Genomic DNA, 288,358 nt, shown 5'->3' with positions numbered 1-288,358 from the left:
TAGTGATCACTTCACTCTGTTCCTCTGCTCTCTTATTGTGAAAGCATTTACACATTGAGATCTTGATGTCAGCAAAGACTAATTGCATAATCAATTTGTCTATAAATGCTTGAATTTGAGTGTCCAAGTGGCTGGTAAAAAAATATATATATATATATATATATATATATATATATATATATATATATATATATATATATATATATATATATATATATATATATATATATATATATATATATATACTAATATAAATTTCTTTAAAATATGTCATAAACTGACATTGACACAAACCTTGTAGGTGCTGGATTCAAAATAATCAAGTATAAAAAAAAATGTTCTGCACACCAGGAAACCCCTGTTGAAGGGTTTGTTTATTACAGAGACATTTCAGGCTGTCATGCTCTGCCCCGGTCTTGTCAAATTGCAAACATGAGGAAGAACGCATCAGCTCAAACTACTCACTAAAGAAACCATTCCACAGGAGCGCATTTGTGTATTGACCATTTTTTGTTTTAGTTGTTTGTTGTTTATTGTTTTTTTTTTTTTTTTACTTCTGCAAAGAAGGTTATGTTTTTAGGAGAGTTTGTCTGTATGTCTGTGAACAACATAACTCAAAAAGTAACAAACGGATCTTGATGAATTTTTCAGGAAATGTTCAAAATGGGATAAGGAAGAGGTGATTAAATTTTGGAGGTGATCCAGGTCACCGTCTGGATCCAGGATTTTTTTTTAAAGGATTTTTTTATCATTGTGAGATAGGGCCGTTTTTACTGTGTATATAACTCCATGATAAATAGTCAGATTGCTTTGCATAACAATACAAGACAAGGTCACCATAATTTCTGACAGATGTAAAAGTATGATCCAGATCCTGGAAATATTCTGGATACTAAGATCTGGAATATGAAACATGTACTGGGTCATCATCATTTCAACACTGTCAGGTAATAAATTATTGTACAAACCTGCAACTAACATTAAATTGTAGCAGACAGTCTGCTGAAAGGGAGTATAACATTAAAGTAGGACTAAAGTGGTGGTGATGATCACAATATGCTTGGCAGAGGTCTGTGCTCTCGTAGTGCTTTTTTAGTTTGAATATGCTTTTTCTATTTTTGCTTGACACTAAAAACCTAAATTTTCAAAGAAAAAATTTAAACATTAGTTTTAGATCATAACTTTTGTTGAAAAAATGAACTGTGCACTCTGAATTGTGCACTCTCTTGGTAGTGGGTTTTTAAGTGTCTCACCAGGTTTAATGTCATTACCACAAAGATTTCAGGTAACCCAATATTTTTAAAGCTCCACTGATTTTTTTTTTTTTTTTTTGAAAACTGATTTTGAGACAGACTTTCACTGAACACTTCCAATGCACGTTTCTCACATTTCCTTCTTTGTTTTTGCTTGAACTTGTTTTGATTCTCTGCTTTGTTTAGGTTGTGTTGAAGACTAATAGCAATACCTCTACTATAATGATTCTTAAAACTGTGAATGCTAAAATACAAATCTGCTGTTCAATTTTTAAACAGCTGCATCAGCTCTTAAAGAAAAAAAAACTTTGGAAACATTGAGAACATATCTGCATGGCTGGATGTAAGTGGAGCTCTGCAAAAGCTCTAATTTTAGCAGGTGTATTTATATAACTTTGCCAAATGTCATTACATTTAATGAAGGCCATGACCACCTGAAAAAATAAGATATAAATTAAATTTTAAGATATCAAAAGCCAAAAATAAGGTCTTGGTTGTTTGCTGTGAGGATAAATATCTGGCTTTTTTGGAAGAGTTTCCTGCAAATATCACAGACTGTTAACTCAGGATTCTGATTTTAGTGAATTGAACCTTTAATTAATCCTGCAAAGAAAGTAGTTATCATACACTAAATTATTTACTTGTGTAAACTGAGCCATGCAGCTTGTTTGGTATGCTGATGGAGGGTCTTGGGGTGGTCAGCTGACCTCCCTCAGACCACCTGTGCTCCCCCTCTCTTCCCCTCTGCGCTCACCCCTCTGTGCCTCTCTCAATCAGCCCGTCTATCCCCACCATCAACACGGCGTGGGCGGGTTTGTTTGTTTGTGCCAGAGTGTGTGTGTGTGTGTGTGTGTGTGTGTGTGTGTGTGTGTGTGTGTGTGTGTGTCTTTCATGGACTATCAGAATCATCAGCAATCTCCTGCATCGTTCTTCCCCTGATTGAGCTGAAGTCGGGGCCCTGTCTGGGATAGCTGTTTGTTCGGAGTGCCCACAAGTGTGTGTGTGTTTGTGTGTGTGTGTGTGTGTGTGTGTGTGTGTGTGTGTGTGTGTGTGTGTGTGTGTGTGTTTGTGTGTGTTTGTGTGTGTGTGTGTTTGGTTATGTTTCCAGAACTCTCTGTTCCTCAGGATCACAGATTAGCTCGTACTGTATTGTTGCTCTGTGTTTGTGTTCGGCCAGGCGCCACAACTACAGGAAGACCCACTGTAAGCAAGGAAAGGTGTGTGTTTGCGTGTGTGTTTGTGTGTGTGTGAGATTGTGTGTGTCTGCTCTACTTTGTGGGTGTATGTGTGTGAGTAGGGTGTGGGCAGACATTTTGGCCTTTTCTGATCCTACAGGACCTTTATAGTGGAAAGTAAAGTCTTTTATTCTGAATAAAACAAGCTGAAAATACACAAACATGAAGGTTATATAACTAACTTCAACACTTTGCACAGAGCGCAGTGAGCACAAAGAAAGCTGCCTGTCCTAATAAATCACTTGGTATTAGGCTGAGACCTCAGAATTACTTTCATAGAGGATTTAGAAGCTGATCAGATTTTTTGATCAACATTAAGCCCCAGATAAACAGATGAATGAATGATTGCAGGAAAGGAGGACAATGCATGTGTCTTGTTGAAAGCATGTTGAAGAATGATGTTTGACTGACTGGTATGAAAAGGAGAAACACTTCTAACACAGCAGATTAAGGCCTTTGTTTTGTTCTGTTCCTTTATTTTGGCCTTCTCTTTAATTGATGGGTATCTGCCCAGATTGTTGGCAGCATGTTGCAGGAAACATGGATGAAACGCCCCTGTCTCCTCCCACTGTAGCAAAAAATAAATAAATGAATGAGGCCAAAATATCATCACAACAGGTGGTGGTGGGACAGACTCAACCTGCACTCCTTCTGCTAACCACAGTTTTAACCAACTGATCAAACTTCAGAGACCCCTCAGATCAGTGCAGTACACAACAGAACAGTTTCTTCTTTTGGTCGGGAGCACACAGTCACTTTGTTGAGAGGACGGGACAGTGGACAGAACTGGAAAAAAGGAAAAACGGTTTTGGATTGACATGCGGCAAAGGACTATTGGTAGGCATTGAACCTGCACCTGCAAATAGGTACCCAGCAGAGCTCTCCCTGATCAAACAATCAACCCAAAACCTCATAGCAATGTCGTACTTTACAAAGGCCCCTGTGGTTAAATTCATGCTTCTGGGGAAAACGTTCACGTAGTTGTTTCATTGGGTTATTTCTGCTACTTCAGATTGTGCTAAGTAAGGCTTACCATCCATGGCATGTCTCTCTAAAACATTAGTGATATGGATCTCCAAATACTTGTTCTGACAAGAGCAGGTCAAGGTTTGTTCAGATGTTCAGGCTTCAGTCAATGTCAATGAAATCTGTAAATCTGTCCGTCAGCAACAGTGATGGAAACAACGAGGAGCTGATTAGAACATTTCTAGTTACTCAGCAGGAGAGCAAATGATCCATGGAGAGCTGGTATGAATGTACAACACACACACACACACACACACACACACACACACACACACACACACACACACACACACACACACACACACACACACAGCCTGACACCTGCTCTGGTTTCAGGATCTGTTTCCTATAAGCACCTCTGGGCTTGTTATCACAACAATCACATGGACAGTAGGAGTTCATGTCAGGGCCTGTTTTTCTCTGCATGTATGCATCTGTGTGTGTGTGTGTGTGTGTGTGTGTGTGTGTGTGTGTGTGTGTGTGTGTGTGTGTGTGTGTGTGTGTGTGTGTGTGTGTGTGTGTGTGTGTGTGTGTGTGTTGTCTTAAAAAACTGGCAGTTTAGTCTAACAGAAAGCCTCGCGTAAAAGCACATAAAATCAAAAATAGCATTATAATATTTTTTGTAAGCAGTAATAAAATGTAAGACACATAATTAAGAATACAAACTGCATAATTAATCCTTTAGTTTTCAACTTTTCAATGTGTTGCTATCAAAAGTATTCAAACATATAGTTTAGATAAAGACAAGTTGAATTGATCTCATTCTCTCCTTCCTTTTTTTTTTAACCTTTTTCTTTTTAAGGACAGATGGATATATATCTTTTGGCCGTGGACAGAAGTAGAAATTTTAACCTGGCATGATGATCTTTTTTTAACCCTTTCCTTAATGTTAAAGGACCAAAGAATGGATCCTAATTTAAAAAATACTAAATTGGAGTTGGTAGCCTAGCAGTAGTCTAGGTTAGGCATCCCATGAAGCAAGCCCTTGAGCCTGGGTTTGAGTCCGACCTGTGGTACCTTCCCCTGTCACTTCCCACTCACCCTGTTTCCCACTCTATTCACTGTCCTCTTCAAAAATAAAAATAAAGGCATAAGAAGCCCCCAGAAAAACTTGAAGAAAACTAGGTTGGTCACAATTTCTTGTACCCAACTTGTGAGCAACAGAAATCAGTCCTTTCTCTCTAGAGAATGTGGTCTCAGACGTGCATCTTTCCTGGAGCTCATTTTCTTACATTAGCACAGGAGAACTGATGCCGTCTAAAACACTTCACCTTCTCTTCTTTGCCTGCAGATTTGAACAGACAAGGCTTTATGAGAGACAGACAGAGAGCGCTGCAGGGTAAAACTTTATTAACACTCTCATTATTAAAAGCAAAGACAAACACATTAAATCTCAGGCCGCCTGCTCTGCCGTTGTTTACATATTGTTTTTGTTTAGTTGTTGTGTTGAGATTTAAAGTGGACCTGAAATCAGAGTACAATCTGATCATGTGTTGGAGTGTATGCATGTGAGCGTACTGGCACATGTTGTAGTTTTTAACCCTGAGGCTCATGTTTGGAGGCATTAATAGACCCAATGAATGAGAAAGAAGTGATTGAAAAAGCTGGAGGGCAAGTGGGGAAAGAGAAAAATGAAGGAGTGATAAGGACGGGGAGGGCAGTTTCTGTCACACTGAAACAGATAAAGTAAAGACTGTCAGTGTGGAGAGCGCTCGGGGTGGAAAATATCTTCTGGGGGGACAGGGACTTAAAGTTGATTGATGGTTCAGAAACTCTTATTAGTCTTTAGTTAAAGCTGTAAAGCTGTAGCTCTAACCTTCAAACTGTGACAGGTTTATTCAGGGAAACTGTGTGTCAAATTATTAGCTTTACCAATTAGAAAATGGGATTTGTAAAATCCATCTTTAATAAGCTAGTGGCAATGAGATTGCACTGCCAGAAATGGACTTCTTAACCTTGTTTTTGACTTAAAAACCAGCCTGTTGTTACAGTTTGAAAGTGCCATTTAAACAAGATAAAAAGTGTGAAGTCTTTCATATTTAAAACAGACGAGTTAAAACAGATTGAAATGTAGCATCTTTGGAAAATTTTCTTTAGATAATCTCAACTTATCTTACTGCATTTTTTAAAACCAGGAACAAAGATAAAAATGACTTATTAGACAGTTTGCGTGAACATTTTGAATTGAAAGTCAGTCAATTCAGTAGAGTGTTATTCTTTCAGTTCAGTTCTGAGAAAAATGCCATCACGGACAAAGTTTTGAATGATTACCAATGACAGCGAATGCCTGCTGTGTTTCTTAGAGGTTATTCAAACAAGAGGAGTTTGACTTTTTGTCCCCTGAGAGTAATTTGCCTCCAGCTGAAGTGCTGCTAACAGCTGCGTTCACTTTGTAAAATACATTTCTAATGAAGAACGTCACTAGAACAGTAAGTTATTATGACACATAAATTTTACCTCATCAGACTGTGTGTGTGTTTGTGTGTCCTCATGCCACGTGTGTGTGAACTTGCCTTGTGACTCGCTGAGGTTTAGAGTGACAGCGTTATTTCTATCACAGAACTGTCAGAATGTCAGGTATGTGCTCTACCTGTCTCTGTCTCAGGACATTAATTTCTTTATCTTTCTCCCCATCAGTGGTGGAAAAAGTATGCTAGTGCTTCACTGATGTCAAAGACTCTACAATGATAAATTAATTGTGACCATGAAAAGTGAAAGTTGTGTAACATCCATTTTCATTAAGAGAAACGAGAGGGAAGTGGAAAAATTGATAAATATTTCCACCAGTAAAGGGAGAATTGAGTACAGTGTACACTTCTGGCCTGTCATACATGCTCAGATGTTTTCAGTCATTTCTTATCTTTAGATTTATTTGCTTGGGGATTGTTTTCACAGGCTTGTCATATTAACGCAGACATTTTGGAAATGTGTAAGAAGCTCTGGGATTTTGCTGGAGCAGTTTCATTTAAACGAGACTTGAAGGGGCAATTAACGTGCAGTTTTTCCACCCTTTAAGATCAGTGTTGTGGAAATGACTGAACCTGTCCGTCAACTGCTCAAATTATTCAGTTCTGAAAATAGGATGAGAGTTCAACCAGATGGTCATGAGACTTGGTCTCATACACCAAGGTCTGCCAATGGTTTTGCCTCTGACAGGCCTTCAGAGGGCTGGCCAATCAGAGGGAAGGGGGTCCGTAGAGCGAGGAGCCTGAAAGGGGCAGGAGCAAAAACAAAACATTTTAAACAGAGGCTGAAAAAAGGGTTTCCTAAACAACAGGGTGGAAAAAATAATACTTTTTCAGATTTAAATCATGTGAAACTGCGACAGGGGCACCAGAGGAACAATGTAAAGCCCAAGAAAAAGGCACAATCTCCCCTTTTTAAGGCCTAAGTCTTGATTTAATAAGTGTGTTAACAAATCTATTTGTCTAATAAGCGCTAGTATTTGGCCAGTATTTTGTAGCCTTATGCGCTGTATATACTGCGGTGCACAACCAAGTGTAACGTTTATTTTCAACAGAAAATGAAAATGTAATATGAGCAGGTTAGCCAGAAAACCTGCTAGAAACTAATCTTTACCTTGAACATGACAAGCTGCTTTAAAAAAGAAAACAGAAAAAGGCAACAAGTCTGATTTTCATTAAATTTTATTTTGTGAGCTATTCATGTATTTTTCATGTAGAATAAAGGGTAACTAAAGTCATTAGATAAACATTGGTGGAAGAAAAATCTGTTTTTCTAAACCTGGTAGAACAGAAATACAGCGATGCTAACTGTCTCTCATAAAGAGCAGGTATAAAGTTTATTAGTGTTCAAATCCCAGCAGCACCTTGGAAAAGACAACAGTGGAAACAGGTTATGAGCAGAAACTCCTCAGACACTTGCTGCAGGTGAACCTCACAGATCCTTTTAGGGCTTCACATGTAATATTTGCGTGAGTGCAGGAGGATGAAAATAGCTCCAGCCCGCATCGGCCTGGCTCAAGTTTCTATTCTCTCAGGTCTAAAAGCAGCATCAAGATGTGTCAGTGAATCAGAGCAGAACAAAGAATCCTATCTCTGCTTTTACATCAGTTTCAGATTGGAGGTGTGACTCAGACAATGACTTCACTTCCCTGCTTCAGCTTTCATGTTTTTAATGTTTTCATCAAGGTTTCAAATAACCAGTGGTCGATGAATAGTTTTCGTTTCAGGTCACATTATTCATTATTTTTAAATTATTTCAGACAGTAAGTGAAAGCAGTTGTGCATGGTTCTGTGTCATTGTGGTTTGATGAGTCAGAACCAGTGCCTGAAAACCAAACCAAACACACACACAAACATTTCAGCAACATAGCTGTATATTTAGTTACAATAATACAAATATTTTTGTGTGTAGTTAATGACAAAATTAACAGATAATTATGCAGTAAATGCTAATAGTAAAACCAGCAGAAAATCTGTTCACCTACGCTTAAATTAGATGCTGTAAAGAATGTAAAACTACAAGAAAAACTGGCAACGGGGATAATCTTCTATTAAAACTCACTATCAAAAGTTTGGTCAAAAAACTTTAACGTAATAATATGTGTCGGTGAAAAGAGGTTTTGAAAGTGTCTTTGCAAGTGAGGGCAAAGTAAATAGAAAACCATTAGGAGTGGAAGTAAAAAACTGAAAATCATTATATCTGGATTTTTTGTTTGATAATATCAAAATTGGAATCCTTTGTCAAAAAATAATTTATTTTCTTCAAATTCATATTCTTCATTTCACTGTTTGTCTACAAACTGGATCAGAAAAAAAAAAGACCACTTTTCTCCAGCAGAGGGTGAAATGTTTCTCTCTGACTAACCTGATGTGCATTTTATGGGAAAATATGTCTCCTGGCTATCACCATCATTTAAGTTTTTCACATGGTCTTGTGAAAAATAATGTTAAATCATGAATATAAATGTGATAGAACAAGACTTTGGAGCTTGCTTTGCTCACAAGTGTCAGTAGAAGAATATTGTGCATCTGCTTTAAACAAAGTGGTGAACCTACCACACTGCTGATATGTCATAACAAGCAGTCAGGTGTAATGAACCCCTGGAGCACAGCTTTACCCTCGCTAAAACTGACAGCCAACTGGCTTTTGTCGGTGTTCTCAGTGGCGTTGCTAGCACCGCTGTTTTAACCGTTTTAACTTCTCCATCAGTTGATTTTGTTGCTCAAGAGTAGGTTATAATCCAGGAGGAACAGATTAGAGGGTCATCAACCAATTTACAGCCAACGTCATCAAAAAATGTGCGCCCGCATTTCGCATTCAGCGCCATTCATTCAGACAAGTTATTGTTCTTTAAACACCAAAGCTGTAAGCAGCTGTCGTCAGTTGTCATAAACAAAATTATTCAATGGAGTCAACTTCTATCGAGTTTTGACAGTTAGAGCAACATGTGTTTCGGAGCAAAAACTGACTGTGCTAACTGTTGACACTCGTTCGAACGTGTCTCTGATCATCAGCTGACAAGACACCAGTTGACAAGGTCACACTTTACTCTGAAACACCAGAGACGTCTTTGTCTGTGTTGTTAAATGTACCTCAGTCGCCATGTTTGACTGCAAATAAGCAATATTAATTGCCAATATTCTAAATCCAGTTTTTCTTTGTGTATTTAATGCAAAAGTTGGTTTTAGGCTGATGTTATGACCCAACATGGACTCACTTTGGAGGGTAAATGAACCTGCAGAAATGGATTTTGTGTTCTAAGTGAAACCATTGTAAAATCTTTGTTTTGGGAGGGTTTCTGGTTTATAGATAATAGTATATCTTTATATTACCAGTCTGGTAAATGTCAATGGATAATGCAGTCATAAGTATTGAGGGACCTGTGTGTGCTGGATTTCCCCTCAAATTTGTCTGTGTACTAAATGTCTGTCCACTTTCTAATGTTTTCCATTCACTCACTGATTTCTCATGAACCTGTGAGTCATTCACCATCCATCAAATTGGTGTTATTTGTGTAAAAAACAAGTTTTGCGGTGGTTAACACCCACACGTGGCTTGGCAAACAATTGTACTTTGCATCACTTCTGTCGCCAAGATGCTTGTGCATCACTTTATAAGTCACACTTTGTTGTGTTGTGACAGCATCTATAAGAGTGACAGTTGCTGATAAAAGGCCAGTTTGTAAAAGTGTGCATCATCCTTAAAAGTCACCTGATTAAATTGTAATTGTTTGTGAAACTAAAGAAAATGATTGTAAATTGCATGAAAAGGTGTTTTCAAACAAACCTGTAAGAAAGATCTTTACTGACTTGTTGATTTTCACTGAAGTGCACGACCGGTTTGTTTTGACAAGTTATTTGGGGAAAACACGACTTTACACAGAAGCTTATTGTAACAAAAGATTTCATCTAGTTTGGACAGGTGTCAGCTATTTCAAACAGCAGGTAGACAAAATGAAAAGAATAAAGAGGTGTTGTAGTCAGATGAATATAGCCCCAGCTGTCCCTCTAGCTGAATCCTTGTGTTTAGTGTGATGCCAGTCACATCCAAATTTATTTTATTTATTTATATTTATTTTTAAATGTTGTTTCTTGGGGGCTTTTTATGCTTCAAATCAAATAGGAGAGGACAGTGGATAGAGCAGGAAACAGGCTGCAGGCTGGATTTGAGCCCATAACACCCGCTCAAGCGTGACCCTAAGTGGGTGCCACCTAGACAGCTAGGTCATCTGCACCCCAAAATCCAGATCTTGAGGCACACACTCATTTTAATTGTTGAGAAATTGTATATAAAATATTTTTCATACAAACTGAAAAAAACAGTGATTAATAATGTTGGTGAAGATTTATTAAATTTTTGTTTTGAAAATAATTACTTAGAGACAAATAAATTAATTGATTATTTAATTAAACTCTCAAGTGGACACTTGAAATACAGCTCATGGTTATATACTGATGTAAGTAGGTATTGGCTCATACAGTAAATCAATTGAGCCAATCTATGGGTCAGATTGTAGACCACATGCTGTGGTCTACAGGGTTAGCAGTGATTGAAATACAATTTACTTGTTGTTTCTAGCAAACGAAAGGTCTCATTGGCTGTAAAGTCTCAAGAGTTCAACAAAGTCTTTATAACTTCTTAAATCTGCTGTAACTTTTCGTGTCTCTCATTACTCATGTGTTGTTAATGGGATCACCTTCAGAGCTTTTTGAAATTCTTGAGTCACCTAACCCAATTTTTTTTAGACCAGTTTACTTTGATACTGTTTCCTAAAAACAAACCTTTTTGTAACATTTAAACGTTATTCAATCCGCCCTGATACTTGTGCAGGAGTATGAATTTCTTTGATAAAAAATGCTACCCTGATTAAAAAAGTGTTTCCGTCCTCTATTCAGGGCTGTAGTGACCTAAATACTCAACAAACAAAGGTGGTGGATTTCTGACTGTAGAGCAGATCAAAGGATTGTGTCTGAGACGACAATGAGACACTTTTGTTGCGTCAGTGTGTTGTTTTCAATAAAGTCGAAAAGAATGGAGTAAATTTAGTTTTGCACTAGCAGTTAGAAATGTTTGAAGTTTTTTTTTTTTGATGTTTGATGAGTGCTCTTGTTGTGATGAGCAGGATCTGTAACTGGGACGGTATTTGGCGTAGCTGGGATAGTTGCTCTAGTTTCCTTGCACTGCGAGTGTATGAACCCAGTAACCCCTGCAGCCACACTGTGGTGTCTTTTCAAATATGTGTCTGTGCTGCACTCTGCCCAACAAAGGTGGCTGTGGGAAGTTTATGTAGGGAGTATTTTTCTGTGAGACGCAACAAATCGTCACAATAAGAGACAGTGTAGGAGTGGGGAAGCTGAACAAAGGCCAGTGTAAACAGGTTTGGTAGTTTGTGGGCTGATTGTCAAGAAATACACAAGTCTTAAGAGTGGATTTCAAAGTTAAGGGACAAACTGGGTTTAACCTTAGAGTTTAGTGCCACTAACAAAAACTTATAAGTCTAAAATGACTGGATGAAGTTATTATTGATTTTTCATTGACAAGATGCTTGAGTCTTTTGTTGTTGTTTTTATTTTTTTTTTGTTTTGTTTTGTTTCAGCGATTACATTTGACTTTTTGTTTCACATATTTTTATTAAACAGGTTCACATTATACAGTGTAGTTGAAATGTAGTCAACATTTTTTTTTCCCCAGAAACATTTACAAGTAGTGCAACCATATAGCTTTATCTTATAAACAACCTGCAACCAACAAACAGACCTCTAAGAAAAAAAAACAGAAACAATTGGACCCCCCTCCTACAGTGAATATAATTTTCTCTGACTTGACAAAAAATAGGCTATCGTGCAGCCAGCTTGGAAGGAGGGAGCTTGTGAAGATTTCCATTCCTTAAGTATTTTCCTGCAGGCAATTAGAAAGCCAAAGGCGATAACACTGTCCTGGGAGATTGAGGTGACAAGACTGTCAGGAGACCTACCAAAAATAGCAACATGGGGGTATGGATTAATGGTGAAACCTAAAATGTCAGAGGTGGATTTGAAAAAAGGTTTCCAGAAACTGGCTAATTCAGAACAGGACCAGACCATGTGTGTCAGGTTGCAAAGAGCCTGGGAACATCTGCTGAAAGTTTCATCGTTTCATTATCAGAAAATATTCTGGAAAGTGAATGTTTGCTGTAGTGAAGTCTATGAAGTATTTTGAATTGAATGAGAGACTCATTAGTTGAAAACAGGAGATTGTAAAGGAAAGAAACCTGACCTTTATGCAATGCTTTTGCCTTGAGGACTAGATCAACGCCACTCTGAAGGGAATGTCAGTGAGTGTGTCCTATTAAAATCAAGGAGTAGAAAATATCGAAAAAAGTCTGAGCTATTTCGATTAAATGCAGAGCGTAAATGGTCGAAACTGGCACAGACATTGTTAATGTACAAACCACCCAGACAGCGAAGGCCAGTCTTCTCTAAAGATCTAAGTCATGAGTTAATCCTCACTGGTATGAAAAGGTGATTTTTACAGATTGGCATTGCTTTAGGAAGGAAAAACCACCCCAGGTATCGTCTAATTTGTGACGGTATTTTAAGTGTTTTTCTTACTACAGTATTGGACGTGAAGTTGGAGGGAAAAAGGGGAAGGGGGCCACTAACAAAAGATGGAAGGGAAGAAGAGCGGGAGCACTGGGGTGAAATAAACCAAAGTATAATTTTTGGGACATTGGAAGCTCAAAAGTTGCTAGTCCAAGCCCCCCACTGACATGCTACTCTAGAGTAAGGTTTTACTTGCACACTTATTACCCCAAATAAAAGAAGAAATAATGTGGTAAGTAGATTTAAAAAAGGACTTGGAAAGAAGTATAGGGTTATATTGAAAAAAAATACAAATATATGGATAGCACATTCATTTTCACAGTCTGTATCAGAAGTTTTAGGTACTTTATTCCTGTGTTGGATATTTTAAATGGTATCGATGATGGTGGCATATTTGTGGCTGGTTGCTTGATGGAAGACATTCACCTTTTGAAATGTTCAGTTTCAGATGCTGAAGTCTTTGATCAGAGTAGTACCTTGAAAATATGAGAATTTTACGTTCTTTAATATAGGCAGGCTGTGAAAATAAAAGAATTTGTACCAATAGAGAAAAAAATTTGGGCACACAATTATTTATGTTGATATTTGGAAAAAATGGGAATATCCAGCAGAAATTGGCTGAAAAGGCCTCAAGCACTGTTGATTTTTCTTTATAAGGGTCTAAGACTCCAAAGGACTTACACTTTTCTTTATGGATTTGTCGTTGACATATTGTCTCAAAGCTGGCAAGCCTCCAAAACCCAGTGGCAGGCAAAGCGTTCTTAAACAATTTTTCCAAGCCTCTTGAGCAGACAGTTTCACACTGAAGCAGCTTTAGTAAAACCATAAAAATGACAGTGATGGACTGAAACAATAATCCTGCATTGTCTCTTGGGACAGTGTATGCTGAGTCAGAGATTGGGAATGGAGGTATGGAAATTTTCCAGCCAAACTTCAGTATTTCAGTGCTGTCCAGAGCTTGGAGTGTGTACATTTCCTGCCCTTTGACCTGAGGTGTGTGCGTGAGGACTTCAGAGGGCTCGATGCCCCGATGAAGCGCCGTGACTCCATTGTCTCGTATCCTGAAATAGTCAAGTGGGACCTGTAGCAACAATGGCTCCAGACTATCAAAGAGTGGCACTGCGCACACTGCGCACACACACAGACCCACAAATATTCACATCAACACACACACACAGGCATAGAGGAGCTAGCTGCAGTTAGCACTTCCAGCTGACTTGACGTGGTGGATGCAGTTTGTGTCTGTCTGCTTTGGGCTGCAGCTCATCAGTAATAATGAGGGCTCAGGTTTGGGTGGCTGTCGGTCGGGTTAATGAGTTTCAGAGAAATGGCCCAGCTGATGGAGTGCAGATTGATGACATAGGATAATGGTGCTTCTGTGCTTTGCCTTTCCTGTTTAATGTGTTTAATCTATACTCTAATGTTTGATAACTTTTTTTTAGTTTGTCTTTACATTTGTGCAGCTTTTAGTCAGAGGGTAATCTGGGACTCTGAAATTTGAATCTTTGACCCAGTTGATGATTTTTACCTTTTGAAAACTAATGCTTTATTTTGTTAGTAAATAAATTTAAGTTGACATTAATTTTTATAGTAGTCAATATCAAAATTTTGGATTTTAAGAAAATGATTTTAAGATGAAGGGCTGAAAATGTAAATCTCACAGTGAATGTCAGTGAATGTGATATCAGATGTTCTCATGCTTTAGAAATTGAACAATGTGATGGTTTTGCATCGGTCCAATTTTGTTTACCTCCTGTTGCTTGATTGTTCTGCATGTGCTGCATTCCGCAGCAACAGTGAGCTTGTGAGTTGTCTCAGTCGTTGTTGCTTAACGTTTGCTGTGTCCATCGTGTCATTCTCAGCAAAGACAGCGAGGTTTTAAGATGTCTTACTCCAAAGCAATTACTCTTGTGAAAACAAGGTCACAAATAACTCATTGACTTTCTAATGCATTGGTGTTGAAACTCTTCATTGATTGTCGATGACTACAATCAATGGAGAGACAAAGACAAATCAGCGCACCTTTAGTTATAAAGTGTTTTTTGTTTGAATTCCGTGCAAAGTAAAGGTTAAGAATCTAAAAAAAAAAATCGACAAGTTTCCATGATGTATTTTGCCCCAAAAAAAGAAATCTGTAAAAAAGAAAATTTCTCCTGAATACACATATGTCCAGAGTCTCCTTATTGACAAAAAATGACCAAATAATCAAAGTTATCCACTTTTTTCATCCAATTAAGGAAGGTCAAATAATAATATATAACAAAACTAAAATGGTGAAATTAGGTCACTGAGAAAGTCTGTCAGTAAAAAGTAAAGAAACAAAAGTTTGTCTTTTTCAAGATTATTCATATTAACTCAGACACCCTAACTTATTTAAATTGGTGTTATCTTGCTTTAGTTTTTCAATTAATCTATATATTAGTAAGAAAGCAATGACTCTGTACATGTTTCTAAGGGCTAATGAAGAATTTTCCTGGATTAAGCATTCTGTCTCTTTTTTGTTTTTCAATTATATGGGGAAGTATCTAAAAATCGAATCAAACTTGATAGGTTTAATGAGTACGTCATCAAAATGTTTGCAAAAGTTAAAGCACGAAAAGGACTGTTTTTGCTTTGTGTGGTGTGAGTTCTCTCGCCTGACACTCAACCTGCCACGGCAGCTTGATACATAAAGAAATAATCACCATTAGTTTCAGTCTATTTCATCAGCAAAGACTTCTCATCAGAGCTTTAAGGGGACTGGGAAACACCTCTGTGTATGAAATCATACTAGAGCAACTCACACGTCACCTGTCACTTTAAACATTCACATCCACATACCTTTCAGAGACAGCAGCTTTAAGTGACAGAACAATAACATATACTGTATACTGTGCTGTATAGATTTCAGCACCTTCTAATCCTCCAGCACATAACACATAAGATAGACTTAGACAGGATGCTATGTGAAAAGTAGTCCAGCAGTTTAAAGCTCTTACACTGGGTCTGATTCATTTTCTGCACTGTAATTGATTTTATCTAGAAAACACACCACAGTTCCTGGACAGCGTAACTTTCTACACACTGTGTCATGTTACACAGACTTGTGCCTTTTGTTCAGCCATAGAAGATGAGCCACAGCATATGTACCCAAAGTTTGAAGAGAGGTGCTTTTTCAGGCTATAAGTTGTTGTTCTGGTACTCCCCTAGCTTAACATGATTTAAATCTAAAAAGTAAATCCTTATTTTTCCCACACTGGTGTTTCAGGTGTTGTTTCAACCTCTATCTGCAACGCTTTGTTTTAGCTGCTGTCTCTTTAAGGCTCCCTGCTCTACAGACCCCCTTCTCTCTGACTGGCCAGTCCTCTAAAAATTTTGGTTGCCATATTTTTTCCACATATGACTGTATTCCTAAAGTTTGTGTATCAAAATCTTTCTGTGTTATTGCTCACAAAGATGCTTATTTTGATTACCTAAGTCAGGTTTGGGATCACAGGAAGGCACTAGAGCCTAACCGATTAATCGGGCCAATTATGCCTGTCACCGATTAATCAACATCGGCCAAAATGTAGCTGATTATAAAAAATTTTGCTCCGTGGAGATTCTGTCACTCCTGTTCCTGTGTGTCTGTGTGTTGGGCTGCACGCTGCCCGAGTGCCCGCCCCCTCCGTCCACCATCATGTAATGTAAGACTTTAATATGGCATTTTAACAACGAGTACAGCTTGTTTTTATTTATCATTTGTTTACACTACAGTTCTTATGTTGACAGTTTAATAATTAAAGTTCCTTGTTTTAATTCAATAGTGTTCTGTCTCTGTCTTGAATCATATGGGTATTACAATGATTTGTGATTATACACAGTATATATCCTGTGTATATCAATGAAATTATTATATATATCAGCCGATATATCGGATATCGGCTGATAAATCGGATATCAGCCGATATATTGGATATCCGCTTTTTTTTTGCCCCCAGTATCAGTATCGGCATCGGCCCCAAAAATCCCATATCGGGCTCTAGAAGGCAGCACATGATCTGGCTTCATTTCACTGACTGCATATGGACACTGTGCTCCTGTGCTCCATCCAGTGTGACAGGTGAGGCTAAAGCCTGCCTCTATGAGTACTGATATTATGCAGCCTTTGGTTCTGCTCACAAAACACAATTTTCACTTATGCCAAAGATCCCACTTAACAAACAGAGTCTACGGGAGAGCAGATTCTTGTTGGTTCAAAGCTGACACAGGCATTCTTTGTGGTGCTGAATTGTATTTATTGTATGCTTTTACATTTATTTATTAATATCAATTTGTGTTTTAAGTTCCAGCCACTGAGCCTGATGATCCACTGTGTGGCTGCGCAGTTCACAGTCAGTTTTGTTACCCCTCACTTTGAGTTTTTTTAATGGTTTTATTACATCGTTGTCTGTTTAGATTTTTTACTTTTCATTCCTTGTGTGTAGTACAAACCTGATCTCCTGAGATAAAAACATGGTGTCACCACACAAGTGGAGGGTATCCAGAGTTCAGCAGAGCCTCAGCTCATCTGTTGTGGTTTTTTGAAGTTATCATGGTCACAGAGCCTGCAGACAGATCAGACGCCTCAAAGCTCTTTGTTGGTGCAGATGTGTTTAAGCTTAATCTGATTTCGTGCTGTGCTCATGTTAAAACACAACATGCTCACTCTCAAGCTGTGGAGAACAGCCATCATTTAAATGTGGTAGGAAGACTCTTTAATCCTTCTCGTGGGACTTGAGTAGTTTTTATTAGACCTGCAGTGACGTTTGAGACTAACTGGCACTCTGTTAACATTTCCTAATTTTTATGTTGTGATGACAGAAGAATAGCCTCTCTGTTACACGTGAGGTCCTTGAGCATAAATGTGGCAACAGCAGAAATGATAAAAATGTCTCTGTTGTGAGGCTGGTAATGATTTTATTTCACTGGGTGTAAACCACATTTCCTCTGACTCTAATGAGTTTCTATACTTTTCCCTGTTTAGAAAGATGTGTTGCACACATTTCCTGGCCTCTTACATTTAGTATTGTACTGTGGTTAAGATTTGGATGACGCCCTTTTTTTGTTGCGTGTGTCATTTCATTGAACTGAAAAACAAGAAAGTGCAATGTCACAGAGGTGTGATGACTTTTTTGTTTGTATTGCAGCTTGATAAGCTTTTCTCAGTTGTGATTAAAACTGACACAGAAATATTAAACTACTGGAGGTTTCATTTTAGCGTACAAGATTTCTGGTTTCAGAGCTACACACTTTGTAAGGGACAATGTATAGTGACTGGGTTGTGTTTGAGGAGTGGAATCCTAAATGTGTCATTTCTCATTTATAAAGATTTCTCTGTCATGGCTGATGGATTCTGTTGGTGAATCCCAAAGCCAGAAGTGCTCTCTGCGCTGCCATTTTGAGCGGCATCCCAAAGTTATCAGAAGACTGATCGGAGGAGCGATGAGCGAGAAGACAACAAGCAGCAACCTACAGTCTGAAAATATATGGTGCAACCCAGAAGTGCTAAAATCTGCAGTTTGTCATATAAAAATGCAGCCTGGTAAAAAAAAAAAAAGGTTTCTCATCTGAATAGTTAATTTCTGTAACAGCACACGCTGTACAGGGGGGGGGGGCTGTCTAACTCTGCAGTTAAAAAGATATTAAGGGTCCCATATTCTGCTCCTTTTCTGCAGTTTAATATGGATCATTGATGTCTTCATGAAACGGTAGTAACATGTTTTGGTCTAAAAAGCCAATAAATCAAGTGGGCGCGGCCTTCATATGTATATGAGCCACCGCTGATATCGCCCCGCTCTCCCGCATTTGCCAAGAGCTCCTAGTGTACAATGTTTAGAAAACAGTGAAGCTTGTTTACCATAACATTACAGGCTAAAACAACAGGCTAACCACAGCTAAAGTTACCATCCTGAAGCTAGCACAGAGACAGGGGGGACACTGAGGAAAAGCTCTTACCTCTGCTCCACAGCACACAGCATTTAAAATACTCACATTTCCAGGGTCCCAGGTTTGTTGCCGTATGATTTGTAATGCGCCTGGATTCAGGACCAGTCTATTCGCTAGCCATGTGTTGTAATGTCCAAAGTTGGAAAAGCAGTCGGCTGTGAAGTGACTAGCACACACATGCACACTTTTACTGAGTGTAGCTGGCACATTTCCTTGATAAATGAACTCAAGCCACTTAGTCTAGTCTTCTTCCGAGATGGGAAGCTTGTGCATGGAACTATGTGGCTGTTTACAGCCAAAATCAGAGCAGTGATAGCCCTTCAACTCCAGCATTCTTCTCGGCTGCTGCGGGGAGAGGAGTGGGCAGGGAGGGTGTGCGGGGGTGTCTGCTCTGCACCAGTCAGGTCAGACTTGCTCCTGATGGGTCAAAAAAGGGAATCGCTGACGTCAGCAAATCCCCCAAATCCAAACAGCTCTTTTTAGGTCAGGATTTTACGTTCACAAGCACTACTTAGTACAGGTTTTGTTATTAAATATCACAATTTGTCGGCTGGGAGGAAAGACAAAGACCCACAAATCTTACTAAAAGACTTCATAAAGTGATTTTTGCATAATATGGGATCACAAATTTGCCCAATCAGAGGCACAGTTCAGCTGATTGACATGCAAAAACCCTACAGCTCTGTGGAGGCTCAAAACCTCTGGGATATCAAGCACTGATTGGACCCTGCAGTGTCTTCTTTGAAACGCCACATCACCGGAGTTTAATGATAGCCATAAGACAGAGCCAAAACAGTCACAGGATCGTTCTGAAACAGGTCATAAGGTTGAAATAAAAAGTGTTCAATGTGAGTTTAAAGCACTCAATACTGAACAAAACTGTCATAAAGTCATTTGGACAGAAAGTCAATATCAAGTTTTTATAACTGTTTGGATCAGATTTGTCATCCAATGAAAACATTCATATACAACATTGATAGAAAAAACAATAATTGTGATCAGTTATTTCTCTCATTCATGTTCCTGTTGATTCTCTTTTTCTATATGAAGAGAATTTAAGTCTGAAAGAAAAATCTGTTTGGAAAAACACACACACACAAACACACACACACACACACACAAACACACACACACACACACAAACATACAGACACACACTTGTTACATTTTCTTTTCAGTTTATTAAGTTTCATTCATGTGCATGGAGTTTGTAAAGAGTGTTCCTGACACATTATAAACTAGTTTATTTTAATAGGGTTCAGAGTTCACAATCAGATACACACGAGATAAAGGCTTAATAATTAATAATTAATCTAATAATGACGCATTTTACCGGTAGAGTGATCCATGTGCTTCTAAACAGGACACAAAGAGCTGTTAGTTGTGAGAGTGTTCGTTCAGCAGGAGTCAAACGAAGACAAAGCACTGTTAATATTCATATTTTATCAGAGTTGTTATGGCACACATGTGCGGACACACAAGCAGCTGTTAGAGCTGACTGACAGATGATCCAATGGATCAGCGGTAATGCTCCGAAGAAAAGGACATCTCATTTCTCTCAAAGCAGAATTTGTTTCCTCTCTCCTCTCTTTGTTTCCTTGCATCTCTCCCATGTATGTCTGCTGGAAGAGACTGAGACGCAAGTGAATGACACAAGGAGGAAGTGAGGATGAAACTTGTGGAGCTTTGGGATTCACTCTGAGTCCTCTCCCTCCTCCTCTCAACAGTTGTTGGGTTTTCCGTCATTTAAAAGCTAACAGAAGATGAGCTGCACTTTTGATAAAGTCTGTTATTGCAAATTAAGTCACTGTGGAGGACTGAGCAATCATAACCAAGATCTTGACACAGCCATGTAAGAAAAAGTTGACGGATCAGCTGTCAGGTGTTGTGAATATGTTGTACTGCTACATATTGAACTATTCCAACCAATTGTTGTCTGTCCTGGATGGCTGCAGTAGTTTTAGGATGTATTACATTGTAGGGCCAGCATGCATGAATTCAAGCTTTAAGTAGTTTCTTGTAGTTCTTAATAGATCACTGCCCCTGGTCCAGAGCACAAACTGTGCTACATAAAAGTATAGTTTCTGTGATGTCCCCCATTTGTCTCTGATACAGCTTTCAAGTCTATGGTGGATATATTGTTTTACTCTTTTTGAGGTAATATTGAGCACCACTGTACACACTTTAACAGAGAGTTATGCAGCTGCTGAATGACTTACAGTGTGAAGTTGTAGTTTCTATATATGTTCCTATGTGTGAAAGATAGCACTCAGACAAAACTAAACTCCATGTGTGATGTCCTAACATGGTTCGCTGTGCATGCAGCGTCTGAACTTCTGGGTGTCTGTCAGGACTTTTGAGTCTGATTTAAGTCATTTTAGAGGAAAAGGGTCAGTGAATGTAAAATATATATATATACTTAGAAACTGGCTCAGCAGACTGGCTGGCAGAATCCAGGCATTATGCAGGTGTCGTGTAGAGTTTTGAGACAGCTCTTTGTTTTGTCACTTTCCAGTTGTACAGCTTAATTTCAATAAGTGTTTTATCATGTAGCATGTTTTTTGTCCAAAGCTGTCTTCTTTTAGCAACAAGAAAATTATTTTGAGGAAATGAGCATAATCACTTGGCCTGGCAGGGTTTTTTTTAGAGACAATTTGTCTATTATTCATGCCGTCTAACCTGACAAGGAGCGTCATGGTGGCTCAGCTCCAAACACGTAGTTAAATCAAATAACGGCCTTACTCAATCTGAATCAAATAGAACACACTGAACAAACACAAAGGGCTGGACACAGCTGAGCCGCAGTTTATTGGAGATAGGATAAGAGCTTTAAATAACACCAGCTGTATTTTTATAATGTCTGCTCTCAAAAATTAAATAAATTTCTGTGAGGCTAGAAAAGACAGGGGAATTGATTTTCTAAACAAATAATTAGAGTTTAAAAAAGACAAGCAGCTGAATTTAAATGTTAATGTAAAACACCACACATTTGTTTTGACCTGTCATCCCCCACTCGCTGCCTGTTTTCTGCTCCATCCACTCTCTCTGAATAACCTGACAGTTATTAATAAAAAAAAAGCTGGATGAATAATTGTAATCTTGATGACATGTGCAACTTGTGTTGTGATGGAGAAAAAAAAAGGTTCAACTGGAGTTAGAATAATTGTTGCTCGGTCTTACGATACATGTTTGTGTTTGCAACTGAGTGATTGTCAAAGGCTCAATAAGGATGATAAGATGTTTGTTTACTGTATGTAATGTGGTATTAGAGCCCAAAATGTAATGTCTTCAGTATAAACTCAAGTGAACTTCAGTGTAACTAAGTGTGAAACTGTGTACAGTAACATATGATGCTTCTGTCATTGCAATAGGGGGATTTTTGTGCTGTAGTGAATCCTCTGTCAGAACACAGAATAGAAATATTCATTCAGGATTTATTCATGATGCCATGAATCTGAAGGGTCAAAAGAAATCCATCCATGGCCAAAAAAGATTTGATCTAAGATATCAAGACTCAGTAAATCAAACTGGCGGTTCGTGGGATCGTAAAACTGAAGTCTTAACTGTCCCTCTCTCTGTGTCTGTGTGCAGGAGCAGCTCAGAGCGGCGTAAGGAGAAGTCTCGAGATGCAGCTCGCTGCAGACGCAGCAAAGAGACTGAAGTTTTCTACGACCTGGCTCACCAGCTGCCTTTACCCCACAGCGTCAGCGCTCACCTGGACAAGGCCTCCATCATGAGGCTGGCTATCAGCTTCCTGCGCACACGCACGCTGCTCACTACAGGTGAGAGTACACAACACGCTGCTTCTGTCTTCACAGATTTTTTTGTGTCTTTGTCTTTGTGTTGCTACGTGTGACTAATTATCCCGTAAAGGAGGAAAGTATTTGTCACTCCTTTTTTTTTTTGTTACATTTCTTTCCCTTCCGTTTGTGGTGTTTAAAATTAGACGCCGAGGAAGCTCCACAAAAGAGCAGACCTATTGTTCTGACATTCCTCCACTTCGTCTGAGTCTCAAAGTGAGATCAGAGAACGAAGAAATCAAACAACCTGTAGAGCATCACAGTAGTCAACAGGGTGTTTAGACATAAACAGTTTATTCTGGTTTAGCAGAGGTCCAAAACTGTTTGTGAAGTAGGCTAAGTTTACTCAGAACAGATGGTGAAGTGGGACTTTTACACCCAGACATAAATTATCCTCCGTGAATCGAACAAAAATAAATCTGGTTCCTTATTTTATCAGCATCTAGATACACTCATTTTTGATGCAATAATTGATTTAAAGCATGAAATGTTGACGACTTTACTGAGCTGAGCATACGTTCATGTTTTATTTGAAGTGTCATCTCTAATATAACTTGGATTGAACCTGAATTTCTTCTCAGATGCTTTCCTCCTGGTTTTATTTATATCCTTGAAACCTGATCCAACAGTGATCCATCATTAAAAATCAGGCCCTAGCTTTGAAGAACAGCTCACTGCTCAGCCGGCCATTGTAATGACAAGCTGGTGGTGAAACAGGAAAACATTCTGATTAATACACGAGCTTAACCCTATTTGTTTATCTTTACAGCACCACTTGACGTTTTATTCTGCCATCATTCACTCCTTATATAACTCCTGTTGTATTTTTATAAACTACTTTGCATTGTTTGCCGGGAAGCTGTAATGCATACAAGGAGTAATACTTCCTTAAACAACAGTGACAGCTACTTCCTACATCTAATTCATCAATCACAAACAGAAATAACCACCCTGATTTATTGTTATAGCACTATTTATTCAGAAAGTATAGTTCAAAATGATCTTCAGTTTAAAGTCAGCATCGTAAAATAGTCCAATGGGTGTGTTATATCACTGTAAAAAAGTCCATGAAGGGTAAGGAAATCATGTTATTAAGGTGAAGAGGTGTAGGAAAGTTGATATTTGTACAGGGAGAGATAGAGGTGAACAGGAGGACAGAAGAAGGCTTGTGTGTCAGGGAAGGAGAGCCTATGAAAAGGAGGAGGAGTTGAAGTAGTAAGCGTAGGAAAGCAGAGGAGAGAGGAGAGGAGAGGAGAAAGGAGGACAGGGAGATCCGTGCGATGCAGCAGCAGATTGAGTGTTATCAAACTCGTCTGATTGCTCCGTGATAGAAGCACAGATTGGAGAGGAAGCGACGAGCTCTGCCCATCGTTCAGCTGCTGCTGGCATCATCCTCACTAGCCATAACAGCCGACTGCCTTGGCGCCAAACATGCTGGCCTGTGCACACACACACACACACACACACACACACACACACACACACACACACACACACACACACACACACACACACACACACACTGAGCGTATAAGCACCAAAAAGTAAGAAAGTACATACGCAAGCTGCTGCACAACTCAGTTATGTAATGAAAGACCTGAGGAACAGAGATGTACAGATTAGGAGGTAATTTTTTACATAACCTAGAATTCAAAACAGTCGTGTCCTAAATGAAAGTGAGCTTCTTGGGGAGGTTATCCAAATGAATTCCTCAACACATCGTAAACCTTATTGTATAGTCTCCCTCTGAAACTGTAAGAAGTATCCATGCTGAAACCACCTGGCAGCTCTATTTTTTTCAAACATCTTTTCTGCAAATACTAAAGATTTGTTTTATTTTCCTCTGGCTGAGTTAAAGTGACTGATAGGTCAAAACCTCATGGCGAAGGGGATTTATTTTCAAGAGCAAAAGCGACACAGGGGTCACATGAACCCAAGGGTCATATAAAATCAGAATTTGGAAAATCTTCACCATATATCACATGATTGTTTGAAACTATAGCAAAAGGTGTTAGTTTTTATTAATATCTTAGACTGGACTTGAGACTTTGGAAATCAGCTGACACAGCTGTGACAGTCTGATAGGGAAAAGTGGAGTGAGATCTGGTCCAGCAATCCAGACACCAGTAGCAGAGTGGGCTTGTGCATGTCTCAGTTGCTGATGGGTTAAAAGTAACTTGAGCTATCAAGGTCTTTAGTCTCTCCACAAGACCAGAGTTGTTTGCATTTACTGTGTGAAGAGTTACAACTGGAGTTCATCAATCCTCAGATACTGCTTCCTGAGATGCAAAAAAACACTACACTAGTCCATGCATCTCTGTAGCAAACTATCCAGCACAGCCTTATTGTTCCCAATGTGAGAGCAGACACATCTACACTATTTGGGATATTATGTGTGCCATATTTTTGGTTTGTTGCAAAGACAAAATAGTTAAATTTTCATAAAGCCAACATATTTGCCCACATATCCTATGTTGATGAAGGTATTAAAATCTTGAAAATTAAATTGTCCTTAAGGTAAAGTAGAAGAGAAACGTAACAATTTGTAATTAATTGTTAGTTAATGCTGTTAAATTGTATGATTTGTCATAATCCAAAAAGTTATAGTGGGACATCTCCAGTTTTAACCTTATTGTGGGATTATCAAGACATATTTTGTGATATACAGTTTTTTAAAAGCTCATATAATTTATTTTTAGTATCTCCATATTTTTATGAAATGAAATGTTTTATTGTCTTTTATTTTATCTTTTGCCATGAAAACAGAAACATCAAAAATGAAAGGTTTTTGAGATCAGAGAGTAGATGACGTAGACAGGGCTTCCTCAGACCCCTTTGTCACGTTGCACACCCTTCAGCCTGTTTTCAAACAGTGACATGAGCAGACACCAAAGAAAGTGTAATTTCAAAGGGAAAATCTGAAGTCAGAGAGTTTTACTTTAATTGAAGCTATGATAGTCTCAAATGAACTCTCTGTCCTGTGGCTTCATTCTGTCCAGTGCACCAAAAACAAATGTTGAAAAAAAAAAGGAGAGGAAATGATTATCAGAGCAGCAGCTGTCCCTATCAGACGCTCTTTCTGCACCCCATTATTTTCAAACAGGGTCAGTTATGCAACCAAAGAACAACAGAGAGGGAGGAAAAGTGCGTCTTGGTCCAAATGACTGGTAATCACAGCAAAGTATGTAGGCCAAAGGTGCTGCTGGACTTTGGACCAGGCCCCGAGAGTCTCCTTCAGCTCTTCAGGACCCATGAGAAAGTTCCAGTCTCCCCTGGGGGTTAAGGCTATGTGGATCCAGCTCCAAACTCAAGCCCCAGGCCTCGACTGGAGCCTTGAGAACTGAACTCTCTTATCTCAGGGAAGCACACTGGAGGAATTGCAAACACCCCCACCCGGACCGGCTACTGGGCTTTGTTCAGAATGAAGCTAGCATACGCACACACACACACACACACACACACACACACACACACACACACACACACACACACACACACACACACACACACACACACACACACACACACACACACACAGCCACTCAGATCGAGGCAGACTCGTTGGTAGCTGATTTTTTTTTTTTTTTTTTGGGTGGGGGGAATTAATTAGCAGTTCAGCAAGACATGGTGGACACACTGGAGTCTCTGTGTATAAATGTTTGGATGCAGCCTTGAACATGTTTGCACATAATTGCGTAATGTGTAAGTCATGCTCTGAAAGCGAGCAGCTATTAAGGCTGCTTGTGTAGTTTTGGGTATAATTTGTCAGTAGGGGGGGCCAGGGTCGGGAGTGGCCTGAGAGGCAGGAAGAGGCTACACTGGTTTGTTTTGGCCTAGAGCCAAAGCCTCAAGAAGGAAAAACAAGCCTGATGTTTGCAGACTACCAGAAACACTTCATAATGTGAAACCTCTCATTTTATCAATTGCAGTAACAGCAAATTAGATTGTGCACTGAATTCAAAGCTGCAAACTGTGAGCTCGGACTGTCTGAAAGATGGAGGCAGCCTAGTGATGTCACTGATTGGTTTTCTGTTTTGGTTTTGCGTCCCAGCGCTGGCAGTCACCATACTGTAAATGTTAACTTGAGGGAACGGCCTTGCTGCTTTGTAAACAACTCATGTGCCCAGGTGTCAGTCAAATCAGCCACACCCCAGTCACGCCTCATTTCTCACAACTTTTTTTAAAACAAATAAGTTATGAAACACTTCACCTGCCATAGTTTTGGTAAATATAAATGAGGTTAAGAAAGCAGAACTATTTTTGAAGCAGGTTGTAAACATGCTTGTGTTGCTCTGTGGTCTTCTAGCTTCCATAATAGAGCTTGGTACATCTGCACTGTTTTCATGGTCGCTGCTTAAACGTGAATGTGACACACATTGTTTTTCAGGCTGCAGCAGTGGTGACAGCGACGGGGATGCACAGATGGACAGCCTGTACCTGAAGTCACTGGAGGGCTTTGTCACCGTGGTGACGTCAGACGGGGACATGATATACCTGTCTGAGAACATCAACAAATTCATGGGGCTCACACAGGTAAACAGCTTTTAAAGTGTGTTGTGTACTAGGACTTGGACAAAGAGACGTGAAGACAGGCAACACATCCTGTCATTAACAGGAATCAAAAACTAAGTAAATGAGCAAAATAGAAATGAATTATTAAAGCAGATTCTGCTTCTATTTTTTGGTACAGTCTTCAAAAAATGTACATATTCACACCATACAAGCTGGCTTTATAAAAAAAAAACAGTAAATAAAATCAAATTTAAAAATCAACTACTGTATGATCAAATCAGTTCATTTACTGCTCCAAGTGTACAATGTTTAGAAAACAGCCACAAGCTCATTTACCATAACATTACAGGCTAAAACAACAGGCTAACTGCAGCTAAAGTTAGCATCCTGAAGCTAACACAGAGACAGGGGGGACACTGAGGAAAAGCTCTTACATCTGCTCCACAGCACACAGCATTTAAAATACTCACATTTCCAGGATCCGAGGTTTGTTGGCAGATTGTTGGTAATGCGCCTGGATTCAGGACCAGTCTATTCGCTAGCCCTCTGTTGTACTGTCCAAAGTTGGAAAAGCAGTCGGCCGTGAAGTGACTTGCTCACACATGCACAGTTTTACTGAGTGTAGCTGGCACATTTCCTTGATAAATGAACTCTAGCCACTTAGTCTTGTCTTCTTCTGAGATGGGAAGCTTGTGCATGGAACTATGTGGCTGTTTACAGCCAAAAACAGAGCAGTGATGGCTCTTCAACTTTGGCATTCTCCTCCCCACTGCTAGAGAGATTTCTCTTTAGCAGTGGGGAGGGGGTTCGGGGGTATCTGCTCCGGTGGACCAATCAGGTCAGTCTTGCTCCTAATTGGTAAAAAAAGGGAATCGCCGACGCCGGCAAATCCCCAAAATCCAAACAGGTCGTTTTAGGTCAGGATTTTACATTCACAAGCACTACTAAGTACAGGTTACGTCATTAAATATCACATTTTGTGGACTGGGAGGAAAGCCAAAGACCCACAAATTTCACTAAAAGACTTAATAATGTGATTTTTGCATAATATGGGACATTTAAAACTGATAATGTTCAAGTATGTCTAGGCCAGGCATCAAGGTCCAACTTTAACTGTATTCAGCGCTCTTTTTTCATCTGGCGCCAACTTACAAAATCAAATGACAGAGGTATAGTGGTGCAAAAGTTATTTTAGTCAACTTTCTGCCCAGACTTTTACCTTCTATGTGTCGAAACAGTATGAGTTTTTGGAGTGGACACAACAACCCAGTTCTTATTTTTCATTAATCCAATCAAGCCACTGATGTTTCTGCTGCAGAGTATAAAGATTAAAACATTTCAAACCTTGTTTTTTATAAATGTGTTTTTTGTTTTGTTTTGTTTTGTTTTTAAGGTGGACCTTACAGGCCACAGCATCTTTGACTTCACTCATCCATGTGACCACGAGGAGATCAGAGAAAATCTCAGCCTAAAGACAGCCGGTAAGTGAAAATCGTAGACTGTTATCCTGTATTACCCGCTGTTACTAATCCTGATCAGTGCTAAACAACTCCTGTATGTCACCTTCTGGATGTGTTCCCAGAGCAGTGGTCATGGGGTCAATTCAATGTAACCGGTCTGGACCATAAAAGCATAAACAGTCTCAGTAATCCACATGGCAATCTGCCCATTAGACTATGAAATACATTTTGTCAGAGTTACTCTGCAACACAGAAACACTCACAGTAGTCAATAAAGACCCACGACTTCCTCTGGGAAGCATGAATTAACCACAGAAATAAAGTTACAATCTATTTAAGGATTTACAGATCAAGGCAAGTCTTGTCCTCCTCTGGTTTTACTCCCTCGAGCCTCGTTCGGACCTCGTTTGGTTGCCACTGAACATGTAATACCCAACTGTAGCTGCAGTTTTGGAGATGTGCTGACTTAGTCCAGCGGCCGTCTCATTATCTCGTGCAAAATTGCTCGTAGACGTGAGTGTTTGTGAGGTGGATGGAAGAAATGTTTTGGATGACAGATCATTTGCCTGAGCTTTGTGTGAGTAGTTGTCTCAAAGCAAACAATAAAGCACTCACTTATGCAATGTGCTTCAAAAACACCCAAAGTAAATATTACTCACCAAGCTCAAGTTGTGCAAACACTGGCACAGGAATACACATAAAGTGCATTTAAGTCCAAAACATGGCCTGTGGTGGGAAACTACAGTGCTTAACAAATGTATCAGACCACCTATCATAAAATGGAATAGAGCATCCAGCTTCATGAAACATCTTTTTCTCAGTGAGTTTTCTACATTTCACCATTTGGAAAAGGGGTGACAAATTCATATTTCAACTGGAATTGTCTGAGAAGTCAAAAAATAATAAAGAAGTAACATACAACACACTTAATTGTTTATTTTCAGAAATACAAGTAAAAATATTGATGTTCTTTAAAAAAAAAATTGATTTTTTGTAAAATAGTACATTTGATATCTCATGGATGACAACAAAAATTATATTAAATTAGTAAAGTTATCATTTTGATTTATGAGTCTACACATCCTGGTGGATTAAATATTACAAAATAATTTTTAAAAAAGTATTTTCATATTTAGTGGTAGCAAACACCATGCACTGGTGGTCTTATAGATTTGTTAAGCACTGTTTATTTCACTGTTGCTGTCATTCACTAATGTTGACATTAAAAATGTGAAAGTGGACACTGTTTCATAGCAGCTGTGAAGCTTGTTATGATTACTCTATAGAAAGTGTTTCCCTAATGAATCATGAATGAAAATGTTCTTAGCTCTCACTGAATGGTGAAAGAAAATTTTAAGTCCTCCATCGTTCACCGCTCTTCTGCCTCTGTATGTAACACAGAACTTAATCGTAGGAAAAGAGGCAAAAACAACATGTCAGGTGTTGCATAATACCATCTATCTCATGAACAAGTGTCCAGAACAAATATGGGAACAGAAGGCCAGGGACCATATAGAGGGCAACCTAAAGGGAGATACAGCAGAGAAATGCAGTGAGTGTGTGTGTGTGAGTGTGTGTGCATTGCAAGGGGAAGGCGTTGATAAGCGCTGAGAGCGTGAGGGAAGGAGACGAGTAAAGACTCTGGGAGAGTCAGAGAGGGATGAGCTCGGCATTATCTGTTTTGAAGTGCGTTGGTATGTTCCACTATGTGCAGAAGTGAGACACACAAATTCAACACAAGATTAAATAAGAAGGAAAATTCAAAGTGGCAGGAAACTGCAGGGTTTTTGCCTTTTCTTTGTGAGCTTCTGTCTTGGAAAGACGTTTTGATACAAATGTGTAAGACTGCAAATGGTGAAGTAAGAGTGTAATAAAGTGAAACAATTCACAGTCACTAAACTGGAGGTGGTATCTGTTATCAGCAGCTGAGTTGGAGAAATACTTTGTATTTTACAGTCTCCCTCCTTTAAAGTAAAAATAAATACACAAACACCTTTTCCTGTGTTAGGACCAGAAAGGGAGTGTAACTTTGTGGAGATAAAGACACACTTGTGAATGTGCAGATTCACAAAAGGCACACTTCAGCACTTTGCTCTGTGGCTGCGGCTCTGAGCCTGAACTCTGACCTTGTGATGTAACAGCTTGGCCCAATTTCACATCCTCCCTCACTATCTCTCTTTGTGTGTGTGTGTGTGTGTGTGTGTGTGTGTGTGTGTGTGTGTGTGTGTGTGTGTGTGTGTGTGTGTGTGTGTGTGTGTGTGTGTGTGTGTGTGTGTGTGTGTGTGTGTGTGAGACCTCTGCAAGTTTCAACCTTGACCATTTTCCCAGAAGGTTGAACAGAAGGTTGAGTTCAGCCAGAAATAAAAAGTTTAACTCACAAGAAATAATCTCAGCTCTGACCTTAAACTGAGTCATTTTGTGATTCTGAGCAGAGTAAAAGATTAATCACAGACTGTTTCACATTTTTCCAGTTTAAAAGGACCAATGTGTCAAAGTGAAACTTAAACACGTCTTCATAAAAGTGAGACTTGCCTCATAAAACTGCCAAACCATAAAGGCCATGAGTGAAACTGCCTAGCTGAGCTGTAAAGCTGTCGTCAAGAAATGATTTCCTCTTGACCACACGTTATGAGCTCTTCACAATGGACAAAAAATAAGAAGCTATTTTGAGTTATTTTATTTTAAGCAACATTTTCCAACGAAACTTTAACGGGCCCCATGAGTGCTGTTTGTGATCCAGTCTAAATTTACCATGTGACTTCACAACTTATGCATGCAGGGTTTAAATCAAGTGTAGGATGTTTGGAGCTATTTCATTCACGGAGAGATTGTTTGTGATGGCCCTGCTAATACAAAAAGTTGTTGGTTTGTGAGCTTGTGAGTGTATCATAGTAGTACATTTGATATCTCACGGATGACAACAAAAAATATATCAAAGTAGTAAAGTTATAATTTTGATTAAAGAGTCTACACATCGCAAAACATTTTGACACTCAGAAAAAATGAAACCTTATCAGTGTTTTTGTCTTATTTTCAGTAGAAAATGCCTTTTTAGGCCTAATTTGAGCCAGATTCACCTGACCAGTCAAGACAAGTGTCTTTGCGTGTTCCATTGGCAGATTTTTTTTTTACTTGTTACAAACAATTCTGACCTCATTTTTGTCTTTTAATAACTTAAAACAAGACATTTTTCTGGACTGACCAGTTGAATGGGGCTCATATCAAAAATAACAAGACAATTTTTTACTTAAAATAAGACAAAAACACTTGATGAGATTTCAGTTTTTTGCAGTGCATAAATAGAATGAATTAACTGAGTTCTCCCAGGCAGATTTGCTGTGGGTTTTTTTTTGTTTTGTTTTTACTTTAAAGAAGTTTTCTTCTGCACTGCTTGAGTCACATTGGTTTAATCTGTCAAAACGTGACTGTTTGTGTTTCAGGCAGTGGCTTTGGCAAAAAAGGCAAAGAGCTGAGCACTGAACGAGATTTCTTCATGAGGATGAAATGCACAGTGACCAACAGAGGACGCACCGTCAACCTCAAATCAGCCAGCTGGAAGGTGAGGGAGGAGGAAGGGGTCTACAGGATCTGCAACATCTGCACGTCATGTGTGGAGGAAATGAAAAGAAACACACCCCAAACATTTCTACATCAGACATTATATCTTTTGTTTTTAGGGATTGAATGTGACCATGTGTTAAAAAGTCAGACTGGTTTTCTCTCACAATCATTTTTAGTAACTGAAAAGCATTATTTTACCTCTGCACCAAATACAGCTTCTCCTCTGTCTCTTCTCTTTCTTTGAACTGAGTCACAGTTATGCAGACAAACTCAAATTGAACATAAATCTTACCTCAGAGAGACATAAACTCATTGTTAAAATAGATTTCTACGATGACAACAGCATAGTATCTGTTATTTGAGGAGTCATGTACGGGTCACATCCACATTTGTGGCTAGCAAAATACCGAACCCCCTGACCTAATATTTAATTTCCCCTCCAGGTGCTGCACTGCACCGGACACCTGAAGATGTACAACAGCTGCCCTCCACGAGGGCTGTGTGGCTTCAAGGAGCCTCCGCTCACCTGTGCTGTCTTGATGTGTGAGCCAATCCCACACCCGTCTAACATCGACACACCGCTGGACAGCAAGACCTTCCTGAGCAGACACAGCATGGACATGAAGTTCACCTATTGTGATGAGAGGTAAGTTCAGATGTAGACCTGGGGTTACGTTACAGAAAAGAAAAGTGCAGACAGCTGGAGGTTTTTAAGGGAGTCACTATGAGAGGTCTTTGTAGGTATTAAAGTGGGATAAGTCGGGTAAATAGAAAAAAATATACATTTTTTCAGGGTTTTTTAAAACCTTTTTCAAAAGTATGTCAACAACTTCACCTTCTCATTAGCTCCTTTCTTTAGCATCTTAATCCCAACATCTCAAACGGTACATCATTTTGCAAAATTTACCAGATGAAAAAAAATAGAGGCACAGATTTGTGTTTTTTATGTTATTAATCAGTTAAGCGCAAATTGAAATGCCTTCATACACATACAAAGCCCAACACTGTGTCCTAAAGTACAAATAAGCATGAGTTGCAGTTCTTTTTTAAAAGGAGATGTTAAGACCTTAAGCAACCTGAGGGAAATTCTGGTGTCAGATGGCTCCTAAATTACCGTCCAATAAAGTAAGAGTCACACAGCAAAGCATCAAATTTAAGTGACATAAACTGATCGTGTGTGATGAAGCATTAATTGTAAAGAAACAGTGCCTAACAGTGCCTAGCAGCAACTCCGATATTATAAAAAAAAAATTACAGGTACACTGAGAAGAAGTTTTAAAAGCAACTACATTGACAGAAGTATTAAAATAAATGAAAGAGAAGGAGAATTCACATTTTGAGCCTGAAACAGAAAATCTTCTCAACCAGTGTCTCACAAAACAAAGTTTCATGCACCTGTTGAGTTTTTAAAGAATCAGAGAAAAGTTCAGATAAGTCAACCAGAGCAACATTTTCATGCTGTGGACTGCTGCCAACTAAAACACAACTCAAGTACAGTGTGCCCTACACACACCCGCAAACACACACTCTACTTTTTGAGTGATTACGGTGTTGACTGATTCTGTTTGCCTTGGCAGAGGCGTCATTGAGAAATGTAAGCCAGAGATGAAACATTAATACTCTAATACGATGCTCTCACGACACTGGTGGACTGCGGCAGCTGTTCCAGACCACAGATACCCCTGAAGACGAGCCTAAAAAAGATGTCACTTCAGCTACTGTCTGCTGTCTTATCAGCTGTGTCAGTGGGACAGCACAGAGCGTTTCTGCTGTTACACTCGTGTCGTGTTTGCTGATGGATTTTGGAAGTAGAATGATTTGTCCTTCCCAGGTAAATAAAACTAAAATAAAACAGTCTGCACCCCACTTTTTTGGCTCTTGTGCACAAAGACTATGACGAAAACACACACACAAACACACACTGGTCTGAGTTACACAATCCTTCATATGTGTTTTCCTATCAAATTACTCATGAAAGACGAAGGTCACTGAATGTTCATTTTTGAATGCCTGCGCGTCCGTGCGTCTCCGTGGAACAAACTAGGACAAACTTTCTGTTTCGCTTTTTTGGTGTAATTAAATAGCTGTCCAAATTTTCTCTCCAATTACACAAATGAGTATACGATGGGGCGGGTCGCCCTCCTGGCCCAGCAGAAACTAAGACTCATTAGGGGAAAGGACGAACTGTTTCGTCTGCTCGTGTCTGATAGTGCTGGAAGTTCTGCAGGAAACGTAAAGTACAAAGAGAGAGGGGTGGTGGAGGAGGTACAACGCACAGAGTCAGCATCAGGTTATACAACTTCTACAAATCCGGTCTGTTTGAGATCTGTTGTGATTATCAGGGGTGTTCTGGTCAGGTTTTGTCACAAAGTCCTCACCTGGCAGATGTTAGAGCTGCTCAGTTCACGTAATGAAAACTTTCTTTGAGGTATTTTCTAACAGAATTCAACAAAAGTAGAATGACGGTGAGTAACAACAGATGCAAAAAGTTCATGTTGATTTTCCTAAACAAATTTATGCTAACAATTTTATAGTCCCACAAACGTTCAGGCTGTAGTTCAATCACACCGAACATTTGAACGACAATCACTTCAGGACTGACAAATAAGTTGCACCAAAAAAAATAAGATATATATATATTTTTTAAATCCTAAAATCAGACCCCGTGGGGGTGAATAGAGGTATCAAATGGTCTTGGTCCAGTTTTTTTGGCAACCTTAGGGATAGAGATAACTGAGACACAATAATGAGATAAGCAAACAGCATTTAAAGTTAAAATCATTAAAGAGAATAAAATAAATAAATAAAATCATGAAGTTTAATTCAGTTTAAATGAAAATCAAAATATGACTTTAAAACTTTTTCTAAAAAAAATGTCTTTAGGATTTGATTTTGTTTCACTGTGTGTTGTGTTAAGCAGCTGGACCGGCTCAGCCGGTTGGAGGATAGTTGTAACAGCTGAACTTTTAAAATCAGAGTTTTAACTAACTGAGCACCTTGGACCCAGTACAGTGAGACACTGCAGTTGCCAACATCACTGTTCATGTGACAGTAAAATCATTAACGGCCCAATTATCTTCTCTTTTCACTTCTTTTCTGTCCCAGCTACACCTCCTGATTATGGAGCTCAACGAATTAGTTCAAACTTATTTTGTGGGTCTTTATTGACCTGTAAGACAATCTCATTAATGTAGACATAGCACCACATAATGATTTACAACTATAGTGATACCATTACAAGATTTTAATAAGAAAAATGAGGGAAAAGTGTCCGTACAGAAGATACTGATAAACATTAAAACTCCCGTAGGCAAAGCAGTGGACTTCATCTGATCTGTTTACTTCCTCTTTTTCTTCTTCTCTTTCTTCTTTTGCCCTTTTTTTGTTTTGTTAAGTAATCTTGTCCTGAATCACTTGGTGAAAAACGTGTCTTGAGGACATTAAAACGGACTCTCCTCTGGCTTGAATTCAGTCTCAGTCTGATATCTACAGCAGTTTCATAGTGTTAGTCAGATACAGATGTCTGTTGTAATTCACTGTTTTATAACCACCTTTAAACTCTATAGAGGAATTTTGAAGTAAGACAGTAAGACAGAGTAGTTTTCTAAGGACCAGTAAAAACTTTTCGTATATTTTCTCATGTTCTTTGCTCCTGTTTCTCATTTACTGTGTTCTCAATTTCATCTCTTTTCACCATCTCCCTTTGGACTGCATTTCGTCCACTTTGCTTGAAGATTTGCCTTTCCTTTGGTCTCTCGTCTCGTCTCTCCTCTTTCATCCCCCTCCCTTCCCCACCTCCTCTCTGGGGCTGCATCTGTGAGTGTTATGTAATCTGAGGACAAGAGTCTTTTCTGAACCAGCAGACCTTCATCTCCTCTCCCTCTCTCTTCCTTTTACCCCCCAAACTCCTCCACAAAGATCCACTCAGCATTACATCATTCATAGACTTGTAGTATTCATCCCACTGACTGACAGTTTATCTTCATGACTCACGTCTTGTCTGGGAATGTGTAATTATCACCCTCTAGGATGATGAATTAACCAAAAACAATGTTACAGCCATTCAGTACATCGAAGCACAGTGTTATGACATTACATGTATGATGTAATTAAATGTGTAGTTGTGTGTTGTGTTTTCAGGTATTTCATTTGTACTCATTGTTGTGCTGCCTCGTCTGTTTTTGTCAAGCAATAAATATGAATATGTTTTCGATAAAGAATTTAAAAACTAGAAGCTGACACAAAGTTTAACATTTTATTGTTTTTGGTGACACTTAATTTTGATTGTCTGTTGACACTCAACAAGCTATCAGTAGATATTCAATGTTAATTTCTCAACAGACAAGTAACATACATTCAACTAACTATGAGTAGACTATAAGGTACATCTAAAGGTTTTACAACATTTGAAAAAAACTGTCCCTTGACTCTCTTATTTTTACATACAGGCTATTAACAGACATTCGACTATCTGTAGATTGTCAACTTTTTCTTGCAAGTAGTCACACAAAATTATAGTAACATTTCAGTTAACTTATACTTGTGTTTTCCCCCAAACAACTGTACAATTGTTTTCTGAAAAAGATCCCATGTGGGAAACCAGAGGCAGCTTCACTTCATCTTATCTGTGGTAAAAATTTCAACTGATAGATCAATAAGTCTTGTTAAATAAAAACTGATAAACTGTTTATATGAAACTACATATCTATTAATAATGCACCTTATAGTCCACTTATAATTAGTTGAATGTATTTTACTTGTCTGTTGCCTATTCTTGTCATATATCAACTGACACATGGTTGATATTCAACTACTTACCTGCTGATAGGTTGTTGGATGTCAACAGACAGACTCTCAAAATAAAGTGTTACCCTGTTTTTATGTTAAGTGAAGAAAAAAAAATTATATCTGAACACAGAACTTATTGATTTATAACACCCAAGGTTCAAGGTTGCTGGATTTGTACCAAGAGGTAGATTTGTTTTGCTGTGACTGCTTTTTTTAAAACTATAACCAGCAACTGACACGAGACTATACAGTATGACAACAAGTTAAAAGGGAAAATAAAAACAAACTGGAAAAGAAATGAAAATGACAATAGATTAATAACTAGTGATAAATAAACGAAAAGTGTTTTTTTTCTTCCGCATCAGAGCTATTTTTCTGTGACTTGTTGATCATTCTGTTGGCTGCTAGAGCAAATCTGTCCCAGTGAATCGTTTGATTTGACACTTTTCATTGTTTTGGTTGCTGTTTAAAACCAGCTTGTGTACACATGAAAAGTATTTGTCACTGGTTTAATTTTGCTCTGTATGATAAAATCTCTAACATGAAATATTACACTAATATGTGAACATTTAAACTTTACATCCCACAGTGTGACAGACAGTTGTGCAGCTATGAAGAGAGCAAAGAACACTAAATGCTAAAAAATGATAAATGACCAATCCACACATTCAAACTTACAAATGCTTTTTGTTCTGATGTTGGATATCTCCAGATGAATAACGTTGTTTAATTGTCACTCTGCCAAACCAGAAAGCAATAACAGTTCATTAAGACCCAGTCACTTTAATTTACTCAAAGCTTGACAAATTTGTCTGCATTCTTTGTCCCAGTTTACCCTCTGCGGTCTCCTTATAGCCGCAAACCCTTGTGTTCACGGGTCATTTCCTGTTGTTGGTTTGGATAATGTTCTCACAGCATGGTCTGTGGGGAAGAGAGTCCCCAATAAACTAAATAAATGAGTGAAAAAAACCTCAAACACAAGATCAGATGATTTTCTTCTCTACTCATACTATTACGGGTTAAAAAAATGCTTTAAAGTACCTTAAAACCATTCAACATATCTTTTACGGTAATCGGACCGCTGTAATCCTTTAATTTACCCAATTTATTGAGGTATTTATTGAGAAAGAAAATCTGGAAAGAATTGAAAGAGTAAAAGGAGACCTTTTGAAAGAGGAAACTTAAAGCCAAATACAAAATCCTTATTAATAATATGATCTCGTGATTCAGTGAGAGCTACAGAGAGATTAGCTGGTCTCAGGAATACAGGGAGATCGCAGAGACAGGGAATGTGAACAATTCTTGTTTTTGGACGACTCTGCATCTCTCTGTTTGATTTACAAATCGTGTGTGAAGCCTTTTGAAGTGGAGGAGTTAAGGACAGAGAGCAGGATTTGTCTGTTTTGATTGCCACTCAGAGGGGAATCACAGAAAAGTTATAATGAAAACATCAAATCCTTCGCATTTTTCTAACAACCTGCGTTTAAATGTGCCTCACAGGGTGACAGAGCTGATGGGCTACACCCCTGAGGATCTGCTGGGTCGCTCAGTTTACGACTTCTACCATGCCCTGGACTCAGACAGCGTCACCAAGAGCCACCACAACTGTAAGCATGCACAACAAGAAGCATACACACACTGAGGGACATGATATCAACCTGGTGTCAGGCTGGTGGATATACAGGAAGCTCCTGTGTCTCATCAAAGAGTTCAAAAATAAGACTTGCAAATTATTTGAGATGACAAACTAGGAAGTCTCCAGCATGATGAACCTTTCAGTAAATGATTTTAACTTCACTTAATTCTAACCAACAAAGGAATAAGAGTTACCTAAGCATCTTCTTAAGATTGTTTACATTTTGTCTTCAGTACCCATTTCATTTTAGACTTAGACTCCCCTTGTTGTCATTGCACAAATTATACAGCAGTGCATTGGAATAAAATGTTGTTGCATGGATTCCTGAGTGTTATCAGACAATGAATACAATGAAGACAGTAAAAAAATATAAATATATGATATATGAAATGAAAAATACAAATACTTTTGACATAATAAGTGCTATATTTGAATAATATGGGTATATACAAGGAGAATATCTGCTCTGCTCTGCCACATTTCCATGGTGAGGTATACAGAGAACCAGTGAGACAGAGATAGAAAGTGTATCCATGTGTTTACGGAGCAGGGGTGTAGTATCGAGATGATTTCATTACATCAAGCACGGCCACTGATGGTCAGATGAGGTTTGCACGTTTGCTGCCTCAAACACAGTGGACAGGAGACCAGGTGGCCTCTGATACAATCTAATGACTGAGTGTGTGTGTGTGTTTTTGCACACTGCATTTAACATACTTAAGTAACAGACCTATGGGTAATATTTTCTTGGCAAGAAAACTAAACTTAGCTCAAAAAGTAAAAACATTTTTGTGGTAGCGTATTTCTTTGTTGTGATTAGGTTTATCTTTTTTAATCCTTCCATGAAAGTCTGTTTATTTCTCTTTTAAATGGAGCCACATTTGTAAGGAACATGCTTTAGTGGAATGAGCATCAAAGCAGAGTTTGTGGGTTGAGCCAAGTTTTCTCAATAAATGAACAAAACCATTCAAAGCGTTATATTAAATGATATAAATGAGCTAATAGCTAACTCTGGTACCCATAAATTGGTGTAAATTGTCCCTGTCAAAATGAGCTGTTAGATTACACTGTGTCTCCTTCTCTGAGCTGTGAGGAAGTGTTCAGTAATGTGGTGCAGATTGTTTCATTAACACATGAAAGTTCAAAGCTATGGTAATATCATCTTTTGTTTCATATCAGCAGCTTTTTGGGATAATTTTATGGTGAGAACTGCTTCATTTTATGTTGCTATATCAAAAAGCTAAGTGTATTTCTCAATGTCTAATCTGTGTTCTTAAAACTGTAAATGCCAATTAGATTTACTGTAAAATCTAAATGTCCAAACCTTTATAGTACCCTACATTTCTGATGTCATCAGTTTGCTGACATCAGAAAAATCCTTAGTTTTGGATCTTATATATTCAAATCCTTCTCAAAAAGTTGATTAATGCAGAAGGTTTAACCCAGATTAATACCAAATCAAGCTGATTCAACTCTCAATGAATTTTTCCTCCTGAAAATTAAATTTTGGATTTTTATCCTGTTTAATAGCTGTAATCCAATCAGATTATTTTGGAAGTAACAGGCCCAAGTTTGGTTAGGGTTTACCAATCAAGTGTTGAAAATGATTTCATAATGATAATCTACTTTAGCTTAAATCATTTAGGACAAAACAATGCTGCTTTTCACTTATCACTCTTATTTGAATAATGTTTGCATTTGCATTTGTAAACCAACCAAGAAATAAGACATTATAGAATAGAATAGAATAGAATAGAATAGAATAGAATAGAATAGAATAGAATAGAATAGAATAGAATAGAAAGCACTTTATTAATCCCCATCTGTTTGATTATTCCTGATGTCAACAAGCTCTCACGGCCAATGTGACCAGCATGTCAATTCACACATGCTAACAGTGCTATTTTACATGTAACGTTGCACTGAAGCGTCTTTAAACACTCATACACACACACACACACACACACACACACACACACACACACACACACACACACACACACACACACACACACACACACACACACACACACACACACAGTCACTGGCCTTATGTACACTCTCTGACCACAGTCCTGCTTCTTTCCCACGCCACAGCTGAACTTTGGACTGAAGCCAGAACATCTCCATCTCTGCTCAAAAGTCAAACATCCCAGTTTCATAAGCAATGTTTGGATGAATACAAAGCTTTGCACAGAATAAATACATAGATACTTTATTACTCATTAGATTATTACAATAGCCCTGAAAAATAAATGAACTCTGCATGCAAACATTAAATACTCTATGAGACGTTTATGATTGTTTTTTTAATCTGCAACATTAAACTATTGCCACAATTGAATCTGACAGCTCCTAACACACATACTCCTCCTCCCCCTCTTTTCTCTCCAGTGTGCAGCAAGGGCCAGGCAGTGAGCGGTCAGTATCGAATGCTGGCTAAGAATGGAGGCTACGTCTGGGTGGAAACACAGGGGACTGTTATTTACAACAGCCGCAACTCCCAGCCCCAGTGCATTGTGTGTGTGAACTATGTCCTCAGGTAAGTGAGGTCTCTACATCTGAAAACAAAGGTGTTGAACAATGAACATGAAGCATTACTGTGACACGATCAGAATATAATTTCACCAAAGTTGCTTTCGGTGATTGAGAGTAGTTCTTTTATCATTCAAAATATAAGCTGGAATAAAATGTGTTGTTCAAATGTGTTGTTTTACATATACATAAAGTCATTTGTGAATCACAAATATGTGATCAGGGACCCAATTGACCCAAGAGGAGATGTGAATGAAAGGAATACATCAACTATGTTTTGCAGGAGTTCTGAAATGTTTACATCAAAGTGTAGAGTTTTTTGCCGATCTGCCACAAAAACTCAAAGTACAGCCAATCTCCATCACAAATCCTTATTATTACAATATTATCTCAGCATTTTTAAGATGTTCACTACGGTTACATCACAAGTACATGTGTTTCTTGATCACACTCATACTGCTGCAGTAGCCTGTGTGGGACTTTTTGTTTACAATGTAACTTACAGGAGTGTGCCAAAGCATAATCATCAATGAGGTAACAATGTCACCATTAGTGTTATCCACAAAGCAAACAGACTACACGCTGAAATGTAGCTCTTGAAACATTTTTGTTGAAAACCAAAAATCAAACATATTAAGTCTGTTTTCCACTAATAGTATCCAGAGCATGTGATACTAAGAGACCACTGTTAATTCAGGGAAATGTTTATTAGACCTGTTTTGGATTCCCCCGTAAAACAGCCCCTATAATAAAGTTGTTATATTTACTCAGGGAATATTTTGTGTGGTACCATATGACATCATCATGGATATTGTCCTCTGTGTAAATGCTCATATAGCTCTTGAAATGCCCCTCTATCCACTTCTATGTCGTAACAGAGTTGGCCTTGATTCCACCACACCAAGACACCCTGGTTTGCTCTCTCCAAGTGCTACTTACAAAACCAGCATTCATCATGCATGCCCCAAACACAGGATTAAAAAAACATGCAACAAAAAAGTTTCAGATGATTTATTCCGATATTTTTTCTGCTGCTCTATGGGTGCCCTCTGCAGTGGTGTATCCACATATCAGCCATCTCACTCCTCTCTTCCCCTCTGCCCCTGCAGTGACATCGAGGAGAAGTCCATGATTCTGTCCTTGGAGCAGACTGAGTCCCTGTTCAAGCCACGCCACATGAGCAGCTTCTTCTCCGCTGGAGGACCAGGTGTGACTGCAGAGCCTGGAGATGCTCTCTTCACCAAACTCAAAGAGGAGCCCGAGGACCTCGCTCAGCTGGCTCCAACACCTGGGGACACCATCATATCTCTTGACTTCTGTTAGTAAATACTTGTTTTGCCCTTTTTAAGTGTTTTGTCAGCCAAAACCGTATTTACTGGTTTTCCCCAAAATTCTGCCCGGAAATCTGCTGAAACCCTTGATATTGTTTTTTCACAAGTGAAATTTGTTATCTTGATTTTTTTTTCTGACTGTATTTGTTGTCTCTGGTCTAAAGGTGGCCCTCAGTATGAGGAGCCCAAGCAGCCAACAGGATACATCCCAGCGGCAGCCATGCCCCCACCTGGACCTCCATCCTGGGCCAGTGAAAGCCATCAGCCTGCTCCATCCGTGTCATGCCAAACCCCTGCCCCAGCTCAGAGAGACATGGCTAACATGGCCAGTACTTTCACCGTGCAGCAGAATCCTCCACCAGGCAGCGCTACTCCCAGCCTCAGCAGCTGCTCCACGGTGAGGACGTGAAGACACTCATCACTTAATTTAAATGAGTAATTAGTGGGAGAGTAACTGGCTGTGTTTTGTTTCAGTTTGTTCTTTCTGTGTTCAGTGAAGCCTACGGGGGGTTCAGTGGTCACTGACTGTGTGTGAGAATAACGGGGGTGGATATTTGAAAGGAACAGGCAGTGAATTGTGCCTCTGTTTGTCTCCATCTGTCTTTCGTCTTACGCTATTTGCTTCTTCCCTCTCTACCTCCTTTTTTCCATCCTCGGTTCCTCCCTGCAGCCCAGCAGTCCAGGTGATTACTACAGCTCAGTGGAGAGTGACCTAAAGGTGGAGCTTACTGAGAAGCTATTTGCACTTGACACTGACTGCAGCGGAAGTCCTGGAAGAACTGAGGTGTGTTTCCTTTTCTTCAATGCACAAACATTTAAAGTCTTTGCCCCTTTGGGTTATCGTTGCAATCATTTACCTAAACATTTTGTCCCTGAACTTGGACAGTAGTAAGACAGTAGCACCCATCCTACAATTCTGCTATTACAAGATTTCATTTAATAGTACGAAGAGGGTACATTACTGACGTAGATGATATCTGCATAACTTGCCTGGTTATGCTTTCTGTTAGTTTTGTCTTTTTTATCCATAGAGGTTGCCATCCACTATAGCTCAACTATATTCACTTCAAATTAGCATCACAAAAACAGTTTTTTTTTTCTCTTGGAGGAGCTGTAAGGACTAACCAAGTGATCTTGAGAAAGGTTGATTTACGGCCAATGAAGTTTAGCAGAAAAGAGAGATCCAAGTTTTTTCTGCTGAAAACGGTTTCTTGGATTAATCTTTTTTATCAATGGCCTACACTGGAGCTTAACTGTCGGACAGAAAAAGGACAGAAAAGCAGAAGAGAGCTTAAATTTTGTGTGTGTGTGTGTGTGTGTGTGTGTGTGTGTGTGTGTGTGTGTGTGTGTGTGTGTGTGTGTGTGTGTGTGTGTGTGTGTGTGTGTGTGTGTGTAAATGCATTCACTGATCCACAGATATGTGAATTGTTCCTCAAACGTGTGACTCAATCCACAAATGCGTGCACACAAATCCAAAAATGTGTAAACTGATTTGCAAATGAAAAGTTATAAATGGCTTTAAAGTCTAACTGTTTTTTTCTCTAAGACCTGAAAGTACACACAAGACATCAGTCACAACTGGGGTGTGTCTTCTAATTGACGGCCTGTGTACACGTGATTTTTGCTGCTATCAATTAATTAATAATTATTAGTTAATCCATTACTTCATCACTTTTTCTCTGGTTAAAATTTGTCCTGAACAAAGTAATTAGTGCTGAAAAGAAGACCTACTCTCCATTCATTTGCCTCAAAACAAACGCACGCCTTGGCAAGAGTCAAGTCCCCATGACTCAGCTCATGGGAAACCGACTTTATCCCGGAAAAACACTCGCGTTTCCAGATAGTTCTCACAGCTCCTTTGAGCTAAAAAAGCATCAACAGGATTACAAACACTTTAGAAGAAAGCACAAAAAATTGCTTTTGAACCCAGCAACTTGAGTTGTATTTTTAGTTGAGTGTATCATTATATCCCTGTTAGACAGCCTAAGTTATCATTCATGAAACATGCCTCTCTGAAGCCTTTGTGCACCAAACTCTTTCCTTTTCTTTGTATGACTCTCAGATCTCTTTTGAAGTTTGAGTGATTTTAAAAGTCTACATTTGTGCAACAGCTACTTCATGAAAAACTAAGTAATCACTCACACATGACCTTAAATGTAAGACTTTTTTTAACAACCGTGTGATCTTTTATTTCTCCAGAGGGACTTGAGTGACCTAGATCTTGAGACTTTGGCTCCATACATCCCAATGGATGGTGAGGACTTCCAGCTCAATCCCATTATCCCAGAGCCGGAGCCGCTGGATGCTGGTCCTGCAGGATCCATGGGGAGCAATAGCAACCTGACCAAAACACACCAAGGCAGCCAGCAGAGCTTCAGCAACATTACTAGCCTCTTCCAGCCTCTGACCTCTCCTCCTCGAGCTCAAGACCACTACCAGCACCAGCCTCCTGTGTCATGGATCACAGGGGAGAAGAGAGGCCCTGGACAGGGCGCCATGGACCCCCGCGTAATGTCGTACATGTTGGGCCACATAAAGCATCCTCCATACCAGCCTCCAGCCAGCCCTCCTCTTTCCTCTATGGGAGGTAGGCAGAACTTGCAGTGGCCACCAGACCCTCTGATAACGTACCAACAGCAAACACGAGCCAACAAGCCCTACCTGATGGAGCCTCTGTCAGGAGAAGAGCGACTGTCCTGCCATCAGAACATACCACCCATGATGCAGAAACAGAGGTGACGTTACAAAATGTGTCTGCTCAAGCATTAAACCAATACAGAAATACCTCAAACAAACAGAACGGTTTCCTGACATTTGTTTTAAAGTGAGTGTTCATTCACAGGTCCATGGAAAATTTTGTACAAGTCTATAAAGACATGGGTCCAGCCACAGCGGCCATGGCCAGCAGTATCAAGCGCTCCTTCAACCAGATGGCTGTGGTAAGTTTTAATTAAGCTTTCTTTAAGAGGAATATTTCAGGGTCGGGGGAGCATCACAGGTTTTCAAACCTTTAATTTCATTCATTATTATATATTTGTTTCATTTATTTGATTTTTCATTTATTTATGGAGGTGGTCTATTCTATTGAAAATAAATAGTAATACAAAAACGTTTGGTTGTGCAATGAAAAACTTTTCTCTCAATATTTAACAACTCATGTCACCCAAAAGAAAACACAAAATAGTTATAAACAAGAAGGAAGACACCCTCTCACCCAACCACACAATCACTCTCAAGACCAGATAGTAGAAATGAGTAAAGTAATATAAACTAAAATATATTAATCAATTAATTCCAATAAATTATGAATAGATTATCAAAAATGACAAAGGGATGTATTGGAGAGTACCGGTAGGGAGACAAAAAAAGAAGAAGAAAAGAGTGGGTCGGTGGGTGGGTGGAGGTGAGCTACTCAGAAACAACTGTTTTAGGTTTCTTGAAGACAGGCAGAAGGGGGGCGCCAAACTCTGTTAAATCTGTTCACTGTTTGTTGTGTGGTGAGATACGTTTATCTGGGTTTTAAAATTGCTTCATGTCCCTGAACCAGTGCGACAGAGATGAAGGAGTTGGATCCCTCCACTTGAATAAAATGACCCTGCGAGCCACCATAAAGGAAAAAGCTAAGACTATAGAATAGAATAGAATAGAATAGAATAGAATAGAATAGAATAGAATAGAATAGAATAGAATAGAATAGAATAGAATGAAATAGAATAGAATGAAACTTTATTGTCATTGTAACAAGTAAAACAAAATTGAAGTCACAGCAATCAAGAAAACAAAATTAAGAAAGTGTATAGAAAGTGCAAAAAGGTCCATAAGAAAATAGATGATGACAGCTTGTCCATCATTGTCCAGTTCAGCCAGTCTCCACCTCCACAGGGTCCAGGACTGAGCTTCTTCAGCAGTCTGTTCAGTCTCTGTCTCCTGGATCCTGTCTGCTCACAGCAGGCAAAGCTCCTCCAATGTGGAGTTGGTGTCTGATGGTAGCTCCGTTAGCCATGTCTGTGAATAGCATGATGCTACTCTTCCCTCCGGTATTCCCTCAATGGGTTAGCACAGTTAACTCTTCCATCTTATTGGAGATATATCTTACGTTCCCAATAATGATGGATGGAAGGACAGGTCCATGTCGTCACTTCTTAGCTCACACCTGAGAACCAGCATGTCGTCCTCACCTCCTTCTCCTCACCTTATGGGAAAACATCAGGCCTTACACCAGTTAGCATTGACATGCTACCAGCTGCTAACAGCTGAGGTCACATGTAAACAATGCAGCCATGGTGACATGTAGGATCTCCAGACAAACACAGGAGAAAAAGTAGTAAAAATATCACTGAAGCCACAAAAAGTTTGGTGTCCATGACCAACAAATGATCCATACAAAGTAATGATCCACTCCAAATACAAAGATTATGAAAAAGAGACAAAAAATGTACAAGAAATGGGCAAAGAAGAGAGAGCTGCTCCAAAAGGCAGCCATAGCCAACAGGGCAGCGCCTAGCAACGCCTAGCTTTTTCTTTTGGTAAATTACCATCTTTTCCCATCTTTAAACAGGGTGAAAACAAACCATCAGAAACCATCTGGAAGAAGATGCGGGGTGAGAGTTTTGCCACAATGGATCGCTCACTCAGTGCAGGATCACTAGCAGGTATGAGCTCTCTATTGTTGTTGTTGTGCTGAAACATGTCTCACATAATTATCTATTACACCCAATAACTTTTCCTGTTACTTCTCTGTGTCAGATTCAGGCATAGGGAGGATGATGCCCAGCAGTATGTCTTCATGTCTGCAGCAGCACAGGAAATCCCAGTATCCTGGGATTGGGATAGGTGGTGCAAATGAAAAACAATTCCCTCAAAAGAGCTGCAGCTACTCACAGTGTAGCATGCTGCTCTCTAACAAGACTGAAGGTGAGCGGATGTGCTGTCAGAGCTGGGACTGAACAGTTTTAAAAGAGACATGTTTGTTAACTTTCTAGGGTTTCCATGTTACATCATCTAATTTGTAATTGTTGTACATTTTGTTTGCAGTTAACACAAAACAAAATTATTTTTGTATTATAAAGCTACTTCTTTCTTTACTGTAAGACTTTGGCTTTCTTATGTGTTCAAACTGAATCCTTGACAAGATTTTTCAGTTGCCTCTCTGCTTTGATTTCTCAGGTGTTGCCAGTCGTTTGCTGGGCCCTTCCTTTGAGACCAATTGCCTGCCGGAGTTGACCCGTTACGACTGCGAGGTTAACGTCCCTCTGCAGGGCACCCTGCACCTCCTCCAGGGCTGTGACCTGCTGAGAGCTCTGGACCAGGCCACCTAGAGCCCCCGGACCTGAAACCTCTCTGCAGCCCCAGACTTAAGCCTTTCTTTACATTAATACCTCTGGGCCTTTGAGCGCTGTAAGGCTATGTTACCTATAGGGAATGGTATTCATGACCACATCCTGCCTTATTTAGCTTATATGGCTCAGCCCCACATTCTGTTCCCTGTTTCTTTATAGCTTTGTCCATAGACCACCTTAACAAGCTGATATATCAGGGTTAAGCCACTTACACCCCTCATTTTGTAAGCTTTGGACCCAAGTCAGAAGAAGGTTGAGTGTATAAACATTTCCTTACATTGAGCCACATAGATTACACATTTGTTGAAACATTGTTTATGCAGCATTGAAAGAAAAAAGCAGGGCAAACAACTACGTGAAAGTGTTGTCGCACTTAGTCTGCTCTGTTTCTAAAGCTGACTTTTGGTGTTGGGTGTAGAAAAGGGTATTAGCAGTGAGATTTATCACATAACCTACCTTAAAGGTGAGCTCTGCCTGAATTTCTGCAGCCATACACATGTACAGGCCAGAGCCAGGCCACCCCAAACCCATGTCTTACCCCCGACCTGGTCTCTGTTACAGACCTACACCTTGATGTTTTCTCTATGCAGCTCTATCTAGCCCAACGTATCTTCTCTTTTTCAGCTGAGTCTTTCAGCTCAGAGGAGAAACTATTATACTACCTACATATTAATGAAAGCACTGCAATTTACTTTGTGACCAGCATTTCGATCCTCCCAGTTTTTAGTTCCAGTCAAAGCCTTGGAAAAACAATTTAGTATCACTGATGTTTCAACCTCTCATCTTTTCAATTAAATCTCCCAAAACAGATAAGCTGGCTTAGCATGTACAAGCTCAGTGAAAACACTCACTTCAGCTGGTCAAAATAAAGAACATTTATTTATTTTTATTGCATCATTGAGGGTTTTTTACTCCCTTATAATCACCTTTCAGTTAAATGTATTTTTCAAAGAAACAAGGAGTCAAATGTGAATTATAGCTAATAAGCATGGATAGAGTCATTATGAAACCTGACTCTGCTCATTCGCAGACTTCTTTCTGAAATCCATCCCATCTGAGTCAGTCTGGGTCAGCATCAATGCCATATGCATCACACTGTTTTGTTCAGATATTATAGTAGTTTATTTTTCTGAAATATTTTAGCTTTTTATTAGATCTCCTCAAGTTATTTAATCCAAGCTGACGGGACACTTTACCTTATCAATGCGACTTCTTTCCATATCTTTTATTTTGTTTATATGTTTATGCTCCACCTTCTAGATTCTTATTTTTGTGTCTAACTCAAAGACACACTAATAAATATATACTGCTATACATGTACTCTACTGTAAGTTGAAAATACCTTTTATTTCTTCTTTTTTTTCTATGTTTTCTTCTTAAATCTTTCAGTCAGGTAAATAGCTCATGTGACTACAGGGTCTTTTCTTATTGTGCAATTATTTTATTGAGCTTGAGCTTTTATAGTCAGCAGCAGAGCCAGCTGTATGCATCAGACTCATTTCTTGTACATATGACTTAGATGCACACACTACAAGAGTTTATGTGATAACATGTTGTAGGATACAAACACACTTCTCACAGTACAGTTGTGCAGTGGTGTGCCCAGAACATCTGAGCCAAGGGCAAGGATGGCAGGAGCAGGGTTTGATTTTAAGGTGATCAAATTATTATTTTTTTTTCTCTAACATTTCTATTAAATCTGATTTTCACTTTATGGTTTTGAGCTTCATTGGACTGTTCTGATTTATTTAAAATAGTGAAAGGCTGGGACTTAGTTAGGTTAACCTAGCTTAGCTTATCCTAATGCCTTTTAACAGACATTAGAATGTCTTTAAAATTGTGAAATGGTCATGGTTTGGTTGTGTTTAAGCACCAAAACAACCAGGTCAAATTTAAAATAATAAAAAGAAATAAAAGTAAAAAATTAGACATTCAGGAAAAATGATTTAAAAAGTTTGCAAGCTTCTTCTGCAAAAACAGAGGAGTCAGTGGGAAGAGCTGCCCATTTAAACAGTCCAAGGAGAAAGCATACAGTATTCTGTGCATTTATTTCCCAATATCACGACAATCAATGGTAGATATAGTGATATCTAATGTCGTTCAGAAAAAGACACCTGAATAATGAAATACTTCCTGAATGGTTGCTGCATATGTTAATTGTGACAGATTTAAAGTTAAGAAGCATAAACTTTCAAAGTCTCAATATGGGAATGTTGAATAAGAGGAGATGATTGGGGAGATAGAGGACATTTTGGGGCCTTTTTAGACGTGCAATATATGTGATCAAAAGAGCTCTTAGTATAAGAAAAATTACCCTAAACTGTGTAATTTTGTGTGATTGCATCAGATCAGAACCAAAGAAAAGAGGTGGAATTCAGAAGATCTAGTTGTCCTTGGCGGCCCCCCTCGGTGGGATATTAGGGCAAATGAACCCTGTTAATGACAGAGCTCTCCCCTCACTCTGTTTAGCACACCACTGCACAAACCTGCCAGTAAAACTTGTATCACTTCCTCATTCACTCATTCAATCAGATGTACATAGCAGCAGCAGCAGTAGCAGCATTAGCTTTAGTTTCAGTGCAGCACAGCAGTCTGAGAAGTGACTTTAGTTTGGATTGTATGTATTATTTTGGAGATTAGGGCAAGGCCAGTTTTTATAATAATTAGACATGCAGCGGCTGCCATTATTAACAGTTTTGACAGGAATATTATCAGTCAAATTGATACAAAATGGATTAAGAGTAAGGTTCTGTTTTTTTTTCAATCTAGAAACTGTATGTTCACCCAAATGATGTCAGTAATATAATCAACAGAGTACCTTTAGTGAAAACACATTCTCACTGTTTTCCTTTGTTCTTTCCTCTCCTGGGCTCAAAGTAATTTTCTTACTCTCACTCTGTTTTTTGAGCTTATCGTCTTTGTGTGGTGACCACTTTTCTGTATCAATTATAGTGCTTTGTACACAGACAAGTTACGTATTTAAAAAAAAAAAGGACAAAAAAAAAAACTAAACTAAACTGAAGTTTCCAATAATGTTTTTAGTGTTTATGTGTCCTGGTACTTTGTCTTTATCTCTCTCCCTCATAGATGTGGATGGATCAGATCCCTCGCTGTGCTGTTTCTTTGTCATTGCATTTTTTTAGACTATTCTTCTCTAAAGACTTTAATTCTTGTTATCCTATCCCTAAAATCTCTATAGAGTCTGATTGATGGGCAGTACTGTTTTTATTCTTGCTTTCAGGAGATAAAAGTATAAAGTTAAGAAATAAAAAGTTCAGATTAATGATGAATATCAGTTTTCTAAGGTTCACTTGTCCGATATGTAGCATTTTGTTGAAGAAGGTGGAGTTGTCAAATCATTAATCATAGTTTTCCAGTTGCCTATGTAAAAGCAATGGTGCTTTATGTGTCTTTTAAGAACATTTATTATACTTCTTGGATCCACTAACACTATATTTTGACATTCTGTGCTGCTGACATTGTCTTCAAGGTCCATTTCAGTCCATACAATGTGCCTTATCATGACTTAATGGTTGTTTCTGCTTGACCAAGACGACCCTTCAAATGCACAGCTGGTGCCCTGTATACCTGTAGTTGACTTCCTTCAATTTTGGGGGTTATTATGGAATGAAATCCTTGTTTGACATTGTATCTTATCCAACTCACTTTAAATAAGTAAAATTCACAAGAAATAACACAAAATATGTTTTTTGTTTCCATTTAAAGCCTTCACTGCTCCAACCAGCAGGGGGATGTCTAGAGGGGTAACCAATGGGCCAAGTCTGATTGGCTATCCAGTATCATTGGCAGGGCTTAAACCAAGGTTATGATCACAGATAAACATCATATTTTTTTTCCTTGCAGAAATTAATTATTTTTGGTTGACGCTTTAAGTTAAAATACAATTTTTTTTTTGTTACTTGGATGTTATCAAAAGTGAAAGTTCAAGAATTACTGGAGCCATTAAGGTGAATATATATCTAATTTTTGTGTGTGCACAGTTATGCCTGAGTTGGTACCCAGGTTTGGACACCCCAGTTAAAAAAAGCCTGGACCCAACCCTGACTTCTGAGACACTGAACTTTACATTCATATCATGCTTTTCATTATTGTTTCACAGCTGACTTCGATTTATATTTGGTAATAGTAATGAAATAAGCCAAAACTTGGGGATACACTGTCATAGCTGAGCTGCTTTTCATAATAACCCCAAAGTGTTTGAGTCAACAGCTCCCTCGTAGCCTCCTCTGATACATTCATTTACATCCTGACAGAACAGCAGAGTAGTCAAGGACCCTAGATCAAAGTAGAACCCGTGGTAGATCTCCTGGTGATGAAAGTCAAAGTTTGTTCAAAGGTATTGAAGGAAATGGATTCCCCAGCTCATCAAACGACCTGACAGTCTGTAGATGAAGCTGCTTGTGGGTTTTTTAGGTTTAGCTGAAAAATATTTGACTGGATTGTAAAAGTTCTCCTGGAGGGGTGGCTGTTCAGAGCGGGCTCTATTGTTGCTTGTATGTTGAAAATGTCTGTCTCAACATGCTGCACAGTTTGTTTAAACAACACCTAGGTCGCTTTTCATGATTTGAAGAGAAGATTGCAGTATTAATTTTTAAAATTTGTAATAGTCATTTAATCATCCAAACCTTGAGCTATAAAACAAAACTGGTGGACATCGCTGCTGCAATGTGAGAAAAAAAATATAGAAAGTTATTGATGCCAAAGTTTATTTCTGAGTAAAAACAACCTAATTCTTTCAGCTACATTTTTCCATGACAAACTATCCGCCCTAGCTGTAAAGTTTAAAAGAACAAAAGATGATCCTTATACTAGGAGGGGTGTGAGCAGTGAAATAATGAAGAAGACAGAATTAGAAATGAAGTTGAGTTGAGTAACATACAGAGGGATACATCCTGCTCAGCCTGCCCACTGATGCAAATCTCTCATCTCCTTCACTCAACAGATCTGTCAAATGCTACTGCTCTCACTACCCCTCACTCTTTACTGTATCAGACTAAGAAGCCCAGTTTGTTATTTTCAGATGTTTTAGGATTATAATCAGACAAAAAGCAATGTCATTCAAAGTGTGACGGTTCTCATTTCCCGATCATCAATCACTTCCTATTTGAGGATCATTTAAAGTGTCTAAAAATTAACTTTATGTTTTGCACCCATAAATTTAGAAATGAAAGTTTTCTTTGGATAAAGTTTACAAAAAGCTACCTTGCAGCATGTTAAGGCGTTTTATGACTGGATACAATCAGCTTTGTTATTTTTGACAGAGTAACAAAAAACAATTCTTAAAACAGTCCAGTTCTAAGTTGCGATTTGGAGAGTTGCTAGGCTTTTAGCATTGTTAAATATTTTTGAGTATTTACATGAAAGGCAAAAAAGCACCTCAGATGGACTTTTTAGGAACTGATGAGATTAAACTAAATTGTGTAAATGTATGTGTAAAGCGTGGGCTTTTAGGAAGTTGATTTTAAACTATAAATTATAGCAGAGAGGAAGTCCCGTCCCGTTTTCATATTGCTACATGCTTCACTAGCTTCACAGAAAGAAAAAACAGTTTCAGATTATGTTTTGAAGCTGTAAAAAGTTTCCTTTTTTTTTTTTTTTTACAAATGGTAATTCAAAACAAGGAGTCTGAGTTTGTGTTCAGCACTGCACTGTTTAGGTCACTTTGCTATAAAACAGAAAATATGAGAATTTTACCGCTCAAGTGTTTCAGTATTTGTTTATCTACAAATATCGATCGTGTTTACTGATGTTAGTTCAGGAAGAGAATAATGGCAACTTTTTGAAGCTAGGTAAAAAGGGGCGTGGCTTCTTCTCTGCTTTAACTCTAGAAGGCCCATCACCAGTCCTAGTTCAACACACACAACATACAACACACTGTGCTGCTTGAAGGGTTTCCCCCAAAAGTGATAAATGATATCATCAGTTTATACTCACATTCATACCTCTTCCTCTGTAAGGACAATGTCAGCAGTTAACATGTGTCTTTTGTAACATTAGGGTCTTTTTCTTTTCTTTGTGGGATCCATGATCAGCTGTCTGTTTCTGTTTTTGTCCTTGTCATACCATAAAGATTCTGTTTTTCAAAACGCTTGCTTAAAATCCATATTGTGCTTGTTATTATCATACATTGTTATCATTGTTATAACTATAAGGGGACTTTAACCCAATAAGAAGTTTGTTTTTCTGCACTGATATAATTAATAAAGCATACTGATCTTATTCTCCTTTATCATGTGGCATGTGTGGTTTATTTTAGCTCATTTTAATGATAAAAATTAATTTTATAATAAATTATAAAACCAGCTTTTCCAGACACCCAGGGAAGTTCTGATGTTGTAGTTTTTAGAAAACTCAGTTTTTCTGTTCAGCGTTTGAGATTATGTAAAGATATGTAATTGACCCCAAATGAATCAGAATACTTCACAAAAACTATTTGATTGAAACTCATAAATGTAAATAAATACATGTTGTGATTTCTTCTTCCAAAAGTTCAGTGTCTGGGGAAAAAAGGTTGGTGCTAATACAATGCCCTGTAGGACACCCCTGCCAGCCTCAAGTTTTGCACCATGCCACCACCTTCTGGTGAAAGTCTTGCTCCCACCATTGTATTATGGCTTCAAATATTATCAAAACTTAAAAACTCTGGGAAATGAAGGAATGCAGAAACATCATGTAGTTAAGAAGCAAAACTCAATTTAAGTGGAACAACATTGTAATTACACTTGATAACTTGCCACTTAACATGAGTTTGGCTTGTTGCATTTCTTTGAACACCATTTATACGTCTTAACTTGTAAAACAAACAAACAAAAAAACATTCATCATATTTTTGTCTTTTTATTTGAAACACCTTGTCACTTGTTGATCAGGCTGAAGTCAGCATGAAGTGATGAGGGCTTCTTGTGATTTTTGCTAAAAGTGATGTTCATGATTCTTTTGGCTTTTAGCTGTGGAGACACAAGTTACCAACAGAAAATAAAAATAAAAGTCTTTGAATAAAATCATTTACTAAATTAAAATGTTTAATTGATGCTTGCTAAATTTATATTACATATACATTTCATACAGTTTTCAAGGCTTTTCCATTTGAGACATCAGATTTGATTTTTACCTTTCCATGTGAGCGTTCAAGCTTAATGTTGTCCCATCACCTCTTCTCTTTGGTCACTTGTCTCCTCTTCTCCCCTTTTTCTGATGGATTACAGGAACAAACAGAACAAAAACAAACACGAACATCAGAAACCAGGCAGATCATTTCTGTCACAACTGCAACTGTGATTCAATTTAAAAAAGACAAGATTTTGCCTCCCACTCTTTACTTACAAACCTCTGACCAGCTAAATCACTCTCCCAACCACTACTTTCAAATCTTTTACCACTCCACAAACTCAAAACACACTGTGAGTTCAAAGCATGTTCAAAAAGTAACACCGCATGAATTACAAGTATCAAATTCTGATTGACTCCTCATCAAAGTAAGGGTTGATTTAATGTGAAACACTTACCTGCAGACCTACCTGCTGGTCTCTTCCCCCACCAGCTTTCAAACCACCTTTCTACCTCCTCTTCATGTGGAGCCTTGTGTTTCTGACTAAAGAATGAATGAGAGCAGAGAGGAGCAACTTAATGTTGGGCACAACTTTAACTGAGTACAGCTGAAAAAGATGAAACAACATATTTGGAAAAAAATATGGATTTATAAATTAGATTTAAAAAAAACTTAAGGAGCAGCCTTTGGTGTTAAGTTTCATCAGGGTTAAACAAGGCTTACTAATTTCTGATTAAACAGAAGCCCCAATATTTAGAGTGATGGATAATTAGGAAAAACACTGCAAAGGACTATGGTAGTATTTAGCTTGATGCTAATACATCCTGAGGCCTGATGGGAGTTCTGGAAAAGTACTGGCAGAGGGTGTGTTAGTTTACTGTCAGGTGCCATTGGGTCCTAAGGTCTGTTTATAAGCCTCAATCCAAAAACCTTATGACATTTTTTTTGTGCGTCTTCCTTCCTCTGCAGGAAGGCAGGAACATAAACCTTACTGCTCAAACAAAGGAGCATGTGAGACTGTCAGCCAGCGATATAGGTCAACACATGAGGATTTCTTTGCTTTAATCTGGCTTTTGTTTCTTTAAGGGGAGCAGGAAATCATGGAGCTGAAACGGGAGGGTGTGATTGCAAGCTTGACTTTTACACTGCAAACAATGCATAGGTTGCATCACTCTCCACATTATCCTGACTGATCCACATTTCCTACATACATCTTGACCCATCAATCTACCCAATCTGAAATTATGTGTATACAGTTTGACTAATTTGGTTAGATTTAATTGATAGCTGAATACAGGAACAGGCCTGCAGGCCAGGGAGGCCAGGGAGTCGCTACACCTATCAACCATTGTAGCAAGATCATTGATAAGCAACATGAAAAGTACTGAATGTGTCTTTATAATAGCACCTGTCTATCAGTGGGTGGAAGAGCATTTATTCTTCTTCTTTATTCTTATGTTGGCGATCCAACTTGAGCAAGGCAACTAGCTCAAAGTGATAGTCCATTTTGCAGAGATGGGTTACCTAAGAACAGGTAGCAATATGGTCTGTGACAGTCAAACCAGTCCTTTTGGTAGAAGCTGGGCCATCAACTGTTACAGGCAGGATCACCTCTCCAAACGTCTTTTTGCTCATTCTAGCAAACCAAAGCTATTCCCCATGCCAATATACGCTTTATTTTGACGTGTTTCACTTCTTTACTTTGCCATTGAAATTATTGAACCTAATTCAAAATGACTGAATTTTACTTTGAAGGAGTTGATTTGGCCTCCAAGTTCTCCAGATCTCAACTCAGTTGAGCAACCTTAAGAGGCGCTATGACCATATCCAACCCAGTGCAATCCATAAGTCCATGACCCTATCTCTCAACTGACTGGCCTTAAAGGATCTGTCTTGGTGCCAAATACAATAACAAACCTTAAGAGGTCTGATGGAGTCATTGCTTCATTAGGTCAGGACTGTTTCAACCCTGAACTGAGGAGTACAAGCCACACAATGATGGACAAATGATCATAATGTCATGACTGATCAGTAGCAGCCACAACCTTTTTAATCAGTTGTACAAATATTTTTTCTTCAAGTAGATTTTTGACTTTGTGACTGGGTGCCTCTTATTGAAAAGTTTTACAAGTACAAGGTGTTAATCTAGCCCCCTGCTATAAAATCATCTGAATTTTTGTGTGTTCAGAAAAACAGAATATTCCTGATGACTAAACAGAGGAAAACATATAAACACATAATAAATAAATAAAAAAATAATGAAATTAAAAAAAAAAAACCTTAACAGTCAGATGCATCAAAATCTCTTACACTATAATAATGTAGCATAGACATAAGAGCTCAAGTCATGGTCAGGAGAAAGACAGAGAAGATTATAGTGTTTGGTGTTGATGAGAGCAATGCCTGAGCCTTTTAAGATTTTATTCCTCTATGGCTCCATCTACTGGAGAAATAGTGCATTGTGTTCCTGAGAAAGAGCTAAGTTTAAAAACAACTGCTGTTTGAAGAAATGGCTTTGGAATTTAAGATTTCTCAGTATGTCAGAATTTATGGTCTCATCTGTAGAGCTAATCTGTTTACAGAGCCTCTGCAGCCCTGCAAATATTTTTTTCTTGTTTTCTTTCTTTTCTTTTTTTGCAACTCACATGACGACATCTTTGTGCCCAAAATTATAACAATACGTACACGACAGAGTTCAGGTGCCCTCTGAATTAGGTATAAACATTAAAAAAGTATATTTTTTGTGTGTAAAACAAGTCACAGTGAGTAATGTTGATGGGTTTTACAAGATAAAAGACCGTTTCTATAAAGTGTAAAGTCTACCATCACGTATCTTTGTTTGCAATGAAGCACCTTGTTTTGAAAACTTGAAAGCGACTCATAAGACCTGATGTGTTACTACTGAAAAAAAACAAGAAAGAAGGCTAAGCTAGGGAAAGAAAAAAAGTCCTATGTTTCCGTTCACTCTGGTGTGTCCTTAGGGGACTAAGAATGTCTCAGGATACTGGTCCAGCAAATTGACCTAGGGACAGTTTGTTTATGCTCTAAACCTAATCCCCGGACACAGAAACTCAGACTTGGATTGACCTCCCAGTGTAGCTCAGATCTGTAAAATGTAAACAATCATCGACGTTCTCATGTTTGAATCAGAGGACACAATTAATCATCAATAAATATTTATCTATATAAATTCACAGCAAATGTTTTATCAAGATGCTTTACAAAAAAGCTCTTTGCTTATGTTATTTACAAAGATTCAACACAAGTATAGGAAACAAAGGGTAGGTATAGAAAACTTTGAGCAGAACTGGACTCATATTTGGCTTGAAAGTTGGTGGAAATGCAAAGAGAAGACTTATCAGTGCAGTGCCTTTTAGTTTAGTAAAAGTTTGTGTGCTATTTGTAGGAACTACCTATTCATGATAATAGACTGATGTTGTCTATTACTGACTGGGCAGCTTAAACCCACCGTGTCTATTAGTAGCATCATAATGATGTTAGTTACAGGGATGGTTGAAAGTATCTCGTATAACAGTAAGGGCAAGCAGCTATTCTCAGGGAATAGTAAGGCTGATGTTAATAGAAGTAACAGCTGGAGTCTGGAGTCTACAGCAGCATGCCGTCTGCAACAAAGATCCAGAGGAACCTACAAAACAAGGGGGCTCAGGGACCCCCAGAAATATCTGTTGTTAATAATTTAAAAGAGATATTCAGATTTAAAGCAAGTGTTGATAGAGGAGAGAAGGAACTACAGGAGCTCCATGCGCCTGCTCCCCTGGCAGTCTGTGCCTACAGCAGCAGGACCAAGAGCTGATCCAGACCTGAGTCAGCTCCTAGGCTTAATCTCAAAGGAATGTTTTAAGCCTACTATTAAGAGTTGAGTGAGTGTCTACTTCCCAGGATACGACATGAGAGGGGCCTGCCTCAACTGTCACCTCTGGAGTTTGTGTTTTGACTATTAACAACAGCAAAGATATTATCCCTGTTTCTCAAAGCTGTCTCTGGTCATCAGACAATAGCTGACTGGTCCTGAAACTGTATGGAGCCAAGGACCCAACGTAAATCATCTCGCTCACAAAGTAGTCATGCTACTGTTACAGCCATTATAGCTTTCTGATCTTACACAAGAAGATTAATATGAAATGACCTTGCACTTTAAGCAGTGTCTTTAAAATTGGAGCTGGCGCTGTGTAATAAGGGATGGTCTTTGTGGTAGTATTGATTGCAGGGGAGCTCCATACTGTGATACAGGTTTTCTTCAACCCACAGTCAGCACCTTTGAGACCATGAATGGGATTGCCATGGAGAATGTCCAAAGTCTCTAAGATTAGCAAAGTAAGAATTAACACTTTATACACAGCTTGCTTTCCAAGTGCAGAGTAAGCTTTTCAGCAGACTCGCTCATTATGCAATGCAAGTTTAAAGAATAGCTATCGAAGACTCCTTGCATTTCCCCCTCATCATGTCTGAGGTAAGGTCTTTTTTTGGTTGTATATATTTTACTCACCAGAGAAAAGTCACAACGTTATTGAGCTAAAAACATGCTTTTGTTAACTGCATGATTTGTTTTAATAATCCACCTGCTGCTGCTGTGGTTGTTCAAGTTGTTCTGGCAAAAGAACAAGAAGGCTGAACTGGCCAACTGGGCAACATAAAAACTGGGAGAGGAGTTTCCAGTTAAATCAGAGAAGAGTGATAATCTGCAGAGAGCTGCACTTTTTACCTCTTGGTTGGGCTGTGAAAGAGAGGGATGGGTGTTATTAAGTCAAGTATCTTCGAGTCAATCTATTTTACATTATCCATTTATACCAACCTAAGATCTGTGTAAAACTTGTTTGGTCATGTGTGCCATCCAATTCTGATATACCTCTAGAAATGAAACTTTTAAAAATTCTTTTTTGTCATAAAGTATGGCCCTGTTTTAATTTCTTTTGGTATGCTACCCCCCAGATTTAGTGTCACTTTTACTCCTGGATCATCTGACTTAGTGCTTTAACCTTGTTGAGACATTATTGGTGAATTTATACTCTTATAAGCTGCCATCCCAATGTCCATGCAAAAGAATTCCTCAACCACCCAGCATCGTTAAACTTTGTTTTACATAGCACTGGTCCTACACATGTCAAGGGCCACATTTAAATCTGGTCACATCACCTGGCTATGAGTGTCCAGCCAACACCTACACATGCTTAACAAAGCCAACATTTGCACGTAAAGTAGCCTGGTTTGAATAAGAATTTGACTTTACATGGGGTGAAGTAGCTTCTTACCATAGACTGTAATAAAACATGGAAGTCATCTAGCTCGGTTTGAAGTGAGGTCCCTACAAAAACTGCTCCCCCTGGTGGCTGGCTGCAGTATAGGTTAAAAAAAAAACATCTCCCCAGTCATTCCAGATGGGCTGTGATCAAACATTAAAAACTTAATGCACCATGTAGAAATGTTTCTTTTATCCAATTATTGTGGTGGTTTGAAGATATTACTAGGCTGCCTTGTATTCAAGTCCTCTTTTTTCTGAAAAGTTTGGTATTCATTAGTTATAAGAGGTTAAAAACAAGATTTTATGTTACATTTAATGATGATTGACAGCTGCTGTTGTTGTGTATTTTTTTTCAGGGATTGTAAAATATGTCAGGATGGAGAACCAAGAAGAGATTAGACTCTTAAAAGAAAAATATATACATATTTTTGTCACCCAGCTCCACTCAGATTCTCTCTGAGTCCCTCATAGTGTCTGGCTGGCGCCTCCAACTGGGGTAATTTGGCTTCAAACTGTACAATGGTAAAAGGAGGAGCCACACTGTCCACTCTATGTTCAGTCTATGCTTCTCACTTATTTATCTTTTTATATCAAGGTGATGAGTCCTGCACACTAAAAAGCCAGGCTGACTTGACTGACAGACAGGGACCCTGTAGCTGTTAGTGAGGAGACCACACAATCTTTGGCCCGTGTTTAGCTGACTGACTGAGTTTAAGTTGGCATTGCCGCTAGCTATGGGCTTTAAAACTCTGCTTCAGAAACCAACAGGTAATGTTACTGAGACTACATCCATGTTTAAAAGTCTGTCAATGAAAAGTTATACAAGTAAGGCGTTACGGTCTTAAGCTCTGCAGGAAGTAGAAACGTTGATGCATCTGTACTTAAAGTGAATGGATGTTTGTAGTCAGCAAAGATCATCAATGGAAGAAGGGGGTCAACACAATCCAAGGCAAAGAACCAAGAATTCCTCTATCTTTTTACTCATGATGCCTGAGATGCAAACACTAAGCAGGACACTTTAGAGTTAAATTTATTCCTTTGTTGACCTTTGACCTTTAGAGCTACACTTAACAAGAATAGTTAAACGCAAGGCACTCAGTGTTCCTAGCGTAGCATTTACTCCTGTCATAACTTGGACTTGTTCTTCATCGTGTCTCCATCTGGATGAGTTTGTGACAAGGATCAATGCGGTGAATTAATCTGGAGCCAGACTACTTAAGCAATTCTGTGAAACAGTGACACAATGAACCACTTACATCACATACTGTGCGTACTGAGCAGTGTAATTGTCCAAAGGTCTTTTAGGCATCTTTGTTTTTCCATGGGAGTTCATCCAGAAATGTACTTCTTGGCCAGATCAAGCCTCTCCAGCTCAGAATTGTGTTTTCAGCGATTGTTCTGATCGAGGAAGCACAAACACAAAGAGCTTATGCAATAATTACTCAGTCCTTCTCGGTATTTGTCCCTTTTTGAGGCCAGTTCGGCTTGATCAGAAAGAAAGACCAAAATAAGTCTTTGGATGGGATGGGCTTGAGGGAGGGCGAGTGATTATTCACTACTAATAAACAGAAAAACACTACATAATGAGAGAAAGGACATCCTTTATGGATGTCAAATAAACAAGTTCTTTCTAAAAATGTCACTTCAGGTCGGGACACACAGAGATGGAGACATACGTTTATTATTTCTGTTCCTTCTCCTGGGTTATATAACTGCTGAATAATCATGAGACAGGAATGTTCTAAACTGGAACATACAGATCTTTAAGCTGTGACTTGTATTTGTTGATGCATACAATCAGTGATATACAGACATTTACATAATGTCTATGAACTTTTTATACTGTTTTTTTTTTTAATGCAAAAGGGAACACTGTAAGAAAAGTCAGCAGAAAACAGCTGAAACGTCTTGCTTAAAAAAAATTGCAGGATTTCATTAAGTTCCTTAACCAGATGGAAGGATTAGTTACCAACTGCAAACTGCGCTCCAACAAAACATCAGAGAAGCACAATCATGAGTTGGTTAATGATTCCTCTCGGTAGGTTGTCCATGCTGTGAACAGGTTAGGTTTTGCAAATTGTCTTTTGTCATTTTACTTGGCTTCACCTCTGCTGTCAGATATGCTTAATGTTTCACTTCCTTTTCTCTGTAGCTGATAACTTAAAGAGCACTAACGTGAACCATCCTGTTATTGCATATTCAATATAAATATGATATGTCAGAGCTTTTATTTATAAGTCATCAAGGTAGTGCTGAAATGATTTTTCCATCACAGGAATATAACAAATGTTAAAGCACTCTAAACTACCCCTGAATCTTAATTTTTTTTCTTTTTCTATTCAGTGAAAAAGTGTGGTGGCTTAAGGGTAAACAGATAATATAAAACCATGCTATTACGTTGCCAAGAGCAAACTTCTCCTACAACAACTTTTACTGCTGTGGGTGTTAACATGTCTGGTTGATGATCTATTTCTAAACATTTGGATGTCCAAAGGTGATCTGAATGTTAATGATCAGGTGGTTTTGGTGCCAAATTTAAGCTGCTTACTCAGCGGTGAATGAGGAGCTTCAGAGATCAGTTCTTGCGGTGCAGAGGTGCATTGTTCTGAGAAACCAAAACTTGTCTATTTTTCGATACAGGTGGGTCATTTTAATTGTTTGTTTGTTTTTTTTTTTATTTTGGTAAGTGGTGCGAACTATCAATTCATGTTTGGCTTTCATCTGCTGTTTTGCTTCTGTAGACGCGATAAGAAAATTGAAGATGAAGTTCGAAAACATCCTGGAGGAAATCAACGGTTTTGGGCCTTTCCAGATTGTCCTTCTCATCCTGCTGTGGACTCCTCGAATAGTCCTACCCTGTCACTTCTTACTCAACATCTTCATCGCAGCTGAGCCTCCTCACCACTGTGACATTAGCACTCTGGACTATGAAGGACTCTTTGATAATTTAACAAAGGAGCAGAGACTGGCTGTCAGTATTCCTGCTCGAAGAGATGGGAGCCTTAAATCCTGTGAGATGTTTGCAGAGCCTCAGTTTCAGCTCACAGACAATACCTCCAACAGTGCCTATCTGCCAACAGTACCCTGTCAGAGTGGATGGGTTTATGACAACTCCACCTTCACCTCCACCCTGGCAACAGAGGTACAATCTCTAAAGTTTCATTTGCAAATACCATCATCCATTCATCCTTTAAAATGTGTTTCTCCTTAATTAAGTTTTGTGGTTTTAATTTGGTGAAAAAGTTTTTTCTTACTTGATGCAGTATTGAGTGGTTTTAAAGATCTAGTTATTAGATTTAATACATCAAAGCCATTGTAGACAAAGAAAATTGATAAATAAGAGGACGATCTAACTCTTTTTTTCTGTGATCTGCTTTTCAGTGGGACCTGGTCTGTGAAAGAAAAAGTCTGACAAAAACTACAGGCACTATTTTCTTTTTTGGTGTGATGCTGGGCGCCATTGCTTTTGGATATCTGTGTGATAAGTGAGTGTGCAAAACTTTCTGAAAATCATTTAATATCCAAGGTGGAACAGATGGTAAAGTGAAGTCTTTCTGAAATAAGAGTCAATCTTCATTCTGAGCTTTTTAGCCAGATAGGTAATTTGTACATTAAATGAGTTTGATGTTTATCCAAATAGAAAATATTAAAATCCAGTTGTTGTAATTGAGCTTGCGAGAAGACAAAGAACTATTTTTGAGCCTTTACATTACAATGAAATGTTCAACCATTCACATCTCAGTTATATGCTGATGGCAGAGGCTGCTAGGTGAAGACCTAGAGAACAGAATGGGTCCAAAAATAAAACCCTGGGGAACACCTTCAGCGATCTTAAGAAAATCAGATTTTTGGCCTTTAGCCTTAAACACAAATTATCCCACTTTAATCGTATTTGTTAGACAAGAAACTGCAAGGTACCCGTGATGGTATACTGAAAATACTGTGACTTTTGATTTGAATTTGACATTTTTGTGTTCACTTTCCTGCTCCCTACTTATTATTCAATTACCTGAAACTAAAATGAAAAGAAACATTCACTAAAGCAAAACAAATATTTCAAAGTTGCAATCTACAACTTTAATTTTTGTTTTTTTTCCTCCTATTTCTCATATCCAGATATGGGAGGAAAAGTACTCTTTTGGCCTCGTACCTCATGACAATCATATTTGGCTTCTCCAGCGCATTTGCAAACTCCTACATTCTGTTTGCTGTGCTGAGATTTCTAACTGGCTTTGGCCTGACAGGAATCAGCATCAACTCAGCAGTTCTCAGTAAGCTACATTTATACTTTACATCAAGATCTGTGTTCAAAGACCTTTTCTTTTTCACACCTGAAACCAAAAACACTGGAAGTAACAGCAAGATGAGTCTTTAATTATTTTCTAAACCTTGTGAATGTGATCATGGGTTTATTGAAATTCTTCAGTATTAACTTATTTGTCTCTTCTTCTCATCTTGCAGCCATTGAGTGGGTGGACACAGGTCATAGATCATTGATCGGTGTCATGGGCAGCCTGGCGTGGTCTGTAGGAAACATGCTGCTGGCTGGGTTTGCCTTCCTGGTGACTGACTGGCGCTCACTAATCATGACCGTAACGGCCCCACTGGGGTTTGCAGTTATGACTTGGTGGTAAGTGGAAAAACACTCTCAGTGGCAACTATGTACAACATGGAGCAAGCTTTTTGAGGACCACCTCAACAATATGGCTGCAGTATTACTGGAAATACATTAGATTTTCAGATGTAAGAGTTTATGTTTCAAAATGCAGTATGAGTGGTTTGAATTTCATTTGTTTTGACTGTGTCATTCTTAATATGACTTATATTCTTGTGTTATTTTTATGGACTTGCATGGAGTCAACAAAGTGCCATAAAGGAACTCAAATGTAAAGCATAAGAGATTACATGTAGGAATATATAGAGAGATTATTTTTCCTTAATATTAAATTTTCTTTAAGCCTGTTTTACAAATAAAAAATGTCAAAATCTGTCTTTTGGACTTCCTTTGTCAAAACCAAAGCCTGTCTCTAATTTTTTTTTATGTTGAACCAAACTGCCAGTGTTTTTTTTTCTTTTAAATTTAGTTAGGGGGAAAGACCTAACTAGATCTAGAAATGTAATCATAGTTCTTGCTTGAGCCTTTCTTTTTTTTTTGCAAAACATCATCTTTAGGGATTTTGATTAGTATTCTAAAAACACTACACAGAATATGGACACTATGATTGGTTCAGCCACACTGCTTGAGAACTTTTCCTTATTTTTTTTCTTTTTCTGATGTCCAGGGTAATTGTCATTTACTTTGAATGTAATTTCAGGTGGATTCCTGAGTCTGCTCGTTGGTTACTAGCCAACGGCAAAGTGAAGAGTGCCCAGTTTTACCTTGACAGATGTGCTACATTCAACAAAAGACCCAAGCTGTCATCCAAAATAAAACTGGATGTAAGTTTGAGCCTGATGGTGGTCCAACTGGACCTGATGGGTTGAATGTAGTAGCATACACTGCTGTCTGTTAGTACTGTCATATGCTTGTGCACAATACGTTTATATGATAACTAAGATAACTTTTTATGAACACACTGGAAAAAAATGGGATATGATTTAATAATTATATGAACAACTTCAACCTTTTTTCTGCATCTCACAGGCTCTATCGAACATAGAAACACAGGAGAATCAGGACAAAAGCTACACTTACCTTGACCTATTCAAGACCCCAAAGATGAGACTGCTCTCCCTGAAGACAGGGATTGTGTGGTGGGTATCACAATGAGAAAAACTAATCAAACATTCATAGTTTAAATAACCCTTCTGATTCATTAAGTTATACCAAAGTCATGGTTGTTGAAACAAGGGGCAAAATTCTGTGACAGAGTACATTTTTTTCATTGTACTCTGCAGGTTTGGAGTTGCCTTAACATACTATGGAATCAGCCTCAACATCAGTGGATTTGGTTTAAACATGTACCTCACACACTTCATCTACGCTGCCATAGAAGTCCCTGCCAAGCTGACGATCTATTGTTTTCTTAACATTATTGGGAGGAGGAAATGCCAAGCTGGAACTCTTTTACTGACAGGAATCTGCATTGCCATCAACATCTTTCTGCCGAAAAGTAGGAATGCCTGTTTGTAGTTTTCTTTGTTGTGCTTTTTTCCCTTTCTTTGTTTTTTACCATTTTCTCTTTATGCCCTTAATCAACACAGCCCGAAGATTTTATGGCTTTGATTCAAATTGATTGAAAACTTTTTGTAGCTACGAGAAACAGAATGTGTCAATTTTTTAACAAGGTGTTTCAAGACAATGGAAATGTTCTACCACAATGAAACACCATTTATAGAGTCTGTCTACCCTAGTGGATTGGTTATAAAACTCTAAAACTTTACAGCATAGTGAGATGAATGTTTTAGACTTTAACAATTTTAGCCCCAGCTTACTCCTGATCATTGCATTTGCTGTTCTTTGCAGGTCTGTGGCATGTGCGCTCAATTGTGGCCATTCTTGGTAAAGGCCTTTCAGAAGCTTCCTTCACAACTGTCTTTCTGTACACAACAGAGCTCTACCCCACAGTCATCAGGTCAGTAGCAGGCCAGCTCAGCTGACAGAGGAATGTATCATGTATCGGAATTATACTGAAATGTAGGTTTTTGTTCCGATTTTATTTAAAAAAATGTTAAAATGATGAAACTTATTGAGTTTCAGTTATCAGTTATCAGTTTATGTATTGTCCTCTATTTATTTTAATCCATCAACGTGTATGTAAATATATATTTTTTGTCTTTTTGTGGTCATTAGTGATTATTGGAACAAATTTCAACCTTTAAAGAAGTTTTAGTGAAGTTGAAGTACTTCCATATACTCAAGTAAGATCATAGTGAAGTAACAATACTGTGGTCAAGCTTGTACTGGCCTTCAACATGTCCTACTTGCGACGTGAGGTCATAGGGAGAGGAGAGGGTTACCTCATGTCTCAAGAGGACTGATGATTGACCCTTTTGTCTCCCCAGACAAAATGGCATGGGCTACGTAAGCTTCATCAGTCGTCTGGGAGTATCAATAGCTCCACTCATCCTGCTGCTGGAGGACGTGTGGATCCTTCTTCCTCAGATCATCATCTGCTGTGTTGCCATCATCTCTGGCCTGGTGTCTCTGCTGCTGAAAGAGACGATGAAGGCGAGGCTGCCAGAGACCATCGATGACATTGAGAAGCCAAGGTTGGTCAATAAATAAATGAATTACACAATGGTTAGAAGTGAAATCATTACCACTGCTATGTCGCCACCCTGTGGCAGTATTGAGGATTACATTTAAGACCCCCCACCCAAATAAATAAATTAATAAAAGATCTTAGAAAACAAGCAAAAAACCTTTCAACCCAATGTCACTTTCATGCTCAGACAGATTTTCTGTGATATGTTTACATTTTTTCCTCACATAGGTCATTTTCTGCATCGTTGTATTTTATTGCTTCATATCCACTTAATATATATATTAAATAAACAAAACGTTTTTGTTACATTTCAGAAAAAAAGATGTATGTCCTCACACTGTGGAGGCTTCTGGTGTTATTCTGGAGTCGAAAAGTTCAACAGCAGAAACTGAAGATCAAAACAAGAAGTAAAGCCTGGACTTTGTCTATGTGCCATCTTGGTTGTGAACAGTTTTAACTCACCATTGAAGAAATGTCACTCAAGTGCCTCAAGTATTTCATACGACTACCCTCTATCTTGTTTTAATCTTGTATCATTGTTCTAATTTCTGTGATTTTCTGTCTCTGTTCTTTCTGTGAAGCATGTCTGAATGTATTAAATGTAATATACATACATTAAGATGAATGGAGTTGAGTTATTTTCTGTGAACAATTAACAACAAAGCCTATGGTGTCTAAATATCTCCACTTGTTCGTTTATATGTATGTAATGGACTGACAGCTGCTGTAAATCCCTAACAGACAACCATTTCGTCAGATTTAACAGTTAAAATTTGTTCAGTTTTCATATAAAGTACTGTGAGCTGATTGTTGATGACCTTCAGTCAGATGATAAGAGATAACTGTTGACCAGCTGCCTGAAACCAAGAAGAAGACAGAAGAATAACTCCAATAAATCATTTAATAACATAATTACGCAGTGTAACACACAGACAGTCCCTCACATTGAATGTCAACAAAAACACGGTGAGCAGTGAGCACAGAGGCAGCAGCATCACCAAACATCAGAGAAAAACAGAATGAGGTTTGGTCTGCTGATGTTACACAGAGAACAAGCTGCAGAGATTACAGAGTTTGTATCCTGCTCAAACTGAAATTCCCTATAACCTGCTTTATGCTGATCTTGTTTATCAGCGTTTTCACTCTGTTTGACCTCCAAAAGTCTTTCAGTCCTCATCAATAAACAGTCTGTAACTCCTGCTGCTCCTCCTCATCGTTAGTCAGATCTCTGAAGTACAGTTTGGGAATCTCTTCAGCAGTGTGGTGGCTTGTTTTGGGGGTAGTTGTCCTCCCTGTAGCTTGCTCTGGTTAGATTTACCCTTCATCATCTACAGAGGAAGAGGAGGAGAAAGGGTTAGCATTGTTTCTTAAGTCATTTATGAGAACAGACTTCAGCATTCTTCATTACTTTATCAAGAAAAAACCATGGCCGAAAGTTTTACTGTATCCAGAATCAGAATAAAGTTGGAGGATCAAAGCAGGAAATAAGGTAAGTGTGGTAACTATGATTTTCATTTATTTTCTTTACATGTCGACTTTTGCCCAGCTTTTAGTGAGAAGAGAACTGATGTTTTTAAAAACATAGCTTGTGAGAAAACCTGTGTTGGATTGAAAACACTTGCAAAAACATCAGCAGTATCACTGTTTGCAGCTTCTCTCAACAAAAAATACACTTATGGGCCCATAAATGTTGATGTTCTATCAGAAATTCATAAGACTACAGAAATCACTGGCAATTCTTCAGTATCACAAGGCACAATGTAAAATTATTTGACGTGATCTCAAAAGTGACATGAACTCCTTTGTTTCTGAATCTTTAGAACTGCCACAAGTAGGAAAAAAAGATGCAAGAAATCAATTTAATGCAATACAATGAGTTATAAAAGTTGAACCATGATGGACACTGATTTAAGCCTTAAGTGACATGTTTAAACTTGATGATATTTTTCCTGTTATTTCCCCTGCCGCCATCAGCTGCTCTGTTGATCTGGAATCCAACATCACCATACTTTTCTAAGATCATAGTTGGGTCTAAGTTTTGAATATGTTGATCCTGCTAAGGCATGTTTGTACATGTTTGGTTATATTCTGGGAATACTGCCCCTCAAATCTGGATGAACTCACTGAAAACTCTAAGTTGAGCTAACAACCAGCTACTTGTGTGCAATTTTACTGGTTTGATTAAGTGGATGCATAGTGTAAAGAAACCCTGGGTATGAACTAGAACCCACTATTCGGCAAAGGCTGCTGGTATTAGTGTTTAGAACTTACCTTGGCGTTCTTTACACAGTCGTAGAATTTTTTTGTCTCAGTTGAGCAAAAACTTTCCACAAAGTTATTCTTCCTCCAGCACACCATCAGGGTGGACATCTCAGCAATGCAGGTTGCCTCTAAGGAGACAAACCAACAGATTATACCTTTATTAAACCTTAGATTTATTAATAATTGATAAACAACTTAAAAATATATATGTTTTTAACATTTTTCCAATAAGAAGCATGTCAACCGTACATACGTACAGATGTTCCATAGCTGTGGCCAATTTAACAAAAAAGGGATTTGGTGCCTGTATCAGAAGCGGAAATAAAACACCTGACCATGAATTTCACCCATCTCAAGGTCTCATTCCCTTGCCAGCTGTTTAGCTCAAGCTTCATGACCTGTTAACCATGTTCTAATATACATATCATGCATTGACAGTCCAATAGTACAACTTGAAAGTTGAACATTCCACATTTTATGTGAAATTTCTGTTTATCCATCTATAACCAATGTTGTGATTTTCTCTGAAGAAAATCAGAAAATTAGGCCAGACTCTGGGAAATGTAAAGAGATAGGACAAGCTCTTTTAGCCATAGTTGTAGTCATCATGTCAAAAAGTATACTTGTCCCATGGTGTGTGTTGAAATTTTTTATCCACCTTCCAAAATCTAAAACAATTATATTAAAACCCAACTTGTTGAGTTTAAATCACCAGTGTACATGTGAATAAACACGACAGACTTTGTTTTAGTGTGTCTGCTCACAGGAAATAATGATAAAAAGGCTGGACACTGAATGCAGATCTTGTTTATAACTGTACACCTCTCTCTGCCAGGCTTTCTGATGGCTGTCTACATAAAATCTTTATCAGTTCATTCTCCGCTATGGTGTTAACAAAAACAACTTATGACAATCATCACTTAATTAGTTCACGAGGGAGTAAAACTAAATAATCAAGCTGTTATAGGGCCCCATCTTACACTCAGCCGGTCTCACAGGGAACACAAAACATTCAAATGTACAGGGAAGAGAACAAAAAGACAGAACAAAAAAGTTTGTCAAGAAGTTTGTCATTTAAACATTTGGACTCTGCAAATAGAACCTCTTCTCCTGTGCTAAATTTGAGCGCTGTAAAATAATCACACCACGAGTTTTTATCAAGCTCCTTCAGACTCCCGCAGTCTGTCATTTCACTCTTTCTTGCCTAAAGTTGTCGCACTCTTAGGTTATCTTTACATACCTCCTTTCTTCGGTTTTCGGTTCGCTACGGAGTCTAGCAGAACCAGAGGCCGATTCGGTTTGATGACGGGCCTCCTGTTCTGTTTACTGAGCAGCCTGTTGACCTTCTCCTGGATCGCTGCTCCTCCTGCCTGCACCGCCATGCTGCTCCTCAAAGCGAAAACAACTGACAGCTCTTAATAACGCCTCCTTACACAGGGATTTAAAATTCTCTTCATAAAAACTTTATATCCTCTGAGGCCCCAAAACTAATCCTCTGCTTCGCTCCGGTATGAATCGTGTAAGTTTGTAAAGGAGAAGGACCGCACTGTACCACAGCTACCACCAGGACAGCGCCATATTTTGCCGTAAACCGTGAAGCGATTGTCGTAAAAAATGTCAAAACAGATGAGGCGTTCAGGGGTACACCGAAAGAAAAACGAATAACAGTCGCAGCATTTTACTACGGTTAGGTTATTTATATTTAAGAGTTTGGTTAAGTTGTTGTAGCTGCATTTTCTTTGATGCTATTTTTGCTTGTTCATGTTGTGGCTTGTTTTTGAACAGGTTGACTGGGTGAATATGAAGTGATTTGGGTAAGGGAAAATATTTGCTATTGATGGAAAGCCACCTGTTACCTTTTTGTGTGGATAAAAGAAGAGGGGTGGGCTTGATCGCAGTAACAATCATTTGTGCACATAATCACGAGTTTAATTACCGTAACCATCAATAAAAACTTAAACACGTTTTTAATCTATATTAATTTAAATAGTTTTTAAAACAGTTTTGTAATGTTCTAATTATTATTTTGAAGAGCAAATTTGACATTTGAGAAATTGGGTAGAGCAAAAACTGCCAATTCCAACACATGATTTTTTGTCAAATAAATTATGGAGCCTTGTAACTTTCTGTGTTAAATAAAAGTAAAACATCACCCGAATGACCCAGTGTAAAACTGGTCATTGCTTGAATTTAATATTTGGTAAAAATTGATAAGTATACCTCATGGACTTGAACTGTACACCAAATAATAGATTTTTGATGCTTGTTTTACTCCCTTGTTTTTACCACTTTTAATAGTCCACTGTGCATTTCAAGCATGAAAGTGATTAGTGTGTACCCAAAATGAAACACAGGTATAATTTAGGGCACCATATTTAGAGTTAAAGGATTTTTATTCTCAGTAATCTGCACTTAACTGTTTTTTGCTGTTACTGATGATGGAAGAAGATTGCCTTTTTTTATAAACTTAAAATAAAAATAAAAAAATGCCAAACATTGCAATATTTTCGTTTTCTTTTATTCTTGTGTACTATATCTTTGTTTGTCGGCATGTAAGCAATAAAGGTTTTTTTATCATAATTATCTAAAATAAAAAAAAGGAATATGGATAGAAACGCAGGGGGAGAAAGAAAAAGAGAGCCGGGGAACAAATGAGCAGAAAGACACAGCGCAGGCGCATTACGTACAGGGAGGGGGAGACAGATAAATGGGGGGTAGGAAGGAGGGGAGGAGAGAGATACAGAGAGAGGGGGAGTTAGCATAATGGGATTGAGGGAGTGAGGGAGAAGCCGAGTGAAACAGAGCTGAGCTTCAGCTCATCTTAAGAAGGGAGGTTAGCTCCTCTGCTAGCAGCACAAACACACATACACAAACACACACCTACACACTGACACACACCCATACAGAGCTAACGGAGCTAACACAGAGCCAGCACCAGGGAGACTGCAGACCAGCAGCCATGACAGACACAGGTGAGTAAATACATATGTGACATTACCTCTGTGTGTGTGTGTGTGTGTGTGTGTGTGTGTGTGTGTGTGTGTGTGTGTGTGTGTGTGTGTGTGTGTGTGTGTGTGTGTGTGTGTGTGTTTGTGTGTGTGTGTGTGTGTGTGTGTGTGTGTGTGTGTGTGTGTGTGCTTCACATGGGTAATGACGTATAATACCAGCTGTGATTTCTGGCATCATTGGACAGTATGTATGGTGCCATGCAGATAGATAGGCTAATTGCTAATAACTAATTAATTATGCTTCATGTTTCCTGTAAAAGGAATTAGGGATCAAATGTTTACAGTTTACAAAAGCTACTGATTCAGTGACACACTGATCATACAAGGAAATCCCCATGAATTTTTATAGCAGGCTGATATGTTTTTTTTTTTTTAATTTAAGAACAAATCTTCAGTCCATCAAAGTCACATTTGTTTACCTCTAAATAATTTAATCACATCATTTAATCATTCACATTAAAATAATTAAAATGAACTAAATAACAGACTTTATTTGGTTTGACTCTTTAAAAACATTAGTTTTCTGCTTGTGTAGAGTAAAACCATGGGGAATGAACCCAAGCGTGTTACCTTTGATTCAGAGCTAACGAATAATGAGCGGTTGATGATCATACTGCATGTTGCAAACAAGGTAAAGGAGCACTTGCCAGAGAAGACAGAGGACTTATGTCACCAAGTGGACCAATCATAGGGCAGGATGGGTAGTTACATATCTGAGGAGGTGCATGTCAGGATACGTGTGTAGGCTTCTGCATAACAGAGCTACATAGACCTACAGCGTTTGTCACAGTGTAGATTCAATGCAGAGTTTTATATCAGGATTAAGTCTTTAGCAGCTGAACAATTAGGGTCTGTGTCAACTGTTTACTTTACAAACCACTGCAACTCAGCATTTTCAGTAGGGATGGGTACCTTTCACATTTGAAACAATATGGGCCCCACCCCCAGTAGCTGGCAATCAGTACTTTATGGTACCCATTTTTGGTACTTTTTTTGTGTTTATGTGGTAAAAAAAAATCATCTTTTTAATAATAAAACTTTTTTTTCCTTTCAATTTAACATAGTTATTCTTCAATATATAACCTTGTGTTCATGACCAGAATGTAAAATCCCCTACTATTCCACTCCCTCACAGTCACAAGGATGCATTTATGGAACCTAAACATGGTACGTTTTGATTTCATGTGAATCAGTGCCTGGTAATTTTGACAGTATTCCTATACCTATCTATAAAAGTACCTAATTCGGCACCTATCCCTAATTTTCAGATCCCAGCAGTAAAATTGCATAAAAACTAAAAACCCAAGTCACCAGCTGCTTTTATGTGCTAATAGAGCTCTCAACTGAAAACAGTGTAACATTTGGAACAGCACCTTGCTAGTCATTGTCACAAAATCAAGAGGAGGCAACACCTCCCTTGCCAACTTTATCAACATCAAAAGCCGAGGAGAAACTCATCAGACTCATATTTTCAAAAAACAGTTTCCAGGTCAAAGCTGCTGCTAATACCAGTTTAATTTCCTGTGTTACATTTTCTTTGTATAAATTTAGTATGGTGGTTGTGCTGCAGGACAGCTTTCATAACCCAGTAAGTGTGAGTGCCAGTGACAAGCACTATGGAATTGAGATTGTGGGTGCTGCCAGTGCAAAAAAAACGCCATCAGTAAAAACAGGTCCACTGAAGACAGTTTTGTTCCTTTATTCCTTCCTCTTCAGCCACAGACCCATATACAAATGTGCTCCTCTTTGGCAGTGAAAACCAAGACTGCAACATCAAAAAGATAGAAATGCCCACTTAAAGAAAAAAAAAATGTGCCATTGTTGTAGCTTCCATCCATCCATTTTCTTCAAAGTATGAGAGATGGAGCAGCAGTTTAAGCAAGTCACCAGATGTCCCTATCCCAGCCCCTCCTGGGCGACTCCAGGTGTTCCAAGGCCAGGTGGGATAATCAGGGTCTACCCTGAGGCTGCCTCCCAGATGAGTGCGCCGGAAACACATCTAAAGGAAGGCATCCAGGAAGCAGTCTCATCAAATGCCTTAACCACAAACCACCTTAACTGGCTCCTTTGGATACAAAGGGCTGCCAGTGGCTTTACCCAGAGCTCCCTTTGGATGTCCAAGCTCCTAACTCTACCTCTAAGTCTGAGCCCAGCCAGTCACCTTTCAGAAGAAACTCACTTCAACCGCCTGTCTGTGCAGTCTCTGTCTTTTGGTCACTATTCACAGTTCGTCTCCATAGGTGAGGGTTTGAACATAGATGGACTGGTAAATAGAGAGCTTTGCCTCCTGACTCAACTCCTTCTCTCCTGCATCAGTCCAGCAGAACGCCTCCACCGTTGCTGATACAGCACCAATCAACCTGTCAATCTTACGATCCATTTAACCCTGACTCATGGATAAGACCCTGAAACCTGCCTCACTGGGGGTAAAGACTTCTGCAATCCAACATTTACCCGTTGAGTACTATGGCCTCAGTTTTTGGGAGTGATTGCTTCGAAAATAAATATAAAAATAATAGTTAAACAAGTAAAGTTGCTAAAGTAATTAGCACAGTTGTCAATTGGACACATATAGTGTCACATCACTTATTTACCCACATTTTATGTGTCATGAAATGTTATATATTTTAAATGCCTGTGTCCCTGCGAGGTGACACCTTAAAGTCTTGAAGAGTAAAGGAAGAGAAACTGTTCACTCCCCAGCAGCTAATTTAAAAACTGAAACTATGAAAAACAGATTACACCATCTTATTATTTAGAACATCTGTTTCTTTATCTTCTCATTTAATGATCCATTCATTAGACTTCAGTATGCACGCTTCACAATAACTGCAGCCCTCAATCAACAGCTCACGTCAAAGCAACACTGAATATTGAAAAACCCATGCATGTACTCATGTGAAGACACACTCACACATTAACACACACACATTGACGTAGGAGGTTGTCTGACAGCAGATTTCACTCTGAGCTATTTTCATTCAGCTTACAAGAGATTATCAGTGGTGATCACCATCTGCAGGTCTGTGAGTGTGTGCATTTGTCTGTCTCTATCTCTGTGTGTGTGTGTGTGTGTGTGTGTGTGTGTGTGTGTGTGTGTGTGTGTGTGTGTGTGTGTGTGTGTGTGTGTGTGTGAATGCTAATTAGAGGTGCTGCACATGAGTTGTTCATGCAGCAGTAAAGGTTTGCAAGCTTGACTTCATGGCACAAAGGATTTCACAGTAGACCGTTGGTGTGTAAGTATAGTTTGTGTTTCATACAGGGCTTATTAAGATATCAATAGTGTAGCACTGTTATTAAATGCATTATGCACAGAACACTTCAGTCAATAACAGTCAGCAAACCACTGTACTTCTGCAGACAGGGTCACCAGAAACAAATACTTTACACACTGTTTGAACGATGCTGAAGCTGTGTGTGTGTGTGTATGTATGTGTGTTGCAGACACCCTGAGCACTGCCCTACAGGCTCTCAGTGTAAGCACAGAGCTGATTGAAGAGGAGCTGAAGCCTCACTTGGACACATTGCTGACTGCTCTGCTGGAGAAGAGTAAGACCTGCTCACATCTCTCATCTCACCCTGTAATTTTTCTTCTCTGGCGTTGTGGCAGATGCGTCTGTTACTCTGGTGTGTGTAAACAGGTGTGTTTGTCATTCACAGAACAAGATGCTGCAGTGGAGATTTCCAAAAGTGGTATTCTCCCAACGCTGGCTCAGACATTACAGAGGAAGAGCAGGCTGAGCTGCCAGGTGGCACTGGTGGTAGCGGAGATGGCTCGAGAAGGTGTTTTTTTTTTCTATTTATTATCCATGATATCGAATCATTTCACAAGGAGTTCTGACAGTTTCTCTCCATCTGTTTGTTCTGCATTTTGTTGTGACTGGAGTTTCTAACTGAGAGGCTTGTCAGGTTGAATTATTCTCCTCACAGTGAGACAGGTTCTTGGTTTGAACCAGAACTGAGTTTTCATGTTCATTGGGTGAAATGATTATTATACAGAGCACAGACTGACTGTATACTGTGCAAGAAGTCATGTGACTGTACAGTGGAGACTTTTTGTAAAGGCTTTATGTATTGTCAGTCACTTTACTGTGTACTGACAAGGCGTGGGCCGAAAACAAATTTTGCTGGACGCATTGTTGACAATAAACGATATTATTCAAAATATTATTTTGAGACCAAATAATCCGCTAATGTAAAAATAGTATGCCATAATAATGCAATAAGACATTTCTCCATGAGTCTTCATCAGCCTATTTCAACACTGAAGCTGTGGCGTTTCACTTGATAATCATCTTTTTTCCTCCTGATTTCTACTACATTATTCCACGTTGCCCTCACCAGCCCACAAAACTCACTTGCTGCACTCACACTTCATTAGCCTGATGCTAGCAGCCCTGATTCCCCTGGAGACAAAGATTTTGGATGACTGACAAGAGTGTTCACTCCGTTCACTCTGCTATTAAATGAACGCCTCCAGGTGCTGAGAGCGATCCACTGAGTGAACCCTCTTGACATCCAGCCTGTTTGGAGGCAAGATTAATTGATTATTGACTATCGGCCCAGGCCTAGTACTGACTCTACTCATCTTATATTTTTTTTACTCTAGTCATGACCACATAAGAGTTTCTGAGAGTTTGGATTTGAAGTTTTTATGTGCCCTGGCTGAGCCAAGGTCACCAGCTTGTTTTTTTCTTTGGGTTTCACTTTCATAACTGCAGCAAGACCATAATATCAAGATGAACTAGTTACATGCTCTCAAACTAAACCTTAGGTATGTGAGAGTTGCCCCCTGAATCTCATCTGGAAACTCCCGGCCTTTTCTGATCATATCATCCGTTCAAAAGATGAAAATTCACACAGAGACACACTGACTATTTAAGACAGTAAGCACCTGTGTGATAGTTCTCACTCTGAAAAAAGTAGACTCCTTCTTTTCCTTGCCTCTGTTTAAATGTGCCTCAATATTCTGTGGAAAGCGAAAAAACACATTTAAAATAAGGTCCTTTTTTACAAGGAATTTGCCCTTCTTACAATTTTGTCTGATCTTGTTTTTGAAGTTTTCCAGACCAAGCCTAAGATGTGGATGGAAATTAGATTGATCAAAATAAAATATACAACACGGAAATAAACTGAAGGAGAAAAGAAGTCAGACACAAAAACGGAGCTTGAAGTAAACCCAGTAGTTACAGTAGTAATGCTTCTCTCTACCTGCATTTGTGTTTTAAGCCACTGGTTTTTGTAACTTTTTAGTTTCCCAAGATAAAGTCTAAAGGATACATGAGTGAGAACATCAGATGTTACATTGTTTTTCATGCTTTCAAACCAAAGTTTCTCATTCTTCATTGTAAATTGAGAGTCCACCCTTCTTGTCTTGTGGTGTACCACTAGACTCCATCCTGGGCTCCAGCTCCTTTATTCAGCCTGTAAGACAAATCATTCCCATTTTTACAGCAGCACACCATCCACAGGCAGATGATATGAACTTGCACTACTGTATCTGTGTTGTAGCCGCAGTGAGGGAGCCCTGCATTGAGGCTGGTCTGGTGAAGGTTCTGGTTCCACATCTGAACAGCGACGACCCAGAGATGCTGCTGAACACTGGAAGAGCCATTGGACGGATCTGTTTTGATAACTGTGAGTGTGTCTTTGACTTTGTGCTGGAGTGTGACATACCAGAATTTCACAACTTCATGCAAAATTAAACAGCCAGGTTTAATAAACGTTGCAGTTTTGATCAATTTGTACTTTACTTGGAATCTGAAAATCACTGTGACCAAATGTGACCAAAATTAATCCTTTGATATTTCCCCTCAGGGACACTGTGATAACACCACAGGGTGTCACTTTACATTATTATTTACTTTGCTATTGATATCTTTAAAATGCTGCTTGCTCCAGATCTTTATTTGTGAGGCAGACTGCTGAGCTATTCTTACAACACTCCTCCATAACAGCTATAAATTGAGTTCATTAATTATATACTCAGTTTCTCACTCTGACTGTTTGTCCATATTGAAAGTGGCAGCTGCCCAGGCTCTGAAGCATTTATAAGAGAGTGCTGATTTTAAAGAGTAACTGTACTGTGAGTAATGAGTCCATTTCTTATCCGTGGATTAATTCTGATAAAGCACCTGAAAAAACACACACTCAGTGGTGCATCTAGTAAATATCAAGTATATGATTTCTTGTGCACAGGCATTCCACTGAGATAAAGAGACAAAGTTTGCATTCCGCAACAGACACAACAAACAGTCTCAAAACATCCCAATCAGCAATGCTTCCTTTTCAAAAAGCTTCCTGGGTGGTAATCAGCAACTTTTGGCACAAAAGTCTCAGAAGTGGCCCATGAAATCCTGAAGAGACAGATTTTAAATGGGGCTGCAGGCAGACAGTGAGATACAGAGGGTCTCTCTGAAGGTTTATTATGCAGCTTTCATGCTCAGATTCAAAGGTATCATAATTTATGATCATTTAAATTTAATGAATTGCATGAAGGTGTTTTTCCCCCATCAGTAGCATAATTAATTTTAAGGCAGCGAGACAAGTTGCTGAAAGAGAACAGTGTTGTAGAGTTGAAGTGCCTTTATCTCTCTTTGGGTATTTCTCCCCTCACTGTCTGAACCAGCATACCAACAGGACCAGCTAGTCCAGAGTGGTGTAATCCCAAGGCTGGTGACCATCATCAGGGATTATCCTGAGAATGACCCACTGGTCAATGTGTGCCTGCTGGCTCTCTGCAACCTGGCTGACATAGGTAAGAGTTTACAAATAATCTTATTAATTACAGAAAAAAAACACTCGCTGGCCAATGTCAGAATGAAGAATTTTCATGCTGCAACAATTTGGTCATAAACCATTTTTAAGCAGATGTTTTCAAATGTTTTCCTGGTTACGTTGGTAATATGTTGATGTCTTTGACCATTTGTAGATCTAACAGTGTATATCAATCTTTATTTATCCCTGTCTTCTCTCATAGAGAGATATTTATGGTTTTAAACAGATCCCTCATAACATTATGTTATGCTGATAACCGACCGTCTGTCTGTAGAAATATGACTATTAGTAATAGATTTGTGTGTTCGCAGACTCAGCACGGGAGGCTTTGGCCGATCAGAACGTTGCAGAAGTTTTGACGTTCCAGTTGAAACGAGCCCCTGATGCTGAACGTCGCCATGTCATACTGGAAATACTGGGATCACTGGGAGAGAGCGGTAAGCGCTGCTGAGGAAATGCTTATCTAGTCCTCTCACAGTGGAGACCCCTAATCTCTTTTTCACACACATACATAGACATGCACACACATATCTGTAAAATCAAAGCACGTGATTTGATGACTTAGATGATGGAGATCTTTGCTTTATTAGATTTTGTAGATTAAATGATAATCTGTCTTATCAAATAATAACATTTAATAAGACTTACATTTTTTTTCTTTTTTGAATATTTAAAGAAGCTGGACATGTTGTGTCAGGCAGGGAGGAGAAGGAGTGGAGGTCACGGGCTGTTGGTTGAGTTGTTCAGTGAGTCAGAGTAGCAGGTGTTTTGAGGGAGAGTGTTCCAGAGAGTTGGAGATGCCAAACCCCTGTATCCCAGAGTGCTGTGCCAGGTCTTGGTGATTTGGTACAGGAGTTTGGTATCTGAAGATCTGAGGTGGTGAGAAGAGCAGTGGCATTTGAGAAGGTTAGTTAGGTATCAGAGGGTGAGGTTATTAAGGACTCATTTATAGTGATAAGGCAGGGAATTCTAACACGTCTCCACTCTCACTTGTCCCTGCTAATCCTGTGCTAACCACACTATGCTGCTGTCTTGAAGTGGCACCTTCTCCTTTTAAGTCTACATGTTTGTATTCTATTAAGCGTGTATGTATGTATGTATTGTATGTAACCCATGAGGGGATTTTATATATCCCTGGAAAGTCTAAGCAGGCTGCTTGGCTAACCCAGGGAGCACTATGAAAAGCTTTAACACCAACTTTAACTGTATTTCCATTTGGCAATAAATAGTTCAAATCTATGACAAGAGATTGTGTCCTGACTGGACCATAGTTTTTTAAAGTCAGTAAAGGAAAGACCTTAAAATGATGCTGTATGTCCAATATAGAGATTGTGAAGGCGCGGTTGAGTGTTTCTGCAGCAGAGGAGGAGAGGGTGAGTGAGTCGTGCAATTTTATGGAGGTGGAAGAAGGATGTTTCGACATTTGTATCTGTTGTTGATTCTACAAAAGGCAACAGGTTTCATCAGCTCAGTTCTTTTACCGTTTGTTTTTGATCAAATCCCAAGAAGATAATGAATGAGAAGAGGGCAGATGATTAAACCATGGTGGAGGTAGATGCGTAATCAGCAATGAAATGAATGTCCTTTAACCTGTCATGTTCTTAAAGGCCTTTCTCTTATTGTGAAACAGAGCGAAAAACACGGGAGGACCCATGTTCACTGACATTATCTAATTAAGAAAAGATCAAAAAGTCAAACAGTAACTTACTTAAACGGTCTAAGAACACAAAATGAATTTTTAAAAAAATGCCAGAAAGAAAAAACAAAGACATCATAGGAAGCAAAGACCTCTGAAACACAAGAGATGAAATAATGATCTGAAGACACAAGAATAAATACACATCAGGTGATGAGCAACAGGTGTGGACTCAGGACACAGGTGAAACTAATGAGGGTAAATAAACAAGAGGGAATTACGCAAACCAGGAAGTAAAACTAAACCCAACAGACAGGAAGCAAGACCTGCTAAATAAAACAGGAAACAAGACAGACTTAAACTTTTAAAATACAAACACTCTAGGGATCCAGCACAAGTCATATCTCCTTAATAAACATATAATTACTTAAGGATAACTTATTACTATTACAGAATACAAACAGGGAGGAAACAAGACATGAAATAATCTACAAATTAATAGAGGAAATCAAAAACACATTGCAACACAAAGAGGAAACAACATGTAACAAGCAAGCATGTCAGACTGGAGATTAAAGGAAGTTTATGAAGAGCCCATGAGAAAAGGGCCAATGTCCATGGACAAAGATGCCTGAGTGTCCCAGCCCTAACCCTAATATTACATGAAGAAAATCTTTTTTTTTGTCCTCTCTCTTTTATTGATATGGGTCATTTATTGGAGCTCAGCATTAGTCGTTACATTTGACACCATTCCTTCTCCACTGTTCATATTGCTGTCTCAACAGACACACTGAAGCTACAGTTTGCAGAGTCTGGAGTACCAGAGGCTCTGTCAGAGATGATCCGGGCTCTGCAGGGGGGCTCTGACCCTCACGATCTCTGCAGCATCAAGATTGCTTCCAACCTCATTGTGTCTCTGCTTTTGGGAGGTGAGTGCAGCTGCAAACCCGTGGGTCATCTGTGAGTGTGTGTTCATTTGCGCAGCAGAAACTCCTTTTCAGGCCAGGTAGAATTAACTCATTGGCCGCCAGTCATTTCCAGGGCACCCTGAACCATCTTTCAAAACCCAAAGATTGTTGTTTACTAGGACTATGTATACACTGAAACTTCCAAGGGAGAGCAGACTCTCCTCTTCCAAGTCTCTTTTCCTGTTTTCGATCCAAAAACACAGAGACAGTGTATTTTTTTGGAATGCACTTGTCTCAGGTGCCCCATCCTTTGATCCTCCCCATGAGCTCCACTGTCTCTTCGCACGATCATACTGCTCTTTCTCTCCATACTACCGCAACACATTCTCAGTTCGGGTGTGAGCTGCCTGAACTTTTCTGACTTGCAACATCTCCCTTTGTCTCTGTCATCTCACATCTTCTCCTTTTATGTATCTTCTCTCATATCTTCTCGTATCTTCTTCCACAGAGCACCGCTCTCACCTATAGTAGTTAAAAAGTCCCATACAAATTAACAAGCCCGTCAGACCCCGCCTCCCCCTGCTGAAAAAACATGATTGACGTCTATAGACACAGTTAATGGTTGTAATTGAATTGACGCCTATAGACGTCAATGTCAGCCAATTAGAACTTATAAATTGTTTGTGTGCGTGTCGGTGTGTGTCTTCTTCAGATGAGTCCATGCAGAAGTGCTTCGGTGAGGGGTCAGGTCTGGTGTATCAGGATGTCCTGTCGTGGCTGCAGAGCTCGAACACTCAGCTGCAGCTCTCAGGAGCTCTTGCCATCGCCAACTTTGCCAGAAACGGTAACAATTAAACCAACAACATCAAGTGAAGAGATCTCTGACCTCACTCAACCTCAACGTGACATTTTGCATTTTGGTGAAAACGTTGACATTTATGTCTTCTTTGATTAAACAGTGTTAAACAAGCTGAACTTATTGTTTAAAATGGATCAAAGCTACAGTTTTTAATCACAAAAGGCTTAATTAAACTTTTAAAATGTGCACTAAAAATCAGTGTAACAGAGAAATACAAATATATTCTTATTGTGTTATTTTTGTACCGCACTCAGTTTGTTTGCTGAGAGTTTTTTCAACTAGTTGCCCTTTGAAACAGCTCTGAAAGTAACTATGGAGTGAAAGGAATAAACAGGAGTGGAGTTAATCATCAAGCCTCAGAAGAGTACACCCTGTTCTTTTTTCATTTTAGAAACACTATAAATATAGTGTCAGTATAGTGATGTTTGGACTCTATCAGCTGGCTTCTTTTCAAAGCTGAACACTGCAAAAAAAGGAATATATGCAACTGTTTATGTATGATTTAGTAAAAAATGTCTTATTACACTTAATATGAGCCACAGTCAGTTTTTTACAAGGTCAGTAAATGTCTTATTTCAAGATGTTAAAAGACCAGAACTATGCCTGATTTGCTTGTTAAGACTAAAGACTACATATAAAGTCTAAAAAGCAGTTATAACTACACGCAATGCATAGAAAACTCACTTAGATTTTAGTTTTTACAGTGGGGACATAAATTAAACCCACTTGTACAAAACATGAATCTTTTATTTTCAGATTTCTCTCACATCACCTTAGGTCCAGCGGGTGAACATGGAGGAGCACAAACTGTAGGTGTTTCAGAAAGGTGAATCGTGGAGATACAGTATTGACACATTTACTTTAGTCCTGAAAATGTGACAGTTTTCTCAAGGTGAGTTGGGCGTGTTGAAAAACAAGCATCCAAATTCAACCTGACTCCACCCAGACAAATTCTTGTTGGGTTTTGCATTGTGTTAGTTCCACACGTCAACACAAGCAAGTGGGTGTGGTACTAATGTTTATATAATGCTGTTAGTGTGATCGTGAAATGAAGCAGCTTTTCTGCTCACCAGTAATTCCCTTTCCATTTGTAAAATTCATCATGTTTTGCCCCTAAAACAAACCTCTCTTTGGTCCAGCAGGGGACACTATAGTCTCATGTGCATGTGAATTAAATGAGAGAAAGGAATCGACTTATTCTGATCAGATAAAAAACACAGAATGAAAAATGAGTACTCCTGAAGTACATGTTTTATATTTAAATTTGTTGTTGTTGTTGTTGTTCACAATGTTTCAGAGAAAACATGTTATTTCAACACGGTTGGACTTATTCCTTGACAGCTTGGAAGATGTCTCTCTAAACTTTGAATTTAAATATTTTAGTGTTAAAGTGCACAACCTTCCTCAGTGGAGTGTGTTACTGTGTTTCTGTCAGACAGTAACTGTGTGAAGATGCTGGACCTTGGCGTGGTTCCTCACATCCTGACGCTGTTGGAGAAGCATGTTGACGAGGGCGATGTGTCTGTTCAACATGCCGGTCTGAGTGCTCTCCGAAACCTCGCTATCCCTGGTACAGAGATTTATCAGTCCACCAGAAAAATTATCACATCTGTGAACATGTGAGAAATTGAAACATTTTCATTTGGTTTTCTTTCAGCCACAAACAAAGTGAGGATGTTGGAGGACGGAGTCACCGAGAGGATAAAGACGCTGCTGCGCTCAGATATGCCTCCAGTTCAGTTCAAACTTCTGGGAACATTACGCATGATGGTGGATGGACATGGTGAGATCAGGTGTCTTTAAACATTGTAAATATTCTAACATACAGCTTATTGTATTCAGTGATTAATCCACACCTTAGCTTTGATTGCATTTGTGTTCAAGCAGAGTCAGAAAGTGAAGCGTCCTCTTTAAGACAAGGATGTTAGGGCTCCAAGAGCACATGGTACAACTATCTGTTGAAGTCAATGCACGGCGGTATACCCCAAAAATCACATTTCCATACTAACCACCCTTTTTTAACTCTGGAGAAATGAAGCATCACCTAAGTTCAGTCAAGTTTGTCTCACAGTACATTAGCTGCATCTTTGCACCTCCTTTTCTTTAATTTATTTTTTATGACTTAAATCAGATAAAAGAGGACAGTGGGTAAAGCAGGAAACAGGGTAAGAGTGTGGAATGACAAGCAGGAAACAGGCTGCAGGCTCGATTCAGACTTGGGCCATCCGCTCAAAGCTGAAACTCATGGGATGTGACCAAGACAGCTTCAAAGGGGCCAACTGTGCCCCCTTGCACCTCCTTTTATACCTACATGAGCTGTGCTCTCCCCACCTCAGGCTTTGGCATTCAACATGAGCATGAACAAGGGAAGGGGGTTCCCAGAACACAGCACTTGATATCTACCCAGTTTCTGTTTGTCTGTTTTTGTTGTCTTTTCTAATCCAAATTATCACTGAATTCCTCTTTAATTCTGTTTCTTTCTCCGGGGTGTGTTAGAGGAGGCAGCGTTGGTTCTGGGCAGGGACTCCGTGCTGCTCGCTCGGGTCATGGAGTGGTGTGAAGCCAAAGACCACGCAGGAGTCCGTGGGGAAGCAAGCCGCTTGCTCGCCGCTCTGATCAGACACAGCCGCAGCGCCGTGAGTTCATTAAATCCATACAGAGCAGTAGGCACATATAGAAACGCACCCTCTGCTTGAGTACACTGGCTAACTAAGCCCTAAGCTGCAGTAAGAGATAGAGAGTTACCCTGTTTATTTCCAGCATGACAGCTTTACACAGTTCAACTCTGAAACTGTGATATTATATTACGCAGCATGGCCAGAAACCTTTATGATTTTGAGGACTTCCACTTCTTTAGAGACATGTGAATAACTTAAGTGGAAGGCCAAGGCCTGAGGTGGGGAGAGCACATCTCTCCTCTCTTATATTTAGTTACTTGTGTATTTATTTATTTATTTATTTGGAAGGGACAGTGCATATTAATGAGCATTTTAATGCAGTATCATTAAAAATATGCCAGAGTTTGCTAATTAACAAATAAAAGAGATGAATGTGTGAAAAATCAAAGCAGGGAGAGCAGCAGCAGTACATGTAACATGGACAGACAGAGCCTAGAAGGAGGGGCTGGTGTTAAAAGCAGCTGTTGCTTTATGGGCTAAGCTTGGCTTCACGTCCGGTCTGAACTAACACTGTGCTCATTTTGTAGATGCTGTGCCATCAATGTTCAGGAGGACCAGAGAGGGCAGGGAGGTTATATTTATAGCTAGGGACATTGAATTAGATTGAATTAAATGCATAGGGGCTTCTGTGGTACAATACAGCGTGTGTTACTCTGACTGTTCAGCTTCTTTCTCTGTCTTAAAAATGTGAAGTCACTGCTCCGATAGTTCTTACACTACGGCAGCTGACCATCTATTTGCTTACATAGAATAATATTAGACATTAATTAAAAAAAAGTCAACACATTATGTTAAACTTCAAAATAATTAAACACCAGGCCACCACAGCGGTCTTGTCAAGATCAAGGTTTCTGGACACCAGAAACAGGTGCAACAGACCCAGTTTACTCTCTAATTTCACTTCATGGTTCAGCCCTCTCAGTTGCTCAGAGCTCCTCTCTTGATGTGATGATACACACACATACACACACAAAATGTACTAAATCACACACATACACAGCAATGAACACACATTATTAACACTGACTGGATATCTGCAAGTTCATTTAATCTGTTCTCAATAACACGGCGCACACTCTCACTGAACATCTGATTTCCCCTCTTACAGGAAGTCGTGCGTGCTGTAGCCAAAGCGGATGGAGTTCGACATCTTATCTCCATGGCAACAAGCGAGCATGTGATCATGCAAAACGAGGCCCTCATTGCCATGGCAATAGCATCCGCCATTGACATTGGTAAGAGTTCATGAAACTTAACAAAATCATGAAACGTGTTCAGAAACACAAACTTTATGGAAGATGTTCATTGTGTTATTTTTGATCTTAAAGGAGATGATGTCATTGTGCTGTGCTGTGATAAGGCTCCTGTAATTCCTTTGTTTCTATGTGTGTGTAAATGCTGCAGAGTCAATGAAGGATGCGTTCAGGGACGCTGAGCTGTTTCCTCTCTTGAAGAAGATGCTGGAGGATCCAGTTGGAGCAGTTGAAGTGAAGTTCAGTGCATTAGGTCTCATCTGCAGCCTGGCAAACTGCAGTAAGTTTTTATAGTCTTTAATCTTTAAAGTAAAATACACTTTTCTGGAGGTGTTGTAGAGTAAAACAGGTTTTTTAGAACAAGATGGTGCAATACCATTCAGATTTTTAGGGGAGTCTGGAGAGATGTGCTTTCTCCTCTCAGTCTCTGTGAGTTCACTGAGCTGCAGCATTTTGGAACAGCTGAAGAGTCTTTATTGACTACCTAGAACAGCATTATAATAGAGTTACAGAAATCCAACCTAGAGGAAGTAAGGCATTATGAAGGATATTGCACAGATTGGAAAAAGTTTGTTATTGTTGTTGAGACCTAGCTGGATCCATCATAGCTTAACATTTCAACCTTGAATTCTGTTTACGATCTTTCTTCAAGCCTTTTTTCCTCTGTGCTTACTCACGCTCTTCTCTTCTTTGTTGTTTTTATCTCCAGGTGCAATGAAGGAAGAGCTAAACTCTGTGAACATGAAGGAGAGTCTCAGTAAACTGACAGATCACAGCAGCAGTAAACTTTCCTCTCAGGCCAGCTCCATACTGGCCGTGCTCTGCGATACCAGTTAAACCAGTACAAAGCATCAAAGAATTACAACTCCACTCTGGATTTGTTTATTAATTTATTAAGTGACAAACTTTGATAAACATGATCAAATGCACAGACTAGGATATGTAATGAGTTATCTTCACTAAATATCTCCAGTTTTTGGGCTGTAATCACTAACTGTCGACGAGCAACACTGCATTTCCTCTAAAGCTTTTAGCCTCATCTCATGAGCATCATCAGTGGGCAAAGTCTGCCTGGTTGTCATTAATCTGTATAAGTTAGGAGGCAACGAGCAGATCAGTGTTACAATCAGGATTTCTACAAAGTGAATATATTTCTTTTTTAATCTGTGGTCAAAGAAAAAGTGAATCATATGGGGCAAGACTTTATCAAAGCTTATCAATTGACTTAAAATGTTTTCAATGGTTTTAAAATTTATTGACCTAGAGTCATGAATAAGACCACCGGCTAGGATTGTAGATCAAAGCTGAATGTAAAATACTTTGGGCTTTCTCACTATGGTTTAAATCAGTGGTCCCCAAACTACGGCCCGGGGGCCGGATACGGCCCGCCACCCCATTTTGCCCGGCCCCCTGAACAATACCAGAGGCACATTATGATTGTCTGTTTTTCAGTCCAGCCACGTGATCGAGACTTACTTGCATAGAACGTAACTTTCTATTCCACCCTTCTGCAGTTTGTGCCCTATCTGAAACCCCTCCCTTAAAAAAAATAAATCCTGTTATACAACCATACTGGTAGTGAAATGTATTGTGCTGGTAGGTGATGTATCACTTTGTTTGGTTTCTTAGCCTGCTTGCTTTCTGGTTTTCACAGTGAAGTTAATGACAGAGAGAGCTGGTGTCTACAAGAAAGTTAACATTTCATGTTTTTTTTTTCTCTGTGAAAAACCTGAAACGGGTTATTTAATTATTATTCAATTCATAAATAGTGTTATATATTTCATTAATGCTGTTATTATTTTTTTCTGATTTTTTTTTTTCCTTTCAAGATCCCAGAAAGGATTATTAATATTTGGTTATGTGTGGCTTTCTGGGAAACAGTAAATATTTACGTTTGGACACCTCTGCAATCGTCACACTATTTTTTTACAAACTGACCCCGGCCCCCCATTAGAGAGAGGAAAAGTTGTTTGGCCCTGTCGGGAAAAAGTTTGGGGACCCCTGGTTTAAATCAAAGTTGTAAAATATACTTTAAGACTGAGGCTAAAGCTGGTCCAGGTGACCAAAGACGTCTGAACAACCAGAGCAATGAACTCCATCCAATCATTTTAAACTGTCCTGGTTGTGATTTATCATTGGCACTTTGTTTGGAAGAAGCAACAAGCAATAAATCTGATTTGAATTACTAATACTCAAACTTCTATGGTGCATTACATACAGTATCTCAGAGTTCTGAGTCTTAATAATCAGAGCTGAACTGAATATAGTCTGAAATTGAATGTTATATCTGTTTTATGTCACTGTGGTGAGCATTAACTTATCCTACGACTGTTTTAACCAAATGTTTGGCAGTTCGGCCAAAGGCTGTCTGACTGAAGCACATTCAAAAGCAATTATCTCACCTGTGGTACAGTGTAGTTTAGGAAGTCACATGTTTATGACAGGTGTATGTGTATGTTGAGTGAGTTGTTGCAGTGGTGAAATATTGGAATACGTGATTAACAATAGACTGTTAAAGTTCAATAAATAAGTTTGTCTTGTAGCCAAAGAGGGATTAGTTTTGATTGGGGACCAAATATGGTCCTTGAAATAATATTGGATTTAATGCACCTCTAGCCTGAAATTGTGTCTGCGGTGATAAAATCAAGAGCATGCTAATGGTCATTGAGGAGATGGAGTGTTTAAACAGACGCTCTTAAAAAGCTTTGCAAAGACTCAGATTGATAATCGATCGGTTGAGAGCCTTAAGCTGCAGTTAAATAAAAGTCTTCAATGATATCTGACAAATAACTTCACATCTCATATACAGCAGGATTGACTAAGAGTTTACGAGCAACTGATTCCAGTGTAATCCTAAAATTCAGAAATTGTTTGATAGAACAAGCCCCTGATTTTGTTTGTTCAGAAAAACCCTTGAAGGAACAAAAAAGGGTTCCAGTCTCACGAAAAAGCTTGAACTAAGGACTCGAGAAATGAGGACGCCACAGATTGAGCTGTTGCCATTAACACACCTGTACATACTGTACAGTCCACCAGAACACTACTACAACTCATGTACAAGTATCCTTACATTATCCAGTGTGTATTTACAGGTGGTTAATCAGACACAGGGGTGAAAACTAGCATGTGTGTTCTTCAAAACAAAAAGTGAATGATGTGAAAACAGGTGACCTAATGTTTCATATGATATCTCTATCTAAATATATTCTGTGTACAAAAAAAATGTCACTGAACATTTATATTTGACATTTTGTTGTCTTTGTTTTTTCAGAGAGCAGAATAAAGTTATGCAACCCATTCCCCCAGCTGGTTTCTGATTAATGAATTCTTTTAAATTTTCTCAGCAAAAATCGGGGGGTGACCCAGCAACACTTTCACAGACACAGTCAGGTCACCACTTTTATAAAACAGCAGCAATCCGCCCAGCTCTATGGGAAAAGCTAAAGTTATGGATATTGTTCTGAGGAGCCCATGACCACTAAAGTAAGGAAACATGAGGAATACAGGGAATGATTAAATATTTTTATTAGTAATTTATGATTCACTGTTGCCTTTCCAGTCACATCTTGTGATTTTAACTCCCAAATCTACATTGTTGGTTTGTGCCAGCAGATGGCCATCTATACTATTCTGAAGTGTCCATCATTTCATTACTGACTCTCTTGTGCTTGTGGCTTGTATTTTATTGATTTTGACCCACAAATTGGTAATCGATCCTAGAATGTAAAATGGTTAAAAAACAAATAGTTGCTACTCCATGCATGTTATATATTGTGCTCTCGAATGCAATTAAAAAGACAAATGACATTTTTTAAATAATGACCACAGAGCAATGGAATAAAGTTAGCTTAGCTTCAGCAAAAACTTGCAGCACTAAACTCTTTCCAGCATCTGTCTGCTTGTCTGAAGCTATTCTTTCCTTCCATGCAGGAAATGGCCCTAAATATATATTTCACTATTAACAACAGCAAAAAAGAGATGACACTTTGTATTCCAGACAGTTCATACTTCTACAGAGCAAGCTAAAAGATAGAAGCTGTTGGTGTGTGTACGACACTAAGGGATGATATTTTTCACCCAGTTGTACTGCATGTTTCAAATATTTCAAAGAGGCGCTCAAAAACGAATGTGCAGTTTTTATGCAAGTGTTAATTATGAAGAGCATAAAACACAACAGTCTCTGGAATGTCGTGACAAATAATGACACAAGGATGGATGAAGGGAAAAGGTGAAGAAGTTAGGTAAAGTCAGGTTCTCTCCTTTCATTTTCCTTTAGCGGTTTCCTCAGCCACATCCATCAGATCATCCAGCAAATCTAAGAGACAAAAAATATCATTAAGTCAGTTATAGTTTAAGTTAGAAAGTATGAGATGTAAGAAATGGGTGTATTCTCTTAACATCAGAGACACTTCACAGTTTCTGGATACATTAGAAATAACCTCAAATTTATCATTAATGATATGAGCCACGTTCTTCAAGTCACTAACACATTTCTGTGTGAATGTGGAGTAGACAGACAGACAGACAGACAGACAGACAGACAGACAGATAGACAGATAGATAGATAGATAGATAGATAGATAGATAGATAGATAGATAGATAGATAGATAGATAGATAGATAGATAGATAGATAGATAGATAGATAGATAGATAGATAGATAGATAGACAGACAGACAGACAGACAGACAGACAGATAGACAGATAGATAGATAGATAGATAGATAGATAGATAGATAAATAGATAAATAGATAGATAGATAGATAGATAGATAGATAGATAGATAGATAGATAGATAGATAGATAGATAGATAGATAGATAGATAGATAGATAGATAGATAGATATGGGCTTATTCACACATTCCTAAAGGTGTGAAGTGTGTCTAAGGTCACCATATTTTCAAAACAAATAGCAAGTACTTTCCCAGAAGTCATCAATTTTCTGCTTTACCTAAATCTCAGGCAATTCATAACAATCGAAAGACAGTCAACTCTGCTTCTGTAACTTTGTTACAACCAGAACTTTAAACAAGTAATTACCCACACACTGTCGGAAGTAAAAGTACCTCTTAAGTTCTTAAAGTAGAAAAAGTGCTTTGTTATATGTTCTGTTATGCAACAAGAGGGTGCTATTATTTCTGTGTTGGTGTAAAGTGAGGATAGTTTGTCGAAGTAGAGGTGAAGCAGAAATCTTCTTGTTGAACTACAAAACTAAAAAAGCACTCAGAGAGCACAGACCTCCACCAAGTATATTGTAATTGCCATGCAACCTAGTCCTACTTTAATGTAATACTCCCTTTCTGCAGATTGTCTGCTACAATTTGGTGTTAGTTGCAGGTTTGTACTTTAATTTGTTACCTGACAGTGTTGAAAATTGTGTTGCCCCAGCACATATTTCATATTCTGGTTCTTAGTATCCAGAATATTGCCAGGATCTGGCGCGTACTTTTACATCTGTCAGAAATTATGGTGACCTTCTCTTGTACTGTATTTCAAAGCAATACGACCATTTTATACGAATTATATACACGTATGGTGAAAATGGCCCTATCTCACAATGATAAAGAATACTATAAAAAAAATCCTGGATTCAGACTGTGATCCAGATCACCTCCAAAATTTAATCACTTCTTACTTATCCCATTTTGAACATTTCCTGAAAATTTCATCAAGATCCGTTCGTAACTTTTTGGAGTTGTGTTGTTCAAACAAACTCTCCCAAAAACATAATCTTCTTTGCGGAGGTAACAAGTGTCGTTTTCACAATAGATGAGACTGAGCCCATTAAAGAACCGTTGTATGGTCTCATGGCTGTGGAGGTGGTCAAACTGAAAGTGCTTTGTTTGTTTGCTGTTCTTTTTCTAATTTTCCTACTGACTCCGTAGGTTCCAACTCCTAATACATACCCCCATCATTTACTCCTATCCTTGGTCCTTTCATCCCTCCACTGAATCCTTCTTGACTTCCTGCTGCACTTTGTCCACCATCACCTCCAGCAGCTCCTGCTTGATCACTGAAGAGACCTTCAAATCCTGTTTTTTTGTCTCTTCCCTTATCGTCATCGTCCCTGTCAAAGATTTTCGAGAAGAATCCCCCCTTGTCCTCGTCCTCTTTTTTGTCATCTCCAAAAGAGAAAAGTCCTCCTTTGTCCTTCTCCTTCTCCTTCTCCTTCTTGTCATCATCTCCAAAAAATGAAAAGATTCCACTTTTCTTGTCATCCTTGTCTTCATCTTTGTCACTAACACCCAGTGCCTTCTTCACTGCATCCTCCACCAAGTCCCCTGCAGAACAAACAGCATTTAACACGATGTCATCATGTGCCTGATTGAACACACCAGGAGCACAAGAGGTGTGGGGGTGTTAGAGGGTGAAGTTAAGAAATTTGGTGTACATTTAAAAAAAAAAAATCCACCAAACTCACATGATGAATTTGAATTGGACCTGATTTAAATGTTATTTTGGTTAGAAGTAACATTGATCTGTTATTTACTGCAACATAACCACGGGTGTCTGTCCATCAGCTTTGGCCAAACTTGTCACCTGTGTGTTTGTGTTATCACAGCTTTTGTTAACATGATAAGCATTTCAAGTCATCTGTGAATACGTCATCAAAACCAAAACACGTTCAACAAATACTGAGCAGCTGTGGCAGCAGCTAGCATTAGCAACTACATTACTGTGATTACTGAAATATTATACAGAGAATATGAAACATCATCTAGCCTCTTGCTTTATAATGAGAGATGTGGATCATCTTGTGAGGTTGAACATGAGGCTTAAGACAAGGTTAGCTTGTTGCACAATTAATTCAGTCAAATTAAATCTTAAACTAATAGAACTTAATTTTTACTTTAGTTTTGTAACTTAAAAGTTTATTTCAACCTTAATCTCTGAATAATTTTCCTCATGGCCCTAATCATATGTTCGAGTAGTATCATTGACCCTGCAGGACTGAAGTTGCATCTCTCTGTACTTTTGTAGGCGCTTATGCAGGCTGTGCAAAGGAAAATGTTTCTTGCTTAGATATGTATGAACATCATGGTAGTAAAGTTCTGGCAAAGGCTCTGCTTTATTAAGAGATTGCAGTACTGTAGCAAATACCGTTGTAGGGTCCTGAAAACTTTCAGTTTCTTTTGACGCCTCTGTTTTTTTCTGGTGATGTAAATACACCACACTCTGAAAAGATGGACAATCAACATTAAAGTGAGCCCTGGATGCTGACGGACTGATACAGCACTATATGTGATCTTTGGGCTAGAAAATTTTCCAGATCAGAGCCTGGCCCTTTGTCAGTAATTTTGTTGGTGATTTGGATGCCATGTAATTCAAAGCTTTATCCCAATTAAGGTTTGGAAAGATGAGTACCGTTCTTTGACTCAAAGATCTGTTAGCACTACAGTGGATTCCAGTCCAACATTAGGTTATAGATCAGGGTTTGTTACAGAAGGAGTTTGAGGTTTCGGTTACCATCCAACTCGTTAACATAAACTTACCTCTCTAACTTTTTAAATTGTTTTGCCAGGAAATAGAATTTAAAATAAAATGGTTAATGTTGTAGACCTACATAAGAAATATAATCTTACAGTTAGTTCTGATATATCCATTTAAGCCACATTAAACAGTTTCTGTTTGAACCGTGTAAAACTTGTGTGTCATTAAATAACATTAACTTTGATTGTCAGCTTTACTTTTCATACTTGTCATTTAACTCACACACCCTGTAAATCTTTACACTCAATAAATTCCCAATCTTAGGTTGTCCCCATAAAGAGACTCTATAAAGACACAGGGTTTCAACCTAACAACAGGCTAATATAAACCATGCAAATACAGACCATGAAAACACAAATCAACATGTTTCTCCCATGATCATTTTCAACTCACCCATTTTCTCCCCCAAAAGGCTACCAATTTTATCCATTTCTGTTGATGAAAGAGTTTCCGTTTATTAGTGGTTCTGTTCGTCTGGACTGTGTGGAAAAAGAGCGTTTTCCGTGAGTTTGGTGTAGGTGAGGCTGATTCATTCCTCGTCACTCTTTCAGTCAACGCCTCTCAGGCCTCTCCTCGTTGGCCACAGTGGTATCAGGTGTGTCCTCAGACCTGCCAGACCTGTTCCACCTGCTCTGCTTTCACCTCAATCATGGGCAGAATGAAGTTTAATTCAGACAACAGGGAAATATTCTTTCTGACTTTGGTAGAAACAACTTAACTTTTGAGTCACCGTGATTAAGTGAGCTGAAGCTGAAGCCTTGGGTTTCAACTGCAGGTGTACGGCAGGTAAGTGAGTTACACAATGAGAATAAAGCTCTATGTGTGTGATAAATCTCTCTCCTGCCTTTGTGTGAGGAAAAAACTGTATGACTCAGTGTGATACTATGAACACAGGACCCATTATAAAGGAATGAACAAACATGAGACAAATCTCCTCATATTTCAGAGGTTATTAGACAACACCCCCCCCCCCACACACACACACACACCCACACACACACACACACACACACACACACACACACACACACACCCACACACACACACACACACACACACACACACACAAAAAGGGGGGGGTCAAATCATTTTCACTGGTTAAATGAACTGCAGGGCTCTGCAGTGGACTCTGGAAAATGTTTAGTCATCTGGATTAGTCAACTAACTCTTAGATGTTTGCTCTTGGAGATGGAAAAAGTGGTGTTTTCCTGAGCAGCATCTCTTTAAAAGCCCTTAACACAATCGTAAAAAGGATTTAGCAACATCTAGTGGCGAGGCCGCGTACTGCACCCTTCAGTCAAACACTCCCTTGCACTTCCTCTTTAAAGAATAACCTGTAGTGGCCTCCAACACCCAGAAACTTCTATCAGGTTCTCTCCTACATCTATAAAAGCCCATGTCTGCCATTAAAGAAAGGAAAAGTGAAAAAAACAGCAAAAAAAAAAATGGTAAGTTATTATTATGAAATACTGTGTCATTATGACTTTTTTTCTTTGTCTTTTTTTTCTGATGGAAAAAAGCTTCCACAACCATCCCCTCTCGGCACACTGTCGCTCTTATGTGAAAGGGACCCGAAATGAGTGTCATCCAAACCTTGGAGTGTGAAGTTGGTTGTTCACAACAAATCTGAACCAATGCTGGCGTAGCTTAATGAATGTGTGATTTCAGTTGACATTTGTCATGAAAAATTAAAGCTACAAATCTTAACCCACACAGACATGGAGTGATGTTATCAAGGAACAAATAATACACTCATGAAAAGAAACAACTTCATTATATTCAAGAACTAGCTCAGTCTTATTAATGGTGGATGTGTTGATTTTAAAGTGTTTTGTACTTTCACAGTCTACAGAAAGAAACATATTGTAAAAATTAAACTGAAAACAATAATATGTCTAAAGGGAATCTGCCTGTCTCTGAAATTATGGAGCAATTTCCAGAAGTCTGCCAAATGTCTTTTTACTGATGGGGTAATTGGTGGAGTTTCTCCCAATTTTATCTCTCCACCTTGATGCAGAGTCTGTCACTGAGCTTTGGGAGTGGTTTCAGAGTTAAGGACAGTGATAAATAAGGTTTAAGATCAAAATGTGCTTTAAACTTGTTAAAAAAAACATGTTAGATATTTGTTTAAATGTGTAGTTTGCATTTCAGTTGGTGTCATGGTATTTTATTAGACATTTCTACCAACATGAAGAGGGAAACTCCTGATAAAAGCCATAGAGATAAAAGAGAAATCCCCACTATTATTTTGTCCAAAAATTATATATATATATATATATATATATATATATATATATATATATATATTTTCCATGTGCTTAAAGAGGGATTATCATGATTTCTCTCATTACTGTCACTCTTGTACCCATGTAGTAGTTTCGCATGGTTCACAATCAAAAATATTTATTCATTTATCTATTTATTTATTTATTTATTTATTTATTTGTCATGCTGCTGTTTAAGGAAACCCTTATTCATTACCATTAACTAATTACGGAATCAGAACCGTCAAAATGTCAAATGGTGCAACCACAAAAGCATGACAAGTACTGACAAGTTGCTGATTATTTGACTTTAAAATCAACTAAGTTAGGTTAGAAGTTATTTTATTATTTAAATTCAGCAGCTGCCGACAGCATCCCCCCACCTCCTTAGTTAGCTGCAGGATTTGGCAAAGATGTGTTTACGGTTATAATGAATAATAAAATGAGTCTATATGCTTTGCCATAAGGGAACATGCAAAAATTATTGGTAGTTGTGAAAGATGTAATTCACAATTAAAAACAAGATAATGATTATATTTGATATTTTGAATTTCAAAAATGCAACTTAAGAAAGCTTGTTGGTGCATTAAAGCACTGTTCAGTTGAATTTCAGCTTTAAATTTTCTGTAAGGTTTGTTTTAGTCTTGTGATGTATTTATTCAGCTGTAGCCTGTCGATCCTTCATTTGTGATACAATATCAAAAATAAATTATATTCAAGTGTGGACTCACATAATCCCCAGTACCAGAGTTCGGGGCAACAAAGTCTGAAAAGTCTGGACATGCCCTTGCTTGCCAGCCTGTGCCACCTAGCAGGCCTATGTCATGTTGCTATGTCTGCTGGAGTCTCAGACACTTTCCTCTCCATTGATAAGTCTCTTCATTCATGTTGGGCTGTAAAACATCAAACCTGTTGCCTCCTGGTCTGGCTCCACTCAACATGTCTGTTTGTCGTCGTAGTCAAGCTAAATACGAACTGATTTTGACACAGTTTGTTATATTTTAAAAGTTACTAAGTGTTTTAGGTAGTTTTCAGTCATGACTTCCTGTCCTGCTCGAGTTTCGCTACGCTGAATTTATGCGTCACAGCCCCATGTCTGCAAAAACAGAATGGCTGCGTATTGCCTGCGACATGGCAGACCAGCATAGCACAGACTGCAACAGAACCGACGGATCCAATATAATTTAAAAGATTGACTTCACTGGAAACCTGTCTAATTCATTGCCGTGATGGAACCGAGACCCGGCAGGCACGTGCAGACGTAGGGGCGGCGCGTGCTTAAGCACCTGCCCCTTTGCCCCTAAGTGCCTTTTTGTCAAATTTATGAAATGTATGTTGTTGTTTTTTTTTTGTATTTAATTTTTTTTCATAAGTTTGCGTTAGAAAATCTGGCCGTGTTGCCCTCAAATAATTTAATATTAAATTAAATTAAAATAATTTAGATTTAGCTTGTTTGGTCACATGATCCACGACCTGCCCTGACCTGAGCTAAGCGCCGCCCTGGCTGTAAATGCTGATGCAGATTGCTGACGGTCGGGAGAATGAACTGGTCCGGTGAGTAGGGTTTGCAGCGGTTGCGTTTATTTTCTACACGGTTTATTCTTGCAAGTTGACTGAAGTTAAAGTGAGCTAAAAGCATCCTCTGTCCCAGCAACTGTTACAAGTTCATTCCCCAAACTGAAGCGAAAACTAAACTTCGCTCTGAGGAGAGGTTGTCTGAGCTTCTTTTACTAGCAAATGAAGTGAAGTGAAGTCATTGACATTTTTCAAAGCATGGGCAACAGAAAGTTGCTGTTTTAACTGCAGCATGGTAAAATGTCACTGTGATGTGAGAAAAACAGACACACAGAAAGACAATGACAAACACAGCCAGGAAGACAGACCGGCACAAACACACCTCCTCTATCCCCTTTCTCCAAATATTAATGTTCCCCTTTGTGTTTAAAACAGTTATTAAGTTTGTTATTTTGGTTGAAATCAAAAACAAAGCTGTGAAATTAAAATAAAGAGCTGCCATAACTGCTCCATTTTTGTCCTCCAATTTGGTTAAAATGGAGAGCAAGGTCCCTATCAACAGTTTGACAGGTCAGTCGCAGGGAGCCATTTTCAATGCTGTTTATCTTTGCATCTTGTCGTGATCACATAACACTTGTTAATTCAGCTATTATTTCTCCCATGCTCTTTTTAGTTTCTACACTCAGATAAATACAGCCCACTTTCAACAAACCAGCACCAGCACCCTCCTCACCAACCCCTCAACAGACACTGCTCAGTGTCTTCAGGCCATCAGGTGAAACATACACTACTTTTGCTTTCCACTGACATCTATGATATGGTACGTTTTGATTCTGTAACATTCTTTTTGAATATGGGTCGCTACAATTCAGCCGGTTATATTGTAAGGTGTGTAAGGTATGTATTTTCTGTATGGCATTTTAACTTTGTGCTCCTGTAAAATGTTCCTGTAAAATGTTCCCAAGCAAACTGCCAGCACAGAGTGTAAAATGAACTGTAGTGCCTGCAAATGAGACACTGAGAGGTTTGTAGTTTAAAGTTTATTGAAAAACTTGCACCTTACTGCCGACCAAAATACTGCAACAGCTCAGAGCTTACCTCTGATGAACTCGTCCCATTCATCTCACACACACAAACACACCTGTGCACGTGCGTGCATTGCCTGTTGAACCGCCCATCCCCATGGTGCATTCACTTGAACTCATAACTTCCAAACACACAGCTCATTCCAACAACACGGTCTCATTCTGTAATACATTAATTACCCAAACAGTATGTTCCAATACTTTCATCTTTAGCTGGCACAAACTCAAAATAATGACTGTATGTCTAACTTGAAAACACGCATCTCTCTCCTCCCTTCATTGTTGTTTAGTTTGTCAATGGCTGCTTCTATGTTTTACACAGGAGTTGTCCTCTGGCTGAAAACGTGACTTGTTGCATATGTGATGACTCCCAAGACCAGGAAGAAGGCAAATATCTTTTTACAAAGGAAAATGAAAAAAAAAATACTAATGCATTAGTACTTGGATAAGTAATTTTAATCTGGTTACAATGTTTTAGATTACTCATTACTGAAAAAAAAATGGTCATACTAGAGTAACATGCATCACTGTAAATAAGTTGTCACGGAATATAATCTCAGTATTTCATTTCTAAACTTGGATAACATGAATTATGTTGTACTGAGAAAGTCAGTGTGCTGTGGAAATCAATGTTTTCTCTCTATTTTTGGGTTAGTTGGTTGAAAATGATTTTGAATTTCACCTTTACAGTGCAGAATACTAAAATTAAATTAAAAGTGACTTTTATGCACAATATCCGTTTTTTTTAATGAGGAACACTGGCTACACCAATTGACATTTTTTCAGTTTAACCGGCTGACCACTTCTTTCACCCATTAGTAAGTGCAAGGTGGGAGGGATCAGATTCAGAAATCCCCAGCCTGTTACTGCAAAACCAGAGTAAAGTGTTTTTTCATATTGGGCTGCTGTGGAAACATGAAGTGGAGGTAGTGTAGCACAGAGTAGTTTATAGGAGACCTGCTCCACAGTTAGATAAATATATATGAGTCCATTCCAAAGTAATGGAAAACACCAATCTTAAATTCATGTGATGAAGCATTCCTTAAATACACCCAGAAATACCAGATTTTGACTGGTTCACAGCCCTATCATAAAAAGCTAATATTTATCATCATGTAGATAAATGAACATAGAAAAACTGCACTACAACAGCTCACATAAGCTAGGTTTAAATATCTTATCATTTTGAGCCTGACTTTCCCTGAAAGTAATAAACTGGGTAATTGAGTGTTGGCTTACTTTGCTGTTTCATATAAATGAAGAAGCTAAGCACAACCCCTTGTTGGCCTGCTTTTAATTGCTAGCATGCGACATAGCTCTATCTTTTACAAAGTACAACTTGCGACACATTTGTAACAGGATTAAGAAATAATTAATCTTGTCATCAACTAAATGAAAGCCTCTTTATTCATTGAAGAAAAAGTTAATTGCATAGTAATCAGGTTGATCTTTATTGACTTAGATTTGATTCATGACAACAAAGAGTGACATTTGAGACTGAATATACTCTGACATAGAGGTATATCAATATCTGTATTGACTTGGGTGTGACGGATATTAATGAAAATCACAAAAATTCTCATTTATAACCCAGATAAAGCATCTATCTATCAATTTTGTGCTCATATTTGTGCTTTATACAAAATTTAATTAAAAATGAAAATAAAAACTTGACAGAAAACAGATGCAGCTCATGATTAACATTCATTTATCACAAGCGATGTTCAACTGAAGAAAAGTAAATTTTATTTTTTTGATGTTTAATTGAAGTTAATGCTCAAAAAAAGCCCCAGATTTTATGCTTCCATACCATCCCAATTCAAATAAGAGACATTTCACCAGTTTAAACATTTTAAACACAATGTTTGGAGCTCTTCAGGATATTCTAATATAAAAAAAACATCAACATGTCCATAGCTGAAAAGTACTAATGTTAATCACCAGAGAGAAAAAGACTTATAAACTAAGATAAAATGGTTCCTTAGTCCAAATGTTTCCTGTAGATGGTTCATTGGAGTGAAGATCGAGAATTTTCAGGTCCTTGTTATGCAAGAGGGTCGCACAGGCGCCTACTTGAATATACCACCGAGCACTTTTCCCGCCATGTCTGGAAAAAGTAATAGAAGATGAGTGAGGATTCAAATACAGGAAAAAAAAAACTTCTTTATATTAAATAGAAAATAAAAATAATGACTTATGACTTCTCAAATTTACAGATACTTGTTCACATGTGAAAATCAAATCTCAAACAAGAGCTGTGGCAAATGCACAAGACTGATTTCTTATGGCAGTATAGCATTCTGGTTTTAAGATGTAGAGACCAGGCTTTCAGTCAAATTCAAAGGTTCAGTGAAAGACTCACCTGCAGGTCCATCTCCAGAGTCATTGCCAGATTTAACAAGCGAACCGATGACACCACCAACATCACTGACATCAAACCCTTTGTCTTTGTCTTTGTTGGAACCAACAACTGAACCGATGATATCCCCAACATCACTAACATCAAACCCTTTGTCTTTGTTGGAACCAAGAGCTGAACCGAGGAGACCAGCAACATTCAATCCTCCTGCCCCCTTGTCCTCGCTCTCGTCTTCATCCTTTTTGTTGAACACTCCCTTCACTGCATCCACCGCAGCATCTTTAGCAGCATTTTCTACAAAACACACACTGGATTAACACTGAGAGCAAAAATCTTGAAACAAACAATGTATTATTTGCAAGTACTTGACTGCGGTTAAAAAACACAGCAGCCATAGAAGTTAGAATTAAGAGAGGTGTAAACTCATCACCAAGCTACAGCTTACAGTACATTTAAAAGCCTGTAAACTATACCTAGTGATCACTTGTTAGCAATCAACATTTAACATCATCCAAAAATATAATAACAATCAAATTAAAAAGCCTTACCCACTGCATTTTCCACGAGTTTATCAAATAATCCTGACATGGTTGCAGATGTATTTGGTGTGGCTTGAATGTGTTTCTGAACTTGTGAAGCTTGGTCTTATAGCTTCAGGTGACGGGGTGTTTCCTTGGGCGACGCCTCACTGGTTTCACCCTGCTGAGGAATCAGGTGTAGCTGCAGGGTCAACCTGTTGCACAGGTCAGAGAGTCTTGAGTGTTATGAGGTTTCAATTATGCTGTAAATCAAAACACCATCAGTAATTGTGCAGGTTGGTCAACAGCCAACACCAACACCACAAATTACTTTGACCATGCACAAGCAACTGTGTGTGTGTGTGTGTGTGTGTGTGTGTGTGTGTGTGTGTGTGTGTGTGTGTGTGTGTGTGTGTGTGGTTTCTTGTTCAGTCTCCTCCCTCTTTAAGAATTAAAAAAAGGCAGTGTGAATGGGACACTCCTGTTCTCACTGTGTGCTGACATGAAAGCTCTTAGATAAATATTTTCAGGATGATTCATTCATGTTGTATAATGACACATAACTGAGGGTGCACTCTGCAGGCTATGAAACAATAGTGCTGTGTAACCACAAGTAAATACATAACCTTATTGTATCCAGCAAAAAAGTTTTCTTGAATAAAAATAAGTAGTTCTTAAAATGAGATCTGGGGCCTCACAAAAATGTGGCATATGCAAAAATCGGATTTATCAAGAATAAAATGACCATGGAAATGTGTGATACCTCACACAAACATTATGGCTGGCGTGCGTACGTAACTACAGGTGTTGATCCTTTGGTGATGCTGGGAAACGCTCGACACTGATGCACAATTAACAGACCCATGAGTCGCTGTTACATGAGTGGATGTTAAAGCATGCATAAAATGATGCAAAAAATAGCATTAATACAATTGTTGCCGTAGCAGATTTAGAAGACACAGCAAATGGAGCAAGAAGACAACTGGCTCATCAGACACTTTAGGTTCCTAACAGCAATCCAGACTACAAGCTGGCTCTGTGCTCGATGGGTGGCTTCTTGATGAGTAAATTTATTAGTGTAATTGTTTTAATGCTAATCCCCATGATTCACACTGAGCATTGTTGACCCCAAATTCTGTCCCATCTTCACAGGATTATTACTAGTCAGTGGTTAAAGTTAGGGACTTGCTGTTTTTTGCTCATTAAACTTCAGCTCAAGATATGTTGATATTTTTAAGTTTTTTCTGGGCTTTTATACCTTCAATCAGAGAGAGGACAGTAGATGCATCTTAAAGTGATAAACTGCAGTCTCCTCTCTACTCTGTGGCACCAGAAGTACTCTCTGAGCCACTATATCATAGGCAATGTCAAAGCGTTAATAGTGCTTGGAGAAGATAGAAGAGTGAAGGGAGGAGACCGATCGGAGGACTAATGAGAGATGAGACATAAGAGCTGGCTTTGCAGAAGTTTTTTCACTGACAGGCACGTCCCGATATGGGATATTACTCACTGATTGGACACTGCAGTGACTCAGTCCTCCACATGTACATTCACACCCCAAGTGATTATGGTGGCCGGTGGGTATCAGACTATTTGCAAAAGCTACAACATGAATGCAAAAGCCACAACACAAAGGAAGTACAGCCACAACAGAAGTTAAAAGAGATCACTTATCCAAATGGACACAGAAAAGTTGTAAAAGTAAGTAAATGATTAACTTTTTTCTTTGATAAATATTGCTTCGTAGGGGTGTCACTTTACGATATCCTCCATAGTACTTATATATTTCTTTATTTACGTTAGCATTAGAGCTATATTTATCATAGACTGTATTAAACATGAACATGGTCTCCCTGACGTCACCTGTCTGTTTCTGAAATGGAAAATGAAGCACATCGGCTATCGCGGCCATATTGGTAGTGGCAAGGTATACAGCTATAGGGCGCCTGTTGTTCACGTGACCCTGAGCTGTGCCTCTGATTGGGCGAGCTCGTAATCTTAATATCCTCTAAACTGCCAAGTTAGAAAAAAAAATTACAGCCGTTCAGTGTGTGCGTATGGTAAATTTGCACCTCAGACAGGAGACGTTTTTTGTACCAGGCTGTTAACAGGTTTATTTCTGCTGTAAAACAGCTTTTTTTGGCTTGTTGTGTTTGTGACTGTTTGAGAGTCAGCCTCAAGCAGACACTCGAGAAACAGCAGTTTTTAGCACTTCACCACTGTCTCATATTCTTTGACCGGAGGTTGCTGCTTAATATCTGTCATAGCTTAAGTTATAAAAGAAAAAAATCATTAACTTGCTCTTAAAACTATCTGCATTCATTAGGATAGCTGTCCTCTGAACTCCCGCTGTGTTGTGGTGTTTACATTTGTGTTGTAGTGTTTGCATTTGTGTTGGGGCTCTTCAATTCACATTGTTGCATTTGTATTTGTTATGTTGCTTTTGCAAATCGGCTGGCACCTATCGGCCACCGTATGAGATTAATGGGGGCAATAAACAGGCTGAAAACAGTCTTTCTGAAACAGATCAAAGTGTTTGATGTGAGTTTGAAGCACATAACACTGAACACAACTGTCATAAAATCAGCATTACAGAGGATCAATAACCAGTTCTTATAACTGTTTAGGTCAAATTCATCATTCATTGAGAAGTTAAATGATACAGAATAAATTGATTTGTGGCCAGTTATTTCTCTCATTCTTTTTTGTGTTGATTCTCTTTTGCTTTATAAAGATAATTTATGTCTGAGAGAAAAGTCTGTCAGAATATAAAACTTGTTACATTTTCTTTAGAGTTCCTAAAGTTTTATTCATGAGTGTAGTGTTAGTAAAGAGTGAAATGATTTCTATTTTCCCTGAGATCTACTAAATAATTGATATTCAGCGTTCCTGAGACACAATAAACTAGGCTACATTAATATGTTCAGAGTTCACAACCATATACACTCTAGATAAAGGTTTATTAATGAATACATGATCAAATAATGATGCATTTTTCCAGTGAAGTGATTCATTTGCTTCTAAACAGGACACAGAATAAACAGAGAGCAGGTTTTCTTCATGGTAACATGTTTGTTAAACTGGTTAAAAAAACAGACAAAGCTCTGTTAGTGTTTATGTTTTATTAGAGTTATTACAGCGCACATGTGCAGAAACACAAACAGCTGTTAGAGCGGACCGACAGATGATCCAGAGGTGATCAGCTGATGCCATCATTGCTGAAACACGTCTAATTGCTCTAAAAACAAATCTCCTCCATTCCTCCCTCCTCTCTTCATTTCCTCACATCTCTCCCATTCATCTCTGGTGGGAGGGACTTAGACGCAGGTGGAGGAGGGAAGGATGAAACTTTGGAGCTTTGAGACTCACCCAGTGAATACAGAAGGAAACAGGGCAGGAGTGGAGAGTGACATGCTGGAAAAAGGACGCAGGCTGGATTTGAACCCAGGCCACCTGTGCAAAATTCAAGGATAGCAGTCTAGACCACCAGGCCATCTGCGCTCCAGCTTAGGTTCTTTCTAACAAGCCCCCGACTGTCTCTGTGTGCACAGCACTTATGTTAATAATCCAGTGCATTAAGTGTTAAATGTCTTAATCAGCCTCAACTTTTCCCCTGGTGCACTTCTCCACTCACACACTCTCGTCTTGTGTTTGATACTGATGCTGGAGCACAGCGAGCCAAAGGGCACATTTCTGCATGCCTCCGCTTAAGTGAGTAGCACCTCATATTCCTCTTCCTTGTAATTCTTTTTCATTCTGTTTCACTCAGTCTTTTTTAAATGTCTGATCACGCAGAGAGGGGGATCTCAGGTACAGGGCTCATTTACACATGATTTGTGTATTGAAACGGGGCGTGGACAGAGAGGACAGAGATGTGCTTGGATTCATACACACAATTTCATACATCTGGATATTTCTGTGTGTATGACATTTTCTGGATTTGAGTGTACGCTATGTTGCAGTGGGAAATCCACGCAAGTTTTTGTTCATGAGGCCCCTGATGCATTTCATTTGCTTCCAAACAAATGCATACCTTGGCAAGAGTCGCATCTTTGTAACAGCAAGTCTTCATCATAGACTGTATAAATAATGTAGGGAGTCTCCCAGATGTCACCTGTTACATCTTTACTACAGCGTGCATTAGATTCTGGACCAGAAGGTGGCACTGCAGTCCAATTAAAACAGATCCTCCTCATAGCATCTCTAACATTGTGAATTTTTGCCTGCAACCATAGACTGTGAAAAAAAAAAGGGCGTTATCTTGCTTGGTTCAAAGTAAGGTTTCCACAGAAACTGCTCCCCCTGGTGGCTGGCTGCAGTATAGGTCAAAAAAATCTGTCTTTCCAGACATTCGAGATGGGCTGTGGTCACACTTTAAAAAATTAATACGCTCATAGAAATGTTTCTCACGTCCAATTGTTGTGGCGATTTGAAGATATCATTTGCTGCCTTGTAGTCAAGTCCTCTTATTTCTGAAAAGTTTCATTTTTATTAGTTATAAGAGCTTAAAAGCGAGGTTTTACGTCACATGTAACAATGATTGACAGCTGCCGTTCGTGTATATTTTTTGGGGGGATTATAAAATATGTCGGGAGGTAGAATCAAGAGGTGATTAGACTCGCAAAAGAAAAAAAAAACATTATTTTTATCGCCCGGCTCCACTCTGATTCTCCCAGAATCCCTCACAGTCTCCAAATGGACTCTGGCTGCACAACTGCTACCAATGGCTGTGCCTGTGATGGGGGTATTTTGGCCTCAAAAGCAATGGTAAATGGCGGAGCCACACTGTCTACTCTATATACAGTCTATGCCTACAACATGATAACCTGGAGTTTGTGTCCATTTTTTAAAGTTTTTGTCCATGTCCTTTACTGACTTTAAGGATGTTACTGCTGACCCTGGGGAGAGTCTGTCTCATGTTTATACATTTTAATGTAGTTGAGGATCTGTTGAATGAGGATTCTATTCAGTCAGTGCCTCAGTTAATGTTATTCATAGCTTTTTTACCATTATGGCAAACACTGATGTGGGAAAGTCAAAAACTTAATGGCAGTTTATCCAGCTTGGCCGAAGAGTTAAACTAGTGGTTGAGCTAGTCTATGTTAAGTCCAGTGAAGTTGCTTTGCCCTGCTCCAGCTCTTCTGCTGGTGTTGAATAGAGATAGATTGGATAGAGACAGTGCTTAGAGCTCCTCTTTTAACTCCCTTTAACTACAGCACTGAGCTGTTATAGTCTGTTGCGAACACTGATATACACGCTAAAAGACCACCACACTGGCTGATACCTGGGAATAAATGTCCATCCACTTTCTTTCCACCTTCTCATCATCTCAATAATACATTGGAAAAGGCTGAAAATGCAACTTCTCTCTATGGCATCAAACTGAAAAAAGCCAATTTCCAAAAAAAGAGTAAATAAACGTGGCCCGCTGTTGATATAGGGAAAGGCACAGGAGAGGTGTGACTCTTTTTTTATGTACTTGACTTTGCTTTTATTGTTGTGGCAATATTCCGAAGTCAATTTTGTTTCGATTCATCATTAGCTCAAATTTTTTCTCCATGTGGTGTTTTTACAAATCAGGCCATGCTCTGCTGCAGAAAAGTATTTGTATCAATCCTTGCTTCACCCTGTGCCATAACTCTAAGCCTCAAGTGATCCCAACCCTTTGTTTGGTGCTCTGTGTGATACTGAGAATATAAAAGTCATTATACAAATAGATAAACTATGAGACATGTTTCCTGGTTTAGTTGTCATTAGCTTTTTGTCACCAGAACATAGGAATTCAATCAGCTTCACTTGTTGAATAAACTTCCTATCTCTAGAAAATGTTAATCAATCTTGATGAGGTGCGTACATTTCTAAAATGTTTGTTATTGAATGTGTCAAAGGTGGTGCTGAGCAACGTTTTATTAAAAGCTGTAAAAGCAGGCATGAGAAGGATCTGGCGACACCAAGTGGTGAGAGTGAAAATCGCAACTTCCAGTCATGGGCTGTTTTTTCAAACCACCTGAAACACATGTAGTATGTAGTACATGCTGCCAACTGCTTTTGAATGCAGTTTGACTGCTCTGTTGTTTTGTAGCATGCTGGTTTTCAGTCTCAGAGAGCAGAAGTAAAGCTGATGGAAAAACTGCTTCAGAAGAATCCAAGTATGGTGACAAGAAAGTTAATAAACTCAGTTAGAGCATCCATCGATCAATTCAGTGCTCAAATTTGTGCAAAATATAGCATAAAAAGGACCAAAAATAAAAACTTGACATCAGACAGATGTTCAGAGGGTTTAATAAGCGTATGACTAACATTTTTTTCATCATGAGCAATATTCAACCAAAGAAAAGAATATGTTTAGTGATGTTTAATTACAGTTTCTGTTCAGAGAAAAAAACAGAATTCATTGCTTTTATTGCATCTTGAATCAAATAGCAATTTAAAGATTTCAATTACAGTGTTTGAAGCTTTTTAGTTTATTCTCCTACAATTAAAAAAATAACATATCTATAGCTGAAGAGTCAGACCGTCTGCCTAAACTTTTAAAAGCTTTAATAATCTTGACTGATGTAGATGGAGATTCAGAGGAATGGGGCTGAAGATTTTTCAGGTTGTTGGCATGTCGCAGGGTGTCACAGGTGTCTATTTACTAAAAAGACCTCCCACCAAGTTCTTCGCCATATCTGAGAAAAGTAGCAGAAGACAAGTGATTATTCAAATACAGCAAAGAAAACCTGAACCAAAGCTGCAAATCCACCAACTACTTTCCAGCTGATTCTGATTCATATTCAGAGTCTGAAGAGTATTGGTGGCCGATTGCCCAACAGGAAGTTAAACTGTTGTTATTTGGATGTAAATGAGAGTTTATACATAAAACTTTGCTTACTGAAGAAAGAGCTTAGGCCTTTGCAAGGGTGGATATTTGCTGCTGTTTTTACAGTTTATAAGCAAGTTGTCTTCTGAAGAGGTCAGTAAAAAAATAGTTATTGTTTGTTTTTTTGTTTGTTTGCTTGTTTCTTGTGCTTCAACTAATATTCAAATAATATAAGAAACTAAACCAGTACATTTTTCTCACACCATTGGCAGATTTCATTTACTCTTTGCAAGCAATCCAGTCATAATTCTTCTCTTTTAATATCTATAATATCATTTATTTTTAATATAATTTAAAAGATAATACTAAATAAATAATAATAAAATCAATGAATACATTTGAATTTTTGCTGGTGTACATTTTTTTATGAAAAAGAAGACAAATTTCAGTTGAAGCCATGTTGCTCCTCTTGAAGGACAAGAAGGTCCCCATTGACTAACAGCAGTTCATACTATCAAACCGTCTATCAGTTCAAATTACTTTACAGCAGCCACTCCTCTTTTCTTCCTCATCTTCTGGCTGGTGACCTTTTTGTTTTGCAGCCATTCCACTAAATAGAAAAACATGTGGCCCTTTCTAGTTTGTCTGTTCTGAGTTTTAGGAATATGGTGGTGAAAGAAGACCCGCTCTGTATGAAAATAAAAAAAAATTTAAAAAAAAGCTCATTCTATGTTAACACAATCAAATGATTGTCCTGGATGCTGCTAAAAGCTACATACTGTACTCTTTAAAGCTTTTCAGAAGGAAAAGTGACGCAAACATACTTGCTGAATGTTAGTGTGCAAAACCAGCTTCTGGTTGGCTCGGCCTCATTGCTATAAGGAAAATGAGTCCAAACAGACATTCAAAGGTGTTCATTTACCTGTCTCCAGTGTCGTCACTGGGAAAAAAAACGAATCTATCTTTATCCCTTATGACAATGAGAAGAATGAGTTTTTGGCTCGTAATCCAGCCATGTAATGACCACTCAAATTTACGGGTTAATGTTCACATGTGGAAATCAAAGCTCAAACAAGGACTTAGGCAAATGCACAGGATTCATTTCTAATGACCAGTGTTGGGTGTAATAGGTTACAGAGTAACACGTTACAGTAACATAACTACATTTTTGGGTAAAAAATAGTTCAACGTGATACTACTGAAAATATGGAAATGAAAGCTCCTTTTTCAGTTGGGCACAACATTACTTTTCCCAGGGACAGGTTTGACAGCAACATTGCCTCAGCTGAGCGCATGCGCAATAGTTGCGGGCTCTCACTGAGACCGGTACTTGCAGTAGCATGCCAACAGCAGTCAGTCATCATGGCATTATTGCTTTTCTTGTCAAGTGATCCGTGGCATTTTTCAGAATAAAGAGCACAAAAGAATAGCCTGCTATGTGCTCCATGGTAGAACTTTATGTAGGCCTATACACACTTAGGAAATGAGATGGGGTTCTGCCCAAAGTCAAGCATCATAAAAGTAACGTAAAGTAATGAAAACGTTTCTCTCCATAGGGGGTAACTAAGTAAAGTAAGGGTCTACTTTTCCCACAAGTAACGTATATAGCAAACACTACTTTTTAGAAGTAACTCCCCCAGCACTGCTGGTGACACCAGCATTATGGTTTAAAGGTTTAGTGGCTTTCAGTCAAATTTAAAGGATCAGAAAAAGACTCACCTGCTGCTCCACCACTTTCTGAATCACCGCTTGAAGCGAGAGCATTGAGGGCATTATCAAATCCTTCTCCTCCTCCCTCTTCTTTTTGTTCTTGTTGTTCTTTCTGGCCTTCACCCCCAGTGAATTTTTGTGCAAGTGACTTTGTTGCATCTTTTGCAAGGTCACCTATAAAACAAATGCTGTTTTATTTACAAGTACTTGACTGCAGTCAAAAAACATGGCAGTGTTAAAAATTGAAATCAAGAGAAGTGTAAACTCATCACGAGACTAAGTTTTAGGAACTGCTTTAAAAAAAAGAAAACTCACAGTACAATAAAAAAAGACTTGATACGATAAGAACTTTATCACTTACCAAAAATCAACATTTAACATCACCCAAAAATGTTAGCAACATCAAACTGAGAAGCTGACAATTCAGATTTTGAGAGGTGAAAATATTGCCTTTTTAAAATGGGCTTCCTTGCTCAATGACCTTGAAGTGATAAGCATGATTTCTACACGACACATTCACTTTTGCTTTATGCCCCTGGAAAAGTCTGAGTCGTACTCACCTGCTGCATCGCTAATTTTTTCTACAACATCACCACCCAGGGCACTTCCCACGGCATTAGTCAGAAACGACATGGCTGCAGACGTGTTTGGTTTGGTTTGAATGTGTTTCTGAACTTGTGAAGCCTGGTCTTAAAGCTTCAGGTGGCTGGGAGTTTTCTCGTTGGGTGGCGCCTCAGTGGTTTCGCCCTGCTGAGGAACTAGGCGTAGCTGCAGGGTCAACCTGTTGCACAGGTCAGAGTGTTATGAGGTTTTTTTATCGTTGTAAATCAAAACATCATCGGTAGTAATGCAGGTCAGTCAACACAGCTGACTGCATGCTCTCTTGCTATGTGAGCCAACTTACGTGTGTGTGTGCGTGCGTGTTGTGTATTGGTTTCTCATTTAGTCACCTCCTTAAGGATGAAAAAGAGGCAGACACTCCTGTCCTCACTTTGTGTTCACATGAAGCCTGTTTGACAAATACTTTCTGGATGATTCATTCATGTGCTGTGTAATGACACATGACTTAAGGTGCACTCTGGCAGTTTGCTTTAGCAGAATAAAACACTCAGGAGTGTGGACTTGTGTGTGTTTTTTGTGATAAATCATTATGTCATACCAGCTGTTTGCAATTGCGAGTGATCACGTATTTTTATGGTTGCATACTGCAACAGAACAAGTAGCTGTAATGTTCTAGATCTGCGAAACAAACTGTTGAGAAAACACACATGTAGAATTTATGAAGGATGAAGAAAAGTTGTTGCCTACCATTTTATGAAAACATATTCACATAAAATTAAAGATGCTATAAGGGGGATCTATTTTAATAGCACTTCCTCGCCATCTTGTGGCCCAGAGTCTCTGCACACTGTCATGAATTACTTCTAGCAAGGCGTGTTTGTTTTATAATTAAATAGAGATCGGATTGAAACAAATTTTTCTTTGTTCAAGACAACTTTTTACTGAAAACAACGTGCTAAGATAAGGTATTTATCAGTACAGATACTTGGTGCTACGGTTTGAAACGTGACTTCAAGCAAACAGCTATACTTTGCGACATCGGCAGCCCGGTGCTCTGATGTAGTAGTAGACAGTTTCTAAGTAGTTTAGTAGCCGTTCATATTTAGCGCAGCTGGCAGCCCGGTGCTCTAAGACAGTAGTTCCCAACACCTGGGCCGCGAACCAGTACCGGTCCAGGGGTAATTTGGTACCAGGCCACACATAAAAAATACTCAACTTACATTATTTCAGTTCTATTTATTATCTGATTCTGAATGATGTTTTATTTTGAAAAATGACCAGATTCTTTCTGTCATACCATCTATGGCTCATTCTTGACGCCAAACCCCCCAAGCTAGCAAAATGGACAAAAAAACAAACATCTTTGGAAAGTTTCTTTGGGCAGGGTAAAAGAGCCAGTGAGGACAGAAGAGTAACCAGTCTTTGGAAATATTGTCTAACAAACCGGTCCGTAGCGCAAAGAGATTGGGGACCGTTGCTCCAAGACAAGTCCATGATGTGTAACATTAGTGAATCCTGGTTAGCTATGTCCTGACAGTCATCTACCAAGCAGAGCTAACGTAACCTCACTCTTCATTTCATTGATAGACTCTCAAGTTTGAACAGATCACTGCAGAATAACTGCAGCATGTGGGTTGGAATGGACATTATCACAAACATTAATGTTAGCTTTCCTCTGCTCTTCTGTCCTTTTTCTATCTGACAGTTGGGCTCCAGTGTCTACCTTCACTACAAAATTAGTCCTAGAAATTGTTTTTAGCAGATAAAACACAGATCTCTGTGTTTTATCTCTTCTCTCCACTAAACTTCATCAGCTGGCGTGGTAATGACATAGAGACGTAGACGTGCAGAAAATCAATCAGGTCCTAATCAACTCAAACTGGAAGCTAAGAAGTAGCAATTTAAAAAAAAACAGTAACCTGTAATATTGGTGCTGATAATCTCATTTTAAAGTGTGGATTAGGATCAGGCATATATCTAGAGGGGAGACTATTTCAAGATCACTTTCAAACTCCTCACAGACTCTTTAACCCCCATTCTAAGCAGCAGCAAAAATCCTTGAATGTGGAGACTATCATGTGTACAATAATACTGAGTTCAATGTCCAATCCACAACTTAATGTCTGTTTTGTTGCTGCAGATCATTGTGACCAACCAGAGCTGTGATGTTCATTCATGAACAAAGTTGCTTTTGTGCTAGATGTGTTAGAGACACTGCTGTCATCTTCGGTCAGACCGGCTGGTCTGTTTTATAAGTAAAGCTATTTGTGTGTGTGTGTGTGTGTGTGTGTGTGTGTGTGTGTGTGTGTGTGTGTGTGTGTGTGTGTGTGTGTGTGTGTGTGTGTGTGTGTGTGTGTGTGTCTGTGTCTGTGTGTGTGTGTGTGTGTGTGTGTGTGTGTCTGTGTCTGTGTCTGTGTGTGTGTGAGTGTTTAACCTCATTTTCATTCAGATTGCTTTTAATTTACACATTTTATTGCTTTTTTACCATATTTTTTATGTGTGTGTTTAAGTGTGTGTGGAGTTTGGTGAATGGAAAAGCCTCTAGTGACTTTTCTCTAGTGTCATTTAAAGATGGCAAAGTTGGGACCCACTGAATGCTGCATGAATTGTCCACAAGTGGTAGCATATCCACACTAAATGAAAGATTCTTATTGTTGCTGTGAGTTAAAGTTAATTAGCTTGACCCCCAAATCACTGCTATCTGAATACTGGTTCACCTCACATTTCCTTAAATTAAACAGTGATGAATCTGAACTCATTTCAATTGGCACTAAATCCACACTTTCAAAAGTTGACACCTTCTCTCTCACAATCGACAGCTCCTCTGTCTTCACCTCCCCTCAGGTTAAGAGTCTAGGTGTCATCCTCAACAACACACTCTCTTTTCAGTCTCTCATAAAAAACATCACCTGGTCCACTTACTTCCATCTCTGCCCCTCCGTCACTCCTCACAGCACCTCCATTCTAGTCCATAGCCTCATCACCTCCCATCTAGACTTCTGTAACTCACTTCTCTTCAGCCTTTCACAAAAGTCCCTCCATAAACTCCAACTGGTCCAGAATTCAGCTGCCTGCATCGTCACCAGAACCCCCTCCCACCATCACATCAGTACTTATCCATCACTGTCCGTTGTATTTTGCTGATTTTACAGTTGTATTGTTTTTGTTGATTTTATTGTTGTTGTTTTACCCTGTACAGTGTCCTTGGGTGTTTGAAAGATGCTTATAAATAAAATGTATTATTATTATCATTTGTTGTAAAATACTTGATCCTGATTGGTCTGAACCCTGGGATAATGGTGACTGTATCTCTACAGAAACTGGCCAAAGGAGTAGCTTGTGATTTTATGGCTCTTTGTTTGGGAGATTTCTTCAGTCTCATCGGCAGGTCCTTGACTCTACCCAGATGATGTCATGCACCCTGAGAGCCAAGTTTTAAGTGTGAAAACCCAAAAGGTCATGTTGTTTTAACAGTAAAATATAAAAAACTGAAGAAGATAACAAAAAGTTGATTACAGGTTAAATAGTGGAAATATTTGTGAACATTTAATTTCCAAAATGAAGCTTTTTTGCTTCATTTCTAAATAAATACTTGATGTGAAATGCATAGCCCCATTTCAACATCCAACATTTGAGCCCTATCCCTCTTTGGTTGCTAGGCTCTGGCCTGTTGGCTATGGCTGCCTGCGTAAGGTGAGGAGCAGGAGGTCAGGATGACGTGCTGGTTCTCAGGTGTGAGCTAAGAAGTGACCACATGGACCTGTCCTTCCATCCATCGTTATTGGGAACGTAAGATCTATCTCCAGTAAGATGGACAAGCTAGCCATGCTAACCCAGCAACAGAGGGAATACCAGAGGGCAGAGTAGCATCATGCTATTCACAGACATGGCTAACAGAGCTAACATCAGACACCAACGCCATGATGGAAGAGCTTCACCTGCAGTGAGCAGACAGAATCCAAGAGACAGAGATGGAGCATGACTGAAGAAGCTCAGTCCTGGACCCTGTGGAGGTGGAGGCTGGCTGAAGCTGTCGTCATCTATTTTCTTATGGACCTTTTAACACTTTCTATACACTTTCTTGCTTTTATTTTCTTGATTGCTGCTGTGACTTCAATTTTGTTGTACTTGTTACAATAACAATAAAGTTTTATTCAATTAAATTCTATTCTATTCTATTTCCATTCAAGTCTCTGTCCGTAACCTAGGTGACACTACCAGCTGAACGCATTATGACATCATAATGGTCAGTAAATGAGATGAGGGGACTGGAGTTCTAGAGTTCTTAGAAGTCTATAAATACCAGCAGATCTTACTCTAGTCATTCTCAATCATTTGTTGGTGTGAGTCACAAGCCTGTTCTTGTTTGTTGTTGCAAATTGCAAGTAGTGCTATCAAAATGCCAAAACAGAAAGTAATCAAGGTGAGAGGTAAACGCCAGGAGGACCTCATTGATGTTTCCTGTGTGCAAAGTGTGGAAACACGTGATGCACCTGCAAACACAGAGAGGGAGAACTCAGGCAAAAAGAAAAACAAGAAAGCCGGACTCAAACAAGAGGTGATGAGGAAGGTTTTGATGGCAGAAGAATCCCAGAACACTGGGGATTCAGAGTGGAAGAATGATATTACTCCTGATCCAGATGCAGATTTCATGGAAACAGTCAAAAGACTGTCCAAAAAGAATCTCATGGAAGATTATGTGACGCTGAGAGGGGAGTACTTAGCATTGCAAGCGAAGATGGAGGAAAACCAGCAGCTAGAGGAAAACCAGCAAAAGGGTGATGTCCTCAGCTCTGAAACTGAGAAGAAAATAGAAACTCTGGAGGACAAGGTGCTGGACTACCAGCAACGCATCTCAACTCTGACGGAAGAACGCAACGCCCTTCGTCAGGAGATAAAAAAGAGCAACACCCTGAAGGCAAACGCCGCTGAGAAGGAGAAACGTCTTTTGGAAGAAGTAAAGGATCTCAAGCATCAACTGAGCCGCCAGAAAATTCTCCAACAAGAGGATGAGGAGCTGAAGAACACGCTCAAAACAAGCCAGCAGGAGCTCAGCGCAGAGAAAGAAAAGAACAGGCGTCTTCTGGAGACACAGAAATGTCTTAAAGATTCATACAAAGAGCTCAAAAATAAATACAACACAGAGGTCACCACTGTGAGAGAAGAGGCTGAAACTCTTCAGAGTGAACTCCAGAAAGAAGTCCAGGTTAAAGCTGACCAGGGCATCGAAGACCAGAGGCTCATAGAAAAATTAAAACACCAGCTAGAGACCACCAAACAGGACTGTTTGGAAAAGGAGAAAAACCTTGCAGAAACAACCCAGAGGCTCACGATGTGTCTCAGCTCTGAGAAAGAGCTTCAGAAGAAGCTGGAGGATCTTGAGAAGGAGCTTGGCTCTGAAAAGGAAAAGAACATGCTTCTTAAAAAATCACATGATGATCTCGAAGCTTCCTTCAAAGAGCTCACCGAGAAGTATGAAACAGAGGTGGTCACTGTCAGACATCAGGTTGACTTCCTCCAGGGCCAGCTCCAGGAGGAGGTCCAGTCCAATACTGACCGCGCATCGAGAGACCAGAAGGTTATAGAGGAATTACATGACCAACTGGAGAGCACCAAACAGGACTGTTTGGGAAAGCAGCAACACCTTGAAGAAAAGACCAAGCAGCTTACCATGTGTCTCGACTCGATGAAACAGATCTGTGAAGAGTTGGAGGAGCTGAAGAAAAAACAGAAAATCAACCAACCACTTATGGGTGAGAAGGATGAGATGCTGAGGAGTATGGCTGAGGAGATCCAAACTTTGAAGAACAAAGTCAGGCAACCTGAGAACAAACATTCAGGTGAAACTGCGGCTGTGAAAATTGAACAAGGATCCACAGAAGACCTGACTGAGACCACCAAGACATCGACCCCACCCAGACCCTCAGTCTGGAAGAGGTTCAGGCACGCCATCGGCCTGAGGAGGCCTCAGTGCTTGAGGTGAAGGAGGGAGGCTCCAGCAACTGCTCAGCCCCAACCTTCTGAGCCTTCCACAGGCAACTAGGCCTCACCCTGAACTTTCCCCCTTCACCGCATCATCCTTCCCCCCTTTCTCTCTTACCCCCATCCCCTTACTGTAGGTTTCCTCCGGGAGTTCCGGTTTCTCCCACGATCCCAAATTAAAAAAAAAAAAAAAAAACATCTTTAAAATTTCTCTTTGATTCAAGATCATTAAAAAAAGAAAAATGAATATATGAATATGTTTTACGTACATAACTAATTTACATAATCTCTGAGACCTCCACTTAATCCAGAGGTGTAATGTGTGTTTGTGTGTGTGTGTGTGTGTGTGTGTGTGTGTGTGTGTGTGTGTGTGTGTGTGTGTGTGTGTGTGTGTGTGTGTGTGTGTTGAAAGAGGGTGATAAGGTGTGTCAATAGCTGGTTGTCAAGAACAGATGCAGGTATACAGTCACCTGTGTATCAGTGTATTGTGCAGCAGGGCTCCACCCAGCAGTGAGTGAACTCGTCTCACCTGCAAACACTGACCTGATCTGACACATAAAAAATGAAATCAATGAGTTGAGCTAGAAACACCCAGAAGGTATTGGAGGTTTAACTCTTAAATACCTGTAAAAAATTTGTTCCCTACAGGTTGTATTTTGCTCTGAGGGCCTTCTGAGGACGTTTCAAGTGATCTTGAAATAGTCTCAGATTCAAAGATTTGCCTGTTTATAATCCAGAATTAAAATGAGACTATCTGTGCAAAAATTTGTTTTTCTGAATGCTATTTCTCAGTAAAGGTGGATTATTACCACAGACTCCATTAATAGCACATAAACACATGGACACTTCAGTGGTTGGCAAATTTTTGCAGTGGGAAGCAAAATCTGTGTTTTCAGTTCTTGGGTTTATTTTGTAGTTTTGTTGAAAACATGAGGTGGCCTGTCCGAAAGAAAAGGACAAAAGAGCAGAAGAAGGCTAAAAGGGAGAGTGATATAGCCCGATCTAAAGGCTAACATAGGATAAGCCATCCATCCATCCATCTTCTGCCTCTTATTTGAGGTCGGGTCGAGGGGGCAGCAGCCGTAGCAGGGAAACCCAGACTTCCTAGCTACTTCGTCCAGCTCTTCCCGGGGGATCCCAAGACGTTCCCAGGCCAGCCGAGAGACATAGTCTCCCTAGCGTGTCCTGAGTCTCCTCCCGGTGGGACGTGCCCCAAACACCTCACCAGGGAGGCGTCCAGGAGGCATCCTCATCAGATGCCCGAGCCACCTCATCTGGCTCCTCTCAAAGCGGAGGAGTAGCGGCTCTACTCAGAGCATCTCCCAGATAACCAAGCTTCTCACCCTATCTCTAAGGGAGAGCCTGACCACCATACGGAGGAGGCTCATTTCGGCCGCTTGAACCCACGATCTTGTTCTTTCGGTCACTATCCAAAGCTCATGGTCAAAGGTGAGGGCGGGAACGAAGATCGACCGGTAAACAGAGAGCTTTGCCTTCCAGCTCAGCTCCCTCTTCACCACGACAGACCTGTGCAGAGTCCGCATTACTGCGGATGCTGCACCGTTTCGCCTGTCGATCTCTTGCTCCATCCTTCCCTCACTTGTGAACAAGACCCCGAGATACTTAAACTCCTCCACTTGGGGCAGGATCTCCTCCTCGACCCGGAGAGGGCAGTCCACCCTTTTCCGGCTGAGGACCATGGACTCGGATTTGGAGGTGCTGATTCTCATCCCAGCCGCTTCACACTGGGCTGCGAACCGCTCCAGAGAGAGTTGAAGGTCACGGCTTGATGAAGCAAACGGGACCACATTATCTGCAAAAAGCAGTGATCCAATCCTGAGGTCACCAAACCAGACCCCCTCCACACCCTGGCTGCGCCTTGAAATTCTGTGCATAAAAGTTATGAACAGAATCAGTGACAAAGGGCAGCCCTGGCGGAGTCCAACTCTCACTGGAAACGAGTCCGACTTACTGCCAGCAATGCGGACCGAGCTCTGGCACCGGTCATACAGGGAACGGACGGCTCATAACAAGCAGCCTGACACCCCATACTCCCGGAGAACCCCCCACAGGACTCCCCGAGGGACACGGTCGAATGCCTTCTCCAAGTCCACAAAACACGTGGACAGGTTGGGCAAACTCCCATGCACCCTCAAGAACCCTGCTGAGGGTATAGAACTGGTCCACAGTTCCACATTGCTCCCATTCACTAAAGGATTTTGCAACTTGTGCGCTCCCTGAAGATGAGAATGAGCCAAAACAATATTGTCTAATTCACAAAGCACGTGCAAAGAGTTGATGCCACAAACTGTGTTGCAGAGCACAAGAAAAAATGTACATAAAAATACAACGTTAAACACTTGCCAAGATTTCAGTTTTTGCAGTGTATCCATGGATTTACCTACCACCTTATCTAACAGTTTGTAGCATACCCAAGCATTTCTATTCGATGTGCTTGAATGGGGACAGGCAGAGTCTGTACTGATTTGTCACATGGAGACACCCTTCTATTTACTCAAAGAGCTCAAAGTATTTATCCTGCCCTAAGAGAAACAGGTTTGTCTTTTGTTACAGGTGGGTGTGTTTTGGCACAAACATCATCCAAAAAATCTGAAAATACTTGTCTGTCAGGGAAGTGCTGATTCATCCGTTCAAAATATTCCAAAAACTACAACCTAAAGATGACATCAAAAGATCACTGTTACCCTAAAAGTGTTTCTGCTTTGAAGAGAAAGTTACTCTGGTCAAAGCAACTCAGTAAAGTTTTATGAGCGTTTTTAACTCATCCTGCTTTGTTGTTCATGTCAAACACATCAGACTGTTAATCCTTAATGTGGAAAGTGTGAAGAAAATCTGTTTCAGTAGCCTGCTGTTTATCTCCTTGACAGAAGTCCAACTTATTGAATAAAATTCAACACTAAAAAGATTAACTGTTCTGCTGCTGTTGAATCAGTTTTGAATAAGGCCCTTTTTTTTATACCAGCGTCAAACTCGTCACATAAATGTAATCACTCATAGCATACTTCACCCAGGGTGCGTCTGTTTTGTCCATTTAGTTTTAATTATGGGCGTCAGACAAAACCTGTCCCAGCACATTATTGTTGTTATGTGACCTGAAACCTAAAGTACACAACAGACAGCGTTATATAAGGACAGTGTCTGGTCAGCATATGAAAGCTCCCTCAATGAGACATGTTAAAAAAAAAAACAAAAAAAAAAACATTTTTTTACCAGAGGTAAAAGTACTCATGAAAAGCAATATCAAGTTATTAAGAAAAAGAATAAAGTGTTGTATTGACTATCATTCTACTATTCTATGATTAATCCGTTATCATCTTCTTAAAAAAGACCTGAAATTATCAGACTTGACAAAAAAAGGGCAGAGAAAAAATGTTATATATATATATATATATATATATATATATATATATATGGAACAATAACCCAAAATTTATCTCATTATTGTCACACCACATTGTTAGTAAATATTCATATTTATATTTTAATCTTTTATTCAATTTTTACATTACACTTGTGCATACATTTTTTTAACTTTCTTTTATCTTTATATTTTGTACTTTCTATGTTAAACACTTTTTGAATGGGAGTAGCCGTATCAAAAAGCAATTTCCCCTCGGGGATCCACACAGTATTTCTGATTCCGGTTCGGATGAATTACCTGAAATAACTGATAAATGGACTGAAACATTAAGCTGTGCTTTAATGTAGTGCTCAGATCTTTAGATCATAATCATCATTCACAATTTACACATTACAAGCCAGGTCAGCAGTGCTCACTCAAAACATATGGTGGCAGCACTGAGCCAGGCAACAGGCAGTGAGCACTCACATGAACTTACCAGCACACTAAATTTTTCAGTGTAGTGTTGTCTCAGGTCAAACACTGCAGCTTCCCACTTACTGTAAATGGCACATTTCACAAGTTTTCACAGGTGTTCTTCTGTTATTTATGAATTACAATTATGATCCATGGTTTGATCCATCCTGTCTCTTCCTCTGCAAAGTCAATATGAGGCTGAGAAGTGTCCAATGAGCCTTAGTCATGTTTTTGACCGTTTTGAGTGTGCCAGCTGAGGAGTGCACTTTGTTTGGTTTGTTTATATATACATAAACACCTTGAGTGTGAACACACTTATGTACTCAAAATAGTAAGTATAAGTCCTGATCACGCCCTTTGAGACACAGCATTGGGATTTATATGTGCCAAATAGTTATTTGTGTGAGCGTTTTTGCGTATACCTGCATGATTTATGTGTGCTAGGGAAATTTTGATGTTTTAGTCCATAGTATTGAAAACACTTAATGTGTGGGGACACTGAACCGAATTGATGACATTGTGGTTTCCACACAGAGGAATTCATTTTACCGATCATTTAAATTTATTTTGTTTTTGCCTTCATCCAGAGGATACATCAGTCGTAGGAAACCATCAAAAAGAGGGGGTAGCATTATGCAGGAAAGGGCCACAGGACTTTGAGGGATATAGCTGCTGAACACCTGGTGTATAATTTAGCTACCAGCCTGTGGTGACAGAGGAATGATTGGTGAGGGTCAGTTAAGGTCTCCAACAATCCAAGTTCATAAATAAATGTGAAACAAAGACATGAATTTCAAAGGCTCTTTTATTTCAGTTCTGTGGTTTCTCAAAGGAAGAAATCATTAATTGAGCTCAGTTAGCATCAGCAATACACAGTGTACGTGTGTGTGTGTGTGTGTGTGTGTGTGTGTGTGTGTGTGTGTGTGTGTGTGTGTGTGTGTGTGTGTGTGTGTGTGTGTGTGTGTGTGTGTGTGTGTGTGTGTCAATTGCAGGGTTAATTACAGATTAGTGTGTCTTTTCTAGCTCTAGAACTATGTTTCAGTACAGTCACATGCATTTAAAAGGCTTCAGGTGTTGATCTGTCAGAGGGCGGCGTCAGCCTGGTGATTGATGGGTGGAGCAGAGCCTTCAGGTCACTTTTGGTGTCAAACATTAAGATCTGACCTGTGTGATGTCATCCCGCTCCACCTTAATCAGTAAATGGTGCTTACAACCTGATTTAATCTCTGAGTGTTAAAAACTGACATCTTTTTTCTGTATGATGAGTGAGGAATGATGCAGAGGCAGTGTAACCATAACAACAGGAGAAGGAAGATGTCTATTAGTTTATGAGGTTAGATAAACACATTAGATGAAGAAGCGTCTAGAGTTTTGTAACGCCAGAGGTCAGAGGGTTGGGCTATGGCTATAAATGTATAAGTTTCTCTTCTGTTGTTCCTTGTTGGACAGGCAGAAAGTGGGAGTGACCGCAGGATGGCGAGGACAGAAACCTGAGAACGGGAGAGCAAAAGAGAGCCAAGTACATTTTTAATAATGATGAGCACTGCTTCTTTCTTTTGAGTATCCTACTTTCCTATCTAGAAATATTATTCTGCATTTTACCATCAAAACAAAAACAGATACACAAGCAGCAAGTTGACCACTAATTCTGTCATATTGTGAGCTAAAATTGTCTCCACCAATTCAACGACTTGTTTCTGTTTGATAAAAGCTTAACTTATACCAGATAAGGAGATTAAACTCTGTTCTTTGCTCTTGATGAGGTACTCCTTTATATTATAAATAGAGCCTACATGTCTGCAACCGGCACACATTACATACAGTTTCCAAAAGAATCCAACAAACAAACAAAAAAAAAAACCAACATCAGAAAATAAAGTTAGCCCAAAGCCCAAAAATCACTCTGTAAGTGTGTCACCTATTGAGCAGCCTGCTCTGTCTGTTCTTCTCCAGCTTCTGTCTTTGGGAGTGAGGCCTGCAGGAGGGACAAAGCAGAGGTCAAAGAGGGCATCAAACTCCAACCTCATGTCCTCATGCCAGCCCACTCTTCACTAAGCTGTAGGTGAACAGGAGGATGAGTAAGATTTTCCATCAGTGGTACTTATTATATAACATGAATAACAACTGAAGTTCCTCTTTAGTGCTCCAGCATATGAAGTTTAAATTTGCACACTCACATACTTCCTACATCATCTTAAAAGTTCAATCTACTGCTTGGCCTCCATGTTTGTCTTTGTATATGATAACTGGGTGTTTTGAGAGGATTTGTATCATCTCTCAGCAGAGCTGCTGTAGTAAATCTGTAATGGTACAGTCCAAATACTAAACAAATAGATGCCCGAGCTAATCATCTGCTAAGATGCTGTTTATTGTAAGAACCACTTACAGTAACATGCTCACTGGCTGGATCCTCTTTTTCAAATACCTAGGCTCAATGGTGATAAACTGTATATCACATAACACTACTGTTTACACGTCTTTAAAGCACCAATGGATTAAAGTTGTTTGATTGATTGGTTGCACCTTTGATTATCCTGCTTTGATGTGTCACAATGTTTGAAGGTTCTGTGCAGGAAAAAGTGTGGGTAAAAAAAAATGTTTTTACAGTTCAACCATTAAAAGTATTGAATATTTGCATCGAAAGAGCTGCTTGATCAATCAAATAAAGTGATTAAATCAATAAATAATTGATCCAAACAAAAAAAATCTGTATGTGTTGCATCTCTCTGTTTCCAAGTTGGCAAAATTGACTGTTAAGTTTAAACTGAATTGGACATTTAGCACTGTTTGCTTTATAAACATAGAGTGGTATGACATCAGGACAACTTGTTGAAGTTACAGAGTACAAAAACCTAGAAGAGCTTTGCTGTTGCAGAAATCTGTCAGTTGCAAAAACTGAGATAAAGCCATGATGAGTCAAGTTGAAAGAAACAGCCTTGTTAGTGATTGTTTTTTTGTAAGACAGCGCCCTGGTTCACTTTTTATTTTACAACTATTAACCTTTTCCATGCATGGAACCATCCCTTTCTCCTCTCTGTTTTCTAGTCCCTCCTCAGCTTTCCAATTAAAAAGATAAATGGCAAATTACTCTTTGTTGCAGTATACCAAATGATGTCACTTTCTCTCATTATGGTGCTAGTTGTTAGTAAAGAAAGATGTCATCAGCATAGAGATAAATATGACGTGGATTCAGCATGACAAACAGCATTTTTCCTGCTGGCAACAAACCATGCACCCTCTCCTTTCATGCTTTGTTAGTTTTCAAATTTTTGACTGATTTTGCGTCCTGCGTTGATGATGAGTAGCACAGACACATCAGGACTAATTATCATTAACAGTTTAAAATGTCTGTGATTAACATTGTTTCATTTCATTTCATGTCAGCTCATAGTGCATTTTGAACCAATGTTTATTTTTTGTGAAGTTCCCTAAAAACACATTTTAAAACCAGGTGATAACACGGTTATTTGGTATTGAGCATGACAACTAAAGTTGGAGTGTACACCTGTACACTGGTAAACTGAGTGTTTACATAACAAAAACAAGGCACATTTTGTGCTCCATAATGCAGAATTTAAAAGTGAACTGATTTATGATGATTTTGATTTGTGTTTCCAGAGAAAGATTTGTGTTTGTTTGTGTGAATTGATCTCCTCATGCTTTGTTTCAGTAATGGTGTGCCCAACCCTTATTTTGAAAGTTCTGTCTCTTGGCTTGGATTCTGGTTGCCTCCCCTGATGTAACTGTGTCTCCATACTTTTGTTTATTGATCTACTCTTTTTAGCCTGAATTTTATTTTAATTTTATCATTTTTTAAGGACTGATTAAGGTGACATATGAGTAGCAAGGCAGACAGAAGCAGATACTGAGATTAATGACAGTGTTCTAATGATTTGTTTTATGTGTCCGTGTGTGAGAAGTCATCCTGTATCAACCATAAACAGTAAAAAAAAAAAAAAAAAAGGTCTCCACAAACGCTGCTCCCCCTGGTGGCCGGCTGCAGTATAGGTTAAAAAAACATCTCTCCAGTCATTCCAGATGGGCTGTGGTCAAACTTTAAAAAATTAATAGACCTCCTAGAAATGTTTCTCACGTCCGATTGTTGTGGTGATTTGAAGATGTAATTCGACTGTCTTGTATTCAGGTCATCTTTGTTCTGAAAAGTTTCGTTTTAATGAGTTAAACAAGGTTGAAAATGCAGTTTTAAGCCACGACAATGTTTGCCAGCTGCCATTCTTGCTGCTAGTGGCTGCCCCTGTGACGGGAGAATTTTGGCTTCAAAACCGTACAATGGAAAATGGCGGAGCCACACTGTCCACTGTATATACAGGCTATGGTATCAACAGCTTCTTCAAGTTGAGTGAAGGCAGACCGGGAGATCCGAAAATGGGAGTAATGTAATTGATTTTGAGGTTTAGCAGCTGAAAGTTACCGCTTTTACTCTAAAACTGAGTCCTGAAGTCTTGTTAAACATTTGAACTACAATCAGTGAGGACGAGTCCAGTTTTGGTCGGTAGCTTTCTCTGCCGGATGGTAGAAAAGCAGCAGCGATGTCAGGTTCAGAAAGCTGTGAGTCAAAATGGTTTCTTAAATCAAAAAGTCAAGTCTTGCAACAAGCATCATGCCGTGCATTCATTAGTCATTCTTTAGTCACTCAATGCCCCCAACCAATCAGGCACCTTGTCAGCCACTTGTTCTGCCTCCTCCTGCTCCAAGTCAATCATCAGAGATTAGGATAAGACAGATGAGCACACAAAATGAGGTTATTGACACAAACAGAACAGTAATCTAGTCACTGCTGGTTTTTGGATTAAAAAAATCTTTAAAAGACAAATGTTTTAAGATTTTTTTTCCTCTATTCTGAGACCCTAGATGAGCATTTTGTGATTGATTTTCATGACGCGACACACTCACCTTGGTGACGAGTCCACTCGCCAGTGCTGCATTCTCGACCCCCTCCACGGTGGCCTGGGCAACCTCATTGGCCCCAGTAACAGCGGAGTCGGCAACAATGTTGGCTTGTTCATTTGATTTCTGAGCAACTAGGTAGAAAGACAGAGCAAAAACTGCTTATAACGCCACATACAATACCTGGGCTAGACTCGACTAAACTCAACTCTTTATATGTCGTATCTTTTATACATGAAACATGCATCAACTAAAATAATGAAATATAAAAAGGACTAAAAAAGGGAAACAGTAAATGAATAAAGAAATAAAATACAAGAAAAAAAACCCACAAAATTCAAGTAAAATTATTTTGGTAATTTAAAACTTTGAAATAGGTGAATTTAAGTATTTCTAAATTGCTGTTGGTGATCAAATAAACTAGTTGACCATAATCAGTTTTTCTAAAATTCTATTTAAAAGGATACATGACTGAAATTTTTAGGTCAGAGGGTAGGGTTTTTTAGTGGGGGTTTTTTTTCTCATGAGGTTATAAAAACTGAGGGGCAGATGCTTTGTGGCAGAGAGGTATTTATTAGCCGAGTGGTTTAATGGAAAAGTCTGAGGAAACAGGATTTGATCAATTTGTTGTGTTCAGAAAAATTTGTTTTTTTTTTTTAATTTTTTTTTTTGCGTCACTCACGCCATTTTTTGGCAATCAGAAGTTGATGTCATAGCTTGGGGTGCATTGGCTTCAAATCTCAGGAAGTATGACTGGCTGCCTTGGCAGTATTTTTTCTGATAGATACTTTTTTTTGTTTAAAAAATGTTTGTTTTTTATTACTTTATCTGCTGGAAAATTTAGCTACAATGGATTGAGAAGGTTTGTCTACCTGTGTTAACACCGGTCACCACGCCCTCCATCGTCTTGTTACCTGAAACATAGAAATAAGCAATTAGTGTGAAATGAGAAAAATGAAAAACCCTCTTTTTTTTCAGACCAACCCCTGATCAAGTTTGAATAAACAAAATCCACCACATTTCTGTTTTACCACTCCAGTTAAGCTCCTTCATGTAAATTAATACATGTTTCTTACCCCACAATATGAACAACTCATTTTCTTTCACCGATCATTTGCTATGTCTGTCAGCATCCTGCCTACTGCCCTGGTTTTGATTAGACTGGGGTTACACACACACACACACACAAAAAAATATATTTCTCCCAAAAATAATTTAGGCTTGCGCAGCCCCACTTATTTGTATCCATTTATTTTCTCTTACCAGAACCCAGCACTGCAGTTGGTCTTAGTTTACATCTGCTTCTAAATGATATATGACACCTTCAGATGGTAAAGTACATCAGCGTGAAATAGTTTCTCTGTAAAGTCTGTGGGCCAAGCCACAGGAAATGCTCCTCAACTCTAATCTTTAATTGACTGTGAAAGATGGTATGGTCTGCATAATGCAGCAAGTCTAACTTTCTACTCTGTAATTTCTAAAATCATGTTACTTTTCATAATATTTCAGGCTCTGACTAGATTATTTGGTGTTTAAGGTGTTGCCAGAGAATTTTTGGCACATTATGCAGAGTTCACGAGAGGATCTGAAGAGATGTTGTTTTGTCCAAATTCCAATTGAGAGTAATAGTTCTCCCAGTGGGCGTCCTGCTGTTCGGACATGTGACGGATCAGACTGAACAGAGCCTTTGTTTTGTAGAATACAGTCTGTGATTCACTGTCTGCTGAACACACTACAAAACAACTACAAAACAGACACAGAGCACAGAAACACAGCAGCTGTTTCCAGACAGGCAGCAGACAGCCCATGACTGGAGAGAAGCTGGTGTATCTGCCACACATTACATCAGTTACAGGAACACAGCAGCATAAAAACAGATTTAATGTATATTTGATTAGCCCACAGGGTTAGCCTCTAATGGATTTGTTTCCTTCCTGCTGAGAAGGGATCTGAATTAGTGCAATAACAATCAATAAAAAAAATAATTGTAATTTTTGGCAAATGTCCAATCTCTACATTTATTGATCTATTTTTCCAACAAGTGGAGGCTGAAATCACTCTATAGACTTTGTTTCTAGTAAACTTGAAAAAGAAGTATGGTAGTTAAATTTGGCCAACATAATCTTGACGTTGAAGGCCTCGAATAAAGACTCAGCCCAGGTATGTTCATGTTAACTACACACTGATGACACTGTTGTGACAGAAAATACTGTTTTCCGTCACTCGTCCTGTGGAGTTGATCATTGAACCATCTCTCCAGCATAAGTAGAAAGGCTTACAACAAAACCTAAAAAAAAAACTTGGTGACATGAATCTCTTATAATAGAAAGTTGCTATGAAACCCTGGTTGCAAAGATAATCTGATGCCGTGTAAAATGTATAGCAAATGAGGCAGCTGTGACGATTGTTTTAGATTACGGACACCAACCACAAGTGGAGTGTTTCACCTGCTACGCACCTGTCCATCTGTCTCTCAGACAAGAAGGTGTTTGACTCTACAGCTGCACCTTCATATTAGAATGTCATGGAAAAGTTAATTTATTGCAGTGGTTCTTTAAAAAAGTAAAACTCATATATTTTATAAATTACGCACATAACGAAATATTCTAAGCATTTATTTCATTTAATTGTGATGATAACTGCTTACAACGATGAAAACACAAAAGTCAGTATTGCATAAAACTAGGATACTGTGAAAAAGTGGAATATTGTAAACTAATAGTATAACACCCTAGCCAGCTAATTAACTGGAAACACTTTCAGAGGTTACCTGAACCTTTAAATCATGGAAAGTACTGCTGGCTTGTCAGTTGGGGGGGAATAGTCATTGACCCCTTAAAGGCAGGGTTGGCAGTCCCGGAAACTGGCATGAATTTGAACGTAGCATCTCCTCAGGACTCCGCCTAGCCCCTCCTCCCCCTCCCCTTGGAGCTCCTTCAAAGCAACGCCCCCGCTCACATGCACCATCGCCACTGATTTGCGACTATGATTGTAAATGACTGAAAGAAGGACTCAGCGCATCATTTTATGTTTTGCACTTCACAGAGTCATGTCTCATTTAGAGGAAAGGAAACACCATAACGTTAAAACGTAAAGCTAAAAAACAAATAAACAAACGCGACTTTTGTTAGTACCCGCTTTGCTTGTCAGAGCCCCTGTGGTGAGAGTTTATTAAACTCTGATCCGAACTACAGCCCAGAGCCAAGTACCTCATTGGGTCAGCGGGGACAGGCCTGAGGTCGAGCGAGAGGGGCAGTAGTTAGAGGCAAGGGAACAGAAAAAGAGAAGACCGCCTCCATCTTTCTTTTCTTGCTCTGTTTAGCCAGAGGAGCAGTTACCAGTAATCGGGGTATGGGTTGTTTCTCTGCCATTCTTCTGCTGAGTGCGAACCTGTACACTGCTAAACTCAGGAACACACATTGAGTCAGGGGCAGTGTGCGCCGGTGAAAGTTACGCGCAGGAGGAGGGCAAAACAGGATTTGATTGGTTTAACAGATTGGATCCTAATCGATGTGATTGGCTGATGTTTTCCTGGGTTTTCTCCTGCTGTTGATAGCGGATATTATTCTGTCTCATTTAAGAACACATCATGAATTACTTGCCATCGGGACATATAGATCATTTTAACCAGTATAAAAAAAAGTGTATCGAAATCAAACTACCAATTATACCTTTAACAAGACATTGAAGGTTTTGCTAAAGAAGCCGTCCGTTCACAGAGTGCTCTATCCAACAAATTTTCTAAAGTCCAGGGGACAGAAAAAACCCAACCCAACCCAACAAATCCTAACCTTGTAGTGGAAGAGATGCGCAAGCAACAGGGATAAGACTGAGGCAGGAGACAGTGCATCCAGAGCCACCACGCGCAGATGGATCAAAGATTTTAACTACAACTGTCTTGTTACTCATGTCAAGTCATTCCTGAACCAGAGAATAGGTCAGACGTGCCATAAGGAGCAAAAGAATTGGGCAGGTCCTCAGTGGTCCTGAGTCCATTGCATTAATGAATCAAGGTCCCAGGGTCTGGAGAAAGAGTGACGAGGCACAGCATCCAAGTCCGGAGTAACGTTTCCACTGTCAGTGATGGTTTGGACCATAGACTGTGTATAGAGTGGACAGTGTGGCTCCGCCATTTATCATTGTACGGTTTTGAAGCCAAAATTCCCCTGTCACAGGAGCTACCATTGTAGCAGTTGTGCAGCCAAGTCTGCGCAGTAGAAACTATGAGGAACTCAGAGAGAATCTGAGTGGAGCTGGGTGGCAAAAATAACATTTTTTTTTTTCTTTCAAGGGTCCAATCACTTCTTGACTCTACCTCCCGACATATTTTACCATCCCCCCAAAAAATATGCGAGAGAAAACCAAACTTTTCAGAAAAAAGAGGACTTGGATGCAAGACAACCAAATGATAACTTCAAATCACCACAACAATCGGACGTGAGAAATATTTCTATGAGGAGTATCAATTTTTTAAAGTTTGACCACAGCCCATCTGGAATGACTGGAAAGCCAGATTTTTTAACCGATACTGCAGCCAGCCACCAGGGGGAGCAGTTTTTGTGGTGACCTCTCTTCAAGCCGAACAAGCGGACGTCCATTATTTTTTTTTACAGTCTATGGTTAGGAGTGCCATGTCATTTGCTGCTGTTGGTCCACTGTGTTTCCTGTAATCCAGAGTCAGACGTTTACCAGGACATTTTAGAGGGATTCATCTTTCTTTCTGCTGACAAGATTTGTAGACAGGCTGATTCCATTTTCCAGCTGGACTTGGCTCTGGACCCACACTACCAAAAGTATCACAAGCTGTGTTTGACTGGCCAGAAAACTTTTCATACCTGAACTCTGTAGAGACTCTATGAGGTGTTGTCGAGGGGAGCACAACATTTTCCACAATATTCTTATCCATTTAAATGTATCTGTGTATCGTGGTCAAACATGGGCTGTTACAAAGCCCACATCAACAGAATGAACCTCAAATAAACAAATTTGATATCTTATGATTGGAATAAATAGATTCAAAGGATTGGTTAAAAGTAAAAGTTTGTCTTTGTCTGCCAGACCAAACATTAAAACAACAACAAGGCTTATTTTTGAATGAATGGAGTTTGTGTCATTGGCTCTCAGCGTGCACACTCGTGATCCTCTCCCAAACATGAGATGACTTCCTTTTGTTGCATCAGCATCACATTACAGACGGGACAATGTGATATTATGTTTCTTTTATCCACTCACACATCACCACAAATCCTCCCGACACCTGGTTACACATGAACCTACCCTCTTCATCACCATCCATCAGTAACTCAGAATACAGCTGGGATCAGAGTACAACAACAAGCAACCCAGGGGAGTGTGTCATCACTTCCTGTGGACCTGTGTGTGTTTTATCAGGTCAGAGGAGATTTAACACATACACTGTGAGATGCAACATATAGTGGATGATGTTTATTTCTTCAAGTTATTTACACTGTTTCTCTAATCAGCAGGGGATACAATAAAAAAGCTGCAAGCTGTTTAATGAAAAATACCGTTTGAGAAGTTATAAAGTAATAAAAAAAAAAAAAGGCTGCATGATTCATTTTATCACAACGATGACTTTGTGATGTGTGCATGTGTAATGCTCAGATTAATAAATATTTGATGTGAGGTAAAGCAAACTCACCTCAAATTACAACTCTACAGCTAACCAAGAAAAGACAAGAATCAAGGTTTTCTTCTTCTGTGATGAAACGTGAAATGAGTTTTATGAGCTTCATTTTTTAACTCTGTGTTATTGCTGCTTTGTTTCATGTTGTGTCGTAGAAGCAACCTGTTTAAGTCCCATAAGAATGACCTTCTGTGGTTTTGTGATTATTATAGATGATGTTTTATTTCCTGAGCAGGTCTTCAGTGCTGCTAGATTGTGATCCTGTAAATGTTTGTTTTTTAGTTCAGGTCTGGTTTGTACTGTATCTCTCCTGCACAATGTTACATACTCGAAAAACATTTTTTTTAGATCCATGGATGGAAGTATGTGTCAGTAGAAGCAGAATTTTAGTTACTGTAAAAACTCAGTGAATAAGAGTTATTTGAAATACATCTTTTATCATTTATTAATTTACCAGTTTTAAATGCAGATTGACATTTGAGTTATTGTGACTGTGTTGCTGCATAGAGTATAGTACAGCACAAATCAACACAGGCCAGTCATGCAGTTACACAGCTTTTCTCCCTCACTGGGTTACAGTTATGCATAAGAAAATCAGTTATAAGCTGTATTATTAGGTAGAAAAACAGTGAACAATGAACAGTTTCAGACTGATATTGAGAAATTCCTCACAAGAGCAGTTTAGTGGGTGGCGCAAATCTTGGCAAACTGGTCATTGGTCGTGAATCTGTCTGAATTTCATAACTACAAAGTGTTGGCTGCGCTGAAAGACTGTACCAATAGAAGGAAAGATGGTAGAAGCAGATGATAGAACAGACGGCATGTTGTGGACTGTGTTGTATGAAAATCATCGCCACCTAGAAAGTTTGAAATTTAATTTCTCAACATGAATATCTCTTTAAAAATTTAAAATCTCATCATTTGTATTTACATTCAATTAAACGTGAAAGGAAAAATTTTGAAACTAGATATCAAAACTGAATTTGAAAAACTTAAAACTCAGTGCACTATCCTTTTATTAAAGGACCCATATTATGCAAAAATCACTTTATTAAGTCTTTTAGTGAAATTTGTTGGTTTTTGGCTTTCCTCCAAGTCCACAAAATGTGATATTTAATGACAAAACCTTTACTTAGTTGTGCTTGTGAATGTAAAATCCTGACCTAAAACGAGCTGTTTGGAATTTCTGACGTCAGCAATTCCCCTTTTTTGACCAATCAGGAGCAAGTCTGACCTGATTGGTCCACCAGAGCAGATACCCCCAAACCACCTTCCCGCCCACTCCTCTCCCCGTTGCTGGAGAGATGTTGAAGAGCCATCACTGCTTTGTTTTTGGCTGTAAACAGTCACATAGTTCCATGCACAAGCTTCCCATCTCGAAAGAAGACAAGACTTAGTGGCTAGAGTTCATTTGTCAAGGAAATGTTCCAGCTACACTCAGTAAAACTGTGCATGTGTGTGCTTGTCACTTCACAGCCAACTGCTTTACGAACTTTGGACAGTACAACAGAGGGCTAGTGAATAGACTGGTCCTGAATCCAGGCGCATTACCAACCATCCGCCAACAAACCTTGGACCCTGGAAATGTGAGTATTTTAAATGCTGTGTGCTGTGGAGCAGATGTAAGAGCTTTTCCTCAGTGTCCCCCCCTGTCTCTGTGTTAGCTTCAGGATTCTAAGTTTAGCTGCGGTGAGCCTGTTGTTTTAGCCTGTAATGTTATGGTAAATGAGCTTTGCTGTTTTCTTAACATTAAACACTCAGAGCTCGTGGTGCCGTTCTCAGTGACGTGAAGAGCTGGATGGTATCAGCGGACGGTCATTTACATATGAAGGCCACGCCCACTAAATCAGAGTGTTCTGAACAGAGGGGCTATGAGAGCCTGGGAACAATGCTGCTGTGCTTGATTTATTGGCTTTTTGGACCAAAACATGTTACTATCATTTCATGAAGACATCAATGATCCATATTAAACTGCAGAAAAGGAGCATAATCTGGGACCTTTGAACTTTGTTCCTATGTAACGTTGTTTTCACCTTGAAATCAGATTCGAAATTCACTTCATTGATTTCTTACAAATTCAGTTTTCCAAATCCAGTATCAGCTGTCTTAGACACAAATCCAGTTGATAGGGTAAAGTCATTGTTTGCTGATTCACAACCCCCAATAAGCGACATCCAAAACACAGCTAACCTTAGCATTTAGGCATTTATGTCAGAACTATTTTTTTATACAGATTCTGTAACTTTTTTGTTGATTAACATTTTTGTCAGGTCCAGCAGTTAAACAGTGCTGTTGCAGAGCTTTGCAATGTCTCAGATTCAGTAGATTCTGTTGTCACCTTTCTTTTTTCATCATCTGTTTGTGTTTGTGCTGCATCATGCTTTGGCTCATGTTGAAGTTGGTCTCTGAATGTGTAAATGCCGTAAGCTGACCCATGCTCCAGGTCTGGTTCACTGTTGCTGTTTAGCTGATTCATGCTTCCTTGTCCAGAGATGTACAAGTGCTGCTTTTTGTGTCAGATCCTGTAGTTGTTTTAAACGCTGTGTGTGTTCCAGGTTCTGAACATGATACCAGAGCTGCTCTGGGTTTTATGTCCTCTAAATGTTACTACAGCAAAGATAAGTGTCAGACCATGTCAGTATTTAAAGTTGCTGAAGGTGTCAGGTCGTGTGGATGTTAATAATCACACCATGTAGTGTCCGAGCTCATGTGTGTCTGTATGTCTTGTCTGAATCCATTTAATTAATTGAAACTGAAATATTGGATTATTTTCCTGTCTTGTCAGACACGTCAGTGCTTTTACTGCTGACTGTGATATGGCAATGCCCAGTTTCTTCTCCTCCACCTGCCACTCCCTTCATCCCTTTATCCATCTATCTCCACCCATCATAGCTTCTTGAAATTCAGTCGTCACCCACCTATTCGACCCACACTTTTTAACTTGTAGCTGGTTCAACTTGTTTTATCTTCATCTCAATTTCTTCTTCATCCCTTCTACACACCCTTCATCCATCTGTTCCTTTCTCCTCACTTTCCGTACAAATATATTTCAGTCTTAAAATTTAATGCACAATCTCATGATGAATTGTGCTCTGAATATTTTAAGAGTCAGCTTCTTTTCCTCCGACTGCCACTCCCTCTGCCACACTATTCCTCCCTTCAACTCTCGAGCAAGTTCCCGTGCCAGATCCAGCTTCTTGTCCTTCATCACTCTTTCCTTTCTTTCAATAAAAACTGAGATATCTGATCCTTCAAATACACTCTTTGCTTTTTGTTCTCTGTATTATCTGTTCTCATTCTTCTTTCTTCCTTCATTCCTACAACAAATGGCTTCTTGTCCACCACCTTACACTCTCTCTATCCCTCTGTCCTTCCCTTCCTCTATTCCAGCATCTGTTTAATCTCAATGCATCCTGTCTAAAATATCAACCCACTGACTCCACGAATCAACGTCAAAACTTCTTATTTCTCTTTTTGTTCCTGTACCAGTTTAACTCTCCTGACTTCTTCACACTGTCCCATATGTCCTCCACCTCCCTGTTACTCTCCCTATATCTGTCCCATTTTTCTTTTTACGCGACAATCTAACTTCTCTATGATTTCCTAAATTCAGTGCACACTTTGCAGGTGAATTTCACTTTCCTCCATCCCACCCCTACCCTCTTCTCATCCATCCATCCACACTCTCACCGACAAACATGACCCCCTCCTTGGTCTTGGTGGCAGCCTCCTCCACTCCAGCCTTCGTCTTCTCTGCAGCAGCCACCACTCCTTCCTTTGCCCTGGAGAATCCTTTCATCAGAGAATCCATGTTGCTTCACTTCACTTTTTTTATTCTCTGCTGTCCTGTGTCTCTGTGTTCTTCCTCTTCTGCTCCGTCTGCCCCAGTCGTCTCTCTTCTACTCCTCTGTCCGTGAGCTGTTCCTGCTGCTAATGGATGAGGGCAGAAGGGGTGGAGAGAGCACGTGAGAGGGAAGGAGGGAGGGAGAGGAATGATGGCAAGAAAGAAAGAGAGAGCGTGATATACAGCAGCAACATGGGACTGGTGTTGTGCAAAGGAGAGAGGATAAAGTGGTTGACTGAGGTTTGAGATGGACTGTGAAAAAAAATGGAGAAAGAAGGAAAGAAACAAGTGGATGAGAGGAAAAAGATAAAAGCATTGATTTGTGGCAAAAGAAATAACAGTTGAAGAACAAAGAGATCACTTTGTTCTCTGAGTACTTCCTGAAAGTTGTCACCAGAGGAGGCAAAGTTTGAGCTGCTTCGTGGGATGATAATGTGCTGCTCACTCTAACTTATCCAAGCATGAAACGAATGATTCAGACAAACTGGCATAATTCACACCGATTCTCCCAAAACTGTTAGCTTAAAAACCATCTATGATGAGATGGTATGTTTGATGGATCAGCTAAAAATAAACCACAGCGAAGTAATAAAAATATTCCTTTCTTTGTCCTAAGACCACCCTTTAGGTCTGACTGGAGTGCAGTGTTAGCACAGCAGCAAAGTCTCCATTAAACTGATTGTAGATGGTTTGCTGCATCTCATAAAATCAATGACATGCTCCTAATGGCCCACAAGATACAAAACAAATACATGCCATTTACACTTCTTGTGCACTATAATATTAAGAATAAATGTTGGTGTAGCTCATCCCTGCACCGTTAGCATCAATGCTATCGCCATCACCATTAATTCAGACAAATGGGAGACGTTTGGTCATGAAAACTGAAAATGTTCATTCTGAATTCAGCTGCAAAATAATTCCCTTATGAACTGATAAAATCTAGTGGTTAATTGTGTTAATTTTCACTGGTAAGCTTTTGTGAAAATAAAGCTAGCTTGGCATACATGGTTGTCTTGCAGTCTGTTCGACCATTATCAAGAGATGGTGGAAGATAAAGGGTCTATTAGATTCACTGCAGAACATCTACAGAAACTTAATGCCCCCCCCCCCCCCCCCCCCCCAAATAAATAAATATAAAAATAAATAAATTCAAAAAATAAATAAATACATTAAAAAATAAAGAAATACAAACATAAATAAATAAATAAATTTTAAAAAAGACAAATAAAAATTAATAAGAAAAAATAAATAAATAAAGAAAGAAAGAAAGAAAGAAAGAAAAAAATAATAAATAAATTGTAGCACATTAACTCACAGACCAACTTATTGAGTCTGTTAGGGGCAGTTAGTCAACAGTGTGTTGAAAGTGTTTGAAGAATTGTTTGAAACATGGAAGTAGTCTGAGTTACGTTAATTACTTTTTAAAGAGACGTTATGAAGCTCCACATGGCAGGTGTCACTTTAAAACAATGGCTTCACTAAACTTTTGAAAAGGTGCAGCCTCCAAATCTGCTTTCTTCTCCAAAAACTGGTTTCTGAACCTGTTAACATGTTGAAATTAGCAAATGTGCATTTTGACAACAGGCCAACTACAGTTAATGTCGTGGGCTGCTGCTTGGCTTAGAGTCAAGTGGGCAGAGCTAGCAAGTGCCTAGCATGCTGATATGGTGTTTAAAAAAAAATCAATCAGCCGTATCCCTGATGATCAGTCTCAGTCTCTGAGGCTGGGTGGGTTGAAGCAGGTCAGGGTAAACAGGACTAAGAAGGGTAAAGGAGAGTGGAGTGATCCCTCCTTTCTCTGTCCTGATGGGAACCTGGAAGTGACTCAGCACAACACTCACACACACCCTGTGCTCTCCCAGACAAACCCTGGGCTGCCTCACCCCTCCTCTGATTGGCTAACAGCCTGCGGCAGTATATTTTTAGACCCATTTCATTTGATTCTTTTTTCCAGGATGGATGGGGAGCCGACGAGCAGCAGGCTGCTGGCTGCTGTGGCAGTGAGAGCTGTCCACCCAACATCAGTGATGAAAGCTGGCATCAGCACACACCCATATACCCTGAGTAATGTAAAACTTGATTGATCTCCATAAAGAAAACTCTGATGGCAGCACATTTACCCCACCCACCCACACACACACACACACACACACACACACACACACACACACACACACACACACACTTATTGACAATATACATCAATGATCTATGCAGGGAAATTTAATCGTCAAAGCACGTATCTTTTTTCTTTTTTTACACTTTTACACCAACATGGAGGCTTATTTGAAGAGGTAACAGGGTAAAAAGATATTTTGTCAGATGTATGTAAACTTAGTTCCTCTGTACTGTACTTGGTACTAAAATAAATCTTGCCTGTGAATTATTACCTAAAGTTCATATTTCAAATTATTTGTGAGTCGTCGTCTTCTCAAATTTCACCCTAAATATGTAAACACACAGATGGTTTTGATTGAAAACTGTGATTAAGTTTCAGCATCAAGCCAGTGGACTCACCTTTAATTGAATCCTTTGACTTCAGATGGTACCGAAGATATACTACTGGAAAACATTTTGTCCTCAGTTGATCTAATATTATTTGGAATAAACTCTGAGGAAAGTCTCAGAGCTGCATCTAAGACAAAAGAAACATTGTCTCAATGTACTTTTATGACTGTAGCTTGTTTGCTCTGCACTGAGTCAGATGATAGAATAATGCAATGTTTGCATGTTTACTTTTTGCTGTTTAGTTTTACACTGAACTTGATAAATGTAAGTTAGCCTTTAACAACCTGTTTGCACAGCTAGCTTGCTATATCTTTCAAACTCTGGGAACATCAATGAGGAAAGATGAAACTGGAAGAAGATTTGAGAAATCTCACCAGGAGTGAAGTGGTGCTGTTTGTAAACAGTGGATGGAGCCGACCTCTACATTTGGTACCAACTAAAATCCTGAACTAAAAAGACACTTTGTTGACCTGTCAGAGACTGGATATGTGTTAAAGTCATCTGTTTGAGATGTGTAGAAATAAATCAGAAACATATGAGCCAATGGGAGAATGCATTTTTACTGGATCTGCCCCTGACCCTACAGTACGTTATGTTTTACTATTTACTATTTTAAACCTCACTGTGAATGAGCATCATATAACTTGACGAAAATGTCATTTTCATATATTTGTTTCTTTATGATGTTTGAAGTTTTTTTTATTCATTGCTACAAAATTGTACAAATTAACTTCCTGAAACTTGAGAAGCAGGACTGTTGGAAGCTCTGATCTTGAGCCGGATCCTGTGCAAACCATCGTTTACAGAAACACATGAGATCAAAAGTTCACCAGAAATTAAGTGAAATGTGTGAAAACTGTGGAGAGTACTGTGTGTGTGTGTGTGTGTGTGTGTGTGTGTGTGTGTGTGTGTGTGTGTGTGTGTGTGTGTGTGTGTGTGTGTGTGTGTGTGTGTGTGTGTGTGTGTGTGTGTGTGTGTGTGTGTGTTTATAGAGTGTGTGTGTGTTTGTAGAGTGTCCAGTTTTTGGAGGATCATAGGACAGTACAGCTCGCTCCAAATCATCTCTGTGAGGAATCCAACGTCTACCTGCTAATTGATAGTTCCAGTGTTTTAAAGAGGTGTGTGTCTGTTTGTGTGTGTGTTTGTGTGTGTGTGTGTGTGTGTGTGTGTGTGTGTGTGTGTGTGTGGGTGTGTGTGTGTGTGTCTCTGTGCGTGCGTGTGTGTTTGTGTGTGTGTGTGTGTGTGTGTGTGTGTGTGTGTGTGTGTGTGTGTGTGTGTCTCTGTGCGTGCGTGCGTGTGTGTGTGTGTGTGTCTCTGTGCGTGCGTGCGTGTGTGTGTGTGTGTGTGTGTGTGTGTGTGTGTGTGTGTGTGTGTGTGTGTGTGTGTAACATTTTCTCTCATCACATGCTTCACTGTATTCATGTCGCCTTTTTAACAGCAGTGACATGAGTGTTTCTGCGAACACAGCAACAGCTCCACTCAAACAGACCGTTAGTAGACCTCCACTAATAACATAAATTCATTTACATGAGTCCTCATGTGGTCTCTGACTGGGCTTAGTGAGGCAGAGCTGCAGCACATCAGGTTTTGGGGCTTTCAAGGTGTGTCATATAGGACTGTAAACAAATCCAAAGAGTTAATCACTCAGCTTCAGTGTCAATCTGGTTCATTAAATGTTTATACTGAACTTGTTTAAAAAGATTTTTGCTGTAATGGGTCAGAAAAAGTTCCTTTTAAAAGTTGATATCAGACCTCTCATCAGTTAAACCTGGAACATTTTCACATTTAACAGAACTTTGAGTTGACGACTTTAAAACTTTGTCGGACACAAACGAATACAGTCTGACACGAGAGATATAAGATGACACATTTTTCAAAGCTCAGTAATTTCAAATGCAATTCCCTGTGCAACCACTAGATGTCCTGCTCTGCATCTACTCAGACTGTATACTAAGTAATACTGTGTATTATAAAGAGGTCCAGCTTTCTGTTTAACTGTCTTCAAGATCATTAAACTGAAAAGGAACCACATAGGATACCCTGAAACAGTTCGCTTTGGGATCCTGAGAGATTCCCTGAGACTACCTGACACATCTGAATCCATCCACAGTTTCAAAATCACCATGAATATTTTCAGTTACCATTTTTTTTCCCACCTATTTTGTTTGTCTCCTTTAGTCATGATTAGCACCTTTTCCTGAACGAAAGTAAAGTTTTTCAATAAATCAACAGGCTACACTTCAAACTGGTTAGGATGGTAGCTTTACTTCTGTTCTGTCACTGAGATACTTTTTACTTATTCAAAAAAAAGGAAGATTACAAGTGCATGAAGTGTGGAGGGGTGAGTTAAAATGAATTTATTAAATGTTAAAAACAAGAACAAAACTGAAGAAAACAACTGAAGAGGAGGTCAAAAAACAACAATTTAAAATGTTGGAGCTGTATTGTAACATAATTCATGGTGTAAACGGTGAATATTTTAATGTTCTTAGACTTCATGAAGTGATGAATTCAGACTTCATCAACCTCATTTACTCTGTTTTTTTATGAGGAGTTGGTGGGAGGGGAAAAGGGTTTTTTTTTTCTCTGATGTTGGAGGTTTGAATCATTTTCTGTGTTTTTGTTATAACTCATTTAGCAGTCAGTAGGATGTGGTTTCTAACTTTGTTCTGTTTGTGATGTTGCTCTTCTCTGTTCTCATTTGTTCTTTAGTCAGAGACATGAGGCTCCACATGGAGAGCAAATAGAAAGGTGATTTAAGAGAAGGTGAGAGAAGAGACCAGCTGAGCTGTAGGTAAGAGTTTCTCTTTTAGTAAACCTTTATTTTATTCTTTTAAAAAATTAATTAGAATTTGATATCTTTATTTATTCAATGTTACTTTTCCTAATAAACATTGTGTGGTAGAAACTTTGAAAGAGGCTCCTGAAGGACTCAAGAAAAGGTAGAGGTAAAAGTTACCAGATTAAGTTGTAAGAAAAGAAAAAAATGACACAATGTGAAAAGGTGTGAGTTGGCTTTGATGTTGCTGTGGATCCGGCCAGATTTTGATATTAAACCACATTGGGTTTGAGAAAAACTTCACTTATCTTCAATTCAACACCATGTGAGTGTAAAAGCAGTGAGACCACTTCCCTGCAGAATGAATTTCTAATTTGACTTCTTCACCGAAATTAGTGATGATCTTGTTTGACTCCTCGTGAGATGCGTTGCTTTTTTTTTTTTTTTTTTTCGTTTTATTGTGATTATAATGTGGGGTGGCTAAATTTATTTCATTTGTGACCACATTACCATCACGGTTTATGTGGAGGAGGATTTCACCCTCACCCTCCTTGTCTCCAGATTTAGATTTGAGGTTTGTTGTTTCTTCTGGCTCTGCTGCATTTAGTCCACCAGAGGGCGATAACACAGCAGAGATGAACACTTGTTAGTTCCAATACCTGACTAACTCTGTTAAAAAAAAAAAAAGAAAAGCTTGGTGACATTGTTTTATTATCCCAACTCAGTACTAGAAACTGAAAAGGAAAACTAAATAAGCAAAACCTGGATGCTGTCTTTTTGAAATGTGGTTTGAAATATGTTTAAGACTGTTGTTGATTTTTTCTCAGGCTGGGTGTTTTGTCTAGAAAAGGTGTGTTGTTTAGAAATAACAGAAGTCAGGTTTTCGAATTTAACAATGCAAAGCATTAAACATCATGGGCTGCTTGTACAATAATCATAATCAAAGGTGACGGGCTGGCTGGATTTAATGAGAATAAATTTAAGAAAGTGAATGAGTGTTGTCTGATGGTGAGCCTCCAGCTCTCTGTCAGTCCTCTGATCGGCTGATAATAAGAATCATCAGAAATGTTCAAACCTCAGACACATAAAATGACAGCCTAATAAGAGCCTCTCACTCCAGTATTCCTCCACACTTTCTCTTTCACTGGCACAGATTTTAAAATCCCTCTTTCCTCCCCTTCCTCCTCCACCTCCTCACAGCGCTAAAACAATCCTCGGAAATGACCCGCACCCACCCAGCCACCAATGGACCCCCCTCTCCCCGTGGAAAAGTTCCAGCTCTCTCAGCCTGTTAGGAAATGTCAAACTCCCTCCCTCCAATCCCTTATACTCCTTTATACGTTCTGATAACTTAAATCTGCTTTAACATCATGTATTTAAAAAACACACAAAATCATGTCAAACAACATGACAAACTAGAAGACTAAGAGTGAGATCCAATAAATCAAAAATACACTTACTTCCCCGAAATGTCCCTGACAAAATTCCAAATCCATAAAATGAAAACACTCATAACAATAAATAAAACATGTCCACATACCTGAGTCTTTTGAAATATTTTAACCTGTGTTGTTTTGAAGTGGACTCCAGTGGTTATGAGAAGTTCAGTGACTAACATGTTAGTGTTGTTACACGCCATTTCTCCAATTCATCTGTACTCAGCAACACTGGTCAATACACTGCATATGTCAACAGATCTGTCGATCATAATGTCAAAGCCCTCCCCCCATATATAACTACAATACTAATCCCAAAAAGTTGGAATACTGTGCACATTGTTGAGCAAAAAAGTGTAGAATGGGTTGCAAATCATTTAAACCCTGTATTTACCTTTTTTTAAAATGGAACAACACAAATGTATTACAGTGCGTAAATAGCATGGCTGGGTTAAAACAGGGCACTCCAAAGAGATGAGTCTCTCAGAAAGAAGAGGTTTACCACTCTGTGTGAGACTGACAGAGTACATAATTCATGAATTAATGATTTCAGGATTTCATCATCTACAACAAATAAAAAAAGACAAGGGACAAGGCCTGAAACCTATACTGGGCAGCAAAGATATTCAAGCCCTCAGACAATACTGCATTAGAAACATGCATGAGTCTGTGGTGGAAATCACTGCATGGACTCAAAATCACTGATTAATACCACTTTCTGCAAATTGGCTTTAAATTTCCATGGATTTGATAAGGTACGTTAAAGAGACACATACTGTATATGGAAACAAAGTTGAGAAAAGAAGATTGTGGTAGAGAGCACCCGATAGGGTTTTTCTGTCTTAAGTTACCAAGAACAGCCACGTACCAAGTACCATGGTCACAACTAAATTAACGTTTCATCTCAATGTGAACTTTTGCTGAGCTCAAACACCAAGGTCTGACGGGCCTCCAGAGGGTTGGCCAATCAGAGGGAAGGGGGGAACTTGAAGAGAAAGCAGCTAAAATGAAGTCTTTCAGGCAGAAACTGAAATAAACACCATTGTGAAAAAAAATATGGACACCCTATAGCTTTAAATCATGTTAGGCCACTAGAAGAAACACAGGTACAGTATGAAACCTAAAAAAATACACAATACCCTCTCTTTAACACTTAAATAAGTCCCTGCTGGCAGTGAAGTGGTCATGCTGTAGCCATTTTCTTTATCATCAGTGGTAAAAAAAAAAAAAAAAAAAAAAGACTTTTTACATTAAAACATTTTAGAGCTTTGCTTCAAGCAAAGAACCAGAACAAAAACTCAAGTCTGATGTGAAGAGGGAAACAAACTTTGTGTCCTTTTGCCCCACAGATCTCTCTCACATACACACACACACACACACACACACACACACACACACACACACACACCACACACACACACACACACACACACACACACACACACACACACACACACACACACACACACACACACACACACACACAGAAAGGAAGGAAGTCGTTTCTCCTGCAGGTCAGTGGATTTCCTCCTCTCTTATCACCTCCACAGTAACAGAATGAAGGCAGATGGAGGGACTGGACTCTGAGTTTAGGAGTTTTAAAATCTCAACAGACAGGAGAATCTGGTGGTACCACATACACAAGAAGAAACCTTTAAATAGGCCTCTCAGAGAGTCATTTATGACACACTGTACTTACACATTGACCTCATACCTCCCACAGAGCAACATTAACACCGGCAGCCGTAGCTGCTGCAAAATGACAATCAGAAAGAAATCACAGCAGAAGGGAAAACTACGGCTTTAATCTTTTTCAGTTTTAACACAACATAATTGTTCTTCTCCTGAGAGAAAAGCTGGAGAGGAAGGGGTGATCACGCTAACAGCAGAGGAAACAGGAGGTGTGTCCTCCTCTTCCTCCTCCTCCTGCTCCCTCTTTCTCTCCTCCAGTTGTTTAAAAGCAGCTGGTGGTCGTGAGAGCCTCCACTCAGTGATGTGGCTGAAAGCAAACATGGCAGCTGTGGGAGAGCTGGTGCTGGTCCTGGGATTACTGGTTAGCGCCCACTGCGAGGTGAGGGCACGGGACCCTGAGGTGGAAGAGGAGGAGGAGGAGTTTGGAGGGAGAGCAGCAGCAGGAGGAGGAGGAGCAGCGTTCCCCTCTCACCTAAAGGAGTTACCCCCTGGAGCTACAGAGAAGCCCCCTGGGGGAGACAAAGGGAGCATCCCAGGCAGGATGGGGTGAGTCTGCACTGAAGCACCATCCAGAGACTTTTAGCTCTGTGCTTTCAACTAAATCTCATCTAAGTTTTATTCACTGAGGACAGAGTGTGATGAAGAACACCGACTGTTGAGATCATGTGCAAAGTCAGGATAGTTCAAAAATGTCGTTTGCTGCTTTTTAAAACTGAACTTGATTTATTCAGACAACACAAGACACTACCCTCACTGTCTGTGACATTCTTCCCTGTTTAATATTTTTGGCCAATCCAGGAGTTTACACATTGAGGAGAAGACAAACAGACTTTTCTAATAAGAGTTTTCTCTAATAACCAGATATTTATAATGTAACACCCATCTTCACTCTTGACATGACGTCACTCATATTGTAAAAAGATTATTTGGTGCTCTGTTTATCTCTTTTATCAGTTTCACTAGCTTACAACTACAAACTGTCTTGAGAATGTTTCACGTTGACTTAAGTTGGTCTGAAATACTCAATATAAGTTTCCAGAAGGACACATCCTTTGTTTTTTCTTTCTTTCTTCCAAGAAACTCATCATGGTTTTATTCTAATAACAGAATAACAATAAGGGTCAGTGAGAGATCCAAAATTTGGGAAAAACTCCAGAAACTTTCAATAAATTTGTTTTATCCTTCGATCTTCATCACAGTCTGAATGAAGTCAAACGTGATAGTTCTCTTTAAGTGAGGCTGAAACATTTAGAGCTCCCCCTGGTGGCTGCCTGCAGAGGAAATATATGACAAATGAGTTGAGTTGAAATATGGTTTCTGACATAACAGTTTGTTCTTCTTGTGTTGGTTTGTAAGAAAGTGTTTAGTCTCAGTGAAGTTTATTTTTATGAGCCGTCTGATAGAACCAAACAGGAAGTAAGGATATGACATCATGAAACGCAGCTCCGTTGGCACATGTGAGCCCCTGCACCATTTTTTACTGGATCAGCAGAACAATCTGTTCCTCTTTTGACTGTGCCAGCCTGAAAGATCTTTAAAGTTTCAACTGGAAGCTGAAATGGTGCGATATCAACACTACAGCTCCACCTGCTCATACTCTGGATGAGTGAGTCTCCAGCACCATATGTCCCCACCCGCTGTTGTGAGTTTTTGGGTTCACTTCTGGGCTTCTTTGTAGTTACACAGATTCATGCAGAGATACTCTTTTACATCCCAATGAGACCAGGCTGGATGACTCTTTTGATTATATTATGTGAAGTGCAAAACATTTCCTAGAGTTGAGCAACACCATCAGAAAATCTTTTGGGGGGAAACTATTAACAAACATTTTATTTTCCACATAGTTTGGTGGCTTCGTTTGCAAGCAATACATGAATCCCGCTGAAAGATTTTAATAAGCTTGTCAACTATACAAAATGTTCTTTTAAAAAAAAACAGCACTAAAACTTGAATCCTCACTAAGACAGAGAGTTCAATAAACTCTCTCACACACACAGTCAGGCCTAATGCATATGGAAGTGCCGAGCAGGGACCGTTAAATGTTTTGACTGCCAGCAGGCTTATAGTCGGCTGGTACCACCCAGGCTGACACACACACACACACACACACACACACACACACACACACACACACACACACACACACACACACACACACACACACACACACACACACACACACACACACACACACACACACAGCCCAGACACCATACATTTGTTTTATGCTTTTATGAGTCTCAGAAAGGCAGTAGGCTTTCCTTCTGTGTTTGTCCCTCAGGTAATAGACCAGGCCGGTCCTCACTGGCTCCTCATAGAGCAGAAAACAATCTGTAGTCAAAGTTTATTATTTCATCCCTCCACTTAAAATACCACCTCTGCTGTTGTGAGCGTGGCAGGGTTATTTGATTTACTATACAGTGAGACACAAGCTAGCAGCGAAAAAAGCTGAAACTACTGCAAATAAATATAGAATAACTAAAAGATGGTATAAAAAGACTGACCATAAAAAGGGAAAGCAAAAGACACCGAATTGATGCTATTAATGATAAAAATTTAAAAAATCTTTGAAAAAGAGTACAGGCTGCTGGCAGGGGGGCACTCAACAAATACTCTTAAAACATTCAAAAGACAGAAAACAACAACAGAATGTCCACAAACAATTTGGCTACAAGTTTTCCCTGAGGCAGGTGAAACAAGCAAACTGACAAAGAGGCACAAAATGACCACAAACAGGAACCAGACCTCAGCAACACATGTATCCACACAAGTCGTCTTCACGTGTGCACTCTTTAAAACTTCTGAAGGTGAAAGGACAGACTGCTCCTGGATGACAGAGCAAGAAGTGCTTAAAGCTACTGAAGTTGGACTTTTAGACTGGCCTGAATAAGAGTGGGGGTGTATGTGGAAAATTTTACAGCCATGAGGATACAAGGAATCCACATTTAGGCCTACCCTAGAAAGACAGGTAAACACATAGTGAAGTAGATAAAAAAAAAACACATATTTTTGTTGATTTGTTTTAACAGAGGGTCACCTGAAAGGCATGGGGTGCATTAATGTTTCCTGCTGTGAAAAAACTGCTGCGATTTTGTTTCCATGAGCGTGTCACTCTCAGAGACTGACAGACTAAATAAGAGGATCAGATGTCTCGGGTGACGTTTTGCAGAGCGAGGCCTCTGTCATTTTTTTGACCCACATCTATACATTAAACCACAGGACTCATCCACAGATTTTCAGATAAAAACGATCCCTGCGGGCTCTTAACGAAACAACCCTCCATTACCTTCCAGGATCCCCCTCACCCCACACTTTAAACGCTGCTCTAATGACATCGTTCTCAAACTGAGCTCTTTGTGCTGCGAGTCCACGCTGTGCGGCTGTAATGGAGAGCTGCTCTGTTTTTTTTTTTTTAGACTTAGGGTTATCATTGGAGGCTGATTGTTGGAGCTGGGGAGGGGGTGAGGGGTTTACATACTTGCTTTAGAGGTCAGAGGTCAACAGGTAGTTAAGTGGTGGTGAAGTGGAGGTTGAAAAGTTTGTTGTTCAGCTGCAAGAAAAGAGGATTTGAGGCTTCGTGGGAACTTCGTTCTGATGTTTTTTCAGGAGATGATCCAAAGAATAAGAAGATTACACACTTTTCTTTCTTTGAGGTGTATTATCTGGTTTACAGACAAATATCTTCACAATTAAATATTTCTTTAATTTCAAGTCTTTCAGCCTCTACTTGCTACAGTTCCTCCAATCAAGGGGTCTTACTATCAAAGGAGCTGTTTTGCTTCTCTCACCCGGATTACAGTCGTCAGAGCTACAAAATCTACTTTACCTTCACGATAAAGAAAATACAGTGTATGAAATTCAACACATAGTTAAAATATATTGATATACTGATGATGTCGCTAAATGATGTATTCTGTATTTTCTTCCAAGTTTACCTTTTTTATAGATTTATTATCTTACCAGGAGTGTAAAACTTGAGGTTAGCCACAGGTGCAGGGTAAGTTCTTGGACTGTTGATGTTGTAGGAGCTTAAGTAGAGCAGTGGCAGGCTTTATTGCAAGGCGTGATCCATATTTAGTTCAACAAAATGCTAAATCATGTTTTTATTTAGTGTCAGGTTTGTTGATCAGTAATAACCTCCTTAAGAATAATGAAAATTCATTTTTGTAGCTATAAGGTGCCACTGCAAAGGAGTCAAAGAGCTGCATGAGGCTCCAAAACAGCAAGTTGCAGACCCCTGCTCTAATCTGTTTGCATAAAGAGATAAACATACAGGACATAGCCTGAGATTTTAAGGGTAAACACACATTTTTCCTGTCTTTGTGCCCATGCTGGTCAGTCCCTCCTGATGTCGTTGTGACTCGCTCCCTCCTTGGCTTATGCTCATATTTCACTCAAAGTTAAAGTTGGCCCCGCGACTTGATCTGTCAAATGAACAGTAGAAAATAAAAGTAGGAATAAAAACTAAAGAAGTAGCTGTAGGAGAAAAAGGAGAGGAGCATGAAGAAGAGGAAAGGAGCAGAAAGCCAAACAGGCTCAGATCAAAGAGAGCTGAACCTGCAGATAACGTGACCATGAAGGCATCATTTACTACTCATTCAGCCGTAATCTGGAGGCACGCAGCTGGCAGATGAAAGAATGACTCTCAAAGGCCAAAACACGGTGAATGAGACGTGGATCTGAAGACGGTGTTATCGGCCTTATGATCATGCAGGGGGATTAATGCTGATACTGAGCCAAAGAATCAGACCAGCAGCCAGACGAGGGCTACACGGAATACAGTGAGAGGTCAGAGGGTCTTAACCCCTTACTGCCTGAATTAATTAACAGTTATAAGAATAGCTTGTTTTTATGTGTTTTTGCGTTCTCACAGATGTTAAATTGAGTACCCACAATAGTTATAACTAAGTTATATTTTATATATAGACATGAGAAGTTCATCCCCTGACCAATATATTGTGACATAGTGGATCTGATACAAACTTTGGTCAAGGTCATTTCAGCTGCATCAAGATCTGACAGGGTATTTTGCAGATTTGCAACAACAGGCATCAAAGGGTTAAAGGAGGGCAGAGACAGGGAAGGTTAAAGGGTGCTGAGGGTATCGTAATCACACACTTAGCTATCACACTCTTCTGTGACACTGATCTGGCTGCAGACACCCAATACACAGCCAAGAAGAAAAGGCTTCCCTGAATGAGTGAATCAAGAAAACAAAGGAAGTTCTGGTCCTAATTTGTCCTGCTATGACCACAGGGGACCAAGTCAGGGTTAAATCATCCCCAACGATGAGAAAACATCTTCATGAAGAGTTTCCTGTAACATAACACAGTTTTTGTGATATAAAACTGATCAAAACATCAGATTTATGACTGAAGCTTTATCCCACGTTTGCTTTTGACACTCCTGCATTATTCAGATTTTGGCTCATCCTTTGGTCTGATCCTGAACTCTTGTGCTCTCGTCCTCCTTCATCTCTCCCAGGATGAGTCAAGGTTCCCTTTCTTTCTTTCTGGCTCTTGAGAACCTCTCCCATGTACAAAACAAATTTTATCTGGACAAACACTACAGCTCCAAAGTGACACTTTTACAGACCACAGCTGTGACACTTGAAGAAGTAAGTCTTGTTAAAGACGGGAAGTCCAGCTGGATTCTGGTTCAAGATGAGAATTAGTGTTTGAACAAAGAGTGACTGACAGCACAAAATTAAACCAAATGTCTGGATGTTTGTGTTGGAAGAATCCAATTTCTTCTCTTTCATAAGTTCACGTAAATTCAGCCCGACACATGGTTTTTAATTGTGGGACAGTTTTCAATTATAAAAGTGTAAAACCCAAGCTGTGGATGTCTCTCAGCTCTAAGGGCTACACAACAACGATGAACAGCGGCACGGTAAACTAAGCTGACTTTTTTCAAAAAGGTCTTGCTCCGACATAAAGTCGTCTGAAGGCTGAAAAACCACACACATACACATTAAACATGTAAACGCAAATCTGCATCTTTTTAATCTCTAGAATTGGTTGCAAATGTCTTGTAAAACCAAACTATTGTTGTTAAAAGTCTGAATTTTGCAGATTATGTGGTTCTCTCAGAGTGGGACCTCCAGCAGACACGGATCCTGACTCAGATGACTGAAAACACTGTTCAAGATGGCACTCAGCCCATTTTCATACACAGCGTTATTATGAAAGCTGTCATGGAGGTGAAAATCAAAATACAAACTAATTTTTGCGCTTTTTTTTATAACCATAATAAGGTCTGGATCAAAACACAAAGTCCTGGAACACAACTTGGGAAACTGTCTTTTTTACGCTGTTTTGGAGTCAAGAAGGACCCTAAAAGAGCCAACACTTGTGTATACCATCTTAAAGTTCACTTAAAGAGTGGGTATTATGTTTTCTCATATTTCAACATGGCTGCTCAAAACCCTGTTTTCTTAAAAAAAAAAAAAACACAAGCTTTATGAGACTTGTTGAATTTATGAGGTCATTGCATAAGAAACTGGTTCAGGACATGTTGAGAAATAATTCACCTGTAGGAGTTTTGTGTCTCACATTATTCAGGTTAAATTGTGACCCAGGGAAGCATCTGAGACTAAGCTGCCTCAAGGGAAGGAGAAATATAAGAAGGAATAATAAAATCCTTTCTGACATGATGTATTAACCTGAAGCTGAAGATTAAAGTTTCTTCCCTCTGAGGTTGTTCAAGCACCCTCAGATCTGTCCTCTGCCCTCTCTGGAGGATTTTAGGCTCACTGCTGCATGAAAGTCCTCTGACCTGTAGGAGCCTGCAGGTGTGTTTGTGTTCAGCTGACCCTGTACAGTGTTAATTATACCCTGCACAAACATTTATCAACTGCACGCTCCTCACAGGTCAAAGGTCAAAGGGGGAGAGTGGTTGCATAAAGCAGAGACCAGGGTGACAGGCTGAGTCCTGTGTGGGATGGGACTGAGACAGCAGATCTATTTTTAACACTGGACTCTGATGTGAGACACCAGGAGCCAAGTCCTGTGGGAACAAATTCATTTTCAAGTTATTATTCTAGACAGCACTGTGGCATACCCACACATTTCTGCTTGAAGCTAAACAAACCCCAGCTTACACAATATTAACCCCAGCGGACAAAAGAGAAAAACAGACAGAGAAATTTGGTGAGATGTGTTTGATCAGGCTTTGTTAGCACCACTTTTTAAGTATTTAACACAGACAGGTGATAATCATACTTGAGGTGTAAATTCCTGTGTGTGTGAGGTGAACCGTCTCACAGCAGCTCAGGATGAGGACGTTCTTCCTGTCCACAGCTTTGGTCGTCTGACCTGCTAATGTCAATGCTGGATATGACCTGGAGCTTTTCCAAGTAATAGAGCATACAGTATGAAGCTTTGTCCCCAAAACTGTCTAAAGTTACTCTTTTACACACGTCCCTCATGTTATACAGTCTGCCCTAATGGATCAGAGGGGTTGTGGGTGAAGACAGAAGACAGGACATGATTATAAATGGTGAAACGCTGACAACAATGTGGGGGTCAAAGCAGTATAGATCATTAGTTTGAGTGAAGAAGCAGATGTTCAGACATCTTGGCCTGCTTCATTCATTTTCATTCATTTCCTTCAGGCTCTGATACTTTATTAACCCAGCTCCATGTTGGTTGTACAATTACGCAAACACCATATCACTTCACCCACCCCTGCTGCTGAGTCATCCCAAATATTCCTACTACTCTCTACTATCACCTCACCCTGGCTTTATAGGAGAGTTAACTGTGGAGATGACAGGAAAAATCCTGGATTACATTCACTCTTGCAACCTACCCAACAAAATGTTGAATATGTCCAAGAGTGAGCATCTGTTGAAATACCTTGAAAGAGGTGGTGTTAAGCCTTCTTATATCTTAAATAGGGATATAAAGTAACAATTCTGGATATTCAAAAAAATGCACCAGTTTTTAAACAATTCTACATTCATTTGTTGTAGATATCAAAATCTGTCTGTAAAATCCTCAAACTATCTGACCAGAAGAAAATTGCACAAGATCTGAATGAGATCTTCATGAAATTTGCTGAAATAATGCAATCATTGCATAAGTCTCCATACATACATACAGACATGGGTTCATGACTTGTTGGAGAGGCAGGCCTCAAACACTGAGGTCTGCCCATAGCTCCGCCCATGACAGACCTCCAAAGGGCTGGTCAATTGTTGGGAAGGGGAAGTTTTTCAGACAGAGGCTGAAAAAAGGGTTTTCCATAACACCAGTGCAAGAAAAAATAGCATATTTTTTTAGGTGGAAGTCATAAAAAGCCTCTACAGAGGTCCTAGAGAGACAGTATAAAGCCTGAAAAGCACCCACCTCTTGTAGACTTTACATGATGTAATGTCAGTCTGGAACCAGTGGAGAAATGCAGGTTTGAGACACCCTGCAGGTGGACTGAGTCCTTCTGCTCAGAAATGATGCTTTATGCTCCAAGAACAGGTGAACATCTTCGTTTTTTAATGTCAATATTTACAAGTTTAGTAATATTATAAGGCAATAGATTAATGATAACAAATAACTGCTTCAGGAGAAGGACTATGAAAAATATACCTCAATGGATGAAAGCTAAAGTGAGCTGATTCTGACCTTCTACAAGTTGACATAGGCCACAAACTAACTGCATACTTTTTATGAGGGCGGATATTCAGCCCCTTTCACATGTGATGACTGACTGTGCCCAGATAAAAGTTGTGATATTCTAAAAGCGAGATAAGAAAGATTTATGAGGTGTTTACAGAGCAAACGTTTAACATTGACGTTGTATAAAGAGACACTTCAGACACAAAGGACTGATTGTGAAACATGAAAGTGGAGCTGAACTCTCTCCAAGCTGATGGTGACACAGTCAGCCAGAGGCCATAGACAGGAAGTACAGAGACAAACAGTCCAACATCAACATGCAGCATGCACACACACACACACACACACACACACACACACACACACACACGCACACACACACACAGGGTGAGACACAGGGCATGTCAGACAGAGGGGTCTGAAGGTATTTACTAACCAGGACATCGGCCAACACAGAGTGACTGCATGATATCTGCTGTGACTGATGGAGAAACAAACAGGAGGCACAAAAACAGCACAGAGTACAAGAATAAACAATCAGGAGGGTTATATAGGCATTATCAGTGTCAGAGTATTGACAGCTTTTCAAACAGGCATTTGTCCTGCTGCGGTTATAATTGTATAAATCTTAGCCCTTTTGTTTTCCTTGTAAATGCATTAGTTTCAGTTTTGATATGAGTAAAGTAAATGATGCAAATAACTGGAATGTTTCTATTTGTTGTTACTCCAAACATTCAACAGTTTTGCTATTAGACCCAATAGCGTTTTAACTTTTATACTATTGTAGTTATTTGCCTATTCAGTGTGTGTTTTGATTGTCAACTTGTGGTTTGTCTCGCCTTTTATTACTGTAATTATCCATCACTGTAGTTTGAAGGCTTTTTGTTTGTTACTGTCTGCTACTCACCAAGGTGTATATGTATCTCCAATGTTTCCTCTTTCTGGTGGTGCTTTTTATGTGTATCAGTGGTGATTGCTCCAAGACTGCAAGGGAAGCTCAGCTTCCCCTAAAATGTCTCCAAAAAAGTGGTGATATGTACTGTTGTGTGTACATTTTATTGACAAAATGTTCGCTAGAATTCCTTCATCTTTTGTTCAGAATCAGCTACCTATCACAGGTAACTGGCTCAACCTCCTTCTCATTGATCCCCGCAGCGTCTCAGCTCTTTAACGCAGTTATGCTGAGTGTCTTCTGACTTCAGCTGGGAAGCGTAGAGTGGGTTTTTCCACGGTGGAAACTGGACGGTCATTGGATAAACGCTGGGCTTTGTCCCGCCCATCGGACGCTCAGCGTCTCTGGGGGTCTATGAGGCAGTGGGCTGGCCTGGTAGCTGGGCTTCTGCATGATGATTGGATGATCTGTCTGTGGCCAAATCCCTTTTTGATTGCCAGTGAAATGAGCCAGTCTTGAAGTATAACCCTCCACCGGAGCATCTTCTGAGTTTTACAGTCAGTTGTTCTGGACTGATCTGGAGGCTTTATCGATCCCCAGTGAGTTTACTTTTCTTAAAAATGACGAGTGTTGTGTTTAAAGATTCTCTCTCTTTTCACCAATAAGCAGCTACAGCTACAGCTATGGAGCTTCTCCCCCTGTCACTCACACTTACAGCCTGTTGTAGTCTCACGTAGCAGCTCCAGCTGCTAACAAGCTGACACGGAGGGAAGAATATACATTTAATTAAATAAACAAATTTATGATGTAGGCCGGAAAGAAATGAGCTTCCCCTTCTTGACTGACCATCAGCTGCCACTGGTGTGTATGGTGGTTTAATTTCACTGATGTAGTTTTGTCTTCTTGTTGTGGTTTTCTCGTTTTTTAGTCCTGAAGGTAGAGGAGGTGGATGACTGATGAAGAAACAGTTTGTTTCATCGTAAAACATCTTCATTTTTCTCTTGATGATAGCTCAAACGTGTTGAGGGGGCAGTGTTTTTGTGTCTGTAACACGTTTAGCCCAGGTTAGCAGCTGTTTAGCTTAGCAATGTGAAAAGAATGGATACAATAGAGAATAGCTCGCCTGGTTGTGGTGGAAAGATGATATCTACATTTCCATTTTCTTCTACTTTTACAGCTCACTGATGAATCTGAAAAATCTACCAAATCACACTTTTTTTTTTTTTTTTTTTGCAAGGCTGGGATGTTTCACTAAAGACCGGCATGTCACATAACTTTCCAAATGGTCAAACTTTTTCTTAAAATTCAATGTTGGTGGTCAGGAAGGAGAGGGAACCAGGTTTCACCTTTGACCCTGAACAGGAAGGAGGCATCAGTAAATGACCTGGAAACACACAAACTCAGAAAAAGCTGGATACTGTGTGCGTGTGAGACTAAAGTCTTGCTTAATGATCTCATCCGTTTCCCTGAAGCGCTGTGTGTGTGTGTGTGTGTGTGTGTGTGTGTGTGTGTGTGTGTGTGTGTGTGTGTGTGTGTGTGTGTGTGCTATCGCCCTGCATCAGTATCCTGACTTTGTGTGTGTGTGTGTGTGTGTGTGTGTGTGTGTGTGTGTGTGTGTGTGTGTGTGTGTGTGTGTGTGTGTGTGTGTGTGTGTGTGTGTTTGTGTGTGTGTGTGTCTTCTGCAGAAACTGGTGTTCTTTCGTGCAGGAGCGTGTGGTCACTACAGCAGCTATGAGTGGAACAGAGACGTACGTCGTCAGGTCTCAGAATCGATGTCCGAGTAAGGAGCCAAACTGTCAGGTGGTCATGTAAGTACATCCTGTGCTGAGGTGGACATGCAGACACCACACTGTGAAATTATCTTTAAGGTGAATGTCCTGCACTAAAACATTTCCTGTAACACAAGTTTATAACTATAACAGAGGAAATATATTAAAATGTTTGATATACCCAAACTTTTTACTACCCATTGGACATTCATGTAAAAATCAAGCTATCAGTGAACTGGTAAAAGTTACTCTACATTTAGAACTGATCAGCTAAAAATGTCCTACATTAATGTTTTATTTTGATTTTGAAACCAAAAATGACCCAGGGCCCAGATATTATAAGACAAATACACTAGAAAAAGTAATTCAATTAGACGTTATCTTTAATTAAAAACCCTCAGAGGCATTTTCTTCATAAAAGCTCTAGATCGGAGTCTCTTATAATAACTTATTTATGGCATGGAAAAGGAAATAGGACCATTTTCAAGCAGACTGACTCCCTTGTATTGTTGTTTTTTAAAGCCTGTATTGACTGTGAAGGAGGCAGGAGTCAGACCAGACGATCACAGCACACTTAAAAACACACATCCACCACAAATACTCACGGCCCACAATTTGTTGAATGGCAGGATCAAACATTTCTTTCTGTCAGGAATCAAAAACATACATATATGCAGGACAAGATGAGACAAAGACACTTTTTTCCACTGGGGTTGCCAAAATTCAGAAACAGTCGCTCACATTAGCTCTGGAACCTATAAGTCTTACTTTTTGGGCCAAGGATGGATCAGAAGTTCTGGATATGGGATGAAATCATTCAAAGCCTCTCACCTACTTCAAAGCCCTCTGCTCTGAGTGGATTAACTACTGCTGGGGTCATTCATGGAGCACAGCTTCTTTATTTTTAATAACCAGGATCAGTCTGTGAAATGACGACAGTGGCGATAACCAGTTCCAGTGGATTTAGTGCCAAACAACAGTCAAATCGTTCTTTCATCCAACAACTTTTATAAAGACTCTGATAACTTGATTGCTGGATCACCAATCACCTGACTGGAAGCATTTCTTTTCAGGGGAGATGGAAACATTTAAATAAGCTTAGGCATTTATTTTCTCAGACACATTTATTGATAGGTTTGACAAAAAAAAATAGAAATCATAAAATTGTTAAAAATAAATTCATGAAAAAAAGAATTAAGAAAAATAATGAGGTAAAAAGTAAGGTTTGATGAATAAAGAATACTCCAGTCTACATGTGCAGCTGGAGGGAAGGAGCATGTGTGTTTAGTTAAAACTGATCAAAAGTGACAGATAGTATTAACCAACAACCACATGAAGTGGAACTGAAAGAAAGCTGGACAATTAAAGACATCCTGTTTCTCTATTTAAAAACACAAATTGAAACCATTCAGTCTTAAATATCTTTGTTTGTGCTTAGAGTTATTTAAAGGTTGAGTCTGAAGGATTTTCCCAAGAAATAAAATGTCATGACATATTCCTGTAAACGTTAAAATTTTGGGGGGATTAATGCTGCTCAAACCTCATTCCTGGGCCTCTATACATGTGTGTGTCTGTCTCTGCCTGAGGCTGTGTTTACATCTGTTTTCATCTGAAAATGCTAAAACGCAGTGACAAAAAAAATCTGGAAACGCCGGGGTGCTGAAAACGCTGTAGTAAGCATTCCAGGCCTGTAGTCGGCGCTATAACTGTCTTGTCCAGAAGCCGCTATTGGGAGATCTACACCGAAGTAGAGTTGAGCCGGTCATCTGGTGTTTTGGCGAATACTAAGTGCAAAAGTGGAGCAACAGATGCACATTTTGTTGAAAGACAGTCAGCAGATTCAGCAGATAGGCTACAGCAGATTCAGCAGTACAAGCACAACACGGTAATTCACGACGATCGTAACAACGGTACTGTTGTCTTGTTGTATGCGCTCGCGTGAAGCGGAGTGTGACGTCAGCGTTTTCATTGATTACGCCGTCTGACTGTTCACACGGCAACAGTGTCGGCAGCGTTTCAGGAAAAATGTCAACCCTTAGCCATTTTCAACAGTTTGCGTTTTAGGTTGACTGAAAGGCTGTTTCCGACTAAACGCGAGGCAGAAACATAACAAAACTTTTGCGTTTCTTCCTAAAACCGTTGTTGTATCAGGACTTTCTGGGCAGAGAGTAAGCGTGGTTACGTCAGCCAATCACAACGCGCCCAGTGCGAACGTGGCTTTGTGTGTTGATTAGCCAGTGGGAGAAGCTAGGGGCTAAGATAGTGGACAGCAAGGGGCAAGAAAAACAACCAAAGCGAAACGAAACACCAAACAATTAAAGCTTTTTATTAAACGAGGGTGAAGCTTTCACTCGCTTTAGGGAACTTGGAGAGAAGCACTGGAAAAGGACGGGAGTTGGCTTTCAGCCGACCAGGTATGGGTCAGATACCGTGATTAGCTTGTGCTAACACGCCCAGTCAGGTGCACGGCTCTCGAGTATCTTCTATGTAAAAGCGCAATGCTGCAGGTAGTTACAAGGCCAGAATATGTTCACATGAAAATATTCACATAGTCACGATCGAAGGTTGAGGGTGTGAGCTGCTGCTGCTGGCACTGAGGAGCGAGAGGAGCCCAGTTTGAGTTTGTGTTTACTAACAACTAACGGAAATTCATGCAGACCTCACGTTTAAGCCCTGTGTGTGTTCATGTGTGTAGGTACAAGCTGTCCACTCGGCCAGTCTACAAGCAGGAGCAGAGAGTCGTCACTGCCCTACTGTGGCGATGCTGCCCAGGACATGGAGGACACACCTGTGAGGACAGAGGTGAGTGGACAGAAACACCAGCAATGAATCAGTGAGTCAGTAGTGGGTAGTGGGGTGTAGTAGGCAGGATCTTTAAGACTGTAAAGGAGGTTTGTTGATGCAGTCTCTAAAAATCCCGCCATCAAGTCATCAGAAACTTAAACAGAGCATCCTACGAGAGGATCCAGACTGTTAAATTTATCCATGTGATTGATTCAAGAGTCAGACCATAGACTGGAGAAAACGTAGACGTCATCACTGCGATATCAGCCTTTGTTTGGATGGGGATGTTTTTAAGGTCACTGATGGAGGTTGCCATTGAAGAAATGCTGGCTGGGCCTAAATTTTGGTCAATATCAACTCAAGCAGAGAGGCAGGCTTAAGGCCTCAGTCATCTCTCTAGTACGAAAACATATGTTGGACTTTTTTTTCTCTAACTTTTGTTTCACCGAGTTAGAACTACCAAACTCAGTGATGTCTTTTCTTTAAAAAGAAATCTGTCTCCAAATTATGTGCAAATTATGAAAAAGGCCCAAATCGTTTCCTGACTTTCTGACCCAGGATGTAAACATGTTGATCTCTGACAAATGAATATGTGGACATTTTAACATGGGACCTAGTGATATTTTGGCTGTAGGAGCCAGCTTCAAGTTGTGTCCCTTAAGGAACTGCAGGTTTGTTTTTTTTTGCACCTGCATCTGTACACTGGCTTCAGTGTTGTTGCCAGAGTTTGTTTGTAGACAAACTTAAATTCCCTTCAGTCAATAGTTATTATCACTTGGCGTTTACAGAATTATGTTTTTCAAGTTTATTGAAGCAAAAAAACCTCTGTATTTAAATGCTTTAGGATTAGATTTCCCTTTTGACAGGCTAGACAGGCTGAAAGGAGAAAGAGACAAATGTTTTGGAAATCAGATGTCAATCTGAGAGTCCTCAGTTTGGTTTCTTAGTCCTGAAGGATGGATGTAATGTCATTCTGAATCAAAAAAAAAACAGGCTTGTTGTTTTCAGCTTTGAGTTATTATAATAAGTTTGACTAATCCTCTCCTGTATCTGTGCTTCAAAGAGGCCTCTGTTGATGAATATGAGACACCCTTCTGGCCTAGTTAGGACTCCAGGGGTACCTCTGATAGGTCAGTTTCACTTGTGCATAATAATAAACAGATCGTTTTAGAAGGACTACTTTGGACCCAGTTCAGTTTGGATTTAGTTTCAGAATAGAAACTGACCAAACTTTCCCCCATTCACTGTTTTATTTCCTTTCCTCTGAAGCCTATTTTTGAACATACTTCCAAGAAAACTCAATCCAGATTAAGTGTGTATGTGTGTGTGGGGAGTTTCCTCTTTTCTATTCTCAGCAGTCTGTCTTCTTTTGTCTGTGTTGAAAGTCAAAGTTTATCTGTGTGGGAAAAACTATATTCTTTGACCTTTAACGACAGTCAAAAAGGAAAAACCTTTAACGTACTTTATGAAGTCGTTACAGATGAACATGGATCTGATTTACAAATCAAACAAGCAGCTTTTGTCCCTAATAAACCTCTGCACATGACACAAAAAGACATGCTGTAATCAAAACAGCATTCACAAATCTGCCCAGTACTCCCCTCTTGAGTACTCACGGATACTGGGTGCTGATACCACTAGTACTTTAAAAACATAAAATTTCAATTAATGCAATGACAGACCATTTTTTAACAAAAACTTTTATTTCTAGAAAAAAAGAGGCAGCACAGTCATTGCCATTAAGTCTAAAATTTCAGCACTCTGAGATTAAGATATGTAATAAATTAACAAAAGTGAAAAATAAACATCAACTCTCCGAGCTTCAGATATGTAATGAAAGTGAAAAATAAAACCACCAAGTTTTAGAGTTTTACTGTTTTTGTTTTGTTTTTTTTAAGAAATTTAAGTGCAGGATAAAACATTTTACAGCTGTTAATTCTTCCTTAGTTTTATTCAGAGGTGCACAAAATTAGAATAAAGCTTCAACCTTTGAGCTGTTCAACGGTCTTATTGTCACCTGAAGGTGGAAAAGTCAGTGACAGGCCTCTTTCTTGTGTTGTGAAATACTTTTTACTTTTGCTTTTACTTGAGTAATATTGTTCTAGAGTAGAAATACTCTTACTTGAGTCTAATTGTGGCTACTCTACCTATTTTGTCTGAAAACGGTCTGTCCTGCGTTCATGTGTCCTGTAGGACATTATGCACTGAAAGTGACAGGTTACTGTGTCTTTAACGTGACCAGTAGCGATGAGAGGAAAAGGTTGTAAAATGTAAACAGTGCAACAGTGTAAACCAACATGAACACAGCTGCACGGTGTAGTTTTTGAGTATTGCACAAACATAACACCACCCACCTCTGATAGGAATTCAGTTTGAACAATTTCTAACATTTGAATAAGTGGGATACTTCATCACATTGGATCGAGTATTGCTGCAAAGTTTTGGAGTGAATTTCTCTCAATGTCAGCAAAGCACGTGTTTGAAACCTGCAGCAAGGTGTTTAACCAATCAACCATCCATGATCCTGACCAACTATTTTCCACCCAATGGCCACGGTATCTGAAACAGCTTTCTAAGCAAGTAGTCCTTCATTCACAGCCAGCTGGGGTGTGTGAGCGACTCTGCTTCATCCATATCTTTTATTGTGTTCTTCATGTTGTCTCACAACACATCAGGAACTGCTTCCTTGGGAGTTTTCCACTTGTCGAGCATCTCTTCAAACTTTGAAGCGATCACTTGTCCTGTGTGTGATTTACTAAACTCTTTGGCATGCAGCATGACACTATGAAGGTGGAAATTATTATCAATCGCACATGGTGGTGTCAAACCTCGGCAATGTAGAGACAACTATTTACTCGACGTGAGATTTTCTTGCCTTAGGCACCAGTGGCTGACATCGGCAGCCTTCACCAGTACTGGATACACTGAAATAAAGCCAGTATCGTCCTGATGCTGATACCTGGCACCGGTACTCTCTATCCCTTGTTAAGATCCATCATGGATTTGTTTCCTGTCTGATTGAGCCTGTTCTGTTTGTCTTTTTCAGTTCCTGGTGCACAGCTGAATCCGGAGAAATCTGATCCAATTGAAGTATCCAAGCTGATAAAAACAGAACCACATCATTCAGGTGGGTTGACCACACTGTGCTCAGGTTTGACACAAACCACATACAGATATCAAAATGTATGCTGTTGTGAATTTATCGTATTAGTACACATGTAAGCATCCTGATATCTAAACGAGATGGAGAACATGATAAGCATGACACCTGCAGATATTAACAGTTTTACATTGTGACTGTTAGCACCCCATGCTGATGTCAGCAGTTGGCCAAACAAAGACAGTCTGTGAACAGCATCACAGATCTGTTTCTGCTGATTCCTCACACTTTATGCAAATGTAACACCAAATCACTGAAATCATGCAGATTCTTCCTTCGAGGAACAGTAATCTTCACTGAAAAGCTGATGGCACTTTCTTATTTCTAGTGCTGGAACGCAACATGTCTGAACCTTGTTTTCCCACATCTGGAGCAGAGATCACTGCACACAGGAAGAGTTAAGTCTATTTACAGGTTCAGATGATAAACACAAGCAGGCTGATATAACTTCAGGGTGGGCAGAGGCCAACAAAATAAATGTGACATGGGAAACAACAAACACAACCTGAGGAAAATCAGAGAAAGCAAATTATTTTCACTAACATCCTCAGCTGTGATAAACAGGAAGAAACAAGGTTAACAACACCAGCAGCCCACCCTGTCACCTCCAGAAGAACAAAAGTTATCAGCACTCCAGAGGCTGTGTGTTATCACAGTGAGGATGAAGGTGTAGACAGCAGCGAGATAGAGGGGGGTGAGTGCTAACCCAGAGCAGAGCTGTTGCTTTCGTAGCTTGTTACACACTGTAGTAGACCGGTCCTGACACACAATTCTTCACACATTTTTGTGCTACTTGATTAGTCTTCTGAGCCAGGGTCCAAAGTGAAGCACAGTTTGGAGTTTTGTGTGCAGAACAAGAGTTTTACCATGCTGCAATGCACCACCACCCATACTGCAAAAGCAAGACTTCAGTTTAAAAACAAATTTAAACTATTAAAATTAGGGATGCACGATATTATCGGCACACTATCGGTATCGGCTGATAAAAGCTTAAAAACACATTTATCGGTATCGGCAGATATGAAAATTTCTGCCGATATGCACAGCCGATAAGGTGCTATTCAGTTAGGATTATTATTATTTTCCATCTGAAAAATAAGCTCCTTAAATAAAATGTAGCACTTCATTTATTTGCACTGCAGAGCTCTGTGTCTGTCACCAGGTTGTTACAGTAGCTCTAAAATAATCAAATGCAACTTGGTTATGTTTAAAAATGTATTGTACATTTAAAGTTCATGTGATCTAAAGAAATTATTTTTCTGTATTTCAATACTGAATGTCTTGAGTTTATAAAAATAATACATTTCTTATTTATGGTAAAATCAAATGTATTTTGTCTTGTTTTATGTGTGTTTCTTAAACAAATAAGACCGTCACAATAAGAGTAACATATAAATTCCAGTACAGGATAGACTTAGCTTTCTTTACAGTGAAAAAAACAAACGAACTTGTGATTATCGATATCGGTATCGGCCAAAAGGGGTTTCGATATATCAGCATATAGGATATCGGCAAAAATCCAATATCGTGCATCCCTAATTAAAAAGTATGAATTAGTCCTAAAATCTTTAATCTCTTATACACAGATGAACAAATGGCTGGGGCTGGGTATAGTTGTATAGACCTTTCAGTCTGAAGGTGGTGTTGGGCGGTGGTTTTCTGCTTTAGCTGACAGAAGTGTACCATTGTCAAGTCACCAAATCTTAATTTGACTGTCAGGTCCCCATTGCTCAAGTCTCAGTTGAGTTCAAGACACTGAAAGGATCTAAGCTGGGTCAGAGTCAGCTTCACACGTCCTGAGTCCACGTTACATGAGGAACGTTTAACCCCAAACAGTGGCCCTCATTTATCAATCTTTCATGGGAATTGGTGCAGATTGTAGAAACAAGCTAATGTCGATGTTCACATGTGATTTATGAAATGTGCGTGTCTGGACCAATCACGGCATACGTCTGATCAGGTATTGATAAATGTGGCGGCAGAAAACAACCTGTCTGAAAATGCGCTGCACTCATATGATCTAATAATTCTCCGTCACAGACAGATTTTTCTTGTACACCACTCTCCCCTTCAACATGACACTTGTCGAATACAAGCTAAAACCTGGCCTGGGATTTAAGCGTACCCTACGTCCACGTTCAGATTGATAAATGCCGACCTGTGCATAGATATGAGCATACACCCATTTTTTGAGCTTGAACAGTGAGGATTATAACACCCTGAGATTAGCATTGAAGTGTACAGAACTGTACCAATTAACTGTGGATGTCTCCTCTAAATACATCCCCAAGGCATGATCACCTTCCTGTCAGGTTTTTTAAAATGTGTTTGTATGAGTTCCTTGTCACTAGTTAATGTACCAACCACTGGATGCCAGTGAGCTCACACCTTCAATGAAAAACTTCATCTGCAAATAGTGTGAAAACAAACTTTCTGGTGGCAATTCTAAGTGCTAAAAAAGAATCCAGCTGCATTCAAACTGAGATGGATGGTTACTGAAATGGCAAACTGGCCTGACTTGTCTTGACCTGTGACTCATACATACACACTTTGAAAAAACCTGAAATGTTCCTTTAAGCAAAATTCTTACCGAGCAGACAACTGTTACCATGGTAACAGTAAATTGTACATTGGTTGTAATTATCACAGTTGTCACTTTCCATTACATGTCAGATTCTCTCATCAACACTGACCTTACCATCTATCTAAGTGGCTTTATCATCTCATTTTCTTTACTTGGACACAGGTTTGTCAAAGCTTGAGGTTCTCTCCATCTTCTACTTGATGGTGTCCGCTCTTGCTTCTATTGTCCGTGAAATGTCTGAAAGGAAAACCCAGTATTTACAGCTGCACAGGTTAAGCATCCTGGCAGCAACTTGATGCTCAAATGCTCAAGTTCAAACTGAGTCGTGAGTCGTTAAATCAGGACTGGAGTCAGACTTTGACACTATGGCACTGTCTGGAGTTTAGTGTGACTTTCTACAGTTCATACAGAATTTATGACATGATGGTGTAATCCCCGCCACTCTTGTTTGACACTGAGAAATCAACAATCATCCATCTGTTTTCCTTCTGTTTTCTGGTTCTTTCCCTGTGGGCCTGGGAACACACACACCAATGTGTTTCCATCACTTCATCAGACGTTACATTGACTTTGATTCATTTCCTTTGAATAACACCCTAACCTAAAAGGCTGAATAAGAGACATTTGTTCGACCTTTAAGAAATATAGCCCAGAAATCTGAACTACTAGACTCTCCACTACTACGACTCTAAGACACATCATGCTTGATCTTGGCCAAACTGATGGCTGGAATATAAACTCCTCTTTTCAAACATAAACAGTACTTGACAAAAAAAAGTGTCTTAACACCGTTTTTGGCTGCCTACTGGATACTGATTCTGTTCTATGTTTTGATAATCATGGCCAAAATGGACAGTTTGGTCAAAGCTACATGAGCCTAATTTGTTGAATGGGGTTGAATTGGGACCTTCTGTCAGCAGTGTACCCATCATGCACCACATGGTCGGACCTCCTGCCCCACACAAAGTGAAAAGAAACTGCTGGCTTGTTGGATGTCACCCAGTGATTACTGTTATGGGGACTTCCAAAAGCAAGGGGAGTCCCCATAATGTTAAACAGATTTATGTGTCCACAGCAAAAGTAAAACATGTCCGTGATTATTTACACACACACTCCTGACCTCCGGGCTCTAAAAAAGGACATGTCAGAGTGCTCTGACTCATTCCTGCCTCTTTAACAAAGTAAGGAAGCTGTGCAGCTCAGCTTCGATAAACCTCCAGATCAGGTCAGGAGGAGGTCTAACCCCCACCACCACCACCACCACCCCTCCACCCACCCTCATGGGAAGGAGGTGTGGGCGAGTTGCTCCCACTATCAAGGTCAGGCCCCTTCCCACATCCTCGGCCTGTAAACACAGTGACTCACACGCTGAAGGAGAGGGAGTGCGTCATTGTCCTAATGAAGATTTGTCATCAGCTAACGCAGTTACACACTGTACGAGGAGGTCAGAGGTCACAGCAGAGTGACAGGAGGTGAAACTGATGTAACCGTGACCGGATGAAGTAAAGGAAGTGTTTTGTGTTAGGTTTCTGTTTTGTTTTAACTCAAGCCCTGCACAGCTGGCTGGGGGCTTGATAAGCGCCCTGGGATCACGTGTGGGGGTCTTAGTGAAGGATGTTTGAAATGTTCAGAGGTAGATGGACAGTGTTTGGACTCTTCTCTCCACTCAAGGACGACACAAGTAGATGACCTTCTACTGAAAGTTTACGCTGACTGACTATTTTAGACTGAATCAGCACAAACAGGTTCAGCTCTGTTTATCGGACTACAGGATAATTTACCGGATAAGAAACAACCACATGATGTATCCAAAAACAGCTTGTGAGAAACTGAAGATTCCCTGAGGAGTCTGCCCAACATAGGTACAACATCACTAACAATCTTATTTCAGAAGTTATCATTTTTAAGTTTGTATGAATTTGTGCACCACTTACAGTTATGATAAAACAGATTGTGAAATTTGCCGTACTGTAAACAAAAGGGGACAGTTTTTATCAGACAGATCTGATTTAGACATTTGGTAGAAATATGATTTGGACTGTGACCAAATGACTGTGGCCAATCAGTTTCATTCAGTGCCAGTAAGGGTGGAGTCTTTCAGGCACTGGAAGGAGACCTGGGAGCAGGGGAGAGCTTTTTGGAGAAATCTGATCCCCATATATCTCATGCAGCCCGGGGAGACCTTGGAGAGCCATAAAAAACACTGCAGAAGTGATCTGGACTCAAGTATTAATTCTGCCATCACTTCAACCCATCTTGGATGAATGAAAGAAGATGAACGTGTGTTTGATAAATGAAAGTTTAGGTGGAGGACAAATGTTGGGTGATAAAGATAGATCCATCTACAACAGAACATAATCAAGACAAGCTTCTGCAGGAGTGAGACTCCCCAGACCTCTGTGGCCATTCCCCAAATTGGAGGGCTGCGCGAGACCAAACAACAAAATTGCGGCCAAAGCAGCAGCAGCGTGAAGCCAGCTCCTTTAGCTTTGAAGTCTGACATTTTGGTTGTTTTTATTGCTCCAAAACGTGAGGTGAAATACCACATATGTTCACATGGGCATTATAATCGAAAATTAAAGCTTTTAAATCAATAATAGAGTAGAATATAACTTTATTGTCATTGTAACAAGTACAACGAAATCAAAGCCACAGCAGCAGTCAAGAAAACAAAAGTGAGAAAGTGCAAAAAGGTCCATAAGAAAATAGATGATGACAGCTTGTCCATCATTCTCCAGTTCAGCCAGCCTCCACCTCCACAGGGTCCAGGACTGAGCTTCTTCAGCAGTCTGTTCAGTCTCTGTCTCCTGGATCCTGTCTGCTCACAGCAGGTGAAGCTCTTCCAACATGGCATTGCTGTCTGATGTTAGCTCTGTTAGCCATGTTTTTGAATAGCATGATGCTACTCTGCCCTCTGGTATTCCCTCTGTTGCTGGGTTAGCACAGCTAACTCGTCCATCTTACTGGAGATAGATCTTATGCTCCCATAATGATGGGTGGAAGGACAGGTCGATGTCATAACTTCTTAGCTCACACCTGAGAACCAGCACGTCATCCTCACCTTGTGGGAAGACATCAGGCCTTACACCAGTTAACATTGACATGCTACAGGCTGCTAACAGCTGATTTCACATGTAAACAATGCAGCCATGGTTACATGTAGGATCTCCAGACAAACACAGGAGAAAAAAAGTAGTAAAAATATCACCGAAGCCACAAAAAGTTTGGTGTCCATGACCAACAAATGAGCCATACAAATTATCCACTCCAAATACAAAGATTACGAAAAAGAGACAGAAAAAAAAGGCAGCCATAGCCAACAGAGCGGCGCCTAGCAAAAACAAATCCAATCAATATCAAATTGCATCTAAAGAATCAAACTGAATCTAATCAAATCATGAGTGTATTGTGCTTAGCCATGACCAGCCAAAATACGGTAGATGCTCAAGAAGTCTGTGAAGTGGTTCAAACAATTTTTACATAAGCGATGTTGGCAAGCTCACAGAGTGGTTTGTAAGTCTGCTCAGTCACTAAGAGCTGGACCGGACTTGGCTGAACATGACTAGATTATGTATCAAGTTGCAGCATGTCACATGTTTCAGTCCTACTGTAGTCTTTCACAACTGTGCATTATTTCTTTAAAGCTGCACACATTACAGCGACGTGTTGCCTATAAAGACTTTTTTTTTTTTTTAGACTTTACATTTCCTCGTCTCTGCTTGGTTTGTCTATTGCTGCCACAACGTGCATTTCCTGGGAGATAAATATTAGATAAACTGAAGGTTAATAGAGACAGGAGTGTTATTTTCAGTGTTGTGTTTTGTACGCTGCATGTTTCCTGAAGAATAAGTGTTTTTGGCTCAGGCATTGAGAACACTGAGAATCAAAACAGAGACTGTTTTGGGGGAAAAATCAGACTAAAATAGACCTTTGGCCTTTAGAGCCTTGATCTAACTAACAAAGAAAAACAAAGAGCCATTTAGACACACACACACACCTCTTCATGGTACAGCCTGCTCCCACCACACCTCCGATTGAACCTACTTCCTGCAAGCTGAAGTCAACATATTTAAACCATGAAAACAGCAGAAAGAGACAGGACACAATAACAGGAACACATTAAAATTCAATGTGAACGCCTCGGAGATGAGTCATCAGCTCTTTCACACAGTTAAACATGATTCTTTAGAGGTTAATCAGAGACACCCAGCAGGCTGTCATTTCAGGCATCTTTAACAAACAATATTAAAATATAAACTAAACAACATCAGAGCAGCAGCATGAAAAGGTCGATGAGACTGAACGAAGAGGGCTTTGAAGTGTGTCCCATGAATGGAGCTGAACCATATAAAGAGCTTACTAAATAGTGGGAGCTTTGTCCTCTGAGTAGTATCTGCAACATTCATGCTTGTAGACAATAGTTTAAAGTTAGAACAGGTGCACAACTCTAGAAATAAGACCCCAAATGCTCAAATCAAACAGCACAGAACTATTTTACCAATATCTAGAGTCTTGTGTCAATGCTGATTGTTTGGGCCTACAAAGGGACAGATTCGATGACACTGCAGGACTTCCTCCCCCTCCTCCTCTTCTTGTTGCAGCACCGCTGTGTTTCTGTCCCCTGCTCTGATCCCAGGTCACTGATATAGAGCCCTTTTTTCCTGCTGTGGCTCAGAGTCTAAGTTTAACAATGAAGCAAAACTGAGGAAACTCCCCTCGTACATCAGCCTGTCTGTCTAACTCACTACATGTCTGTCTGATTTCCTGCTTCTCTCTCTCAGTATTTGAAGCGTCGCTTGCTCAACCTGACACACAGAGTTAAGGAATAAAACATAAAATTGGATAATAGATATAGACGGGCAGCAAGTTCGTACGAAGCCAAATTTTCTATTGATGTTTGTATTCTGTGGAACTATTGTTTTAGATGGAGAAACTTTTCAACCAGTACTGAGCCAGGTCAAGAAGCAAAATGGCTTTGAACAGGATTTAATGTTAATGCTGATTCCATTGTAAATGAAAAATCATATTTGTTGAATTGAAGGGAGCCCTTCAGTATCAGTCAGTGTTGCTTTCACAGATGTGTGATTGACTCTGAGTTACACTGTGTTGTTTAGGTGTTCCCTTTAATTATTTGAGCAGTGTATTTATCCTGTTCTGACATTTACTGGGAGCCTGCATTACGACACCAGGGCCATGGTGGGTAACACTAAACAGCGTTTCAGCTCATCTTACAGTTAATACTTCTACAAAGCTAAGCATGCTCCCCCATAACAAATGCACACTTTGGCAAGTCACATACATATCTCAGTGGGTGACGGTGCTCATGGGAAATGCAGTTTTCATCCCAGAAAAGGACTACAGATTTGTTTAAAGGCTCGTCAGAATCATAAAAACATGAACATTACTCACAGAGCCTCCAGAGTTGATGAGTAGAGCAGTAGAGTTTGATTATTTTCTTTAAGGAAATCTTACCACAAATCCTTAAACTAAGTCTGACCACATGAGATTAACTGTGTGAGGAAAAGGCTATGAGATTATCAGCACCATTGTTGTTGACAAAGTGAATGTCCAAATCCCTGCCCCAGACTCTGTTGGTCAGTGAAGCTGAGGTGACATCATGCAAGGTGTTGTTATTCATAGATTTCTTTGCTGTGATGTGTGTTCCAGGTGTTCAGGCAAAGCTCCAGCTGCAGCACGGTGATCCAGACCAAGTGCAAAATGACCACCAGGTCCCCCTTAGCTCTCTGTATGGCACCGGCTATGCAGACAACCAACACAACACCTCACGCCATACCCTGAACCCAGGCCATGCCGACAACCTCCATGATGCTTCACAGCAGGCTGCAAACACACACAACCAATATCTCCACCACAGCCATCATGGGAGCCATCATGGAAGCCATCACCGCCACGGCGTGCAGCAGGGACGCCATGGTGAGTTCAACCACAGAGGGCAGATTTGTGTAGTTGGAGCAGGATGAAGGGCCGAAAAAATGACTGTATGATCTGATTCGACTCATCTTGATTAAAAAAACTTTGCTTTGAGTTTCGTTTCATTTATTTTGGCTGCAATTTTAACTTCAGCCCCATCAGCCTCAAGGAGTTTGTTCCTGGCTTCATTTGCATCAAGAACCCCAAACAGGATTGCTGTTTCCAGCTAATGAAGGCTAACATCTGCAGCTTTAGGATCACTTTTGCTGTAGAGACACAGCCACCATTATCCCAGGGTTCAGACCAATCAGAATCAAGTATTTTACACCATATATTCAAATAGTGAGTGATATGAGGGTCCAGCTATCCATCTCTAACTTAAAGAAACAATAAGAATCTGTTATTTAGTGTGGATTTGCCACCACCTGTGGACAATTGATGCAACATTCACTTAGTCCAGATTTTGCCATCTTTAAATGACACTGGAGGAAAGTCACTAGAGGCTTTTCCATTCACCAAACTTCATACACACTCAAATATACACATACAAAATAATTATGGTGAAAAAAAGTAATAAAATGTGGTAGTCAGATGCAATCTGAGTACAAACAAGAGGTAAAACACACACAACTGATACCTCTGGATTAAGTGGAGGTCTCAGATTATGTAAATTAGTTATTTACGTGAAACATATTCATATATTCATTTATTTTCTTTTTTTTAATGATCTTGAATCAAAGAGAAATTTTAAAGATGTTTTTTTTTTTTTTTTTTTAACTTGGGATAGTAGGAGAAACCGGAACACCCGGAGAAAACCTACAGTAAGGAAAAGGGGGGGAGAGGGAAAGGGGGGAAGGATGATGCGGTGAAGGGGGAAAGTTCAGGGTGAGGCCTAGTTCCCTGTGGAAGGCTCAGAAGGTTGGGGCTGAGCAGTTGCTGGAGCCTCCCTCCTTCACCTCAAGCACTGAGGCCTCCTCAGGCCGATGGCGTGCCTGAACCTCTTCCAGACTGAGGGTCTGGGTGGAGTCGCTGTCTTGGTGGTCTCAGTCAGGTCTTCTGTGGATCCTTGTTCAGTTTTCACAGCTGCAGTCTCACCTGAATGTTTCTTCTCAGGTTGCCTGACTTTGTTCTTCAAAGTTTGGATCTCCTCAGCCATACTCCTCAGCATCTCATCCTTCTCACCCATAAGTGTCTTGATTTTGTCAGTATCTTTCAGCAAGTTATTTGTGAGACAGATGAGCTCTTCCTTCTCCTGTTTGTAGTTGGCCTCCGTCGCACACCTGTCATTCAGCTTTGTGGAGGTTACTGCAAGTTCTTCCCTGAGGAGTTGATTGCTAACTCTTTCCTTCTGAAGTTCAGCATCAAACTCCTCTTGGTTGATTTTCTGTTGTTTCTTCAGCTCCTTCAACTCTTCACAGATCTGTTTCATCGAGTCGAGACACATGGTAAGCTGCTTGGTCTTTTCTTCGAGGTGTTGCTGCTTTCCCAAACAGTCCTGTTTGGTGCTCTTAAGCTCCTCATTCAACTCCTCTATAATCCTCTGGTTTCCTGTCAGCCGGTCAGCTTTGACCTGGACCTCCTCCTGGAGCTGGCCCTGGAAGAAGTCAACCTGATGTCTGACAGTGACCACCTCTGTTTCATACTTCTCGGTGAGCTCTTTGAAGGAAGCTTCGAGATCATCTTGTGATTTTTTAAGAAGCATGTTCTTTTCCTTTTCAGAGCCAAGCTCCTTCTCAAGATCCTCCAGCTTCTTCTGAAGCTCTTTCTCAGAGCTGAGACACATCGTGAGCCTCTGGGTTGTTTCTGCAAGGTTTTTCTCCTTTTCCAAACAGTCCTGTTTGGTGGTCTCTAGCTGGTGTTTTAAGTTTTCTATGAGCCTCTGGTCTTCGATGCCCTGGTCAGCTTTAACCTGGACTTCTTTCTGGAGTTCACTCTGAAGAGTTTCAGCCTCTTCTCTCACAGTGGTGACCTCTGTGTTGTATTTATTTTTGAGCTCTTTGTATGAATCTTTTAAATTTTTCTGTGTCTCCAGAAGACGCCTGTTCTTTTCTTTCTCTGCGCTGAGCTCCTGCTGGCTTGTTTTGAGCGTGTTCTTCAGCTCCTCGTCCTCTTGTTGGAGAAGTTTCTGGCGGCTCAGTTGATGCTTAAGATCCTTTACTTCTTCCAAAAGACGTTTCTCCTTCTCAGCGGCGTTTGCCTTCAGGGTGTTGCTCTTTTTTATCTCCTGACGGAGGGCGTTGCGTTCTTCCGTCAGAGTTGAGATGCGTTGCTGGTAGTCCAGCACCTTGTCCTCCAGAGTTTCTATTTTCTTCTCAGTTTCAGAGCTGAGGACATCACCCTTTTGCTGGTTTTCCTCTAGCTGCTGGTTTTCCTCCATCTTCGCTTGCAATGCTAAGTACTCCCCTCTCAGCGTCACATAATCTTCCATGAGATTCTTTTTGGACAGTCTTTTGACTGTTTCCATGAAATCTGCATCTGGATCAGGAGTAATATCATTCTTCCACTCTGAATCCCCAATGTTCTGGGATTCTTCTGCCATCAAAACCTTCCTCATCACCTCTTGTTTGAGTCCGGCTTTCTTGTTTTTCTTTTTGCCTGAGTTCTCCCTCTCTGTGTTTGCAGGTGCATCACGTGTTTCCACACTTTGCACACAGGAAACATCAATGAGGTCCTCCTGGCGTTTACCTCTCACCTTGATTACTTTCTGTTTTGGCATTTTGATAGCACTACTTGCAATTTGCAACAACAAACAAGAACAGGCTTGCGACTCACACCAACAAATGATTGAGAATGACTAGAGTAAGATCTGCTGGTATTTATAGACCTCTAAGAACTCTAGAACTCCAGTCCCCTCATCTCATTTACTGACCATTATGATGTCATAATGCGTTCAGCTGGTAGTGTCACCTAGGTTACGAACAGAGACCTGAATGGAAATAGAATAGAATAGAATTTAATTGAATAAAATGTTATTGTTATTGTAACAAGTACAACAAAATTGAAGTCATGCTCCACCTCTGTCTCCTGGATCCTGTCTGCTCACTGCAGGTGAAGCTCTTCCAATGTGGCGTTGGTGTCTGGTGTTAGCTCTGTTAGCCATGTCTGTGAATAGCATGATGCTACTCTGCCTTCTGGTATTCCCTCTGTTGCTGGGTTAGCACAGCCAGCTTGTCCATCTTATTGGAGATAGGTCTTACGTTTCCAATAACGATGGATGGAAGGACAGGTCCATGTGGTCACTTCTTAGCTCACACCTGAGAACCAGCACGTCATCCTGACCTCCTGCTCCTCACCTTACCTAGGCAGCCATAGCCAACAGGCCGGAGCCTAGCAACCGAAGAGGGATAGGGCTCAAATGCTGGATGTTAAAATGGGGCTCCGCATTTCACATCAAGTATTTATTCAGAAATGAAGCAAAAAAGCTTCATTTTGGAAATAAAATGTTCACAAATCTTTCCACTATTTAAACTGTAATCAACTTTTTGTTATCTTCTTCAGTTTTTGATATTTTACTGTTAAAGCAACATGAACTTTTGGGTTTTCACACTTAAAACTTGGCTCTCACGGTGCATGACATCATCGGGTAGAGTCAAGGACCTGCTGATGAGACTGAAGAAATCTCCCAAAGAGCCATAAAATCACAAGCTACTCCTTGATCATTCTTAACCCTTTGGCCAGTTGCTGTAGAGATTCAGTCACCATAATCCCAGGGTTCAGACCAATCAGGATCAAGTATTTTACACCAAATAATAATAATTTGAGGGTGGAGTAGTCATGGTAAGGAGTATGCAGTTAGGAACAGGTGGGGTTTGAGTCTGGATTTGAAAAGAGACAGGGAGGTCAGATTTCGGAGGTCTGGTGGGAGAGAGTTCCAGAGTTGGGAAGCAGAGCTAAGGCCCTGCTCCCTGGGGGTCAGACAGATATGGAGGGGCGAGGTTGTGGTTGGCCTTGAAGGTGAACAGGAGCAGTTTGAATTCTATCCCATGCTTGGCTGGGAGCCAGTGAAGCTGCTGTAGGACGGGGCTGATGTGATGGTGGGAGGGGGTTCTGGTGACAATGCAGGCAGCTGAATTCTGGACCAGTTGGAGTTTATGGAGGGACTTTTGTGGAAGGCTGAAGAGAAGTGAGTTACAGAGGTCTAGATGGGAGGAGACAAGACTGTGGACAAGAATGGAGGTGCTGTGAGGAGCGAGGGAGGGGCTGAGCCGGTTGATATTTTGGAGATGGAAGTAAGCGGACCAGGTGATGTTTTTTATGAGAGACCGAAAAGAGAGTGTGTTGTAGAGGATGACACCTAGACTCTTAACCTGAGGGGAGGGGAAGACACAGGAGTTGTCGATTGTGAGAGAGAAGGTGTGAACTTTTGAAAGTGTGGATTTAGTGCCAATTGAAATGAGTTCAGATTCATCACTGTTTAATTTAAGGAAATGTGAGGTGAACCAGTATTCAGATAGCAGTGATTTGGGGGTCAAGCTATCTAACTTTAACTCACATCAACAATAGAAGAATCTTTCATTAGTGTGGATTTGCCACCACCTGTGGACAATTCATGCAGCATTCAGTGAGTCCCAACTTTGCCATCTTTAAATGACAATGGAGAAACGTCACTAGAGGCCTGGGGTTATAGTGTTTGTAATGTGCCCTGAGTTGCTCAGGTAAAAAAACATTAATTTTCTTTAACTGAATGGTTAACTGAGAACTCACTTATTTTTTCTGACAGCATCTGGCAAATATTGTGCACAGTGAAGTGGATGTGGATGTTTGCAGTTACAGTGAATGAAATCCTCCTGATGTTTACATTTACTGCCGCCTGAAGCTATATGTTTCACATCTGTGTGATCACACATGAGTGTTGTTTCCAAATAAGAAAGGAGATCAGTCCGACAGTTAGAATATGAGGCACACTCTGTGCTCTCACTCGAGGTGCTTAACAGTTTGGTGTGTTTGTCAGTCTCCCCCTCACTGCTCATTATGGTGTCATTCTACCTTTTAATTGTGACATTTACAACAAAACGTTCAGAGAAGCAAACAGCCCACAGACGTTGTTTTGTCCGAACAGGAAGTTTTCTCAGCCTGCCTCAGTAAATCACGCTGACAGTCATTAGACAGAAACACTACCAGCTGACCGGGATGTGCTGGATTTCAGCCTCAAAAACTTTTCAAAACAGCAGCACCGCGCTCACTCCTGCAGCTGGAGTCTGAGGTGACCTGGAACTTCCTGTCGCAGTGTGGCCTCACTGTAGTGTGACCTCTGACCCCTCAGCACCGTGCAGCATGTGGGAAATGAGAGTTTGGTTTGGTTTGTCCTAATGAAAACAGGTTGTGATGAAAGAGGCTGAGGTCACTGTGTGTGTGTGTGTGTGTGTGTGTGTGTGTGTGTGTGTGTGTGTGTGTGTGTGTGTGTGTGTGTGTGTGTGTGTGTGTGTGTGTGTGTGTTTGTGTGTGTGTGTGTGTGTGTGTGTGTGTGTGTGTGTGTGTGTGTGTGTGTGTGTGTGTGTGTGTGAGTGTGTGTGTGTGCGTGTGCGAGTGTGTGTGTGTGTGTGTGTGTGTGTGTGTGTGTGTGTGTGTGTGTGTGTGTGTGTGTCTTCTGGACTGTGTCTCTACGGGAGAGTGACAGCAGTGACCTGAGGCACACACACACACAGACTCATATTTGTATTTCTATACCTGTGAGGCCGTCCAAAATTCCTGAGCTCTTAACCCTGAGCTGAACCTAAACCTGATGTCAACCTGAAAACAAAGTCTGAACCTTCAAGCTGCTAAAAGAAAAAGAGGAGACCGGTTATAAATGAAAGTAACATTAATTTATTTCACAGAAAACTCTGAACAATTTGGCAAAGGCTTTGTTCTCATGGAGTGATGCAGCATGTGAGGAGAGCAAGGAGGCTCCTCAAAAAGTTCTGGATCCTTAAAGCCGCAATTGAATAATAACTTTGCCTTAACTAATGCCTTCAAAATTATACCTGCAAGCAAGTTGAGATGTTTTACTCGTAGACTGTAGAATTAATGGACGTAGTCTCCCTGACGTCACCCATCTGTTTCTGAAAACGATTTTTGAAGCAGATCGTCTATCGCAGCCATTTTGGAAGTGGCAGGGGCTTTGAATACAGCCATAGGGCGCCCACCAGTCACGTGACCTAAGCTGTGCCTCTGATTGGGCTAGCTGGTGATGTTAATTTCCTCTGAACTGCTGAGTTAGAAAAAAAATCACCTCTCGTACAGTTTGCCAATAGTGAAATTAGCGACTCAGACAGGAGACGTTTTTTGAACCAGGCTGTAAATAGGTTAATTTCTGCTGTGAAAACAGATTTTTTTGGCTCGGTGTGTCTGTGACTCTACTTCTGGAGCCAGCCTTAAACAGACACTCAGGAAACAGTAGATTCTAGCTCTTCAACATTGTCTCATATTCTCAGACCGCAGGTTGCTGCTTGGTTTTACTGGAAGTTAGACCAAAAACAATGTCACAAACAGGAAATAAAGTTTCAGTCAAAAGTCTTGTGTCATTAACTCCAGGCTAAAGTCTAGATTAGCAAAGATAAAGGTTGAAGAACAGGCTCAAAAATAACAACAAAATGTTAAAAAAAAAAAAAAAAAAAACAATGTGAACTAACATTTTTGACAGTGTTTAAGAGCAGTTTAACTAAGATTATATTAAATACTTTACCATTCTTAAGTATTTAACTTGAGGATCCACAACTTGCAACAGAAGTTAATTCAAAAGTGGATATTATTTTTGGCATCCAATGAGTTACATTTGGCAGTAAGGCCCTGCTCTTGAGCCTTCCTGCTCTTCTACATGCCCATGTGGAATGCCAAAGCCAGAGGCGGGGAGAGCACACACCTCCCTGTTTCATAAGCATTGATGAAAAACCAAGGCAGGGAGAGCATCAGCAGAAGCAGAAAAGAGCAGCACGAGCATCAGTGTGAGGAGGGTTGCAAAGCAGTTAAAATAGAATTTTGCTCTTGCTAAGTGCTATACAGTAATAATATATGATATGAAAGTACTATATAAGTCATTATGCAGTAAGCTTGAGTACAAACAGAAGACTGCTTCAGAAAGCTGAACCCTGATGGATTCTCTCCTGGAAAAGGACTGGGTCTTCATCCACCATGTGTCTACATCTTAATTTCAAGACTCTGTTCCTGTTGAAAGCGATAAATAGGAAATGTCAGCACAGTTGGGTTAGTTTCAACTCAAGAAATAACAACACAGAGGATCAGATGGGTCCACTGAGCCCTGAGGCACCTCAGACCTCTGATCAGTGAAACCCATGTGGAGGAGCAGCAGAGTCCTGTGGTCCCTGTGTCCAGTCAGCCTCTGTTGAACCAAGAGAAACAAACATATAAAGTCTCTGAACCTCTTCTGACTGAAAAACAATGTGCCTTGCTCCCTGTGCATCCAAAGCATCAGAGTTTTCTCAGAGGAACAGTAGCGTAGTGCTCTGAGCTGTTTTGGGGAGTGTATGTTCCCTAAATGGACGATTTTCCAGGCGGAGGCTGTGTCAACTTCATGTTCCAGTTTGGAAACTAATCTTGCACTGTTTCAGAGCGGGGGGATCATCTACTACTCCCCTGGGAGCAGCCATGCAGCAGGGAGTGTGTGTTTTTGACTCCACTTGTGTTAAGATTAGCCTTGTGTTTTCGAAGCAGGGAGGGATTTTGAGTGTCTGTCATAAAAACTTTGATTAATATGAGTTTATTTTAGGCTAGTAGAAATCTGTTTGTCATGCTCAGATGCTACCATGCTAAATGCTAACATTATGTGATGGATCTGCAGCTGTTGATAGACTTGCTCACATGCAGCATCCCCAGTGGGTTATACACCAAACACTGGTAAGTCACACAACCCCACTTCAAAGAGCAGAACTATCCCTTTAATATTAAAACAGAGTGAAGGAAATTACTTTTGGAGCAGACAGGTATTTCTTTGAAAATCATTTCACAGAAATTGATGTTTCCGGTGTTGGTGTATGTGGGTCATTATATTTTAAGTCCAGGCTTTATTTCAAATTGAGCCCTGAATGAATCATAGCAAGTTTCTGAATGGCTTTCTCAGACAACTGGGCAATGAGCCTAACTAGAAAACATCCTCTAAAATGCTCATTCATGACAAACTTAAACTGTTTGTCTCAATGTTTGCAGAAATCTTTTTGGTCTTTTTTTTCTTATGACCAGAAACAGAAGTTGCATCTTCAAAACCGTCACACACCATTGACAAAAGCAGATGTTACATAACAGAGCCCAGGATTTGCTTCTTTGATCTTATCTCTGTTTGTCTTCCCGTGTTCCCATCTGTGTTTAGTAAATGGTTGGAGACGGAATTGCTTCCTGTGGATGTCGGGTACAAATCCTTTGAGAGTGTTATAGGCGGTGCAGACAGTATCTCAGCAGCAAACCAAAATTATCCGTCAGAGGGACTTTTAAAACATTTTTGTAGCTTTTTCTTAAAAATAATGGAATATCCACCATTAGACTCAGTCATATGTTTTTCTCAGGTTAAATGTTTTGGGTCGCGTTATTGAAGTTACTGCCTGCAGCATTTGAATTGTGAGCGTTGTAAGATTTTCAAGCAGCCTTTGCCTCATAAGATAAAACTTCTCTGACGTAAATGATCTTAAATAAATTTTATTTTTAGTCACAGGTGATGTGGATGATGCTCACCTGACCTACCAAGAAGCCCCTGCTGTCCTCCCCGTCCCCCACATGATGGCTTTGGTCATGTCTCAGCTGCAACCAGTGTTTGCGAGCTTCAACCGCTCCCTGGACTACCTGAGCCAGCAGGTTGGGGACCTGGCCCGAGACGTGGCCCAGCTGAAGAGCAGCCAGCTGGAGGCCGAGCTGCAGGCGGAGCTGCAGGCGCAGCCCCCTGAGGTTTCTGAGCTGGTCACGGCAGCAGACGAGCGCCTGGATACTCGATTGGATGAAACACTTCAGCAGATCACAGAGGTCCGCAGGCAGATGGAGAGCCACCGGATGGATATGGAAAATAGGCTGCACTCCCAGCATGCAATGCTGCACTACAACCTCACAGTCTTTAAGACAGACATCGATATGAAGCTGAAACGCCACCAGAAGATGCTGCAGGTCAGTAACGACAGGGGTGACACCTGACTAAGAGATGAACTACTCAGTCTTTAGTCTGTGCTTCCTTTTTTGAGTTACTGTGTACTGCTTTCGTTCAATTTCACCAGAAACAAAACCAACCAGTCAGTTTTCAAAACATTTTTTCTGCCTGGAAAGTCTGATAAAAAGATTTAAAAAAAACACTAGTTCACATTTTGTTGTAGGAAGAAATGAGCACCAAACAGATTTTATTTTCTTTGAACTGACGATGTTCCTCCAATGCTCTTCTCACAAACTCTTTCACTAACCTCAGGTCAGCCTGCAGGCCATGAACAGCACACTGGCTGAGCTGAAGCTAAACCAGGATCAGCTCGAGGGTCATCTCTCTCCTCCCACCATGCCTCCTCTCCGCCCCCTGCAGCCCTCAGACACGGGACTGTGGGAGGCCATAGAGCGCCTGGACAACATGGTGGTCAACAACACAGTGAAGGTGGGTCAGATCAAGATCACAACAGCTAAAGCACCGCCCTGTTCTCAAGCTTCTGCTAAGGGGATAACAAAAAGAAGTTTGGGGCATCACGTTGGAGGAATGATTCCTCTCTCTTCTCATCGTCTGTTTCTGTGCAGGTGGATGGGCTGATGGAGGATCTGGAGGTGACCTCTGGTGATGTGCAGCAGCTGAGGCGGGACTTTAAGGATCTTGGGAAGCAGATCAATCTGACAGCCAGGACCAGTCAGATCCAGTTTATGGAGACCGGTTTGGAGGTGGAGGCGGCACGGGAGGTAGTGCTGAGGCGAGTGAATGAGTTGGCCGGGAACCTGAGTCTGCAGGGCGGGACGCTGCATGAAATGGAAATGGACCTGGACTATCTGTACGCCATTTTCTACAAGCGCAACTCCTCTACAGACTGTGAGTGCAAAGGCCTGACAGCCACCCTGGCTCTCCTGGAGAAGAGAGTGACTAATGTGACTGAGCTGGCCTATGAGAACAGGTTAGCTCTGGATGAGAGCAATGAGGCGGGCGCGGGGCAGTGGGGCGGGTCCAGTGACTGGGAGCCAGCAGTGGGGAGCCTTCAACAAGACCTCCAGCAGGTAAATAAAATCTGCTTTCTTCTTCCTTTTTTAAACAATCTCAGCGTTAGACTTCTGGGGCCTCATCCCAGCAGAGGACATGGACACATTTTACTGTATTTCAGAGACACTTTGTTTGAATGAGCCAGAGTAGGAAGCAAAAACAGCTACAAACATTCATGGTTTTTCCTTTATTCTAATTTTTAATCTGTAGCAGAACGCCAATTCTTTTCAAAAACAAACTGTCTGTCAAATCTATCCCTCACCGGCTTGAAAGGAATAAAACAAGCACTTATCTTTACAGTGGTTGGTTCAAAGCTTCTTTGAAGAACTTTAAATCCACTTTGAGTGTGATTTTTGCAACATCCATGGACAGAACTGTACGTAACTTTTCATATTATCAAATTCTGTATGAAGAGTCAAACCAAAGCTTCCAAGGTCCATGTCAGTCACTCACACAACATCCTGCTGCCTCAAATATCAGACAAACTCCCGTCTCCTGTTTGTTTGACAGAAATAGAACTACTGACAGCAGAAAGACAAGCAGATCCTGATGTGGGTGGTTTGAGTCTGCACATGTCAAAAGTTACATTTATAAGAAATACAACAACATTTTCCTGTAGTGGTTTCTTCTCTGCCCACATCAGGCTCCAGCATTTCTTTTGTCTTGTGTTAGTGAATCTGTTTTAATGTTCTCCTTGGTCTCATTGAGGGTCTCAACAGACTAGCTGAGATGTGTGAATAATTTGTAGGTTCCTGAATAGGGGTGGGAGAATACATCATTGTATTGGTATATATAAAAGTAGTTTTTTTTGTTGTACAGTTTTAAATCGTGATTTTTTTTGTTCAAATTTAAGTCATTTATTTTAGTTCTTGTTTATAAGTCGGGTTGGGAAAAAGTTGAGATGTCAGATCCCCTGAATCAATCTTAAAAACTGACTCACATGTGATGTGCATTTTGGGGGAACATATGTTTCCTGATTTAGTCTGTAGACATCATCATCATCATCAATCTACATTTTTATATGGTTTGGTTTTAAAAAGCAAACTGAAAATCACAAAATCAGAAATATTGAAGACTCACAATGTAAATTGAATTAGCACCCCAAAAATCTTATGGGAGTTGAATCCGGAGAAAAGCATATGGTCCCAGCCCTACTGCTGAATGATCCAACAGGTATAGTATAAAGAAGGACTTCATAAAGGCATGAAGGCACTTTCTATGAGGATATTAAGGCGCCCTCTTCTGGTTGTTGCTGCACATTGATTTTCATTGCCCTACACACAGAGCATTAAGACTATCTTGTCCTTGACCTCATTCTGCAGGTGCAGGAGACACTGACCTCAGAGCAGACCCGGACCAGCACTCTGGAGCAGAGTCTGCGGCAGCTGAGCAGCACAGTGACTGTTGGTCTGGCGAAGGTCTCGGGTCTGGAGAGTGTCGACAGTAAAATGGCTGAGGAGATGAAACACCTGTCCGGCTCCTTTAACTCTCTGCTGAAAGACGCCATCCGGCACAGCGACGTGCTGGAGCTGCTGCTTGGAGAGGAGGTGCTGGAGTTCTTGGAGTGGCCCGTACAGGACCAGGAGGCTCACTCCATCCCTGCTCTGAAGGAGCAGCTGGGCCTCCTGCAGGAGCAGCTGAGAGGACATAACCTGAGCATCACCTCCCTGCTGGGCAACAAGCCAGGTATGAAACACCTGTAGAGAGCTGGAAGTGAAGGTGACTGTGTCAGAACAAAGTTTATTTACACAGGTGCTGCACAGAAGTACAATTCTGACACCATGGATCAACTTTGAACTCCCACTGCATGCATTCACCTGGTTTCTTACAGTTATAGACCCTTAAAGCAAAACTGTCTGCTAATAAATTGTTTTGAGATAAAGTAGCCTTGCAAGTAGTCATAAATATGAGCTCATATACACATTATCAATCAACAGGCCAATCATTGTTTGATTAAAAATAATAAAACCTGATCAACCTGGTGTAACTGACAGTGTATAACTAGTGAACACTTTTTTAAAATGATTAGACTCTTGCTAGTATTCTGAAATCCAAAATGATGTATTTTTCAATGTTTTAAGGAGTTAAGGTCTCCAGAGTTTTTTCATACTGCAAATTAGTCTTAATCTAACCAGCCGGAATCAGGGAGACATCAAAATAAACTTAAAATCAATCAGACTTCTTTCTGATTGTCTCCTTTTTTACTCAGATGTAGCTTATCAAAGTAGATTTTTTTTAAAACTAGAAAAGCACTCAGAGAGTGCAGACCCCCGCCAAGCATATTTTGATAGCCACGTAACACTTTAGTCCTACTTTAATGTTATACTCCCTTTCAGCAGACTGTCTGCTACAATTTGGTGTTAGTTGCAGGTTTGTACGATAATTTGTTACCTGACAGTGTTGAAAATTATAATTACTGAAAAAATTATAATGACCCAGTACATATTTCATATTCTGGATCTTGATATCCATAATTTTGCCAGGATGTGGATCGTGGTGTTACATCTGTCAGAAATGATGGTCTTGTATTGTTCTGCAAAGCAATCTGACCATTTATTGTGGAGTTATATACATATAGTGAAAACTTCCCTATCTCACAATGATAAAGAATCCTTAAAAAAAATCCTGGATCCAGACAGTGATCAGATCACCCCCCAAAATTTAATTACTTCCCCCTTATCCCATTTTGGACATTTCCTGTAATTTTCATCAAGCTCCGTTTGTTACTTTTTAACAGACAAACTCCCAAAAACATAACCTCCTTGGCAGGTATAAATTCTATAGATATGATCTTTTATGTGGGGCTTTCTAAATCTACCAGTTACTGATCTGTTTCAACCTGAACCTGTTCCTTGGAGCTGTTCTTATTCAGAGCTCTGTAGCAGCATCTAGTGGTTGATGTGAGTAATTACACTAATATGGCAGACAAGTATAATGTCCTGCTGGAGATGTACATGGAAATAAATGTTGATATGAGGATAAAAATTGAACTTTTTTTTTTTTTTATCTTTCTCTTTGAGAATTTTTAACATTAAATGGAACCTTTGGACTGCCCCATAACCCCACATGTCTGAAAACACTGATAAATTAATATATTTAGATTGAAAATTACCAAATTCTTCCAAATATTAAACATGCTCACAAGTTGATACTACGATTGAAATGAAAGTGAGATATTTTGTGGGAACAAGACAATTTCTTCATCTTCTAGCCCAGAAATGAGTGCTGCTTAAGTTTTTTTCCTTTTTTGGCCTTTTTAATGTTCAAATCTCAAAGAACTGGTTATAGATTAGCCACTGGCTTCAAAACTGGCCCCAGAATGAACTTGGTGGAAAAGGGATATTATGTGTTTTATCTGTGATATATAAGCCCAATAGTTACCAGCAGCACTGTTAGAATCTTAACATCGACTAAAATATGGACATCTGAATCAAAGCTCATCTGTGTCATTTATCCATCACCAGCCAATCAAAATCAACAAAGGACAGAACTGAAGCTTCAGCTTAACCAACAATAATAATTAAGGTCTGTGTAGAGCAGAAACTAACTCCACTCATTCTTAGAGGGTACAGTTTCAGAGTCTAGAGTTGCTCCTGACCCCAAAAAAAGATTTCTGTCAATTGTTTTTATGTTATATCTTCATAATGAACTTACTTTAGTTAAAAAAAAACATGAAGCATATAAAGCGTCTTAAAACAGACGTGGAATGTCACAGAAGAAAGTGGAGCGGCTGCAAGACTTTTATGACCTCCAAATGGTAAGGGCTTTGGAGCAGCACTCTGACATTAAGGTGGAGAGCTTCCAGCATAAAAGGAGCAGCAACCAGTTGACACAGGCCCTTAAAGTGACATCAGCCAATCAGCTAAAAGCTTCTCTTTATTTCAAGTCTTGGCCTCTGACACTCAGTGTTGTTTGAAAAAAAAAAGTTGAGCAAATCACATGAAGAAAAGTAAGATTCACCAACTTTTCTGACTGATTCTTGACTCCTTGTGCCCCCAGAAAGCAGAGAGGAGGTACCATCTGCTGACCAGCCCCTCTCCTCTTCTCACCACCTCCCTGAAGACTGGTTGCCTGGCAACAGAAGGAGAAGCGTCAGTGGAGTTCCAGCCAGGGAGCGGCAGATCATCATGCACCCTCAGGGGAGGCATCCAGAGCACGGCGTGGACGGCAGCGACTTGTGGAACCTGGAGAAAGCGGTGGAGGAGCTGAGGCAGAAGGTCCTCCTGCTGGAGGAACAGCGCAATGCTACTACAGTGAGAGCTGCACCTCCTAGTGGTGAAGAGGCTGAACTGCAGGTGGAGGTGCTGCGGCTGAAGAGAGGGCTGGAGGAACATCTGAGGGTATTCAAGAGTGTGTTCAGTAATGCTGACGTGCTGCTGGGGTCTGACGCCACGCTGGAGCTGGATAAACTGTGGGAGCAGGTGAAGAATAAAGACAGAAAGAAGGAGAAGAAGAGGGGAGGGGGGAGGGAGGCAGGAAGAGGAGGAAACCATCGCAGCAGGAGGGAGACATCAGGTGAGCAGGATTGGTGGGTTCATGTTTTTCTCTGACAAACCTCTGAAACTTCCCCGGCTTTTTATGAGTCGTGTTTTCAAAGTCGAGTCAGTTTAACACACATTTAAGACTTGAATCGTGTTTCAATTTAACCTTTTACATTAACTCTTCACTCCTACAGAGAACTTATTATCTTAAAAAAAAGACAAGTTGTTGGAAATGACATTTTGCTGTTTTACATCACAGGCATTGACTGTGTTAAAAAAAATCTGCCTCCACCTCCTCCTCAGCTTATCACCATGATGACTGTTGACATATTGTTGTGGTTACTTGATTTATGATTTCTGGCTCTCTTCAGGTGTCGTTCCTGTCCTGGACAGCGAATCAGAAGGCCCTCTGCTGCTCATGGCTGGATCTGCTGTGCGTGTCTCAGATCGTATCATCCACTTTAAAGCGTCTGTTAACCGAGGTCAGTTTTACAGCGACTCTGGCACCTTTACAGCTCCAGTGGACGGTACCTACCTGTTTGTTCTCACACTGAACCTGAGGCCGGGCCCTGCCTACATGGTCCTAAGGAGGGCATCAGGAGGGACCATGGTGTCGCTCTATCAACAGGAGGTGAAGGAGGCGGGGCTGGTGACTGGAGTGAGCCTCGTGCTGCTGAGTGAGGGGGAGGAGGTGTGGCTGCAACTTCATGAAGGGCACTTTACAGAGTCTGTGGACAATGTGCTCTACACGATGCTGCTCCACCAGACCACCTGAGGGCGCCATTTTACAACAAACTCAGAGAAAAACACTGCTCAGCGACTCTGAGTGGGATGAATTATGAAGACAACAGAGGGTCAGAGTTAGTTTGGATGGTGGATTTAACTTATCATTTTGGAGGTTTTATTTAAGCACCTTTCAGAAGTAAGACAATAAAACTCTCAACACTTTAAACCACCCGTTAATCCAAATATTCAAACTCTCAAAACTTCAGACTCAAACATTGACAGTCAGACCTTCAAAGTGTATAACACAAAATAATCTTGGAGTAAATCTATGTTCACTTTGTGTTCATTTCTTTGGTCTCAGCCTCAAACTGTTACCTGAGTTTCTTTGTTTTATAGACCTCCCTGTAGGTGAAGACCTGGAGTCTGGGCTTTGTTAGCTTCGCTTAGCACTGAGCTAGTAGGAAATGGAAACAGTCAGCCTGTCTCTAGACAAAAACATGCTAAGTCCCCAAAAATTTGACATTGAAACGTGTGAATTTGTTAAAACATAAAAGGTAAAGGGTGTTTTGTTTGTTTTTTAGCCTTTCTCTCTTTGTTGTGTTAGATAACATTTCCATTTTGTAGAAGATGTGCATGTGGAGCCAGAATCCTTACATTCAAGATCAGTTTTAGTCAGCTGGCCTGTCCTCAAACACTCTACGCTTTTTAAGGAGAAATTCATTAGATGTGTATTTTGACCTTCTTGTTTGACCTTTTTTCCATCTGTTACAAAGTAGGAGGCAGACTTTATGACCCACACTCCAGTCAGGAAGAGGAAGCTTCAAAGATTGAAGAATATTTTGACAGGACAGCCAGTCTGAAAAATCAGGATGAGACTTGAAATTAAACCTTCAACTTAAGCCTTTTTACATGGAGCCCAGCCTTACCTGTTGAGCCAAACCATCACCCTGTTCAAAAGAAAATACTTTTTTTTTTTCATTTTTTGTTCGTTTTTTTGTTTTGTTTTTTTTGTTTGGTGTTTCTAGTATTTATTTTAAATCTATACACTTGTTTGTACAGTTAGTCACACATGCTCATCATGTGCATTCATGGACTCCCTGACTGTTGACTGAATGAGCACTATACTGTCCAAACAGAGAATTAGCTCCTTTTTTATTTAATATAATGATCAAAGATTCATGCAATGATGTTTTGACTGAGGGTCACTTCCTCTTTTTTTGCATAGGGTCAAGTCCTCGTGGACAATTGGGCTGAATCTCACTGTCCACACCCTCACACTCACTGACTTAGAAGTGCACCCTCGCTAAGTCCTTAAGGGTTAAGGATTAATCTGAACAAATATTTATATCTTTACACATACACTATGTGCAGTTTAATGAATTCATTCAGATTTTGTATATTCATATTTCTTTAAGTTTGGTGGATAAACTGTTTTGGCTTACAGCAGCGTATTAGTAAAATGTCAATTGCTCCAATCTGAGCTTGTTAAATAACAATTCATACAGATGCTCAGGTGAGCTAGATTATGACATGCAGGTTGTGTAAGAAGTGTCAAAGTGCTGTCCCAGTCTGAGTCACAACATTTTGAGCCCTTGCAGACTCATGCACTCAGACACTTCCCAAGTGATCTTTATTAAGTTTATAAGGGCTCAGGGTTTAGGGTTTAGGGGGGGACATTGAGATTCAGTGTTACGTTCAGAGCTGGCATAAGCTAGTTCAACTAAGGCCTTGTACTCACATAGCTGGATATTAATACGAATAACCCCGCTGTGTTTGTCAGATGTGAAACTCATGCCAAACCCATCAGGATGAACCCCTGTTATTCAGCTGTGACGTTTGAGCAAAAACTCTGTTTCCCGGCGTCTACACAAAACCACAAAAACTGAGTTTTTAAAATTTTCACTTTTGCAGAAGTTTTTCAGAAAACATTGTTTTCAGTGACGTAAAACTGTGGTTTTGTGTGGATGGCAGGCCTAAACGTATAAAAATATATGCAGTTTCCCAAATACCTGGCCACGTGTGGACATGGCCTAAGTGTTGAGTGCTCAGGCCTCGTGGTAGAGATTGAAGTCAAACTTATCAGAGAGACAGTCACGTAAACATAGATCCCCTTCTCAGTCTTTAAATGATGCTGCTTCAGAATTACCTTAAGCACAGAAAGTTTTGTGGAGAAATGCATGATGATGTTTCTGCCCACGCTGTTCAGAAAAACACCCTGGATGCTTAAGTGAAGCTAAAGGCCAGCTACTGCATAACTGTGGAACTTTAAAAAATCTGACTCTGCTTGAAAAGCTAAATATTGATCCCTCCGTGCAGATTTTGCCTGTGAAATTTTCTGTTGTATAAGGCTGAAATATAGAGTCCGTTATTTGAGTCAAAGTCTGCTTGAGATCCTCAGTATTATAATGCAAAGTGTGAAATGTGGCAGCTGCTCTGAGGTCAGACTGATCATTTTTTTCTCCTGTGAGCGTTAAAGATGTAACTTTTCTTTACATACACATCTTTATAACTCTGATCATTAGAGTGTTTAAGGGAATTGTCTACTTTACATGAAGAAAGTGCTCAAATGCTAAGTCACCTGTCATCTGTGATGTTAACTAAATGCTGATATGGAAAATACACGCTGAAAATTAATATTTATATAAAGAAGCTGAGATGTTTGTTGGTATAAGCAGAGTGATGAATGTTTATATAAAAGTCTTACCTGAACTGTAACTTAATAAAGTTTTATCTACAGAGTCTCTGTGTGATGTTTCCACACTGCAAACGCAGCAGATATCATTTAACCACAGCACACCCTCAACTCCTGAATATAAAAACATTCAATAATCTTTATATTCAGGAGTTTAAAGTGTTTGTAGCTGTGGGCAGATCTGAACTTTTGTACCAATATATTTCCATTTTCTCTTTTTTTTTTTTACTGTCCATCCTACTTCACCACTTTTCTCAAACTAATAAAACACGTCATGTGAAAAGTTTGAGGATTATATCAGAACAGAAAAGGGAATATTTTAGAGAATCCTCCACCACTGAGTGGGCAGAGGTTGATGACATGTATATCGTCATGTTGCTAGGCGCCACCCTGTTGGCTATGGCTGCCTTTAGCAGCAGCTCTCTTTTTGTCCGCTTCTTGTAATTTTTTCGTCTCTTTTTCGTCATCTTTGTATTTAGAGTGGATCATTACTTTGTATGGCTCATTTGTTGGTCATTGACACCAAACTTTTTGTGGCTTCAGTGATATTTTTACTACTTTTTCTCCTGTGTTTGTCTGGATATCCTACATGTAACCATGGCTGCATTGTTTACTTGTGAAATCAGCTGTTAGCGGCCTGTAGCATGTTAATGCTAACTGGTGCAAGGCCTGATGTCTTCCCACAAGGTGAGGAGAAGGAGGTGAGGACGACGTGCTAGTTCTCAGGTGTGAGCTAAGAAGTGACGACATCAATCTGTCCTTCCATCTATCGCTACTGGGAATGTAAGATCTATCTCCAATAAGATGGACGAGCTAGCTGTGCTAACCCAGCAACAGAGGGAATACAAGAGGGCAGAGTAGCATCATGCTATTCACAGACATGGCTAACGGAGCTAACATCAGACACCAACGCCACATTGAAAGAGCTTCACCTGCTGTGAGCAGACAGGATATAGGGGACAGAGACTGAACAGACTGCTGAAGAAGCTCAGTCCTGGACCCTGTGGAGGTGGAGGCTGGCTGAACTGGACAATGATGGACAAGCTGTCATCATCTATTTTCTCATGGACCTTTTGCACTTTCTATACACTTTCTTACTTTTGTTTTCTTGATTGCTGCTGTGACTTCAATTTCATTGTACTTGTTACAATGACAATAAAGTTCTATTCTTTTCTATTCATATTGATCTAGGAACAGAAATATGCAAAACACGGGGGATTAAAATCATCCAAGACTGAAGGAGAATTATTGTCCCAGGCCAGCAGCAATGTCTACACATAGTGAGTCCATTCATCTCTAATCATCACTGTACATTCAAACACAGTTATCATAGCACAGGGCTCTGTTGCTTCATCATCCATAGATCTGTAGACTGTGGCCGTCATTAGTTACAGTCAAGAAATGACTTGTGTGAAAGATCATTTTCAAGTCTGCAGCTTGCTACCTTGGGAACGGGAAATACATATTTTCTTCAGGTGGACATGAGCCCACTGCTGTGGACACTAAGTTCAGTATTCTCCTTTGACATGCAGGGAGTGAGATTATCTGTGAAAATAAGAGTCTTAATGACACTTGAAAGATTTCCTTTAAACATTTTAATCATCTTATCTCTGTTAGGTCTACTGTGTAGAAAAATAAGCATCAAAAATATACCAAAATCAACAAAATAAAATCCAGCAAAGCAGAGCAAAAAAATTTGAATTACAAGACACGATGGGGAAAACATGTCTCTCCCTGTGACAGACTGTTCATCAATACAATGCATTAATAATATTATGAAATCATGTCTCGAACTGTTATTCTGAAAAGTCAAACAGCAGGAGAGATTGATCTAATATGATTCAGTGATTTATTACTGTTAAAGTAATAAATTTACTTCACACCAGGCAGGGGCATGTTTGTTCAGTCCACCAATAGGTCCAGGTGGGCTGGGTGGGTCCTTGGCAGTAAGACAGATCAATCCATTATCAAACAGTGCACTGCTTCTGCAAGTGATCCTTCATGATCTAAAGACCATCTCAATGTGGTAAGAGTCCAGAAACAAAACAAGAAACGTCTCCCTGAACAACGGGAGCGATGCGAAAAACAAAATGAGCAACAAGCACAGAAAGAAATCTATCATCAACACTTCTGAAGTGCACTAGAGTGGAGTTACATGCAGCTGCGCCGCTGCACTAAAAAGGTCTGCATATATCATCATTACAATAAATGTACACACAGTAGAGTGATTCTCTCAAGGCTAGAATACATCTGAAAACATCATGCTAAATATTAGCTGCAACTCTGTCAAAATAAAAGCTTTAGTTGATAATCTAAAATCCTCTAACAAGTACAAGAAGGCTCCACATCCCAAGTCAGGCAACTAACTAGCTTTAGAAAATTAGATGAGGTCTATAGAGTATATTCAGGTTAGGCAGATAGAATAGTTTGTTAATATATGCACAACTCAGTCAAGCTACAAAAATAAATAGAGTAACAAGTAGAGTAGATTCATACAGAAAGACACTGAAGAAAACTTCTACGTCCTTCATTTACTGTTTAGATCTGTGCTGCTCTGAAGGTTCAGCACAAAGATACAATATATATATATTCTGTAACAGTATTCAATATATATCTTATATCTACAGTGCAGCTGCCGAAACATCAGTTCAACATCACACCTAGAGATCAAAATACAGACACACAGCATGACGTCTGTCAGACTGAAGCTGTCTGTGTCAGATTAACTGGCGCTGAAGAGGAGAGTCCGTCTGCAAGAAGTCATGAGCGAAAGCTGCTCCTCTGCGCTTTTTGGACAGTAAACTGAGCGTGTTTAGTGATCTGAACTGCTGGTCGGACAGAAATATAATGAATTTAAAAACAGTAAACTTTACTGTCAAATGTTAAGAAAAAAATACTGCTTCATTGTTTTTTAAAGATAAATGCTAAAAATGTTTAAACATACAGTTCATCGTGTTAAAATGATGAGCTGGTGTTAAAACACATGCTTCGGTTAACTGTAAGATAGAGAAAACAACATGACCCCAGCTCCAACTGCTAAATTTAGCTTCAATTATGAGTGGGATGGATTTATTTAAATAGTAAATGATAGTTAAAAGGCACTACAGCTGATGTCTCTTTTCCTCCTCTGACTGAAATCCAGTCATTACTGATCATATTCAGAGCAGGAGTGGGCTTTTTTTTACTCTGTCACAGCAGAAGAGTCTCAACACAACACAAACCATCCATCCTACACCGCCTATCCTCCACCTATGGACAATTAAGAGAGACCAATTAACCTGATGAGCATGTTTTTAGCTGGAAGGAGACAAACATTTATAAACTTGATGTGCAGAGCTGCTGTTTTGTTTTAATGAAGGAAACATAAGTTTGGATTTAACTCCTCAGAGTAGTTATTTGGTTTGTCTGAGGCATTTGCATTTCTCTTTCAAACATAAACTGTTTTGCTTGTTTTTTGCAAAAGTATAGATAAATATAAGAGGGCATTTCTTCTGTCCAGCATCCAAACACGCTGACTCTACTGTCCAACACACTGCAAAAACTGAAATCAAGTGTTCATGTCTTATTTTCAGTAAGAATCGTCTTATTGGACTTAATATGAGACACATTCACATAAGACGTCCAAAAAAGTCTCAATTCAAGACTTTAAAAAGACAAAACTTACCTCTGAATTTGTTGTCAAAAGAGAAAATTTCTAGTGTGGAACATGTAGACATTCAGTTTCTTAAATAAACAATCATGGTTTAATAAAGGAAACTGAGCATGTCCATGTTTCTCAACCCTGACAGATTTATTTTTTACTCTTTACAATTGATTCAGCTGTGATTTATAACTTTAAATAAGACATCTGGACTTGTAATCTGGGCTTGTCAAGCTAATATTAGGTCCAAATAGACTTTTTTAATACAAAATTCATTCGTAACCGCTTGATTTGATTTCAGTTTTTCCAGAATATCAGAGAACCTGAACCTCAACGTTTGTCTTTATGAGTCAGAATCCTGACACCTTACAGATTCAGACTCAAACCTTGAGCTTTCTGCATGTTAATAGCTGTAAAAGCAGCTTTATCAGGGCGAAGCTGTCAGTTTGAAAAGACAGAGCTTCTGATCACATGGACGAGCTCAGCCCACCAGCTGTTTGTCACATGATCAGCGCGTAGTGCTTTATCAATTAGAAATCTAACTGTGCTTTGATCCAGCAGACATTCATTGAGGGGTTCTGTGTACAGTTCTGTCTCTGTGATATTTGCTGTGTGGCCCTGCATGCTGTGAGTGTGTGTATGTCGTCAGATCCAGGGTGTGTCGAAGCAGGTGGGCTGTAAAGAGTCATTGCTGCAGTTCATTCAGAGGCGACTGTTTTTAAACTGAAGAAACTGTAAATAAGAATGAAGTGTGGTGTCTTCATGTGAAGCTGCAGACCGAACAGAGAGCGTTATCCCACAAAGAGATCTCCACCAATCGGAAGGAGGCGGGGCTCAGAGCCAGAGGAGGTTCTAATAACTTGTTGGCACGAAAGTTTTAAATCTGAGCTCATCGCATATTGATGAACACGAGACGTCTGGAATGAGACTCCTGAACTGCAGAGTCAGAGAGGGTTGGGAGGGTTGAGATGGTATGTCTCAGGCCTAATCAACTGGCTGGGCGGAACCGAGCCACGTAGGCGCCACATGATGCGCAGTATGGGCGTGATGGCTCAGCGGGAACTTGCTGGCACAGTGAGCAGAGGTGGGAGTCCCTGCGAGGCCGGTTGGTGGGGGGCTGGTGGGAGCTGGTCCTCTGGAGGGGCTGATGGTGGCGAGCGGTGCGAGGGTCCCAGGAGGAGCTCAGCTGGGCAGTCCTATATTCTGCTTCCCGGCGCCAGTCGGTGTCAGGTGGAACATCGAGGCGGAGCGGCTGTTGGGGGGCCTCCCCCATCACCCTGATAGGCTGAGGAGCGTAGGAGGACCCGTTGACTCTACTTGGTAGTGATGGTTGCCGGTAGTGACCGTTAGTGTTGGCAGAGCGGCGAGGGTGAGAAAGGGTGGCGTAGAGACTTTGAGGACCTGTGTCAGGGCCAGAGCCAACACGAGTCTTAGGGAGAGAGGAGGTGGAGGAGGGGGGAGGGGCCCGGCGTGGAGCCCGGGGCAGAGTGCCGTAACTCAGCGCGACACTGTGGAGGCTTTGACCTGGGAGAGCCTGATGCCTGTCAGACACAGCCAGAAACTGCTGCTGGACTCCTGATCCAGGTCCTGCAAAGGAGGAGGAGGAGGATGAAGAGGAGGAGGGAAAGATGTGATGGAGAAAGAGGAAGAAGTGAAGGAGGAGAACAACTGTCAAAACAATAACAGGAAACTGCACAAGGTCTTGTCCCACAGTGTATTAGACACAACAATGGAACACATGACTTTAGCTTTCTGCTGAGACATGGATCAAACCACAATCTGCTGTCTGCCGTGGGCGTGTTGGTGCAGGTGGAGGTGAAGGTGGTGGGCCAGCAGGTTACCTGAGTGTCCCCTGGAGGAGAGGCCTGAGCTCAGGGGCCGTGATGTCTGCGTGGGGGGGTGCTGTGGAGGAGGTGCAGGAGCTGAGGGGCCGTGGTGTCGGGGTTGGTGGTGTTGGAGGTGGTGGTGGGAGTGATCTGCTGTGAAGGAGTTGGAGGAGGAAGAGGAGGAGGAGGGGAGGTGAAGGGAGGAAGTGCTGGGGCGACGGAGGAGGGAGGAGGAGGAGGAGGAGGGATGGTCGACGTGTCTATGGAGGGGTCTGGGCAGAGTGGCGTCCTTCAGATTGAGAAGGAGGTGGAAAAGATGGAGGCAACAGAGGAAGATGAGAAAATGTGGTTAAAAACAAAGAAACAAATAATTGAAATGAATAAGGACAAAAATGGGAAATAAATTCATGAGGTGTGAGTAAAAGCAAAGATAAAAGAAATCAAGAGAGGGTCAGAGATGAGAGAATAAACAAGAAAAAAAAACAGGAACATAAAAAACATTTAAATATGATGTTGGGGAAACATGAAAGATGAGAGATCACACAGAAAACAAGAACCTTGTATCCTATCGATACAAGTTTTCCTTTTACGATGACAACATAGTACAGATTTTCTGTTTTGTAGCTGTGTTTTGGTCTCCACCATCTGTCGAGAGAATTTGGCTCATTTCAGGTATTTAACTAAAATCTGTAAAAGCTCAGACTAAGTTAACCAGCTCATAGTTCTGGTACCAGTTAGTTAAGTTAGTAGCCTGTTATTGTGTAGTTGACTAAATGCAATGGACACTACTGGTCATGTTGTGTGTTAGAGAAGACTTTCATGTTGTTTGCATGCAGATGATTTCACTGAAGACACTTGGACTTGGTAAAAATTCTTCTTATTGTGTTGTCTTCTTCTTATGATCAGACAAATACAGATGGGAATGTTGAATTCGGGACCTTGGGGTTAGGGTTGGGAATTGATAAGATTGTCAATACTGATGCCCTTATCGATTCTGCTTATCGATCTGATTATTGATCGATTCCCTTATCAATTCCTGTTGTGAATTTTCTTGGTACAAAAAGTAGCTTTACAGGTTTTCTGTGACAATAACATTTAATTGAGTTTAAAGTGTAAGTGAATAAGCTGTAATTTGTCCCTGTCTGGATATTTTCTACACAGAAACAGGTAAAAATTTCACACAATGTGACGCTGATGTCCTGTGTTGTAATATATTAATAATTCAGTAGGCCATCTAGTGTCTCAAAGTGGTTATAGCAGTGGTTTGAGTTGTTTGGAAGCTTTCTGTAGTTATGAAGTCAGCCATGAGCCTTTCAATTGCCTGTTTTTTGATATGAAATTGAAAATTCTCAGTATTTTTTACAAAGAGTTGATGTGACATGTTTCTGTGATGAAAGTTGAAATTCTATTCTGAAGCTGAAGTTATACTGATGTATGCTAACTGCTAGCATTTCAATGCAGTTTCCCATATATGTTAGCTTCAAGCTTGCGCTATTTTGTTATTTTGGTAAATAAGGTGATTTATACCATTCTGAATGTACTGAATATGAATCTCCTGAGAGAGAGTAAGGTACATTTTTTATAAAGTCAGTTCTTCAGTAAAACGTCAAGCTAAAAATACTGGATCAGAGTTTTCTTGGGAAACATTATCTAACTGCTAAGCTAAGATAGCTGCAGCAGACTAGTCGACTTAAGGCCCAGTGGCTCCGGCACAATGTAAAGAATTGATAAGGGAATTGTTAAGCACAAAGGCTAACGATATTGATGGATGGAAACATTTCTTATCGATTCTCTCCAGGAACCGGTTTTTGATTCCCATCCCTACTTGGGAGTCAAATTTGAGGTTGATATTGGCAAGGGAGTTGAATTAGAGTCAGAGTTTTTAAATGATCTTGGTAATACATGAGAATGAGAAGGAAATGAGGAGCATCAGGTCTTTATTTGTAGGCACCAGCAGTGAATGACTATCAATCAGACGTCACTGAAGGGTGAAATCCTGAGAAGTGTTGCTGATGGTAGAAATGCTTTAGTGTTCTTCATGTGTAGAGAAGATTCCTCTCTATTTAAGTTAAATTATAAATGAGGATTATTGACGACAGGTCTGAGTTCACCTTCTCTTACCAAGAAACTCCTCCCTGTGTGGGATGTAATGTTTCAGTGAGGGATGTAGCTGTGCCTCAGACACAATCAGCGCTTAGCTGGAGAGGAAAGCCCTCTGCTTGAAGTCAAACATTGAAATTCCTTCTGCAGATGGTGGAGCCGGGAGGATTTGACAGAGGTATCCACAGTCAGACCTCGACTGTCAGTTCAGATCAGGCAGAGAGTGCTAAGGTTAAAAGCTTAATGGAAGAACTAAATCAGTGATCAATCTTTAATGCGCTGGCCTGAGGCGATTCCTGAGGGCTGAATACATGATGGCTGAACGCCAGCGGCAACAGAGAAGAGAGAGAAACAGGTTCTGTGCAGAAATGTGGGCTGCTGCTTTGGGCTCACATAGAAACCTTTACAGCTGTAGAGCTAAGCAGTTCACAGGCTTTCCCACACTGTTTAAATATGAGCAGTGCTAAATATCAGCAGCTACTGACAGTGTGTGGCTGAGAAATGATGCAGCATGGGTCCATGTCAAACCTATTCATTATTTAGCCAAAGTGAGGTTTATTTCTGAGCTCAAGACTGATTTACTGTACAGCTAGGGTCCAACAAGTAGCCAACACAGCCAACACAAAGGAGCTGCCATAGGTTATCACCATAAACTGTATAAAAAGTGGACGTAGATGTACATCTGTTTCTGAAGCAGAGGTTTGAAGCCTACCGTTATCTGGTGCCATATTTAAAAAAACTATTGAAACTCAACTTAACCTTACTTTGACTGTGTGAGGAAGAGGCAGAATAGAGGTGGCTCTGAGTCCCTATGCTAGCAACTATAGTGAACCCGCCTGTCAGTCAGTTCAGCTGTGCAGCTGATTTATTTATTATTGTTAGTATTGCCTCAAAGAAATAAAATAGATTGTTTTAAAGGGGGAAATCAAAGGAAGAATGTTATAAGAGTGAGAGGTTTAACAGAAATTGTTCCTCTACCAGAGATGCAGAAATAAGTCAAAACCAACCGTGAATGCAGTAGTAACTATTACACACCGGGTGGCAGCAAGGGGTTCATTAACCAGCTAACAGGACACGCAGACAGCTCAGTTATCCCATGTAACACTGCCACATTACAACAGTATGTGGGTGTGAGTGTGTGTTTGACCTACACAGCTGCGAGAGGGGCCAAAGTTCTGGGGTCGTGACCCCACAACAGTTCCACTCAGGCTGCGGGCGATGCGTCTCAGGTTTTCTGCGCTGTAGTTCTCGTCCTCACCTGCTGGCTGCACAGAGGACAGAGGTTAGCATCATGTTAGTACAGAGGACTTTGATGAGTTACCCTTAGAATACACTGTAGAAGGTTTGGCTGCTCGTCTTGTGTCACTAGAAGGAACCCTGGGATGTGATAGTTAAATGAATACTGAGAGGAAACTTTGAGGTGGAATTCACAAATATTGAACTGAGCACATTATATTATGTAGGTGTGTACAAGTATGAAGCAGAAGGTGAGTACATGTAGCGGACAGCTTACTGAGGATTCATCTGATTGGCTTAACAGGAGGCAGTGCATCTCAGACCCTGGTGAGTCAGATATTCATATGTGTATGTGTCATCAAGTGTTTTTCTTTCTTCTTGTTTTTGTTTTTCAGGCATTCAAAACATTTCTGAACAGCATCACTGTATGTGCACACTTACAGTTATGACACTGTTAAAAGTGAAGTCTTTGCATGTGCTTATGTCTTGTTTTCAGTGAGAAATAATCTAAATACACTTAAATTCACCTGACAAGTCTGGATAAGTCTTGAGATTTTAAAATCAACACTTGTTCAGGAACTTATTTTGTGTTTTAACATCTTGAAATAAGACAGATTTTAGGATCTGTGAGATGATGTTGTTCTGTTGCTCAAAAAGACAATTTTGATTTAAAAAAAAGACAAAACTTGTTTAGAATTTAGTTTTTGCAGTGAGCAACCACTTTACAAGAACAGTTTTCAAAAACCTATAGGTTTGTTAATTTGTCCTGTGATTTCATAATTAAATCAAAACTACAAGTAAAATAAACCCATTAAACCACACATGTTCAACTGCTGCAAGACCTGGATCCTATTCATTCTGAAGTCCCAAACAAGACCACAGAGGGACGTGCAGGATTTGAGATTATTTCGAGGGTTATTAGACATTTGAGGAACTGCTTTGAGCATCCCACCACATGACGTACTGTAGCTTAAAAAAAAAGTAAAACACACAAACACACACTCTGAGTCAGCCGTACCTTATGAGTAGGTGTAACTGGTGTGCTGTAGGCGTATCTTTCGATCTCAGCTGTTGGTGTTTTTGAACGTCCAAGTCCTGACAGCATCCTCCTCGCACCTACACAGACACACACAAAAACACAGACACACACAAACATTATCAGCAGTGGTAGAAACAGTTTTTACCCTTTACAAACAAGGACTGAGGATCCAGTTAATCAAAGTGTCTCTTCTACACACCTGTTTTCACAACACATTTCCATTTCACATATGAGGTTACTGTAGAGATGTTTTTATCTATTTCTAGCTACCTATGTGTGCTGTTCTGATTAATGCTCGTACTCTCATTATTAAGTCACCCTACACTTTGCCCTCTTCACTAGGAAATGTCACAGGTATCATGGCATTTATCAAAGTCGTTGCATTTATCAGAAGACACTTGGTAGAAAATGAATATAATTGTTCAAATTAATCCATAATCACATGAATATAAAAAAAAAATTGTTAACTTAGCATGAGCCTTTCTTTATTTCTGTAGGAGGGGTCCCCTCACATGGTTTTGTTTGTGGCACAGAATGGACAAACTAGTAACTTTGTTGTCCTTGGTGAGTGTGCATTTAAAATGCAGAATAGTTATTGTTAACTGTAGAAAAAGTTGATGAAACGACAAACTAATGGAGGATCACACTTTTATACATCACAGGAGCTTCTTGTCCCTTAAAGACTTTGTTGCTCGACTGTGCAAGGAAACATGACAGTTGAGACTTAGTCAGCTAGACATTGCAAAATAAGCTCATTTCTACGTACTGTTCCTTTAAACTACCAAACAATGAAGACATGTTCAAATTTACAGTGTGATCAAAATGTTTCTGTGGGCGCTCTGTTTTCTGTTCCAGACTCTTACCAGGTTTGCTGTTGTTGGGCAGAGGACTGACTCCTCGGCTGCACCGGTGCATGCTGGGAGCCAGCAAACTGGCCTGGTACAGAGAGTCCAGCTCTGACAGCTCCTCATCAGGCGTCACTCCCACTCCTCCTGTTGCATTCTGGGAGCCATAGTATCTGTTGACATTCTCAGCCCAGCGCTCCACAGGGAGTGCTGCTCTCAAGTCCTGATTGGGGAGCAGGGAGGGGAAAGGGGGAGCGGGCTGGCTTGCAGGCAGTGAGGGCGTGCTTGAGGGGGATGCTGGTGGGGAGTAAGTGGAGGAACTAACAGGTGGATCACTGGGGGAATCAACAACATCAGACTGATCCACGTGTAGGCAGGACCAGTTTCTGGTTGTGTTAGGGGAAGGAGGCTGGGCCAGTCTGGAGGTGTGGGAGGGCTTGGTCTGTGGGTGTGCAACAAAACTCTCGTCCTTCAGGTTCAGACGACACCTGTCAGTGGAGCTAACAGGTGATGGGGTCAGTGAGTGCGGCCTGGTTTGAGAAGATTCACTTGCGGGGATGGAGACAGGGGGTGATCTAATCCATGATGCTGGGTGGTCCACCTTCTCGGGTGGAGTGGGTGGAGCCAAGTTTTCCAGGTTGCTCTGCTCCAAGGGCTCCACATACAGAGCCGGGAGAGAGCTGGTGTAACTAAGGGGTTTCCCATATCCGGAGCAGGGGCCCCTGGTCCTGCTCTCTTCCCTGAATGAATGTGCAAGGGCCCCGTTGCTGGAGTCAGCTGAGCCAGGAGGGAGGGGCTTAATAAAGCGGGGAGAGAGAGGCGTGGCCTGCTGGTCCAGACTGGCAGCTGATTGGTCCCCTTGTCTCTCTGTCAGAAGTATTTGGAGCGGGAGAGGCTTTTCACTGCAGAGAGAGGAGAAGGGAAAGAGGTGAGTAAGGAAGTGTGTGTGTGTGTGTGTGTGTGTGTGTGTGTGTGTGTGTGTGTGTGTGTGTGTGTGTGTGTGTGTGTGTGTGTGTGTGTGTGTGTGTGTGTGTGTCTGTGTGTGTGTGTGTGTCAGGGTGAGAATACAGTATATTCAGAGCAGATGGTGTCATTTGAGTGTGTATGTTTGTGCCTCGCTGTACGCGTCAGAGGTAGTATGTGGGTGTGATTTCTGTTGGTGTCAATGATCTCCCGCTAAGATTCCCTCTCTGAATGGATTAGTTAGATGTCTTCCCTAACTCTGTAAACTGTTTATCATATGTGAGTCATCGTGTCTGTAGATGCACCTTAGTTTGACTGGCTGAGGTCGATTCCAGCTTTTGGCAAAATGATCCATCCAGTGATGAAACTTTTATTATTTGAGGAGTTTTTACATTTTCTTTGAGACCTAAAATCAACACTGGTTATAAGTCAAGAGTCCTGCAAACCAGTTGTTAAAAAAAATGGATGTCATCTTGCTCGGCTTGAAGTGAGGTTGCCACAAAAACTGCTCCCTTTAGTGAGTGACTACAGTATAGGTCAAAAAATCTAACTCTCCAGCCATTAGAGATGGACTGTGGTCAAACTTTAAAAAATTAATGCACCTCGCAGAAATGTTCCTGTTGTGGTGATTTGAAGATATCATTTGGCTGTCTTGTATTCAAGTCGTCTTTTTCCTGAAAAGTTTCATTTCCAGTAGTTATATTAAGAGATTAAAAACAAGGTTTTACGTCCCGGTTAACGATGATTGACAGCTGCTGTTCTTGTGTATTTTTCTGGGATTGTAAAATATGTCAGGAGGTACAGCCAAGAAGAGATTAGACTCACAAAAGAAAAAAAAAATTATCATTTTTGTCACCCAGCTCCACTCAGATTCTCCCAGAATCCCTCACTGTCTTTACTGCGCAGACTCTGGCTGCACAACTGCTACCAATGGCTGCGCCTGTGACGGGGGTATTTTGGCTACAAAATTGTACAACAGTAAATGGCGGAGCCACGCTGTCCACTCTTTATACAGTCTACCCCTGCATCCAAACTTAGACAAAGGTTCACAATCCAAAGCTGACAACCTGCTGCAAGAGAGCTGACCACACACCACAGCAGCACAGCATGTGTCCAAGTTAAAAAGGTATAAGATTTACCACTAAGTGCTTTCCAGAGTTTAATGAGCTTCATTTGACAACACTTATAAAGGATAAGTCAAGGCTAACATAACTAAAATATTGTGTACTAATGCTATTTCAAGACTTGTGATTGGTTGAGCAGGTGGTACCTGGGCTGTTCCTGGAGCTGCTGCCCCTCCTCCTGTTGTTGCACTGGTTGTTGTGTGCCTGCATCTGAGTCCTGCTGCTGATGCTGCTGCTGCTGTTGCATTTGCATGCGTTGCTGCAGACTGCGGGCTCTCCTCATGCAGCGCTGCAGTCGACTGTGACTACTAGCTCCACTCTCAGCTGCCACCAGCTGTAGTTTGGCTGCAGCCAGATCACATTTCAACAGAAAAAAAAAGCAACAGAAAAAAAAATAAAAAAGAGAAAACAATAAAATGAGGAAAAAAAGAAAAGAAAGATGTAGAAATTAACTTGTGATGATTTCATGCAAAATCTTTAAAATCATATATACACCCAAAAAACTTAACACTAGACATGATGATGTGTGTCTTTATTATGGAATGGACAGTATGGGAAATAGCAGCACTGACAGATCAATAACCCAGGTATGGATCTCAAAAATGAAATGTTGAAATTAAATTGAGACAAAACACAACTTCAAACAATAACTAAACCAAAAATGTCTGGCCACAGTGACTTTCACAAAAAGCATTCTCCCACTTTTTCCTGATGATCTGAATGCTTACTAGTTTCACCCTTAAAGTCTCTAATTTGAAGATTAAACTTTAGATCTACTGGGTTTACTTACTAGATTTCTTCTCATCCTGATGTTTCCCTTTCAACATCCCATGTGTTAATTTCATTTTGTCTTCTACCTATCAAAGAACTCCTTGTATTTCATCTGTTTTTGTCTGTTTTTGACAATCAATCATGTTGTCAAGGGGGTAACAGGTGACAGAGAAGTTTGTGTTGTACCACTCAGTGCTGGATGCTGGACAAGGCAGAGCTTTTGTGTGTTTGTGTGTATTTGTGTGTGTATGTCCGAGTATAACTGACAAATAAAAAAAAAAATGAAAGAAAAAGAGATGTGGAGACAAATGACCAGTGTGTGTGTGTGTGTGTGAATCTAGAGTGACACACACATTTTTCTCAGTTGTTAATGTCAGTTTTTAGCAGGCCACTGTAAAGCCTGTAGTTGCCACTAGCAACTGAGCAGAGGGTTGGTGGGCGGTAGCAAGATGACCTTATTGAAAGTGAATCTATCTTAAAATGTAATAGACAAAGAGTGTGTGCATATGGTTTGTGTATGAGTGTGTTTGCTGAGGTAAGATGGTAATGTCAGGGGTAAGAGTGGGAGGAGCTTACAGACTGCTTCGTTGACAGCTGACAGTGCCGCGGCAACTTCACCCGCCTGCTCCAAACGCACCGACTGGTCAAGCAGGAGCTCCGCCTCTGATACACAACGCTCAAAGTTGTCACCTTTACCTGCAGCAACAACACACAAACACCCACACTTTGTGATTCTGCATTTGAGGTCTGACAATAAGCAAAGACTTGGTCATATTTTTTTTTTTGAGTCATCAGATTAAATGTCATACTTTTTAAAGGTATCTCTGATTATTGGCACCAAGAAAATGTGTCAAAACACATCATGTTCACTTAAAGCAGGCCCAGACTGTAATCTAAAGTGTATGGTAGCATCACAGAGACACAGTTTTGTTTGTTAAAACAACCTTTACATGACTCTCTGAAGGCCTCAGCACAACCAACAACATGATGCACATTCACACACCATTCACTGCAGGGTAGCTCATTCTGTCTTTTGTCTGGCTGCTGAGCTGGGCTCTTTCAGCAGCCCAATGAGGATTATTCCAGTAGTGTAACACAACAAACACACACACACAAAGACACACACAAACAAAACACACACATTTGCACTCTTTAAAAGTTTTTCATTTGTCGGTTTTGTAGTGGAAGTTTCTCCAGCTCCAGTCAAATCCATCAGACATATTCATCTGTTTTTTCTCAATCAAATTACTTTAATCTATTTTACAAGATGTTATCTGTGCATTTGCTCTGATAGTAGCCATTAACCTGCTGTAGCTGTGTTTATGTGTCTGTGCACAGATGTGTTTACCCTGGATCTGCAGCTGGTCCAGGTCCAGGTACTTGCTGGGTCGGGGGTTAAAGCCCAAGGCCGCCTCCCTCTCCTTCTCCTGCCGTCTTTGCTGCTCCTCCTCCCTCGCTCTTTTCTGTACCTCCTCCTGCAACTCATCCAGCTCGCTACGGCCTGCAGGGGGTGCTAGTCAGACACAGAAACGCACACTGTGAATGGCTGGTATGGACTTATTTTAACACACACAGATCAGTCTTCACCATGGAGTTGACATCACAATGTAAACTCAAGTGAAAACTTTATATCTGAACACACCTCCAGCTCAAACATCAGCACATGTACACAGAAACATGTCTCACCCAAACTGGTCGAGCTGAGCTCCTGCAGCAGAGCTCCACTGCTTTTTGACCTTGAGTTCTTCCATGATGGTCCAGTGGAGGAAGAGGAAGACGAAGCCTTCTTCACAACACACTCCCTGAAAAAGAGACAAAAAGGAATCGGTAGGTGGGAATGCTTACTAATGCTGTTTATTATTAAAATAAGTATCAGTCCCAAAGCCGATCTCTTTTCAGTGCCACCGTTCTTCAAAGAGAGGGCAGAAGCAGCATTTTGAGAAAGAAATATTTGGACGCTACTGGGTGTAATTTAGTGTTTAGTCATCACTTATTAACACTGATGAAAGTTTTAGAACATATTTCTCCGGCTAGTAAAAGACATGTATGAGTCTGTGTTGTGTGCGCTCACCTGTCTCCCACATTCAGATCCAGACTGACCGGGCTGCTGCTGTTCCTCTCACTGCTCTCATAGCCACTCTCCATCCTCTGGATCAGCCTGGGAGGAGGGGGAGGAGGGGGAGGCAGCTCAGCTCCTGGCATGTCTCCAGCTCCTCTGCGGCTGCTGGAGGAGGTTGGTAGAGTCCAGGAAGAACCGGGCCTGGCAGACATCACAGCCTGCTGGCCTGGTAAGGAAGAGTTTGCTCCTCCAGCAGTTGAAGCTCCACCTTCATCCAGCAGAGAGGCTCCAAGTGGACTGTACCCTGCCTGCCTTCGCCTCTCCCTGTTGAAGATACTGTCAATGTTAAGAGCCTCCCTACGTGGCCTCCATGCCGGCCGGTACCTCCCTGGCCCAGCTCCTCCTGAGCAGCTGGACTTGGACTCGCTGCTGGTGCTGTCAGCCTCCCAGTCCTGGGGTTTACTGAAGGAGGAGCAGGGAGCAGTGGCACTGACAGGATGGTGGTGGTTGTTGGTGGAGGAGGTGATCTCAGAGAGTACAGCAGCAGGTAAAGAGGAGGAGGAAGAGGAAGAGAGGGGCCGGTTGTGAATGATGTTGCTCATGGTCTCTCTTAAATCTCTCAGGCGACTAGTTGAAGATGAGAAGGAGGAGGAAGCTTTGGGGAGGTGACGAGGTACTTTCTTCTCCTTTAAAGTCTCTCCTGTTAGAAGGGAAAAGGGAAGACAAGAGGAAGAAAAGGAAGGACAGATGTATTAAATGAGGGGAAGCAGAAGGGAAAAGTTGACAGCAGGTAAGTGAGTACAAAAAGAGGAAGTCCCATCAAAGAGGCAGAAAAAATGAAAGAGAAAGAATGATTTAATGAGTCGCAACTTAATAAATGATATTAGCAGCTCAGTCATCTTTCTCTACTAGCATTAGTTTTAAGGTATAACTAAGTATTCTGTCCATGCTCCAAGTTATTCTGTTTCCCGGTTGTTTCTGATCTAAAAGACTTGACTTTAACAGTACTGTTTGCTGCTTTGAAAATAAGGAAAATCACACTCACAGGTTAACTTTGTGACATTAACTAAAAAAAAAAAATTAGAGTAACTTTTGGTCATTCAACCAACTTTTGGGATGATTAGAAGATCACTTTGATACATTTTGTTAATAACAAGCATGTCTGTTTATTTCTTTCATTATAGTCTTTGAATCTAAGATGAATATGTCTTTAAATTAGCCTTTACCCTAAATCTTGACAGTTTAAAGCTCCTGTGAGGAACTTCTGCTTGTATCAAGTTTGTCGCCTCCTGCTGACACAGTTTTTCTCTGATCTCTTCACTGATTCTGTTCCGTTAATGTGTTAGTAAAGTTTTGTTTAGCTATTGCTCAGCCTGGTTTATTCCAGTTTTAATCAAAAAATGTTTTGCAGCCCAGAAAGTGAGAAAAGTATGTTGTTGCACTCATAACAAGCAAAGCAATGCCTCTCTTTATAACAGAGTTCACCTGTTCAAGACCTCCAAATAAGACTCCTGGGTCATCAGTATGTATGGATCATACTTTCCTCTCTAATACCTTTTTTTTACCCAGTCATGTAAATGACCTGTTGCAAATAAGCCTCATTTATGATGATTTTTTTTCTTAAAAGAGTTCATTTTTGCACTACTTTGCCTTTTCATTCTTTTTCTCCCCTTCCCAACTCTTTGTAATGTGATGCTTTTATTAAATTTACAATCAAATACAATTCTCCAACAAAAAAAGAAAAAAAGAAAAAGAAAAAAAAGGAAAAAATATAAAGTAACTTTTGAGCAGTTGTCAGTTAACTACTTTCAAACAAATTTAGGGTAAAATGATTTGCAAACTACGGTGGCTGGTAGGTGCAAAAGCAACAACACAAATTTAGACGTAACAAAAAATATGCAAAAAGCCACAACACAACGGAAGTTATTCTAACGGACACAGAAAAGTTGTGAAGTAAATGATTTTTTTTTTATTTTTTTTCCTCAGCTATGATTAATATAGCCTTAATGCTAACATTATTGATTCTAAAAGCTAATTATAAATGTAAATAAAGAAATATAAGTACTACTAAGGATATTTCAAGGTAAGAGCCCTATAAAGCTGTATTTATCATTGCTGGAGATAAAAAAGATAATAATTTACTTAGTTTTGCAACTTTTCTGTGTCCATTGGGATAACTACTCTTTTAACTCTCGTTGTGGCTGTACTTCCGCTGTGTTGTGGGGTTTGCATTCGTGTTGTTGCTTTTGCAAATCGCCTGACACCCACTGGCACTATAGCCAGTCATCAAAATGTATTTTCATTTACTTGAAGTTGCCCGTGTATCTTTACCGTTGCAACTTAGGAAATTAAAATTTGATGAATTTCTGGTCATTTTCCTCGTTCCCCCAAAGGACGTGTTTTCTTTTGCCCCAATTCCCCAGCCCCTAAATTTGCACAAATCCCTACCCTCGCTGTGGTAACCGGCTGACGAGGCTTCGGTGTCAGGTTTAGATCGCCGGTGGCGGCTAGAGCTCCGCCTCCTATCCCCGGCCCCGCCTCCCTTCCTCAGAGATTGGTGCTGCTCACTGTCGGTCACGTGGCCTTAGCAACAAAAAGCATGTCGATGATTACAGCATGGTCACCACATTGCTCCACACAATGACAGAAAAAGAGGATGAATGACAGATTCTGATGGGCTACACAGCAGGGTCACTCTAAGTCGATGATTCTCAGATGCAAATATTGTTTAGAATATTATAAAATGATTTAGTCTAAAGGTAAAGTTAAATTGGGACTTGGCCCTTTTAGTCGTTAAATCTGTAAGATCTTCAAGATTTTGCATTTGCACTTGAATTCCAAATAAATCAGCTCACTGTATTTTTTAACGCAGTTGGTCAGTTGAAAACCTCTTACAGTCATCATGGCATTAAACTGCACAATGCTTCTTCTGCTAACTGAGGCCTTCTACAGTCATCTGCAGAGATGTCTCATGCCCCTGCAGCTACCCACCTATGGTATCCAGGCTGCAGAGCGAGGTGTGCAAGGGTCCATCTGGGCGCTCGATGCAGATGACTGTTCCCTGGGAGTCAGAGGAGTAGTGACTGGCCAGGGACTCATGGTGTGAGTGGGAGGGCTGTCGGTACGAGTAGCTCTCCGTCGACGAATCGGTGCGAGTGTCGCTGGAGATAGACTGCTCGCGGCCTGGTTGGGGGGGTGCAGGGGATGGGGTTAGTACACAGGTTGGGGCGTCAGTGGAAATGTCCTTGTGCTCAAACACACACAGTACATACAAATATAGAACATCCTAGACTGGTCTTAAAATCTCTGTTACTACAAGAACTAAGACTTCTGGGTCTACTACAACAGCCACAACACCCACTACTTTAACTACTTCTCCAACTGTTAGCTGTCTCTGAGTTACCTCAGCTTCGTCTGCCATAGAACTACCATGACTACAACAAGCACGACTCAGTCTGGTTTAGTTACCTGAATGTTTGCTGTTGTGCTACTACTACGACTCCTAGCTGTGTTGTAGTTACCCGAGTCTTCGCTGTCGTAACAGGCCTTGTTGAGCTGTTGGAGATCAAAGCGTGAGGGCAGATCCTGCACTGACACTGGAGTCCCACGGGGGTCGGCGTACAGCAGCAGCAGAGGCTGGTAATGGCCCTTAATGCAGCGTGAGACTACGTCCTTCCACTTGGGACCAATCTGCAGAAGAGTGACAAGAACAAAAGGGAGATGATCACTAAAGATAAAGACAAGGAGAATTCTTTGAAGAATAAGATGAAGAAACACGCCCACAACTTCTGGTGAGAGGACAGTTACACAAACAACGGTAATCTCTCAACCTCAAGCTGATGAAGATTGGTATAAGCATTGTACCAACCCATCTTTTAGCATTGTAGCATGTTAAGTGTCCAGTGTAGACATGCAGCAGCTTATCGATAGGTGCTGATTACCTTAATTTTGGGGGACCAGTGATCAGTGATCAGGGATCGTGATCAGCCAATCCTTACATATGAAACTGATCTTATAAACTACAGGGAAGGCCTTTGTTGCTTTTTGGTCTGAGACCTAAAACTCAGGACACTTTATTGGTTGTTTAAATTAAAACATAAAAGATTTTATTGTTTCACAGGTATTGTTCAATGATTTTCAATAAAATAAGATTGGAACCCTGAAGGTATATGCTGTCAGTTATTAAAAAATAATAATAATTGGTATCAGCCCAAATCGGTATCGGCAGGTCAGGCTTTTTAAAGATCGGTGATTGGCCAGAAAATAGTGATCGGTGCACCCCTAGTCCAGTGTAGAGGGATGGCCAACAAACCCACTCCCTCACAAGCCTTTGAGCAACACTTTTTGCTCTTGCACATCTAAAAGCAAGGCTGTAAACCACTAACGGTTCTCACTTTAGTCATGCAGGGGCTGCATGGTTTGTAACCACAGCTCCTGAATTTCACACAGTAACAGCCAGCAAGATGCCCCACAGGCCAGAATCATAGTCCTTCTGTAGGTACACAAAACACAGTGGACTGGATGAACTACACTCTCCAGAATCTATTCAAGAGTTGGTCCTTTGTCTCATGGCCAGAATCTGGAGCCTTCCCTCCAGCAAACAGATGGATGGATCCACGGCTGGCTAATGGATGGATGGGCAGATGGAAACCTACTAGGTAACATGAATTGCTGTTCTTGATGAGCATCTTCTCATCAGCACATACTTGTGAACATCTTTTCTAAAATCTGAAAGAGAAAGTTTTAATACAACAGGACGAGGGATCTAATAGTTTGATTGCATGTTATCCTAAAATTAGCTGAGCCAAAGTTAATGTGATGGTAGCCTAAGTTGAAGTCTGAAGCTTTGCTGAAGGGCTTTAGACTGAATCAGCATTTTTGCTTCACATCAATTTTACTTCACAGGACAATTAATTAAATGAAACTAAGACCTGAGGAACACCTACACACTCATTAGGCTAATGTTAGCAGCAGCTCAGCACCCAGCCTGACATTATTTTCATGCTAGGATTGAACTAAAGACACTGTTCAGTTCTATCTTAAAGACCACCTTGTGTCCTCAGGATACTTTAGAAACGGCAGTATTATTATGTCAAGCATCCTGATAATCATAACTGTTGTGTGAGATCAGTAGGTCAGGCGACAGAATGTCATTTTCCAATCAATTCTTTTTTAAAATCTTTGTTTAAAATGTTGAGTCTTAACCTACAGAAACTCAAAAGTCAGCTCAAAAGCTAACTTCATAAACCAACCTCCAACACTATACTCTATAGTCAGCCTCTCCAAATCTTCAGGTATAGCAGATACTCTCATCTTTAAAAAAATTTTTTAACATTAAATCATCCACAGAAGTCTTAAAGAAGCTATTTTTGAATTTACCAGTCACAGTGAGCACGTCTAGTTCCCCCTGAAAACACAGCCACGCAGGTAAAACAGTGATGGCAGCTGAAATGTTCAGAGCCGCTCCAAGCCCTGCTTCATCAGGTTTCCTGCTCTCTTTCTGTTTGTCCTTTTAGTATGACAGAAATCCTCCCGTCCTGTTATTCCAACCTTTCCTCCATTTTCCCAAAGTCCACGTTCATGTCCAGTTCCTCTCCTTCTAATGCGACATCACTAAATTCAAAAGGCTTCCTGTCCACCTACCGAGGAAAAATGTGTTTTTGTTCTAGAGAAACACACAGAAAGAAAGTGTGCAGTGTGGGCAAAAAGTGTCAGCTATGAGTGGACGTTTGTGTGTGTGTGTATGTGTGTGTGTCCTCTGACCACACCCTCGGTTCTGTCCAGCTGTACTGATAAACAATGGAGGGATATCCTTGTTTTTACAACCAGCAGAGAGACGGACAGAGGGAACGAGGGAATGTGATATCTCATTCCAGCTCTGTTATTAGAGTGCAGCAATGAGAGAAAAGAGAGCAGAGCATGAAGAGTGAAACACATTTCAGCTAAGTTTAAAAAAGAGCCAGATGGAGGCAGGGAAAGGACAGAGGGAGAGGTCAGAGAGGGAGACAGGAGAAGGGTTAGGATAGACAGGAAAGAAACACCACCGGCTACAGCATGACATCATTTCCTGTCCTTAAACTGGCATGCTCACACACACACAGGCACACCCATCCATATACATATACGCACTCTTTACCTGTGAGGACAAACACTGAAATAATCTAGCCACCCCTAGTGTTGGAAGCTGTGTTCTGCAGCCTTTTACATCTTTTGATTGCTGATGATTTTGCTCCCAACAAACTAGTAGCTTCTTATTCTCTAATTCAGGGCCGTCCAATTTGGAAGTGAATTTCTCATTCATTACCTGTTTATTGTTGCACTTCCTACACTGACCACAAATTAACACTGTCTTACATTGGGAGTGGAATGGAGCTTGTCCTATCAGCTTAAATCTGGAAGTTCATGACCAGAGAGTGAGAAGATGCAGGGTCATGGCTGGGATGGAGCGTATGAGACAGTGGCACTCTGACAAGAGTAAGTTTAAAAATAGTTGGAAACATGAGTACTTTTTTACAGAAATTGATTTCACAGCAGCATGCCTAACATGTAGGCAGACAGTCGCTGTTTTGAGTGTATAATCTTCATAAACTTATGTAAATACAGTAGTCATTTATAGGGGAAAATCTAAAGCAGGTGTCCAGTTTTATTACTTTTCCTCATTTTAAAAGGATGGAACATGCACTATTTTGTTGTCATAGGAGCATGCTGCTTTCCATGTTGTGTAGGTTGTATTGCACTAAATGCCATTGAAGTAATTGGCCTAGTATTTGTGCCATATGGATGTTGAGAAGTTAATGCTGTGAAATACAGTAAAGGAAAATGTTTTAATTATCTCTTTGCAGCTCATTTCTTATCAAAGTAGTGGGGTGTTCTAGCTTTGCTTCAACCAAGAGATACACAGTTCATGATCAACCACTGTACAACTCTGGCTACCTGAAAACATTTATTAATGAACTGTGAGCAGCTCTGCGTGACACAGTTCCTGACTGAACATACCTCCTTCACATGTGCATCATCAAAGTACATCCATCGTCTGATCTTTGTCTGGAAAAAGAAGGTAGAGTAGTGTTTCCCGTAGTAACACACCATGCCCACCAGGTAGAGCTCTGACTGACGAGCCTTCTCCTCTGTAACCCTGTAAAACAACTGCAGGGAGAAGAAGACGTGTTGAAGTGAGGACAGTGAGCCATTATTAGATCAATTTAGCAGTTAAGGAGACTGAGATTATGACTTATACCTCTATATGAGCTCCAGAAGTAACTTTACACATCATAAAAAAACTTTTCTACCTACACTAGATTTCATATAAAAGAGTTCATGGCATGGCTTACATCTCCCAGACGCAGGCAGGTTCCCAGAGTGTGTATAACATCTTCAGCAAGGTCTGAGTGATCTGAGTCCCAGACCAGACCAATGGTGATGATCTCTGGACTGTTGAGGAGGACACGAGCCATCCTGAGCTGCTGACCACACTGACTCTGAGCAAGGGAAGGAAAGGTTAACATTGGCTGGAAACAGTGGCAATCCATAAGACAAGCAAATCATATGTGACGCGATTTGTTAAATAAATGCTGAATCTCCCACCGGACAGCTGCGTAGGTCACCCATGCTGGCGTTTCGCAGAAGTTCCCCAAACATGCCTGGAGTGGCTTTTTCTCTTGACTCCAACATCTTCACTGCCTGGTTACTGAGGGAGACATGAAGTGGACAGGATGTGATTACTGCCTCCTTTTACTGCCTACGTTTTGTAGATTTGAGCCAAAAAAAGACCTCAGTTTCAAATATAGTGTTTGAATTACGTAAAAACTAATTTACATGTTGTGCTTTGGATCTATCTACTTTTTTATCCATTAATTGCAGAGAAAAGTGTTTTGCATTTTTTAAAACAAGCTTCTACAAATGTTCAAACTATCTTAAAAAAAAATTGGATGACATGTCTGTAATCATATAAGTCCTTTAGAGAAGAATTAAGACAATTCATTAGAGCATTAGACCATTAGAGACAATATAATTTATGACTATACTGAAAGATATTAGCTTATTGTTATCTACCACAACTGTGACATATTAACTGTATCATAAACATGACAATTACCTAAAGCATATGTACAGATACTGATGGGTAAGAAGCACAGAATGAGGGATTTCTTCTTTTTTTTAAGCTGACTAGATCTGGGTAGTGGTAGAAGAATAAATAACAAGGACAATAAAAAATTGTGGTCTCATGACTGAACTGATCCCAGGACAAAATGTGCCAAAAAATAGTCTCATCTTTATAAAGTTATCTAATCTGATCTAAGCCTTGTTCATATTCATGTAAGAGGTAAACTGATATGTCAAAAAAACAGATTAAGAAATCAGACAGAAATACACTTAAAAAATATCTCCAGGGGTTTGTGAAGAAACAGTAACAGACACAGGCAAAGGAGCAAAAGCAGCTGAAGACAAGGTTAAAAACTGACTAACACCACTGCAGAGGGTCGGCTCGCTTCGATGGCCAGAGCCTTCACTTCAAAGGAAGGAGGAAAGTTTACTTGCCCTGCACTTGTCTTTGTTTCTGTCAAATTTAACGAGTGAGAGCAGCTCGATGAGATCATTCTTGGAGGCTTCCTGTTAATATTTCTGAAACATTTGGCGGTTATGAGACCAACAAGTTTTTTATCAGTTAGGAGGAATGGGCACACCCACACTTTCCCACCTTTTCCCCTCTTGGAGAATGAATCACCTGTATGTATGTGAGAGTGTGTGCATGTGCAACATCTCAACCGCCAAGATAAAGAGAGCAGTTAGTTAGTTGCCTTGGTGACCCTCAGGGGTAACCTAGCGACCGAAGAAGTGGGAGTGGAGGGTAGGGGAGAGGAGGCCTTAACTTGGCTCTCCAAGACGAGATCTCAACAGAGTTTCACGCAGAAAAACAGACAGGCACACACACACACACACACACACACACACACACACACACACACACACACACACACACACACACACACACATACACATACACAGACTTACCACAGGGAGGTAGTGGAGATGTAGTGGACCATCTGAATGAAGGGCAGTGGGTCTGAGGATGCTCCACAGCTACTGCACACACACTGAAACACACAAAGACACAGTAAACACTGGGTCTGACACTCTTTACTTGTTATTCTATTATGGACACACAGATGGACTCTGACAGGCACAGCTTCTGCAGGGAGGATGTATTTTGCTGTTGGTTGCTGAGGACAAAACTTAGCACACTAAAGCCCATGAATTCAAAGTCTGAAAGTTTTATTTGAGAAAACTTAAGAAAAAAAAAATCAGCTGCAGTTTAACAGACAATGAACAGATTATGCATGTTTTTACAATCTGCAAAAGCTACATCACTTTCAGGTGGCATCTTATTAGTTAAAGAGGGGTTACACCTGAAATACACCAGATACGTCTGCAGTGCGACTCCATTGCGCTGCCTCTTGCTTGCTTTTGTCAACTAACCCGGCTGCGTGTTCAGTCCGACAAGCAGCGTAACTGAGACAGCTGGAGTCACAGACCAAGGAGTTCCCACTCCATTGATGAGTCTCTCTTCATTCATGTTGGGCTGTAAAACCTCAAACCTTTTGACTTCTGGTCTGGCTCCACTCATTATGTCTGTTTATCATCATAGTCAGGCTTAATACAAACTGGTTTTGACACAATCTGTTTTATTTTAAAAGTCACTGGGTGTTTTTAGGTAGTTTCCATTCACGACTCCCTGTCCCACTCGATCTTTCCTGCGATGAATTTATGCGTCATAGCTCAGCGACCTGCAACACGACGGACCAGCCACGCAGACAGACTGCAACAGAACGAATCCTGTGTAAATTGCCACATTGATTTGAATTAAACCTATATGATCCGTTTGCCACAACAGAACAGAGACGCACAGCAGACATATCCAGTGTATTTCAGCTGTTATGATGCCTTTTCTTCATACTGTCCCTCTGGTTTTCTTGTAGCAGCTCTGCATGATTGGCAGTTTAAAAAATAAATATAAATATATATTTTTCACTGTTGTTTCAGACTCTTATTCAACTTCCATTACAGTCAGTCTCCAAACAGATGTCATGATTCATTACTATTGGGTGACATTTATAAATGTGATACTATTATACAGGAGATGTAGAAAAAAATTCAAAGGCTCATTCAGTTTTCTTAAGTCTACATGGGTAGTTTAGTCCAGTGTTTCTCAAATTGTGGTCAAAGGACCACTGGTGGTCCGCCAGAGCCCCCTAGTGGTCCGTGATGACTGTGAGGAAATTGTGTTTTTTTTAATGGAACATTCAGGTAAAAAGAGGGGGTGGGGGGTGGTATGGCTGCTATGCAAATTGATAAAATCTACAACAATTGGTCCATAAAAGCGTTGAGTAATTTTATCTAATCTCAGAACTCAAGTATTTAAATACTGGAAATTTGAATTATCATGGAATACTATATCAGTAATGTAGTTATACTCAGATTTTCAGGTCCATTTTCTTCCTCATTCTAAAAAAACAAACAAAACAAAAACTATGAGGGACTTGGTGCATTTTCTTACTCTAGTCACTGACATTGTTAAAAATACTTGTTCTGAATAATACTTGTTATGAATAAAAAGGGAATTTAAGAAATGAAATGTGTATTTTAATCGTAACAATAATTGGGGTATTAATCAATTTTCAAAATAATCGTTAGTTGCAGCCTTAGCAAGTGTTAACATGTATGATTTGAGTTTATAGTATATCAGTTTGTCCTCTGGGGAGTTGTTCTAGGGTTATTTAGCTCGTGGTGGTACGCAGGATTTTTCTGGGGGTTAAGTGGTCCTTGGTATAAGAAAATTTGAGAAACACTGGTTTAGTCTGACTAACCACAGTGCACTGTTTTTTCCATCTTACCTGTTCAAACAGCGTCATAGCAAACTTCTGGTGGGGAATACAGTGTCTGGCTGTGCAGATGTCTTCCTTTGTTTCATCTGCAATATGGAAGTGGATCCTCATCAGTATGTTTTCCTGCAAAAACACAGAACCCACATTGTTAAACTTGTGTTTTAAATACATCTCCGTTTTAGAGTGGTCAATAGGACTGAAGGATGTGCGTTGTCTTACGAAGCACTCTGCAGCGTCGTCCATGATGCCCAGCTGAAACCTCTGCTCATCCTGAAAGGTTTTGGCCAGGGCGCTACGAAGAGCGTCTGATGGTAACACTTTCTCACTGCTGTACTGAAACTGAGCAAAAATGCTCTGTAGGGGATACAGATGAAAAGGTCAGAAAGATAAAAAGCTTGTTTCTTCCTCATAAGTAAAATTACATACAGCTATGCGTTTGTATAGATTAGTAATAGATCTATGATCAGCTTTAGATATCGAGTCAGTTGGACTCACCTTCAGAGCACAGAAAATGCATGAGTCCTCCATGCACTTATGAGTCGTCAGCTGACGGAAACTACGTCTGAAGATGTCGAGGTGCCACAAAACCTGAGACAGAAGAAGGGGAACGTTACAAACTTACAAATTCACATAAAGGGTTCAATGAAAACACATATGAGGAGACTGTTGGTTTTTAAAGATGACACCACTACAACTTATTTCAGTGCAAAGTCTTTAACATGATCCTGTTAATATTCTTTATCTTGAATATCCTATGCACAGATCTGAGCCTCATACCTCACCAGACAGCAGCAGGAAATAAAAACTTAGGAACTTTAAAATATTCCAAATTTATCTGAAAAATTTTAGACATTGTCCCGATCAAGTTCCTCTTTGTGTGACTCCACAAAAGAGCCAGCCAGATGCCAGAAGATGTGTGACCCTTCTTTTCAAGATGGACTCAAAAACTGAAATTGCTCACCTCGGCCTGAGGAAGTGAGTCGACTACAAGCTGATAACTCTGCTCAGCTCAAACTCTAAAAGTCCAATCCCTTAAAAAATCCAGCGTGTTTGTGCGTCTCCCTGCTGCAGCAGTTACTCACAATCCACTTAGGATTCAATGTGCTGCTTTTACATCAGATCTCAACCAATCACCTGTCAGCACGGCTGCAGCTGACCTGAAACTATAGCTGACCAATCAGAGAGCTTTTTAGCGTAGTGACCTGAGGATATGAATGTGTCAAAATCACTAGAAAAGAAACTGTGTGTGTGTGTGTGTGTGTGTGTGTGTGTGTGTGTGTGTGTGTGTGTGTTGGCATGTCACTCTGCGTCTATCACTCCATCTGCTTCAGGAGCCCATTCGAACTTCTGCGTGACAGAGACAAAAGTGTGTGAGAGAAATGGACTGTGTTTAAGTGAGAATGATGTTCAGGGATTGTGTACTTGTGTGTGTGTGTGTGTGTGTGTGTGTGTGTGTGTGTGTGTGTGTGTGTGTGTGTGTGTGTGTGTGTGTGTGTGTGTGTGTGTGTGTGTGTGTGTGTGTGTGTGTGTGTGTTAAATAAGATATCAAAAAGGGGTAAAGACAGAATACGATGTTTGATGTTCAGAGGGGGCAAATGTCATGTGAAGATGTGTTTGGTTCATTGCTCTTTTTATGCGTGTTAGTGTATTTGTTCGTGTGTGTGTGTGCATGTGTGTGTGTGTGTGTGTGTGTGTGTATTGAAGTATAAATGATGAAAGAAAGAAAATAGCATTTCTAATACACTACAAAAAATGCATTAAATGTGGTTTGGGCTCACAGACTGACAGGCTGTTAAAGGTGCAGTATGTAGTATTTGGTAGCAATTATCAGAACAGACTTAAAATAAAATATAATGTTGAATATAAAACCCTCTTGTCTTTGTTAACTTAGAATAATTAAGTGGAGTACCATGCATCAAAGTGTCACTGAGAGGAGGGTGAGCAAGGTAGCAACTTAATCTGGCATAATTATCACTGAATATTCCAATTTTATTTTATTTTACTGTACAATAAACACAAAAAATACAGCTAAAAAAATTAAGCAAGAGCAATTTGTATCTAAAAGGACAAAACTTTTTCCCCACATGCATGTATCTGTGGTCACATTTGTACCCAACTTGGATGTCTGACCTTTAATTCCCCATTATTCTGAGCTCCCTGTTGCTTCTGCAGACATGTTTGCACTGGGCCTGATGCTACAGACTAAAATAATACACAACAAACCCCTGTGTTTGTATGGAGGTGGGCATTAACATGGCAAACAAAATCATTACTTAATGTTACCTACTGCTACTGAGGAGAATCATTGATGTGATTTTGGAAAAAAAAAAGTCTCTGACCCACATGTGCCCTGGATACAGATTGACAAAGCAGATTGTAGAAACATTCTACAAATAGAATTAGCACAGGACATAGAGTAAAGATGACACCTTGACTGAATCCAAAAGGACAGATTTTTTCTCTGTACTTTCTAACTGTGTGTATTATGACATATACTTTTTGGTTTTTAGCTTGTAAAGCTCACAATAACTACCTGTTATCTTTTTATTCTATGAGTGTAAAAAAGAAGTAGAACACACCCAAAATGCCTCATCTATGGATGCTCTCAGCGGACATGCACCCATACAATTTATTCACTTAATTAACGCTGAACAACAGTTACCCTTTCAGTTTAAGATCTGACTCATTTATCTAAAAAAACACTGGTTTCCTCATAATGACTTCATTCCAGTTGTTTTCTCTGGATCTTTATTTCTCTCATTATTTACAAATAACAAGGCTGGTTCCTTTGTGATAAAGTGATCACTTTCTGATGATTTAGGAGACCAAACATAGGCTGGTCAGAGCATAAAACTACTCCAATGTGTTGCCATCTGCCAACACTAATGAGGTAAGCTAGGCCTTTTTCTGTTTGCCTCTTGCTTTTGCAGCATTTGAGCTTTGCTCACCTGATAATGGCTAAATTTAACTAATCATAGGAAAACACAGTAAATGAAATGTGCAAGCATGTCAGCTTAGGACTACTGTAGTCATCACGTCTGTTAATGATTTATTTTTTTATTAAGAATGACCAAAGTGACCTTGAGTTGAGTGAAACCTTATCTCTTTTTTAACACTTAGTTTGTATGCCAGATCCTTAAGGACCTGCACACAGTGTTTTAGTCATATTTTCAGTGGAAAATGTCTTTTAGACTTAATATGAGCCATATTAGCCTAATCAGTCCAGAAAAAAGTATTGTTTCAAGTTATTCAAAAATGAGGACAAAATGAGGTCTGAATTGCTTCTAACGCAGAAATAAATAATCTCCCAATGGAACAAGAAAAAAGTTCTTTGTATTAAGACATTATTCTAGTCTCAAGCAAATTTCCAGGAAATGTTTCTTGTTCCATTGGAAGATTTTTTTTTACTTGTTAGAAGCAATTCAGACCTCACTTTTGTCTTCAAACAACTTGAATTAAGACATTATTCTGGGCTGATCAGTTAAATGTGGCTTGTATCAGGTAAAATGAGAAGATCTTTACTTAAGACAAATAACTTGACAAGATTCCAGTTTTTGCAGTGCAATGAGAGTAAAATGTCTGCCCTCAACCAGTTTATCCATAACCAATGCATGGACTTAAAACTATGACTTTCATTACATCATTTATCAAACAAAATACTGAGAAAATTTGATCCAAGCCAGTGACAAACTTCAAATTTCTTAAAGTATTTGTTTGAATTGTGAGAAGTAAATGAAAAGCTTGGGCAGATTCATTCAAGTAAAACTAGTTCTGTACAAGCTTCAGACTCTGATGAGCCAAAGCAAAGCAGTCCAATCAGTCCAAATCAGTTCAAAACCATGAAGGACAATTTCCACTCCCACACACACACACTCACACACACACTCACACACACACAGAGGATTTTAAGCAGCTGTGACGGCAGCGTGTGAAGGCAGCCAGAGGTTTCATAACAGGATCAGAAACATCAGCGCAAACACAAACTGAGGAGCAGCAGTTCACAGTGTCACTGAGCTGAAGCTGCAGATGATGAAATAATTATATAATAGTATTACAGGAGTGTGATCCTGTACGTCCCCACTCAATACACAACATTTACCTCCAGGTTAGAGGACTCTCCACTGTTCAGTTAAATCCTCGTCCTCTCCTGCTGAGTGGATCAGAATCCAGACATGCAGGAATGTTTTCATCATTTTATTTATGAGAAGGGTTTGAAAACATCCAGTCTGGAGGTCAGAGTCTGATGTTTTGAATCCTTTTACTGATGTTCAAAGCTACCTTCACCGTGTTGAGATGAGGTTACTTTTGAAAGGCTCCCACTTGGGGAGGTTCAGAGAGGGGAGAGATAGAGACATAACTTCCTGTTTATGTTCCAGACAGTGCAGAATGCTTGAGCTGCAACGATTGATTAATTATTGAGTCGTTCAAAGTGAGATATAGTAACTGATCAGTTATTAAGAAAAGAGAAACACCAAGTATTTCCATAGTAACCGAATCTGCAACGTGAGGATGTGCAGCTTGTTTCTGTCTCAGCAGTCTCTGTGCACTGGTCTGTTCAGACACACAGAGGAGGAAGTATCCCTATTCTATCAAAACATTTTCTATAAACTTAGCCTCAAAGAAGCTGGTGAGGGTTATACTGTCAAAGTATGAGATGAAGAAGTAAAAAGTAGATCCAGCATAATGTTGTACAACACAAAGCTAAATATGAAGGATCTGGAGTGGTCAAAGCTCAGATAGAATGGTTCCCTGCAAAATCAACACCCTTACCCAACAGACAGCGTATAGAGGTGAGCGCTGTGGGGTGAAAAATGATATATCTTTGGGCATGCATCCTCAGTAAAACATAACGTAGTGTCAGCAATTTGGGTGTGTTTGTTTTCCCTTCCTGCTTCCCCCCCACCAGCACCAATATGTTGCTTTGTTCCTGCAGGAAGAAGCTGCAGCGTTCAGCAGCTCAGGCAGGTAACAAGCCATCAGACTGTAACAGGACTGCTGCTGTGATTTTATGTTTGGAGCACAAATAATACATCTCACATATCAACGTCCCATATGTTAAGCTACCCAAAAGCCTCTTACGGCATGGCACTGCCACAATAAACAGGATTTTTACCCATAAGAGCAATGTGTCAAAACAAAATGACAGCATCAGTTAAACCAGATAAGGTACAGCTCTGCTTTCCCCTTACTTCAAAGTCCCATTCTCAGATGGAGCAGATGTCTGAAAACAGCAGGTAATAGTTGGGTTGTTATGTGAAAACTGCTCGAGAAAAACAACTTGGATATGGGATACCAACAAAATGTAAAAGCTCCCTCAGGTTAGCTTAGCCCACACAGAATAGATTCTTGTGTTGGGCGAAGCAGACACTCACTGTTATGTAAAGTTTAATGACTAGTGTTAGTGGTTGTTCACATCTTGCTGTGTTCATGTTTTACTTTGCTGTACTGGTAAAGGACGGCATCTCTTTTTAATATCAGGCAACTAAAGGTAAACTCCTGCTGTGATGAAGAGCATATTTGAGACAAATTAAACAGCATGTATTTTAATTTTCTACTTTGAATGTCCCCTTTCTTCTAATAGAGGAGGCGGGCTTTCCTACAGTCAATCAATGGGGGTGGCTCCAATATTTTCTAAATGATGAAACCCCCTTTCAAACATGAAGTTCTAACAATTACTTGAGTATCTCATTAGATTTGGCTCCTTGTTAAAACATACCTGAGGGGGAGGAGTCTTCTCTGGTTGTTCCAGGCCATTACCTTCTGCTTTTACATGATAACATGATCCCATCCTCTCACAACAACCTCCTGTCTCCCCCTCACAGAACCAAGCAGCAAACCTAGAGGGACAGAGCGTTTTCCATAGCGGCCCCCACTCTCTGGAATTCACTCCCCACGCATATCCAAACTGCTCTGACTTCTCTACTTTCAAATCTCTGTTAAAAACTCACCTTTTTAAATTAGCTTTTAATTTGTGATTGTACTGTTGTTTTGTTCTGTCTGACTTCTGTTCCTTGCTTGCATTGATTCAAACAATTGTAAAGTGTCTTTGAGTTCCTAAAAAGCACCATATAAATAAAATGTATTGTTATTGTTATTATTATTATTATTATTGTTATTATTATTATTGTTATCATTATTATTATCATTAATGCTAGGCGCCACCCTGTTGACTATGGCTGCCTTTTGCAGCAGCTCTCTTCTTTGTCCGTTTCTTGTAATTTTTTCATCTCTTTTTCGTAATCTTTGTATTTGGAGTGGCTCGTTACTTTGAATGGTTCATTGTTGGTCATGGACACCAAACTTTTTATGGCTTCGGTGATAATTTCACTACTTTTTCTCCTGTGTTTGTCGGGGGATCCTACATGTTGCCATGGCTGCATTGTTTACATGTTAACTCAGCCTGTAGCATGTCAATGCTAACTGGTGCAAGGCCTGATGTCCTCCCACAAGGTGAGGAGAAGGAGGTGAGGTCGACGTGCTGGTTCTCAGGTGTGAGCTAAGAAGTGACGACATGGACCTGTCCCTCCATCCACCGTAATTGGGAACATAAGATCTATCTCCAGTAAGATGGATGAGCTAGTCGTGCTAACCCAGCAACAGAGGGAATACCAGAGTAGCATCATGCTATTCACAGACTTGGCTAACAGAGCTTACATCAGACACTAACGCCATGTTGGAAGAGTTTCACCTGCTGTGAGCAGATAGGATCTAGGAGACAGAGATGGAGCATGACTGAAGAAGCTCAGTCCTGGACCCTGTGGAGGTGGAGGCTGGCTGAACTGGAGAAAGATCGACAAGCTGTCATCATCTATTTTCTTATGGACCTTGCACTTTCTATTCACTTTCTTACTTTTGTTTTCTTGATTGCTGTTGAGACTTCAATTTCATTGTAATTGTTACAATGGCAATAAAGTTCTATTCTATTCTATTCTATGATTATACGTGAACCTGACCAGAAGCTTTTTCTAAAGAGGAAGGGGCTGGAGTGGATCAGGGTCAGGGTGCTGTGAGCAGGGAGGGTGTGTCGGCTGCAGAGTATTCAACTGGGAGCAGGGGTGGCTGCACCCTGAATTTGAATTCATTTCTGAAATGTTTAAAGGAGGTGTGATCAGGCAAGGCTGTTCTTCACACAAACTGCCTTTACTCACACCTGCAACATCCTGCAGCAATAATGGACTATTCCTAAATAATCAACCATGACCCAAGACAAATCAGTTCAGGAAAAGGAGGAAATCAGTCAGATGAGAGTAAAAGTAAATGTTCCATGGTGGAAGAATCAGGCTGCCTCAGGGAACAATCATCGACAGCAAATCTCAGCATCTCATTTATCAAAGTGTCTGCCTAATGATTTTTAACTAAGTAAATATAAATTCTGTGAGGATTCAGATATTTTTCTAAGACTGCTCGAGTCCTAAAGGGCATGAAGGTATGTGAACATCTAAAGGCCTCAGCTGCTTGTTACTACGATGTTCTTCCTCTTCAATTTGTCCTCATCACATGTCCAAGCCGCTGAGCCTCCTGATGGCTCCCCCAACACGCCACGCCGCCTCCTTTCAGCTCAGCTCAGCTCAGCTGGCCGCGGGCTCACAATCCTTTTGATCGCTTTGGTTTGACGTGAGCCAACAGTGACGAGTGAAGACGAATGGACGGAGGGTAAAGGGCTGATGGAGGGGCTGCAGGGGGTCAGGCTGGTGAAGTTTTACAGTTGGCCGGCGCAGAGGAGTCATGAGGAAGCGAGTGTGTTTATGGTACACTGGGCTCGGGAGGGATTCAGATCCTGCAGGGCAGCAGACTGATGCCTGCAGTCAGACAGACTGACTGCAGAATTAATCACACAATGCACATGCATGAGTTGTGTCGTTATTGATTTATGAAAATGAATTTAAGTTCATTTATTAAATGAGACACATGATTTGAAAAACATTACTCTCCTATTTGAGACACTGAGCTTTAAAAAATAACTATGAGGTTTTTCGATTCATATTTTAAACCCTGGAAAACTGTAAAAACTGTAATTAAGTTAAGTTTTAAAGGCCTGTGCTGTGTGCTGCTATCACAAGTGTGTTACGTTGGTTTGCTGTTATGCTCTAGTTCATCGACTCTATTCATAGTGTGACACAGACACACACTTCACTTGCAGGACAGACCCACTGAAGGATACACTAACCTACAACTGCAGTCTCGTGCCCTGTAATAAACTCTGGTCCACGCACCAATTCCAACGATGATAATTACCAGTTTTACAGCAGGTATCAAGTTCTCAGTGTGTGGATGTACCTTCTCCTAATATACAGTGTTTGGGATGCTCTTTAAATACCTTTTTCCATTTAAAAAGTGGATGAATTTCTTAGATGGATTTGAGAAACTGAGGATTGTGAACAGGCAGGGGTGTAAAAGTGAAGCTTTCTCAAGATCATGTAGAAAATCCACACAGAGCCTTTGAGTTTCTCTCTTCAGGAACATTGAGGCCTTCTCAGCTTTTGGCAGTCACCCCCAAGTGGACACTCTAGGAACTGCAGTGTTTGCATGATAGCTAAGTCTTCATTTCCCAACACCAGAGGTTGCCAATTTAAGTCAAATAAGAAGATTTTGACTTTCTGAGCCACTGCTTTAAAGTGTGCTGATTCTGAATATATGCACCAGGCAATGTTCGGACAATCTGGTCCTGGGTTTCCGTTATCAGGTAATTACCGGACTTTGACCGGTAAAATCTGTCGAAGTCCGACATATTTCAACTCCACCGGTCAAAATGTCCGGTGAAAAATATTCCGTCTTATCTTTTATGGATAGGCCTGGTCTATGTGGAACAAATTTTTTTTTTTTTTTTTTTCAGGCGGTACTTAACTTGTAGCATGGGTTTCATTTACTCCGACAAAGCGCGCAGAACAACAACAATACAGCGGGAGACACATGCAGAAACAGGCGAAACTTAAAGACTTTTTTACTAAACAAAATAGTTCAGTGGAGAAAGATGGTGGTGAGGCTGAAATCCCGGAGGCTGCAGCAGATGATGTCTTGCCTCCTGCCGAGAAGAAAAGGAAAAGTCGGTTGTTTCAGACCGACTGGAAGCTTCTGCTGTGCAATATTAATTTTAGTGAACCAACCGAGTCAGTTGATGGCACTCATTTTATTTGATACAGCCTATGCTTTAAAAGAAAGTTTTATAAATTGACATGCTTTGATATTATTCTTATATGTACATTGTATCATTGTAAGTCTGCCCCTTAACGTAAACATGAGGATCCATGTAAACTTAATGGCATGACCTTAAAAGCACCAAATAGGAATTTTGTTAGTGAATAATGTGAAGACTTGTAAAATATAACTTCCACGAGGCTATTCACTCATGCAGTGACAGATCACCCTACAGAGCCCAAATATCATAGTCGCTGTCAAGGTGCGGATCCTAACTGTCATTATTCGGGAGCTGTCCACGGGACTCCGCTGTTTGACTCCTCATTGACGCACAGTGCAGGGTTTTATATTAGTCTTTGGAATCAGTCCACTCATTTGTAAACTCACTAGTTTGCTGCTACCAATTGTAGTCCTGACTTATTTTGGAAGATAGAACAAATGTTTCTAGTACCAAATTATTTATGTTTTTAAATCGCTTTGTCACGTATAGCAACAAAGATTACATCGATTGAAAATACACCCCCACTTAATAACAGGAATAGATTTTTTTACAGGCTTTTCAGGTGAGTAGACTTTATATATATGTCCTGATCTTTGGGCATATCTTTGAATAAATTCCCCTACCACTCTATAGAAATTTAGTCTACACGAAATTTGACAGGCGAGGGCGGGGCCCTTTGAAAAGTGTACCCCCCCAGCCTCGGGGGTATACTTTGCAGCGTTTAAGCTCAATAAATTCAGATAATATTTGACCGGGAAATCAAACGCTTGTCCGGTAAATTGAAAACCTGCCTGTCAAGTTGTCCGGTGCCAATTTTTATTTTTAATAGCCGAAACCCTGATCTGGTCCCAACACTGTCAGCACTTCACCCTCCACACGACACCACCAGAGGATGCCTGTGTCGGGCATTAGATGGACTCTAAAGGTAAAGTCAGGTGAAATAAAGCAGCTCACCTTTACTCACACATAAAGCTCCTCTGTGGTAAAATACAGACATGTTTAGGAGTGCGTACAGTGCAGGTGTCAAAAGGGCTCAAAAAGTTGTCCTCAGGACAGGAGATACTGTGATGTTCATTGACTTCAGCCTAACTAGGAAGAAAAGAGTGCCTTGTGACCTCTGACCCCTGGCTGGGAGTAATGTGGTGCTGAGCTCAGTGTTGTTAGCTTCAGTTAAACGCTGTAATGAGTGTTTCCTCTTCTGCCTCAGTCTGTCATTTCTGCAGCTCCACCCCTCAGGGTTAATGAGTCAGCCTCCATTTCAAATCTTCCACCAACACCAGTAATTACTGCTCACACAGACACACACACACACAGACACCAAACACACACTGTCTCAGCTTCTTTTGTTGCGGCTGGCAGAAGAAGACAATACACACCTCCCCACCTCCTCCATCTGAAGACGGTGAGTCATGAAATGTGTGTGATGTGCAGTCTGGGAGGTACTGCAGGCTGATCAGCTCCTGAAGCTGCACACGCTCATTACAGGCTCACACAGATACAGAGGAGTTGATCAGATTGGTAGTTTGAAGGGAGCGTGAGATGCATGGTGGAGTCGTTCGTCTGACTGTGGTTTACCAGACAGAGAAGGACTGAATGACTGTCTGGCTCAGAGGCACTGTGGTGGAACTGCAGTTCAAAGAGCTTTGTGAGGCTCCAGGCTTCTGTCTGCAGAGCAAGCTAGCAGACGGTGATGTCAGTTCAACAGAGAATCAATGTTATTATTCACATGAAGGCTTTCTTACACACAGCAGGATTTTCAGACCATTAGCGCACACCATTTTTTGTGAGGAGTCTACAGTTACGCTTTGCACTGCTGAATTTTTGCACAGCTTTGGTTAAAGCTAAAGCAAGCAAACTTGGAGTTGATGATTGGAGTAAACTGTCAAGAAACTCCTTGAAGATGACTTTACTACCTCGACTCTGTTGAGTGTCTCTGCGCTGACACAGGATGAGCTGGAAATTTAAATGGATATTTCTACAATATATGGTGTCCTTTAACAACCACGCTGCTCTGACACTAAATGTTGAGACATCAGAAAAAAGAAAGCATTACCCTGTTTCCAAAGAATGTGACATACTTTTTATAAGGGGCCATTTACACGAGAACAGTTTTAGGGTTAAATGCAACAGTTTTTTTTGCATTTTGGCCTTGCGTTTACACGGAAAAAGCATTTTAGCCGTCCTAAATCGCAAACTTTTGAAAACAGCTACCAGAGTGGGATTTTTCTGAAACACTGCCGACATCGTTGCCATGTAAACAGTAACTGGTGTTCTGAGTGGAAACCCTGACATCTTACTCTGTTTCGGGCAAGTGCGTACAACAGTACAACAGTTCCGTTGTTACAGTTGTTGCGGACTGCCAAGTTGTTCTTGTGCTGCTCAATATGCTAAATCTGCTGACTGTCTTTCAACAAAATGTGCATCTGTTGATCCACTTCTGCTCTTAGTATTCACCAATACCAATACACCAGATGAACCCAACTCTACTTCAGTGGAGATCTCCCAAAAGCAGTTTCTGGACAAGCTATAGCGCCAACTACAGGCTTGGCATGCTTACTACAGCGTTTTCAGTCCCTCTGCCTTTCTGTGTAAACCAAGCGGCAACCTTCGGTCCAAGAATATGAGACAATGCGGAAGTGCTAAAATCTGCTGTTTCTCCTGTGATCCCTTGAGGCTGGCTCCAGAAGTACCAGAAGTCACATGTACACCAAGCCAAAAAAAGTCATTTTCAAAGCAGAAATTAACCAATTTACAGCCTGGTTCAAAAAACATCTCCTGTCTGAGTCGCTAATTTTACTACCGGCACCCACTGTACATGGGGTGATTTTTTTTCTAACTTGGCCACTCAGAGGATCTTAAAGGATAAGTTCGGTTTATACAGCTTTTACATTGTTTATAGAATGAAGTAGAACAAAATACTCACCCAGAAGGTTTTCCTGATCCAAGCAGTGCTTCGGGAGATATTTAGATCCAAAATCGGGCAGCGGACATCCGTATAATGGGATCCATCGGGGCATAGACAGCGCCGCTCCTAAAACTGCATTAATCGTCCAAAAACTCCAGACAGCGCTGTGTGGCTGTACTGACCTCTGAAATGACGAAGACTTTGTTTACATTTACCCCTCCGGGCATGCGCAGTACTGTCTGGAGAGCTGACTCCACTTCCTCCTTTCTTTGAGGGACAAATGTAAACAAAGTCTTCGTCAGTTCAGAGGTCAGTACAGCCACACAGCGCTGTCTGGAGTGACACAGACTGCAGCAGAGGACTAACCCGGAGCGGACCATGATGGAATATTGGTGAAAAACACAAGTTTTTGGACGATTAATGCAGTTTTAGGAGCGCCGCCGTCTATGCCCCAATGGATCCCATTATACGGACGTCCGCTGCACGATTTTGGATCTAAATATCTCCCGAAGCACTGCTTAGATCAGGAAAGCCTTCTGGGTGAGTATTTTGTTCTACTTCATTCTATAAATAATGTAAAAGCTGTATTAACCAAACTTATCCTTTAACATCCTTCAGACACCCTATGGCTGTAGGCTAAGCACTTGCCACTACCAATACGGCCGCTATAGCCGATGAGTTTCGTTTTCCGTTTCAGAAACAGACAGGTGGCGTCAGCGAGACTACGTCCATGTTTTATACAGTCTATGGTGTAAATGCAGATTATTTTCACTGTGTTTTAGCATTTTCACATGAAACGCTGTTGTGTACACAGGGCCTAAATTACCAAAAAGCATAGTTATAGGCAACATTGGTATGTACTATCTTTTTCCGCAGAAGCATTCAGTCTGCTTTGAAAACAGCTTAACACCAAACAACAGCTTTAACAAAGCTAAAAAAAAGGATAAACCAAGCTATTGTTGAAAGACAGCTTTAAGAGTAAATGTTTGCCAATGTTCTAAGAGCTGTTATAATCAAATAACAGCTGCAGATAGTTCACTTCTGAATGATATCTCTGTTTGCAGACATTTTTTCATATCAGCTGATATGTTCAGCAACAGGTACACCGACTGTTACAACTTAGGTCATACAAACCGCTCAACAGAAAGAGGTCAAAGGTCATGGAGACAGGTGGGGTAGGTGTGTGTGTGTGTGTGTGGAGAAGTATGTGTAAGATGTGACACAGTGTGTGTATGGATGTGTGTTACCTGCAGGGCGCTGTTCAGGAAGCAGCTGTTCTGTCCCGGCTCGTTGCTCAGCCCTTTACTGGGAGCAATGGACGTCATGGTGCGAGGCGTCAACATCCCAACACCACCAACACCACCGCTGCCCCCGCTGGCTCCGCTTCCAACAACGCCTGACGCAAAGTAGTTCCTCTTCCACGACATAATCCCCTGTGTGTCTCTTTCTCTGTCTTTCGCCCTCTCTTTCTCGTCCTTCGGGTCTCTCAGTCTCACTCCCTCCAGGAGTCAACTACCTGTCGTCCATTCTCGTATTGAAGGAGACAGAGCCATTTCCTCCAGCCAAGAGGAGGATGAGAGTTAAAAAGCGAAGAGGGCCAACAGAGGACAGAAAAATACTGAGAACGTGGGAGCTGAAAGAAAAAGACTGCGTCCCAAACTATTGAAGTAAAGCAAAATACTTAGAAAAGTTTTTTTCTCGTTGAGTCTTGAACATGTTATTGTGCTTTGACTTAACTTAAATTCATAAACTGAATGAAATGATCAAGAATATTCTGGTTTTAGCTTCAGAAATGTCAAAGTGTTCTCCGTCTTTCTTTGCAAGCTCAAGAAGTTGTACATTTTTTATTTCCTGAATCTAATATTCCAAGGTCCTCCATTCAAGGATCAGGTGATGAGTTGGCATTTCAGTCCTTATTCTGTGTCTTTCAGGGGGTTTAAATGCAAAATGTTAAGGCCAAAAAAAAATCTCTTCATTATATTCCCAGACTTACAAGACTAATCCATGCGGTGTCCACGTGGTGCAGGTGCGATGACTTTTGCCCTCCTTTCACCGCCAACACGTGCAGCTGAGCCGTGTCTGCACCTCATTCTCCACGCTTCGTCGTCACTGTCACCCCACAGTAAGCAGCTAACAGCGGAGATCTCCACACAGACAGGCCAGCAGGGGGTCACAGCTCTCAGCTCAGAGATCAGAGGTCAGCGGCTGGCAGAAAGCACTTTGGCTCAGCAGTCATTCAGAATAAAGCTGCAGAAGAAGAAAGAAAAAGTGTTAGTGGATTCTCTGTGTCAGGTTTTTTCTGTTGGTAAAAAATCATACAATTCAACTCTGTTGCATCATGTTCATAAACATATACTAAATTCTTCCTCACTGTGCTGTTTGACACTTTTTATGCTCATCATTGCTGTGAAAATCTGAGGGGAAAACACCATTATCTACATTCTGTTTTGTTTGTTAATAACTCTGTATAATATTCACCAAGTTAAGACAAACAACACAAACAGATGAAGAACAAAACTTCGACCTCAGAAAAGACTCCAAATGTAGCTGTCATGTGTGGCTTTAAACCCAGGCTCCTTCCTTTAATGAGGGACGGGATCTGTTAGTACTAAGCTCCAAACTGTCTCATAATCCCTCCATGCCTGGACTACAATTGGTAGCAGCAAACTAGTGAGTTTACAAATGAGGAAATTAGTATTTTTCATGTAAGTTTTAATTAAAATGGACCATCTCCAGACCCATCACCTTTCAAAGGCTTGACAGTTTTCTGACAAAACTAAATTCAGTGCTCACAAGACTACAAAACTTCTGTTTCAAAACTCTGATCCCAGCATTTAACCAGATCAGCAGCAAACGCCTCACACTGTTCATGATGCGAATATTTCCCCTCCACCTGAAGCACATTCTGATTCATCCGAAAACAAAGATCAAAAGTGGCTTTGTGTTAGGATGCTTACAGAGACCCTGAAACAAAGTGGGGATATGAAATGAGAAGACTGAATTCCAGACAGACCGAGCCGACACTGAACGTTTCTCAGAAAGAGCAGCACAGATAATAACTGCGTTTAAGGCTTTAAATCTCCTCTAAGAACTCATTTTGAGATAATTTCAGGTTTCTGCAGACAGTGGAATGACTCAAGCAAACACAAACTGCAATCTCACAAACAGAGAAGCATTTACAGCCTGTCCTCCTCTCCTCTTACTCAGCGTAGATCTCACTTCCTTTCTGTCCCTGTGGATTTATTATTGCCCTGCCCCCCCACCAAAAAAAAAAATAGAAACAGAACAAAACTCAAAACTTTTCAACAATTAATTTACTACTGTGATTCTTTTTTTAATAACTGGTGCTGAACAAAACTATCATCAAACTGTAGAATTTGAATGATTGCTTGAGGGAAAAGGATCTCAAAGTATGAGGATTGTTCTGAGCTATTTCAGGATGTAACAGGCCAGTTAAATTCAACTGATGGAGAAAAATATACATATTAATACAAAAGTGTGTGAAGGGTACCAAAGGGAGATAAGGTCCAACCAAAGGACAAGAAAAAAAGGTCTAGGGGACAATCCAAGGGGACAGGTGATTCAATCAACATTGGACTCTGACACAGGCCCACCAAACAAAACCAGTCACCAGAATTAAGATTAAGATTAATAAATGTACATCTTATCTCCATATTCTTGGACTCTGTAAATAATATACTGTATAGTCTGGACTACAAGCTGCTCCCGAGTATAAGTTGCATCAGTCAAAAACAGCATCACGAAGAGTAAAATACATAAGTTGCACTGGACCATCGGTCGCATTTATTTCAAATGATTTGATATGTTTACAGTACTTCCAGAGAGAACCACCAGCATATAACTTTGATAAGTAAGTATTTTTAAATTACGTGGTTGGAATATTTTTTCCTACAGCACCTCATATCTGTGACCATAGTTAAGTTTCAGTTTCTCTTCTCTACATGTGCTCCTCTAACTCCCCTCCCCTTGCAGGTTGAACCAGAGCAGTGTGAGTATAAATAAGCTCTATCGGACAAACGCCCACTTTTAAAAAGTTACTGAAGTTTTCACGCTACTTTGTGAGTCTAATCCTAAAAAAACTGTCTACAACACAGAGCAAAGAAAACAATAGTGAACTAATATTTATCTAATTTACATCAGGAGCTAAACACCAGGAGCTAAACACCAGGAGCTTAACCCCTGGAGCTAAACACCAGCAGCTAAACACAAGGAGCTAAACACCAGGAGCTACACACCAGGAGCTGAACACAAGGAGCATAACACCAGGAGCATAACACCAGGAGCTAAACACCAGGAGCTAAACACCAGGAGCTAAACACTAGGAGCATAACACCAGGAGCTTAACCCCAGGAGCTAAACACCAGGAGCTAAACACCAGGAGCTGAACACCAGGAGCTAAACACCAGGAGCTGAACACCAGGAGCTAAACACCAGCAGCTAAATTAAAGGCTGTCCAAGCATGTGATGCAGAGCCCCCGTTAGTGCACAGTGCCAGTAGGGCCATGGAGATATTTCCTCCCAAATTCCCTCCTCATGCATACATTTTGAGATCTTTTTCGATGAAATTATCCAACAATAGCTCCTCATTTATTTGATTTATAAGTTGCACCTGACTATAAGCAGGACCAGCCAAACTATGAAAAAAGTGCAACTTATTGTCTGGAAAATACAGTAACATAGAACAGGAGTCTAAGATAAGTTTTTTGTTTTCTTTTGTTTTATAAATTTACACTCTACAAATAAAGTTAATCTGTCATCCACTTTTGTGAAAACAATAAATAATTTTACCTGTATTATAATTCTGTAAATGCTCTAAATAAAGGTCAAAGTAAGATTAAAGGGAGCATGTCATGCGTGTTTCTCCTTTTCACTATGCCAGACTAGGATGCCTGTAAAGCATTTCTGCCCTCAGTACAAGTCATTTAGTTCCTTCATTGCCCCACAATAGCGTTCTCAATATCTTCATTTTAGGCCATTCTGAAGATCTCGTTCAAATGCTCCGTTTCGACACTGACCTCCAGTAACCTTGCAACATCACAGCCCTTTGTGCTCTGATTGGTCAGTTCTATCAGAGGGGCGGAGGGGGTAGAGCCAGGGGGCGGTTTTTGCAGTATGGCAGTATTTACAAAATAGCCATATTGAATGGAGCAGACCGAGCGAGTTTGCTGTTTGCCAAAACTTCACCATAAGGCATTGATAGCACTAATAAAATGGCAGAGTGTAGGATACGTCCTTTTGTATTGGACCTCGAGTCAGACCCGGACGGTTCTGCAGCTCAGGAGGAAGAAAATCCACCTCGACACAGATCATCTCAGGACGCTTCAGTGTGGTGAGTCAAACCGGTACTGTAACATGTATAGTTTATACGTGGAAATACAGGCAGACTTCACCAATAAACTATTTCTATAACAGGGCTCCATCCTGCTCCTTCACTTTTCTCTGTCTGTTTTATCCATCATGCTGAAAGTGTAGTCTAAAGATCACCTCTACCGTGAGTTCGTCACTATGTTATTACCGCAGCATTATTGTGGTCCAGGTTCACAGTGCATGTCAGAACAAGTTTGCAAATATCACAGTTTCACAAGTATTACGACGTCTGCTAAAACTACAGTGTTTTAACTGCTAATTCACCATGTAAAGCCAAGCTGCTCAGCAGAGCAGAGTCCCTGCATCCAGCACTCAGTCAGTCAGCTCTTGGCGGGTGTATCCCTCGGTGGTGGTTGCGTGACTAACTGACATCACAGAGGAGGAGCTGCTTTATCAGATTACTCCAATAAAAAGAAAGGATCCTCGTGTCGTCACGAAGATCGAAATCTCGCGGCCAAATGGCAATGACCTATTTTCAGAGGCATCAAATCTCGTTCTAGGATATCAGAAAAAATACAATATCTCATTTTTTGAAAATTCAGGGGGTGAAAGGTCTTGTTTTCAAATCTATTTTATATATGTAAGTATTAAATCAGGGCTCAGCATGATATGTCTCCTTTAAAAAATGAGAGCAAAGAAAGTTCAGCTGCTGTGTGTGTTTTGAGATGTGTGTACGTATATGCTCTCTAAGATCAGGGGTGGGTCACTCCAGGGAGTGGTTGTTTACTACAGGAGGGATCAGCTGACAGGATCCAACACGCACACACACACACACACACACACACACACACACACACACACACACACACAGAGTCTATCAGTCAGTAGTATTTAGCTGCAGTTTATCACCCTCTCACTCTGATGATCCAGGCAATAAAAGTTGTCTGACCTGAGATATGCAACATTGCTTCAGTCTGTACACAGCCTAAGGGTCATCAGGTTTAAATCTGCAAACACTGCACCACAGCATCACAATAACCCACAGTGGGGTAAATGATTGCTATGCACAAACACATTTACAAAGATTTAAGACATACTTATCCTTGACATTTCAATTTAAGGGCTTTAAAACAAAAACAACAACAACAAAGCGAAAGCAGACCTCCTGCGTGTGAGAACTCCCATGATGCCAAGAAGAGAAGTCAAACAGTTTCTGCTTTTCAAAACGCTGTGTTTAAAGCTTTCAGAAGGCTTTTTTTTATTTAAGCTCTGGGATTTCGCCTCATTTTAGCTGCAGAGTAAATAATCAAGTATTCATAAATGAATCAGCAGACCCCACATGAGTCAGGGAATAAGAGAGACAGTGATGAGGGAGACAGTGACGTCTGTCAGGGCTATATGTCCTTATATCTGTGTCTGCCCTGTCCCGTCTCCAGCTACAGCGAGGTAAAGTGGCGGTCAGATCAGAGCGAGGTGACGAGGGATTAGCCTGATCAGACTGTGTCTGCCTGCACGGGATTAGACTGTCTGTGTGGGTGTCTGTGTGTGTGGGTGTGTGTGTGTTGAGCTTGAGGAATGATGAATGGTAGGAGGTAAACACCACACTGCTCCCAGAAGACAAGCCATCATCTTTCATCTCCCATTCTCTTTATTCAAATTTGAATGTGCTTAGTTTGTTGATTTTTGTTTATTCTCTTTGGGACAAAAACAACAACATCAAATTTCTCACTTATGATTGGACTAAAGCCAACTCTTTTTTTACAAATCATATCTTTTTCTCTGTCAGTATGGTGTGCTTCTTTCTCTGTTTTGTCTGTGTCAACTGAACAACCTGCAGTTTCCACCTCTGCTCTTGTATCCAGAGATGAAAAGCTGCTGCTGACTTCAGCTCAGACCATTTCTGTGACTTCTTCCAATTAAAATCCTTTTTCCAGTCACTGAAAACAGAAAAAAAAAGATAAAAAAAAAAGTGACTGTGATGAAATGTGAAACAGTAAAGAAAAAGTCTGAGTGACTCTGAAGGCAATCCCAGGTATTTATGCATCCTTAACCTTGGTCTCAAAAGACTATGACAGCAGATAAATTTGTGTTAAACCATGTTGGATTATACAGAAGTTACTGAAAATAACTTTCACAAATTTGTTAGAAAATCCAAAGTTGTAATACTTGGGTCATAAGATCTGCTCAAGGTGTACATTTCATTTCCCCACATTCGCCGGGCACCTTGTCTCAAATAAAACTGTTTCCAGCTCTTCAGTCTAAGGGGTACCCAGTGTGATGATCCATTAGCTAAAACCAGAACCAGGATTTCTCTGATGGACGCCATCTACCAGATTTTACACTGAAAGGCAGTTTCACTTCATCTAACAGGTCACGTGTCAGCAGAAATCTGGTGTACTGTGGTGCTATGAGCCTTTAATAAACAGGTCTGCAGACAAAATGTAGGTTTTGTGCTGTGTTCATTTAAAAAGTATGAAAGAATGTTTGTCAACAACCCTTTTTCCCCATGACAAAAACTTAAAATACATCACTGATAATGAAAGTCAGGAAGACATATTTTGTTTCAATCCGATAATAACCTGCATGCCATACCATGGGATAAGACTGGTGATGTTTTAGGTAAAAGGCAAACAATGATATAGAGTCACTAACATTTATATTTATTTAAACTATAAAATACTTAAATGCAGTGATGCCAGTAACGCGCTACTAAGTAACGTGTAACTCTGATTTGACTGCTTTTTTCAGTAACGAGTAATCTAACGCATTGCTATTCCCAAACCAGTAATCAGATTCAAGTTACTTATTAAAATCACTGTGCGTTACTTATGTTTTAATTTTTCTTGTAAAAAACATCTATATGCTTTTTTCTTGTGTCTCAAGGAGTGACACGACTCGCGTGTTCATCAAGTTTTCAGCATGTGAACAACTCATGTGTAATAGCAGCCAGCATACAAAGGTAAACAGAGGGGGAGAGGAGAAATGCGCATTTTCTAGTTGGAAATACGTTCACTGTTTTGAGTTTGTCAGCTAAAGATGACGGTTCAGTGTTCACTCTGTGCTGGCAGTTTGCTTAAGATCTTTGACTGAAACGTTTAGGAATCAATCAGAGAGAGATTAGCGTACTGCGGACATAAACGCTTGAGAAGTTGTCTGACTCTTAACTGGGAGAGGTGAGTCCCGTCTTTCACTGTACCTCTCTCTATAACCCCCTCTATTCCAAGAGCTGAACCCTCTGTTTAGCACAAATCCACCACTTGAGGAGCAGAGCAACATTACATAGGCTACAACGATGTACCCAGTGGCAAGCAGGGGCGTGCCCAGACTTTTTAGACTGGGGTGCCCCTTGCAGGGTATAAGGATTATGTGAGCCCACACTCCAGCAACATTTATTTTTGCTTATTGTATTACAGATACAGAATCAGCTTTAACAATAAATGAAACTAATGGAAACCAAACTAGACTAAAACAAAGGATTTAAAAAGAAAATAATTTAAATCCAAAATTTAACTGAAACAGTGCTGTAGTGTACCAAAAATAGTACTGTAAAAGCTTTCAGTTGTATTTGAAATTCAAAATGTATAAAATGAATATTTTTGTTTTTAATTGTTAAGTACATGTTTTACAACTGCCAACGTCTGCATGTTACTTTAAAACAAACCATACTGACTCATATTAATATTCATTTTAATTGCTTGCGCAATTTTTGCCAAATTACGCAGCTGGAAGTGTTGTCAGCAGCTGCTGAAAGTAACTCATAAAGTAACTTGTAATCTAACTTAGTTACCTTTAAAATTAAGTAGCCAGTAAAGTAACTGAGTTACTTTTTAAAAGAGTAATCAGTAATCAGTAATCAGTAATCGGATTACTTTTTCAAAGTAACTGTGGCAACACTGCTTAAATGTTTACCAGCAGTTTGGTAAAAGCCATGCTTCAGAATGTGTAGAAGTTAATATTCAAATGTAATGCACCGCATTTTCTACCCCGTAGACTGGTAATTCAGCAAAAAAGAAAAAGAAAGTGGATCAGAGGTAACATTCCAATTCAAGTATCCAAGAGGCTGGTAAAAAAGAAAAGAGAGAAAGCTGTTTGCCTGGATTGGCACCACGTGTCCCCCCCTTCCCACTGATACCTATCCAGCTTTGAGGGGCACCGGTCCTCCGATACCTGGGTCAGTATCAGTGAATCTCTAGCTTTGAAACTAACCTTAATGTTATACAGACTGTGATTCACTCCTCTACCTCCAACCAGCAAGCATTTAGGTCTGATATGTTTTAAATGATCTCTTCACTCCTGCCAGTCCCAGGCTCAGAGGGAAATGTACTGCTGTGCGCACAGTGAGGGCAAGTTGCACGTATTATTTACTTTAAACATTTGATGTTAAGTGAGTCATTATGTCTTAATATAGACATTGGTAAAACAGTTGTTGATTACCCCCTCAATCCTTAAATTATGACTAATTTATCATTCAGCACAAGCCTGTTATATTTGCCGTCAGTGAGTAAAAGCTCTTTGTTCGTCTTTCCCTTGTCTCAGAAGAGAGAGTTTTTATATCAGAGGACCCAGTGTGAGAAGCTTTGAGAGCAGCTTAATGGAGACAAAACGTCTGGCTGACATTTATGAAGCATGGAGAAGCTGTTTCCAGCCGCTATCACATCTCAGCAGAGAGGGGGGAAAATCTGCCTTCTAAAACTGCTCGTCCTGAATGATTACAGCTTTTTATATCCCGCAGAAACACATCAGGGTCCCAGGGTTGAAAAAGCACCAGCAAAATGTTAATTAAAAAGAAGAGAAGTGTCAAATCAAGAACAAGTGAGAGGCAGTTCTGGAGTTTATGAAGCCTGTAGGGTTAGAGAAATGGACCTCTGAGAAAACTCTGGTGACATTCAAACTGAATGACTGGGATGAGCTTAAAACATGACGATGTCACTGTTTCCTACTTAAAAAATAATTATGTAGTATTTAGGGATGGGGACTGTTTGCTTCTATAAATGATGATACCACATCTGAGCCTCCTTAAGAATCAAGTTTTTAACGGTTTCACCATCCGTCTTTTTCTATCACTTGGTGGAAAGAAGTGATGACAATCCTTGGCTGTTGAGAGAGGAAGATGAGGATGACTGTTCCACAGCAGACAAGATTGCAGTATTTTCTCAACCCAAAGAAAGTCCCAGGTGTGCTACATTTTAGCCTAACCAGATGTGTTTTCTCATTGCAAGAAAGTATATGCGACAAACAACTGCATTCCTGCACTGCAGTCCTCTTCTCCCTAATCTTGCGCTTTAGACAAATGTTTTCAAACTGGAGACGTATAGTTCACCAGCCCAGTGACAGAAACTTATCACATGAAAACCCTGCCTCCTTCTGCTTGGGATTTGACAACCCTACATGGTATGAGTCCTCCAGGTGTGCTGGAAGTAAACACTCTAAAAGACGCCTTTTGGTGCCCACAATGGGATCATAAGCGTGAATTAGGGCTGAACAACTGATCAAATGAAATCAACATTGCAATGTAATAGAATGCAATTTTCAAACCCCAAAAGCTGCAATTTAAAGAGAAAAAAACATGTTCACAGACCAGGAGGGAATACAGTAACTTGTTGTTCTTCCCTAAAATGAGAAAAAGTCAATATGCTGTTTTTTCTGGCAAAAAAAAAACCTGTGAGCTACAGAGATCCATCCAGTGAAATTATTGTGGCTGGCAGAGCCATATCTATGCTCACTTTGATCTGTATGGTTTGCTACTCTCACTGAAATTCAGTAAAATTTCACAGCCTCCCTCTTTCTTTTTCAATTTAAAAGTGCAGGAAAAGAATTGTTTATATGCTAACAGTATTCTTTGTTGTGCAGGTCATACTAAAGAACGACCTAGTGCTTCTGTTTAGCTTATAATACAGATAATACAAGATAAATGCCAAATGTAAGAGCTTTTCCTCAGTGTCCCCCCTGTCTCTGTGTTAGATTCAGGATGCTAACTTTAGCTGCAGTTAGCCTGTTGTTTAAGCTTGTAATGATACAGTAAACAAGCTTTGCTGTTTTCGCTGTCTAAACATTGTGCACTCAGAGCTCGTGGCGCCTTTCTCAGTGACGCTGAAGAGCTGGGCGGTATCAGCGGTGGCTCATTTACATATGAAGGCCACGCCCACTAAATCAGACTGTTCTGAACACAGGGGCTATGAGAGCCTGGAAACAATGCTGCTGTGCTTCATTTATTGGCTTTTTGGACCAAAATATGTTACTACCATTTCATGAAGACATCAATGATCCATATTAAACTGCAGAAAAGGAGCAAAATATGGGACCTTTAAATTAGATGTTTTTCAGGGTTACCGCAAGACACATGGCTTTTTGAAGTCATCAGACACACAGACGCACATAAGTGTGACATGGAAACAGTTTTTCTTCGACCCCCCTCACCAAACTCAGTTTTGGGTAAAATTTTTTCTCAATGTTGGTCACGGAGCTCCAGGGACCCAGCATTCTGTGTTTCTTCTGTCCATCCAAATAAAAGCTAAACATTTAGCTTTCAAAGAAGAGCTTTTAATCTCAACATATGATGATCCAACATCCTTCTATCCGCCACAAGCAACTTTGAGCTCTAAGTTAGCAGCTATAAGTAAACAGCTTTAGGTTAGCAGCTGTAAGCTAATAGCTATAAGACATGCTAAAGCCACCTCTGAATCCATCAGCTATCATCTCCTGTGTGGGAGCAACAGCCAACTTTTCAGGGCATGGGGTTTAGCCAAGGGTTAGCAAAGAGCCTGCCAAGGCTTCTTTTCAAATGATTGGCCATTTCTTTTTTCAGTTCAACCAGGAACCTCAGTGGGAATGCACTTACTCATGCAGAAACTATAAAAGCGGAAAACTCACAGTACCTGTCTGCAGTCATTAGTTTTACTGTAATCAATGTTTGATGACTACAGGGATTTCCAACTGCAAACCACATTCTACCTCTTTTGCTCTGCATGCTGACTGGTTAGCTACACACCATTGAAGCCCATCAAAACACAAGTAGAGGACACTTGTTCTCACACAACAACATAAAAGCAGAACACTTATGGAAGAAACAAAGAGCTATTCTGCATCTCTATTCTGAGTTGTAATGCAGAATCTGTAAATCGAGATGGGGCCAAAGTCAGGAGTTTAACTGTTCAAAGGCATTTGTTTCTCTGTGAACATCCAAAACTGCCTTTAGAGGACGACAGAAGTTCACACCACAGAGTTTCTAAAAACTTTTACAAAAGTAACAACCACTGAATTTACGGGTAAAAAAACAAGTTAAAGGGATAGTTCAGTTTTTTTGAAGTGGGGTTGTATGAGCTCTATGTGACCACTAGGGACATTAGATACAGTAGAAAGTTGTCTCCTCTCCCTCAGTAAGACACAGACTGTAATCAATGGTGACGAGGAAATAGGCGCTAACAGGGAAATACCGTACCAGATTCAAAGGCTATTTTCTCTGCCTACAAGAACTAAAATCAAAAAGTAATACCACAGTTTAAGAGTACGCTACATAAAATATTTTTTAAGTGCATTAAGTCTTCAGAAATATCAACATTTATCTGGACCTAACTAACTGGTCACGTATCCTTCCGCGCAGCGCTTGTGCGCTCCGTCCCCCCTCCTCCTTTCAGCTGTAGGGAATGTAAACAAGCTATGCTTCGGGTTGTAGCCTCGTGTAAGTTTGATCAAGTATCGTAACTGTTATGTTTGTACTCTAAAGATTGTGAGGCCGCGTAGGAAATTCAAAATGAGTGACTATGACAGCGACGATGAAGTTTCATTCACTTTGGAACCAAAAGGATACCTGTATGAACCGGAGTAGCTACACAGAAGAAGAGCTGCTACAGATGGCAACTGAAAGGAATACAGAGGAAACATCCACGGACACTGGACATCAAGACAGAGTCGGAAATACTCAGTGGTGTAAATGTCTGAGCTGTGACTCAATGCCCACGGATGCTGAGTGGTACTGCTGTCACGAGTGGAACTTGGTTACAGACACTCTTCAGGATTTGCCAGAGTTAGAGGACACTGCTGACTCTCAAGCTGCCTGTATAACACATCGCACAGATTTTCCTGCTCTTCTGAATTCTGGAGTGTCCTGTAACAGCAACAACAACAACAACAGTCGTGGCAGCAGTAACACTCAGCATCTTGATGTCCTTAGTGGTCACATAGAGCTCATACAACCCCGCTTCAAAAAAACTGAACTGTCCCTTTAAAGCAGGCCAACACAAGGAGGTTCTTGTAAGTGGAGAACACTATACCGTCATTTCAGTGCAACTGACAGAAAAATCAAAGTATGAGGGAGACCCAGAAAACTCAACAAAACACAACTGGTGAGAAAATAAAGAGACTTAAGCAAAGACCTGTCCAACTTTAGCCAAAATATATTCTGCAGAAGACTAACACAGAGAGCTAAACTACCAGGGAGGTTTTTGTGGTGCTCAGAATACACAGAGAACACAGGAGAGATGCTCTCACTGACTCAGAGGGAGAGATAATGAGTCGGCACAGGAAACCAAAATCCAAGACAATATATGAGCTTCACACACCTGCTCCAAATCAGAGGCAATCAAACACACACACCTGACCCTGCTCTGTGATGAATCCTTTACCAACTCCTATGTTGACCAAATCGAGAGCCCCTCATCTCACTACAGAAGGGAAAACAAGTTTGTAGGGCTAAACTTGTGTCAGCGCCCTGTGAACACTGCTGCAGTCCACACAAACCCCTCTGAGAAGATTTTAAACTGGCAGAAAGCTGTATTTAAACCTGCTTTAGATCAAACTGAGACACAAACAGAGAAAAATTAGGCCCAGCAGACATCAGCAAACCTGGACAGGAGAGGAACCAATCAGAGAGTCAGGATTAATTTCAGCTGGTTAGGGGTCATTTCCTGTCCTGGAGAGCACTGAGGCTGATTTGGTGTAAAATTGGTTATATAACAAAACTGCAGTTTGTCGCAGAGGCTTTACACACACATACACACAACATACAATACACACACACACACTCACACACACACAGCAGCGCTTTAATCGCCTCTAATTCACCAGGCTGGCTCAATGCCAGCTGCATGCAGCCACTCAGCAGGGCCAACAGGTTGACTGCCAGGAAATACGACTGGGAACACTGGGAACACTGGGATGCAGCCAGCTGAGACAGAGACATGCAGCAGCAGAGATTAAATGTGACATATCAAACCGTTTTTCAATCATTCAGCAGCGTCTCCTGTTGTCTGAATGTAATGTCCTCACCATGGTTCAGTCAATGAATGAAGAATGAGAGGAGGCTTTAAAGCAGCGTGAAACAGCCTTTCTCTAAACGCTCAGCTCTGGTGTGTGTCTCTTTAAATCCAGATGAGCTTCTATCACTCTGCCACAGTCTTCTGTGTGGTGTGCCAACATGAACAGCGCCATGCTACCATAGTAATATGCAAGCATGGCTGCAGGAGACACATAGTCCAGCTGTATGTGTTTGAAGCAGAGGCAGACGCAGATGCAGAAAACAGTGGTAAAAGTGGATGAACCCAGAATGCAACGAGACCTTTCTGAATGTTCAGTAAATAACTTTGAGTGAATTTAAAAGTGGTTTCATTTGGTGGCTTTCCATGATGACAGAGTAGGAGATTGATCTTATCCTTTTAACACCTGTGAAGGCCCTCTTTCATCTGTTGTGTAAGTTCTAAGATACAGACAAGTATTTCATTTAGATCACTCCAGGTAAGATAATTGAATAAAGATACTGTTCGTGACATCCACCAATATGTAAATGTGAGATCTCCACTTAAACTAGGGATAGGCTGACTATCAAGACTGACATGTCAATATCTTTGTAATTGTTGACCTAAAATGTTGGTCAGATGATGTGTCAGAGTGGAGATCTGGATAATGATGAGTGCCATGTTTTAAAATCAGGGTATATGCTAAAATCCTGAGGTTGATTTCAATACCTTTTTAAGACTTTTTCAAAAACCTTTAAAAAAGTTTTAAGACTTTATCACAACTTTCAGTTGTTGTTGGCATCCACTTTTAACAGTTGTAGTTTACATTTTTACAGAAATGATGTAAGCTAAGGAGAAATAAAGCTCGAAAGAATAAATGAAACTAAAGGCAGGTTTATCCACACTCTTACAACAAGAAACAGCAGTTATTCGAGACCAACTTGCTTAAGAAAATGAAAAATTATTTAATTATTTTTAAAATTTAGGACATGTGCCGGAGATAGTGTGACTTGCTTTAATGTTGTATTTAATTTCTCTTTATGAAACTAGAAATGACATTACTTTATAGCTGGTGTTCATACTGCTCACAATCCTTATTGTTGTATTTTATTGTAACTAGAGTCCTTATGTATTTTTTATTCTATTCTTTTTTATTTTTGTATTTTTCTACTGACTCCATCGATTTCTGCTGTTAACACAACATTTTTCCAGTTCGGGATCAATAAAGTAACTCTATTCTTTTCTATTCTATTCTATTTTAGAACTTTATCGGCTGAATGTTTAACGTCCCAATCAAGGGACAGTTGCAAGGAGGAAAATAAATATTCATGGATATTTTTTGGGTCAAAGCTTGAATACCTATGAAACTTAATACCTCATAAAACCACAATTAAGACTTTTCAATACTTTTTAAGGCCTTTAATTTCCACAAAATTGATTTATAAACTTTCAATACTTTTTAAGACCCCACAGACACCCTGAAAATGCTCTATCATCCAGATATAAATAAGCACAGATGACAGATGACATCCCATAACACTGAACAGTTTCATTGTGTTTAGATTGCCTGGTGGTGCTAGATTTTATAATGTTTAATTCTGACCTGTTTTGACTTTTTTCTGAGTGTTTTCTTATGTGTAAACCAGTCAGCTAGTCATAATAAGAAAATGAGTCGCATTGAATCATCTGTACTTTGTAGAACCACACCGGGGATGTCTGACTTCATGAAAACAATCAACATTTGCTCTCATTGAATGAAGTGAAATGAATAAATGATGTGAAATAAACCAATGGATTGCCCTTCACATTGATGTCTGTCATTGTGGCTTAAAAGTTTTAAATCAGATACTGATGCAACTCATGCAAGGACGAAAAACAATCCTCCTGCTGTTTTTCTCATATGTGAAGCTCGGTGCTGTGCTTATTTTGCAACTTTTTTTTTTAACATTCTGTCATCTTACAGTTTCAAATTTCATAAACTTTCTGTTTAATTCAATGTTTCCTTTGCTGGTGTTGTGAAAATCTTTGTTCTCTTTTAATAATTTGTCCAAATGCCCAACAACTCAATCATGACAAAAAAAGAGGGAAGCAAAAACTGTATCTTTCTTTTTTCTTCCTATTCCTTCTTAAGATTATTTTCTATCAATTAACTGATGGTCTAGTCAACTTTACTGATATGGAGCTTCCATTTTTCAGCAGGAAACACCAGATGTTTTCAACAACACCTTTTTTTCTTTCTTTTTTAAACCATGCAAGAGTCAGTAGTTATTAAATAAAACGTGTGAGATGGAGAATGAGGGAAGGAACACTCAATAACATGAGGTGAGTGTGACAGTGGCATAAAGAAAAGGTAGAGAGGTAGAAAATAAGTACGCGCTACAAGATCAAATCTTTTTATTAAAGTGTGTTTCCCCAGGACATGACTTAAGTTAAATCTGTGCGTGTCAGTTTTGTCCTGAATCTCTGGAGAGAATCACTCAGTGAAATGTTCTCTAAGATGCTTTCTGGGCACAGGAGCTGGAGCTGCTCTCGCTGCTGACCTTGTTGGCAGCCATTCTGGGGGAAGATTTGGGGCCTAATGACTAAAAGGAGAGCTCATGAATATACAGCTGTCCTTCAGAGCCACCAAAATAACTTGCAGAATTTGGGAATGTGGAGCACTTCAATCACTTAATTCCACCCAGTGAAAGGAGGAATTAGCTTCTTGTCGTCTCCCTCCGAGACTCTCAGACGAGTCAACGGCTCAAGCTGCTGGTTTTAGTCAAGGACACTTCAGTTTTGGGATGGAGAGTGGAGGCGCAGAGCGCAGACTGGTGCAGCAAAGATGTAGTCTGGTGTCTCACATCAAGAGGATTGGAGTCTGACTCAGGCTGAGAAAAGATCCTGACTGAAATCCAGACAGGTTCGTGAGAAGAGCTCGTCTGACTCTTAGCCCCTATCAACTTTGATTCATAGAGCTATCTGCCTGTTTACATGTATGTTTAATTTAGGATTTTATTAAGATTAATATCTATAGTCGTACTTTGTGTTCATGTGTTTATACTGTGGTGCATATTTTTAGAGCGGATTAAAACAAATTTCAATATGTGAGATAATAAAGTGGATCTAAATATAAAGTCACAGAATCTTAGTCTTGACCTCAACACTTTACTGACTGCTCGACGCGTGCTTCTAGCTCTCAAAAATGTGCTCTGATATTAACTTCACACTGCATGGAGACAAACAGAAGTCTGACTGGCAACTTGACCTCTGCTGGCCCAGTTTCAGCCTTCTTGGAGAACAACAAAACATATCTGACCACAGCTTAGTGTAAACAACTGCTTTGGCCTGTGTTTCTAAGTCTTTGTAAATCTTTTTTTTGAAGTTGGGAAACTGCAGTGCAGATGTCCTAGTGGTTTGGGTTGCGCTCCATGAGGTTTGCCCTCGTGCGGGTAGCCAGGATTCAGCCTGTGGCTTCTTTCCACCATGTCACTCCCTACTCTATGGCTGTTTCCCAAAGCCCAGGTACCTTGCATTGCCTTGGAAGACAGTGCTTTTGAAGCCACTTCCTTCCAATCCAAGGCAAGTGTCCTGCCTCTGCTCAAAAGGAGATGCTAATGGAACAGCCTACAAAGGCATATTTTACCATCAGATTCCTGACACAAATTTTTGTGTAATTGGAGTTACATTGTCTTACATAACATGTGTTGCACTGTGGACAGTGCTTGGAAAGTTAAATACAAACGTGGGAGTAGACCGTATGCCCAAGCGGCTACAAATATTGTTATGGCTTGCCACTTTTGTGCGCTTTTTGCTTTTTTATTGTCACATCATTGACACTCTGAAGGTGCAGCTTCTCCGTAATTATAGTTACGTAAGTGACACACAGGAGAGTCAAGTGTTGGACATGGTATATAAGTTGTTATTTTCAGAGGTGTATTTTGTTGCTTACATTTGAATTGGAATTTACCACACGCCTCCACTGGACCGTCTCTCTGGTGCTTCTTTTCCTTCCATTTTTTCCTTTTTCATAGATTCACGCGTTGCATGTTGGGTATTTATAGCCGTGGCAAGGCAACGAAGGATACACCTGTGTATTCTTGGTCAATTAGCCACATGCTAACCAAACGGAGGACATGTGCCTCCAGAGGACATGAACATTGGAACAGCACTTAGGCAGCATCTGATGATGTGGATGCCTGCCCACGCCCACCCCATGCCCACATCAGACCAAGGCAAGGCAAGGTACCTGGGCTTTGGGAAACAGCCATTGAGATCTGGTTTGGACAGGGTTTATTTTATTTTGAAAGTCATCTGGCATTTTAGAGGATTTCCGTGCACAACTTCCTGTCCTGCTCGACCTGTTATTGTTCAATTGATGCGTAGCATCCTGCAAAAAACGGCTACACGCAACAGACATGACAAAGCCATCATCACATGAACTATTAGATTCTTTATGTTAATGACCGTTGGAATATTCAAAAATCATTGCACATCCCCACACTACACAGACACATGTCAGAAAAAAAACACCAGAACAGCAAACGAAAGGCTGATGAGGTCACAGACACAAAAAAAACTGTGGTCTACAAGCAAAAAGTCCACAGGCTCAAAGACACAGCTAGAAGTAAACAGTGAAGACTGTTTGGGATAAGACAGTGGTCATGGACTTATAAATGGAGGAAAACATCTGACATCAACAAGACTGGAAACTGAATCAGATGCTGATTCATGCTTACTTTGTTTTACTTCATCAGAAGTGGATATGTTCAGTTAAAAGTAGAGCTGAAACGATTCCTCCAATGATTCGAGGTACTCGAGTACAAAAAATAAGAGTAATTAATTTGTTTAATTTAAAAAAAGATGAAAGAGTGGTATTTCAAATAGAGCTGAGGCCATATTAAGAGAGTTTTCAGACTCCTCAAGCTACCTCTTATACAAAATAGCAACTAGCAACAAATCTAGCTTCTTTTCTGGAGTTTGGAGACTAATGCGTCATTCTACGAAACTGGTGCCATTTGGGTCCGCAACATTTGATGAGATGTACAAGGCACAAAAAATGTGTCAAAGTGTGTTTACAAATTTTGGAGCTACCAAAGCAAGTGCTCTTACTGACATGCTGTATCAGAAAATTCTATTTCTTAAAGAGAAAAAATTTCGTTTGATAAATAACTGCTCTGAAACTAAACAAAAACGTATTTTATCCGATTACTCGATTATTGATGGGATTTTCAGTAGAATACTCGAATACTAAAATATTTGATAGCTGCAGCCCTAGTTAAAAGAGTCACATTAGCTCAATTAGCTCATTCTTAGAAGGCTAAAGTCAACCATTAGTCCTTTTAAGGACATTACTTCACACTGAATGAAGCTGACTTTCAGCAGACAGTAGAATTAATTATAAATGAATAAACAAACCAATGTTTATTAAAAACTATGCATATTAAAAACAGGTGTAATTTGGAACAGGATGACGTAGTAAGCTGGTTGCTATAGCAGAGGATCCCCTACAAAAGCCCTGTTACCACCAAGCAGTCCAGTTTGGATCAGTACAGTTTGGTACGGGTTGGCTCAGTTAAGCTTGATCCTATTTGCCTTTCCACAGCCAACCTCGCCCCCTTGTGGAAGGCAGCGTGTAAGCTGGATGCCGACAGCCGCATCAGTAATGTCATAGCCTGACGCCATAGCAGCACAACACAGTGTACCCTGCTAATAAATCCAACGGAGACGAAGAAAACGTGACACAGTAAACAAAGAGCAACGATGGAAGACATCCAGCATTTCGTCCTCTTTGTGATTGGAATGTGGCTCTTTGATACAAAGAACAATCAAGTTTTGTTTCAGAGAAGACTGTTTGCTGCCAGGAGAAATGCAGCCGCTGTTGCGTGGTAAGTGACAATTTTCGACCAATCAACGGTCTGAAGTGTTGTAGCTCCACCTTCCGAGATCGGATCGGTTTAGTCTGGCACTCCTACAAAAGGGGGCCAAAAAGTGGAACAGCTCGTCTTGGTTATTTTGGGATCTGTCCCAGGATTAGTCAGTAAAAAACGCTGTATAATGTGTGCCGTGCCGAGGGGAACTGAACTGTACCGCTTGGTGGAAACAGGGCTTAAGAGTTGAGACATCTGATTTACTTTAAAAATGAGACACATTAAAGCTAATACAAAGGGTTTGGCCCTGAAAATAAATCAGAGAAGTTGACACACAGGATAATCCATCAGTCATTCCACATTAGTATGTTTGCAGGTGTGCCACAAGCTACTAATTTCACAAAAAATAAAAAAATAAACATGTAGGACATCATCTTAAATTACCTCATTATAAAAGTACGTTAAGAGGTAAGAGGAGATTTTTTTTTTTTTTATTTGACGAGCCAAGTCTCTGATTTGGTGAAATCAGAGATAATGTTGAGATGCACACATTTTAAGATCTTCTTCAGCAATGTGAAATTATCTAAGTGACAGCAACAGGTTAGCACAGTGTTATCATTTAGCACACACACAGAATTATATGTCAGAACAAACAGCAGAACATACGGAAAAATTAATTAACACTTGTCTATTTAATAAAAATAAAAATGTTGTTGTCGCAGACATTTACATAACCCAGCCTCAGGATGGACTTATTATTAATACATGTTGTTGCGAAGTTACACCACTATTTCAATAACTATCCCCTAATTTAAAGTTCCCAGACTTTTATCCAGGTTGTAAAAGCCAGGAGAAACTTTCAGTTGTTTCTCCTCCATTTCATCCCCTGTTGTGAATGTATTGTTCTAATTTTCACCCCCCCCACATTCCTCACAGAGGCAGCAGCTTCCATCGGCTGAGTGAATAAACAGTAAATCATGCAGACTGGGAGGAGCTCCTCCTCCTCTTCTTTCAACACATTATTTTCCCATGAATCCTGCTGAATAATGTCCTTTTTAATTTAATGCACTACAACACTGCATGAGCCCTTATTTCTGTAAAACTCTGGACTTCAGAAAAGTGCATCACTTCAATCATAACTTTTCTGAAGAGGTCACTGTGTCAGTCTGATGAAGGCTCACTGAAAGAAAGAGACAACCTGTTGCGAAATTTACAATCTACTTTTATTGTCATTCAAAAAATTAACTTGTGCAATTTTGATATGAACAAACAGTAATACAAGAGACGAGTTCTGGACCACTGGACGTTTGGGTCTTTCCAGAGAAATGTAAGCTCAACAAGTCATTTTATCCATGTCAAGGTAAGAATAAATACTGATGATTCACCAATCAATTACCTGTATCTCTTGTTCTTCTGTTGCTTTCCATGCTTTACTCCATTGCATGTTGCCCGTAAAACATGCTTAGCCTAGCGCTATACCAAACTCCATTCATAATTTTAACACTTTAAAGTTTCCTCCCTTTCACACCAAAGCAGGTTCAACAAAGGACAATAATAAGTTTTTTTAAATAAGTCCACACATATCATAGATTAAAACGGCGACATTGAGACCACTACACAGCGCATATTTTAAAAAGAAATGCGTCACTTATAAACCTGCTACGCCTGATATTCCCAGAACATCCTCCCTCCAAAGCAATGATGAATAACCAATGCCAGTAGGAGAGTTTCATTTGAGCGGAATGCTGACTGTAGCATTAACTACATATCAAATTAACTAGCACAGACAGGCCAAATTACCTCCCACCATATGCTGAGGACAAACGTCCCATTTTAAAGGCTGTTTTTTCGATACTCACTCCTCATACTACAACGCACCGGAGCTACATTACATCACTTCCAGCAAACTTCACGGAGAACAATGAAGACAAATCTGCATCAATGCTCAATTTCAACTTCATTTTATCTCTTTACAGTTCAGAAAAGATACATTTCGCATATTCGAAGCGTGTCGTTCACTATAACGGAGCCAGTTTGTATAACCGGTACCGACAGCGTAGTATTAGCTAACGCCGGTGAATGAGAGTAACGGTTGCTACGTTTGACCAGCCTTCATCCTCAAAGCACAAACGCAAACATAAAAGATTGTAGTGAAACAGCGGCTTACCTGGGACCCGATAACTGAAGAGTAAGCAAAAATCCCAACCGACCTGAAGCCAGTTTGATCGGAGCCCTAGAGAAGCGGCGGTTATTGTGTTTAAAGCGGCAGAATGGAGGGGGGAGGAGTTACTACCTGCAGCACTGTGCGCGAGAGCACCAGCGCGTGCGTCTGTGTCAACATGTGAAGCGTGTTGAACGGAGCCGGAAGACTCAGACCCTTTAAAACTGTTTAAGTAGCCCACTAATTGGCCTACAACACCGTGGAAACACAACGGCAAATAACAGTCCTGCTCTGAAACCCCATATAGGCTACGACAAATGTACGTGAAGTGTTTCGAAAAACAAGTGGGTTCTTAATGCCTACGTTAGATGGTCTACGTTAGTGTTTTACTAAGGATTTACTAGGGATGTATAAGTCGCTCCCTGTTGTACATTGTAAAGACAGTGCTAATCTTCACAACTCTATTATTCAAGAGCTTGACTTGCACCAAAACATTTGTAGGTGATGAAATACATGAACAAATCGTAAGATTTAATTTGATTTAGACAGTTTTATAAAGCAGTCAGTGGAATATCATGTTATTACTGCCATTACATTGTAACTAACAGTCAAAAGTGTGTTCTTTTGACAGAAAAACACACAGGGGTTAAACCTGTGAGCTGCAGTGTGCAGCAAGCTGAAGTTGTGATGTGTGTTAGTGTGTGGGTGTGTGAGTATGTGGCTGTATTGACCGGGGTATTGATCACATTAGAAACACAGGAGGACATGTTTGGATCAATACATGGCAGCTCACCGCAGCCTGCCACAGCACACACTGCACAATTAAAAAGACTCATAATGTTCGGAATTAACATAGCAATTACAATAAACATCTGACAGATGCATAAACATATAATTCATTGCTGTTTAATTATTCAAGTGTCACTTAATCATTTAGATGCAATATTAATTTTTATTTATCAGATACCCCCAGCACAATTTTTCAACTAAAAAATATTTAATGTGTCATAGAATACAAACTATACCACCACCTGAAGTAGTTCCACCAAAAGTCACTCTAAGTTATCTATTCTCTTAGCTGGGACTACTTAGAAAGCATAAACAAACTGGATTGCCACATAATAAAATTGATTTGTGTTATTTGGGTCATTGAGACAATTAAAAATGAGATGAGTTTGAAACTGGAAATCAATTCAGTCAAACAACAACAACAACAAACATCAAGCAGCCATTAAACCACAATGTGCTCTAATTAGTTCAACTTTCTGGTAGACATCCTCACATTCTTCCACACTGGGGGATAAACATAACAATGTTTCAAAACGACTAGTTTCTTAGAGGTTTAAATGGAAACTCCGACTCACTGTTTTGAAGAAAAGAAAACTCCTAAAAAATCTATAGTACTGGCCACACCTTAACATAGGATCACGCATCTGCAGGCAAACTATGTTTCATTAGATTGCTGAATGTGGCTAGCATTAGCCGAGCCAGGGCTACCATCTTTCCACATGTCCATGCTGGTTACACACTGCTCCAGTGGAGTAGTTATCTGTCAGTTTTAACAGATACAGTCTACTTACAATGTTATGTTCATTTTACAGATGAAACTACAGCCAAACCTGTTGTTCATTCTACAAAATGCTGCCCATTATCTGTGCTTGTCATCATACATGCAGCAAGGTATTGTAGCATCATGGCAGTTGCCATTAATGGGAGCTACAGCTCAAGCTAGAAGAAGGTGGTTGCACTACAGCTTAGACTCAATTTAGTAAAAAACCTCAGGCATACAACAACAGAGAAAAAAATTAAATTACGATTTGATTCACTGACTGGTAAATCTGGTTTCCACTAGCAAGGGAGACGCCCTATGTTTAGATGTCCAAATGAGCAAATCCTTTAACACCCGATATCTCTCAGGGTAACGGTTTCACAGGACAGCCAAGAAAACAAACAGGAGCATAAAGTGCACGAGAGAGAGGGCATGCAGTCAAATGTGGTTAAAAATAAATTTATGATGTTCAATGAAATCAAATTTGAGAAGCAGTAGGACTCATGTGTTTTTGGGTGGAGAACAGATTGGAACCACAGCTCAGCCCTCAAACATTCCTCTGCTGTAAACTCCCCAGCCTGCTTTCTATAAAACAGGGCTGAACAGGACCAAACGGGGCAGAACTGGGTTGCATGGGGCTAAACACAGCTGTGTGGAGCCGTATTAGATTTTTTAACTTATTCTCAACAATAAAAAAAATTCCTTGTGTTATTGACTGATTCATGTTATATTTCTTACCATCCAAAAGTTTGCTTCTTCCTACATTTGTCACTGTGTGATGGAGTCTAGCTCAGACTGTCACGTTGCTTTAAATGTATAAATCCTCCAGGATGGTTTTTATTACCTCTACAGATCATATAGTGCATCTGATGCTCTCCAGTCTTGTTATTGATGAGCAGTTGAAAAGTTGATAGAATCAGGGGTTATTTATTTGGTCTCATGTCCTGTTGTAGACTTGTTTCCTGCTCTTTCAACATTTATAGCAAGCTGGAATCCACTTTAGCGTCCAAACTTCAATAATGATACAGTTTTTATAAAATAAACTTTATACAGTCTATGATATATAGGATATGTAGAAAATTTCTTATATGTTAATTTTTTTTCCACTACCATTTATGTGCAAATTTGTGTGTATGGAGCAGCCTGTGATATTCTTGGTAAGTAAAGGAATATTTCAACATTCTCTTCTTCTAATACTTTTCTTTTCAGAGACAAGAGCTGTACAATAAACTACAGTGTTGTTATTGTGTCATATTATGAACTTTTGCAAAAAGATCTTTTTTAACTTGTTGATATATTTATATATTGTTTTTATCTATTGATTTTTGCACTTTCTGACAAGGATTGTCTTTTTTTTTTTGTACTTGATGCAATGACAAAAGTCTATCTTTTCACTGCATTACAAAAGCATGAGATTATTGCAATACATAAAAACTGGTTTGTATACTTTTTCCACTCAGCATACATAATTTTGTTAACTAAGACCTTCCCTAGAGACCAAAACACTATTCGAAATATTTATTACTAAATTTAAGTTTGTTTTAAAATCTAGTTACATAGACTAAAGGCGAAGTGAAATGAGAAATAACACATATGAGGGAAGACTAGTGACTGTGAAATGGGTGCTTGTTTATATACTAACTTGACAGATTGTTAGTAAAAACTTCTTGCAGGAAAGTAGAAGCTAATGTTTGTGTGTCATGACTGCTAAAGCATGTCTGGATCAAGTTATACTTTTTAAAAATCGTATCTGTTAACATGTGAAAGAATGAGATGCAGTAGCTCAAAGAGCTAACTGACTGGATGACTTCATGTTTTAAAATAAAGGTCACATGTAGCTCTCATATTTAAGATGAGCTATTCTGGAAGAGTTTCCAGCCATGGAAAAGGTCCAGCCCAATTCCAACCCCTGGGTGAGAATTTCCACAGCAGGGAGACAGAAACAGCCATGCTGGTGTTATGACGATTATCACTGTGCACATTAGTGAAGCTTCACACTGCGGGAGCAAGTTAATGTAAACAAACAGCTATCAGGTTATATTCAACAGATGCTTCAGAAAACACCTCTAAACACCTGTCTAGTGTTTGTCCTGAAGGCAGCGCCAGTGGAAAAGGTCAGAAGGTTACCAAAATCATTCATTAAAGTCATGAATTTACCACCAGTCTTTGATTGTTTTGTTGATGCTATTAATGTGGTTTTTAGCTATACTCACTCAACACACCTTCTAAAGAGTATTACAAGTAAGAAAATTATATAACTTTGTGTAAGTAACACAACAACACATCAATAATGATGTAAGAAGAGCAATGACTGCTTCATTAATACTTCAAAAAAATCATAGAAGTGAATTGATCCTTAAAAGGAAAGGGTTTATGTATGTTTGTTTTTTTTTTGAATAAGGGTTGTATGGGATACTTGTCAACAGAAGGTGTATTACCCACAGGGGGCGCAAGTCAGCTCAGTCCTTTTGGTGAGAAAGCATCTGAGCTGGAATCAGAGCCAGACTTTGGGACAAGTTTCAAAAGATACAAAACTTACTACTAAAACCAATTAATGAGTAATTCTAACGTGCTGTTCACTAGCTGCTATTAACATGAACACAAGTGGGCATCTTCCTAAAAGCAGTTTATTGTGGAAGAAGCCAGTCTCATTTGAGATCCAGTTTCCACATCCACAGTTTCCTAAAATCTAATGCCAACCAGTCTCCCATAGAGCTGCTTTTCTACCTTTCATGTGCATCGAGTAGAAGAATTCAGTTTTTTAATTAGTCTTTGTAAATCTCTCATCCAGCAAAAAAAAAAAAAAAAAATCAGGAAAAGCCTCTCACATGTCCTCCTCTCTTAAACACTGCCAGTCCTTCTCACAAAGGTTTTTTTTTTTTAACATTTGATGTTTGTAGTCATTGCTGGCTGGCTGACAAGACATTGACTGTGTCCTGCTGTGACTGATGTACCTGTTTTAAAAACAGCTTTGACATCTTTGTACGAAGATCACTGAGTTGTACTTCCCTCTGAATGCTCTTGACACTTCACCATCCAGGATCTCTTCAAACTAAGAGCCTTTCAACTCCTTTTTTTAGAGGTCCAGTTTGTTCACAGGCACATCAATAAGGTTGAAAGCAGAGTGGGAGAACATACTCCAGAGCTGCATCACTAATATGATGTGGATCACAAACAGGCAACAAATCAACTTCCTGTCTGCTGTGAGTCTATCATCTAAGTCTTCTTTACTCTGCAAAAAATGCAGCGTGGACAACACTCCTTTTCTAGTTTCTAAATATTTCTAACTGATTTGGACTCCTGAACTCCAAAATTAGTAAAGCTTCGTCTTTCTGTTTCCATGTTGGGACATTTAGAACTGACCGTTTCCAGGATAAGCAGTGAGCTTCTTAACAAGAGGCAAAAGGTAAGAGGTCAAAGGTCAGAGGTCAGCGCACTTAGACGGCAGTTATTATAAGGACGTCGGAGCTTTCAATCAGTGACAGCAAAATAAAATGTTCAGTTTCAGTCAGTGTATATTTGCATAAAAGTTAAAAGATGATACCAAAAAAAATCACACGTTTTTACTTTGACGGGAACTCAGAGGACACTGCTTTAGTCTAAATACTAGCCACTAAATAAAACAATTTGGTGAAAATAAAGTTGTTGTTTTGTTTTGTTTTTTTAATTTATTGATTTACTTTCATTTTTGAAAAAAGGTTGTAATTCTGAAACAAAAAAGATTCACTACCAAAAATAAAAAAAAAATTTAAAGACAAAGAATGGATACATTTTTCAGTGGTAAAATATTTCATTCTTTTGTTTCACACTTGAATAATACCTGTAAAATTGTTTTGTTTTGTTTTTCTATTTTTTCATTTATTTCTGTATATGAAAGTTTTGCATTCACTTTACTAGGAAGTTGTTTCCACTCCATCTGCACTCGTGTGTGTGTAGCCTTTGGAAACATATTCTGCAGGTGGCCCCTCCTGTTTATGCTCTGATTTGGAAGTGAGGAAGGGAGAGTTGGCTGGACATATGGACAGACAAGGCTGGTTGCACTGACTTTTGTTTTAGAAAAAAATTGCATTTAAGCTTAAATTAATTGTTTCTTAATTATTGAATTCTACATTTCTATATGTTTTTCTTACAATAACACATGAGACAATAAAATCATGTGTTGTTTAACTTGTAAATGAGCCAAACATACTTATAACCATAATCTTATTAGTTTAATTGCAGTTTATAAGAACACCTCAATGACTGCGATGTTGTTTTTCTAATGAGAGGCTTTGGTTGTATAACGAACTGTGAAGAACAGTTTGTGCTGTCAGATCGTGTTTCCAAACACAACAATGAGTCATTTCCACATCCTCGTAGTGTGTTTGATGGTCACTGTCCCTCTCTGTCCTGATGGAAGGGATTTTAGAGTTTGTGATGAAGAACAAAGAGCTCAGTGAAGTGACAACGAAGACTCTGCTCTCATTCAGCTCACAGACACAAAGCTTCTGTCATTACAATACAAAGAGTCTGCATACCCGCTGCAGCTTCCTGCTCATTACTTATTACTGTGTGTGTGTGTGTGTGTGTGTGTGTGTGTGTGTGTGTGTGTGTGTGTGTGTGTGTGTGTGTGTGTGTGTGTGTGTGTGTGTGTGTGTGTGTGTGTGTGTGTGTGTGTCTAACAAGGCCCTGTTTGAACTAGTTTACTCTTGCTGACAGACTCTCAAACAATAAACAAAACTAATGATCATATCAGTGATAACTGCTAGTTCAAGTGTGACGCTAAGGGCAGTTGAAAGTTCTGTGCTGGAATGATGAATAACTAGGTTATATACTTTTTCTGTTAAGTAAAGTACAAGATATCAGTGGTACTCAGCACCAATATAGGCTGTTTTGAAATGCTACTTCATCGCTTCCTGATCGGTCAAGCAAGACCGGATTGATTTACGGCGCATCTAAGTCTCTATGACATCAACACGCCGCCTTACAAGTTTCAAAGTGAGGAGTGAGGAGATAGATCTGTGTTTTACTCTGCTGAAAACGATTTCTGTGATTAATTTTATAGTGATGGTGGACACAGGAGCCTAAATTTCAGCCAGAAAAAGAACAGAAGAGCATAAGAAAGCTATATGGGAGATGGATATAGCCCAAGATAAAGGCTACAAAGGCTAAACTGTGTTAATGTTCATTCCAACCCACATGCAGCAGTTATTCTGCAGTGGTCTGTTCAAACTTGAGAGTCTATGGCCCGGTTTACACAAGAATTCTGAAAAAGCTGAAACGCATGCCAGGCATGTAGTTGGCGCTATTACTGCGTTGTCCAGAAGCCGCTTTTGGGAGATCTTCACCGAAGTAGAGTTGGGCTAATCATCTGGTGTATTGGGGAAAAGTAAGTTTAAAAGTGGAGCAACGGATTCACATTATGTTGAAAGACAGTCAGCAGATACAGTAGCGGAGTGTGACGTCAGCAGGCATTTAGTTGGCGCTATTACTGCGTTGTCCAGAAGCCGCTTTTGGGAGATCTTTACCGAAGTAGAATTGGGCTGATCATCTGGTGTATTGGGGAAAAGTAAGTTTAAAAGTGGAGCAACGGATTCACATTATGTTGAAAGACAGTCAGCAGATACAGTAGTGGAGTGTGACGTCAGCATTTCCACCAGAAAAGACTGTTTACATGGCAATAGTGTCGGCAGCATTTCAGAAAAATCATACTCTAGAGGCCATTTTCAAAGGTTTGGATTTTTGGCCGGCTCAAACGCCGTTTCCGTGCAAACGCAGGACTGAAACACAACAAAACTTCTGCGTTTCAGCTAAAACAGTTGTTGTGTAAACAGCCCCTATCAATAAAATGAAGAGTGAGGTTAGCGTTGCTCTGCTTGCTAGGTGACAGGCAGGACTTAATTCACTAAAACTACACATTACAAACACATATCACAGCATTGAGCTGTCAGCGCTACATATGGACGGCTACTAAACTACCGTACGAACTGACAGTTTGCTTGTTGACACCTTAGCCTCCAGATATGTCGCAGCACTGGGCTGCTAGTAGCGCTACATATAGCTGGCTACTGACGTACGGTGTGAACTTACATTTGCTTTCAACCAACAGCGCTATTTAACTGTACCGATAAATACCTTACTTTGTCGTGTTGTAGCCGGTAAAAAGTTGTCTTGAATAAAGAAAATTTCCGAAACAACACAAACACACACACACCTGCAAAAAATTCTCCAAAACTTCTGCATGTGAATCTTTAACTTACACATTCAGACCTTCTACTCAGAGGTGTGCACCATCATGTGTCACTTCTGAGAAAAGTGCTTAAGCAAATGGGCCCATAAAACCTGAAAGTTACATGTACCTGTCCTGAAAACACAAATCAATCAAAAAGCTCTGTTTAAAGACACACATACACTTGTGGTCAGAGCAGCTGAACACCACACAAACTACCATGTGACAACATTATATTGTCTTTTTACCACTGTGTGTGTGCACAAGTGTATGCTTTTATTACACTGTGTCTACTTCCTGCATGACATCACCATCGCCATTCTCCCATATTACATCTGTGATGTTTACTCTCCCAGTCATATGATGGCAACACAAACACACAGTTGCCCCAGGCCATGTGTGTGTGTGTGTGTGTGTGTGTGTGTGTGTGTGTGTGTGTGTGTGTGTGTGTGTGTGTGTGTGTGTGTGTGTGTGTGTGTGTGTGTGTATCTCCAGGCTGTTGGTCACCTGTTTGCACTCTGTTGTTTGACACATTTCTTGCCTCTTTAAACTTGCTAACAGACTCACAGACTCGCTGAGTGGCATCTTTAAGTCATTCATCACGATTGTGTTTTCTTTGAAGCTCCACTTTTCTTCCTGCTAAGCATAACAGCTCTGAGTCTGCCAGGAAAGATGGACATAAATATGTGTGATACAGCGTGACACTATTATTGTAATGCAGTAGGCTGAGGCTGCGTTTTTGTGTAAAGTTTGCAAAACACTCATCTTTTGTAGCAGTAATTAACCTCTGAGACTGATCTGAAATGAAAAAATCTACAGGAAATTTTTGTTTGCTTCACCCACCCTTTCTGTTTTACCTCTTGCACCACAAAGTACCACTACTCCCAACTAGCAACAAGTAGCTAGCTGGCTAATTAGCCAACATAAATGGCATCAAGCAACTAAGTCCATAACATGACCTGATTATAAGTTTTAGCAATCAATCAACAGCTACTTTATGTTGAAAACAAATGTTTTGATTTGAAATGTATTTCTGTGGGATTCTGCCATCTTGTCTGACTTTGCACATATGTGATCTTGACACTGGGATGGCCACATAGGGTCTGCCTTTGTTTCTCAGCAAAAGAAGAACATGAATGTCAGATAAAGCCTTTGAAATACGGCAGTCTTGTGGCACCACTGTTATCTAATCAGTCCTGAACTGTGTCTCTCCTGGAAATGGAGCCCCTGAACTGGACACAGTAAGTTAAAGTAACCATGCACTTGTAATAATACTGTAATGTTCTTGTAACCATGAGGCAAATTTACATAAAGCCCCCTAGCTTGATAATAGCATTTAGTAAATATAAACAGATAAACAGTTATTATCATGAAACAAACATGTATTTTTATTCAGTCTGTTGAAAGATTTTACTTTTGACTAGCTTGAATCTTAAATGCTAAAATCTGCAGAGGTCTGAGAATTCTGCAGAAACACCATTGGTTACACATAATCCAGTGATTATGTGTAACCAATGTATGTCCTTCATGAACTATTTTCCTGTTATATTCATGCAGAAAAAAAGCCATACATTACTGTTTTTTTACTTTTGGCTTCACTTGATATTGTGCAGTTTTTAGTATCTGGTTGTTTTGTGAACACTGTACACATTTGATAGATTGCTGAAAGTTTGCTAACATGAGCTAGCATGTAAATCTGGTGTTGTAATGTGTAACTACTGTAACTAAACACAAGTTACTTTCGAAATCTCATAATATTGTTAACATTACAGAACTTTAAAATGACTCTTTACTCCTTACAGTACATCAATTAGCAGACAACTTCAATGTTATCAATGCGGCACTCTCAGTGAATAGACCAGCATGCTCATTATACACTCACAGGCTGATGACCATTCAGGTGTGAGCTTGCTGTCTCGAAGACACCCGCATTATTTTCCACTCCACGAGTTAAAGTCTACGTGCAGGAAGGAAAACTTTTTGCACTGCCAAGACCAGTAATTATAATCTCATAAACCACCTAACCAAACAACACACATCTCCTAAGCTAGTTGACAGAGAGCCTGGCGCTGCAAACAGCAGTAAGACAGAAGAAGCTCACATTAGCTCATCAAAAACAGCAAGGCTTGATTATGATTCACAACCAACCCCACAACGTGTGAGCCAAGAATTATTTGCAGACTGATTGTAAGGTATGCTGCTGAAGACACGCTTCTTATATCAACTGTTAAGTTGGCTGCTATCACAGGGCTAATTAGCAAAATACTGATGAGACAAGAGGTAAGGTACATTAATAGGAATACTCCTGGAGAAAAGAGGTTTAATTCCATTCCAGTTAATTAATTACTTTAAAATACAGTAACTCAGTAGTTCAGCTACTTTTTGATAGCAGTAACTAGTAACTGTAACTAATCTTTAATTTTCCCAAATTTGCGATAGCTAACTGTAAATAAAACATACAGGCTAAGCAAAACTAATATTTCCATCTGATGCCGCTGAACAGTTAAATCAGCTCGAAGGTCAGAGGTCACAACTCAGGAGAAACAAGCAACAAGTAAATAAAGCAATAAAAATGTTGATCTCCAAAGTCAAGGCAAGTAGAGAAACCAGCAACAGGGAGAGAAGAACCAAAGCCAAACCAACCACTGAACCAAAGTACAGCTGGAAAAATTACAGCCTTCAGTTTAACTGTCTGCTCCTCCTCCTCCTCCACCACACTCAGCAGATCTGCCAACATATCTCATGTTTTTATAAACATCAAGATCAGTTTACGCAGGGTTTTGTCCTGTTCCACTCTGTTTGGGATTAAACTTCTCGTATCAGAGGGTTAATGCAGCTACTTCAGTTTAGATGTAAATCTTCAATATGATTTGAACATTTAGAGCATAGAGACAAATCTTTAAGTGTATGTACTCATGTGGGGGAAGCTGTCCCCTCACTCATGGCCCTTCAGTGTGATCACAAGCCTGATAATGAGGCTGAAATATGCAAAAACACCAGCATGGTCCTTTAAAGAGTGGAGGCTATGATTCAAGTTGTGTATGTAAAAGAGAAATGGCCAGGTTTTTGAATGGAGTTTGGTGAGCACGTTCCTTCACAGAGAGGATAAAAGAGAAATGTGTGCTCCTGTTTGACTACACATTTCCCTTTCCTCTCCTTTCCTCTCTCTCACATTCATCCTCTCTGTCTCTCTCTCTCTCACCTTGACAATCAGCAGTATTCAAATATCCTATTCCTCCTCCTCCTCCTCCTCTTCCTCCTCCTCTGCTGGGACTCCTTCCCCACACGGACGCCTCCTTAGGAGAAAAGAACAGGAGTGATGATGGCTAGTTGCCTCCTCCTCCGCCTCCTCTTCCTCCTCCTGTCTCTCCCTCTGTCCCTCTGTCCACGGTCCGCTCAGCAGCCGTCTCCCAGGTGACTCAGCCAAAGAATGACATCATCCCTGTCAGCACACACACCTGTTTCCTCACAAAGCACCACCCCTGAACCAGGAAGCCCCGCCCCCCCAACCAACACCCCCTCGCTCCCATGCACTTCCTGGACTTCTTAAAGGGACAGTGTCATGCACTGCTGCAGGGCATTGACAACAGGTTATCTAAATCCCTACAGTAAAGATACAGTGAGGCGAAGGATCTAAAGGAATGTTTCACTAAAAAACAGCAAATTTGTTGTTGGTTTCATAAGTTTGATTATCACATTAATAGTCTGTAATGTTTATGCTCTTTTTTGACTCATTTAATCGAAGAAAGAAGTATTGACATTGATTTTAAGTTTTTCTGCTAAAAGAAACTGGAAGCTTTATAATGAAACATGATATGATTTCCCGGCTGCAAAGTTTTAAAAGTGGACTACAGCATCACAGCTCGTCATCCCACACTTTTATTATAATACAATAACAAGGTTAAACAAAACAGCTAATTGTGAGAAAATTCAGCCCAACTTCAGGAAGTTGAAAAATATCAAGGAAACAAAATAATTGATGATTTCCTGTATAATATAACTCCAATTGCTCATAATCATCATAACAAACATTAAAAATGATCTCTGTTTTTGATGAACATCAAAATGTTCATTTAATCATGGCTGCACACCCTGAGGTCCAGCTTTAACTCCATTTCTATGCATCAAGATGAGGTTTAAGGAAGAAGGCTGTGGCTGTGACTCCTAGTCAAAGGAGTGAATCTAGATATTGGGACCCTTTACAGGGCTATGTATGAAAGTAGCTTCTGGGGAATGCAGACACATTTCTTTGGTCTAATTCCACACAGTAAAAGTCCTCAATACCTATGTTACTTGAGTGCCTTTATCATGAAACAGTCACATCAGGAAATGTTTCCAGCAGGAGGCCTTAACACGACTTCTTAAACTATAAAAATAAAGGTGATGTGTGTGAGACATGTTGACATTCATAGCCACAATAACTTGACAATAAAAGTTTCCAGCCAAAGTGCCTCTGAAGACTCTCAGCCTTAGAGAACATGGCTGTAATGAAGGCACTTTCCAGCCTCAAACTGGTTATTAGCTGATGAGTCACTAGCAGGGAAGAGACAATTAGAAGTGTTTAAATAGCACAGAAACTATCCAGAATGTTAAAACACATGGAGCTGCAGAATGAAGGAGATATCAACCAAACTGAAAAAAATCAGACTTGTAACACTGCCAAGGCCCAAACTGTGTTGCAGCTCGTGATCACTTTGTTTCTGATAAGTGAAAACAAAATGCCCACAAAAAGTTAAAGTGAAAAGGTCTTAATACAGGTGTGGCTGTTACTTTCTACATCTGTCATTTGCTACTCTCCATTGAAAATGAGGCACGATTTATTTAGTGGTATAAAATAATAAATTCAAATCAATAAAATGATGTTAAAATCAATACTTGGAGTCAGCTTATTTGTGGTAGCCAAGTTACCAGGGGGTTGATGTTTAGCAAGGAAATGATTATGCAAAATAGAATCCCTCATGGTGCACGAGACCCCCTCTCATTGGTTAGAAATCATTACCAAATTAGGTACTTTTAGAGGTACCAACTGAATTCTGTATGTAAAATCAAACAGTACCATGTTTAGGTACCTAAAATCATGCCTGTGACTGCTGAGTACCAATAAGGATTGCCAGGTACTGGGCATCGGTACTGTGTTGTTTCAAATGTGACAGGAACACATACCTTATTATCCCTAGATTAAACAGCAAAGCTGACAACTTTGCTTATGATTTTCAGTATTACCAATAGTTGGTAGTAATGATTAAACTATTTAAAAGTATTAATATGTATATGACATCTCTGAGGTACAGTCTCCATTTGAGATGGACTGCACAGATACGTCTGCAGCTGCAACATCAAGACCAGCTGACATTCCTCACAGAGTCCCATTAAAACACATCAGACACTTCACCACAGGAGGCTCCCAGCAGATTTACCTCTGTGTGTGTGTGTGTGTGTGTGTGTGTGTGTGTGTGTGTGTGTGTGTGTGTGTGTGTGTGTGTGTGTGTGTGTGTGTGTGTGTGTGTGTGTGTGTCATTGATTATGTGTCACACACACTGTCTGATTGTAACAGCAGCAGGTTCTATATAAGGCACAGTGATGTGTATGCTCTATTTCATCTTCTCCCTCCAAATCACAGCAGGTTGTGTTGCAGTATGCTGCGGTATTTCAGAATCAGTTGGTTCTTCTTCTCCTACCCATCCAGTGGAAATTTACCTCTTTAACAATCTTACATTTTGCTAGACTCTTCAATAGACATTTGTGGTGCATATCTATGTCTTGATGCCCTCCAATTTGAGGATTTAATAGATCATAGATTTTGAAAAGCTATTTAGTAAACAGTAAATGTCAGACCCAGCACTACCTTTAGCTAACAGTCAAACCATTTTTACATTATGATCAACTTTATTACTGTTGTATTTAACATATCCATGGCCACCTTTGCTTTCTTGATCAACACTAATTTATCCATCATAATTGAATGTAGAAATATACTCAACTCTTCAATACAACCCAGTCCAAGAGAACAGGTACAGATCAGAACATCTTAATGGTTTGCTAAAGAGTGTAAATTCATGTCCAAACTTAGGTGAACAAAAAACCACCCAAAATAGTCACACATGATGCTTTCAATTAGCATCTTTTTATAACATTACAACTAGGATGATTTCTTTCCTCTTTGATTACAACCATGCTTTTATTTTGAAAAGATACAAAAGTTAGTTCCACTAGATTTTAAAGTTACAGTAAACATAGAATAGTAACAAGAAAAAAGCTCAATACCCATAAAAAGGCATAAACGCTTCCTCTGTTATTATGTTATCTGTGACTTCTTTCTTTCTCTGTCACCTGCTGAGCAGGTGTGAAAACAACAATCACCGTTTTGTCACCTTTAGATGCATATCCAACGGTGCTTCTTCAGGTTCTGGCCTCATGAAACAAATGACTAGTCTCCCTCCTACTTTACCTTATATCTATCTGACCTCAACGGGATCTGTCTCTCTAAATTTCACAAGCTATCGGTGACTCGCTTCCCAATTCTATATCCCACCTATAAACAAACAGGCGTGCCTTATGTTGCTTATAAGTTTAATATAAGTATTAAGTATAAAGCATTTTCTTTTATTGCGTGTGGTTTATTCAGAAGATGTGTCTGTTTTTATTGTTGTTGAGTTTGCAAGGTGACCTTGAATTTCTTACAAATTATTATAATTTACTTCTTTTGCAGGTGGAATCCACCCCTAACCTTTTGAGAGGGACACAGTCTTTGCAGTCTTGGATCAATAACCTAACATAACCTTTGACCTCTGACCTTGGTTATTTTTCTGTGTCATCACTGTCATCACATAGAGATGAAACGTATTCCTATTTTGAGGTTCTCTGTGTCTAATGAGGCTGAGAGTTTCCTGCAGGCTGCTGAATGTGAACCACATTATTATTGTAGAAACCCTGCTGGGGCTGTAAACACTCACACAATTCTCTCTCACACAAACACACACAGACACAGACACACATACACACACACACACACACGTACGCCACCAATTACTGAAATATGCAAATGCAGACAACAGATAAGGGTTATATTCTTGTGAACTGTATTCTGGTGACAAAACGCCTGCAGGAAGAGGAACAAACAGTCGGCGTCCCCTACAGGCTGCAGAGCTCATTACAGCCAAAACAGAAACAATCTACAGCCTAAGGATTTATTCTTTATTCTTTGACTCTGAACCAGCAGAAGAGCTAAAAATGAAACGTTTACCCTGAGGATGTTCATCCTCTGAGGAGCAAGCACAGAAGACATGAAACAGGGTTATGTAATCAGCATAACAAAACAACAGGCTCTGTGTAGAGTTGGAGATGAGAAAAACTGGAGATAATTAGCAGGATTACAATTTCAAAAACATTTTTTATTTTAGCTTCTGAAAACAGCTAAATTCTAACCCAAAGTTTGGGTGGGTGATTTTAGCATGTATATATGCAAGTATCTTTCTCTTTATACCGCCACCAGGATGAAAGCCTGTAAAGTATGGACAAGTGTTTGAAACTCAGATGGGAGCTATTAGAAGCAAAACCCAGGCTTGTCTCCTCACCAGCTAGTGCCTTCCCATCAAACAAAAACTACCAGTCACTTTTTCAGTTGGTAGCAGAGCCCAAACATTTCCCCAAAGTAGGCCTATGTAGTAGTATGGAGTCTTTCTTGCCCATGTGCTTGTCCTTTCTTGGCCATGTGGTGGTTCCAAATGTGTGTGACATATAAAATCATGAATATGATGGAGTACTGATGGTGTAGGGGAAATGTCAGGATGTCTTTACTATAAGAAGATATACATCCTCAAGACTGTTTGAGGGATTTCAGGGTTGTTATTGCCACTGGTAAATCAAACTTCGCATTGCACGCACACATTTAAAAATAATGAATGAAATTAGATTATTTAACATGTTGCACCTCCTTTTTTGGATCATTTTTGAGTAGCTGCTAATGAGGATAGATTTTTTTGCTTTGTTTCATTTTGTTTTTTTTAGTTATGCTAACTCTAGCTATGAGGCTGCTTTTTGTGATTTGTTTTAGCTACTGTCATTTCTACTTTTACCATGTCGACCAAAATCATCTCTGCTTTACTTCTATGTACTTCAGAGGCTAGACACAGAACAGTGATAGGACTCCACTTTCAAGCACCTTGTAGTGTTTTTTGTGAAGAGACTCTTTATGAGAAATAGCAGAAAACTAGAAGAGCAAAAAAACAATTACGTCATCCTCCAGCACACACACACACAGATTACAGTGTGTCACAGAGGCCCCAAAACTTAGTGCTCTGTATCACTGTTATTATTTGAAGGGGAGGTGAGTGCATACACACTCACACACACAAACAAATGTTTAACAACAGCTTATTTCTGGCTGTCTCCCATGGTGACCAGCCTGCTCTCTGTCACCACGGCAATAGAGCTGCAGCTCAGGACCACAACTGATGGAAACCAGACGGACGGCAGAGACAAGCAAAAACCAGGGTGAGATTTAAAACAGAAAAAGCACAGCAGCCCTCTCTGGTTAGGTGGAAGCTGTTTTACAATACCCATATAGTGGATGTTTTCCTCTGTCTTACTTCATGCACCAATATTTGTCAGCCATTTGTTTGGTGTTGAAAAAACTGTCAGAATTCAAAAAAACATTAAATCTGGTTTGCAGAATTAATAAAAAACTTGACATAGTGCTAAGAAGTTGCTGTTTGCTCTTCTGTGTGATAAATTAAGTTAACATTTATTTTTCATTAGAAAGGTTTTTGGTTTGGTCTTTAAGTTGCTTTCACATTAATTTCTCCTTGGAAATGCTAAATCAATAGTTATAGGGCAAGGGATTTATCATCCATTGAGTGCTGATGAAATTACGTTGTGTTTAGTTCATTAAAATGATCGCTCATGGGAAACTGCTTCTTATCAGGTGATTTAACCAAGTGGTTAATGTAATCTGTAGGTTCTGCAAGTAAGATCATTCATCTTGTAGAACACTTGTAAACTGTCAGTGATGGCCAGGTGTGTGATTTAACAGCATTTGCAGTGATGCAGGTGAGGAAAAAGATTGTTTTCCCCCACAAGGACACCCTAGCAAAGAGCAAATGCCTTCCAAACACCAATTCATCAGCCTCTGTTTAGGGCTAATTCAGTAGTTAACTATTTGATTAGCTTTACACAAGGTAAAGTAATTTCAATAACTTATACTAACAATTACACGTCTATTCATTGAAACTCACAGACCTAATATTTGACCAATAATTGCAGTAAGAAATCTTCAATAAGTAGGCTACCACCATCACAAACATGATGAGAGGTCAACTTCACTGACAGTTACCCAAGGAGAAAGATGGTAACACCCACTGTCACTCAAAGAGGCTGCACACCTTATTTTTACTTTTCAACCTTTCACAAAGTCAGAAAGGACTCTAAAATAATCAGCATTTGTAAAACTACCACCAATGAGCTGTAGATTTATATTTACTCTTTTTAAATACTAGCCTTGTTTAAACAGTCCATTTCATTTTTAAGTTTCTCAGCCATCAATCATGCACAAATTAATGAACTAGGACAGGCCTGAATGCTCATTTTAATAAGTTCACATGCATTCAAACCTGTCAAGCCTGAAAAAGGAGTCTGTACTGCAGTTAAATGAAGGTGACAAACAAGTTACACTTGGTCTCTTAAATAACTATGAATTGTATAAAACTCACTTCATGTTTGACGAAGTAAAGAAAAACTATCTCAGTGCCTTGCTCTGGAGCACAAAGGCAGCTTTAAATCATTAAATGTGTGTGTGTTTAATGGACTTTCCCCACACAAGAATTTTCATAACAAAATACAAACAAGGGGTGGAGAAGAGGGGGTCATTGTGCAATTCTCACACAGACTGAACACACACACACACACACACACACACACACACACACACACACACACACACACACACACACACACACACACACACACACAGAGCGTGTGAAAGGATGCCTGGGAACTGGTTGTCAGTATGTTGCGTTTATTCATTTGCTAATTTTACACAACAATGCAACAATGCACTCTCATTATGGATGCAGAGAGAGAGAAGGAGAGAGATCTTCAACAAAGAGAGAGAGCTCTCTCTCTCTCACACACACACACACACACACACACACACACACACACACACACACACACACACACACACACACACACTTAATGCATAGGAAGGAGGATGGATGGAGGAGTTTTGCAGAAATGGTTTCTGATTTTGAGACTTTTATCTTAAATTCAGACTCAAAAATATTATCATTGTTTTATTAAAAAAAAGTAGCCTACAACCCAGTTGCCCAACCACAGACAATGAAGTAAATAAATAAAAATATGGCAAAAAAAAAAAAAAAAAACTTTTTAAAGTCCATCATATAATCCAACTTTAAATATCCCTCCTCAGTCATGAGTGATATGTAATTGTTATAAAGCCAAAATGAATTAAATGGTTCTGTTTACTTGTGGCTGTTTAGAGCTTCCCTGTCAGCCATTTCGCTCCAGGGACAGGTATGATTTATGCTTTCAAAAACAATACTGATTTGTACTTTTTAAAATAATTATGTCAGGGTCTTTTTTCAGATAAAAGTTGGGGTAAAAGGACGTATGTTCTCTCTGGTTTTCTCACGGCCTTGACAGAAGTACAACCCGATTCAATATCGAATAGTGTTTGCTTCTGAGCAGAAATATGCAGGTTAAGTAGTTAAACTTGATTTAAAAAAACAGCAACATTTAAATTTTTATGACACAGTAACAAGAAAATCTGATCGTACAACCAGTTAGCTTTGACACACAGCTGATGGCGGTAGCCTACTTCATCCAAAGTAAACACAACAAGCAGCGTTAACAGGACAGGAAAGTAGCGCGCGCACACACACAAACGTACGCACCGCGTGCAGAGAAACTGCAGCATCAGTGTTTTTAGCAGCAGGTTAGGTGGATGTGACAAGCACGTGCAGCGTTATCCTGCACGCGGAGAAGAGTATGTAGGTGCACACAAGATGTTTAAAGAAATGAACAGTCATATTAACGCTGCGTCACTTGTTTCAGCTGCTTACCTTCACTCTGAGCTGGACCGAACCGACACTTGATGGTACCAACAGCTGCAGGCATTTCCGGTGTGTCTTTCGAAATAAAAGCACAATAATAGCAACATGCATCACCTTTCAAGGAACTTTGATCTGTTTTAAAAATCCAATTTCGTTACCTCTAGCGACCCCTACAGGACAAATAATTGAGCACCGAGTTGATTTATGGTTCGAGGTTTAAGGTTCTTGTGCTTTGCTTGAAATCTTAAGAACTTAACTACTGTTAAGTGTTCGTGATATCCTGAGTGAATGCGTTGTTTTCCTCTCACAATAAAAGAGTTAAACATTTCACAGTTTCCGGCAATCCAAATTCCAGCTGGTGCTGGTATACAATGAACTTATATAAAATTTAAAAAAAAATGAGAATCTGGGGCTATGAGTTTAAGAAGGCATCAAGTTTTTTTGCACCATTTTCTGTAATGTAAGACCTAGAGAAGATTTTCTTCTTCTTCTTTTTTTCTGGATAGCTTAAGTTCATTCCACCACCTGTTGCTATGGGGTTTGACCTTTATGATTTTACATATATGTATCAAGTGGTCTTATAATTTTGGTTTGTGAGTTCGGGTGTTCTGGTTTGAGCACAATAAAAACCAAGACCTTCTTAAAGAATATCTCTCATGCCCTTTGCTTACTGATTGGTCCCAAACAGTCTCAGCTCAGTGAAACTGAAGTGGGAGACAGTCAAGTGGGTGTTAGGAGAAAGGTTGGAGTCAAATACTTCCCTCCAGGGTGAGAGTCTCTTGTTACAGAAATTACATCCCTGTTTGTTGTTTGTGTTTCTTTGTGAAACACAAAAATACTGATCAGAAATGTTATAGATTAAAGCAAGGACTGTATTAACAAACACCATACAGGTATTTTCAACCTTTCTCTCAATCTCTTTCTCTCATTGGAAACATTTGTTGTTCCAGCTCCTTTATTCCTTTGTTTCTTTGATATCTCATCCTGAACAGTTCATTCTGCAGGAAATGATCTCACCTTGATGTTGAATAAAGATATGGACTGAAGAGGAAGTTCACCCTGGAAAATCTCATCAGAGAGCAATTTTTTTTCAAGGGAAACTGTGAATACACCATCTCCAACATTGATGTTTTTAAACTCCCTTAAGTTTAGGGTTTTAAAGTATGGTGCTACACTTTGGTAAATGATCCTTTACAATGTGCTCATGAACTGAAATTCGTTGATTTATATTTGGTGCAGACATTTTTTCAAATAAAGATACAGCAAAAAAATAAAATCAATAATTACTTTGAGCCAGGAAAAAGGATATATATTGTTCAATGCCGGTAATTGAATAAAAAAAACCAACAGGTTGGATCAATTATTGTTTTTATTAATTTTTTAAGGCACTTCTAAAATGGTCGTATTTTCTGTCTGTTTCTTCATCCATGATGGAAAACTGTTGTTGAGTAAATGTGCCCTTGCTACTGTTATTTATTTTTAGGATAATTTATGTAATGTAGCATTCCAATCTTGTTACATGCCATGTTCAGGGTTGATCTATGTTTATCTGGTAGATAGAAGGTTAGCTTCTGTCTCCAGCTTGTGTCTGAGGTCTCTCCGACCCTGAGTAAACTTCCATCCAGTCTCCTAGCTCCATGCTCTGATTCAACACACACACACTTTGATAGCACATCTCTCTGAAAACTGACACCAGCTGTGGGTTGAGACAGTTGTGTCAGTCATGTTTTTGGCCAATTACTCTCAGGTGTTTAGTTTAACTCAACCTCTCGTAGGCGTGGTAATGATTGTTATAACTGTATTGCTCCCAGATATCGGGGCTCATTCTTTTGGGACCAGCGCTGTAAACCTTACCTGTGACCAGAATAAATGCTAAACTGTGAAATGGATCCTCTTCTTGTGATCTGTGGGGGTTGTTCGACTAAAGAATCAGGTAGATTTTATTACACTCGTCACTACCAAAATGACTTGCATCACACGGTTCAGATTTAGTAAATGAAGATATAAATTCTTGCACATTTGTCTGGTTAACTCTCGAAAGCAAAGTGTTAACTGTGTTTTTATGTATGGTAGACAGGGGCTTGGTTCTAGCTCAGCTAACTTCAGCCACTCTGAGAAAACAGCTTTATATGGTTTACCTTTAGACTCAGAGGTCTGGTGTTTAATGAATGTACTCAGCATCTGAAATTTCTGTAAACTATGGATAAAGTTGCTTGGGAAAATAAGTAGTCTTCTGAACACTGAGAGAACCACGATACAATATGTCCCATTGATCCATTTACACCATATTCACTAATGGTAGAAAATTCAGCTGCTAACCTTCCTATTCAGCGACTTGTCAACAAAGCCACATCTGTTCAAAAGCTGCACCTCATCACAAAGATGTGTTTTGGTATTCATTTTCAGTCTGTAATCATAATTAAAATGAGATTTTTTATATATTTTCCTGATATTTTGCAGGTAAACCCGTCAATGGTAAGTCAGTATGATGCCAAGAATGATCAGAACACAGAAGCAGAGGGCGATGGTTTGACTAAGCAATTAAACTGTGTGCACAAGGTATGTAGGAAAGATTCCTTTTTCATTCATTGATAGCAAAATTGTTTTACGGTTTAGGTCACTGTTCGATTATTTACATCTGAAAAAAAAATCTTTGGATTTTTGCAAATGACTCAGATAAATGTTCTTATTTTTCACTAGCATTTTAAAAAGGAACTTGCTTAGCCTGGACAAAACATGAAATATTTAAAAAATATTGAGAAAAAGAGGGCATTAAGTGTAAAGAGGGGCTTTGAACTGAGGTGAAAGTATGGAGCCAGCAGACTGATCTTTATTAAGATTTGATCTTTACAAAGTTCCAGACAAATAAGCCTAAAGTTGTTGTGTGAGGTTGATATGTGTGCCTTTTGATTCTTAAAATGATTCCTGTCAGAGATAAACCCAAAACACTAAAATAAAATGTTCCCTTTGTTAAGACAGCCAGAGTTCTTCAGTATCTCAGGAAATTTCTGTTTCATTGGAGCATTTTTCCTTTGCAGACTGAGTAAATCTGCTGTACTTCAGACTCTGCATCTTCTTTCCACTTCCTGGTTTAGTCCCTGCAGACAGCTCCTGTGTCCAGTAATTAGTCTGGTCCAGGTCTCCTTCCTGTTCTACTCAAAGCTCTGCAGGACTGGATCATGTCCTGTCTCCTTGAGGAATCGCAGCAGGTCATCTGGACGGAGCCCCATGGAGGCAGCGTTGGTCATGGGGTGGAAGAAGACCATCTCATGGCCACCTTCTACCAGGTCCCGGTCCAGGACAAACTTTACACTATGGTCCTTGTCGAAGAGCAGAGCGAGCGCTGTGGCACAACCCTGACCAACCTGATGGAAGACAGAGACAAAAAAGAAGGCAGGTTAAGTAAGAGCACTAAAGGAGTAGAATTTCTATGACTCTGGGACCTGGTGGAAATAAAAGCTTCCAATTCTCATTCTCACTTTTAACTTACACCTGATCCTGACAGTCAAAGAATCATCTAGCTTCAAATTTAGCAGGTCTTTACTGCTCAGGATTAAAAATGGCCAATATGATTCACTTTTTCAGCAGAAAAACAAGGTAAGGTAAATTAGAAAAGAAAAAGCTATCCAGCTTTTTTTCCTGCAGCATTATAGCAAAATTTCACAGCTCCTGTTCGAACTTTGTCAGTCCCCCGGAGTGAGGTTTGAAGTGCCTGTGATTGCTAAAGCTCAGGGGAACACTGGTGCAACTGCACGACGTGCTCCTTTTTCCTGCTTTGCATCTCTTATTGATGTAATTGGCAGCCAAAACAAATAAAGTCCACTTCAGGTTGGTGTTTTTAGAGGTTAAATTTTCTTGCAGATATAACTGGCTACAACACTTTGTAGTGAACTGAGAAAATTGCATCCTGAAATGTAAGAATGTGGTGAATAATAATCAATTTTTCCATGTTTGAATGGTCCTCTATTGTGCTTATTCTACATAGAGTGCATAAAAAAAATAAAGCTAGTAAGGCTAGCTTGCCTACAATGCAACCTGGAATATGTTGGCACTGCATTTGGACTGAGGGTTTTGAGGGTTAATATGATGAGATCTACTATCAACCACGATTAAAGACATAAAAACAATTTTGTGATGAACGTGGGTTTAGATTACAATGTCATCCCTCATTAGTGAGTCATGTATGAATGCACGATACATGTCTAGCTTAACCCCAGATGTGCTGAAACACAAGGACAGAAAATATCATACCTTGAGTTTCTCCAACATAGCTGCCTCATCTGCAAAGCGCAGATTACCACTGCCAACACCCAACTTCTTGGCGAGGTCATTGAGGTTCACCTGCAGAGAAATAGAGGAGGATCATAAGACCACACAGAGGAGAAGAGCTGTTCTGGGGTCAGATGTGTGAAACCTTTCTGTAGTGATGATGGTGGTGAGCTTACCTGGCGGTCATGGCGAGCAGACACTAGCCACAGGCCTTTCTTCTTCTTGTCCTTCAGGAAGAGGTTCTTTGAGACTACTCCACTCACTCCCTGGAGGTGAGGCATCATCTCCTCCACTGTGAACACCTGCAGGGTGTTCACAAATGAAGCATACATGTTTAATTACAACAGGATAGAGGAACAGGCTGCTGTATCATTTCAAGGTAGTCAAAGATACAAATCAAGCAGCAACAATGAAGACTCATAGTTCTTTCTTAAGTGTACCTATTTATATTTTTATAAGGCACATTAAAGGATATTATAGAAATATCTGAATATTTACAAAATTTCCAAGATTTAAAAGTGTATTTATCCAGGATCATTAAGGCCGAGATAAACTTAATTAGCAGAGAAAGACGTGTGTTTTTTTTATTTTCTGCGTTAGTGTTTTCTGCACTCAAGTTTAACAGTATAAAGGGACAGAACAATTAAATCCTGTATGTTGGCGCCCCCTGCAGGTCAGAGCAGTTGCATACAAAAAGTAGTCAGGTTTTGAGAACCATATGGATAACAACTTTGCAAACACACACAAACTTTTCATTATAAGTATCACACAATCACATGTAGAGCCTCGGAATGAAAACACACAAACGTGTATTTTGAAGAGTCTTCCAGTCCAAACCAGACCCCGTTCAAAAATCTGTCACTTTTAAAAATATGCATCCTCAGCACATACACTTGAATTATGACCTAGATCCTCAATTATTTCAGCCTACATTTATTTAATTGTAAATTCAGCATATATATCAGAGATATGCTGTTATCACTAAACTGTAATAGTCACTTTTTTATTCACGTACGTGTCCCAACCTACCAGAGACAGTCTGGTCACAAACGCTACACCTTAACCCCAATACTGTCATACAGAGGTATTAGATAAAGCCGAATTACAAACTTAACTCTTGTTACTTGTGTGATACCTCCATATGTGTTTTAGGGTGTGAATTGTCAACAGAAAGCAAGCAAAAACTAAAATGTACTGTTTTTCCAATGGGTGTTTCGCTCTCGATAGAAACCCAGAATTTTATTATTTTCCCTTTCACAAGATCGTAGCATACTCGATAATAGAAATCAATATTAACAACAGTTTCAATAGAAATAATAAATAGAACATTTTTTTGTGTGTGTTTGTTTTTTTTACAGTCTATGGTGTGTTTCATAGAAACAGATAGTGGTGGCTGTTTGTCGGTGTGTTACCGGCGGGTGCTCCACACAGCTCGTCTGAATGTTTAACGTCTCCAGATATTTCTCCAGCTCTGGACGCAGGTCTGCAGACATCTTCAGTTAATTTATATGGATTTGATTCAATCCACGATGGCAGAGGTGGAGGCGTGGACGTGGAGGGAGGGACGGACGGAAGCAGCTGCAGGTAGAAGAAGAAAACTACAACTTCTACTTTCAGTTTTTCAGAAGATGGTGCAGCACTGCCCCCTGTCGGACCGGTGGACCTGTAGAGGAGGCGTACACAGACTTGTTTCACTTAAATCTCACATAAATCATTTTTCTGAGATAGTTTATATGTGAAACAAATAACATAATTTAAAAGAATTTACATAACTTGATGAAACCATTTTTATGAATCCATATTCTTAACAAATCCATGATGGGTACAAGACTGTATTCAGTGTAACTTGTAAAGTTGGAACCGAAAATGGAAACCAGACTGAGGAGGTTTGGGACAGCCTTTTATTCGCAGTTTACTTGGAGGTGCTAGGGAGGGGGCCCTCGGCAGAGCTGGGTTAGAGGGCTGGTGTGAGGCAAGGAGTGAGGCACTAGGAAAAAAGGGGGAGAGAGGAGAGAACCAGGGTCAGTAAAAATGCCAAAAGCATTAAAAGTCTTGAAATTACACTAGAGATCCTGGAGAGCTCTTTGAAGAGGGCTGTACCACCAGGGTGTGGAGAGACAATGGTCTGGCACTGAGGCTGAAGTCAGCAGCAGTCTTGTAGTAGCTTGATTGCAGGGCACACACAGGTGAGTGCAATCAACCTCAGCTCCAGGGGGGTAGAGCAGCCTCTGGAAGCAGGTGATGGTGACAGGAAATGGCCCACACAGGAAACAGAATCCAAATAAACTAAAATGTGCAAAATGCAATTTTGTATACCTGTACTTAAGGCTTTCCACTTTGGATCCATTATCAGCCATGTTAATATCAGGTCTTGTGATATCGGCCCCTTTATAAGGAGATGAAATCCTTATTTTCCTTTAACATTTCTTCTATTCTTCTACTCTATTTATTCCCCAAACAGCTCAGCTGTAAAAAGATGTTTCTTCACTCAACTTAGTGTAATGTTACAATGAATTGTGTTGCCTTTTCTCTCTTGGAAGAAAAAAAAAACTGTTTGGAAAAGAAGTCATAAACAGTTATTTTTCTGACGGTATGAATAACTGAGTACATCCGCTTTCACCGAGGAAGAGACATATTGCGCACAACTTTCTTTTGTTTTGTTCATGATGTTTCAGTAGGCCCTTAAAATCTATTTTTTGCAAAGAAAGAAAACTTCTGCTCATGAGACACAAGGATGAAGTTGTTGATTCTTTGAGACATTCAGAAACAGGAGGATCTGGCTGGCTAAGTGGCAACTGTTTGACACTGGTCAATTACATCTCTGACAGCTGTTGCTGTGGGCTTGAGCTAGAATTTAAGAAAGTTTTCCCCCTGCAATGTTGTGTTTTGTCATAGTTAAGCCATGTTAAAGTTGATGATTTCCATGAGATGCAAGTTGGGAGTACTGAGGTTCCCAAGGGTATATCAATCAATCATCATGTGTACACCAATCTTTAGTAGTTTTCTTTCCTTATTTATCTATTTATTTATTTATTTATTTATTCACTTACTTATTTATTCATTTGTCAATTCTAAGGCTTAAAGAGCTTTCTCATTTGATTCCACGGTTGTCCAAAGAGTCTGTGACACGAGTTACTTCTTGAAAGTCTTAGCCTGTTTTCTCTGTGTTTCTTCTCTGTATTTAACTTTTCCACACTCATTGAAGTAATTTCATTTCCTGTTCCACAGTATCAATCACAGAATGGTACATACACAGGTTTAGTCTTTGTACCTCTTTTCTTTATTTGTTAGAGTTTTATCTATTTCTTCACTCTGGTCTCCTAAACTTCTGTGAAACCTGCCAACTGACGTTGACAGCCACACTGAAGTAAAAGAGCAACAGAATGTGTCTGTATTCAGGTGCATGCCTAGAGATCAAAAGGGCACATCCACTGTCTGCACATGTGGCTAGATGGGAACAGGAACAGGGTGATGCCTGATTTTATTTAAAAAATTTCTTCCTTTTTTTCTTTTCTTGCTTTTTCTTTTTCTTTCTTTTTTTCTTTTTTTTGTAAAAATAGCCTTACCACAAAATAATAAAGAATTAAATGCATTATGTATTTGACCATATAAATGTAAAACCATTTGTGAAAATGAATAGATTCAGTAAAATTTAGTCAATCTTTCATTTTTATACTTATAGGCAAACATTTTTTTAAACATCAATATCAGTTGCATTTTTCATGCATAATGTTTATGTCTTTTTTCTTTCCATGCTAGAGTTTCAGCTCACCCTTTTGTACTTGCTAGCTTCCCATGGGAATCCCACGCTTCATGTCTGCAGATATGCCTTTTTATGGAAAGGGTGCTCAAAGGACTCAAAAAGCCTGGGACAGATCCCTGAAGCACTAAATGATTTGACATTAGGAAAAGGCTTCAACCCTCACAGCTTATTGGGAATGCGCCTCAAAGTCAGTGAGTGTGGATACCAAGACTGGGTCAATGTGTCACTCAGCAGGCAAATCCTACCTCCTCCCAGGAGGACCACATCATCCTTTCAAAAACACCCAACAGAATAAATCAAAGGAAAGAGCTTCCCTACAATTTTAATGTGGTTTATTCTTTTTCCTCATTACTTTGATTTAAGTCTTGTTAAGTGAGATATTCACTTTTCTCACAATAAAGAGTCATAACTATTATGCATTTGTGGAATCTAAAATAATGCCTTGTTGTTTGCTGTAGCAGGGATTGTACATTTAACTTTTTTTTTTTTATAGCTGATTGATGATGGTCTGAGCAAAGCTTATTAAAAGTGTTCTCAGAGTTATGGAAACTGTTTAAATAAAGTGCAAGACTGTAGTGCAATCAAAGAGACAGCCTTAATTTCTTTTTTATAAGAAAATTCATCATGTTTGAATCAGTAAAATGATTATCTCATGTCACTGTAATATCTTACATAATCAGTGAAGAACATCATACAAAGAGACTGATAGAAAGTATGTACACTATGGTTCCCATTATGACCTAATGACTCACACAGTCTCCCCGGTTTATTCATAACATTTTCACTTTGTTCGGAGCTGGTGATGTCTGTCACAGAGCTTGCAGTCATGGGAAAAACACTCCAACGCCCCACTTGTACCTGAATGAAAGGGGTTATAAAACACAGCTGTACATAATGGATGAAGCATTAATTCAGCGCAACGACCCAGTTTAATACAGAACACCGGGTCAAAGTCACCGCTGATCCCGCCGTTCTTTTAGCAAATAAATATTACAAAATGGTGCAAGATTTGGGTCAAAACAGCATCAGTGGGCCAAAAGTGCAGACTGACACCACCTCTGTGAGACACAGATCAAATCCTAATCCCTAGATTACATCAGAAACAATCAGTCCTGTCTGAGGGAGACAAGGTTCAACAGTGATTGAAAAGAAATTCACCTGATGAATTCACAAGCGCACACTAAAGCCGAGAAGTTTGTGATTCATCAGTAAGACAAGACAGTGTTGGTAACTACTTGACCCACTGTAAAGCTTGGCTATATGATGTATGGACAGTGTCCTCTACATCACCAGCATGTTTCTGATACAGAGTTTTTAAACCTATTGATGACAGGGGTCATAGTAGTAATGCTGAACTTGCTAGGCAGGCCCTGATCCTATGGCTGCCTTTTGCAGCAGTTCTCTCTTCTTTGTCTGTTTCTTGTAATTTTTTGTCTCTTTTTCGTAGTCTTTGTATTGAAGTGGATCATTACTTTGTATGGCTCATTTGTTGGTCATGGACACCAAACTTTTTGTGTCTTCAGTGATATTTTTACTACTTTTTCTCCTGTGTTTTGGAAATCCTACAAAAAACTATGGCTGCATTGTTTACATGTGAACTCAGCTTTTAGCAGCCTGCAGCATATCAATGCTAACTAGTGAAAGGCCTGATGTTTTCCCACAAGGTGAGGAGAAGGAGGTGAGGACGATGTGCTGGTTCTCAGGTGTGAGCTGAGAAGTGACAACATGGACCTGTCCTTCCATCCTTCGTTATTGGGAACGTAAGATCTATCTCCAGTAAGATGGACGAGCTAGCTGTGCTAACCCAGCAACAGAGGGAATACCAGAGGGCAGAGTAGCATCGTACTATTCACTGACATGGCTAACGGAGCTAACATCAGACACCAACACCACGTTGGAAGAGCTTCACCTGCTGTGAGCAGACAGGATCCAGGAGACAGAGACTGAACAGACTGCTGAAGAAGCTCAGTCCTGGACCCTGTGGAGGTGGAGACTGGCTGAACTGGAGAATGATGGACAAGCTGTCATCATCTGTTTTCTTATGGACTTTTTAGCACTTTCTATACACTTTCTTATTTTTGTTTTCTTTATTGCTGCTGTGACTTCAATTTCATTGTACTTGTTACAATGACAGTACAGTTCTATTCCAATATATTGTATTACATTATATTCTAATCTAACTCAACTTAAATTTGTTTGAATTAGGATCAGGCAAAGAAACGGGGGCTTTGGCCTCCCCAAATACAGCTACAGGGTGTCCACCTGTCAGCCAACCCAGCCATGCCCTTATATGGGCAAAGCTCTTATGTTGAATGAATTCAATCCCTGCGCAATATGTGCCAACAAAGAAATGAGCTATACCAACTCAAGCCATAGTTTGAACCAGGCAGTAAACATGTAAATCAAAGCTGTAAAAACAATCTTTTTTGGCTTGGTGTGTGTGCAGTGTCTGGTGTTTCTGCAGACAGCCTTAAGCAGATTCTCGAAGAACTGCAGTTTTTAGCACATCCACATTATAAGCTTCATTTCTCATAGCCAAAGGTTGCTGCTTGATTCAACACAAGTATTAGTTTTATCGCTGCAGAGAGAGCTCATAAACAACAGACTGCATGTTATTTTTACACTATGTGATTTTTACACTATGTGCAGGTGTTAGCCACTGAAATTGGAGGCTTTTTTTCAGAACCTAAAAAAATCTGAACTGATTTATTTTAACTTGCTGAAATTCAGACAATTTCATCATACAGAGTGAGGTCAGTTCTCACTTTGCTTGTATGTAATATATCAGGGTAAATAAATGTACCGCCATCACAGCTCTGTGTGCACTGAGGAAATTGCTGCTTTGTTTGATTTCATCCATAGACTGTATAAAACATGGACGTAGTCTCCAGTCACCTGTCTGTTCCTGGTAAAGTGAAATGAAGCCAATCCACGCAGCCACATTGGAAATGACGCTGGATTTGAGCTTCCTGTTCAACAGCTACAGAGCGCCCATCAGTCATGTGACCTGAGCTGTGTCTCTGATTGGACGCTGAAATGATTCTCATAACTTCTAAACCCCAGAGTTAGAAAAAAAATTCACCCACTGTACAGTGTGTGCCGATAGTGAAATCAGCTTCACAAACCCAAGATGTTTTTTTTGATCCAGGCTGTAAATATGCTTTTTAATGCCATAAAGTGCCATTCTTCTTTTGTCTGGGTGTGTACGTGACTTCTGGTCTTTCTGCAGCCAGCCTCAAGCAGATTCTCGAAGAACAGCAACTTTTCGCACTTCCATATAGGCTTTATTTTTCTAAACTGAATTTTTCCCCTTGAATTAAACAAACAAAAATTAAATTACTAAAATTAAAAATTTTGGAATCTAATTGAGTAATTCGAATTATTTAATTATTTACAAATTAAACACTTTCATTTTACCTTTGCATATTGGTAATTAGATGACGCTTCTGGGGCTTCTTTGATTTCATTCTGACCATACAACAAACCCACAACAAGCAAACCCTGGTGAATGCCTCCGACATTTTAAAAACTGCTTCAGTAGATTTAAGGAGGATATTGGTGAATAGGGCCCACTGTTACAATTCTGGGATGTTTTTCTTCTCTCTGTCAGTGACTGAGTGAATCTTTCCCTTCTGAAGGTTCATTTCTTTTGTTTCTGTCTCATATATTGTCGCAGCTTCCATTCAGCTTTTGATCTGCTGAGGAGGAGAGTGCTTAGCACATGTAATAATAATAGCAGAAACAGTGACAATATGGTCACTGAAAAGCCTGAAAACACACACACACACACACACACACACACACACACACACACACACACACACACACACACACACATCTGTGGTGGGATACAAACATAAACTGACAGCATAAACAAAGACGTCTCGTTACCTTGAAAAGTGAATGATGCCACTGTATGAAAGGAGACACACTCTTTTATTAAAACACACACATAAACACAAATCTATTCAACCTAGGGATGAAATTATATCTAAGACTCATCATGAGCAGAAAAAATCCCAGAATGAAAAATGTGTTCATCATGACCATGCTAACATTCTGGGCCCATATGCATGTTCAGTCCTGGAACCTCCTGGAAAACCCCCCAAATCCAACAACCTGCAACATACCTACTGCACAAAATCAGCAATACACAAGGCAAGCAGTAGCAGCGTGACTGTCAATATCAAGAAAAAACAAATTCTCAGTGCAATAATGGAGATTCTACTCCAAGAATATAATGAACAAAAAGCAAACAGCTTGTCAATCGCCAGAGATTACAAAAAAAGAGAAAGGGAACATTTAGCTTAAGGTCTTGAACAGGGTAAATCTGTGTGGTGTTTCCCAGAGCACAGTTGAAGACCTCGAAAAATTATAAAATCAATATAAGAGCTGCTTTGTGGAACAAGCACTGCAGCAATGCCCCAGTAACTTGATGATTAAGTCCACAAGCAGTTGTTAGATGAACTCCAACAATTCACCACACACATCTTGAAGGACTCAGACACATTAAAGCAGAGAGACAAGCAAACTTGTAAAGCTGATGGCAGCGAGCCTTGTCTGTTTGAGACTTGTGTTAGATTTTTAGCTTGTATATTGCATTAAATATTGAATGTTTTTGTGTAACCATAATAAATTTATTGTTTGCATTATGTATCTTATACTTAATTAGCCCCACAAGAGTTTAACAGTGGCTCCTTTTAAAGCCATGTGTGTAAGTCTCTCTGGGTCGTCAAGGCCAGCATACTGATTAGAAGTGCAGCACTCCTCACAGCTGCTGTTGACCTCATCACCCATGACCTCAGCCTCACTCTTCCCCCTTCTTTCTTCTATCCTCCTTTTCCTTCTCATCTGATAATTTAGGTACGCGTCTGCCACACATACACGAACAAACATATATTACCACACACCTGGAAAGGGGTCATGTGAGACGGTTGGCACTCACATGTTCATTATTTCAGCCAATAGTAGACGGTTGTGTAAAAGACCAACACTGTGTGTATTAGATATTGACTGTGTATTCCAAAAGTGTTAGTGTGAAACCTATCCTTTATTGGCTGCTCTTTCTGTCTGGGGACTCCAGAGTGAGCTTCTGCCAGAGAGAATCCAGTACTGATCTTTTGCATGTGATGACCAATAAATGGTTGAGCTGAGACCTGAAGATTCTCTAGTTTTCTTTTAAGGGGTACCAATATCAAAGAACTGGGTCTAATACTTCAATGACCCCCCTTACCTCATCTGTTGAATGAAAAATGTGTCTTCTAAATCTAAATTTGGTGTTGAGATCCATATGGTTATATTTTTCCAAAGGATTCAGTTGATTCATAAACATCCGTTCTTCTCACATAAGAGTGTGTGGGTAACTTGGGACAGATACTTTTTTATGGTCTGTGGTCAAGACAGGACAATCCTGCTTTGTGGGTTTCCAGCATTCAGACACTGGTGAAGCAACTTAGAAATAAAGAAGCAAGATGCATCTTTAAAACACTCAGGCTGTTGAATCATAATACTCTCCGATGTGGTTCATTGATTGTCGCTGTGTGCTCTTTTTAGGACTTGTATTTTCAAATGTCGCTCTTTTTCTTTTACAACATTAAAGACTAAAGTTTCCTGCTGAAGAGTCGGCCATGTAACTGTTGAGAGACTCCAACCAAAACACATATTTCAGTGTAAAGCTTGGTTTAAGATTGGTCTACGTAGCTTCATGCGGATGAATGACGCCAATTAAGCCGCCTCGCCCCCCCCCTATGAGGTTCATTTCCAATGGAAAATTTTCAGGTCGCACACCTCGGAAAATGTCTTCCATCTGAAGAGAAGTACAAAACAAACCTGGCATTTATAAGATTTATTACTCAGAGGCAAGGTTATAATAGTTAACTAAAACGAAACTAAAAAGGAAACTAAAAACTAACTAAAATTTGAAATACATTGCAGTTAACTCAAACTAATAAAAACTAGAAAAGAAAACAAAAACGATAAGTAAACTAAAACTGTATCTTGTGTTCACAAAACTAACTGAAACTAACCAAAATTATAGACAAAATGTCCTTAGTTATCGTTTCTGACAATGTTAATAGCCTTTAGGATTTAAATTAATCGGACACATTTTCCCAACCAATTTCACAACAGTTTTCAGCAGCTGTCAGCACCGTACGGCACCATCATAGCGGCGTATAGGGACGTGCTTGTTTACTGCACTGACTGGCTGTGCTCTGTGCTGCGACGAAACGTGGTGGAGCAATGAATCAGAGCATCCGTAATAGTTTCATTGCATGTGAGTCTGACTTTATCGTTACAGAGTTCAGGTTTCTAATTATTAAAGCTCATATTATATTGTTTTATATAATTTATGTTTTTATTATTTTTATTTAACTCATGTTAACATTATTTTTATATAGTTTATGTTTATATTTTTATACTAAGTTTATATTATTTTCTTGTGTTTAAGGCAGCAGCCAACAGTTCAGTATCAGCATTGACTGAGCAGTGAGCACTATGTTGGACTGGAAAATAAATTGTATTACAAAATATTTACTCTGACCTTTTTGAATCCTGCACCTGGTTAATGAGGTATGAAAAAACAAAAACGAAACTAAAACGAAACTAAAACTAAGCCTTGTTGCAAAAATCAAAACTAAATAAAAACTAGAATGCCTGCTCTGAAACTAATTAAAACTAAACTGTTATGGGAAAAAAAATGTCAAAACTAACTAATACACAACTATAATGACAAATCCAAAACTATTTTAACCTTGCTCAGAGGTCATCATGACAACTGTGTGATGAACATAGTTGAGTTGTGCACTCTAATGGTTATCTATTGTTGGTGGAAGAACGTGTGCGGCATGTTTGAGAATAGTACAAAGGCAAACAGGCTTTGTGACGGCAAAGTACAAGGATGACAAATTTCAAATTAGAATATTCAATTTAAAAATTGAAAAGAGTCAAACACAAGTATGTTCTCAACTACTGACAACTCCCAATTAAAAAAGACAACTACCCTTTCAATTTCTGGTATATGTATGACTTCTGACCCCAGAGATAACAAAAGGGTTCATCTGTTTTATATCAGTCAGTCTGAATAAAGAGTGTGACAAACAGGAAAAACAAAGGAGTTTAATATTCATCAGGACTATTTTAAATGAATCAATTAATTATACTCAAGTAAAACACACACACACACACACACACACACACACACACACACACACACACACACACACACACACACACACACACACACACACACACACAGTGTGTGACCTGTTTGTCCTCTCCTCATTAAAGAAACTGTCCTGCTGCTCTCTGCGTCAGCTGCCAGTCAGGCAGAAGTCCTGACTGGTCTGAAGTGTGAGATGATTCTTTAATCAGATGAAGACATTGTGTGAAGTTTAAACATTTCATTTTGACTCCACTAAAAACTGCCTTTGCCTTCTTCAATTACTTCATTATTTATACAATACATAAGCAGAGCATCACATTTGAGAGATGTTTCTATTTTGAAAATAGTTTGAGACCTTCAAAGAATCTAAGTGTGCTATGTTACAAGAAAATACTGTGTGGGCTACTGTGTGGAATATGTTTTATTTTCACACTGATTATATCCAATTGTTATGTTGAGATCCCAGCTTATTTTTGGACTCTCAGGATAATAAAGTTGTTTTTCTCATTAAAACATCTCATTTCTATCATTACCTCAACACAACAAAGCTTGTTTTGGGGGATAATGGGATAATTCTCTGCTGATTTAAAAAACAAAGCAACAGTCTGGTCACTGTGCAGGGCCAGACCAGGACATGCCACGCTGCCATTACCCACACTAATGAGGTGAGTTGAGCCTGTTTCTGCAGCCCTCAGAGGATATGAGTTTTGATCATCCGATGCCATGTCACGATCTCCACGAAACAACAGATGTTACCTTGTTACCACAGAAACACGGAGTGAATAAAATGTGTGGAGGCATGTTGACTCGAGGCTTTCTGGTTCCATAAATATATAAAGTATTCAATTTCATGACTGTTTTTCCAAAAGAGTTCATCCAACAAACATTTTGTGATTCAAAGCAAATTTTCAGATAGTTTTCTTCAATTAGTCTAAAGTTCTCTCTAAATGATCCTTCACAACAGATCATCAGTAGGTCAGCTAAACATGTAAAAATGTAAATATTCATAAACCAAGAAACTCAACATTTAAAGGAAATGCCAATCAACAGCTCTGAACTTTCCAAAGTCATACGTGTCAGAGATCTACACAAAACTAAATGTTATCACTGAGTACATTGCATGTTTTGGTGAGTGATAAAGGTCCCATATTATGCAAAATTCACTTCAGACTGGTTTTGTAACAGTAATATGCGTCCCCAGACTGTCTACAAACACCCCCGATATCAGAAAATTCTATTGTCTCCTTCTCTTGCTTGCTCCAGACAAAGCTTGCTTTCAGAACATGTGTGCTCAAACACGCCAAGTTGAGATCTTCCCTGCATGACGTCATGCAGAGCAGCACGTTTTTCACTAAGGCTGCTTGGCTGCTTCAGTAAAATAAACATGGCGAAGGTGCGAGCAAAGCACGATGCTTTGGTGTTGGCTGCACAAAGGAGCACAGAAGTCTTTTTTTAACTCCATCACATGAGGTTTGGAAGATGCAGTGGATTGATTTTATTTTTGGTGGAGATGTACCCACAACAACTCCTTAAATGTTGTATGTGTGTGCTCACCATTTCACTTGGTACTCCTTTCTCAACGAGGGCCAGTACAAAGCAGGATTTGCCAAGAACCTGAAGCTGAAGCATGGATCTGTACCAACTGTCTGTGACCCAGCGACATACGTGGGAGCTGTAAGTTTTACTAATTTATGTTGTTTTACTATATGCTCTACCTAGTGCATTAGCCTGATGAATGTGGTTTTAGCAGGGCAGCTAACACAAGTTATGGTTTGTAACTTAGTGTCCTTACATTACGTTAACACACATGACTAAATAATATCAGAGGACATTAAAGAGAAGATATATGGACATATATTTCATGTGAAGCTAACTTCATACACATAATGTTATCTTATGTTTGGACAGATGTGACGACTTGTCGTGGTAGCCCTCGGCGGAGCTAATGTTGTGCTACAGAGCAATAAACGCACTCTCAGCTGTTATTATGGACGCTAAGACCACAGTCACCACTAATATGTGTGTTACTGCTGCAGTTTAGTTTGCTTGATAGATGTCCCTCATGGTACTGTCTCGAAAAACTAACAGTGTAGGCTGCACGCCGTTCTTTCTGCTCGGTATGGTCATATAACTTTGGTTAGCACCAAGCTACTAACGTTAGCTTTATTTACCTGATGGTAACTGCAGCAGCATATCAAGACACATAATATTTGTTACTAACCACTCAGAAACGTCCTGCTGCAGCTGTAGAGTTTGGATTTCTTCAGGCGCCTCTCCTTCTGGGTCAAACTCTGGATAAAACTGGTTTGACTGAACCACGGCGCTTCTATGAGCCATATCTATGCACTCTGTGTAAACACCGCAGCATGTTACCAGAGCGAAAGCCACACCCTTATCCAAAGAAGTTGTGAAGGAGGCGTGGACAGGCCAGCTCATTTTCATTTTAGAACTACACCCACAGAAACAGCTTGTTCTCAGGAGCACTCGGGAGAGGGGGTTTACGGAGTGGCTGAAGTCAAGAAAATAACTGGATTTTGAGGCAAACAACTTTAAACTTACTGTACTGGGACCTCTGAGACCTATTTGAACTTGTTGAAAAGTTGCATAATAGGGGACCTTTATTGTCAGTCACACAGGTCACTTGTATGGATGCCTTGGCTTCAAAAATGCTAATTCCAGCTACCATGGAGGAAATTTGCATAGGCGGAAACTAATTGATGCTGCCTAATATACAGTTAGGCTCTTCGCAAGGTGAATTCATGTTTAACTGAACATTCAAATTCATGTTAGGTTAAAACCTGAGCCTGCTTATCTCTCGCAGTTCACATTAAATCGAACATTTCTGTCTATGGTTATAATGTACAGGTAGAAGAAATATTTTTGTGAGAACTTCTCACACGTCTGAATCTTAGAGATGCTCCCACCAGCTGTGCTGGTGCTGGTCGGATTGCACAGCACGATCTTGCCCCACTATCCTCGTTGTCCTTGTTTTGTGGTCACACATAGTTAGAAAAGTGAAATCCAAGCAAGTGTTTACCCCTTGGATTATGTGGGGTCAACTGTTAAAATGATTTTTTTTTCAAGGTATTTATTGACAACAATGATGCCTGAGTTGCTTCAAAAAATTAAATGATCACTTTTCACCCCTTTTGCTTGTGAGGGCTTATCACCACAGTCAAGAAGTTTTGGGTTATCACTGATGCTGAAGAGTCACACTTCGGTGTTCATTACAGTGGTGTAAGTTAATTTGAAGTGATAGGAAATGGGGATAATGATGGGGTGTGAGCGTGGTAGCCTGCAACTTCCTGTTGTGTGGTAGTTCCTACACAGTGTCATGCACAACATGCAGCATTTCCAGGAATCTATCTCCATCTCCTTCGAGTGTGAAACACAGGGGAACGAAGAGCAGTGAGCTCATAGGCTGTGAAAAACCTATACAATCTTTGTTTTGTCCCTGCCACGCGAACTGTTTCCACTATCATCCAGATGCATTGATCTGCCTTCGACTGTAATCACTCTCACTTTAAGACAACAGCTGTGTCTTCAAGCAGTGACCTTCAACGGTGTCCTCATTCCTGTGAATGAGGACACACTTGGGAACGCCAAGTGTTGGTGTGTGTGTGTGTGTGTGTGTGTGTGTGTGTGTGTGTGTGTGTGTGTGTGTGTGTGTGTGTGTGTGTGTGTGGGTTGCTACCTGTCAATCATTCATTCATTCATTCTGTCCTACATTCCTCTCAGCTTCCATCACTTTAACCTGTGATTAAATGGATGCTGGATTTCTTTACTGTGTGGTTGTCAGTGGCAACCTCCGACACACACACACACGCACGCACACACACACACACACACACACACACACACACACACACACACACACACACACACACACGCAAACAAACAAACAAACAGAAGTCTGTGATTTTTTTTCTCTGCGGGTCACAGCTGAAGGCTGACAAACAAGTTAAACTCCTCTGCTGCTGTGCTGCAGTCTCTGTTTTCTGATTTGTTTTTCAGGAGGATGCTCTTCCACTGATTATTCACAAAGGTCTGAATATAAGTGCTGAAAATTATGATAATAACTCGTTAAAATTCACAAAATCAAAAAGGTGGCATCAGGATGTGGAGATAATGTGATAAAAGCTTTTAGTACACCAGAAGGCAGATTTTCACATCAGTGTGTGTTTTCTCTCAGGCTTTTCAGCTCTGCAGGAAGATGTTTCCACAGCACACAGAATTACAGGGCAGCAAGTTTCTGCTAACACCTCATAACCCCAACTTAAATGCGTTAAACCAAGCTTCACCTGCTGAGAGATATAATTAAAGAGGAGAAAACCCTCAAAGTCTGGTCCCTAACATTACAAAAGAAGAGGATATAGAGGAAGCTTGGACTACAAAATGAAGCCAATGAAGACATGTTAGAAACTGCAGTTCCTCTGACGGCCTCTTGGGGTTGGCAAGTGAGTCCGTAGCAAGCATAGAGTGAGCTGTGTGGCTCCGCCATTTACCATTGTACGGTTTTGAGGCCAAAATACCCCCGTCACGGGCACAGTCATTGGCAGCAGTTGTGCAGCCAGAGTCTGGGCAGTAGAGACGATGAGGGATTCTGGGAGAATCTGAGTGGAGCCGGGTGACAAAAATAAGGAAGTAAGAAGTTTCGTATTTTTTTCTTTCGGGAGTCAAATATTTTCTTTGCTCTACCTCCTGAAATATTTTACAATCCCCTGAAAAAATACAGCTGCCAATCATAGTTAAATGTGACGTGAAGCCTCGTTTTTAACCTCTTATAACTAATGAAAACCAAACTTTTCAGAAAAAAGAGGAATTGAATACAAGGCAGCCAAGTAATATCTTTAAGTCATCACAACAATCGGACGTGAGAAACATTTCTACCAGGAGTATTATTTTTTTAAGTTTGACCACAGCCCATCAGAAATGAGTGGAGAGCTGGATTTTTTTACCTATACTGCAGCCAGCCACCAGGGGGAGCAGTTTTTGTGACGACCTCACTTATAGCCGAGCAAGATGACCTCCCTTTTTTTACAGTCTATGGTAGCAAGCGTAACCTCCAGCCATGAGGAATGAAGCTGATGCAGAAGGGTTAAAAACTGCAGTGCCCCCTTGAGTCTGGCTCTGGAAGTCTCTGAAACTATCTACTCATCCATTCAAATATATTTAAAGCAAAAATAAACACACCTACAGGCTGACTAGAAAAATGACGTCACTCTAGATATTAAGAGGGATTACTTGTACTAGTTGACTTAATTTGCCCACCAACTATGTTAAGCAGAGCCTGTAACTTTTTAAGCACATTGTTTACGAGCCCCTCTCCTCTTTGTTACCACTCTCTAGCTCCCGGGATGGAGACAGGATTTCAGACAAATTTTAGCTGGGCCTTGAGTTACAAAAGTTTGGATATTGTTAATTTAATTAATAAAAATGACTGACAATATACCAATGTTACTATGTGTGGTTTTAAAGCAGATTTTGTTGCTTTTTTCACTTGCAATTGAATTTTTTTCAACCTTTTTCTGCATCAGACAGATCTACCTGCAAGTGCTCTCCATGGTGCTGACCAAAGAGTGGCGCATTAACGCACCAGTAGGCTGCACCACTATGGTTTATTATAAGCTGTAAGAGCAAGGACATCAACCATGGTTAAATAAAATAATCACATATCTAAAATCTTCCCAAAACGATGTTCTGATCCCACCCACATAACTTTTCTTTTTATCCAAAGGGCTAAATAACATTGCTTATTTTACAAAGACAGAGCATCTGAAACAAACAAAACAAACGTATGAGTGCAGATCTTGATTTGCTTTTTAAAAATGAACTTTTAGCATCAGTTAATGTTTAAAGATGCTATAAGAGGAGGATCTGTTTTAAATGCACTCCCTCACCACCTTGTGGCCTGGAGCCTCCTCACATGGTTTGAAATGTGACATCAAGCAAACGTTGTAGTAGCCAGCTTTATAAAGCGACATTGGCAGCCCAGTGCTTCGACCTATCTTTAGGCTAACATGACAACAAGTACACACTGTCAGTTTGTAAGTAGTTTAGCAGCCATTTATATTTAGCGCGGCTGACAGCCCAGTGCTCTAAGACATGTCTGTAATGTGTAACGTTAGCAGATCTTGGTT

At 39.9% G+C, this 288,358-nt stretch overlaps 7 protein-coding genes across 11 annotated transcripts in view; 4 read left to right on the top strand and 3 right to left on the bottom strand.

The window, feature by feature from the left end:
* Positions 1-50,935, top strand: part of epas1b (endothelial PAS domain protein 1b) — a 61,231-nt gene extending 10,296 nt beyond the window's left edge. Inside the window, exons 2-16 of the mRNA XM_074676491.1 lie at positions 22,099-22,289; positions 26,695-26,840; positions 28,213-28,300; positions 31,720-31,838; positions 32,284-32,486; positions 38,129-38,235; positions 40,659-40,806; positions 41,909-42,117; positions 42,295-42,527; positions 42,801-42,914; positions 44,330-44,865; positions 44,973-45,069; positions 46,689-46,782; positions 46,877-47,044; positions 47,297-50,935. Coding sequence (XP_074532592.1) covers positions 22,099-22,289; positions 26,695-26,840; positions 28,213-28,300; positions 31,720-31,838; positions 32,284-32,486; positions 38,129-38,235; positions 40,659-40,806; positions 41,909-42,117; positions 42,295-42,527; positions 42,801-42,914; positions 44,330-44,865; positions 44,973-45,069; positions 46,689-46,782; positions 46,877-47,044; positions 47,297-47,448 — 2,605 coding nt within the window. The 3' untranslated portion in view covers positions 47,449-50,935. The remainder of the gene's footprint in view (positions 1-22,098; positions 22,290-26,694; positions 26,841-28,212; positions 28,301-31,719; positions 31,839-32,283; positions 32,487-38,128; positions 38,236-40,658; positions 40,807-41,908; positions 42,118-42,294; positions 42,528-42,800; positions 42,915-44,329; positions 44,866-44,972; positions 45,070-46,688; positions 46,783-46,876; positions 47,045-47,296) is intronic.
* Positions 50,936-62,559: 11,624 nt separating this feature from the next.
* LOC141795293 (solute carrier family 22 member 7-like) lies at positions 62,560-67,417 on the top strand. The gene is made up of 10 exons (XM_074676122.1): positions 62,560-62,940; positions 63,180-63,283; positions 63,915-64,069; positions 64,260-64,428; positions 65,114-65,237; positions 65,443-65,552; positions 65,697-65,911; positions 66,265-66,373; positions 66,804-67,010; positions 67,321-67,417. The coding sequence occupies exons 1-10, from the start codon at positions 62,560-62,562 to the stop codon at positions 67,415-67,417; spliced, it is 1,671 nt and encodes a 556-aa protein (XP_074532223.1).
* Positions 67,418-67,889: 472 nt separating this feature from the next.
* Positions 67,890-70,877, bottom strand: chchd1 (coiled-coil-helix-coiled-coil-helix domain containing 1). The gene is made up of 3 exons (XM_074675808.1): positions 70,509-70,877; positions 69,278-69,396; positions 67,890-68,334 (listed from the first exon to the last, which is right to left on the bottom strand). Exons 1-3 carry the CDS (start codon positions 70,648-70,650, stop codon positions 68,227-68,229), a joined length of 369 nt encoding a protein of 122 aa, XP_074531909.1. The 5' UTR covers positions 70,651-70,877; the 3' UTR covers positions 67,890-68,226.
* Positions 70,878-71,982: 1,105 nt separating this feature from the next.
* Positions 71,983-88,380, top strand: LOC141795475 (rap1 GTPase-GDP dissociation stimulator 1-B). The gene is made up of 14 exons (XM_074676368.1): positions 71,983-72,240; positions 75,721-75,825; positions 75,937-76,059; positions 77,788-77,913; positions 78,905-79,033; positions 79,365-79,490; positions 81,475-81,618; positions 82,310-82,441; positions 83,892-84,026; positions 84,114-84,239; positions 84,953-85,092; positions 86,243-86,369; positions 86,539-86,667; positions 87,097-88,380. The coding sequence occupies exons 1-14, from the start codon at positions 72,228-72,230 to the stop codon at positions 87,222-87,224; spliced, it is 1,683 nt and encodes a 560-aa protein (XP_074532469.1). The 5' UTR covers positions 71,983-72,227; the 3' UTR covers positions 87,225-88,380.
* A 55,252-nt stretch (positions 88,381-143,632) lies between these two features.
* mmrn2a (multimerin 2a) lies at positions 143,633-185,419 on the top strand. Its single transcript, XM_074676457.1, has 11 exons — positions 143,633-143,877; positions 154,524-154,646; positions 157,303-157,409; positions 160,438-160,518; positions 168,803-169,069; positions 177,702-178,150; positions 178,443-178,619; positions 178,757-179,221; positions 180,527-180,890; positions 183,204-183,719; positions 184,057-185,419. The coding sequence occupies exons 1-11, from the start codon at positions 143,633-143,635 to the stop codon at positions 184,458-184,460; spliced, it is 3,198 nt and encodes a 1,065-aa protein (XP_074532558.1). The 3' UTR covers positions 184,461-185,419.
* Positions 185,420-188,693: 3,274 nt separating this feature from the next.
* Positions 188,694-267,151, bottom strand: usp54a (ubiquitin specific peptidase 54a). Of its 5 annotated transcripts, none has more exons than XM_074675403.1 (22): positions 267,034-267,151; positions 226,878-227,877; positions 214,085-214,177; positions 213,809-213,943; positions 213,599-213,712; positions 211,719-211,801; positions 210,291-210,393; positions 210,038-210,184; positions 209,703-209,852; positions 206,228-206,396; positions 205,698-205,889; positions 205,155-205,289; positions 202,719-203,406; positions 202,334-202,449; positions 201,996-202,160; positions 201,224-201,343; positions 200,023-200,221; positions 197,808-198,691; positions 196,924-197,021; positions 195,821-195,934; positions 192,585-192,858; positions 188,695-192,330 (listed from the first exon to the last, which is right to left on the bottom strand). In XM_074675403.1, exons 2-22 carry the CDS (start codon positions 227,055-227,057, stop codon positions 191,732-191,734), a joined length of 4,758 nt encoding a protein of 1,585 aa, XP_074531504.1. In that variant the 5' UTR covers positions 227,058-227,877; positions 267,034-267,151; the 3' UTR covers positions 188,695-191,731. The 5 variants fall into 5 exon arrangements, with proteins under 5 accessions (XP_074531505.1, XP_074531504.1, XP_074531502.1 ...); XM_074675401.1 differs by lacking the exon at positions 267,034-267,151 and adding an exon at positions 259,158-259,366; XM_074675402.1 differs by lacking the exon at positions 267,034-267,151 and adding an exon at positions 248,205-248,323.
* Positions 267,152-269,782: 2,631 nt separating this feature from the next.
* Positions 269,783-273,434, bottom strand: prorsd1 (prolyl-tRNA synthetase domain containing 1). The gene is made up of 5 exons (XM_074676157.1): positions 273,356-273,434; positions 272,706-272,956; positions 271,470-271,595; positions 271,276-271,365; positions 269,783-270,389 (listed from the first exon to the last, which is right to left on the bottom strand). The coding sequence occupies exons 2-5, from the start codon at positions 272,784-272,786 to the stop codon at positions 270,177-270,179; spliced, it is 510 nt and encodes a 169-aa protein (XP_074532258.1). The 5' UTR covers positions 272,787-272,956; positions 273,356-273,434; the 3' UTR covers positions 269,783-270,176.
* Positions 273,435-288,358: the final 14,924 nt, after the last annotated feature.

Source organism: Halichoeres trimaculatus, unplaced genomic scaffold (assembly GCF_033239565.1).
Source record: "Halichoeres trimaculatus isolate MK-OKI-2021-1 unplaced genomic scaffold, fHalTri1.1 fHalTri1_scaffold_8, whole genome shotgun sequence".
Taxonomy (NCBI): Eukaryota; Metazoa; Chordata; class Actinopteri; order Labriformes; family Labridae; genus Halichoeres; species Halichoeres trimaculatus.
Note: the sequence above shows the minus strand (reverse complement) of the source record. Positions and strands in the feature narration are given on the sequence as shown.

What these genes read in the sequence shown, in the direction of transcription:
- chchd1 (XM_074675808.1), bottom strand. Translation starts at nt 70,650, where the DNA reads ATGGCGGTGCAGGCAGGAGGAGCAGCGATCCAGGAGAAGGTCAACAGG. An exon ending in CCGAAAACCGAAGAAAGGAG is followed by an intron (nt 69,397 to 70,508) that starts GTATGTAAAGAT and finishes TTGTCTCCTTAG; the next exon opens with AGGCAACCTGCATTGCTGAG. An exon ending in ACTGTGTAAAGAACGCCAAG is followed by an intron (nt 68,335 to 69,277) that starts GTAAGTTCTAAA and finishes CTTCCTCTGTAG; the next exon opens with ATGATGAAGGGTAAATCTAA.
- LOC141795475 (XM_074676368.1), top strand. An exon ending in GACTGCTCTGCTGGAGAAGA is followed by an intron (nt 75,826 to 75,936) that starts GTAAGACCTGCT and finishes TGTCATTCACAG; the next exon opens with AACAAGATGCTGCAGTGGAG. An exon ending in GGGATCACTGGGAGAGAGCG is followed by an intron (nt 79,491 to 81,474) that starts GTAAGCGCTGCT and finishes CTGTCTCAACAG; the next exon opens with ACACACTGAAGCTACAGTTT.
- prorsd1 (XM_074676157.1), bottom strand. Translation starts at nt 272,786, where the DNA reads ATGTCTGCAGACCTGCGTCCAGAGCTGGAGAAATATCTGGAGACGTTA. An exon ending in CTGCTCGCCATGACCGCCAG is followed by an intron (nt 271,366 to 271,469) that starts GTAAGCTCACCA and finishes ATTTCTCTGCAG; the next exon opens with GTGAACCTCAATGACCTCGC. An exon ending in CTATGTTGGAGAAACTCAAG is followed by an intron (nt 270,390 to 271,275) that starts GTATGATATTTT and finishes GTCTTCCATCAG; the next exon opens with GTTGGTCAGGGTTGTGCCAC.
- usp54a (XM_074675403.1), bottom strand. Translation starts at nt 227,057, where the DNA reads ATGTCGTGGAAGAGGAACTACTTTGCGTCAGGCGTTGTTGGAAGCGGA. An exon ending in CCTGCCTGCGTCTGGGAGAT is followed by an intron (nt 209,853 to 210,037) that starts GTAAGCCATGCC and finishes TTCTCCCTGCAG; the next exon opens with TTGTTTTACAGGGTTACAGA. An exon ending in CAGTTACACCTACTCATAAG is followed by an intron (nt 195,935 to 196,923) that starts GTACGGCTGACT and finishes TCCTCTGTGCAG; the next exon opens with CCAGCAGGTGAGGACGAGAA.
- mmrn2a (XM_074676457.1), top strand. Translation starts at nt 143,633, where the DNA reads ATGTGGCTGAAAGCAAACATGGCAGCTGTGGGAGAGCTGGTGCTGGTC. An exon ending in GCCACCAGAAGATGCTGCAG is followed by an intron (nt 178,151 to 178,442) that starts GTCAGTAACGAC and finishes CACTAACCTCAG; the next exon opens with GTCAGCCTGCAGGCCATGAA. An exon ending in TGGTCAACAACACAGTGAAG is followed by an intron (nt 178,620 to 178,756) that starts GTGGGTCAGATC and finishes GTTTCTGTGCAG; the next exon opens with GTGGATGGGCTGATGGAGGA.
- LOC141795293 (XM_074676122.1), top strand. Translation starts at nt 62,560, where the DNA reads ATGAAGTTCGAAAACATCCTGGAGGAAATCAACGGTTTTGGGCCTTTC. An exon ending in CATCCAAAATAAAACTGGAT is followed by an intron (nt 65,238 to 65,442) that starts GTAAGTTTGAGC and finishes TGCATCTCACAG; the next exon opens with GCTCTATCGAACATAGAAAC. An exon ending in CTGAAGACAGGGATTGTGTG is followed by an intron (nt 65,553 to 65,696) that starts GTGGGTATCACA and finishes TGTACTCTGCAG; the next exon opens with GTTTGGAGTTGCCTTAACAT.